Source organism: Melopsittacus undulatus, chromosome 15 (assembly GCF_012275295.1).
Source record: "Melopsittacus undulatus isolate bMelUnd1 chromosome 15, bMelUnd1.mat.Z, whole genome shotgun sequence".
Lineage (NCBI taxonomy): Eukaryota > Metazoa > Chordata > Aves > Psittaciformes > Psittaculidae > Melopsittacus > Melopsittacus undulatus.
Window position 1 is genome coordinate 124,450 of NC_047541.1, and position 274,849 is coordinate 399,298.

Below are 274,849 nucleotides of genomic sequence, written 5' to 3' on the forward strand. Positions count from 1 at the left end.
GCAACTGCGGTGCAAACCCAGAGAGCAGCTGCTTTTTCTCCCCAGGAAGCTGCTGACAATGCACATCACAGCCTGCATGGCTGCCGCACCCAGAGGCAAAGCTCCACTGCAGCATCCACAGAGCGAGCGCTCGGACTTCCGAGGGGGAAAATGCAGAACCCATCAGATTCGCATCCATGTCAGCTTTGTGAGAGGAAATGTCTGACCTGGGGCTCATCGCCGTGGGCTCCAACTAATGCAGAAAGGTAAAGGCTGGTACGTGACCAGCAAAAACAGGAGCTTGCCTGCGAGTTCATCTCAGGAGGGCAAGCTTCAACTCCTAACTCATTGGCAGGGGGACAAAACAGTAATCAAAAACCAAACAAAAAAAACCCCACATCCCCCCCAAAAAACCCAAAAAACAAACAAACAAAAAAAAAGCTAGGATTACCCTAGTCCTTTGGAGCATCTTTCCATCTACAAGATCGCATCTGTTAGAGATGGCCTACTAGCACCACAGATAGGCTGCTTCTTTCATGACCAGAAGCCACCTAAACACGGTGCCCGATAGTTTCGCTAAGTGCCAATCCTCACCGAGAGGCATTGAAGTTTAAAGTAATACTTTCAGAAGTTCTGTGCTTCCAGAGGGACCAGCAACGCATGGCACCAGGCTAACCTACCACAAATCCACAGAGCACACGTCTGACTCGACATCGCTATGCTGTTCTTGTTACACGTGCGTGCCCTGGCAAGATACACAACTTGTATTTACAGTTTTCATGTCTTTTTCTCACACTAAAACAATCCCTCTTCTGTCTCTCTGAAAAGTCGTAAGCTGGCTGCAGTACAAGAGCGAGATTTTTACTTTTGGTCAAAGTTACCACCCGCAAACTCCCACCCCCTGCCCCCCCAAAAGCACCCCAAATTTGTTTACATTTAGTACCTGCCAGTCAGATGTAAGCTGTGTGGCTCACAGAGAGCCTGTGACCAAGCTCTTGAGTTTGTACTCTAGTGCAGCATTTGCTACAAGTATGGAGTCACTGCTGACAAAAGGAAGAAAAAAAATCCCAAACACAAAGACCTTTGCATCTCATAAAGCTGCTGTCAGGAGGCACCTGGCTTCTGCTTACGATCCTCCAGGACATAGGTGGCCACATCCACCTGGAGTGCCAAGCTACTTTCCTCCAAGTTAAAAAAAGAAACAAAGGCCAAGCAGGAGAACGCAGGACGATTATCTCCTGCCTCAGAGGTCAGTGAGCGTGGTGCGAGCACAGCATCTGACACGGATAAATGACCGAGCAAAAGGAACTGCATTCATCCAGGTGCCTCCTGACAGCACTGGTGAATAGGCTAAAAGGGAATTTAAAAAGAGTACGGTTTCTGATTTGTCTCACTCCTTTTGCCTGTAGATCAGGCCAAACATCAAGCATGTTGGGAGGGGCACAATTTAAAGCAACACTACTCAACCAGAAAGCACTCATCAGCAATATACAATGCAAAATGACAGACAGCGATGCGTGCCCAAACAGAGGAGATGGAAAGCAGCTTTCTGCAGCTTCTAACACTAACAGGGGTTTGCCCTTACCTGCTCACAAGTCTGCACAGAGGCCGCTCTGTGCAGAAAATGCACAATGCTGCAGGAAGTCATCAATCCCACAAAGCTCCACAACTGTCAGTTTATGCATGTGTAAATTGGTTTTCTACAGTTTCTCTTAAACCCAAATCCATGCCTTATGCCCACGCTGCGCAGCAACGCTGACACTGCTGAATTTCCCTCATGCCATGGTGGAACACAGGTCACAGCCCCCTTCCGAGCTTGTCAAGTTCCAGAAGTTTCCAAGGGGGAAATCGAAGAGCATCTCCCAGCAGGCTGAGCTACAGACCGGGTGGCTTGGGAGCCCCACATGTGATCTCTTCCATATGAGCGGTACAGGACAGCATTGCTGGCATCAGAGCAAACCCACCTGGACGGGGGACGCTTGTAAGAGGCCTGCTCTTCATGGAGGTCAGAGCGCTTCTCCTTGTTTAGTGTTGCAGAAAACTGAGCCCCTCTCATCGATAAGCTGCTCCCATAATCAGTCTAATCCCTTTAACCCCAGCAACCTTCATCACAAAAGAAAAAGTTATATATGAACCCAAACAGAAAAAGAAAAAAAAAATCATATTTACAAAGTTTGTACAATATACACATCTGATTTTCTATGGGACACACTGCACCAGAGGAAAGAGGGCCATGGCTCTGAAACAAGTCTACTTATCAAGTGCTGTTAACTACTAATGGAGACTCTTACGGAAACCAGTCTGTAGTGTTCTGCTAGAGCACAGGGCTTTTTTTATGGCTCCTGCAAAGGATGACAGGCTACTCTTTCCTTCTGGAGCTATGATGCTGCACCTAATCAGCCCAGATTTTCAGTTGGTTTCATTTTAAATACAGGTATTTACAGCGTGGGTGAACTGCAGATGCATATCAACTCCTCCAATTAAAGAAAAAAAAAAAAGTTGAAGAAAAAAAAAAAAAGCAGTATTCCCAATACAAGTCACCTCCCAGCCCTGGGCTTGAGTATTTAGGGAGGAGGAGAGGGGGAAGACAGGGGAACTTTGACCTGAAACCAAAAACGGCTGTTGATTCCTTGGGCTGTCATAAAGGTGATATTCTGAATGGTCTCATAGCATAAGGCACTTTGCACGAATAAGTAACAAGCTCTTTAGCTTAAAAACAGATGAGTAACCAGGGAGAAGTTGAAATGCACTCAGTCGACTGTTGAAGAATCTGAAATAGCTGACAAGCTCGTGTTCATCACGGTTCTTCTCTTTCCAGGGTTTCTCTTCTTCCCTTGCTGCCCCTCCCACCCAAAGACGAAAGAATTTAAAACCAGCAGTTAGTGCAACTAATGTTCAATCAGCACACAGTGCAAACGAGTGGAAAAACAAAAAGACATTCCTCCTTTTATCTTCTTTCTTCCTTGCTGCCAAATTTGAAAAGAAAAAAAGGCCGAGCTCTTTAGTCTTCATAGTTCCGAAATGAAAAGACGAAGAAAAACCCACAAAGAGAAGGGTATCCCCAAAGAAACGATGTGTCACAGATCTGGATCAAAGGGCTTCACCTTCTGGCATGCATAATCAAAGCCTGTAAAACCAAACCAAAAACACAACCACAACACGCACAGTTAAATCGAAGCTATGCAACCCCAGACCCTAGGTTATGAATCACACCAACTACATGGCAGCTCTGGAAACACAAAGGACATTTGAACAGCTCAACCCCAACCACAGCTTCGCAGAAGAAGGTGCTGCTAATGCCCTACTATACCTATGGAGCACAACTGCCTTGCTGGCTTCCTGTCCCTCAGCAAACAGCTCCCTGGCAAGGTCACAACATTCCCCTTACGGGAGGAAGCCAGACTAGAGCCTTTTCCAAGTTCATCACCTAGGTTCGGGAGTTCTTCTATTTACTTATGACACACAGAGAAAGCAAAGCAGAGGCTACAAGTCAGCTTGGCAGGACCAGCTGGGGCTCTCCTGGATTGAGCTCACAGAAGACACGCAGGGACACTTGAATGCTAGCTAGTGTCAGAACACTTCTACAACCACTTTTTGGCTCTGTCACCCAAAAGGAATTTCAGCAGATTTGTCCGGTTTCTCTAATTCACCATCTCCAAAAAGAGCACACAAGAGAGCAATTTCCAACCCAAACTATACCACATCTTCTTGCACCGTACAGTGTCTTAGCTAAAACCAGAGCAAACATCATCCTAAAGCTGTTTTGCTTGACTGTGATCCAGGGCAGGTTTTCTTCTTCTCAAAGGACTGGCCCCAGTAGTTTTTCCTCCGACAATGCTCAGAAAGGAAACACTTGGCAATCTCTAACAGTGATGGCCGATTTTCTTCTGAAGCTATGCTGACGACCTCGAGCGGCAGCAAAGCTGAACTACAGCTTTACTACCTATTCGCAAGTTCACTTGCCAAGAGTCCCATGAACCAAAGGATGCAGAAGATGCAGCATCTTCAGCCTGAGCCTGTGCCCTCTAACTGGTGAGGTGCTTCCGCATTTCTGCTGGAGCTCTCTTCCGAAAGCTATGAATTTTCTCTCCTCCCCTTTCTGAGGGCCGCTTTCCTCTCTGCCCCTCACATGATTTCTCATTTCAGCTAAGCAATACAAAAGACTTTAGGCTGCCAGTAGCCATCTCAGCCTCTCCAAACACCATTTCCCTTGCCTCTTTCTCCCCCATTTTTGGTCTCCTTAGCATATGGCCAGCATTCCAATTCCAACAACTAAAAATCCCTCACCCCCCACTCCCAGCTTCAGCACATCACCAGAATTCCTTGGACCGAGAGTCTCTTTCAAACCCTTGTTTTCACATTCCGAGCCTCTTCTGCACACCGATTTCCCCCTCCCCCTGCAGTAACATTGACACACCAGCTCTTCTTTCATCCAACACAACTCCTCTAATCAAGAAGGCATTTACGTACGCACATGCTTACTGTTTCTCATCTTCTACAGGTTCACTGTGGTATTCTGCCACATACAGGCTCTTGTCAATGTTGCTTGGTATGGGCTTAATTTCAGTTCCCAGCTGCTCCTCAATACTTTTCAGGTTGAATCGATCATCATAGGTGATCAAGTTGATGGCCAGGCCAAGATGACCGAAGCGACCTTGACAAAAAAAACAGACAACTAAACTAAGTAGCAGAAGGCTGACTGTAATAGTCTGCCCACTATGCAGTGACTAAAACTCAGCTCTCTGACGACAAAAAACGAGTCCAGACCCCACCACAGGTCTCTACAACTTTCACATCAGATTTTGGTAAGGAGTTTTGTACTGTTATGAGAATACAAAAACCCAGGAGGTTCAAAATGCTCTGATAAAACCTCAGTGTCCTCCACTACTACATTATGCAGGTCCAGCTCTTCTTCAATAACAGAGTTCCTGAAAAAGTCTGAACTACAAAGTACAAATACACAGACCTCCTCTGTTCACTGCTTTCCTTAAGAGTGTATTTTGCTAATGTCCGGATATTGGCAACATACCTGGGAGGAACACTCTCAGAAGAAAACTACACTTAAGCCACTACAGAAGCTCAAGTTTTCTGTACAGAATTCTCCCAAACTGCAAACAGGAGCACTAGTAAGTTAAAGCAAAACACGCCTTCTCCCCCACCCCCTTTAGGCTATTCAGGCTAGTTTCAAGACCATAGCCATTCATTTAGTTATTTGTAAGGATAACCATCTGAGATGATACCCAAAATAAATCTGTCAGAAAAAATACAATGCTACCTAAAGTAATTCTCAGGAACAGTAATAAAACTCAGAAGCCAATTCAAGCCTAAGAAATGTAACAGTCATCCGCAAAGCTGCACCCAAACGGTGTTTTCGTCTCACCTGATCTGCCAATACGATGGAGATACGTCTCTGCCAGCTTTGGGAAATCAAAGTTTATCACCACATTCACAGCCTGGATATCAATACCTCGAGTAAACAGATCTGAGAAACAAGGCAGGTCATGAAGAAAGTTAGTTTCAGTTGAATCAAATGCTGTCAGCATTCAGGGTGGTGACATTAACAATGATTAACCATGGCTTGCACTGGTTTCCAGATGCAAGTTTCCCCAGTAACCAAGTCACTTCACATACAATTCTGTTACAGATTTTTCTTGCTCTTGATCCCGTATAAACAAGAGTAGTATCAGAAGAATGACCAAAACACCAGATCTGCATTATCTATGCCAAAAAAAGTAATTAGCACAAAGCTTGTTTCTGAGCAGGTCATCTTACACACACATCTCCTCACACCACTGTGCCCTGCCAGGGTCACAACAGACTTGAGATCTGAACTACATCCTGACCCAGACAAGTGCAAGGATCAGCAGACACTGCCACGGCACTGCCCAAACAGGCTGGCCAACAGAAAACTTTGATCATACACAGGCCACTCAAAACTATAAAACGTGTGAAAATACACAGCAAATGTAACTAGTGAAGAAAATACCTACACAGTAAAATGATTCACTTCCAAGTTGTACCTTCAGAGTTTGTCAGAAAAGACAAAAAACTACAGGGCTAAAGAAGTGCTGCACCCTGCTAAGCTCAGGTCTGACAACGGCGAATTACCAAAACATCTTGTTTTGTTTTATGACAAATTAAGTGACCTCTTATCCCTGGGCTAATGGTTAATTTGTTTTCTATCACAACCTTTACAAACAGGAAAATATTTAGGAACTCTTACCAGTGCAAACAAGATTGCGGCATAATCCATTTCGGAAATCATGGAACACACGATTGCGGTGCTCCTGGAAAGAAATACACATACACATATATAAATCAAGAATAAAACAAACAAAAAACCCACACCCCTTACTTCCAGGTATATTCAAGTTACAAACACTGACCTTCAAGCTCATGAATGCCTCCCCCTTGTCACCATTAGTGAGTCTAGTTTACATTCAAAATTAAAACAATCACATGCGTCACTTCAACCTTCTGACATCTTTGAGTACGCTTAACAAAACAAAGGCTGTGTGGTCTGCCATGGCTCCCCATGCTGGCAAAAGTAAGGCAGAAACTACCGTAACTGTGCCTTCTGGCCATGGTCTATGGACTAACTAACCTGACACAACACCAATGGACCAGCTACGCTCTGAATGGTCTGGGAAGAGGCTTGAGGGGTGGGGAGAAGAGTGGTCTAAAACCAAATCAACACCAGATCAGTATGTTTCAGTTTTCAAAGAACACGCCAATTCAAGGCGAGCACGAGACTCAATTCAGCTGTGCAGTAAAGCCTGAGGTGGTGTGGAATAAACCACTGGAGACTTCATACTCACCTGCCTCATTTTAGCATGGATATAGAAGCAGGAATAGCCCAGCTGGGAGATCTTTTTGGCTAGCAATTCAACCCGTTGAGAAGAGTTGCAGAAAATGATCGACTGGTTAATCTGCAGCTGAACACGTAAGTAACACACTCAGTAAACACAGCATTTTACTAACAAATAACCCAAAACAAGGGGGGTTGTAACTAGATGATCTTCAAGGTCCCTTCCAACCCAAACCATTCTGTGATTCTATGGTAAGATGTAAGTTTAAATCCCTCCCAGAAAGAAAGCAAAGCAGGTATGCTTCTGGTAATTCACAGAATCCGTATTTTGCACAAAGGTGCAGGACAAGAAGCACTTGGTTTTAGCTTCAGTGAAATAGCACATTTTGATGAGGAAAATCTGTTGTTCAACAGCCTTTTTAAGACCATCACTCTCAGTCTCATTCGTGTTTCCGAAAGGCAAAATGCCTTGGTACATTTTCAACCCAGCCCTACCACTTACCCTGGAGAACAGCGTATTTAGGCAGTGTACTTTCTGACGTTCAGTTACATAGGCATAGTACTGGGTAACTCCCTTCAAGGTCAGCTCCTCCATCAGATTAATCTCATAGGGTTTCTGTAAATGGGAATTCTGAAAAAGAAAGACAAGAATAAAGTGGACAGATCTGCATGCAAAACAATGGAAGTACTTCCTACCCTCTGGCACATTTAACTTCCTCCATGGCAAGAATGCACAACCTCACCACTTGCTCTTCATGCTGTATGTGAAACAGGGTTGGTAAAATTTCTCAAGGAGTAGTTGTAAATGTACTTGCACCAACGCGACCAAGTGGGCTGAACAGAGCGCCCTCCATGAAGCAAATCAGTGTGGATAGAACTAACTGACATACCAGGTGGAAAACAGCACCTCTTAGGCAAGAGCTGTGTGGACCTCACTCTCCCATTAATGCTACTGCGGGGCAAAAATTATTTTCAAGCTTCTGTCCTAGGTTTAAGCTAATTTAGATTAAAGCAGTGGAATTTGGTTGCATTAAAAAAAACCCCAAACAAGCGAGCAGTGACAGCTACGCACCACTCATTCACACACGTCACATGCAGCGTCACCACCATCATGCGTATATGGGAGGATCTGCACTCACCATGAACTTCTGTACACTCAAAGGGAAAGTGGCTGAGTACAGCAAAATCTGTCTGTTTTTAGGTAGCGTGAGAATAATGTCTTCCATTATTTGAACAAAATCTTGAGACAGCAACTTATCTGCCTGTAACAACAGACATAATGAAGAGTAAGTTAAATCAGTGGTGCGAGAATCCAGTCTTCTTGGTAGTACCACACAGGGGGAAAAAACAAACCAAACCAAAACACCTGGAGCCTTACAGTGGGCTCGTCCCTTTTGGAGCACACACCACTCCAAAAGACATTTGCCTCAGCTGCTGGAGACAGGATTCATCACTAAAAGAAGTCTACCCTCTCCTGGTTTTCAGCACTTTGCTTTAAACGCAATCAGATTCAGGAGAACTGAATGGCATCTCAATTGAAAAGTTATCTGGGTTCCTATCAGTCATCCAAGGGTTTTCACACAACTGTTTTCTCCACCACTCACTCAGAAGCCCATACACTACCGGATGTTCATGTATCAGTTTTCTACATGAGCACAGCTCACTCATAAACTGAAACCAAATGAAAGGTGTTCCTTCCTTTCAGAACAGACCATTACTCTATTCTTCAGGAACAGCAAAGACAACAGGAAAGTTCTACCAAATGACCTTCTCAAAAATATCGAGAAATGGATGATCTATAACCTTACAGTGTCTCTAAGCAAAGTTTAATTTGTTGCTGTACATAATGAGGAGACTCGCTGAGACACATCATTGCTTTAACTCGGTGTTAAAATCCCAAAACGTTTAACATGAGCAACTTGCCTCATCCAATACTATCATCTGGACATGCTCAACTTTTGCTACTCCTTTCTTGATGAGATCGAGAATTCTCCCAGGGGTAGCTATCACCACATGCACTGTAAGGTTAGAAGAGCAAAAAAAAAAAAAAAAAGAAATGGTTAAGGCAACTGGAACAACGTTTCTGGCATTCATGGCCATGTTTCATATGAACAATTTGAGAGAATGATGGCATGCAAACAGCGAACAAGAGATAGCCTGTTCTGTAACAGGCAAACAATAACAACACGCAGAAATTTCACTGCCACACTGTAACAGCCATGAACAAACAGCAACTGAAGTGCAGTAAAAGTGCTCCGACCTGTATCGTCAAGCCTCATTATGTCATCTCGCAGATTGGTTCCTCCCGTTGTTGCCATCACTTTGGCACCTCCCATGTGTTTGCTGACTTGGATACAGATTTGACTGACCTGCAGGGCTAGTTCACGGGTGGGAACGATCACCATTGCTGGAAGTTAAAAGCATCAGTGTGAGTTACTAGAAGATACTGTATCCAAAGTGCTAACTGTTAGAGGAAGCAAAGACTTTACACAAGCTAGACTGCGGTACTTTAGGGAGGTCCGCTCTGGGTATTCTGAAGCAGACCTAGAAACTGCTCACAACACGGTAAACTCTGTGCAAGGGTTCTCTGTCTCTCAATACTCCCTCCACATGAGTTCCCTGGCCAGCACACTGGCTTCTCGCCCCAAATCCACTCCCCAGAGCAAGACTGTAACGTCCAGAAGATGTCTTCCACTTCAAGCTTTTGAAAGCAACTGTGGGACTTTCAAAATTCCACTTTCCCTGCTCCCCGTTAACTTTCTTTGGAGGTACAAGCAGATAAACTGTGCTCCTCAGTTCTGTTAACTAGTTTTAGGCTCGAGTCTGCTACGTAGCAACTGACACCACTACCTGGCTGCAGCTACATGAGATCCATCTCAACTGACCTTGTATATTGTCCTTCTTTAAGTCTAGCCGTTCAAGTAAAGGAATGAGGTAGGCTCCACTCTTGCCTGTTCCATTTTTCGCTCTAGCCAAGATATCCCTACCAGATAAAGCAATGGGGATGCTCTCCTCCTGAAAAGCAAAGAGATAAATAGTGGGTAAGCAATTGTAAGCCACACTCACCAGACAGGCTGGCCAGATTTAACCCTACTCTCTAACAGTACTGCATGAAATCTACTTCTCTTAAGCAGAAGACAGTCCCATCTCTAAGTCACCCAGGGCATTACCTAGTGGCCCTTAGGGGAGGGCAGGAATCTCTTAATGCCCAGCTAAATCACTAAGTTCTACCGTTCACAACCCCAGTTCTCTCAAATCACAACAGGAGTATCCAACACTTAATTGAGACTAAGAATTTCAAGACATTTATAAAAATTAAATGCTGCTTGTAAGTAGTCTTAAAACTTGTAGTAGTCCCCTAACCTGAATAGGAGATGGTTTTTCCCAGCCCATTTCAAAAATTCCCATCAGCAACTCCCGTTTCAAACAGTAATCTTCAAACTCATTTCCTTTTGTGGAGGTCACGTCCTGGAAAAATCAAAAAAAGCACTTCCGTAAGATTACGTCACACAGACTCGTCTGACTCAAGGAGAGACTGTGTATGCAAGAAGACCACAAAGTTCATTCCATTACTATACAGGGGCTGCCACTGATATGTGCAATATTGTACAGTGGAGAAGGAAACATTACCCTTCTTGTAGCCAAATACAGTGCTGTGAACTGACACCTTTCAATCCGCCTTGCGAGAGACACTGACAACTGTCAGTTATGCTGTAACACCAGTAGAGTAAGACACCCTCAGCAAACTGTTTTCAAGCCTTCTGAGAGAAGTCTCTCCTAAGCAGCTGTAGAACTTAATTCTTCACTGCAAACAGCAGGTGTTGAACTGCATTTCAATCTTTGCTTAAGACAAATGCTTTGCCACCACAGCTTCTCCCAGATCTTTTATTTAGTATTTATTCAATTTAGTATTTATGTAATTCACCAATCCTCACCGAAGTTTTGATTCTCAAATCCTTTGGAGGGAGTTTTAAAGTCTTCTTCCAGTCATCACCAGGTCTAGAGCAAAAATAAAATTAAACCAAGTTAAAAAGGAATCTGGTTTAAATAATTTTATTTTGAAGCTTTACTTCCACAGAGGCAGCAATGAACGTGTCGTATTTTCACCTCCTAAAAACTGAAAGCGCCTACACACATGAGCTCAAGGCTTCTCAGAGATAAGCAGGATGCAACAGGCAGGAAACTGTAAACAGAGAAAATCAGCAGTCTGCCAAACGCCCAAAGAATTTGTGAAATCTCAATCCAGCCATGATTCAAGTCCCATTTTTAGGGCACTGAATCAATTCAGTCGAACACACATTTAAAACTGAGCACTGACTTAGTCATATGACAGAAACTTGACTATAATAAATCCATACGAGAATATTTAATCATATAAAAGAGAAAAAAAAATTCTCTCGGGAACATCCAATCTTAACCCACGAGTAATGCGAGAAGATGAAAAACCACCTTGGGGGAGAAAATTAAGTAAGCACACGCTCCACTTGTTGACCAGCTGTTGGCATCTTTTGCTCTCAATGAGATTTAGACACCCATGCTCCCTTGAAAGCCACTGTACAGAGAGGAGCAATCCCTTCTCTTCCCTAGTCCCAGGAAGTCATGAGGGACTTCTGATGAGTTGAAGTAATCAATTCCATTAGAGGAACCCACTACAAATCAAAACAAAAAAACAACAAAGGACAACATAAAACCAAACCACGAAGGAGTCAGGCAAGCTACTGTCCGACTCCAAGTACTCCTTTGCGCTCTCTCTGATGACAGCTAGCATTTCCTTCACACATCATCAAGTAACAAAATAAAAGTGAATGTTGTTCAGAGGAAACAAAAAAAAGAAGACGTTACCATACCATCCAAGTCTTTTACATCTCTCAGGATTTCCAACCAGCACACTCACGTTTATTAGCACACTTCCAAAAGCAGTTTGATGGCAGTAGGGTATCACAGTGGTACCATATTAGCTCAGCTCAGGCTCTGATGAATTAAAGCCAAAGCGTTGCACCAAGGAGAGCAAGCTCTACTATTTAAAATCAATGATTTTGTCATTGATTACGTGCTTTAAGGAATTTCTCACTGCAAAAAAGAATTGCAACCAACAACAGCAAACACAACTGCACTGAGACTAGGGGGCATTTCCTCCTCGGTCTTCAGTTGAGTTCTTTCCCACTCCTCAACTACCCTCTCATACTAGTCTCAATAAGCAAGTAACACAAGATGCTGCTGCTCAATGGGCTACGTCTGACAAGCAGCTAGACATTTTGAAAGCAAAGCGTCACGTGCAATTTTCACAGCAAAGCCACAGCAGAGAAATACAGCTTTCTTTTCACAGTGCACACCACAGGACACTTCCGACCAACAAGGTTATAAAACAGCAGCAGCAAACTTTTTAACAGGACAACACAAGAACACTTCCCATACATGACTCTGAAATATGGCAGCCGACAGAAACACTTACTTAATAGTGCTGGTCATAATCTGCGCTTGCTGTTGAGTGCCGTTATTGAGTGTGTTGGCGTTTTTCAGCTGGTTCATCTGTTGCTGAGTTTGTGTGCCTCCACCTCCTGGGCCCCCGCTGGGTTTTACAGGGCCTCTCAACTGCCCATTCTGACTGGATAGACCCATTATAACAGGGTTCTCTGTTCTGGCCGTGCTCATGTTCTTAAAGATGTCTTTTTAGACTTGAAAACTTTGAAAGTCAGTACAGAAACTGTAATAACAGTTTATTAGACTCTCCAAAACGAAGAGATAAATAAGTCTTGCTCAATATATGAGTCCTTTATTGCAATGCAGGCAAGCACCTGTAAGTCACTCAAAAGTAAAGTAGTAACTTGCTCTGATGCACTGTGGATCAACTTTTTTAAAAAAAAAAAAAAGCCCTCTAACAAAGTTGAGTTATATCAGAATTCATCAGGTTCAATCTGAAAAAGAAGCAGATGGCAACAATTAGTATCTGGGGGGTTAGCTATGGAAAGCACATCAGTTTACCTCTGTACTTTAAGAGTCGCTTCTTCCCAGGCAGTAGCAGCAGCATTTGCTTTTCCATTTTCTCAGGAGTAATTTCCAAGACACTAATCAAAACTCTTTTTCCCCTTTCTATAAAGCTGCAGCCACCACCTTCAGTCACCAAAGATGATGCTCTCAACAGCTGTACTTTCAGCAGCCTTCCAATGAGTAGCTGCTTGAGAAATACTACCTGCACACACCACCACCACCCCACCCCCCCCCCCGACGTAAGCATGAATCACATCAAGTGCTTTGCTGGTTCTTGAAATCCCCCCATTTCTGGGACACAGAAAAGCCGCCATAAAGCTAAGCAATTCTATGCACAAGTGTGTGGCAGGAAACAAGACCTCAACTTCAAGTGAATATTCCAGTTAGAACTGATGAAAGCCTTAAGCAACTCTATTCACTCTTTTTGCTTCAAAAGGGAAATACAAATTATGTTATTTTTATTACAATAAAAACAAACAAGCACACAGATGAAAAAACACCAAAAAAGCTTCCCCTCCTCCAACCCAGAAAGTTAACTCACCAGCTTTTAAACTGGGTCCTGATTTAACACCATTCCAATAAGTGAAACTAACCACCTCATCAAGCTGAGCTAACAGTAGCTTCCTGTTTTGTTAAGTCTAAGTGACTGGGCCTGAACTGAAGCAGTGAGCAACATACATTTACACCAGATACCTAGCTTCCTGCTTCTGTCCCCCACATGACATTACCTTCCAGCTGGCAGTAACCACTCATACTGCACTTAAAGATGACACTTGAACACAAGTTAGTATCGCCTGAGTATTGAGGAGAAAAGTTAGCAAAAACGTAGAGACACTACAAAGTCTGCACCTTCGACAGGATAGACCAGAGCTGAAAAAATTCCTCACAATACAACGCAGCCAAGACATTGCTAGTTCAATACCTTTGGAAGCAGAAGAAAATTGACTTGCCTGTACCATTCCTCCTCACTACACGTCTGTATCTTGGGAAAACGCAAAGAAAAACCAGCAGACTACTGCTCCCTAAGTTCAGCGTCCGCAAAAGCCACGCAGCTCCTCAGTGAATAAAACGCATGTTCAAGAGCATTTCGAAAGGGTGAAAAAGAATCCAGACTCTTTCCAGACGTCCCAGCTGTTTCTAAGCATACCAATTCCAGCTTCACGCAAAACTTCACGGTTTGCAGAACTAGGATTTTCCTGCCGGTTATTTTCCTGGCCGGAACCACTGTTTCGAGGCGTCTTAAGTTAACTTTGTAAAAACACGTCCAGTCACAAAAGGCACCGGAGCCGCCTAAAAGATCCGAATACCAAAGCCAAGGAGTTCTCCAATATTGTAGCAGACGTACGCCCTCAGTCCCTGAAGCTCCCTCGCTCGTAACTACCCTTTAAAACGACACTGATTCAAGAAGAACGCACAGACTCATAGAACGCAGCCAATCTTCCCGTTCCGGGACGAGACGCGCCACCATTTCGCAAACCGACAGTCCGACGGCAAAAAAGTCTCCACACACACACACCCCGGCCCGACTCTCCTCTCCAGGCTCAGACTACGTAGGCAGACGGGCAGCCGCCGCTCGCTCTTTCCCTTCCTCTGCCGGCAGCCCACCCCAAGCCTCGGCAGGACCAGGCCCGGCCGGCCCCAGCACAAAGCGGCCGCGCAGCAAACCCGGCAGCAGGAGCCCCCGCGGTGTCCATTGTTTCCGGCAGCTCAGGCCGCACTGCGGCGCCGCACCCGCCGCGGCAGAGACCGCCGCGGCCCCCGTACCCTGCGGCGGGGCCGACGCCGCTCGAGAAACGCAGCTGCGCCACACCGGCACCTCCGCCCGCAAACAATGGAGCGGCCCCCACCCGCCGCCCAGGCCGGCAGCGAGCGCCGCCGCGGCCCCGCCCCGCTCCCCGGCCAGTCCGCTCCCTCCGCGGCCCAGCCCTGCTGGCCGACCCCGACCCGCTCGCGGCCCCTGGGCTCCGCCAGGCCCCACTCAGGCCCCACCGCTCGACGGCAGGCCGCGGGGCTCGGCCGGACGGCAGCGCTCCCCTCACCCCCCTCCCGCTGCCCCGCCCCCGCCCCGGCGCCCCGGCCGGTTCTCACCGCCAGCAGCCGCGATCCCCCCTCACCCAGGTATAAAATCCTCCCGCTCCCCCTTGGTGCCTTGTTATGGCGACTCGACGCTCCAAGATGGCGGCTTCCTCCTTCCTCCCGTGCGCCCACCCCCTCCCGGCAGGGCAGGCTGGCCCCGCCCCGCACGCACGCACGCACGGCGCGCGCCCCCCTGGCTACGTGAGCGCGCCCGCCGCGCTCTCCTGCGGGCCGTCGGGCGGAGGGGCGTATCGGAGACTGTACCGTATTGTACCGGAGAGCCCCCGCGGAGACAGTGCCGTACCGGAGAGCGCGAGTGCAGCTCGGGAGGAGCATGGAGGGGGGCCCCCCCTCGCTCGCATCTTGGGCCGCAGCGGAGATAACGGAAACATTCTTGTTTTCGAAGAGCGGCCCTGAGAGGTGCAGTGGCGCTGGTGTCAGGCGTGTTTCAGTGACTACATACACATGACATTAAACTGTGGACTGAGCCACATGCCGATCGTGGCAGCTTAGAAATCGCCACTTCCTCAGTAGGGAGCTGTTATTTAACCGAGGACCTGACAAACTGAGGCCCAGCAGGAATGGGATCTTAAAACACCAGCTTGAAAATGCTGATAATCCCCCACCTGTTCCACACAAACTTGTGTTAAAGGTTTTTTTTTTCTGAAACAGGCACAAAATGACACTCATTCTTTCCCTTCGCATCTACAGCCAGCTTCAGGTTGTTCACCCCTGCCCTCGACAGCAAAACGCAGTCCTGGGGCCATGGGAGGTTTGCGGGACACAGTGGGAGATGCCACGATGCTCCCCCCTCTGACCGCCACAGCAGTCGTTGCCGTAAGGTGCGATTGACCCACCTAGTGTAGTAATTCTGCCTATTCCTGCCCAGTTCTCATGGGAAATAAGATCTGCACAGCCCTGTCCTTTATCTCCTTTTTCCCTCCTCTGCTGCAGGGCTACTGCCATGTCCTGAGCTGCTGTTCCCTGACGCAAAGGGACTGTCCCTGACGCACAGCTCCCTTGTCAGCATCTCTCCCACCCAGTGCATCCCTCCTCTTTCTTTTTAAAGAAGACCTATGGACATTCTGGGTCTTCCCTAGTACAGACCAAAGGAACGTGGATTCTTCAAACTGTACTTCAAAAGTCAGTTTACAGCACTAGAAAAAAAGTTGATAAAGCCAGATGTTAATCTTTACATCAATCGGGTCACTCTATGCCAGGAGCTCATTTGCCTTGCAAATACTCTATTGTTGCATGCAGGGTCCCTCCCTACACGCTTAAAAGATTAACTCCACCCCAGAAAAGAACTTTTGCTGAAACTGCTGGAGGAGAGACGGATTCTGCACCTGAAACCATGGGGCCTGTCAGCTACTCATCAGAGACTTATGACTTGGTGAGTCAGACCTGGCTTTGCTTCATAACAGAGAGAGCAGGTAGAGCTGGGGTGGGCTGAAAGGCCTGTTTTCTGCCTGTGCCTCTTCCACCCCTCCTGTTGGTAGAGGGGGAGCGATCTCTTAGGCCTCACAATCTCCCCTTGCATCCCTTAAGACCTGACCAATGAAGGCACTGCAAGCGATCACACTGCGCTGGTGGAGAGCAATGCCAAGTAAACCCAGTGCAAGCTCTCTGCCCATGAAAACCCTGGATACGACCACACATGCTCCTACCGCTGCCTTCTCCACAAACAGGCTTATGTAGGCTCTGACGAAAGGGGAATAGGCAGTATATTCACAAGAGGGGACTTTTAAAGAGGGGAAGATAAACTGCAAGTGCTTCTTCTAATAGGGTACGACGACACTGTGTATTCTGCCCATAGTTCTCCCCCTGCATCTGCAAGTGTCTGCAAGACAGCAGCTGCACCTTTTAGAGTGTGTTGTGCTATCCAAGGGGAAGTCCACAACCACACTATCATTAGCCTAGTTTTCAAATGCTGCAGCTCAGAGTTTATTTTGTAATAGAGTGGCTCTGCAGCAGACCTCAGGTTTCGTTTAGTTTCTCTGGAGAGCTAACAGTCAGGTGCCGCAGCAAGAACCATTTTGTACCATTTCTCAGACTTCCCATGCTCGGGAGTCTGTGACATGCGTTTCCCTGGGAGCTTCCATAAGGCACCATGGTGTTCCCAGGGGCTTTGCACTTACTTGTGCATTTCCCTAGTTCAGTGCCTGGAGAGAAGATGAGCAGAAGCTCTGTCAGTAACTTGTGCTGATGTGGGCAATTCCAGTTTTAAGGCTCACAAAATGCAGTGTGATTCTCCTGGCCATGGCATGGGCTGGAAGGGAATGACTCACGTGGAAAATCCCTAATAGTGCACAAGCTGTTTCTTTTCTGCAGCCCAATGTTTTGATTGCTGGCAGTTGTGGGGAACTGAGAAAAGCAGCTGACACATGGAGACTGGAATAACTCTAACATGTGGGTTAGAGGGGAAAAGGGATCCCCGAACAAAGAGCATGCAGGAATAGGCTTCCCTGGCATGCACTTGACTGCTCAGCTTACAAAGACACCACTTTATCACCCACCAAAAGTCTGGCTGCAGTTGTGTTGCAGGGGACTTGCGTGAATGTTTCCCTACACACGCACACTGCTAAAGATGGGAGTCACAGCAGAGTCCCTAGAACCTTGGCCTGGCACATTCGATGCATCTCCTGCAGCTCTGGGTCCCTGCCCTTCCTGTCTCAGCCCAGACTCTGACTTTTCATCCTCTTTTCTTTGTCTTCAACTCATCTCTGTCCGCTCCCACCCACAGTCACTCATGTGCATCGCTGCTTAGAGATGCACATGAGAGGACGCCTCAGGCGCAGCTCAGCACACGCTTCCCCTGCCCACAGGAGTAGCTTACGGTAAGAACCCTACCTGCCTACTGCCAGCAAGCAGATGGTGTCTTGATAGTGGTGCTTGGCCTCCGCTCCTTCAGCTCCGCTGAATGCTGGAAACTCTTCAACAGGCAAAGCCTTTGAACACTGTGCAGGCTGCCCACCCACTGTCACTGAGGCCGCTACTGCCACCAAAGCCAGCCATTTCTCATCATGTTTCCCCTCTTTAAAGCTGGAACCCTCCAACATCTCTCCAGTGAAGTTTCCCATTCCAACACATGTTCCTTTCAGGTGTTCAGCACGGTCACCCATGTATCCTGAGCAGCCCAGTTTGCTTGCTGTACCACATTGCAAAGGTCCTTGGGTTGCTTTTTGGCATTGTGGGGGCCAGATTCAAGGATCCGGCCCTGGCCAACAAATCACAGGTTTCTGAGTGTGTTGGTAACTCCTGGCACGGGGTCTGGGTACAGACTAGGCAGCGAATGTTTGTTTGGGAGGCATTTCTGTAGGCTTTTGTCTTTAGCAACAATCTCCAATCTCCAAAGTCATACCCTAAGCCAGAAAATGTGTTGTTCTTTGGGAATAAAAATGCTTCTTACCAAAGGCTTGCAGCCCACTGCTACAATTGGCAGAGACAGTCACGAGTGTCTGAGGTTTGGAGCAGCATCACCTCTTTACCCAGGGCAGTTGCATGCAGAGGCACGCAGGGTGTTGCCCATGAAGGTTGCCCAAAAAAAGAAGACACGTAAATCCCTTTTCTTTAGCCAGGCACAGTGCAGGACCCAAGGCTGGTCACGGCCATTTGGGTAAGGGGTACACAGGGGAGCAAACCCCCAATCAGCTCTACAGCTGTTTAAAGCAGGGCTGGTTTTAGATCTGGGAACTCGGCGAGGGAAGGAGCAGCAGGTGCAGGCAGTCACAGCTGGCAGTGAAAGGTATGAAAGCATCGAGCAGAGGCTTCCGCTGTGGTTGACACTGGAGTCTCCACACTGGTCTCTAGAGAGCGTAAGGGGGGGCAGCACAGGGTGACTGCTGCCGTGCTCTCCCCAGTTATCACTGGTTTCTCAGCTTGACAAGAGTCTCCTGTGCTGCTCGTCTGTGCTTGAGCTTTGTGCTCTTTTGAGCATGCAGCTCCTGTCTGAGGCGCCTGAGGCTGGGCAGAGCATGGCCACCATCCCTGGGGTTGTCCCACGTGCGGCTCCAGCTTCCCGGCACTGGGGGCCTGCCCACAGCCCTGGTTTGAGAGCAGCCCGCTCACCTAGTGAGGAGCTGCCGCAGGTCAGGCGTGAATCACATCTGCAGTGGCTCCATCGTACTTTCCCTCACTGGGGTCAGCCTCAGGGGACAGTGGTGGTTTCAGATTCCCTTTCCTGCCCTGACTGCAATTAATTCAGAACCACAGGTTCACTGGCAGAACCGATTTCTCTCTCCAGCATCCATCCCCATAGCTACGGCACTGGCATGCCTCAGAGGCATTTGAACACATGCCCCACACCTTTCTCTGAGTGCCTGGAAAGTGATCTGAGCTCAGCTGCTGCTGTCCTCACCTTGCCTTGCCCCAGGCAGCTCTGAGGAATAGAAGCAGAAGGGGATGGGATCTGCACACGTAACTGGGGTACAGATGTGCTGTGGGCTGAATCCCACCACCTTTCTACCTGGCAGCAGGCAGGATGGGTGGGGGGATATGGGACGAGTCAGGTTCAGAGATGGGTAGGAGAGGGCTCTGTGCTGTGTGAGAAAGTAAAAGTCACCAACCAGCAGGTAATGTGGTTGGTTACATGGCAAGATCTGGAAGATGAAATTGGTCATCTGGACAGCAGAAAATGCCCAAATGCACCAGGTAAAGATTACAGTTAGAGACTGGGACAACCCTCTTCATGAGCTGCTGCACCTCCTGGCACCAGAGGGGCTTCCCATATCACCACACTGCAGACCAGCAGCATGTCCTCCCGAGTCAGGCAGGCTGTGGGATGTGGGAATCCTCTGCTCCAGTCTGCTAGGTGCAGCAGAGGGAGCGGGCTCTCGTGTGCAGAAACTCCCCTCCGTTAACCAGAGCCTCTCTGTTCCCCAGAGCCAGGTGGAGCTGAGTGGTTACTATGAAGCTGAGAACACCACCCCTTCTTTGGAGGGCTACTTCTGCTTCAACCCAGCCTCATCTGTGGTTGGCAACCAGAGAGACCCCTTCAGAAAGGTCTTCATGCCCCTCATCTACTTACTGATGTTTGTGCTGGGAACAGTGGGCAATGCCCTGGTCCTGGTCATTTTAGAGAGGTTCAAACAGTCTCGCACTACCACAGAAACCTTCCTGTTCCACCTCACCCTGGCCAACCTGGCACTGTTGCTCACCTTCCCCTTCAGTGTGGTGGAGAGCTTGGCTGGGTGGGTGTTTGGGAAGTTCCTCTGCAAGATCCTCAGCGCTGTCCACAAGATCAGTTTCTACTGCAGCAGCATGCTGCTTGGGTGCATCGCTGTGGACCGCTACCTGGCCATTGTCTACGCAATCCACACCTACCGCAAGCGCAGAGCCCGCTCCATCCACCTCACCTGCATGGTTGTCTGGCTCTGCTCGCTGCTGTTGACCTTACCTGATCTCATCTTCATGGAAGTGTGGACGGATGACAGCAACCGCAGCATCTGCTATTTTCCAGAGGTTGGGATTGATGGCAACAACGTCTGGCTGGCAACCCGCTTCCTCTACCATGCCGTGGGCTTCTTCATGCCCCTGCTGGTCATGTGTTACTGCTACGTGGCCATTGTCCGGGCTCTGTGTCAGTCCCAGCGCCTGCAGAGGCAGAAGGCTGTCCGTGTGGCCATCCTGGTCACGGGCGTCTTCCTGCTCTGCTGGAGCCCATACCACATCGTCATTTTCCTGAACACACTTACCAAGGTAGAAGCCTTCACCAAGAACTGCCTCCTGGAAGACCAGCTGGATATGGCCATCATGGTGACAGAGGCCATCGGGTTCACGCACTGCTGCCTAAACCCCATCCTCTATGCCTTTGTTGGAGTCAAGTTCCGTAACGACTTCTTCCGGATCCTGCAGGAGCTTGGCTGCATAAGCCACGAGACCCTGCAGGAGATCCTGGAGGTGACGAGGAAGGGCAGCGGGATCGAGTCTGACAACACCACCTCTATCTCCACTTTCTAGCTGGGAAGAACTGCCTGCAGGGCAGAGCTGCCTGGGGCTTGCCTCCCCAGTGGCACATGTGTGGCCTCAGTCCCAGGTTTCACAAGTGTCCCACCACTTTCTTCAGTCCTCAGGAAACTGAGGTCCGGCAGCCACCCAACACGCAGATCCCACCAGACACTTTTCCCTGGCTCCTCCTGGTTCTCATGCCTGTAGAAGTCCATTCAGTCGGTGAACACTCTGTCCAGTGGTCACTCTGGCAGGGCCAGATGAACCTGAGTAGGTTGAGCCTGACGTTTTCACCTGTTCCTCACAAAACTGACTGCAGGCATCCTCTGCATGGAGCCAGGCACAAGGCTGGGGTGCTAGAGGCAAGGAAAGAAATGCAGCCAAGTCAATGGACTGAGAACAAAAGCTCAGCATGTCTCTACTTTGCTGGCTCGGGTTGGTAGAGACGTGCCCAAAAGAGGCAATGGCACTCGCTGGCCACGACAACTGGAACAAGACACTCGGGATGCAGAATGCACTCCCAATGGCACAGGTACAATGCTCTGCCATTCCCCATTTAAGCAAAGTGGGAACAACGTCAGTTATCTTGCAGCAGGAATTTTGTGTGAAACTCAGTTCTGAAGTTCAACCGCTAACAAAGGGCTCAGTTGCACCCAAACTTCCCTGTACCCAAGGGCCCTGCTAAGAAGACCAGGCGTTATGGAAGGGGTCACATAACATCAGTCCAGCTCAGGCAGAGATCTCATTCTCAACTTCTTACTCGAGGACAAAACTCCCCAAAGAATAAGGCTTTTACACAAAGAGCCCTCCACCGCTTCCTGCAGCACTGCATCTTCAAAGCCAAAACCTGCAGGTAATGGCGACCGTAGCTACTCAAGCATGTATGCGCAGCAGCAGAGCAGCTCTCTGAAGCTTGCCCTTGCTGTCTAGGTCCACAGTCCTACCCATGAGCAAACCCATTGCAGACACATTACAAACACCTCCCCAGCCCCGGTTCTGATGGGAACTGTGTTTCTACACAATAAAGTTACTGGCAAAATGAACAGTCAGAGTGTCAAATTCTTACAGTGTTCACAAGGTAACAAGGACATCTGCAGGCAAAGTAAGAGTGAATGGGTTACACATCTATTCTTACTATAGGTTTTAGTACTGATATCTTGGGAAACTTAGAAAGTTTTGAGGTGGCTTGTAATAAGCAGTTAAATAAAATACCCCCTTCTCATGTATAGTGCTTGTAAGCAGTTGTCTGTCATCATACCACTTTCACAAGGGAAAAGCACTAGAGAGCACTAAGTGGGTTGATGGCGCCTTTGTGACACGCATTGCTATTTGCACGTGGAGACATTTCCTTCACCAGTGCTGCAGACAGCTCTTCCATGCTTGGAGTCAGTCCAGACCCGAGTTACTTCCTGCTTTACAGAGCCTCTCGCACTGAGTGCAGCACCTCCTACCCTGGTGGAAGGCCACCCTCATGCCTGCATTCAGCCCAGCTAGCCTGGGCAAGGCTTGGCTCAGAGCAGGCAGACCCTTCCCTGAGGAGCAGAGAAAGCCCCAGTCCCCAGGGAAGCGAGCCCAAGCAGGGGGACACAAAGACCCCCCCAACAGCACACTGCTCCGCAGCTCCTGCGGGGCACCACGGCCTCCCAGGAGATGGAGCTGGGGTGCTGCAGCAGAGCATCCTGCTACGCACGCTCCATGGTGGGCAGCAGAGCGTGCACTGGGGAGCGCATGAATGAGCGTGTACCTGGGAGTGCTGCAGAGAAGGGGCTCTCCCCGGGGCTCTGAAAGCACCGACCCTGCTGCGACGTGCTGCAGGTGATGCTGGCTGAGCTCAGCTCTGCTCATCCGCGCCCAGTGCCACAGCCAATCCCGCGGACGCTGAAGACAGGCACAGGATTAGGTTTTGAAATTTGTCTTTTTAATAAAAAGGCACCTATAAAACAGGTCAATACATTACAGGCAGCACAGATACCCAAAAACAAGCCTAAAAATTGTTTCAAATAAAAACCAGTAAGATGTCTTCACATATTGTATTTATATATTTATATTTATATATATATTTATATAATGGTACAAAATGACTGGGGAAGTTTCTCCATGAGATGACAGAGAACAGGTCAGTCACCATTACCTCAACGTGAAAGCTACTTCTGGGCATGTGATTATCTGACATACTGAAAGATGCGGTTTCCCAGCAGTCACTTTTTTTGGAGCTGGAAAACGTGGCGAAATCATGGCTAAAACATGGGCAAACCTTTTACTGTGATTAGGTGGAGTCAGGACACAGAACTCAAGCTGAGAAGCCGAGCAATAAACTACAAGACACGAGACTAGACACAGCTCACGGCAGTGGGCAACCGGCTGGAGGCAAACCTGGCCTGGGTCTAACAAGGACTGGCTGTTAGGGAGCTTCTTGAGAAGCTCCTGCCATATTGCTGTTTACAGACGTGGCCGGGAGCGGCCATGGCGCAGAGGGGTGTTAGGCAGCACTTCTTCTCCCATCTGATGTTCAGCCATCAACAGGGAAGGTACGGACACGTGGAGATCTCAACCAGGCTAAAACAACAGTTGTCTACAGACAAACAAAAAGATTCCGTATAGAAAAAAGTATGGCTTCAAATTAACCACAACTAGCTGGTGGGTGATGAGCAGGGTTCAGGGCTGGCACTGGTTTGGATGTTTATAGGAAAATACGGGCAGCCAACCCCCCAAGTGCAGCCAAGAGAAGCCACGGCCTTTCAGGCAAGTCAGGCTTAGAAAGAACTGCATCTGCTAAAGCCACATCCTCCCATGTGAAATGCATGTTCTGAATGGATAGAGAATCCAACCAGCTATCACCCCAGGTCCAAAGCACACTTCATTAGCCTGGGGTTTACTCCTCCACTCCAACTTGCCAAGGCAGGGATGAGCACCTCCCAGGACTGTTCCCATTTTGCCATCTCTGAAAAAGCTGTGTGCTCACACTGTACACAACAAAACCACACCGAGCTGGAGACCAGAGTGAAAGCCTTCCTCAAATCCAGACACATGCTTCCCACCCAGTACTGCTTGCTACAAAACACCCAAGACTTCAAGGTATTCCTAACTGGACTTCGTGGCTCCCCCTATTTCACAGATTAGATCAAGACAGCCACTGGTCTTCCTCAACAGCTTGCAACACAATAAAAAGCCCTGCCATTTGCTTGCTACTTGACAACCTCCCTTTCTGAAAGCACTCTCCTCCCTGCAGTAGCATGTAGGGAAATGCGAGCTCTGTTACAAGAGAGGTAGTATGCTAAGTCTGGCTCTGCAGAGACAACCCTCCAGTGCGTGTTCCCCCAGCAGTCGCCTGCCCTGAGTGCACTGCCAGATATCCATAGGGTACTCCATGCTGGAACCTGCAGAGGTCCCTGCAGAGGTCCAGAGATACCGCAGTGCATGCAGAAGTGCACACGTGTCACCCTGCGGTCCCCTCTGAGCAAACACAGTGGGGACATCAGCACCGTGGGCAGGAAGACCTTACAGAGCTGAGGAGAGGGAGGGTGAAGCACATCCAGAGCAGCTGGAGTTGTTCGAACAGCTTCCACCAGCCTGGGAATGAGGCCACAACACACCCTCTTCTGCCTGAAGCACAGAGGGGCTGTGCCACTGACACCATACAAGACAACTCTTACACCAAGATGGAGCATCACATGCAGGGACAGATCCTCACCAGTGGCTGGACCTCTACTGCACAGCAGTGCAGGGCTGCTGCCAGTAGCTCAGGGCGAGGTGGAGCAAAGACTGCCTGTGAAACTCTGCAGATGGATCACTGACAAGCATGAGGAAGACTTGGGAGAGCACTCAATGGCAGAGGTAGAGGAGGCACAGCACAGTCGCAGAGGGCGACAGACTGGTAAAAGACTGGTGTAGGAAGGCCGCAGCAGAGCAGGGTTCTCAGCTCACCTCTCCTGGAAACACAGGAACGCTTCACCTCACTCATCTCGGAGCCTGTCTATCCTTACATGCCGCACCACCCTGCCCACAGGTGACACAGCACGAAGGGAAGGGACTGAAGGTGACGCGGCTGGTCGAGACCTTTGGGTCTGGCATGTTAACCACCTGCACAGCCCAGATCCTCACCGCTTCTCCAGCCCAAGGGTCAGCACCACCCCCACCTCAGCCACAGCAGCTTCACCACGGAGCAGCAATAGCCAAATCCCGGGAGGCTGCTCCAGCAGCACTTCACCGTGGCCACAGCTCTGACCTCCCCAAGAGGCCTCAGTCGTTGGCTGCAACCGTGTGCTCAGCACAGCATCCACAGGGGCCTAGGATCTGCATGAAGCCATACACCCCGCACATGCAAACTTTTGGGACACGGGAACAACACAGGTTTGACTCAGTCACTCTAAAATGGGATCTCTCAATGCCCTGTGCATCCTGGGGGATCCTCCTGCTGCCCCTCAGGAGTTTTAAATCCTTGTACACTGTTGCCTTTAGCATGGTGGGGTTTTTTTTGTTTGTTTTCGTTTTTTAAAACATGTTTTGAGGCTTCTATTAAAACACAGAAATACAGAACAATTAAAAACCAGCACAAGTTTTGCCTTTCCCAGCGACCTATTTACAGCTAGTTCCAAAAACCCTCTTGCACATTTGTTTGCTTGCAAAGGAAAAAAGGAGGGGGGGGGAAAGGAAAACAGACAAAAAAAAAGAAAAAAGAAAAAAGGAAAAAAAAGGGGGGGGAGGAAGAACACTTGACAGAGGAGAACCAAAACTGAACACTGTACAAACTGCCACTGGGTCTGGATGTCCCTGGTCAGCACGCAGGGCTCAGCGCGACAGCCCTGCTCCCAGCCCCTCCACCCTCCACCTCCCCAAGAAGAAAGGAAAAGAAACCCGATTCACATCAAGTTTACTGCACATCTGGTTTTCTGTGTAGAGGCGAATCCGATCCGAACAGCATCCCACATCGTGTCCTCCACCGGCGTTGGCCCCCAACTGTCCCCCAAGAAAGGTTTAAAAATGTCTGCAGAGGCAGCCCTGTCCCCTCCCCAGCTGAGTGCCAGCCGGGTTAGAAAGGCAGGTTTGCCATGTTCCCGGGCCCAGGGATGTAACTCATCTGGCTGTCCAAGGAGACGCTCCTCTGCCTCATCTGGTGCGTGACCATGAGGTTCTGCTGGGGCGGGGGCCCCATGAGGGAGCCCTGAGGTGACATCATGTGTCCTGTCTGGGCATACATCTCCCCTGACACAGACATGCTCCTCTGCTTGGCCTGCATAAGCATGAAATTCTGCTGGGCCATCAGGCTCTGCTGTGGGGACATGAGGCCCTGGTGCATGCTGTTGCCCATCATGCCTTGCTGGGGCGGTATGCCTGTCCTGCCCAGCATGGGCACTTGTCCAGGATGACACATGGGCATGCTGAGTCCCCTCTGTACGCCCTGCTGCCCAGGGAGGCTGGGGGCAGTCATACCTGGCCGCACTGGGGGCTGCTCAGCCATCATGTTCTGCAGGTTCATGAGATGGAGGTTGGAAGGCTGCGATTTGGGCGCTTGGCTGTCGCTCTTGGGGAAATACTGCAAGGTGCTGCTTGGCTTCTCCGATGGGATGATCCTGGACAGGTCAAACTCGGGGATGCCAGTGGGCGTGGGGCGGATCACCTCGCTGAGCTCGGGGTCATTCAGCACTGACGCCACCCCAGGAAGCACGGCTGGGTAGGGCTCACCGATCCGAGGAGGGATGTTCTTCCCCATCATATGCTGCTGAGGGGGCATCTGGCCGGGCTGCTGGGAGGGCAGCTCCTCAGGTGGCAAGGGCATCCCTGGTGGGTAATGCTGCTGCATCCCAGGGCCACCTGCACCACCAGGGGCCATGGGCATGCCCCCGGCAGGAGACGGCATGGTGTTGTGGGGCTGCTGCATGCGGGGGAACACAAGCTGGTTGGAAGGGATCATCTGTGAACTGTTGGGCACGGGGCCGCACTGCTGGTTCATCGAGTCCTGTGGCCCTGGGGGCAGCATCATGGGGTTCTGGGGAGGCACGCCTGGCCCTGGTGCACTTGGGTGCATAGGAATGTTGGAGCCCAGAGGGTTTGGGGAGGGCATCATGGAGGTTGGGGCTGGCTCATGGGAGAGCGGTTGCTGACCAGGCAGGTTCATTCCCATAGGGCTCTGAGAGGACCCAGGCCCCACGGAGTTCAAGTGCAGTTGATTTGGCTGGTTCCCAGTCACACCTAAGGAGAGAGAAAAAAGAGAGAAAGAAGGGTTAACTCTGCCCACAGACCCCTTGGGACTGCAAAATCCACACCCTGGATGACTGTCTAGTGTTCCTGCTCAGAAAGCCCTGAGCACGGATCACGATGTTCAGCTAGGACCGGCAACGTGGGATCACAAAGCACCAGCATCAGGAAAAGGTGCCTCAAACTCCAGCTCCTCAAGCCTGGGAGCAGCAGAGAGCTGTTCCAGCTTCAGCCAACCCCAGGATGGAGCTGTAGCTCCTTACAGTCCGCTGATTTTAGAGTCTGGGCACATTGGGACAGTCCTACCCCATGATCTCAGCAGGGCTCTCAGCTGCCTGCAAGGCGCCAAGTAGTGACCCTTGACCCTTCACCATTGCCTGACCACAGAGGTAGCCACCTGGCAATCTCTTGCGACCACATGATCTTGGGTAGCGAGAAGACAAAGAAGCAAAAGGGTCTGCAGCCCGCCCCAGGTGCTGTCCAGGAGGGAGGACTGTGCTCACTGGCACAGCAGAGTGACCTGTGCCTGCAGAGGGGTTCAGATTAGGAAGGAGCCAGCACATCTGCATGCCTGAGGTCAACCCAAGTGACTACTCTGCAGTGAAAGAGCCAAAGAGTTGATTTTGCATTTTGAAAACTGCCAGAAATATTTATCAGACAGCTTTCAAGCCCTAAATCAAGTGGTACAACACGCTGGAATTCCCCTTCGGGCTGGTCACCAATGACACAAAGCGCTCATTTGCCTAGCTGTCCCCAGCAGGGCTGCCAACCAGCAGAGCGTGTCTGGCTGTCGCCTACTGAGATCTGAACAATGCTACAACAGCCCTGCCCGTGCAGGCACCTGGACTCCACCAAAACTCCCTACTCCCACACCTTGTTCAGAGCGTCCCCATCCCACTGCACAAGAGCACAAAGGCTCCAAGCAGCAGACCTCTGCCTGCGAGTCCTGGGCCTGAGACAATCCAGGAGCACAGGGTGAAGGTAGTTCCAAAACGTTCCAGGGTTCATGGAAAAAGGGTGCCTCCAATGCCAGATGTGCTCATGTCCTTCCAGACAGCAAACCCAAGCCACAAGCTGATGGGCAGCCTGGGTACAGGACAAAGAAGTGAGCAGACTCTTCCGAATGAGGGCAAATTTAAGCTATTAGACATGGCAGTTGGTGGGAGAACACCCTTCCTAATGTTTCCTCCAGGTGAAGCCTGGGGCCCCTGGCAGCCACGAGATGGTGTGACCCCTTCTGGGACAAGTCCAGCCCAGAAGCACGTACCTGACATACTCCCAGGTGGAAGCATAGGCCTATCCGGCAGCAGCTCATCATCAGAGGTGGCAATGGTTTTGATGGCATTGTGGTAAAGCGGTGTGGAGCTGGGCATGGCATACTTGGACATCTGGGACATCATCAGTGAGAGGGGGTTCTGGGAGGGGGATGGATCTGGAGAGGAAGTAAAAGGCATGTTGGGATTCATGGTGCTAGAGGTGTTACTGGCTGGTGCGGAAGAGCTGCTCCGAGGCCCAGAAGGGAGTGAACCTGCAAGCAAGAGAGAAAGCAGCTTAGCACCTCCTGCACACTGTGCCTTGCTCCCATCAGACAGCAACCCTGGCCCCTCCTTCCAGCAGCAGCGACCAGAGAAGGCTGTAAAATGCAGAGCTGGCATGGCCAGGCATCCTCCAGACTCCAAAGAGGCTTCCTATGAAGACCCTGCTCCAGAATGGCAACGAACTTTACTGTAAACTGCCCCTGACTGCCCAGCACTGGCTCAACTTTTGCTGCCAGTATCACAGCACATGAGCTGCGGTTGAAGTAAAAGCTGCTCTGTTCACCCTCCCATCTACCTGCAAAGGCTGTGGGTGGACTCCTGGGAAAAAAGACTAGCTCCATGAGACAGAGGGGCACGCACCAGGATGAGCATTTCCCCATTCCTGCAAGAACACATGGGCTGGAGGGGAAGCCTGCCCACATGCTCCCCAGAACGGAGCACACACATAAGAAACACGGCATACCCTGATCCAGTCCTGCCATGGAAGTAGACGAGTTCATGCTGAGAGTCTGCTTGCTCTGGCTGACTCCTGGGCTGGGCATGGTGGCTTTGGGAGATGGCACCCAGCCAGGGGAAGGAACAGCCATGGAAGGGGACTTCAGGCGGCTTGGTGAGCCAGTTGGAGACCGGACGTTCAGGGAGGAGCTCATCACCTGGGGGGACTTGAGGGGTCCAGACTGGTTTGAAGGTGGCATGCTGACCATCTGCGAGGGCGTCTGCGGGGACTTGAGGTTGGAAGAAGGGGAGGTGACCAGTGGCGAGTGCACCTGGCTGAGGGTGGGAGACTTGAGGTGACCCATGCTGGGGGAGTTCATCTGGCCAATGTTGATGCTGAGGTCAGAGGGCCGGCGGCCCAGCCCCCGGGAAGGTGCCGGGTGCATGTTGGCCAGGTTCCCCCCTTGTGTGGGAGCAGGATTGGAGGCTGGAGGCAGAGGGATGTGGCTGAGCCTGGTGGTGCTGCTGATGCTCCCAACGGGCATGGCACCTTGCTCGGGGCTGAACATGTCCGAGCTGCTGCCCATCTCCTGGGGCATGTTGGGGTAAGGCCCTTGCCCACTCGAGAAGCCTTGCTGTCCTTGGTTGGGGAACTGGGAAGGAATCATCATTTTCTGGGGTCCCCCCAGCATTGTGCTGCCGTTGCCATTCTGAGCCCTAGCCCTGGCCAGCTCCTCAGGGCTCATGCCCTGGTGGGCCATCATGTCAGGGCCCCTCATCTTCTGTGACATCATCATCTGTTGCTGTGGGGTCATCTGGACGTTGAGGTTCATGTTCATGTTCATGTTGACATTCATGTTCATGTTGAGGTTGCCAGGGCCCATGGGTGCATCCATGTCCCGAAGGGCTGACTGACTCATAGTGGGGCTCAGCATACCCCGAGTGCCTGCAAAATCCATTCCCATCGGGGCACTGCTCAGGCTGTCCCCTGTTATCTGCCCAGCAAACATGGATGGATCCATCTGCCGGTGGGCCTGGATCATCCTCTCCATTTCCATGCCCTGGCTCATGGCATTGCCGGACATCCCCATGGGCCTCTGCATCGCCACCGGGCGCTTCTCCATCAGCTGATGCCGCAGCATCTCCTCCCTGGCACGGGGATTCATGAACCTTTCAGGGTCCCCCTGCCCTGCTGGATACGGCAGGGTACCTTGCGGAAAGTTCCCGGGGCCTCCCATAGGAGGCATATCGTCATTCCATCCCATGCCGGGCCTGACTGGCCTCTGCATGGCATTCATGGGCCCAAGAGCATCCAAGGGCATGTTCTGCATCCCTCCAAAGCCAGAGACTCTCTGCATTTGATTTCCAGGGAACCGTGGCCCTGGGAAGGGTGGTCCTCCCCGCAGCTGCATTGGGTCCTGCACGTCTATGGGTCCTCGCAGCTGGCTGCCCATCCCGGGAGGCCACTGCTCTCCAGGCTTGCTGTGGTAGGGTGGTGGGGGCCCACGCATCATCACGCTCCCCATCGACTGCGGGATCATTATCTCCTGCATGGGCCGACCATGGATGCTGATCTGCTCCTCTTTCCGTCGCTTTTCCTCATAGTACTCCTCCTGCAGCTTCCTCCAAGCCACTTGCTCCGGCGTCAGGCTGTCCTGGTTCAGCCGCTGCATCATCATGTTCATCTGCTGCCCCATGTCAGCGCCTGGATGGTGGGGAACCTCGTGTTCCAGGCTGGGCCCACCGAGGCTCTGGGTCTGGGAGATCATGGACTGCAGAGGCTCCTCGTACTTCTTCATGCCAGTTGGGGGTGCGGGGGCCTGGGCAGGGGCAGCCTGTGGCTGAGGGGCAGTCCCACCCTCACCCGTGTTCTGACTGGACTTCAGGAAGGGCTCAGTCTCTCCACTGCGCAGCAGCAGGCGCTCAATGTCCCGCAGGGTTTGCAGAGAACGCTCTCGGTGCTCCAGCTGCTCCTTCGAGAGGCCCTCCGAGTTCATGGGGTTCCTGGGGCCCAGGCCTGCCTGCCCGTTCCCCGGCATCCCTGTGCCCTCGCCAAGGAGGCTGGAGCCAGACGTGGTGGAGGAGTCCACCTGCCCGGGCTGCATGGTGGTGGCAGATGTGCTGGGTGTGTTTGGGTGGTTGCTTCCAGGCTGGCTGCTGGCCCCGTTATTCCCCAGAGAGTTGGGAGTCAGATCTCTCCGGACATCTTCACTTGACCCTTCCTGGGGCAGGCTGCTGGGTGCAGGCAGAGGCGTCTGACTCATGGTCTGAGGTGGGGGCTGCGGCGGGGCGGGCTGTGCCTGCGGCTGACTCGCTTGAGGTGCCGGTGGTGGCTGGGACTGTGGAGTGTTGGCAGCAGGAGGGTTAATGGGAAGCGGCTCAGCAACCCCCAGCACTTTAGGAGCTGGTGCCTAGTAGAGAAAAGGGAAACAAACCTAAGCAGGAAAACCCTAACTAGGTAACCACTCCCCTGCACCCTGCTGGAGACCTCTGGGGGCAAAAACATGCCCTGCAGCAATTCCCCTTCATTCCCTGTGGGGAAGACTCAGCTGCCATTACACATGCCATGGAAATGCACAGCCAGGTGCTCTGCACACATGGCTGCAGGGCCATGTGCCATGCCCCATCCTGAACCTTCCACAGCTGACAGAAGAACTCTAATGAGGTTCCACAGCAAAGCAGCTTCCCACTCTACCAAAAGGGCAACCCCTTCCTCCGCATCTGAGCCAGGAGCTGGGGGAGAATGGCCACCTCAGAAGAGAAGGGTCAGCAGCATGTGCTGACAGAGGCATTGGTTCATAGCCTGTTTACCTGGTCTAGTTTTGCTCGTGGGACGTTCTGTTGATGGTAGGCCAGAATGGAGTCAGCTCGGCCCTGCAGGACAGCTTCTGCAGCTCTGGGGAGAGAGCACAAAGCACTGGAGAAGAGGCACTGTGCCCCATCCCACCTGTACCGGCCTCAGTGGCCACCTCCACTCTTCAGTCCTGCAGGAAACCTCTGGAAGTCACCAAGGAGGGTGATACTCAGAGTCCTCCCCCTGTCCCACACAGGCTGCAGTGAGCCTCTCCAACTGATAATCACTTGCCCTGGAATTTCCCTCCTCCCATGTCCCATGTGATGGGCACTGGGCTCTGCCTTGTGCCTGCTGCCGTAAGGTGGCTGTCACTGAGATGCTCTGGGATCTACTGCACCAAATCTGTGTTGTAGAAGAGCTCTAAACCTAAGCAGCCTTGGTAGGATTCCAATGCTGAGACAACATGGAACAGAAGAGAGGAATTGAGTGGAGAGCCTCAAACGTTACCGGGCACCCCCTGTGACACTCAGCTCCTTAACTCTTCCAAGTCAGTCTATGATGGTTTGATCTTTCAGCTGGATGCTGACTAGACATGCTCTACAGTATGTGTAGCAGGGCACAGTGCCGGGCATTGCTAGGAGGAAGCGCGTGTTTAAGGCAGACATTGCCCATCCCCGGGGGACAGATGAGGTTTCCTACTTACGTGTTAGCAAGGTGTGTTGTGAATACATAAACGAACTGCGAGGGCGGCTTCCCCGCCCCGCCACCTGCAGCGTCGGACCGCAGGCCAGGGGCAGCAGCATGAGGCACGCTGGCAGAGCTGGGCTCGTTAAGGTTCGGCAGCGGGTTGGACCCTGGGCCGAGCTGTGAGGCCGTTGACATTGCAGGGTCTGCTACATTACAATCTGCGGGAGCAGAAACGGGAGAGACGCTGCCGAGGCCGGGCCGGGGCAGGTGAGCGCCGCCGCCCGGCGGCAGGTGGCAGCATTCTCCCGGCCATCCCCGGCGCCGAGGGGTCCCCAGAGCGGCCCGAGGCTCTCCGGCCGTGCCTGCCCGCGGGCCGGGCACCCGGGGGTGCAGGAGTCGCATCAGCCATCAGCCGTATTAAATAATAGCCCTAATGAATATTAATAAGCATTGCAATTACCAGCAGTGCGCCATGCCTTCCTCTTGCCTCCCTCCTCACGCACTGTTCTGTTACCCCAGGGCAGGCTCCCTTGCTCCCCCTTCAGCAGCCTCCCGGCACTCACCTCCCATCAGCAGACCTAGGAATACCATCACCACAGCCCAGCCCTGGCACAGCAGCGTTTAAAGGGAAGAGACACCACTGGAAATGTGACATGGGGACACGCACACTGCCTTGCTGCCAGCCCTCACCCCTGGAGAGCCCCACCTCGACTTGCTCTGACCTGCTCCAAGGCCCATCTTGAAGCAGGCAACGACAGGGAGGTAGCAAGGTACCTTCCCACAGAGGCTGCGGACCACAGAGAAGCGCACAAGAGAACATCCTGAAGAGGATGGCTACGGGATGCTGGCAGGCACAAAGGCCACCCTGTACTTGATTTTATACATTTCCATGTTCCCGATCAGCTGCAGCCCCTGGGTCCCAAAGGACCCTGCCCTACTCCCTCAGATATTCTCCCTGTTGCAATTTGAAAGTAAACCAAATTCTAGATACAAAAAAATAAAAAACAAAAATCGAAGAGTTTTGATGCTTTTGGAAAACAGGAGACACCTCCAGTTCACCACCCCAAACAGTGCACACCTTGGCCAGCTCAGCCCTGCCTGAACCCCTGTCGAGACCCTGAGAGACTCTTTAGACTCAGTCACCTTTAAAGCACAGCTGCATATGTGGCATGGCACAGATCTAACTGCTGCAACAAGAACAACGCATGTCACGTGGTCTGGCTGCCCCTGTGAGCAGGGTAAGCATACTTAACCAGAGTTTAGCCAGGCACGCTTTCAAGATGGCAACTCTACCAGTGTGGCTAGAGCCAGGTACAACAGGGACATTCAACCTCAACACCTTCTTCTCCAGCATCTCAGTAGCATCTCCACAAAATAGGTCCCGCACTTCACTGCATGGCTGGAAACATTCCCTCAGCACAACCACCACCAACCGCATTGGCCTGCCACACCGCCAGCTAAATCAGCACACAGAGGCAAAGCTAGAGGTACCAGTGCCATCTGCCCTGCTGAGCTGCAGAATCTGACTTCATTCAGGCTTTTGAGCTGGTAAGGAGGTAAACACTCACTGTGTGCACTGCTGATGGGCTTGTCGTCTTCCTCACTGTCCGGCCCAGAGCACCATTCGTCCCCACTGTATGGCTGCTTCCTTTCCAGCACACACCGTCGCTTGCTACGGGGAGCCACCTCACCTGCAACAGGATGGAGCCATCAGAAGAGCTGAAGAGACCTGGCAGGGGCTGGGATGACTGCATGCTGCATGCTGGCCCTACTAACTGAGCCTGGATGCACTGGGCAAGATGCCTTACACTGACAACTGCCCAGCCGTGGTAAAGATCCTGAAGCATCTGCTAAGTCTGGGCTCCCTGTCTTAGCAGCCAGACCTGGTGAGACTCCCCTGTGAAAGCGACAGCTCAAATGATACAGATTCCTTACTGTGTGAAAAGAGTCTGCAAAACCAGGACATGTCCAACTGATGTTCCAAACCAGAGAACTTTGGGCCCTAACCCTAAAAGTAAGGGATCTGTGGATTAGCAGTTAGACTTGAAAATGGAGCAGGAGGGCACATTCACATCTTCTGGGGGAAGAAGAGACAGACTCTGCCCTTTGCACACATCAATGGGGCAGGAGCCTTCCCTGCCTCCCTCAATTTTTCAGATGGAGCTGATGCAGCTAAGGGAGTAGGTAACGTCACCCAGGGACTCAGGGAAAGGAATCAGACACAGGATGGATAAATGTGATTGTGAAATCAAATGCTTAGGGGCACGAGCCAGAACAGCAGCTCTGTGTCTGGGGACCAGGTGTGAGTCTTGGTTGAAACCAAGGGTCTCACTGGGATTTCTGCTCCAACAACCCCCCTCCGAGATGCTCTAGCATCCCACACAGCCATTGAGCACAGAGCTTGGCGGAACGCAAGAGGTTACAGGGAAGGCTGGTGAGGACAGGGAAGCCAGAGGGTTTGGAAGCACTGACTCAGCCCTTTTCCAGAAGCCACGTGCCGTAACACAAGAGTCATCCATCGCTGGTGAAACCACAGAACTGTTCAGACAGCGACCCTCACAGCACCTCCTCACTAACCACGACCGAGTCGTTGGGCAGCTGCAAGAACACCACAAAAGCAGCTCTTTGCCAACAGCAAGGAGACAGAAAACAACTCAACTAGGTCCCAAGCTGAAAGTCTGCACATCACAAAGCAGGGTGTTCAGTGCAGCTGCAGTGAACCAAGCTCTTGCTTAGCTGGCCTCAGTAGCCTATGAAAACCAGAGCCCCAGATTCTTTACATAACAAACAGTTTAGGGGCTGGAATGTAAAGACACTGCTCAGCCACTCTGGTCCCAAAACCACGGATGTGACGAGCAATGATGCAAAGGCACACAGGCAGCCAGGACAAGCCCAGACAGAAGCCGCAGAACAGAAACCCAAGAAACTCACAGCTGCTCCCATCCCAGGTCCTGCCAGGGTGCTTGGAGCAACTACGAGTAGGACGTGCTGAGGCAAGGTTTATGAGAGCTATTACCTTTTGATTCCGTGTCCTGTGAAGGGGTGCTGGCTTCTCGCTGTTCTCCAGAGTCCACCGAGATGCTTCGTTCCCGTTTCACCTTGCCCTTCAAGGAGCTGAAGTTTGGGACAGTATTCTGGCTGGTTTTCAGTCCAGAGTTGCCAGGGGAGATCTGAGTTGCCTTGCCGCCATGGCTGCCTGCCCCCACACCCTTAGAGCCCAGGTTGCAGGGGGGTGCTTGGCTCACGTTGTGGTGCTGGGCCGGGGCACCGCTGCTGCCTGCCTTGCCATGGCTGGGCAGTTTGTTGTCAGGGTGCATTGGATTGGCTAAAGCTTCCCACAGCGCCAGAGGAGGGAGCTCCCAGGCCCTTTGGTCAGAAACCTGCAGGAGAAGAGGGCAGCAGGTGAGTGGGTGCTCCTCACAAAGGCACAGCCCCAGAGCCACTCCTGCTGGGAATCAGCCAGCAACCCTCCAGGCAAAGGATCCCACTCCACAGTCAGCTGCATACAGACAAGCAGCTCCAACCCATGCCATGCATGGAGCCTGCATGCCATCCGAGGCACAGGCATGGACATGAGAGCCCTTGCTGCTGAGGCATTGATGAGAACAGGGTGCTCCATGCCCTCTGGTGAGCAGAAGGATCCTTAGGGATGTGTTGCAGATCCCAGAGTTCAGACAACTTTGTGACCCTGAGCAGGAATCTAGTGCCCAATGGTTTCAGGGACCCTTCTGCAGCTTAGTAAGTTTATTCTGCCAAACACAAGGGAGACAACAGAGCAGAAAGAAAATAGTGCAAGCCTATAAAGAGAAAGCTGGTGTGGGACAGGAGAAGACTAAGAAAGTTGAGGCTGCTGAGGAGAAGGAGGCGGTGGGCTGCTAGGCAAGGGCAGGGCCAGGAAGTGTTAGCACGCTTCAGCTAAGCAGTATCCGTCTCTCTCAGGGGCCTGAGGGACTGTTGCAGCTCCTGCTCCAAGGCCTTAGGTGAGGCAGCATCCACCGCAGCATTCAGCCCAGCAGGATGATGCAATGTGCCACAGGCCTGCTGCGACAGCAGTGTGAGGTTCTTCTGCCAGGAGACCCAGCCCAGCTTTCTGAATAGCCCTGCAGGCTGAGGCAGAGAGTGCAGGGAAGAGGAGGTTAGGGCAGACAACCTGGCCTCTGGGCTGGAGGCTCCTACACACCAGCTTTCCCTGGCGTGAACAGCATTCACCACCAAGTCCTTGGAGACAGTGCCAGGATGGAAAGATGCACACCAGGAGAAGTACTCCCAGCTTTTTCCACCTAGAACACGTAACTCTCCCTGCACCAGAGCCCCATGTTCCTCTGCTGGTCTCTTCACCACCCCACAGCCAGTGACCCCAAAGCTGTAGAGACCCCCACTGCCTGTCACATCTTCCCTACTCCTTGGGGAGCTGGTGGGGCAGGGGGGGGGGGGAAGGAGAGTAAACCTCATGTTCATAGAAGCTGAGGCTCCTCTCTATCTGCTTACATCTGCCAAGTGCTCAGTGTGCCACCTCCACCATGCACTCAAGAACCTTTCCTGTGTACAGGCTGAAAACTTTCCCAGCATATGGGGGGCTCCTGGGTCTGTGGCCTACTCCTCCCATCTGGACCATGCAGGCCAGATGCTGTGCACAGACCAATTCTGCCGCACAGGGACAGGAAGTACCGGCTCCAGGCCAAACCCTGCATCTCTGAACAGCGCCACCAGAGCCCACCAGCAGTGCACACACACTGGTCCTGGCTTGTCGAAGGCGCACTTGGGGACATACCATTGGCAAAAGCCAAGTGCCTGCTCTTCCAGGGCAAAACATCGTGCCCTGGATGGAACGGAAGCAAAGAGCAAAGCACACCTGGCAGACCCGTAATTCCTGACAGAGAGCAGTCACCACCATGTGCAGGCTGCAGGTTGCCATCCCTTGCCAGAGAGCTCCCTGACCACAGAAGGGGCTCCTTGGCACCTGCCTCCCTGGGAGGCCAAGCAGAGCTGACACGTTGAGAGCCACCAACTGCACCGTCCACCCCGGCAGTCCCAGTGAGCGAGTGGGATCCTCCATGAGCAGCCCAGTTTGGCCTATCACTGCTCCCTAATGAGCGAGCTGTTAGTTGCTCCCTCCTTCTCCTCCGCCTCCTCCACCTCCTCGCCGTGCACCTCGAGGGCTCTGCTCTAGCCTCGAGGAAGATGGTGAGCCACAGCGCTGATTAATTTTCACGGCACATAAGGGAGTTGCTAGCCCTTTAAGTGTCAGCCAGTCTCGCTCGCTCGGTCTTGTTCTCCAGGGACCTATTAATAGTAGCTGGAAAGATCACATCACTCTCTGGATATTTATACCCCTTATTCCACACCAGGAGAGATTTATGTCAGAGCTGCTGTCCCAGTGCCTGCCCAATTGCTCTGTCAAACCACTCGCAGGGGGAGGGGAGCAAAGCAGGGAAAGAGACACGGAGAGGGCAAGCAGGGAGGAGGAGAAGGTCCACATGGCACAAGCTGCAGCGTTAAGTGCACCCGTTGCATGCAGCCGCTGGCTGGCTAGCCGCAGGGAGCCTTCAGCCCCGCTGGAAGAGGCTGCTGCCAGACAGCATTCCAGAAAGCAAGCCCTGCAGCAGCTCCTGCTGCTGGTGGCCCAGAGCCCCTGCCTGCTGCACGCACTCGCAGGCTGTGCAAGGCATCGCACCGCAGTCCCGAGGGGAACAGACCCACTGACACCAGGGCACAGGAGGGGCTGGGTCCGCCACCCGTACCGACAACAGGCTGGGAGATGCAGGTCTGCCTGTGGCACATGCGAACGGACACATCTGCGTTCAGAACAGATCCCAAGGTACTGAACTGAGAATGTAGATGCTCAGCAGCACTGATGCACTTCCCTTGCGCTGCGTAGCACAGGCACATGAATACTGTAGGGAGGAACAGAACCGGGGTCCCCCTAAGACCATGCTTGCAGAGTCCAGAGACTAATGCTCAAGACACAGCCCCTACCCCTCCAGTTCCCAGGTCAGACTGCAGGGGTCACATGCATCGATCCCAAAGGACCTGGCAGCTGCCACAAGGAAATCTTTAGACGCTGCCTGCATCACGGATGAGCCTCACTGGCTGCGAGATCCCCCTGGAATGTTACGCTTTTGGGGCATCCATCTTCCTCCTTCATTTTGGGAGCAGGCTGGTGCTCCAGGGAGGTCACCCAGCCCCTTGACTGGCTGAGTCAAGGCTCAGAGTCAACTGGCTGAGTCAACGGCTCTAGACAGAAAGGCACTGCAGGCTGATGGGTGGCCATGGCTAAAGCTTGAGAAGCCTCCTCTTCCAGTCTTCACTGAGACTGACTGCTCTCCCCTCACAGTTCCTAATGCGAGAAATGCCAGAAGCAGCTGCCTGCGGATTCTACTCTGCTTTCGGGAGCAGCAACAGTTGGATTCTGTTGCAGATGCATAGCGGGATCCACCGCGGCCTCTCATCTGTCTGGCTGCACCATGCCAGTAGGCATCTTGATAGCTCTAAGCTCCCTGTACACGCCCCTAAATTCAAGCTAGATTCCAGCAGGCATGCCACACATCTGGGCCACAGAAGAGAATCTATTAGAAAGTAGATGCACTGGCACGGAGAGACAAATGATCCAAAACATCTTGAAAAGAGCATGACAAAAAGGAGACTGCACAGAAATCTGGCTCCCTCTGCAATGTAGCAACACACCCACCACTCCAGCCCAGTAGTTTTAAAGACAATAGCAAATTTAATTCCCAGTGGTTAAAGCATGGAGCCAAGGCTCCTGGCTTCTACCCCTGGCTGCCACCAATTCCACAAGTGACCCCGAGCAAGATGCACTGTTTCTGGGTGCCTCCATCTCTCCGTCATTAAACGAGGGGACAACCCAGCCTTACCTCCGGCAGGGAGGGAGGCTTACGAGGCTCAACAGATACTGAAGTGCTACATTCTATGATTCTATGATCTAAATGCAGAGGATATTTGCATCTCGTACAGCTGAAAAGCGACGTCTTTAAATCAAAGACTGGGACCTTTGCAGACAAGAAACTCAAAGCAAAACAACACAAAGTGCTTTCAGTAAGTCTCCTCCAGTACAGTCTGAGCAGCAGCAGAGGAGGAGGCAAAGCTCCAGGCCAGGAGAGATTGGGCTGACATATTCACAATCCCGGAATTGCTAGCTGATAGATCAAGAAACCTGAAACCCCGCTGTGTTCCCGGAGGACTTGCTGGTGAATCATGCTCCAAAGGATGATAACACAGATTCCCAACATCACCACAGGAATGTGGAGCCTGCGCCTGCCTCCCGATGGGGCAGGAGAGCCTCCTGGCTGCCCGCCTGCCTGCCCCACAGCTTCTCTGCCTTGGTGCTGGCTGACACTGCTGCCATGCTATCCCTGTTGGAGGAAAGGGCCAAAGAAGAAGCCGGGAAAGCAGAGTCACGACGAGTCAGGAAGGAAGGAGCTTTGCTGCACCTCCCTCCTGTCAGATGCTGGGGAGAGCTCTTGTGAAACCCAGATGATTGCTGACTCTCACACCAGCAGGAAGAGCAGAGCCCAGCTCCTGAGCTGTGCTGACATGCCCTGAAGATCCCGAATACCCAACAGACAAGACGGGTCGTGGCAGAGTGATGCAACAAGCACAAAGTCACCTGGCCCTTCTTCGTCAGCCAGTCCAGGAAGTGAGGAGACCCAGTTGCCACTGCAAACGCCCTCCAAGCACATTGCCTGTGCTGGTAACCACCCACCCGCTCACTACTAACAGCAATAGTGGGACAAGCCTGACCTGAAACCTCCTGTGGACACCACCACAGACTCAAGCAAACACCCTGGCTTCAGAAATAAGAGGTTCTAAGCAAGCTCAAGGGGTTCTTGAGAAAGGCATTAAGCAGAGAACAGCAAAAGGGAAGACCCCAAAGACCCATGGCCCCCTCCCGCAGTACCTCTCACCCCAAGGCTGGATGAGATCACAGGCACACCACCTAACACCATTCCGAGATTACCAGTCCCACTGGGGTTAAAGCAGAGAGGGTTGGAACACCTCCAAAGAAACACCACACAGTTTCACTAAAGTCAGAGTGCTTCATGGAGGCAAAGACCACACCAAACTCTCCAAAAGCAAAACTTCTGCAGTCTGAGACTCTTGGATCATTTCTGATTTGAGAAAAGACTACAATCAGAAACTGGACCTTTGCTAACGGGTCCTAAAAAGGTTGTTCCAAAACAATCCTTTTTGCAAGACCTTTTGAGTCTGTTCCAGCAAGAAACAAACCCCTCAGAACCAGTAGCAGAACAGCACTGCTGTCCCCCAGCCAGCCCCAGCCCCAGCCCAGAGGCAGTGATGAGGACCACCCGAGCCTGATGAGCAGAGCTCTGAGCCAGCATGCGTGTAACCAACCTCTGCAGAAGCGTCTCCCTAACCCCATATCCAGCACTCGTCAGAGCATGGATATCACCAGCAAGAACAGCCTTAAACCAGGCTGCTGCTGGTAAAGGTACTCTCACTTGAGCCTTGCTTTGGTCAGCCATACTCAGACATGGGGAGGCAGGAACTCCAGAGGACAGTACTCCACTGACACGAGTCATCTGTTCTGAATGCATCACAGAATTATCCTGCTCTTTCAGCACCAGACTGATCGCCTGGAGAAGCCTGTTTTCTCTTCTGTTCATTTCTGGGATACTTCTGCTGCCCTTTCCAATGGCAGAAGCAGTGGTTACCCTCACTGCCTGTACTGGAGGGTTCTAAAAGACCTCCAGAGAGAGCCTAATGCTCTGTTGAATCCTTGTCATTCTCAGAGTCATTTTGGCAGGCCCTGCTGATCTCCTGCTGTTCAGAGCTGCCTCAGGAATGATGCATTTCAGCACGGCTGCTTGGCCATGAGTCTCAAAGGTCTTTAGGAAGACAAAACCTCAGATTTGCATTCCCTTCCACCTAGGGATGGACATCCCCACGTAACACAGGTGGAGACAGAGGCTTGGAGAGAGTGAGGTAAATCGGGGATACCGTCTGCTTTCTGCCCCAACAGCCTACGACCTTTCTCCTGTTGCTGCTTCAATCCATCAGTGCTAGAAGAGCTTCTTTCAGCACTTCCTTGCCCTCAGCTCAACAGTTTCTCCCACTATTCTGCTGCTTCCTCAGGCAGAACCTGGCTTCCTGTCCTGTGCTCAGGAGTCTCCAGGTCTGTCACCAAATTTGCAGCTCCCCAGTCCAACTGGCACATTCCTTACAGAAATCCTGCATGTGCCAGACATTACTCAACAGTCACATGCGGCTCTATTGGGATGATAAGAAGGAATTATTTCATGGCTCCTGCGACCTGCTGGGTCATCGAAGAGACCTGCAGGGAGCTCCATGTGCACCACAGGCACCCTCATGCTGCAGCTCGGCTGGTGTCACAACACCCAGGAGGCCAGGAAGCTAAGCCAGACATTTTAAGCCACACGCAGGAAGCCTTGGTCTGACAGCCCCACTCTGACCTGACCATATGGACTGTTCACATCACTCAGGGTCCCAGGGTTCTGGGTCTGCTCCCAAAATAGACAAACATCAAGGAAGACTTGGGCTCCATCCCTGCACGCAGTCCCAACACTAAATGCAACGTGCAAAGGACACACCTGCAGCTAAAGCAGAGGCTGGGGTACCTGGAGGCCATCAAGCCACAGACTGCAGCATGATGCAGGGAAGAGGGGGCACAGCAAGGCTGGCTGCCCCGGCACCGTGCCCTAACACTGCCTTCTGCCAGCCCAGGCAGTAGAAGAGGTGCGGAACTTCCCAGTGCTTCTCCGGGATTATAAATACCAGGCCCAGAGCACATCAGAGCCTGGGCTCTATATTTAAACCCAGCTGAGGTCATTTCCTTTTCCCAGCAGCTCCCACCCCGGTCACCTCATATTTGCATGCCATCATGACTAAGGCACAATGGGGTTTAAGGTCAGAGGGGAAGCAGCCACACATCTGCCTCGCAGGAAATTCCACCCTGGGAAACCCTTCACCTTCCCCAGCGCAGATCGCCTGCACTCAGGCTCCGGCAGCAGAGATCCTGCTGGTGAGCGGTGGCAGCTGCTACTGGGACCCCAGCACCGGGCTGGAGAGGGACAGGGAGACCTCGACGACAGGAGAATCCATGCTGCCCACCTGCTTTACCATCAGACTCCAGGCTTACACCGGCGTGGGAGAGGGGCTTCCCCACTGCACACCCTGAAAGGGCAACTGCTCCACCTTCTCACCCGTCACTGTTCACCTGCTCCGCACCGAGAGATGAAATTCCCCATTTCTCCCACTGAGGGGATGTGAAGAGGCACAGCTTTCCCCACAGACCTAGCCCTAAGGCCCAGGCACCACCTTGCCCTTATACAAACACCCCCAGAGCTCACCAAGCTCCTCCAGAGGCACAGTCATCTAAACCCTTAGAGCCAGGCCTCCAACTGCCCATGAGAAACAGGCAGAGAAGAGCCAGGAATTGCCTCACCTCACTGACTGCAGCCCTCGGGGGCAGCAGAACCCCTGTTTAACAGCAGATGTGCACCATGGGACAGGGAGGAGCGACCAAAGAGCAGCTGTGGGGCTGCCACCACAGAAGCGCTCCTCTCCACCAGCAGAGACAGGGTCTCGCTAACTTATGATGTGGGCACCGGTTTGTGACAGGCCTGCAGCGCTCCAGCCTGAGGCTGGCAGGAGGCTCTGGGGTTTGCAGTGGTCCTTCTGGCCCTCCACACCCAACTCGAGTTACGCCGTTATTTCAAAACCAGACCATATGGAAAAGAAAAGCTATTGCATCACCAAAGACCAAGGAACAAAGGAAGGGAGGAGAGTGCAAAGGCTACCTAGGGGGAGAAGTGGAGATTACAGATCTTTTGGAAGCAAGGTAGCTCTTTAGGTCGATATAAGCAAAACAGTTGCTGGGTTTGCAGTAGAACTAATTGGTGATGCTCACAGGGAATCTATTAGGTTTCATCTGGACTACCAAGCCAATTATGAAGTCTCTGAGCTAGCATAAGACATACTAGGATGGACACCTCCAAAGACTGACAGTTTCCCATACGCAGTCTTGGCATGCCAGCCAAATACCTCTTTCTCTCGCTCTTCCCACAGATTCTGGAGAGGAAATCTGCAATTTCAGCAGGGGTGCCGATGCAGCCCTACAATCCCCAGAGCCAGCTGATGGGGAAGCATCACTGCTACCAAAGGTGCGGAGCTGGCCAGCAGAGAGAGCCGCAGATGTCCGGCTCCTTTGGCTGGTGACAGGGTACTTGCTGTCCTCTCAGGCACATGGACACCGCACCCTGGCTCTGAGCCGGCACCCTGGCAGCGTGAGCACACTGGTGCAGCATGTCTGCACCCTCCCAGGCTGCACCCCCATGACAACAGGAACCAGAAGCCACAGCAGGCCACCAGGCGATCACATTACAGGACAGGAAGGAAGAACGCGCTGTGATCAGGCTGGAATCGCTTTAAACAGCTTCCACACCGATACCTTGGCCACTGGATTTAGCACTCAAACACCCCAGATATCTCGTTCCTAAAGAAATGCCCTGCTCTGGCACATGGGTAGGGACCAGAGCCCCACGGACACCGGAGGACGCACCAGGGCTGGACAAGGGATGCTCACAAAGCAAGGTCATGGCAGCAAGCATGGCAGAGAGCCTCCCTACACCTTGTTGGAGGAAATCAAGGCCCAGCAGCGCCCTGCCTCCCCATGTACGTCTTCACCACAGGCATGTGCAGGTTGTCCTCAGAAAAGCAGCAACCCATGGGTTCGGAGGCAGAGGCAGGTGCTTCCCTGCAGCTCCCCTCCTTGCACTCAATGGTGGTGGGAGCTCCTCCACCTTCCCACAGGACCTCGAGCTCCACACACTCCCTGCTGCTGCAGGCAGAGGGTTAATGATGCCCAGAGAGCTGCAGGCAGCCTCCTCCTTGCCCTCTCAGGAACAATGGGGCCATTGTGGGAGGCCAGGCAAGTGTGGGCAGATCCCTTCGCCTGGCAGTTACCTACTGGGTGGGTCCTCGCTGCCACTCAGGTAGGAAGGAGAGCCCCATGGAATTACACGTGGCCAGCCAGGAGCAGGGAACAGCATGCCAGTGTGCCTGGTGGCCCTGCCAAGCAGCCTCATTCCTACCGATTTGCCTGGGTACAAAACGCAGTCAGACAGCCAGTGGCACAGAGCTGCCAGTGCAGCAGACCCGGCTGTGAGCCCATGTGCCAGCACCCCACCTGGGTCTCCACCAGGATTAGCTGCGCTCTCGGGATGTGTCATGGGGGGAATGGAGCAGGAGGAACAAGGATCTCACCCCAAAGTCACATCTCAGTGGCAGGTGCAAGCGCTGACCTGGGACCAAGAGCTTCTGGGAAACCTGAGAACTCCACAACTTGACACACACGTGAGCAGTGAGAACACGGCTGCAAAAGGAGTTCAGGGGGGTGGTGGTGACAGTGTTCCAAGCCTCCACAGTCTGAAAATGGGATGAGTAAGCAAGGAAGGAAGCAGCTCCAACATACTCCTACTCTCCTACAGATTTGCATCTCCTGGCCCCAGCACATCAGTGCAAAGAAAACTTGGGATGCTCCAAATTCATTTCCCAAGACACAGAGCTGATCCCTGACACAGCGGCAGCACCACTGGGAAATCCTACCCGAGGCAGGGCCGGCTCTCCGTCACTCTCCCAGACTTTTCAGCAGAGCCTCATGTCCCCTTGGGCGTGGGACCAGGGTACACAACAATAAACTCAGCTAAATGAAGCATATAGTGAGCATCTTCCTGAAGTCCTTGGCCAGGAACCTGACTCTGGACCAAGAGCCGCTGCATGATGCCTCCAACATCAGAAGCAGGTCCCAAGGACCAGAGCAGTGCAAGGAGAATTGGAGGAGAGCTCGGCACTGCCTCCCAGGGAGTCCTGTCATGAGCCTGCAGGTGATGGAGTCAAGCTCCAAACATCTGGAGCAGCTCAAGTCCCGGCAGGAGGAAGGTGCAGCTCAGATGAGCAATTCTCTGACCTGCAGCCCCACTCTGCCAGCGGTCCCCATCTGCTTCTTTTTCACCCCGTCTCCTGGTGTCCCACACTAACTCAGGAGTGCCGCTGCTCCCCAGTTTTCCCAGAGCCAGGCTGATAAACAAGCAGCCTGAGCGACCTCAGGCAGATCTCCAGGTCTGCTCCCCATTCATGCTTTCAGAGCCAGAGCCTTCTCCCCTGTAACTCTCAGGTAACTGTTGTGTCATCTCTTCACATTTCCCACTGGCAGGCATCACTTTATGCCTTGCCCCCGGTTTGCTCTCTGCTGTTGCTGTTACTCAGCCTTGCCAAACCCACCTCCAGAAACGCCACACAAGTTAAATACAGCACTGCTTCGGGTCCTAAATGGGAGGCTCTCAAAGAAAGGGTGACAAATATATGTGCCAACGTAAACATGCTCCCCACTTTGCATCCATCTCTGATCAATAAACCAGTGCAGCCTGCGGACAGATTTTCCTCTTCCCTACATGCTCAACTGAGAGGGCCCAAGATGAGGGCAGGTAAAAACATCTGACAGATCTGACAGGGCAGGGTTTAACGTGTGTGTCTTTACAAGATGCCATGCCTGAAAGAAAACACAGTCTCTCCTTCCAACCAGGAAGAGAAGGAATCTGAGTAACCTCTGGCAAAAGCAGGGGAGGATAAGGGGGAAAGAAGAAAGAAAAATCAGGGCAAGAGGGACAAAACAATCTTTGTCCTCGTTCCACTGGTCACGCAAGTGCAAGGCAGCCACAGTATCCGCTGCCCCAGCTCAGACAGCAAGAAGAAACGGGCACGACCGGCCCAGTTTCACCAAGGCTTAGAGAAACCTGGCTCTATGGTCTACGGAAAGCCACAACCCCTGTGCTCAGGAAAGAGGTAGAGCATGGATGGGTTTTGCAGGCTACCCTGATAATCAGCTCACAGGTAGGCCAGCAAAGCCTCAGAGCTCATCACTCGGCAGCGCAACCTTCGATTCAGATGCTGTGCCTTTAAACGTGGCTCAAGACCACACAAGGGTTAAATCTGCCTATAAATATCTGTTCTCAGCAGGGCTGCTGCTCTGAACCCTCCAGCCATCTGTTCTAGCTTTCCCCCATCTAAGACTCTAACATCTGAAGCATGCTCACAATTCTTAGGAGTGCTCCCAAAAATAGCCCAGTGCTGTGGCTTCACTCTGTCGCCCATATTTGTGAGTGCAGGAGCATGTACAAGCCTGGAGCTGTGCGAACGCAAACACGTCTGCCTCTGCGAGGCGAGCAGGCCTGCACCAGCACAGCTCCATTTGCATCCGTGCTGGCGTGGGTGCGCCCGCCCAACCGCAGATCCATGTGAATCCGCACGGGCATGTTCACGCTGGTACGAGCCTGCATCTGCACGCGTGTGCGAGTCTGCACCGCAGCATGGGTGTGGGAGAACGTGGACAATGTTGCCAGGGCTGCCATGGCGGCAGAGCCCTGCCATGCCTCCTTCCCAGCGGGACACAGCCAAGGCACTGCTCCTGCTGCAGCCTGGCCTCAGCACAAACCAGCCTGGCCTGTGAGGTCCCACTGCCCCTGGCCCCTGGCACTGCAATCCGGAGAGCGTGCCTGCCCTGCGGCGCAGCAGGGACGGGAGGGCGCGCTCCTCTTGTTCAAAGCTTGGCTCAGCAAATTCAGCACTCCCACCTCCGGGCACCAGAACCTTGCTGTGAAAGCAAGTAAAGCCTGATCTGTGTGAGGCCAGAGACACACCGCCCTGCTCGCATCCAGCTGGGGCTTGCAGGATGTCCTCAAGCACACCATGCACATAGCCAGGGCAATGCTCCTACTGCAGACATGACAGCTTTCTCCTGGAGCAGACCAGGCTCCAAGTCTCTCGTAGGTCTTTCCAAATACCGAAGACATCACTAGGTTCACCCTTCTGACTGCCAAACCCATTAGCCTCATTCCACATGGGCAAATCCAGAGGATAATAATTGCTGTGACGCTCACAAGGCAAAATGGGAAACAAGCTCTCAGCTCCCAAATCCGGACATATTGTCCAGGAGCAAACCATCCTCCTGAGCAACCTCAGGGCACAGTACTGTCCACCTGCTCCATGCCAAGAACAGCTCCCACTCAAACGCCCATTATTCAGTGGGGACTATCACAAAGAAGCTCAGTCCTGGCTGCTGGCCCTGCTGACACCACATCACAGGGCAATGTGCATGCACAGCCACAGGGAGGGGACAACCAGCATCCAGCATCCATCCTCCACACAGTGACGACAGCCTGAGGAGCAGACAGCAGCGAGGTTTTCATCTATAACTACTTCTACAAGGGCAATTTTCCTCTTCCACACAGAGTAAAACTATAGACAAAGCCTCAAGCACAGAAGTGTCTGGCTGTGGTAGGGACGGGGCTGTCTCGGGGCTGTCTCAGGGCTTCTGCCACTTGCTATGCTGACAGGTAGGAAGAGCAGAGGGCAGGAACTACATACCACCACCCTTTTGCTCAGGGTGTGCCAAGCTGCCCAGTCTATTTCAATCTCTGAGGTACTCGAGATGATAGCCAGCTAGCTCCAAGAACTATAATCAAGACATTTCAAGAAACCTAAAACGCAGGTACACCGTAAACTCGGGTGACAATGTAAATGGAAAGAGCTTGAAAATCCAGCTCTTTATTTCAGGCTTTGGCAGGGAGATGTGCTGGGAAAGAGCCTCAGCAGACTGGAGTCAACACAGCTCTAGTCTATTTCTGACAGAGGGAAAAAAAACCCCATTGATCCAGGTATTGATTTGATGCAGGAGTTTGTGTTTGTTTAAAAGTTTGCCCATGGGTCAGACCTTGTTACAAGCGTCTTTCCCGGTGATGAGGTTAGAAACAGACAACTTCCAAAGCACTGCACACAAATCACACCTGTACCAGTTCAGACCCCAGCAGACTCCAAGTTGAGCGGGAAACAATGCTCTCCGCTTCAGCAGCCAGCCATGGGCGCCAGCAATCTGCAGGTCACTCCGAGCTACTATATACCCGTCCATACCGTGCCTGCTCCTCTTCTGTCCTGGACATTTGCCGAGTGAATGACCTCCAATTAGTTGAAGAAAAAAGCGTGGCTAAAGCAGGCACTGTTATTCCATCAGAGACACACTCAAATATTGCTGCAGAGCTCTCCTCTTCCCACACCTCCTCAACCCTAGGGCACAAGCTCTTCAGAGACCGGGAAGGGAAGAGAAGCGAGGACAGACTGACAACTAGGCACAAACCAATGCAGGAGCGGCATCCCCAGCAGCTACCTCCTGACCTCAAGGCTCCTTCCCTCTGTGCCCAGCAAACGTGCAGCATCCATTGCCTTCTACTCATTTCCAGCCTCTTAAATCCCTGACAATAAAAGCCAGATCCAAGCAGCACTTTGCCGTTTTCCTCGCTACTTCTGTCCTGCTACCATGATTCCTGCATGAACTGCAGATGCACACAGACTGCAGCATTTTCCTAGCTGTTTCCAGCTGTACAGTACAGGCAGGGCCACTGACCATCAGAGAAGAGGTGAGGGCACGACTACATGTGCACAAATGTAACTTGCAGGGACTAAGTTATCATTCCCGCATGTCAACATTCCCCACTGTGTTCTCAAGCCTCCTCATGCACCTTTAAGTTCCCTTCATTTCAACAGAGCAGAATACTCTGTAGGATTTATTTTGCCTTTTACATCTCTTAGCCCATCACATCCTTTCCTGCTGCAATAATAAACAGTAAAGCAATTTCTCTCCTCCCCTGCTTTTGCTACCTTGGAAGCATGTCTTGCAATAGAGCAGTGACAGATGACAGAGGAAGCAGCAAACTAGTTCAGACCAGTGCAGGTATCCTCAGCCCCCCGCATGGCTCCCAGCAGCTACCCAGCTTCTCGCTCTCTTGCTAAAGGGTGCAGAAGCCAGAATCAGGCTGGAGCATCTGCTGCCACTTCTACACTAGAAATAGCAAAAAAACAACACACAAATTAAGAAAATCTGTCTCTGAAACCCACTGGCCAATTTGCATCTGAAAACTGCTCTCTCCAGCAGGAGCATCCTTTGTTTCCTCTGCAGTTTTACTCCTGTGAGGTGCCACAGGGGGTGCCCAGGGACCCCTGGAAGCTGGGACACACAGCAGGACCTCACCACCCATCACACAGGTCAGGCTGGGACACGGGCTGGCCACAACCAACAAGCTCACCTTGGATCCCAGCAACCTAATCCCTTGCACCACCTCTGCCCTGGCAATGGGTCACCTGCTGCGCAGAGGGGTACAGAATCCATCCCGCTGCGCACAGAGCCTGCTGAAGGACACCCTGTACCCCTCACAACAGCGTGTGGCTGCCCCTCTGCAGGGTGTCAAGCTGTCACACAGGGGGTCTGCTGGCTCACCATCTTCCCAGTGGAAGCACCGACTCCAGGGTGCATTTCCAGCAGCCACACCTGCAGCCAGGAGCACGTGTAAACACTTGGGAACACAGCTTCACCTCTCATTTCCTCCTGCACCCCTCCAAAAGCAGCCCAGAGCCAGCATGGCTCCTGGGGGCCAGCGGCCAGGAGGGGGGGATCGAACTTGCTCCTCAGCTCCTACCTCCCAGGCCTGGCCTGCATGGCCTTGGGCAAGACACTTCACCTCTCTGTCCCTCTTACTGCCCATAGAGCAGTCTCAGCCTGTGGCCTGAGCGCAGCCGGCAGCTTCCCTCCTCACCAGGCAGCACCACTGCAGGAGGAAGCAGGAAGGCAGAGCCCAGCTAGCCACCCTGCACCTTCTCCCGCTAGACCAGTGCTGAAAATAAAAACCAGCTTCCACTTGTCCTGGTCCTGAGACACACGGAGGCAGAGAGAGGTTTGTTGTCAATACATGAAACTGTCGCTAAGCGAAGGAGAAAAAAATCCGGGGGGGAAGAGGGAGAACGAGGGAGGGGACAAAACCGCATTTTTACTTCTGGTGGCCAGCCAGCTAACTGACTCAGCCAGTTTGGTTGCCTGCCATATAGATTTAAAAACAAAACCAAGCTCTTGCTGAAGGGAGAGAAGGGGGTTCGGGTGAATGTGCTTTTTTGTTGCATGTTGAGCAGATCCTAGACCGGCCAAAGATGTGTTTAGGAGGATGGCTCCGCTGCCACGCTGCACCCCGGGGCTCATCACACTGCAGGGTCTGAAGGAACGGCAGGGAAAGCCCACGGCTGCAGGGCTGCCTCCAAACTGGCTCCCTCCAGCCACCCCTCGGGCTGCGGAGGGCAGTTTGTGTGTCCAGGCTGGTGCCCATCTACTGGCCAAGGCAAGGGCGACCAGCCTCATCCGAGGTGTCCTGCATCTGCTCGCAAGAGTGCTGAGCAGAAGGTCCCCCACCTTTGTCTGTTCCCTGCCCAAGGAATGTACACAGGAGGTGGGAGGCGCAGGAAAGAGGTTTTTTCAAATACCAGCTCCCATTATCTGGATCCCAGGGTGCCTGTGGCACGGTAGCTGCTTGTAAGGAGCACTCTGTTCCCGGAGCACTGCACAAACATGAACACGCGCTCCCGATGCCCTGTGCAGCAACACAACACACTGGCGTGCTCCGCACGGCCCCAGACGCAGAGCTCACCGCTCCACGCCAACTCGGTGCTTCCACACAACTGAAGGCCATGGAATCATACGTGTATAGGTGCATAGGCAGCACTTGGCGCTCTGCACTGCAGCAGGCATTACAAACCCTGGCTGGTGAAGCCTTGTGAGGCTCCCACACAGTGATCTCCCATAGGAACCAGCCAGCCTCCCCAGAGATTAACCCCTTGCTTGCTGCAGGGAGAGCAGGTAGAGTAAGTTACCTAAGGAGCTGATGATGAGCAACTGCAAACCCTGTGGCTCCTATTCCCGTTTGAAGAGAGAACAGAGCTGCAGGAAAACCAAGGCCTTACCCAAAGTCACCCCAGACACCAGCAAAGCCAGGAACAAAACCTTTGCCCTTTGGCTCTTGGTCCCCAGCACAGACACTAAGGCAATACCAAAATGCGGTCTGCCAGCTGCCCCATCTCCATGAGGAGATGGAGGGATGGAGAGGTGAAGTTTTCAAGGCCAGGCTGGACAGGGATTTGAGCAACCTGGTCCAGTGGAAGGTGTCCCTGCCCATGGCAGGGGGTTGGAACTGGATGAACTCTAAGGTCCCTTCCAACCCAAACTGTGATTGTCTGATCTCCAACAGCACCCGCCAGCCTTGTGAGGGCTCAGAGGTGCAGCCTGCACCCCATGGGCAGGTGCAGGACCCCGCCAGGGATTGCTGCAGTGAGGCCAGTCCACGCAGGACACAGGGACAAATGCCAAGCCAGACAGGATCCACTGCTGCAGGGTGAGGGGCATTGCTCACAGACTGCCCAGCCTTCATCCCGGGGGGAGCAGCCTGGCCTTGCTTTGGGAGATGTTCCTGGTTTGAGAGGACAGAGCAGGATGCGGGGCTGAGGAGGGGAGAGGTTTGCAGCGCAGCTAAAGGGGAGATTTAGTAACTGTCAGAAAAAATGGCTGCTTTATTGCAGGCAGCTTGTAAACCCTGGAGCCTGCAGGTCTGGGAGTCATTTCTCCCTCCCACGTGCTGGGCTCAGTTTGTACTGAGGGTCAGAGGTCGGTGCTTTTCCAAAGCATTCTGGGAAAGACGCCAACTGGAGCAAGCTGCTGAACACCTCCTGCAGCCGGAGCCGAGCGGGGCTGAGCGCTGCGTTAACCCTTCAGGGGCTCCATCCCTCCAGCCTGGGGAGAGCAGGATGGCTGCTGCAGAGCCCCTGCACCGGGCACCCCACCTGGCGCTGGGCTGGCAGGGAGCTGGGGCTCAGCCGCCCTTCCGCTTCCCAGCTCACCGGCAACTGCACCCCAGAAAACGACAGCACAGGAAAGGGAGAACCGAGCACCTGGAGCACAGCTCTCAGCATGGAGGGAACGGCACCGCACAGCAAGGCACCCAGCACCACTGCAGGTGGGAAAGGAGGGCAGTACTGCTTAAGCCCAGCGTCAGTCCCTGCAGCCCATACCCCTGCCTCTGCCACACCTCTGCCTTCTGAGAAGCCTGTGGGCACAAAGTCACAACCAGGGCACCCACAGGAGACAATGCCCCCGCAGGAAGGGTCCTGCTGGACTCCTGGCACCCCTTCTCCTGGCTCTGGGACAGGCTCTGGCTGGCAGTGGGGGACATGGCTTTGCTGCCCCAGCCCTGCACCGCAGTGGCACTGGATCACCTGGGATGTGTGTGAGCCTTGCTGGCCTGCAGCCCAGCCCCGCTGCCCCCACCCAGTACACAGAGGAAGGGAGCTTGGTTCTGCTTCTCAGCGGCATCTCTCATCTTCCCCTCAGACGCATGCCCCATCTTTCCCTCGCTTCATCTCCTTCACACTCAGCGCTGCACCGAGGTGGAGGAGGAGCCTGCAGCTGCTGCCCAGCAAACAAGAGACCTGAGAGCTGCTCAGAGCAGGGGGATCTGCTGCCGGAGCTGCTCCAGGCCCTCCCCCCCTCCGTGCAGCAGCCCCGTGCCCGGTGCCACAGACCGGCACAACAAAGCGTGCTGACGGCTGCACCACGGGTCCTTCGCTCCTGACAGTCTGAGGCCACTCCCTCGATCTGGCAGGGGGGAATTGGCTGCGCCTCTGCATCCCCCACTGCAGGGACGGTCACAGTGAAGATGATGCCTCTCTCTCCAAACAGAGACTTGTGCCTTCTTGTCTAAATCCCTTTGAATCGCACTGGTATCTTTCTGATCCAGGTACAAAACAGCACATTTCCCCACCGGCTTCATTTATTGCATCTTTCCAAGCTCCTGTTTTCATGTCCCTCCTGCAATCCCTCCAGCTCCTTCTTCCAAACGTGCCTTTACAGTCAGAGCTGCTGAATCCTCTTTCATCCTCTACCATCTCTTCTAACTAATCCATATACCTCAGCCCTCCTTCTGGGCTTTCCCTGAGATCACAGCTCAGTGTTGCCTTCATGCTCCCAGGTACTGCTTCACCAGTTTAAGGAGAAAGGAGTTTGCTACACTCCCCCTGCTCACATCCTGAAATCCTTCTGCTCCATCCCTCACAGCTCCTCCACTCTTGCCTCTGAAGAAGCCTCCAGGCTAGAAGTACACATGGTGGCCTCTCAGCGACTGTCATGTTGGAGGACTGTCTGGAGTAAATACCTCCTCTCAGGCTGCCACCACACTCTGTGGTGCCGAGCGCATACCCATGGATGGGATCCTGGTGCAGCAGCACCAAGAGGCTGATGCCACAGCAACGCCTCTTTGCATGGTGCTTTCTGCTGCCAACATAGCAGGAATACCAAGACTGGGGGTTACTCTCAGGACCCAGAAATCCAGGACCTGATGCCCTCTGCACCCGAGGATCACATCATCCCACCACTCGGCCACAGCAGAAACAAACCTCCCTTCTCCCTAGAGGGGCCAAATTAATACCTGGAACAGCACCGCTTTGCTCCCTATGGCTGCGCAGGACAGACCCAAGCCCGGCATCGGACCAAAGCCCCCAGCTCTGGCCCAAGGCTGCAGCTCACCACTGACCTCACCACATCCGCTCTGCTCAAACAGCTCCCAGCTTTTTACCCCAGGCTCCGCGCTTGTCTCAGGCCCCAGGCGCTGGTTGGAGCCCTGCCAAGGTGAGGGCTGCCTGTTTGAATCAGGAGCCAGGGCCGGGCAAGCATCACCTTTAACAAACCTTCCCCCCATCAGGCTTCTCTCGGCTCCAGCCCTGTGAGACGGAAGGGCCTGGGGCGCAGCCAGCCCCGGGGAGCCACCCCTTCAAGGTCCTGCGAAGGAGCCCGGGGCAGCAGAAGGGAGCGCTGCCCGGGAGCGGGGGGATGATGCACAGAGCAGGCTGCTCGCTGGGAAGCTGCTGCCGCTCGCCAGGAGGCGGTGGGGGAGGAGGCAGCAGATGTCCGCAGACAGCGCTTGCGAGCGCCTGCAGCGCTCCAGCCCAGCGAGGGGAGGAAGGCGGCGGCTGGTGCCGCTGCTGCTGCAGTGCGACCCAACCGGGCACACGGCGCAGGGGCTGCCCGGGAAGCCTAAGCTGCCCTTCCCTCCCATAACCGCTGCTGCAGCCACGAGAAGTGGGAGTCCCTAGACCCCAGCTGGGGGTCAGAGAAAGCCCTCGGGAGACCGGGACTGCGGGAGGGAAAAGCGCTGCCATGAAACTGCGAGGCTGCAAACCCCTGCACAGCCGTCATGCCAGGGCACAGTCTGGCTGTGGGGTCACCCTTTTGGCACGGGAGCACAGGAAATGCCCCCCACCACAGGTGGTCCTCGCTTTCCCCTATGCTTTGCCAACAGGGGACACAGAACAGGGCCACTGACACCATGGCGGGCAGCCAGTGAGCCCAAGCCCAGGCATGCTACTTTTGGTGCACAAGGTGCCAAGGCAGCCCACGTGGTTCTGGTTTCCTGCCTCTGGGCTGGGGAGGTTGGCTTCCTCCCCACCTCACAGCAGCGAGGCCAACCAGGGGAGCCCTGCATCCAGCAGCCACCTCACAACCATTCTTGTCCTATAGGTTTTGTCCCACACTGGGACATGCTGAGCCAGGTACCATTGGTCTTACGGTCGCATGGCACTGGGACACCCGAGGGCAGCAGCAGGCCCTAGGCGAGCCATTCGCTCATGTGACAGCATCCTGACCATCGTCAGGGTGTACACAACCGTCTCTCACTCAGTCACTGCCCAGACTGCTCAAAAGGACCTTAAATCCTTCCCCTAAATCAGCACTTGCCCATTTTGGATGGAGAACTGACTTCAACCAGAGGGGTCTTTGGCTCATTAAGCGATCCCACCCTCAAGCTCGTTGTTCGGACCAAATCAAGCAGTTCCTGGGCTCCTCCTACAGCACACTGCGATGCAGTCTGGCACTTGGGTCCACTCGAGTACTCTTAAAATAAAAAATAATTGGTATGCAAATCAGACAGGGCATTAGACTCTCTACTGGCCAAAAGCGACGCAGATTCCCTGCTGTTCCATGCCGCAATCCCAGCTCCCCTACACCTCTCCTCCTTCCCAAGCCAGGGGTCAGCTGTCAGCCATGGCTCTTCAGAGCACTGCTGGGTCTCACCTCAAGCTGAGCCACCAGCCAGGACCTGAGTTTGAGTCTGTTGAGTAGGACAACAGAGCTGATCTGGGCAGGTCCATCTCCCTGTCCAGTGGAGAGGCGAGGAGGTAGCAAGAGAAGCCAGAGCCTGGCCTCCTGGCATGTTTGCTGTTGGGATTCTTCTATCAGCATCCAAAGAGACCAATTCTTTGTGTACCCCCAATAGCTCTTCCAAAAATACTGCAAAGAGCAACCGCAGCTGCGGCCACTGCACCACCCACACAGAGCAGCAGGCACGGATCAAACACCAACACAGCAGCCATCCAACATGCTCCGCATCAGGTCTTGGAGGAAGAGCAATACCAAAACACGGCATTAATGTGGGACATGCTCACCTCTCCTCTCTCCCCTCCCAACCCACCTGACCATCCACTACAGCTACCCTCCTCCTGCAATCCTCTTTCAACCGGAGAATGGGCAAAGCAATTAACCTCTCCATCTGGCTGCAGCAAGACAAACACAAAGCTCAGCATTGCCCAGACAGGGATGAGCAGTCCTGAGGGATGCCGACATTGTCCCTTCCCACTGAAAGGGCTCAGATCAAGGCATTGCCAGCATCAGTCTGAGAACGAGGATTGCCTAGGGCAACTGGTTATCTTCACTGGTGTCAAACCTACCCACTGAGGATATCTGAGGGCCTCTAGGCTACTGCTGGGGAAAGTCCTTGTGAAAGGCAGCCTATAATTGCAACAGCCTTAGACTTGCTGCATCGGGGTCCATCCCAGCATCAGAAAAATACCGACAGCCATTAAACTATGGGAGGAAATATAATAAAAAGACTAAACCCCACTAATGAATGTAAGTAATAGGCTAGGACTTTGTGAAATTACTTCTGATTAAAAAGTGTAACAAAACTATAAACATTTGCCACCAGTAGCTGAGACTTGGTGTTCTGAAACCACGACAGGGGGTGGACAGCAGTTGCTTCCAGTTCAGGTCCGGACCGCACAAACGCTCAGGTGGGTAAATCACTCTTCTCACTGATATAACACACACCCCTGCAGTGGGTGAAGGCTAAAATCACATTTACAGCAAAACATTTGTAAGTTGCAGGTTCTGTTTAAGGCAAAGTAAGGTTTTTTGCTCTTCTCAGCAGCTCCCCACACAGTCCAAGCTTCAAGAATGAGCTGGAATGGAGAAGCTCATCCCTGTGAGAAGCTGACAGGATAGCTGCTCTCATACTTCCCAGCAGTGCAGCAAAGGCACCTGGCCTCTGCTGTCATACACAATCTCTGCTACTGCCCATGAGCCCCGAGAAAGGGAAGGGGACAGATCCCTCATTTCCCAGGTGGAGGAGGGGACACAGCCCTGGGGCAGTGCTGGGGATGGGTGGAGTGATGGAAAAAAGGGAGAGGAGGGCACGGTTCTGGTGCCCGCATCCCACTCTGAGGCTGCCAGGCCTGCACAGGTTGCCAGATCAAATAGCTTTCCAGAGCCGCACTCCTGACAGGCATAACGGGCAAAGCCCTCATGGCAGGACCGGCGTGAGGCTCTTCCACCCACAGCCATTGCCGCCTGCATCTGATGCTCATCTGCCACGACTGGCAGCAGCTAATGCCTCTGGATCACACAGAAACCTTGATCCCTCCCCCTAGAGAAGTCCCCCAGCTTCCCAGGACACTGTGGAGGTTTTACAGCCTCCAACCAACACCCCCATCCCAGTCCCTGCACATTGGAAAGAGATCTAGGACACTGTGAGGACATACAAGGAGGATGGCAAGGCCCAGCCTGTACCCCCAGTACCTCTCTGGACACTTGCTGGGAGATCAGTGCCACAATCTGCAGGCTATGCTGAAGGAAACCAGACAAATGCAAGGGCAGACCTTCAGCATGTCTCACCAAGGAGGAGTTTATCTAAAACCGAGGGCTCCTGGCTCCCTTCTTAGCATCGTCCTACCAAGCAAAGACAGGAAAGTCACAACTTATTTTGTGTCCCAGTTTCTCCTACCGCAACATGGCTGCTCAGCCAAAAGGGCAAACTGCACAAGACTGACCCTTTTCGGGTCAGACGTGCTGGTGGCACTTGTGCTCCTACATCCCTGTGCCTAGCAGCATCCTATGCGGGCACTCTGCTGTCTCCTGTGATGGGGAGACCTTCAGCTCAGCATCCAGTGCTGGTCCCCACCACAAGCTTTGTGGAGCGACACGCAGTGCATCCACACACGGGAGCCCCCGCCTGTGACCACACTAGAAACAAAACCACCCCCATTCAGAAAGAGCACAATTAGCACCGAGTCAAAAGCCAGGAGCTGTGCTGGCATTCGGGAGGGAAGACTCTTCCCTGTAGAAGAGGAACCGCTGCTTCCCTGCACCCACCGTGCACCCTCTGCTGTGCCCAGCTCCCCAGGAGGCACTGAGCCCACAAGCCCCCCTCACTAGAAAGCATCCATACTGCAGTATACAAAATCCTTCCTGTCTTCTTTTCCAGCCCCATCTTGCCCCCTCTCAACTGGGACCCCCTCATAAAAGTAAGAAGAGACAGGCCTTTCCAGGCATTTCCTTTCTCTGAAAAGGCTGTAAAATTTTCCAAGCGGAGCCAGAGCCAGAGCAAAGTTTGTCAGGAGCTCAGCTCGTTAGGCGGCTGCTCAAGGAGCCCCGCGGGAGGCGCAGGCTGCATAATTCAAAACAGCTTGGACCCTGGAAAAGAAAATAGAAACCAGGCTGCGAAAGCAAGGGGGGCAGGTCCAGCTCCGGCGTAAGCCCTGCTCTGGGATCACCCCATCCCCATCCGGGGGCTCCAGAGGAGCCCTCGTCCCAGCAGAGGTGCTGTGGCCAGCCCAAGAGGAGCTGGCACCAGGCAGAGGAAATTCCAAGCCTGTTGCTTCTGGCAGTCGCACCGGGCCCTGGCTAGGACCTCGGCAACCTGGAAACCGGCTACTCAGCAATTTTCCTGCCATCCCGAGGGTTTGCTCTGAACCACAGTTTCACTTCCCCCTCCCTGCATCGCAGCCCGAGAGGCAGGGAGCACCAGAGGCAAAAAAGCATTCACTCAAAAGCTGTCATGACCAAAGCCCCCCCGGACTGCTCCGCACTGGGACAGCAGTTCTGGAGCTGCTGCCATTCCCTCCCCCCCCCCCCGCATCTGGGGGTGGGGAGAGCAGAGGAAACTTGCTTGGACCAGCCCTAGGTCTCCCCGGTTCCTTTTGCTCCTTGCCAGAGAGAAGTTCAAACAAGGCTGCACGGAGGCAGGACACAGGCAGCTTTCAGCCCAGCCTAACTGCCATGCTTGAGGCTCGCCTGTGGCTGGACCCACTCTGTTCAGGCCCTATCTGGCCCAATTCTCCGCTGCAGACCAGTGCTGGGATGAATCCTGCTGAGGAAGTGGTGAAAGCTCCAGTGCTGCAGGGGTTTCCACAGCCTTGCCCAGCTCGCCATCACAAAGAGTCGCCCTCGCTCTCAGTCACTGCCCTTTGGAGCTCCCTGTCCAGCTCCTCACTGCCCTGAGCATGGAGACCTACAGCATGGTGACTTGGGATCCTTGCAACCACTTTTTCTAAGGCAGCATCCTCCACTGACTGCAGCCTCCCACTGTGCCTTTCCTAGGAAGCTAGGAGCCCAGCACTGCACAACAGCAGAACAAAGCAGCACTCATTGCACCCGCTGCTGAAACCCCTTTCCATATTTGTTGTGAAGGGGAGCAAGACTTCACTCTGGGAGGGAACACGCTGCAAGCAGAGAGAAACAACTTCCCTTAACTTAAACCCTGAAGAGAAACATGGGCATGGTCCTCCAAACAAGGGTACAACATTCTGGGAGAGCAGCATTTGCCTGCCGAGCGGACATGAGATGAGGACCGTGGATGCTCAACACACTGGCCGAGGACACTGCAACTTCTGCTGTAACCACACCAGTCACAGCTTGCTAACTTCAGTTTTCTCAGCTGGTAAACCCTAGCAATGAGACACTTGGGGATAGGGAAGCCTTGAGGATACTTCACAAGAGAAGTCTCTGACCTCCAGCTTCTCAGAGGGCTGGAATAGCTCCCTTCCACCTGGACTTTCCTAGGAGGCTGAGACTCAAAGAAGTAGCTGAGTAGAAGCGGAGTGATGAGCAGGAACTGGGAATCCTGGATTCTGTCCCTAGCTCTGCCCCATATTCCCTTCCTGCCTTCAGTTAAGTCATTTCCTTCCACTTTTCCTCCCAGTCTCTATTGCAGAGAAGAAACACAAGCCCTTGCTTCTGCAGAGTGCTCGAAAGCTCCTTTGAGCTGTGAGCATGCAGAATACCGCTATGGCCAGAGGCTGCAAGACACCAGGTGCGCAGGAGCCAGGGCACTCACACAAGACCCCGGCGAAAGCCTGGCATTTCCTGTGCTTACATTCTGAGAAGCACAGAGTCTGTAAACAGTCGGTGCCGCAGAGCATCTCCTACACAAGCCATATTCTGGCCCGTTCTGCTCCTCGGCCACTGCGGTGAGCAACTGGGCAAGGAAAAGGAAGACTGCTCTGCTGAGCTGTGGCAGAGGGAGCAGCGCAGCCACACGCAGCATCATCTGGGCAGCTCGCCTGCAAGGAGGTGGCCCTCAAATGAACAGCAGCAAGGATGGGGATGGGGAAGATACAGCAACGGGAGAAGCACAGTTAAGAGGGGAGAAACAGCAAAACAAAACTGCAAAAAACAACCCAAGCAGCAGCCCGAAGAGGCAGGATGGAACAGAGGCACCTGAGGAGCACAGCCCTCCTGCTCGCTAGCAGATCTGGCCTGTGGCCTCCCACATACCTCAAGGAGAGGGAAGACCAGTAGGCACAGGCAGGAACAAGGAGCACTCTGTGGTTTTGCTTGGTATTTCAGGCCATCTCTCACACAGGAGGAGCTCTGCTTTGCTTTCCAAGTCTCGCCCTCTCTGGCACAGATCACAAACCTGGCTCCTGGCCCAGACCTGGCTCCAGCAGAGCTCCTCACCAAACAGGGTGACGCCCCACCTCTGGGCACAGCACACAGCCCAGTCTTAAAGCCATCTTGAGGCTATTACCCCAGCATCAGAAGAGGCTCCCCATCATCCCTAGCTGAGATTCAAGGCATCTCAAGTCACTGCTGAAAGAAACCAAATCCCAAACCTAGCTCCTACTCTTGGTGCCGTCTTCCCTAGCAGCTCCAGCCGCAGCTGGCAGACGATCTGCCTGCCCCAGGGAAGCACAGCCTCCCAAAGATGCCCAGGCACAGGTAGCACATTCCACTGCCTGCAGCTGCCCAGAGAGATCAGGACAAGACATGAGGTGAAGGCCCTGTCCTCTCATCACTGGCAGAGCGAGGGGCTGGAAACCCCTGCCTGAAGCACCCACCCAACAACCCAGTGAGGACACTGGTGTGCCAGGGAGAAACTTGCGCCCAGACACCAGCAGTGCCCGAGAGCCAGCCCATCTCCCCAGAAAGAGCTGAGCAAGGGGAAACAGACCTCATCCCACCGGCTGCACCCTGCCTGGACATGCACCCAGAGAGCATGGAAGAGCTTCCCACTCATCTCTTCAGGGTGCTGGAGCCCATCGTCTTCACGATGCTTTCTGCCGTGGAGGGTCACAGTCTGCATCAAGGCAACGCTGCCTGTTTGGGAGCTGCGTGTTTCTGATGGCCTGTCCCGCACCCCAGAATAGGCACCAGGAGTGTAAGACAAGACTGTCCACATCCAAGCAAGTGGCCAGTCAGGAGGCCAAGAGCAGTGCACCCATTTCCAAGGCTCAGTGCAGCCATGCTGAGATGTCCCATGCTCCCTTTCTTGCCGCACCAGGTTTCAGGCTGCCCCAGGCACCACCAAGCCGGACTCCTGGCAAGCTGCCCCTCCATAGCATGACTCTCCCTTAAATCAAAAGCAGGTGCCGGTGACACTAACTGCTTCTTCTACGCTGGCTCCTGCGAAGTACAGCCCTGTGGCAATGGCAAACATCACCGTGAACTGGTCCCAATTAGCAGAAAAGCCATCACTCTCTCCACCTTTGGGTTTCAAAGAAAATCAGGTAGGAGGAAAACAAAACCAGCTCCCCGTTCCCAGGAAGGGCCCACTGCCAAGCAGATGACCTGGAACAGGCACCACAGAAGGCGGAAGGGTGCATCTCATCCATGCCACGTGGTTTGGCTTGTGTTGCCTCCCGGGAAGAGGCCGAGGAAGGGCATAATACAGGAACAGAAACCATCCTCACCAGCCTTAGGATCAGTTCCTGGGTATCTTCCACCCCAGGCTGCCAGGGGCAGTGCTCATAGAGGGAAAGACAAACCAGAGGAGCAAAGCCGGACCTGCTGGTGAGTGGCACACAACTTCCAAACGGAACTCGCGCAGAACTAAGGAATGCCAGTTCAGCCATCCTCACACCCCCTGCGCCATGAAGAGCTGCTGGAAGCACACGACTGAGAAGCAAAGCAGCTGCAATGTTTCCTTGGTCCTGTGCTCCAAGACAGCGTGTGTTTTTTCACAGCTTCAGGGCTACAAGAAACCTCGTAGGGTAGTTTTGTCCTCATGGAGATCAACTACATTCAGAATCCAAAGCTCCCATGCCCCTGGAAAGACGGAACCACACAAGGTCACCAGAAAATACATTTGCCAGTTGACATCTTCCTGTGAGGAAAGGAGAGCTGAGCAACAGTGAGTCCTAACCTACATTAGACTGGGATCTGCCAGAAGAGTCACGATGGCAATCCTCCTAGTACTTCGCTGATGCAGCTTAAATAACACTGACAAAATATTGCTGCACCTGTACATCATATCACTATGGTATCTCTCTTTCATTACATCACACATCCATGCATCTATGTGCCACGTTTCCTGTTAAAAATGCCACAACCACGGCGCAATGCTCCTGTGCTCCCCCTCGTCTTGGGCAGGAAGAGCAAACTTGTGTTTTTCTAAGGAGGACTGACATACTCCCCAAGAAGAAGCTTGACTGGAGTCCCATCACTCAGGGTATTTAAAACTGGATGGAGCCCTATGGAATTGAGAGCTGGAAGCCAGCCTGTGCCATACCCAGGCAACAGCTAAACTCATTGTAGCAGCTGGAATACACAAGATGTGCCAGCAAAAGCACATCTGGACCTCAGGGGGACACAAACACATCCTCAAGTGCTCCAGCAGCTAAAAACTTTCATTTTTGGCAGCAGTCGAGCCCAACGCAACCACCTGAAGCAGTCCAGAGGCAGAGGCTGTCCTGATGTCAACCCTGAACTGTACCGACAAGAGATGGGGCACAGGAAATGATCCCAGGACCCAGCTTGTACTTGAGACTCTGCAACCTGTTGAAGACGAACTGGGTAAGCCACAAACAGTAACACCCCTACCGCAGTAAGAAAGAGCCATCGGCTGGGACACAGTTGATGCTCCTGCAGGGGGAACCAAGAGCCTCCTCTCTAGCTACTGCTCCCTTCTGCACCCCTCCACAGCCAGGGCTGCTGGGAGGAAAGCACAGTGCTCCAGTGGGAAAGAACAGCAGTGGTGAGAGGGAAAAGCAAAGTTTTTCCCCCCAGAACAGCAAGTACAGAGGATGCTGCCAACGACTCAATGGAAAAGTCAAAGAGCTTGGACCTCATGGACTCTACGTCATCACAAGCACACCCTTGGCAGCTGCCCTGGAGCAGTGTAGCCCAGCGACCTCAGTACTTGCAGGTCTGTGATGGCCCAGTTGATTCACACACCAGTCTGTCCCCTCCATCACGCAGTGGCCAGAGAACCACCTTCCAACAGCAGCACAGTGAGATGCAAAAGGTTGAGGGCTTTAAAGTACAAAACATAACTGGTTTACTCTCAAGGGAAAGACAACTGTGGTTTTAAGTTTCTGAGTAAACTCTCCTTTAGCTGCTGACTTCTATTTTCCCAGTGCAGGGATCTGGAAAAAGAAAAGGGACTTTCAGGGGCAGGGAGACATAGTAACACCTATGACACTGCACTGGAGAAAACACCCAAGGCCACAAGATGGATTTTCTTGCTAAGAAAGATACAAGCCAGGGTGGTAGGGAGGCACCAATCCCACCATCTGCCCAGCTAAAATGGCAAAACACACATGAAAAAAACAAAGAGGCTCTAGAGCATTCAGGGTGCAAACACTCCGGAAAAAGTCCCCAGTGGAGTAGACAACTGCTGTACGGTCAGCACACCAAAACACTCATCTTTCTACCAAGGAGAAAGAGAATCAGGCAGCAACACTGACCAGTGATTTCTGCACTAGCACCAGCCTTGGGCATGTATGCCATAGCCACGTGGGGCGGCAGCCGGCGTTATCGTGGGCACCACAGCCAAAGGAGCTCCTGCTTCAGTACCGACACAGACTCGCCTTGCAACCCTGGGCAAATCACTTCCTCCGTGACTCACTTTTCTTATCCCTCCTGCCACCAAAGTAGCAGAACAGGACGCACACACATCCCTTTGCAGGGGCCTGGCGACTGACGTGTGGAAGAAGCAGCGTGTTGCTCCTGCGTGCCTGGCATGAAGCAGCACTTGGGCAGGGTAGCAAGCAGTAGCCACGTCTGCAGCACAGAGCCGGCAGGTCAAGACGTGCACCTAAGGCCTTTGCAGCCTGCGCTGCGGGGAGGTGCGTGGCCATCCTCCATGCCCTGCTACCAGCGGCCCTTCGCCTCACACGACCAGGACAGAACAGAACCGTGCGACACCGCAGCCCGACACCCTGTCAAACAGCCCCGAGGCACCCAGACGCCGCACACAACACAACAGCCTGCCCTGTCATGTAGCATTACTTATGTGTTCAGATATGCATCCTTCTCACATTTCTACTCGAGCAAGCGGTTGCTAGCAAAGCGGGGCGAGGACAAGTTCACCACCTGCTAAAGACATGTCCCTAGCACAACACAGGGAAGGTTCTGTTACAATGGTTCCTTTCCGCGTGCAAAGCAAGCACGTATGTGTGGTGTTTCCCCCCTTTTTTCTCTGCTCCGACCACACGCCTGGTTCACCTCAAGGGGGAAGAGAAGCTGCCGAGAAGGACACCCAGAGAGAGAGATCTCCCATAACACTTAAGATAGTCGCCAACAGGAGCATTAATTGAAACCCCACGTGAAGCACAGCGAGTCCGGATACATGAATCCCAGCGGCAGTCCTCCCTGGGGCTTTCACAGCACCGGTAACAAACCCCAGAGCAGCCCCGGTAAAGCCCAGCGCAATGCAAGCAAGTTCTGTGCTTCCAGAACCGAGCCCCACTCGAGGCTCTCTGGTCCTCGAGGAATTACCAGAGGCCACGTCGATGGGTTCCGAGGACCCGGAACGCACGAGCCTCGCTGAGCAGAGATGTCCGAGGCAAGCGGGACCGCTGACAGCCCGGCTCCGGCCGACGGGGACGGGGGGAATCACCGGGCAGGCCGAGCCGGGGCCGCCCCCCGGGAGCTGCAGCGCAGCGGCTTCCCCGCTGCCCGGGACGGGCTCGGAGCGCGGCTCCCGGCGGCGCCCCGTGACCCGGTGACAGCGCAGAGGCGGGGCGGGGGGACCCGGGGGAGCGGAACAATGGGGCGGCGGCCGCCCGGGACCGGCAGGGCACTCACCTCGGCGGCGCGGCTCAGGACGAGCGCGCCGGGGCGGCGCGGCGCGGCTCCGCGGGCTGCTGAGGGCCGGCGGGCGGCGCGGGGCCGGCGGCGCGGGCCGCGCTCATGGCTCGGGCCCCCGCCGCGGGGCGCGGGGCCGGCGGAGCCCCCCCCCCCGCCGCGCCGCTCCTTCCGCCGGCGCCGCCGCCGGCTCCAGCCCGCGCCCGCCGGCGGGGGTGCGCGTCCGGGCGCGGCGGGCCCCGGCTGCCCGCCCGGCCCCGGGCCGCGGGCGGCTTCCCCGCTCTGCGGCGGGCGGCCGGGCGCGGGCGGCGCGCTCTGGAGCCGGCGGGCGCAGCGGCCCGGGCGCGGGCGGGGACGCCGTGGCGAGGGGCGAGGCGCTGCGGGGGCCGAGTGCTCCTTTCTCCGCCGGAGCCGGAATAATCATTTGGAGAAACAGGATCATTCACTTTCCTCCGAGCGCGGAGCCAGGCGCTGCCCTGTCAAAATAAAAGCCCCGCGCTCTGATTAACCGCTTCCTGGTCGCGGGCGCTGCGCCGGCCGCCCAGCGGCCTGCCGCGGACCAGCACCGGCAGCCGCGGCTCCCCGCGCCGCCACCGGCACTTCTCCCGCTGAGCATCCCCTTGCCCGGCTCCACCGGCCCGCGGACCCCCGGTGCCAGCCATGCTGCGCCCTGCACATCACGCTCTGGAGACTCGCTCAGCCGGGGACATCCCGCATCCGAGCCGCTCTCTGCCGTGCCTCCTGTAGCACACACATAAGGCACACGAGGACTGGCTCCAGCCCCGGGAAGGGCAGCACGCTACTGTTTTCACTGACAGCCATCCTCTTCCCTAAGCAACGGCCTCCATCGACAGCAACACTGGGGTGGGGATGTCGAGAGAGGCAGATGGGAGCCAAGGAGCAGGAGGATGCAGGAGCTGAGGTGGCTAGGGATGGCTGAGCGCGGGCTCGGGGGAAGCAGCATACGTCTCACACACACCGTTTGCTGTATGCGGGAACGGAAGCAGCCCTCGGAGCTCGGACACAGTTGGCTGCCCCTGCTTCCCTGCCTGCTCCCTGCCCCGGCAGGCAGACAGGAACCTCACAAGTGCACACATCAGGCTGCCAAGACAGTCCTGATCCCGGCAGCATCTCGACCAGGACGTGTCACCTTCCTTGCCTGATCTCGGGGCGGACTGGGGAGGGAGGACTGGAAGCAGGGACCGCCTGGCAGCGTCCCCAGCATTGCAGAGCTAAAGGGAATGCAGGGACAAGCCATCATTTCTCCGGTGGGAACGGGCGGCCCTGACCCACGATGGAAACGAGCCAGCTCCCCGCACCGCTGCAGCCGCCGGGCCCCAGTCGCTTGCCCTCCAGAGGCTTGGACCCCCCGGGAAGCAGGAGCGGAAACGGGCGGGGACACAAGAGATGCACACACACAACCATTTCCATCCCATTCCCGTGCCGTCGCCATTCCCGGGGCGCCGCTGCGGGAGCCGTGCGGCAGCGCCCCCTGCCGAAGCGTGGGGTGGGCTCCGACGGGGCGGGGCAGCGCGCGCCTCGCCCCGCCCCGCCCCGCCCCTCCCCGGTAGCAAAGAGGCGACGCGTTCACACGCTGCCGCCACCGGCCCCGGTACCCGCACAGCGGTACCCGCACAGCGGTACCCGCAGGCAGCGCCCAATCCCCACTGTGAGGCATCGCAGCTCGGTGCCCGCAGCAGACGGGCAGCGCATCCTTCCAGCCACGTCCGGTGCAGAGGGGACCGGGAGCTGCGGAGCCACCTGCCCTCCAGCCGCCTCTCCCTGCGGCCTCTGGGCTCTCTACATCACGGCCCCCGGCGTCCTTCACAGCTTGCGTACATGAAAGTGGCAAAGAGAGAGCAGCGAAGGTCAGCGGTTGGAGCAACCGCTGCCGGCTCAGCGCGGAGCCTCTGCCTCTAATTAATATCTGCCGGGCGAGCTGCCCTCCCAGCGCTTGACTCCGGCTCCCAGCCTCCCGTTCCCGCCTCCATCATTACGCCTACACTAGGAAAGACAGCAGGGGAGGGGATGGGGAAGCAGAGTCCTCACATTCTCCAAAGCCTCCCTCTGCCAACACCACCACGGTGACTGCAGCTCATCCTGGAGCTGCCCGGTACATCGACATCTGAGCACGCCAGTGGCCGAGGTGCCCAGACTGGCTTTTGCCTGATATGATGAACTGGACTGAAGGAAACAAGTCCGGGGTTGCAAAATACCTGTTCTGGGAGCAGTTGTCTGCTCTGCAGATCCACACAGGTACAGAGCAGGATCTGGTGGCAGCTCCGGCGTTAAATCCACAGACCTAGCACACAAACTCATCCTATGTTTCCCCAGAAAGGAAAAGTCCAACCAGGAGACTGAAGAGGCTACATTACTGCTACAGATAGACTCTGGCCTAAAAACGGCTTTTCAGTTCTCACCATGCTACCCTGGTCCTGCCCATCCCACTGTGGTCCTTCCCCTCCCTGCACAGGCTCCTGGCCCATGCCCTCCTCTCCCCTCAGACACTGGCACAAATTCTGTCCCACAGATTCACAAGTCCCTCTGCTTGTGCCTCCATCTCCCTTGGGCTACATCGGAAGGTCTCAATCCCACTGCTGTTTTGATGGCAGCACAAAGCCATCGTTCAGGGAATGAGCCGGCCCAGGAGAGGCCCCAGGCCAGTGCCCAGTCCTGCAGCCAGTGGGGGAGGAATGGACTCCCTCATTTCACGCTCGCTGGAGTTTGTGCAGGGCAGACGCCAGCAGCAGTGAGGAGCCTGCGCCACCACAGCTGAGGCAGCCTGTGCTGTGCCAGACAGACCTGGGTGGAATCAGGAGGGCCCAGTCTGGCTGCACTGCTCCTTTCAAATGGGATCCCAGCCTACTTCCTCCATGCTAACTTATTAACCACCACACCTCTAGCAGGACAAGACCATTCACTCAAAAGAACCCAGGAAGCGCAAACACAACACATCAACCGATGTAGCCAGACAGTTGCCTGCTCAGCATACTCTCAGCAGAGCTGTGCCCTGGCCCCCTGCCATGCACTGGGATTTTCCTGTGCTGCAGTCCTAAAGGCAAAACACAGCCTGCGCTGGAGCACCGGAGCAGAATTTAATCAAGCTAAGCCACCCTCTTCCCAAATGGAAATGTGCTGCTGCAGCCCCAGCATGGCTGACACACCATCGTCTAGCAAAGACAACTTCTAACATGGTTCCAGGATCACAAAAACATTGAGGTTTGGGATTCTGGATGCCTTGCTGGTTTTGACACATCACATGCACTCATAATACCCATACAGGCATAGGCCCAACACAGCTCTTCAATCCTTCTCTTCCTGTAACTCCTGCATATTCTGAACACTAACCTCATCCTCCCACCACCTCAAATGCTCACTGAATCCCAGGGGAAGTCATCCCAGATCTGCTGCACAAAGTCCCTGTGGTGCTGGGATGGAAGTAGATCCTAACTCTTACCGCAGCCTGGCCTGGGGTGTCCTCTGCTATGTGCTCTATCTGTGTTTGCATCGGTCTTTGCACAGGGCCCTGCAGAGGTGTTTGCTTTGCTGTCCTGGTCTCAGTCCAGTGCTGCTGTCCAGAGCCGCCCCGGTAAGCAGCAACCCAAGAAAAGGCTGTGGTCTACGGGTGCTCCTCTGGGAGAGAGCCTCTGCCCCGCCACCTGGTGAGCCAGGAGAGGGACAGGACAGCCCGGCAAGCCAGGGGCCAGCAGCACCTACGGGGCGCGAAGGGTTAAACCCTCATTTAGCGAGGCCACCGGCTTGACAAACGCAGCCGCCGCCGGGGCCTCCCGCAGCCGCCCCGGGCTCGGCAGGCGAGGACTCTTATCCTGATACGGCTCCTTCCTCCGAGCGCGGTTCGGGAGAGCGGCGCGGGCAGGGCCGGCTCGGGCGGGCAGCGCGCGGCGCACAAAGCCCGCAGAGCGCGGCGGGAGGGACCGGAGCAGCGCCGAGGTTCCTGTTCCCCGGGGCACTCCCGGCCGGGCGCGCAGGCCCCGCACGGGCGGGCGGCAGGGGAGGCCGGGGCTGTGCGAGCAGGCAGGAGGCAGGGGGCAGGCAGCGCTGCCGGCTGCTGCCGTCGAATTCCTCAGCTCCCCCTCCGCGCCAAGGCCGCGCTGTGCTCCACCAGCCTGCCCGCAGCCCGCGGGTGGCCCGTGCCGCTCCGGTCCCTGCCTGCCAAAGCACGTACAGCCCCGGCCGTGCACACCTCGCCCACACATGCCAGTGACGGGTGTGGGAGACAGTGTCGGCGCAGACGCGCTTTCTGCAGGCATGCACAAGCACAAGAACGGCAGAACACAGGAGGGCACAGGGGTGCAAGCTCCAAGCCACACTGCTGCCAGCACCAGCATCATACCAGGAGAGAGCCAAGGAAGGTGCAAGAACAGCTTTTGCTGCCCATACTACTACTGTCCTAAGGCAGGACTAGGAATGGAGTAATCCCGCCCTTTGATTTATTTACTCAGTGCTTTCATCTCCAGACAGCTTCTGGAGGCTTGGTCACTGCAGACACTTGTGCCCTGTGTCAGAGATCAGGACAGTTTTCAAGGAGGTCGCAAGCCTACCACAACTGCAGTTTTATTCAATGCTTCTATTAGTGTTCGGGGTCACTCGAAATCACTGCTCTGTAAATGGGGTCATGATAGAAAACCACTAGCGAGCTGCTGTCACCTGCACCAACACTCGAGCAGCTGCTGGGCTGGATGCATTCATCCTGTGTGCCACAAACCACAAGGAGTCTGGGACAAGGAAAAGGTCCTTGCTGCCAGGACCACCCAATCCCTGCCCAACTACTTGTTGCTTGTATTTCTGTTCAGTTTCTCCCTCCCTCAAATGTCATCATCACTGCACATCCATGCTATGGCCTACAGAGAGACAAGGTCAGGGTTTGCTTCTCCAGCCTCGGGCACACTCATGCACCCCCCTGCTGCATGGGCCGAGGGGGACACAGGGTGGGGAAGGGTCGCAGTCTGCCGGCCCTAGACCACCTGCAGCCCCCGGCCTAGGACACGCCGTGCGGCAGACACCGGAGCCCAACGGCATCCCCCGCCTGCGGGGCTGCCCGGGGGCTCCGGCAGAGAGAACGGGGCGGCGGGGGGCGGGACGCGGCGGCGCCACCTAGCGGCGCAGCGACCGTGGCACCGCTGCCGGGGCTGCCCTCAGCAGCAGGGCAGGCCCGGCCCTCCCTGCGCTCCCAGCGCGGCGCAGGCTCCCTGCGGGGTTGTTGCAGCCGCAGCAGACGTTCCCCCTGGAGCAGTCGAGCGGCGGAAGCCCTAGGAAGCACATCACCTGCTTGTTGTTATCCCTGCTTGCCCTCTCAGGGGATGCAAAGGAGATGAAGTGATCTCCGGGGCTCTGCATGACAGAACAGTGGCATGTGCACAGCAGAGGGGGACGTTTTAATTCAGAGGAAAAGGAGAGACTGTGGCTCCAGTGAAAAATGCCAGAGATTTAGCATCCAGGCACCTGAGTGAGGAAATGGATTTCCGCAGCTGCAATACATCTTCATCCCTGCTAGAACACGAGGAGCTCAACAAACCCTCCATCCCTGGTGCAGCAGTGCCTTACACTGGCTCCTGAACCACTAAATCACACCTTCCAGCACAGACAGCCCTTCTTCAATACCTGTGTACAGGTGCCTTCACCCACTTCACATCTGCCCTTTGTGTGGTATGAACACCAAGAACCAAGCATCAAAACCTCTTGACTCTCCCAGGTAGAAGGCAACACGAGGGGTTGCAGGAGAGTTCTGTGTCTGCAGGAAGGGTCCAGGACACCAAACACAGAGGCTGACATGGGGTCATTCAGATGCTAAGGTGCTTGGCCGGGACAAAATCAGAGGCAGGAACTGGGTTTGGACAGGTACAGCTGGAGGGAGGCTGCCAGAGCCCCACTGGCTCTCTAGCAGGGCAGCTATGCAGGGTGAGGAAGAGTGCTGGCCAGAGTGGTGAGGCTGAAGCAGTCTGGCTGCTAGCCCCACTACAGGTGGGACCGAGTGACAGAAGGAGAACCTCCTAAGAAGGGGCTTGGGGAATATCTCTCCTCTGCCACTGCCCTTTCCTCCTCCAAATCCAGCCTCTCTCCCAGTTTTAGCAAATATGCCATACTGGAAAACACCAAAGTGCAGCTACTTCAGGAGCAAAGCAGCCAAGAGAACACAATTTGTTAAGGTGTAGGATCACAATTGTTTGCAACTTTCTGTGCATGCTCTTAATCTACCAGGCCAAGGCACGATCTTCCTGGACATAACAAAAGGCAACAAGAAGATGACAGTTGGAGCAGCACTTCTTCCCTTACTGCCTCTCATCCCTGCAGCACTCATGACACCAGCCTGGTCTCTGCAGAAACAGGAAAATCCCTCAGCTACAGTGAAGAGCTGAGCATGTACCACCCTGATGCTTGGAGAACTCGGAGCAGGAGAGACCCTTGGGGTGAGCAGGTGGGCTTGTGGACAGTGGGGGTCCAAGATTTCCTTTCACAGCTGTGGGATGCAGAAAAGACCAAGCTAAAGGCCACATAAGCAGAATTACTTCATCCGGTCCTTAATGGTCGTGCTGTATTTCCCCAGTTCCTCTCTCTAACTGCTGCCTTTATCCTCATTATCAGAAGCCTCATGAGCTTCCCCATCCTCTGACAGCCACAGCTCTGTGTCCAAGCTGGAAAAGGGGAGAGAGACAGGGGGAAAGGGAGAAAGGAGTTTTTCCAGAAGCCAATGAAATGCAACTGTGAACATAGTTCCCATGGTAACAGCAGGATCCAGGGGAAGAAAAGGGAATGTAAATCGGATTATCAAGGGGATGAAGAGGGAGGGACGAGTGAATCAGTTGCATCCTCCAGGCCAGCCAGGCCACTGGAACAGCACCCATAGTGTGTGGCCGAGTGCTGCATCCCTTCCACACCTCAGCTCCTGCCCAGAGAGCCCCCTTCTCCCTTCACCACTATCACCCCATGGGGCGAAGGCCCCACAGCACCAGGGCTCGAGGAGGGAGTCCTACCACCACCCCCCAGCCCAGAACCTTTCCCCTCAGTGGAGCAGTCCCCCTGTAATTGCTGCGGTAAATCACTTTCAGTGCCTGACATCGTAACCGTAAATGAGGAGGAGGCTCAAAAATGCCCTGAACATCAAAAAAGAAAAAAAAAGAAAAATCAAAGAGAAGTAACTCAGGAGACCCAAGATTTATGCTCCTCACCCACAGGGGAAATGGAGCACTCCTCCGTGACATTCTAGCAAGGACTCCTGAAGACAATGAAATCAAGGCGGCTTTCAATAAAGCCAGGAGAAGCACAGCAACTCACATCTGATGGATTTAAAGCAGCACATCCAACAGGAGCAGAGCCTGTTCCAGCAGGGTTCCCAGGCTTGGGAACAACCTCCCCAGCTTGAGAAAGGCCTACAGCACCTCGGCTGCTCTCCAGATCTGGCCCTCCCTGCACTGCTCAGGCTGCTCACTGCACACTCTCCCTGCTGATGCTTCCCAGCCTGGAAAGGGTTAAGTCTCAAAAGCACCTCCTGGGGGTTTGCTGCTTCTTTTCTGCTGTTTTATTTCCTCAAAGACAGAGATCAGCTGCCTGGATCTGCCTTGACCTCCCATCAGAGCCCACAGCCGCCCTCTCTGCAGCACAGCTTGCATGCTTGCAGAGGGGGGTGGCACAAGAGGGACACACAGATTTGCTGCTGGAGCCCTTTTGGAGAAGAGCATGAATATTTCATGACAGGGAGAAGACGCTTCAGCAGCATCATGCAGATGTGGATTTGCGCAGGTGCTGTCAGGGACACAAAAGGCCAGACTCCAGATCAGCACCCTGCAGTGCCCAGGAGCCCACCAAGAAGCCCCCAGGGCTAGAGGGGCAGCCCTGTCAGTCCCCAGTAATCCTCTGTCAGAAAGCTGCTCTGTCCCCAAAATACAAGATGTCACCATACTGTCACTCACAACTGGAGCCCAGGTTTCAAGGAAGGCGCAACATCCAACTGCAACCAGCAAAAGCATCTCTAGGGGGGCTGGACTGCATTTGTACAACCCCTATAGATGCCCTTTGATTCAGGCACTACGTACAACTTCCTCTGTTCAAAAGGAGAGCAAGGTTGGAGATCCTTGTTTCAACTCTTGGCAATATGTAGAGCATGTCCCCTCCAAGGGTCTCTGAGTCTGGCATAAAAGGAGCACTTGTGCTTCCAGAGCACGTGTAGAGGGCAGCAAGGAAATGGACTGAACAGCAGGAGGCAGGACTGCCCAGAGTCCCCTGGAACTCTGGGAGGTAGTGTACCCCATCGTGCTTCTATCAGCAACCCTGTGGGGAAGGACGGACTGGCCATCCTGGTTCAAGTCCCCCAAAATCCAGCCATGCAGCACTGATGCCAATAGGAGGAAGGAGCAAGATTTCAGGAAGGGGAGCATGTGCAGGACCACAGCTCTGGAATTTAATTGAGACAAAGCTGTTACACTTTTCTTGGACATGAATTTGAGTGGGAGGTATTTGCTACTGCCAATCCATTTTCCCTCAGACACAGTTCTTCCACATGAGGTTGAACTGTTAAGCACTGACAGTGCATCTGTTAAGCTTGGCTCTAGAAACCAAATGCTCTTGAAAACAGAGAAACAAGCTGTGCTTCCCCTTCATTCCCAGCCATCCAGCTCCCAGTACCACAGGGAAAAGCCACATGGAGCAGCCCACATGCACACAGATGACCCAGGAGAGGCCATGTTCAAAGTACCCCTCTGTGCAAAAGGTGCAGCAGGCTGAGGAACACAGAGAAGACCCCCAAGGCAGGCAAGACTCGGTGAAAGGGTGGCACGACAATGTCACGATCATCTCTACTGACAATGTAAGGCTTTGAGGAAAGGTTGGGCAGAAGATGTGGAGAAGGGCTCCAAACTCCTCTCCCCTTTCGCATTTTCTTTTTACAACCACATTTCTGTCCTACCTGCCATGGCAGCTACTTTGGGCCAGAGCAAAGAGCCTGCTGCTTCAGAAGGAGCCTGCGCCCAGGAGATAGCACTAGGATCACCACAAACTACGAGCACTGGAAGAGGCCATCCCTGCAAACAGAGGAAGATGATCTTCCTCCAAGGTCACGAAATCTTTCCCTCAGAGGAAGTGAAAAGAAAGCCAACAAAAAAGAAAATAGGAAGGCCAATGCAGCCTCTTCACTTGACTCCCTTTAATTAGTAACCATCTGGTTTTGAGAGGAGCTGTCAACCGATGTAGAGCATTTGGCAAGCTTCCTCAGCTGCTGCTCTCCTAATGTCAGTTCTTCTTGGAAACACTTTAGGCCTCAAGATGCCAGAAGGAAATGAAAAGAAAGGCAAAAGAGTGCACGAGTGAAGCAGAAGAGCAGGGATGTGCTATAACCCAGCAGACTGAGCAAGGCATTCCCTAGTTCCACTTCCAGGTGAGGGAGCAAACGCTCCAGCCGGCCATGCAGGAGGAACCTCACGCACTGTGTTCCAAACAAGCTGCTACAAATCCCTCACATTTTCTGGAACGCTGCCTGCTCCATGGCCAAATTCCCACTTAGGCAGTGACTTTTTATCACCTTCCCTAGTTCCCTCCCTCATTTTAATGCCTTCTTTGTCCCAGCTGCTGCGTGCCTGCTATTACATGTGCTGCTTCAGGACAGGGTTCATCACAGACACTGAACACCTTCTAAAACCCCATTCGCTGTGCTGCAGGAATGAGCGCAGCGATGGCCTTCCTTGAGTCCTGCCCTGGCTCTGCCCCATGCCACGCTCTGCTCCTCCAAGAAGCCACACATGCAAAGGGAGAAGCCACACGGGCAGCAGAGCCAAGCTACAGCACTTCTGTTGCACTGCCTGCCTCATTAACATGCAGCACATGGCTCCTGCAGCTTCTACATTACTCCTTCCTGACTCTGGGACCTTGCCTGTGAGCCAGAGGCTTTGCACATTTGCTTTCCCTGATCCCCGTGAGCCCCCAGCACACAGCAAACTACACTGTGGACAGCCCCCTTAATATCTGCATGCAGACAGCCTTCTCACTTTGGCAAAGAAGCAGTCGTCCCTTGCTCCCCCAGACAGCATCATGCACACACAGACCACCACCACCACCCTCTGCAGTACCCTCATGTGAGCAGGTACATCCAACTGCCCTGCACTCACCCCCCTCTATTTATTCCCAGCCCGGCTCCCATACAGTGCTTCGGCTCCTTTTCTCCAGAGCCATGGTAATGGGGCACCGGCACAGCTGAAGGAGAGCAGGATTCCCATCTTAAATACATTAATACCCACTACAATCAGGGCACATATTTCCCAATGCTTTTCCATGCATCTGTCTTATACAGCAAAAGAGTCCAAGATCCAAACCTAGGAGATCCTCCCATTGCAACTGCCCCAGCATCCACCAGCCTGTCAGAGCAGTAGAGCTGTCATCTCCTTGAATCCTGCCCCCTGTCACGTCTGCTTCTTTTAAGACGATGGAGTGCACTGGTCTGACACTCTAGGGACTGAAAATCCCCATGCAGGGAACAGGGAGGCAGCCAGGCAGGCCACGGAGAAACACACGTGGGTCATGAGGCCTGGACCATCTCTCTGTGACTCAACACAGTCAATTTACCCCAAAGAACCGAATGCAACAGGTTGTGGATACCGTTCCTCTTTCCAGTTTCCCAACTGAGAACAAAACTTCTCCTTTACAGTAACAAGTAACAGTACAGTACAGTACAGTACAGCCACTTTCCGCTCCAAGCCGCAGGAGCTGCTACACAATACTTCCATCTTCCCTGCTTTTCCTCCTTGCCTATTAACGTTATGCAAAGTGCCCAACTGCCAATGCCAATGAGACTTCAGGCAGAAATCCATCTATTTCTCCCCTCCAGCTCCTAATTAACATGTGGCCTTTAATTACATTTCCCGTTTTCATGACAAAATATGTCTCTCTCCTCCACTTGCCCCTCCCCAAGATCATTACAAGAGCTCTAATAATCATCATCATCATCATTCATCTACCTGGAGAGCAAGGTGGGGGCACCTGCTCCATCTTCCCAAGCTACTCCATCCCACATCTAGCCCCAATCACTCATTCCTTGGAGAGCCACATGCCTCGGTCCTGTGCCAATGGAGAGAGGTGGAAGCACTGCTAACAGGTTGGCACAACATATTGCCATGGCTGCATTGTGCCTGCAGGCTTTGGCTGCACTGGAAGACCACGCAATTCAAGGCTGAACAGAGCAACAAAGGCAATTCGGGGAGGTATTAGGAATTCTCTTGCTTTCAAAGGTCAGGATGCACCACCCTCCTGAACCAGCTCTATCTCACTACCCATCAAAGGTGCAGCGAACTCTGGTAGGAAGCTGTGCAGTAGCAGCTGGTTCACAGACCTATGCAGTAAAAAAAAAAAAAAAAAAAGGAAAACTTTCCAACCAACCTCCCCATTCACATGGATCCACCACCTGGAAATCACCTCAGTAAATCACAAAGCATCCGTTTCCTGGGAGAAGGTGAAAACTGAGGAATTCCTCCCTATCCAGCCAGCCAGGAGCAGGTGAGGTGCCAGTATCGTTTACTCAAGCATGGACCTTGGTGCAGTCAGGCTTTCAAGAAGCTCAGGTCTAAAGGCAACAAACTGCTGCCACTGTCCTCACAAGTCTGGCAACCTCATTCAGATGCAATCTTTCACAGCAGGGAGACAACTGCAGAACTTGACCTTGGATTTACAAACTCAAGATCAAAATCAGCTCTCAGATCTACTATTTTATCTGAATGTGCAGAATTCACCAGTCAGGGGGCGGCTTTGTCCACTCATAGAGGTCCAGGAGTGAGATTTTCCTTAGTGCTTACTTCACACCTCAGACTTCCAGTGCTCCCCAAAGACAGTCCCCAGCCCTCCCCACAGCACTGGTGACACTGAGCATGGAGCTACACAGTATTTTCTTTAGCCTGCAGACAGACTGAAGACAGGGAGCTGGCCACCTCTCCCATGGTGGAGTTCTGAAGAATTATCACTGTTTCACAGAGTAGATATGACATCAGGCTCTTGGGAGAGAGACAGTAACATAAGGGCAGAGTTGAAGCAATTGCAACACAAAGGAGATACATGAAGAACTTAAAGCAGGGCCCAGAGTCCTCGAATCAAGGACTGCACGATCCAAACGTGGAGCTACAGGCACCACCTGTAACTTGGACAGCAAGAGCTCCCAGTAGAACTCTGTGCATGGGCAGCAAGCACACCACGAGCACAGAGGACATCTCTGCTGCTCGCAGAAACCCACATGCCTTCCAATAGACCAACGATGCAAGAAAACCAAGTAGCTGCATGAGCAGGAGCATGGTCGAGCGTGGCAGAAATGAGATGATGTCTCTTTAAATGTGACTAGATTGTTGTCAATGGATCTGTCACGGTAGAAGAGTTAATCCCCCCCCCCCCCGCCCCAGTGATGGGATAATTAGATGCGAGGACTCAGCGCAGATGATGCTCCCGTTGCTTAGCAACTAATGGTTTCCATGGCAACGGCAAAGCACAGCCTTCGGAGCAGTAAGTGAGCAGTGCAGCAGGGCAGGGAAGGATGCCTTAAACTCCTGCACTGATCCTCTCCTCCAGAATCACTCCGAGGCCTTGAGGTATTTGGGGAATGAGGAGGGGGTGCCTTAAAGATACAACATCCCTGTTTCACCCACAGTAAAATGAAAAGGTTTGGTTTCTTAGACTAAATATTCCACAACTTGGTCCTCCTCATCTCAATGATCCTCCACCAGCAGGATGAGAGAGGCTGAACCACAGAGTGGTCTTATGCAAAGGCACATGCCCTCATACATGGGTTGCTATAAGCAGACGAATGTGATTCCAGCATCAGCAATTCTTGCACCCAGGGCTGAGGACTGAACACACACACACGGATGTATTTAGGTTTTCAGCCCTGTCCCCTAAGAAGCCATGTACAGGCATCCAGCCTGGCTGTGAACCAGCAGCAGCAGGAGGTTCCTCTCCCTTCTGCAGCTGTGCAACATGTACAAAAGTGACGCCTGCCATAAAACACAAGAAGTCTCACCAGAATTACAGAGATCAGATTTATAAACCTTATCCCATTTGTTATCTGGTACTTCCTTCAACATGACCAATTCCTACTGCTTTATTACTGCTGCTTCCTGCATCAAGTCAGCATCCCACTGTTCCTGACATCACAGCCATGACCTTCCCACTACACACTGCAGGTGCTGGCCATGCAGCTGCACTGCTGCAAGCCACAGTCCTGGCACCTCATGAGCTGAGTGGAGACAAGCTCAGTTGGCACTTTGATAAGAGAGCTCCGCACACTGAGGTGGGGTTGTTGATTCAGTATTAGGTGGTTTTCAACACCTTTACATGCTGCAGGGATAGCCTGTGAGGTGTCATTTGCCTGCTTGCATATGACAGTCTTACGTGTTAAAGCTTTGCAAACATCCTCAGCCATGATGGCACAGAAGGAGGTCTGGAAACTCACATCACAAAGACAAGCCCTGCTCTCGTACCCTGTCTTCCATCCTGCCCTGGTGCTTGCAACAAGAAGCAGTGACAGCGAGGAGACCGGGTCTTGGGCACTGGCTGCAGGACACTACTCACTAATTTTCGTCTTCCCACCGGAGAGGCCGGCAGCACGCGCTCCGCACCAGCTCTGACGTGTGCCACCTCTTCTTGGCACAAAGCACACAGAATGGAGAACAGGGCAGAGCCCTCCTTCAGGTGGCAGTGGAGTGGGAGGTGGCACTGCCCAGCGGTGGGCAGCCAGGCTGGCCTCTGAGACCCCCGTGGGCATCAGTCCAAGCCACTGACTCCAAGGTGCTCTGCAGCAACTTTCTGCCCTTGCTGCATGCATGACCTCACCCTCCAAACTGACCATGACAGCCAGGGGGATGAAACATCCCATCAGCCCACCTTTGCCAACAGCTAATAGAGCTGCGAGCAAGGTCTCCTCCCTGGAGCCCTGTCCTGATCCCTCCAGCACTTCAGGAAGGTACAGGAGCAGTCTCCAAAAACGTTGCCGAGTGTTTCAGCCTCTGTCCCCTCTGGCTTTCAAAGTGGGAAATCAAAGGGAAGCGCTGTGCTTTGTTCTGTGGGGGAGCGGCACGAAAGGTGAGCCTGGCAGAACCGGTCGCTTCAATCGTCCGCCAACTCACCTTTGAAGTGGTTTTTAAAATCAGGGAGGAGGGGCAGAGACCTGAGTTCAGCTCTTTAACTGCAACTTCACAGGCTCGGAGGATGTGGGGGGTAAGAAGCTGCCTTTCCCCCACCAAAAAATAGCGTATCTGTTCAGAGAGACTAGAATACAGCTAATAAAACAGGCTGCGATGCTCAAGTACAGCTGTTGAGCTCTTACATCCTGAGGAGACCACAAACAGCTACAACAATAGCAGCATCTACCTACGGTACCAGCAGGGACACACCAGGCATCTGCAGGATTAACCAGGCACTCTGACACTGCCCCTGCTCCACTGGAGTAACCACCTCTCTGTGCCTCACACTCCCTCTCCCATTGCCCACCCATATTGTCACCACTGCCTCTCTGTAACAGAAAAGACTGTTTTTAATCCCAGCCCATGCATATCCTGGCAGCTTTTACTATATTACAGTCACAGCATCAACCACTTGCTTCGCCATGGAGAACTGAAGCAACTCCAACACAGAAGGAGTGATGCTGTGCCAGGACAAGCCAAGCACCTAACGTACACCCTGTGCTAGGAAGATGGGGGAAAGTACCAATTAATCTGTTCTACCACAGGGGAAAATATACATATACACACAACCCCCACAGTTAACTGGCACAACCAGCATCCACAAGCCCAGAGACCACATCAAGTCCACTGAGCTTCCCTCTATAGGAACACCATCAGCTGGGTAAAGCCAAGTCGACAGCAATACTCTCATATCACCAAGGACAAGCAGATGTCCCTCTGTGCACATTCAAAGCTTTCAGGGGCTGTGGAATACAAAAGCCATTCAAGTCAGACTTCAGTAAGAGTCCTGAATTGGAAGTGAAACCACAGACATCCCCTGTCTTCAGGGGAGAGAGTGAGCTTTCATCCAACATCTTTCAGAGAAGGGAGCTAATCCAGTTTCTCTGGCTTGTAGAAGACAACATGTTCGCATGAAGCCAGCCTGGCGAAAGACATCTACCTACACCTCACATGGGTGTGCAGAAGTCAGACACTACAAGAAGTAATCAAGCACACTCGCAGTTACACCTGGAATCTGAAATGTCTTTTCTCTTGATTTGCAAACAAGTCTTAATCTAAAACACCAGAAGATGGGAATCAACAAGGAAAGAGACTGGCCCCTGCCCCTGACAAAGCTATCCTGTAGCTCTGCTGGTTACAAGGTGTGTGAGAGTAGGTGAGACTGGTTTTCAGCAAAAATATCCCATGAGTTGGCTTCCGTGCAGATAACGCTCACCTGAAAAGAGCCGGCTTTGAAGAATCCAGATGTCCGGAGCAAAGACACCACCAGCTTGGGAGCTTTCTACCTTTTCAGCTCTGTTCATGATGCAGATAGAGATACTGGTGACTTTGGCTTTCTGCACATGTCAGCAGGTTTTCTTCTAAGTTCTGTCTCACCTTCTGAAGCTAAAGGGGGACCAAAAATGAGAGAGCTTTAGAATACAAACATGAGCTTCTGCATGGCACAAGGAATCAGCAGTCTTAGGTTTTGTTTGCCACAGGTTGACTCAATCAGTCTGATCAAGATCCCCCTCCCTAGGAAAGCAGAGATCAGGGGTTATGATGCTTCCACCCCAGATCTACAGTATACAAACTGATGGGATTGGGATTCAGCAACTGAATAGCCAAAGGCAAAATTGAGGACTTTTAGCCTTTTCCTGGACTTAGGGGAAAGGTCTGTGCTTGCAACCACATAGATCTAAAATATTGTTACGCTTTAAGCTGGAAACCAGCCCCTCTGTTTCCAGTTTTGCTAGCTGCATTGCAGACCACAGGGCTCCTTTCCCTGCTTTACCTGTTCGTGCTACAGCAGAACCTCAAATCTTTACCAGTGAGAAGTAAACATTAGTACATGGGGAGTGCTTTCCATCCCTGCAGCCCAGGCAGGAAGCCTCAGCAGGCTCTTTTCACATCTCATTTCGGGAGGGTGTGAGCACAGCCGCTCAGAGCTCCTCAGGGTGGAGCACTGTATTGGATTACGTTATGCCCTGCGTTACTTACCAGCTCCACAGAGAGCCACAGCCTTCTCTGAGGACACTGAGAGCTGGGGGAAGACGGAGGAAAGGAAGACCTTATAGCTGCTGCCTGGAGCTGTTTCTCATCTCCTTTATTGCTCTGCGGGAGCTTTTGCTGGGGAGCCCGCCCCTAACTCCGGAGCAGCCACAGGTGAAACCGATGTGCAAACCACCAGCTCCCATGGCCTCCTGTGGCCGAGCCACACGCCCTGGTTGTCCCCTCCAGCTCTGCCAGGGCAGCTCCTGCAGAGCAGCACAGGGAACAGTGTCCTTCCCATGGACAGGTTCCATCCCCAGATATCCTTCTGCCTTTTATTCACATCAGTGTGCTGCCCGCTTGTTCTTCCAAAGCCATGCTGGCTGAACAGGAAGCAGGGCAAGATACTTCACCTGCGTGCAAGATCCAGCTTTCGCAGGACCTCTTTAGTCCCCCCAGAATACTCACGCTGTTCCAAGATGATGGACATCGCTGTGCCCAGCCCAGCACCCTTGTGTGCATTCACTGTCAAAGTACCAAAGGTTATGTGGGTAGGTGAGGCATCAATTCAGGGTGCACATAGATAACCACAGGCTTAATGAATTACTCTGCCTCAGCTGATACATACACCACTGTGTGAGAGTTTAGCTCCAGACAGAAAGGGGAAAACAACTTTGTGGTGTGACATGTCCAGTGATACATGGTAAATTATTAAACTGTAGTAGCTGGATTGTTTGCAACAAATCCCAAGTCAAACAGCAGGCTCCAGTTTCAGGAAGGGGAAAGGGTTTGGGCTGGGGTTTTGAGGAAAGCAAGCCAGCAAGTGTGTCCTGCTCACACCTGAGGCATCTGACCGGAAGGGAGCACACAGGCGTCTCTGCAGACAACTGAACTTTGTCACAAGAGGGTGGGAAAAGCAGTGTGAGGAGAGCCTTTTGCATCTCACAAAAGCCACGCCATACTGACCTGACAATCACAGAATGCCTAACAAGGACTAAGCAAACCTCAGTGCAGCACGAACTATCGTAGCTGCTTTTACTGAGGAGGCAAACCCAAGTGTGCCAGATTTCCCTCTGCCCTTAGGAGGTTACTTTGTCCAGAAAAGCTTGGTTTAGTGTTTGACTCATTTTTTAACAGGCTGTCCCAAAAGATGCGAACACTCAAAGACTGAGAACAGTGACAGCAAACAGGGCAGGGACATCTGGCCCAAAGCACTGCAGAGCGAGCCTGCAGCAGGGAGAAGCATCTCACCCTTTTCTTTCATTACACAGGAATAATCCAAATAACCCCAAGACAAACCTCTAGCACAAGGGTCAGGGAATTCACTTTTAAGCTGAGATTCTCCCAATATCACAATACTACTGTTATGGCACAGTCTTTTCCAGCAATTGCCAACACTGCCTCTTTCTGTTCAGCTCCCTGCTACAGACTGGCAGCAAGTCCCTGCTGTACTCCTCCGCTACCAGCATAACCTGTGTCCTCCTGCAAAACGGTCAACATATGTAGAGAGTCTGAAATCTAATTGCCTGTTGGTACAAAGCCAAGCCTTGGATTTTGGTGTGTAGCTGCTCCGTTTCCACCAGTGCCACCTGCCTCCCACATCCCCTCCCCAAGCAGAGGAGTGACAGTGAGTGGGCCAGAAGGATGAGGATGTATGACAAGTACCCTTTACTAGCACAAACTATATTGCTTCCTTCATCAGACCTAGGACAGATTAGGCAGGGGCCCTGTGCAAAAGATGTGACTGAAGAAACAAAAGCAATTCAGAAAAGTGCACATAAAGTTTCTGAGACTGAAAGCACACCCAGGATCTACTCAACCTGGCTCCTTTACTCAACTGTGGTCCCCCCTTGGTATTTTGCCTGGGATGACCTAAAGCACTTTCCCGTCTTAAAACCCACTATTCCCAGACAAGCAGGGTGAGGGAGCTCCTGGTACCCAAGCACTCTGTGCATCCCTCAAGAGATCCATCCTGCTTCCAGAGACATTTATGTTCTCGGACCGGGTAAGTTCATTGCAGAGTGTAGGTAAGGCTGTGATCTTCTCATCAGAGGCAGACAGAAATGAAATGTTAGCCTAGTGAGTGTAGCAGTGGCTGATCTATCGAGGCTCTAGCAAAATAAATGGGCAGAAAACAGCCTGTATGGTATAACCTATCCCACTCTCAATCAGCTCCCTTATTTTGCCAGTATGGAGCATTGCCTCCCTAGAAGGGGCTCTAATAAGTATTTAGAAGTGTGAAACAGAGACCAGCCCTTCACCCACCTGTGCGATACCCTTTTTAAAACACGTGTGACACTGAGCCAGCTCCCAGAGCACTGTAAGCTCACAGGATCCTTTGTGGCCCCCTCGCAGGTCCTGCTGCCCTCGGTGCCCAGAGGTACCTTTGGCACACAAAGAAAATGGACTTGAGCTTCCACAACAAGTCATTTTGGGAAAGGCTGCACTTACAACATGGCCTTGAGGACTGGGATATGGCAGAGGAGCTCAAACTCACCAGCACTGAAGAAGTTCTGCAAGGTAAGGACATGGATATAATTACAGCTGTGCCCTCCAAATGCAGCCTTTCAGGGAAATAAACTCAAAAAGAAGGTGAAGGGGGTGAGTTGCACTCATCAGGCTTCACAGGGGAAAGAGAAGGTAAACTTTCAGAGCTGAGCACTGTTGTTTGGGCTGGCCGCAGTGGTGCAAGAACACGCAGGCATGCACTCTGTACACAAAACAGGAAAGAAAACACTGTTTAGAGGGATGAGAAGGCAACCAGGGACCTTTGCCTTGGGATTTCTATTGCATTAGAGCTTCCCCAGGCTGCCTCTGGACAGCAGGTCTAGAAACAGGCCTCAGGCAGGACTAGCAGAGTGACATATCTCCTTCTCCTTTTAGGACAGGGTGCTCAGCCCCATCTGTGGATGTGGGTAAACCCCAGCCTGGTCTGTCCCCTCCCTGGGAGCCCTGGAACAGACCCAGGCAGATCCCAAAGCCTGGTGGCCTCAGCTGCTGGTGCCACAGAAAGCTTCTCTCTGAACACATCCTGGGATGACTCCTGCTCTGACCTGGACTGCTCCAAGGAGGATGTGCTGTCACCCTCCAGTAAGGCTAGAAAGGTACACAGAAGGGAGCTGCTTGGGCAACGAGTGGGCTCAGCAGCTCCCATTCCAGCCACGGTCAGCCGATGCACAGAGCCTGCCTGACAAACAGGCTCAGAGTACAAAGGGCAGGGACAGAGGCTGAAATTTAAAGCGTATGAGCTTTCTATAAGCTCTCTGCCAGAACAAAGCAGCTCATCCCTGTCCCTCATCCTATCCAGGGCTAATAAGTCCATGTTCTTCTTTTCCTTCTTCTCCCCAGCTTCCTGAGGATAAAGCTGCTTCCTGTGTGGGCATCCCAGTTCCTCAGGAGATGCTGAAAAGTCCTGAAGTCAGGATGATGCTCGTGCCTCGGAAATCCACAGTCCTCGATCCTCAGAGCATGAAGCGCAAGTGCCCCAGGCAGATGAGTGCCAAAATTGAGTGGGGCTGGCCCCGTCCCCCCCTTAATTACGGCACTCTCATCAGCCTCGCCCTGTGCAACAGTGCGGGTGCCAGCCTGAGTGTACAGCAGATCTACCAGTTCACACGGTACCCGCTCTTCTCCCAGCTCCTAGTGCAGAATGAGGGGAAGAGGCACTGCAAGGGATACAGGGGTCTCTGATCTCCCACTGGGAAGCAGGGATGTGGCAGTCAGGACTCACGTTTGGGTCTTAGCTCTGCCCTCAGGTCAAGATACTACTGAGGAAACTGCCTCCCCTCCTTGGCAACACCCAAACCTGTGTCTGCAGAGCTGGGATTTCCATTCTGTGTTTCGAGTGCACTAGCCAGCCTCCCACTGCAGGGCTTGGGGAGGACCCTCCTCTCCTTCCCTCCATGTGTTCTATTATTTATCACAGCCTCCAAGGGCTTCAGCCCAGGACAAATCTTTTCTCTCCACAGGCAGCACTTCCCATTTTTTCAGACGGCCCCAAAGGGCTGGAAAAGCACAATCCGACACAAGCTGTGCTTCAGCAGCTGCTTCCAGAAAAGCACCAGCTTCCTGTGCGCCAAAGGAAACCACAGGTCCTGCCTCTGGAAACTGACTCCAGGAGGACACAGCAAGTTTCAGGAGGAAGCACAGGCCCTGACTAAAGAGGCTCTTGACCTTGAGCAAGCCGGGCTCTTGAGCAAGCCGGGTACGTTTCCAAGGGCAGGAGCCCCGCAAGCTGCAGAGTGCATCAGGTTTTATGAGGTTCCCGCAGCGGGAGCACACCCAAGCATTATGCAGCCACCAGCACTGTGGGACACTGCTCTGGGAGGTGACACCAGGAACTTGGAGACCCCTGCAGAGATGCTCCACAAGCAGGGCTCGGTTGATGGGCTGGCCAAGAGCCCAACACAGCAAGACAAGCCAACCAGGCCGCTTTCAAACACAGAGCTGTCATCTCAGTCACTGCAATAGCTGGCAGTTTAATATGGGACAGGACTGTGGCTGCAGCACCAGTGCCTGAGCAGTCGTTACGGCCCAAGTACCTATCCCAGCTTCTTCTCACTCTCTTTTGCAGATCTGATGAGCTCTCTGTTTGGGCTATGATTCTGTCCGCCTCCCTACTTCTGAAAGATGTGCCATGTGCTTTCAAACCAAGACTATTTTCTGAGGTGCTGCCACAGATAGCTTCACAAGAACCATATGTGGAAATTACGAGCATTGTGACATAAGGACTCAATTTTAGAAGAGGGTGGGAGAAGAAAGATGGCCAATACTTAATTTCTTTCATTAAGGTGAGTTTCTGCCAGCCGCACAAGTTGCAGAGGCATTCTGACACCTGCTATGCCTGTAACACAAAGTCCTCCATGTACACTGCTGCCTCTCGCAACGCTCCTGCAGTGCAGAGAACTGAGCTGCAGAAAGAGGTTAGTCTGTGCCTTAACAAAGCGCCTCAGGCCAGAGGGACAGACTGTTTTACCTGGCTGGCTGTGCAGAGTCCCTACCACACAGATGTTATTCCAAGCCCATGCGCCTGCCCCCCACACTGCAAACCCAGTGGGCAGCGATCACTGCTAGGCTGGAGGCTGGCTCCTTTCACCTGCGTGCCCACAGGAGCACGAAGGAACAGACACATTAAAGGAGATTTGATTGAGTCTAAATGTGCACATTGGGGTGGCAGCTCCTTCCGTGAGCAGAACACAAAGCATCCTGCAGGGTGGCTCTGCACTGCTGGGTGCTCATGACGCCTGAGCCACTGCAGGAGTGCAGGATGGCTGTCAGTCCCACATGTGACAGCGCGGGTTGTCTGTCCGTATGTCCGAGCAGGACCTGACATAAGGTGAACAGTCTCTGAAGGCCTTGGCTGCCCTGGATGGCAGAACTGGGGTAACCTTGTGGCTGCAGTCTGATGCTCACCTTCTGTCCGGGCAGGCTGGAATGATAGAATCAATCAGGTTGGAAATGGCATTCAAGTTCATCAAGCCCAACTTCTATCCCAGGATTGCCAAGGCCACCACTAAACCACGTCACTAAGGGCCCTATCTTAGGGTTTTCTGAACCCTTCCAGGAGTGACGATTCCACCACTGCTCTGGGCAGCTTTTTCCCATGTTTTGGCTCCCCTTTCAGGGAAGAAATTCTCCCTAATACCCAGCGTAAACCTCCCGTAGACCATGAATGTCCCCTGCTCTTAGTAAATACAAACCCCGGACACTTCAGATGCCCTTAGAGGTGCGGATGGGCAGGGGGCATCAGCCGATGGTACCCAACCGGCAGTGTCACAGGGCGGTAGGTGGGGGGGGGGTCAGCGCGTTCTGGGGACGTACGAGGCGGCTCCAGACCAAGTCCATGCACGGGCTGCGGGTGCTCACACTGCGGAACGAAGGCAGCGGAGGCTGCGGCCGGGACCGGGGCACCGGACACCTGCACCACGCCCAGCCCCTCGGGCGCGCCTGCGCAGTGTGAGCGGCGGCGTGGCCATGGCGGTGCACTACTGTGCGCTGTGCCGCCGCTCGTCCTTCTGCGGCCGCCGGCACCTGTACAGCGCCGCGCACCGGCGGCGGCTGCGGGAGGCGCTGCGCCGGCTGCAGGAGGAGGTGGCGGCGGCGCGGGCGGCGGCGGCGGAGCAAGAGAAGGACGGCGGTGGCGCGGGCGGTGCGGCCCTGCCGCGCTACGACCCCGTGGAGCACGAGCGGCGCGTGTGGTGCCCGTGCTGCGGGCGCGGCGTGCGGCGGGACGGGCGGCGGGGGCCGCTGGCGCTGCCGGGGGCCGCGCTCCTCCAGCACGTGTGCGGGTGAGCGGCGGGGGGGGGGGGGAGCGGCGGCGGCGGCAGCGGGGGGGGCGGCGCTGACCCTGTCCCTTAGCCCCGAGCACCGGCGGGAGGCGGCGCGGTTCTGGCGGGAGCAGCGGGCGGAGGCGGCGCTGCGGGAGCGGTGCGTGCTGCCGGCCGAGGAATACGAGCGCTATGCGCATGCGCTGGAGCGGGCGGTGGCCGCGCACCAGCGGCGGGAGGAGGAGCGCATCCGACAGGTACGGCCCGGCCCCGGCGGCCCCGCCTCACCCCGGCCCCGCCTCAGCCGCTCTCTCCCCGCAGATGGCAGCGGACATCCGGGAGGCCGAGCGCAGGCAGCGGGAGACGGTGCGCGCCGCCCTGCAGGTCCGTGAGCCGTGTCCTGGCCTGGCTGCGCCCCGGGGGGAACCGGGCGCGCTCGGGGGTGGAGGTGGGAGGGGATGGAGGGGGTGTTTCTGCTCAACATCAGCAATAGTGTTCCTCTTTCCTGAATCACACTCAGCTTCAAACAGAGCCAGAGCCTTGCACAGGACCTGCCTCCCATGGCCCCCCAGCAGCACCCCAGAGGTGAGAACCGCATCCCTCACATATACCCCACTCGTTTGCTGCTGCCATCAGCTCACTCAGATCCTTCACAAACTGTTACCCATCCTTAGCATCATGGAGATTCTTCTCCTCTCCACCCATGTATAAGCACTGGCAACCACAAAATGGTAACACTATGGTACCCCTAGAACACTTTCCCATCTTGCCACAAAACTCACCAAACACAGACACGAACTCTGCTTCAGAAGCCTCTGGACAGGCATTGTCAACCCAGCTGCAGCTGTCACTCACCTTTCAGGCTGCCTCTGTGTTCCAGGGACACCTCTCATGAGGCAGAGCAGCCTGGCCCAAGTGGGACACACATGGGACCCGACTTAAACTGGATGGAGCCCGGCCAGGCTTTGACCTTCATTGGCCACCAGGTAGGGGTGACTGGCTAATGAGCACGTTAATTTAACCACAGTTTTACAGAGGGTGTTATGAAGGAAAACAAGGGGTTGCAGTCTCTGTCACAGAAAAACAGCTGTGTGGATTCAGGCGAGCAAGGAGCTGAGGGTTTCACTCATCCAGCATTAAGTTGTGTTTCATTAAGCAAACGTTCTATAACACACCCTATAAAAGCTAATGCTCCTAAAGAAAGTAGAGGAGAGCCTCCTCCCACTTCCTGTGACAGAACCTGGCTCTGGAAGGGAACACACAGAGTACTTTTCAGTACTGGTCTGTTTAGGAACACTCTTAAAAGCATCAGTTTCTTATCAGTGTTTTTTCTTTCTATTGACAGGATACAGAAGGGAAAGGGAATGTTCACACAGGTACTTGCACCAGGGGCTTGCTCAGGTGGTGTCCTGCTGAAAGCTCTTGGCTTGTCAGCACCACAGGGGTAACTCAAGAGTTATCTTGAAGCAGCCACAACACAAACCTGCCTTTGCTCACAGGTGACATGCTAGAGGAGAAAAAGGTTCTGTACTTCAAAAACTCTGTGCTGTGTGGAGTGTACGGTGTGGGGTATGCTCTGCCACTGCCAGCTGAGCAAAGCCCTAGGGTTACTTGTCCTTCGCTGCTTGCTGGGTGGGGAGAGCTGCAGGGATGAGGGAAGGGAGGATGCTTCTCCCCATCACAAGTTTAGGATAACTACAGTAGCTAAATACACTCTCTCTGTGTCTTCTAGGTGCAAAACCTCCATGGCTCATGGAGGAGGAGGAGGAGGAGAAAGAGCATGGGAGCAAACAAATCGGACCTTCATATGAGGAATTTCTCAAACAAAGTGAGCAGCTTGTGCTCTTTTCAGTTAACCTCTCATTCAAGTTTCCACACTAAAGAGCCAAAAGCACTGTGACAGAAAAACTCACTGAATGACAACCTTTTCCAGAGGAGAAGCAGAAGCTGAAGAAGCTGCCCCCTGAGCGCGTGGGTGCCAACTTTGACCATACCTCTCAGACCAGCGACGCCTGGCTCCCTTCCTTCGGGCGCGTGTGGAACCACGGCAGGAGGTGGCAGTCCAGGTGAGCTTCCGGGCAGCACAGGCTGCTGTGGAGTGCAGGCTCTGTGGCAGCAGCAAGGGTCAGGAGGGGTCCCGCTGCACAGGTCACACCACGCCAGCCTGATGTGGGGTTAAGCACAGCAGTGGCTGCAGAAGCAGGTGCCTGCCTTACCTTCCAGACCTGTGTACTGTCCTGCTGGCACCTCGTGTTACAAATCTGTGTCAGCTACCTCGAGAGGCTACCACTCCGAAAGCAAAACCAGAGCTGCTGTTCTAAAGCTGCGAACTGCCTTATGTGTCTTGTGGGGTGAGGCAGTGTTCATTACCTCTTTGGAAAGGCTGGTGCCTTCTGACTTCTGTGCTGTGTTTCAGGCATCAATTTAGAACTGAATCGAGGGAAAAGAAGAAAAGGTGACCAGGAGAGGAGCAGAGAACAAGCTTTGACTGTTGTGGGAACGTGGACTGTAGCAAGCTGCAGCTTTGTCAGTGCTGCTGGGCAAAGTTTAGTGCTCTTATTTAATACATACATGTGGCTGCGTTTGGTGCCTGGCCACAGTGCAGCAGTCCCACCACCAGCAGCTCTGGTGCCACGTGTACTGTGCCAATGTGTAGCATCACATCCCATTAAAGATACGAGGTTTTGAGAAATACTTGTATAAATAAAACGCTTCTAGCCTTAATTTAGGGCTGCTTATGAACACTTCCCCCTGAGACATTAACCCAACACCCGCTGTTGCCTTGCACAAAGATCTGTGGGGATGGCTGCTCTGCAGGGACTTCAGGAATACTAAAAATATCCTGCTGTTAGCACCTTCCGCACCCACAGATCTCGCCTTCAGTTTTCCTCCACGTGCAGCTAAACATGGTTTAACACCTCTGGCTGCTGGAGGTGACACAAAAGTTCCCTTTCACAATACAAAAGCATCTTCACAGAACATTGCAAACACAATATAAATGCAAAAACTGGCTGGTAGAGGAAGATAGCCATGACCTGTCCCAGAATCCACGATCAAGTATGAAACATACATGTTCTCGAAAAGGCAAGAAAAATTATTTCAATAATTTTATTGTGTGCATCTACATAGGACACATTGCTGACAAGGGCGCGGGGGAACCTGCAAGGCAAGAGTCCTAAATCAGACAAGCAGGGCAAAACACAGGCGCCCTGTGACAGCAGGGAAGGCACACTGATGGGAGAGCGCGCCCAGGGACAATCACCAACAGCTCTGGAGCACAGTGGTGACCTCTCAACACCCAGAGGCGCAGCCCACCCAAAGCAGCACAGCCACTCACCGCGCAGCCACGCGCTAGCTCCCCACAAAGCACGAGCTGACTCCAGTGTGGAGCCACTGCCTCACCTCCTCGCTACGCGTCCTCCCCTGCGGCAGGCGCGTCTCCACCTTTCGTGTTCCTGGTGTAGATCACCTGCGCGCGGTGCTTAGACACCAGTTTGATCAAACCTACGAGAAAAGCTAATTACTTGAGCGCACGTGTACTGCAGGAGGGGGGACCTTGTGCCAACGTGTGAGAGGGAACACCAGCACACAAAATCACACATGCGCTTGTGCACGGCTTTTGCTCAGGTCTGGGAGCAGTTCTGTCACCACCTGTCCTTCAAGCAGCATTTCCTTAGCATGAATGCTAAGTGAGTGCAGCAGAGCTGCTGCTCCTCACTTTGGAGCACTTCTGGAACACGAGCTGAGGCAGCGGTTTGCCAAAAGCACCCCCGTTTGTCTATTTCAGATGCAGCACGAGATCTGCCAAATGAGCAAGGAATGTACCCAACAGCTCTGAGCACTCACCTTTGCTGAGCAGCTCCTGGAGGGCAGCCCTTGCCAGGGAGCCTCGAATCTTCAGTCTCTCTGAGACAACCGCAGGCGTGATGAGCTTGTAGTTGGGCACTTCCTTGCACAGTTTGTCATAGGTGGCCTTATCGAACAGGACAAGGTTGTTCAACTTGTCTCTCACTTTCCCCTTGGACCACTTCTACTAGGAAACGGAAAAAGAAGCCCTAAGCCATCTTCTGAACTATAACAAAAGATGCTGCTTTAGGTCGTCCCATCAAAGGTCTCCACGTTACAACCCAGATTGAAAGTCTAACGAGACGTCCCAAATCGCCTTTATAAACATAAATATTGCAGATAACACCCACAGCACCTCCAGCCGATGGGCCCAAAGCTCCGAATAAAATCTCAGCCTTTTCTTCCTCACATTCGCCACCACCCCCGCGGCTCTGCTGCCCGATGAAGCAGCAGCTGCCCCGAACCGCGATGTGCTCCCACACGGCGAGGGCCCCAAAGCCTCCCCTGGAGCCCGCCTCCAGCCCCCCCACCTCCCACCTTCTTTTTGGCTTTGCCGCCGGACTTGTTGACCGGGTCTTTGTCCTTCTTGGCGGACTTGCCCGCGTCCTTCTTCTTCTTGTCGTCCTTGGGCGGCTGCGGGGGGGGGAGAGAAGCGCGGCCGGTGAGCGGCGGGCGGCGGGGCCGTCCCGAGCCTGCCCCCGGCCGCAGCGCTCACCATGCTGCGGGCTGCTCCTCAAGATGTCGGCCCGGAAAGGAAGCGGCTGGCGCGGGGCGCGGGGAAACCCCGTGCTCGCGGGCGACTTCCGGGGCACGGCGCGGCGCTTCCGGGCCGGTGGGCGGGCCGGGGCCGTCATGGCGATCTTCAGCGTGTACGTGGTGAACAAGGCGGGCGGGCTCATCTACCAGCTGGACCACTACGCGCCCCGCGCCGACACCGAGAAGACCTTCAGCTTCCCGCTGGACCTCGTGCTGCGCCCGCACGACGAGCGCATCGTCGTGGCCTTCGGGCAGCGCGACGGCATCCGCGGTGCGTGCGCGGGCGGGCGGGGGGCCGGGGCACGGGCCGGGCCGCGCTGACCCCGCGCTGTCCCCGCAGTGGGACACGCCGTGCTCGCCATCAACGGCGCCGAGGTCAACGGGCGCTCCACGGCGGACGGGAAGGACGTGATGGAGTTCCTGGGCAACCCCGCCAATTACCCCGTGTCCATCCGCTTCGGCCGCCACCGCCTGTCGTCCAACGAGAAGCTCATGTTGGCCTCCATGTTCCACTCGTGAGCGGCGGGGCACGGACGGGAGCGGGGGGCAGGGGCCGGGGGGCGGGGGCACTGAGGACCCTCTGCCCGCAGGCTGTTCGCCATTGGGTCGCAGCTGTCCCCCGAGATCGGGAGCTCCGGGATCGAGATGCTGGAGACAGACACCTTCAAGCTGCACTGCTTCCAGACGCTGACAGGTACAGCTCAGCCCTGGGCACAGCACCGCGTGGCCTGGCCAGGGCTGGCGCGGAGCTCAGCATTCCTGACCCCCTGTCTTTATGGCTCCAGGAATCAAATTCATGGTTCTTGCTGACCCGAGGCAGGCAGGGATAGACTCCCTTCTGCGCAAGATCTACGAGATTTACTCTGACTTTGCCTTGAAGAATCCTTTTTATTCCCTGGAGATGCCCATCAGGTAGAGAAAAGCCCGCTTTCGATAATGCAGCTGCAGCCCCTCCTCACTCTGCCTGTGCGGGAACAGATGCTGACAGCCCCCCTGTTCTGTGGCAGAGCAGACCCAGGGGTTGAGGGAAGGGGAGGACACAGCACATGGCTGCAGGGGTAGGGCACTGACCTGTGCTCCTTCTGGTGCTGCTCTCCTGGGGAAGTGGGAGGCACTCTTTCTCGGCATGAACCCTCCTGCCCTAATGTCACACTTGAGCCCATACAAGAAGCGTTAACTGTTAACCTTAATTAATGGCCTGGCCAAGGTCTGATAGCAGCAGGTCATGGTCTTGTGACTTAGGGAATCTCTCCTTGAAAAACGTGGAGATCCTGCCTTTGTTAGCCTGTTCCAGAGGTAAAGTCACCCTTTCTGTTTTCTGTTTCAGATGCGAGTTGTTTGATCAGAACTTGAAACTTGCTCTGGAGGTGGCAGAGAAAGCCGGACCCTTTGGACCTGGGTCATAGAGAAAGCCTCGCCTGTTGCACTGACTCGTCTTCCCTGAAGAGCAGGTCCTCTCCTTCACATCAGAGACTGCATAGCCCCCAGATGTGCTCCACTGTCTCCCAAGATACTTGTTTATCCCCCGGTTGTGATATTTACCTCCAAAAGATTAGTCAGGATTGTTTCCACAGGAGCACAGAGGCTTATTCTGCTGTGTCCTTGTGAAGACAGGCAGCGAGGCGCGGGTCTGCGGCATTACTGCAGCTGATGGCTTGCTTTCATTTCAGAACTGTACATATGTATTTTTCCTGTATAGCTGTAACTTATGGTTTTCCAAAGGCTTTCTATGTAGCAGTAATAAATGTTCCTTGAAGAAGGGGATGGCTGTTTTCTGTTGGCAGGGTAAATTTGTGCCAATAGCACCCTAGGAGGATAAGCAGGTTTGGGTGGTTATGCCTGCACCATTCTCCCTAAGACAACCACAGCTCTTGTGACACTGCTCCATTTTTATTTCACGTAGAAGATCACAGAATTAAGTACAAAATGTAATTCACTTCCACTGTTTTAATTAAGGCTGGCTACCTACTCTTGCAACCATGCCGTTCAGCGCAGTACCTGCGTGCAAGTTCTGCACAAGAACTGCCTCTTCCAGAGCCCTGAAGCAGTAAATCCTTTTGGGGAAAGCCAGGAATATTCAACTAAATCCTGGTTAAAAACCTGAGTATTCATCGCAAACAGTGCTGGGCCCAACTGCTGCAGGCTGCCAGTGGTGGCTCTGCTAAGGCTGCCTCAGAAGTAGCCAAAGCCCATGCCCACAGCTATGAGAGATGCAGCTCTTGACAAAACCACCCTAGACTACACTCCATGTACTGACAGAACACAAGCCAACACTAAAAATAGGTGGTTTTCTAGAGACCTGGAAACACCCTGCAGCTGCTGTCACAATACCTGCTGCTGTGTGGGTTTTCCAGGCTGACTGGCAGAGCGTTGGCTGCACATTGCCATGGCAGCAGCTGCCTCCCTTGCAAATCATTAATGCTACACAGAAATTGCGCCTGGGAGGATCAGCTCAATAGAAGGAGCTTCTCTAAATGCTCTCCCCTAAAGTGCCAAGGGTTTCCTGGAAATGTGCCTGTTTCCAGGTGCTGCAAGAGCCCCGCAGCAGCACCGCAGCAGCGTTCCACTTCTCCAGAGCAAAACACCATCATCTCTCCTAACAACTAATCCTGGGTCAAGCTAAAGCCACACTGCTATCAAAACAGCCATGAGGCCCAGCTCTAATCATCACCATTCACTGCTGTTGCTGTTCCAGGGCTGAGAGGGAAGCAGAATCAAAAAGTTAATGGCTGAGAAAAACAGCAAGGACAAAACTCAGTGTAACAGCACATGAAGCCAGTCATTTCAGAGTCCTTTTAGCAGAGGAGCTCAGGCTGCAAAGCCTGCGTGCTTCCCCAGCAGTACTGTGAGGAGGTGCAGCAAAATCATTGCCTGTGTAAACTACCTGAATTATCACACCTCGAGGGAAAAAGTGATCAGCAGCAAGAACCCTGTGACCTCTGGCACCTGACACTGAATGAGAAATTGAGATATTTTAATCTAGATTGCAGCAGTAAGTAAACTCACTCCAGTTAAACAAAAATCCGAGCATCATTCCCGTTGGTGAGAGAGGCTCCTTTTCACCGAGCAGCTTCTCCTCAGTCAGCCTTCCTGGGAATCCGGCCCATCTTGGTGCGGATGTTGCGCAGTAAGAAGAAAGCCACTGTGCTGCCAGTGCAGGTGACTTCGGCTACCCAGAAGGCTGTGGCCCAGCTGTAGTGCTTGGCAATGGTACTGAAGGGTAGTCCAGCCAGAAACCCCCCAACTACAAGGAGAAACAGAAAGAAACCCTGCGATGCTTGTGTCTCAATTCGATCTGCTGATACTTGGTTTTACACATGTGAGGATTTCTCAGGCATGGTTTGAACTTAAAGCGCAAGGCAAAACCCATCAGGCACAGCAAGAAGCATCCCTGAGGCTCCCAGCTCTAGTAGCTCTGCTTCCCGGGAGGCTTCCCTTGACCGGGAGCTTGGCACCCAGTGGTGGGCAATGCTCCAGCAAGAACACACATGGGTTGGGTTTGGTTTTCAGGGAAATGGGCACTACTCACCATTGGCCATGAGGGCCACTATGGCATGGGAGGTGCCACACAGGTTGGCAGGGGCACTTTCGTTGGCGATAACCCCAAACAGGGCGATGGGCCCGTACGAGGAGAACCCGAACACAGCTCCCAGGGTCAGGATCCACAGCTGTGAAAACACGTTAAGATCAGAAACAGGATCTGTGCACCCTCCTCTGTCAGTCAGCGCCTGCTGACCAACCGTGAGGCTGCGCGCGGTACGGGGCAGTTTTGACATTTTCGGGCTGACACCAACTCCCTGACCTGCTGACAGAAGAGCTCAAGCCTGTGACAGCCCCCAGGGGGTGTTCTCGGCTACCATGAACCCCCCTCTCTCCCACAGTTCTGCCCCTACCCCGCGCTCACACAACAGGAGCCATTTTGCAAGAGAACCATTGAGGAGAAATGGACAAAACTGCAGGAGAGGTGTGGATCGGGTCACTTTAAAATGACCCAAGTCACCAGCTAAAAGCTTTTCTCATATTAGCTGCAAGCGACCGGTCAGAGCATCCTTATTTGCAAGAAGCCAGTATCTGATAATCTCTGTGTTACTAAACAAACACAAACCAACCCAAAAAACCCTGACAGCTTGAACTTCAGTGTTAGCACACGTGTGGAAGGACAGCAAAGGGTAATTGCCCCCCTCAAGGTTACAGCATGCTTTCTGAACTACAAACACCATTTCAAGACACGCAGAAGTAAGTAAATGCCATCTTATTTTCCAGATGGGAAACAGAAACAAAGAGTTTTGAAAGCACTTGCAGAAAAGCAAGCAGGAAGGCATGTGCAGGAGCAGGATAATTCCTCCTGAGCCCACTTGCAGGACTCCTTCACTGGCTGCATTTTAACTGATGAACAAATGTCCTCAGAACCTCTGAAGTAAGAATTTGCAAGTTTTATATCCCGACTTTTAAAAGTCACTCAGTGTAATTGAAAGACTACAAGAAAAGGTTTCTGTTACAAAACTTACAGTAATTTCAGTGCCCTGGTTGTAAGTTTTGTAGTGCTAACCAACCTCCCAGCACAGCAAAAGGGCAGATCAGCAAAAGCAGAAACAGGCAGAGGGAGGAAAAATGCAAGGCAGAAACCTCATGTTCCTTGAGGCCTGTAAGGTCAGCTAGAGGTCGCAAGGCTACAGTCCAGAAGTGATTTTCCTGAAGAAGAAACAAAGGAAAGGAGAAAAGAGGTTTCATTTATCTAGCACCCATGCAGGCAGAGGCAAGCCATGTCTATGCTACAGCAGGTAACGAAGGCCACCCAAGCCAACCTTGGCAGAAGCTGCCCAGCCCAGGCCAAGGGAGGCTGCTTCGCTGTGCCACAATGCAAGGGTGAAGACAACAGGCTCCCTGCCACCAGGCTTTGGTGAGGCCACCCTGGCCAGGTACAGTCAGCAGCTCACGCATGGATTACCTTGGGAGACTCGCTGGTGACTGTGACTCGGAAGAGGAACATGGACACGCACATCCCAGCCATCATGGAAAGCAGCAGCGCGTGTCGAGGGTTCCCGTAGCTCGACAGACCCACCTGCAGCAGAGGGAAGGAAATGGGTGGTGGAAGCTGGAAGGACTCTTGCTTTATACTGCTGGTACCTAACGCCATCTACACTGCCTGGTCAGACACACAGAACGTGAGCCAAAGTGGACCGTTCAGCAAGGCTTCTTGGTTCAGTTTAGTTTGCAGGCAGCCCAACTGTGCTAAGCAAGATGCTCTTAGTGATAAATGATACTTCTGTTATCAACTGCACCCTACTTCCACCCTGAATTTGGCTTCAGATCCCATCACTGGATTTTAATGCAGGTTATTTTTCAGCCAGAAGACAGCTGTCAACAACCAGACGTGGAGAGCACAGTAAAGCCAACAGATAAACCAGACCAAACATCCTAAACCCAAGTGTCTTCAAAAAGGGTGTTTGGCAGCTGTCCTCATGGACGCAGCAGAGCTGTTGCAGGCCTATCTCTCAGCTGTACCAGGCAGCAGCAACGCCAGCCTGACTGAGCACCTTCCTGAAGCTGTTGAGATGGGTCCTGTCCTTCCCAACCCACCTCTGAGTGAAGGAAGAGAGATGCCTTAATCAAGAATGCTCTGAACTTCAAAAGCCCCACCTCAGAGCAGGGCAGTTTAGACACTGAACTGCTTCCAGAAGAGCAGCTTGGGAAGACAGAAGAAAGAAACACAGCAGTGAGAGCAGCTGCTCTGTAGCATGAAGCAGCAGCTCCATAACTCTGCATTCTGGGTGTCCTGAATCTCCAGAGCAACATGAACAAGGGAAGTGTTCAGCTCCACTGCTGCTGTGGGTATTAGAGAAGGGGGAAATCTGCAGCAGTTCAAATCAATGCTGTTAACTGCCCAGCACACCCAAGGATCCAGGTTACTTACTCTTGCTACTGCTCTGTCAGAAAGATATCCAGCAGCAATGCTTCCCACCAGACCCCCGATCTCCAAGGCACTCATGTAGGAACTACCTAGAATGCAGGTGAAGCAAAGGACAGGCCATCAGGTTTGGTCATGAAGCTGCTGCATGCTTTAGACTCAGCTCAACCCTGCCAGCTCCCAGCAAGCTCAGAGCAGCTCTGCTGGACAAGACCTTCCAGCTCATCCTTGTACAGGGATGCCCACCTGCTAGCCCCACAAGGGCCCTGGCACTGAGGCTGTAACTTCAGCACTGACTTATGTCAATACCTGCATGTACATATGCAGACAGTTAGGATGTAGGTGAGCAAGTCCCTCAGACAGAGATCCCTGTGTCCTTTTCCTCCTCCCAGTCAAGCTCTGGGCAACAACAGCCGCACAGCTTAATAATGCAGCTTCGCATCTTACCCACAAGCATGGATTGTCCCCTCTCCTGGATCAGGAAGAGCTGTCCCCAGTCGGTACAGCACGTTTTCACTCCAAAAACGACCAGGTAGCCTGTTGAGAGCACCCAGAGGTACGGCGAGAGCAGCAGCTCTGTCAAAGTGCTGTTGTCACTGGAGGAACCTGTGAGGAAGACCAGGAAGAGCATTACCACTGCTTGAGCATCACACAGCCCGAAGCACAGCAGCTCAGCAGCACTACAGATCTGTGAGCGGGATTCATGCACAAGGACATCCCTACAGAGGAGGATATTCATGAAGGAAGTTATTCATAGGGAATGAATGGCTTTACCTCCCCCTTGTTCTGGGTTTGCCGTGATTCCAGAATCTTTTCCGTCAATTTATTCCACACTCAGTCAGGATTTCAAAAGAATAATCAAGACACTCCTCCCAGCACCATTCTGTGTTGCGGCTGCCAGTAAACCCTCTGCAGAGGTTGCTAAGGGAAATTGTCTGCTCCTCCAGACTTTGTGCTAGTGTTTTCAGCAGTGCCTGTGACAGCCACTACAGAGACCCAAGCCAAGATGCTGGCTTTCAGGTCTTCCCTTGATTTAGTCTGCGAGGAGCACCTACACACGTAACCCATCCTCCCCAGGAAAGGCTCTGGGGAAGCAATACCGCTTTCTTACACAGTGAGGTCAAGTCCAGCAGCACAGGCATCGCAAGACAGTGAGGAACATAGGCTGAGTTTCCCCTGGCCTCTCAAATCCTACAGCAAACTTGTGTTGCAATTCCCCTGTACCTGTTCTGCTTTCAGAAAAGCACCATACTCAGTGGTCTGAACAAACATTTACTAACTAGCTGTCCTAGGCTAGGACAGAAAATGCTGAGCAGAGTCCACCGCAAGCCAGGGAACAAGAGAACCTACACAGGGTAAGGGGAGAGCTGCCTGTCCTCTGCCAGTGTGGAGAAGCAGGTCAGGCTTAAGGAAGCATTCCCTGCTGTTAAGCTGTTGTAGCCCAGACACAGTCTTTCCTATAAGATTACACTTGGGCTTGGTTTAGAACTTCAGCATTCAGAATAAAGCTGCTGAAAACAGGGCCTTGCACGTGCCCACCACGTGGTGACTGTGGGACCTGGGAAGGATGGAGGGCTCAGGCCATCAGGAGCAATGTGCCTGTGCTGGAATACACCCAGAAGGCACCACAGGTGCCCGCTTACAGGGAAGTCTCGTGCTCACCTTTCTTCCCTTTCTTGGCTCCTTGGTCAATGTTGGGCAGCCCCACATCTGAGGGCTCGTTTTTAATGAGGACAAGGCAAACAAAAGAGACACCCACGCAGATGAAGCCGGAGCACGCCAGAGTCGCACGCCAGTCGTAGTTCTGAGATGCGAGAGCAGCGACAATGGGGCCTAAGCCTCCGGCCAAGTTCATGCTTGTAGACAGGATTGACCACCACGTCCCGAACTGCGACGGCTCAAACCACTGTGCAACAGCAAGAATAAGGGCATGAGATCTGAGGAAGAGAGCGACACCGCGCCTGAAATCCCACGGCTGAGACCCATGCTGAGGGTTTGGGGCACTGCAGGCACCCGCAGAACCACAGAATCAGGTAAAGGGAGCACCCACTGTGAATCCTGCAGGGAACCCCCACAGGGCTCCAAGGCGTTGCCATTTACAGACCATGAAAGTGAGATGTGGTCCGGGAGAGGCAAACTGGAGAGCACAGGGTTCTGCACAGCCCCTTGCCAGGAACAGCGTCGTCCTGGAGAGTTCTGCTGGCACAACACTGCACACAGATACGCGGGGAGTCACATGGTAACTTTAGGACTCCCTGCTAAGAGCCAAGCACGATCGGCTCTGCATTGCAATGTGCTCTCAGAGCCAGAACCGCTGGGGTGGCTGCTGTCAGTAGGAAAACGCCTGAGAGCTCCATTCACAGTAATGTGAATGTTGGCTCCATTCTTCAGCCAACACTGCTGTTTCTGGGATTTGGGCCCTTCTTTCGTGTGTCCTCTTCTGGACAGTTCTTTTCTGGCCAGACAGATGCGTCAAATGCCGTGCAGATGAGCAAGGTGGTTGTCAATTCCCCCCCGCCCCATCCTGCAAGCACGTGCATTCCTGGATCTTCCATCTTTCCAGAGAGGTACCGCACAGCTGACCTCCCTGCCTTCTGCCCAAAGGTGCCAATCAATCCGATCCCAAACACACACATGAGTTGGAGGCTCAGGTCCTGCTGTTCCTCCACACGTTACCCGCTTTTCTCCCCGGACAGCCTGCACTTTGCAATTCCCGAGCTCGCCGAGCATGCAGATGGAATTCTGCTCATTGCCCTTTGCCCAGCAGCAAACTGCCACAACAGCGGAGACAGGCAGACCTCTGCCTTCACGCTGGATTCCCACAGAGCACATCTGCTGCAGTGCAGAAACTGCCACCACGAGACGTGACTTCTCACACCGAACTAGAATCAAGGCACCTGCATGCACGGGCTGAGCAGCTTTTGGGACCGTTGCCACAATAACCAGACCCCCATACACGAACAATCGCTGCGCAGGCACAAGGCTCCCAGAGACCCCCACCTCCTTGGCTGGAAGGAGGCGGGCACAGGCGCGAGTTGCTCCGGATCAGGGGCTCCCGTTCCTGCAGAGCAGCAACCGGGAGCAGTTTCCCCAGCAGCCGCGCTCACCTTGCGCAGGATCTTCCCGCAGGGCGGCCAGCCCAGCCCCTGGGCCAGGCCGTTGAGGAACCAGAGCCCCGCGAAGGCCGTGACGGAGGAGCTCCAGGAGAAGGCCACGTTGACCAAGCCCACCATGAGGAGCCCGCAGCAGAACAGCCAGCGGGCGCTCGCCCGGTCCGACAGGACGCCGCTGACGAACTTGCTGATGGCGTACGCCGCGGACTGGCTGCTGGTGATGAGACCTGCGGCGGGCCCGCCCGTGAGAGCCCGGTACAGCGAGCGGCGGGACAGGGGTACGGGGAGCGGCACTCACCCAGCTCGTCCTTCCCCAGCGGCACCTCGGCCATGACGGCGGGCATGACGAACGAGAAGGTTTTGCGGTTGAAGTAATAGAGCGTGTACCCAGCGAACATGGCCGTGAAGATCACGGCGCGGTACCGCCCGTACCCGCCCGCCGCCATCCCGCCGCGCTGCTCCGCTGCCGGCCCACGGCGACCTCGGCACCGGCAGCGGCCGCGGCCCGCAGCGAATCCCGCCGCCCCGCACGCCGGACCGCGCTCCCATTGGCCGCCCGGGCCCGCCCCGTGCCCCGCTTCCGGCCCGGCCTCCCCGCGCCTCCCATTGGCCGCGGCTGCCCTCAGCCAGCCCCGGTCCGTCCTCCCCGCCGCTCCCATTGGCCGCCACGCTCCGTTCCGTGCCAGCTGGAGCCCCCCCCCCGCACCGGGCCCGTGCTGCTCCGGAGCCGCCGCCGAGCTCCGCCCCCCGCCCCCCGTCCATTCACGACCAGCGCTGCCCCTCCCGACCTCTTTATTTCCCAATCAACAACACAGGCGCTCGGGCAGCTCCCGGCTTCAGCCTCCGCCACAGCGCACGGACAGAGATGACTTTAACAACAGCCTGTGGCAAACACACACCCGTACCGTGCAGCACCGAGCGTCTGCCCCCCGCGTCTGCTGCACATTCCAACAAGTCCAAACGAGAAAACAGCCCCAGCCCTGGCATCACACGGTCCTTTAAGACAGGGCCTCACATGCAGGGACCCCACCATCTCAGCTACAAATGCTCCTGCATCGATCCCATTTATCTTTGCTAGAAGGGATGTGGCACAGAGTTTGTGGTCCAAGTTACTCCCTAAGCTCAAGATGTTCCTTTCTGGCTTTCTCTCCTCAGAAAAGTCACTTTGGTGACTTCTGTATGGAAACAGACAATTCTCGGTGGGCAAAGAGCCACCTTGAAACACGTAAGAAAACGAAAACAAACAAAAAAAACCCAATTCACTAAGTTAGTAGCGGCAAAATCCCCAGAAAGGAAATAAAAATGTACATCTCTATCCCACTGTGCTGGCAGACTGGTTGTTGTGTTCCATTCACATCATGACTAGCCAGGTCCGTGATAAAAACAAGTAACCATGAAATAAATAGCTGTTGACACTAGTGGGATCTCAGGGGTGTTATAACTCATCATTTTTCCTGCTCTCTCCTCCAGCTTCTTTCTTCTCTCCTTTGGACCCTGTGAAATGAAGTAAACTCAGTCAAACACCGCAAGTGTTTACAGCATACAAAGCAGGCCCTGGCACTCACCAGGTACACACCGAGTTCTCACCCTGTGGTACAGAGGTTGAGGGGGAAGCCTCAGGGACTGACACTCAGCTCCAAAGCGCTGATGCCATCCCTGCCTTCCTGCTGAGAACACTGCTGTCCTCACAACAGGCATCCCAGAACAAACACGTGCCTGCATATCAGCTCCTCAGCAGGCACACATCTGCAGGGCTGGCTATGAGCTGCAGCCACACAGGCTACTGGGGCAGGAGGCAGCAGCAGGCCAGACCTTCATACTGAACCGTGAAGAGGGGAACAGTAAGGAACCCAAATTCGTGTCTTCCTCCTTGCACAATGAACAACCAATCTGCAACTGGGGCTTCTACCACCCTACTGCCTCCTACAGCCAAAACTAGGGGAAGAAGCATGCGGCCAGCTTGCACTTGTAGCTACCGAGTTTTGGGCTGTTAGACAAACATTTACCCACCGGAGTCTGATCCAGGCTCGCTGTCTATTGCTACTTTCTCAGCTGCAGGAGATTCCACAGCTGGACCAATATCTTCAGGCTTGTCTACATCTAAAGCAGAAAGAAACAAAAGTGAAGAGAGAATACAAAGCAGGCTGCTTGCAAGCAGATTAGGCCACCAGCGGTGAGGTTTACAAACAAGCTGTAGTTCCTCAGCAGGACTGCAATAATCCATTCTCACAGTGGCTCTCTCTGTGACACTCAGGTGTCACCAAACTGCTCCTCGTTTCTCACTGCCTCTGTCTGCCAGGCCTCACATCCCTGGAAGCCCTGCAGATTCACTGGTTGGTTACACAATGAAGGCCAGTCCCCTTTGGACCTGTGACTGCAGGCAGGGTCTCATAGTCAGGCCAGAGGAGCCAGCAGGGAACTCTGCTGCCAAACAGCTGTCAGATGTAAAAGGACCAGCGTGCCTAGAACCCAGGGTTCTGACACAGTTCAGGAAGTCTTCCTGTCCCAAGAGATTTTTTTCTTGTCTAGGGTCCATCTAAGCCAGAAACATTTCTCATTCTATTCTTTGACATAGGACAGGACAAGAATACTTGGCTCTGGACACCCAGAACACAACTGACAGCTTATCCTTCTTCTGAGGCAGCCAGTTAGTGAGACAGATACTGATTAACCCTCCCAGGAAGTTTATAAATACTTTCTGTTCCTTCACAGAAAAGCGCCCAAGTCAGTGGTGATGGGAAAAGGACATTGCCACAGCTAGACTTCCCCAGCTACCTCTGAAAATTAAGAGGATCATTTATTCCTACAGTTAACTACTGTCTTCATTTATTTAGCTCCATTTCGCAGGAGATCTGAGCGTGTTACACTGTGGGGAGTCACCCTGAAGGGACTGATTGCTGCTTGGGCAGGCGGACGGCAATTGTGCTGTGCAGCACTTGTATTTTCCGAGCTCTCACTGTTTCCCTTATTGATTTCCTATTACCATCATTGTTGGCATTATTTCTATTATCACTACGCTTTACTTTATTTTGATTATGAAACTGTTCTTATCTCAACCTGTGGGGGTTACTTGCTTTTGATCCTCCTCCCCATCCTGCCCTGGATGGGGAAGGGGGGAGTGAGAGAACAGCTGCGTGCTGCTGAGTTACCAGCTGGCTTTAAACCACAACAGAGATAGAGACACATTCCCCACCCACTCCTTACCTTCTTGATTCCCCTCCGTGGGAGGGATAGTGCTCTCGGGCTCAGAGGCTGCTGTAGCATTCTTGCCTGAATCGGTTTTCGTTGTGTTCTTCTCCTTTCTGGGCTTGGGTTTTGCAAACTTGGCCTTATTCAGAAGATACTGCACTTCCCTGTCCAGGGCTGCAATCTTGAGCTCTATATCTTTGGACAGCAGGACAGGTTTCTCAGTGGGAGAGAGCTTGTTCTGTTCAGCCAGTGTCTCGTTTTTCCAGATCTATAGGAAAGACAGAAAAAAGTGCTTTTAAACCCTTTAGGTTCCAGGAACCCCTGTATATCATAGTATCGCAAAGTCACCGCTCCTGGACCTTCTAATTTAGTCAGGATAACACTGTTCCCTGCTACACTTCCACCAGCTTCTTAGTTACCCAGATGTGGGGCAAAGCAAAGAAACAAACCCCTCAAAACCCAGTAACTGCTTTTAAAGCCTGTAACTGGGTACAGTGGTAACCACCACTCCTGGAGATAACTCTCAACATGCAACTCAAAACCTCAAAACCCCCCATAGCATTTGGGCTCAAGCTGGGCACCAGAAAATGCTAGAATGCACAAAAGCTTTGCTGGTGGCACAGAAGCCAAATGTGCACATTCTGTCCTATGGCCTTCAGTGGAAGGACAGGACAGGAAACAGAACCCAAACTGCCTCCCCCCCAGTCTCCACAGGAATTGTTTGATCCTTCATTACCATTGTTTCATTGATGGCTTTTTCCAGTGTACTCAGTTCCACCTCTGTGAATATCTGGTCAGACTCTGGGATCATTCGGGCACCCCTTAAAGATAAGAAGTGTATTTTTGTAAAACTGAACAGACTGTCCCTGGGCAACTTGAGTGTTTACAGCTCCGGTAAGTACAGTAAGAGCAACACCACCACACACACCGAGCAATTAGTACATTTTACATTTACGACTCTTGCATCTGCAGGAAACACAGCCCTAACAGATCTCCGGATGCTCAGAATGGAACACAGAGCCAGCAAATGCAGCTATCATGAGATGAAAAAAACCAGGGGAAGACTAAGGCCATAATACCAAGAGGGAAAAATCTGATTGCAAACAGTGTGTAAAGTGAAGACTTCCCACACCCTTAGTTTAAACAGAACCTGCATGTTTCATTAACAGGTTCTGCACAACTCAGCACTAGCAAGGAAGGTTTTGGTCATGCTCAATCCAGCTGCATTCTGTTGACATCTCTTACATTACCAGCTGCACAACTCTCCTTCCCAGCAGCTTGCTCTTACTTGAGAAAGATGGTTGAGTGGTTGAGCAGACTTTCCAGGGCAGCCAGGCGTTCCGGCCACTTCCGCCTTTCCTCGACACGGAAGAAGAGGTTCCTACAAAGCTTCTTCAGTTCTGAAAGTTTGTCTTTCAGCTCCTGTGAACAGGGGAGAGGGGAAAGGAGACAATCAGTTTGTCTGACACTGTAAACCTCAGAAGTTAAACTGCCAGTTTCCTCATTCTCTCTATCAAATACACTATATCACTGCTGTAAAAAGAGCCATGTGAATAAGCTGTATGCAGAATCAACAGGTTACTGCTGAAGCTGTTCCAGATGCACACATGGCTGCAAGAACTTTGTATTTTGTTCTATGCACAGGGTAAACAAGAGCTTGCAAAAAACAGATTACAAAGGATCAAGGGGGATGGAACCTCAGTCAGCCTGTGTCATCATTTCCATGTCAGGGACAGCACCTGGCATCCTGCATACACGCAGCAGTACCTTAGTTGCAGCTGCATAACCCTCCTCCTCCATCCAACTGGAAGCCTCGCTAAGCTTTTTGTAAATCTCTTCTCTCTGCTCCTCTGTTGAGACAAACTGATATTCCTCTTGGTAAAGCTTGTCCTGCAGAGAACAAAACAAGCGCTCCTGTCAAATACCACTGAGCGTGGAAGCATAAAACCACCCAGTCGCCCCCTTGTGACCTTGTGGGGTGCTGCCTGCTCACCCTCCCAAATCCAAGCTCCTGCCTCCAGCATTACCGGGAGCATGGTGGTAACACAGCAGGTGTAGAGACATGTGCACACCAGGCATGCAATGGTAAAGCTGCAAAAACTGTAATTTCACATGCACTTAACATTAGTTGCCTGTTCTGCACAGCAGCTCTTGAGAAGGTGTAGCTTCTTTATAGCCCGAGTGCAACTGTTCTAAAATGCACAGATAAGGACACAGAAGGGATACTGTGAACCTAAAGCTGAACGTGTTACATATGCTTGGGGAAAGTCTTCCTTTTATATCAAGTCCACACAGGCCTGGCAGGCCTAGAGGTAATGGAAAAATGACTGAGAGATGAAAGCTGGGCTCTTCAAATCAGCTTCTCCCAGCTCAGACAACTCCCCTGCCTTCAGATCAGCCAAGCTGCACAAGACACTTCCGCCTGCTGGCCAGGCAATCTCAATTCTTTATATCCTTCTCTTACCTGGGTCTCAAAGATGAATGACTCCAAGCTGTTGGCTGATTTCTCTCTTTCCTGTTTCTCTAGATCTCTGACTGTCAAGTCCTGGAGTCTAGCACAGAAAGAGAACAGAAATCAAAGGTAGTAAGTAACTGAGCAGCACATCACATGCATCAGCTTCTGATGACAGCAGTGCTACAGGAGGCACCACCGTTCCAAGGCAATTCACTTCCTTTATCTGGAGCTGTAGCCCAGCAGAGCTCTTTCAAACATACTTTTTCAACGAGCTCTTCAGTTCATCCTCCAGCAGGTCAGGCACATCATTTACATCCAGCTCCATGGTGATCTCATGCACAAGCTTCTGCTTCTTGGGTGCTTTGATCTTTTTCTCTTCCTCTGTTTTGGTAACTGTGCTGTCACTGGAACTTTTGGACGGTTCTTCCTCTTTTGCAGTTTCTCTATTTTCTTTGGGATCCTGTAACAGGAAAAGTACATTCTCAGGCAGGGAAACAGATTTGCAGGTTCTCCAACATTTTCCAGGGCAGGACAGAAATGAGGAGTGTTCTCCTGAGAAAATTCCACTTCTCAGTCACCAAAATCACAGTCCCGTTCCTTCAATGAGATGCTCACCTGAGACTCCAGCTTCTCGCCCTCTTCCTTTTGCTGGGACTCTGCTGTGGGAGGGGCAGTTTCTGCCTGGCCTGGAGACTGCTGCTTCTCTTCTCCCTGCTCTTCACTGGCACCTTCTGCACTGCTTTTTTGGTCTTGTTTCTCCCCCTGCTCTTCTTTCCCTGTTTCTGCTAGGCTCTCTTCTTCTTCCTGGTCACCACAGGCAAGCAAAGGGGAAACCAAACCAGGTTTCTTAATGTAGAAATTCTGTGCAAATGTTTGTTTCATAGATGACAGAACTCTCTGCAAAAACTGTATGTAAAGCAAGGAGCCTGCTAGACACCTGCACAGGCAACACATGGGCTGAAGCTTATCCAGAGAGCACCAGGACAATCTAGAAATGAGAGACTTCCCCAGAAACGAGTGCTGGAACATTAATCCACCCCAGCTGGACTTCCCAGCAAAAGATCACAACCTTCTTTAGAAGCACCTTACGTGAAACTCAAGGGGAATACAGCACTTTCTAAAAACATTCAAACTCCTGCTGTGCTGTCAGACATCTTTAGTTCTGCTTGCATCAATCACTGCCTCTTCAGCAGCCAAAGAGCCACGGGCTCCCTCCCACCTGCTGGGACCCACCTGAACAGGGTCTGTCAGGTTCTCTCCAGTCTCTGCCACTGGGCCACCACCCCCAAACAGGCTTGAGATGGTATTTCCAAGTTCTGTCAACAGGAGACAAGAAAATCCAGAATATTATGCTCCCAAAGGATGAAGGCAGTCACCATCAGCCCTCGGTTCTTCCCATTACAGCCCTCGGTTCTTCCCATTACAGCCTTAACGATCATCAAGGAGCTCCCTTGGTGATATAAGTTAGCTCCCTACACTCCTCCTTCCCTGGCCTCCCTTTGTGGTTTTGTGTGCATAAAGCGGGGTCTCTACCACTGCTGTAATATAACCCAAAATTTGCAACTTCAACTAAAACGCTTCAAGCTCCAACCTGTGGCTGCAGAAGCCATCTCTGCACCTTCCATTCACCTCAAACACACAGATACAGGGGAAATCTGTGCTCTAAAACCTGAGCAATGCAAAGCACAGCTCATGGCATCCCAGCCCAGGCAAAACGGGAGAATGCCATGGGGCTGTGGATGCAGGATTTCCCTTCAGGACAGACCTCCCGAAATCAGCAGCTGTGGCTGAACAAAGAGAAAACAACTCCTGTTTGCAATGAATGCCATGGCCACCTTTGGAGCGTATGACATTTCAGAGTTCCTGGCAGCACCCAGCAGCCACTCAGCATGTGCTTTAAAGTATTTTGGAGCTGTTTGCACAATCAGAGGCTGTGGCTGCTTCACTTCCACACCCCAAACCCAAGAAAACAGTGTGCCTGCAGTTATCTCAGCCACTCCAGGTAAACCACAACAGTTAATATGAATATGAAAGCTCAGCACTTACTTGTCAGTGTCGACTCCTCCTCCAGCTTGTCTTCCACCAATGTCTCAAACACAGATTCCACCTTGGAAAGAGGAGCACAGAACTAGTTTTAAGCAGGGACCAGCAATACCGGATAGAGGGACAGAACTGGAGAACACACAGACGGACAAACATCACAACAGGTGGTGCTCACCCGGTCAAGACTTAGAACTCCACTCTCATCCATGTTGAAATGAGCTTTGATGCCTTTGGATTCATAATCTGAGTGTTTCTTGAAACTGTCTCCAACACCCTTTAGCCTCACAGTAGTGAGATTGAGAGCACCAAAAACCCTGACAACAGAGACAAAAAGCAGGGAGAAAACTCAGGATAACAACGCTGCAAAGCACCTAAACACCTACCACAGTCACATCTGCAGTGACGGACAATGCACAAAGCAAGTGCCCACGGTCTGGTTTGCTAAAGCACAGAATGATCTGGGCTCAACTCACTGCATGTCATCGTGGTTCAGGAAAGACAGGTCTCCATAGTTGACGTAGAACTCAAAGTCGTCTGTGTAGCGGTTGAAAGTGATGACTTTGCGCTGCGGGTAGGGTGCCATGCGCTGGAACAAAATCCTCTTGTTGTGCTTTAAACTCCTGGATTTATCATCCTCCTCAACTTCACGAGTAAACTCCACCTGCATCACCAATAGAAAATGCATCTCAGCGACTCCAGACTTCCTCTGTGGCATCTCACATCAGAGGCTTCTGTAGCATTTGGCTACTCTGCCACATACAAAAGCCAGAGGACAGGCAAGGGTTTCTCAGCAGCTGATGTTCCTATGCACCCAGCTTCTTGGACATGACACTTGTACAACACAGAAGATTTTCTTTTGCTTGCTTTATTAAGATTGGCACAAAGATCTCCACAGCTTCCTTACTGGAAGGAAACTGGAATGTTGCCTGGAACATTTCTCCAAGCACAGTCCCATTTACCCAGACCCTGCACACAAGAAAGAAAGCCAAGGGTTACCTGGATAGGAAACACAGCTGCATCTCGAACAATGAAAGGCTTCACCTTAAAAGCTTTGCTCAGAGCAGCTGCCTGGTAGACTGCACCCATAGCAGCAGCCTCATCTGCATTGATATTCTTGCCCAGTTCTTCTCTACGGAGCAAAAAGCAACAGGCGTCAACTTTACAAGCACTGCTGCAAACAGAAAGCTGTCAATAGGAGAGAAACTAGAAGGGGGCCTCACATACTCACTTGCCCACAGCTTTCAGCAAAACTTCCTGCACTTTGGGGACTCGTGTGGCACCGCCAACTAGAATCACCTGGTCAATTCCATCCTAGGGATTGGAAACAGTCACCTTGTCTTGAGAAAGCAATTTTGGACAGCTAAGTTCAGGGCTTCCTTACGCTCCTTCCCGTCACCACACACTGATGCAGTGCTCTGAGAACACCCACACTACATCCTGCAATCCCAGTGCAGGTCAAGGCCTGATAGATGTCAGACAGGCTGACACGAGCCACACCAACAGGAGGAATGTGGAGTCAGGCCTGTCGAACAGGGACAATGTGACTGCTGCTTCAAGTCACTTGCTTCAAAATTACACAGACCATAGTTTAAAGCCAGAGGAGGCAGTGACTCAGAAAGCAAGCGGGACCAGAACAGACAAAACCCAGACTTCAAGAGGTGACTCAGTGTCCTGCATTGCACACCAGAGCCAGAGGATGCTCAAGAGTGCCCTGCCATGCTGCAAGTGAGCATTTAACAATGCAGTAAGTCTCTCCAAAGGACTGCATCGCATTTGGCCCAACTGCAGTTTGTAATGGGGTTTCTAAAAGGAGCGCTCAAAGGGGAAGCCTGAACAGCAGTAGCTCCGTGTCTAGGCTCTTGGAGTTAAAGGTTGAGTGAGACCAAAACAGCCCAAGAGTAAAATTGTTTAACTGAAAGAACACCCTCCTCCAAGCCCTTCATTTCTGGTGGGTAGCACAAGGAGCCATGACAGACTCCTGCTTAACACTGCAGTAAGCAAATTCCCTGCATCACCAACACCATTGGTACCTGCCAGCAGTGCTGACAACACATTCACTGCTGCCTCGATCATGGTGCAGCAGCAGCTCCCCCCATACTAACTACAGGCTTGTTAATGCATTCCCTTAAACTTACCAGGGTCATCTCTGCACTGCTCAGAGCCTGCTGCACAGGCCCTGCGACTCGCTGGAACAAGTCGGAGCACAAATCCTCAAATTCTTGCCTTGAGACCTTGGCCTTGAAGTCGATGTCATCCAGGAGTCCCTCGATCTGCCCAGACAAAAAACAGCCAGAATGAAATTACCAGTGGTGCATTCTCTTTGCCTGACTTGCCCAGGGTGCAAAAAGTTCCAGCCTCCTAAACACACCAAGGACCTGAACCCTGCCATTGCTCAGGTGACAAGAGGCAGGGGGATGTAACAGATGGCTTCACTGGGAATTTCTTTAACAAACTCCACGTGAATAAATCTCCTCCAGTTCACTCATTCACTCAGCCACCAGTGCTACCAAGTGGGGAAAGGCTGAGGGGCCACCAGTACTGCCCCCACAGAAGACCAGGAGTGATGCTCTTCAGCACACCAGTGCTGCAGAGGGACAGCATTCCCACAGCTCCATCCCTGCCCCAGCCACCCCTCAGTCCTACAAAAGCAGAAAGGCAGAAGGGCAGACCTGTGCCATGTGGTCAACGTTGGCGCTCAGGACGGTTTTCAGGCGGTTGGCCTCCTTCAGCAGTTTGGCCATAGCCCGCGGGTTCTTTCGGACGTCTTTTGAAAGGTGCTGATCATTAAAGAGTTTTGCCAAATAGTCCCGCAGACGAAGCTCCATCTCTAAACCTCCAAGAGTACGGTCAAACCTGAGCAAAAGAATGAGCAGAGATGGAAAGATGTAACAGCTTAAACAGGGTTGAAATACAAACTTATTTCACAGCTACGCAGAACAGCAAGCAGTCAAAAGTAGCTGCATTATTATCAGCTGTGATGGACTGTGAAAGAATAAAAGTTGTTTCAGAAATGATACACCACAATGAAACAAAGAAAAGAAAGATTGACCACCACAACAGCCTCTGAGCAGGAAACAGAAGTATGTTTACAGTAAAGGCCTTATTGCCAAGCACGTCAAACAGCTGAGAAGCTAATGGATAACTGCCTCAGATCCCAGGTATTTTCTTGGCAAGAGCACTGTAAGTGCTTTGGAGTTAAAATTGCTGGGCTGGCTATTCACAGCATCCTGCTCCATGTTTGGCATTGTGTGATTGCACTGTGGTTCCATTCTCCTCTAGAAGGACATTCCACTTCTCCACATTTACACACTCTATTTCTAGGAAGTTATATGATTTGGAATTAAGAGTCAGTGGCTTGAGGCTGTCAAAAACCAAGCCTGAAGCAAACTAAGTATGCTGGTTCCCTCCTGGGCCCTTGGAAGTTCTCAGCTATTTTCCGCACAAGACAGTGATACCAGAGTTATAACCACCTGAAGCCTTCTTGCTCCAAACACTTCCCACTCTGCCACCCAAAATTACTGTGCTGAAGCCTCACTGCCAAATCCTACGTTTAGAAGAGACCATGGAAAAAGTGATTTCTCTTCTGAGACCTGCGGGTTTTGTGCAACTCGTGTTGAATTCTTACCCAATGCCCTGGATCTGCAATTGAGGCTGGGTTCCCGAGTCCTTAGTTTTCACTGTCTGATAGGTAACAATAGTACAAACGGTGCTTCCTGCTCCCATGTCGTAAAACATGATATTCTGAAAAGAGAAGCTGGGACGGTGAAGCAGAAACACCTGGATATCCCCCATGAATAAGGAAAGAACCCATGGCCTTCCGAGCTTGATACAGGCCAAGACTATCCGCTCCCTGGACTGGCTTTATACCCTTACGACAGGACTTGTACTTTGATCAAACGCAGGAGACGCTCAGGGTCATACTTGACACAAGCGGACAAGAAAGCTTTAGTCATCCATTTCACAGATCAAAACCCAAAGCTTTGCTCTTTTAAAAGTTTCTTCTTTGCCTTGTTGATGAGCACATGAAAACAGGAGACTGGCTGACTAGAAGAGTCCGCTTTAGCTCAAGTGCTTTTGATTTTATCTGCTGCACCTCCTTCCCCACATGCAGGCACTTGCTCAGGACTCTCTGTATCTCCCCGCTGTACCTACCTGGGCGGTGGCATTGATGTCTTTCCTCCTAAAAACTCCATAGTTCAGTGCTACAGCTGTGTTGTCATTGATCAGCTGCAGCACCTTCAGGTCAGCCATGCGAGCGGCATGCAGAACCGCTCTCCTCTCTGCCTGGTTGAAATAGGCAGGAACCGTGATCACCGCGTCCTTGATGGGCTGCTCTGAAAGAGTCACAGGGAACATGTTTTTCCACCAGCATAGCAATGTGGCAAAGACTCATTATAACAGGCTGCTGGTGGCAAAGCCAGAGTCCAAAGTAAAGACTTGTACAGAATTAATCCTGCAGCAGGAACCAGGATCATTAGGGATGAAACTCTGTGTCCAGGCAGACTTTGTGTCCTCACAGAGCTGTGTTTATGCTGACCTCTCTTTCATGTTAGGATACTCCTGAATGCAAAGCTGGGTGGGATCTGGGGTGCCTGCCCCCAAGAATAGGACTAAGACCCCCAAACTTGCATATTATAAACACATCATGATTCCATAGCTGCTAAGGTCCATAGCTGAAGAGACCCAACATCCTGCTTATAAAACCCATGGGTTTTCAAACATCTTCGGTCCCCACTCAAATCCTATATGATACAACACATACGGATACTGTGAGAAATAGCTACAGCTTTCTGACCTGCAAATTCCTCAGCCAGACCCCGTGAATAGTTCAGCACCATCCCCAGTATCTCCTCTGGAGAGTATTGTATAGTCCTATGAGAAACAAACAGGAAAGAGAATACAGCAACAACAGATCCAGCTATAGCAACATGGTAGCTAAAGCCCACAAGGAACCCTGAAGCAGTCACTTACTGGGACAACTTGAAGATAACAGTCTGCCTTTTCTCATCCTTCACCAGTTCGTGCTCTGGGAAGCGGGACTGATACAGCGCCACATGGGGATTATCCATACGCTTACCCAGCAGATCCTGGAAGTATCTGAATGCCACCCTTGGGGTCCTTATGGACTGTGGAAAGAGAAAGCACATCACCCACCTGCACTGTTGTGGCTTTGCTGCTGTCAGACAAACCTCTCCTAAGCTATGTGGTGAAAAACCCAGCACATGACCAGTACACAACAAGGCAGTAACACATCAAGGAGGTGGGAAGAAATAAAACTTCCTATCTCACTTACCACAAAGGACCAAGCAGTGGGAACACACACTCTGTGTATGGGAACTGCAGCTGGCACAATGAGCAACAAGAACTCACCATTCCCAGTGCGCTGTCACCAAAGAGACGTTCATTCTCCTTCAAAGCAACAGCCACAGGTGTTTTCCTTCGTGATTCCCTGTGTGGAGAAGAAGGAATAAACCAGTTGACCATGCAGAGTCCCTAGTGAGGAAGGGCACTCTTTCTATTTCAGAAGATGCTCGGATACCACCCACAGAGAAGGCAGCCTCTGTTTACCTGAAGTGTTGCAATAGCAGCACCTCCCTTCAGACCTTTCCCACCTCCTGGTGTTCCTCATGACATGGGCAAACCATGTGCTTTACCAAAACACAGACAACTTTCCAGTTCACAGTGGAAGCCATTGTGGGCACACTGTTATTCTTCCCATAACACATGAGAGCTCAGTAAGGGGTGACTCCCTTCCACTCCGATTCATGTATTAGCATACTAAAGTGAGTGCCTCAGCACCCTCACAGGGAGGAGCTTCTGCCTAAGAGCTCATCTCAATCTCCTCTCTGGCAGGTTCAAGCCATTCCCTTGGCCTGTCCCTCCATCCCTTGTCCCAAGCCCCTCTCCAGGTTTCCTGCAGCCCCTTTAGGCACTGGAGCTGCTCTCAGGTCTTCCCTTAAGGAACCTTCTCTTGTCCAGGCTGCCCCATTCCAGCTCTCTCAGCCTGGCTCCAGAGCAGAGCTGCTCCAGCCCCCGCAGCAGCTTCACCGCACTCCCGACACCGCGACACAACGGAGGCGCAGCCTCTCACTTGTTCAGGACGATCTCCATGGGCACCCCGGGCTTCACGATGGCGATCTTCATCGACTCGCTGCCCACGTCCACCGACATCACGGCCACGGCCTCTGCCGACAAACCCACCCCACCGTGAGCCCGCTGCCGAAGCGCAACCCCCGGTTCAACCCGCTTCCGGGCTCCGAAGGGCCGCCAAGGCCGCATCCCAACCCCCCCCCCCCCCCCCTCGCGGCACGGCACACACCTGCCCCGGGTAAGCGGCAGGAGAGGAGCAGCCAGGCCAGAGCCCAGCCGAGCCCCCGCGCCGCCGCCGCCGTCATGCTGATGCTGCTGCTGCTGCTCCTACTGCCGCTGCCGCTCCTGCTGCTACTTCTGTTCCTGCCGCTGCCGCTCCTGCTCCTGCTGCCGCCGCTGCTGCTCGGCCCGGCCCGGCCCGGCCCGCGGCCCCGGCGCCTCGCGCAACCGCCGGCCCGGACGCGGCGCGACCTCATTGGCGCGCCCGCCGGCGCCAGGGCCCCGCGCGTGCCCGATTGGGCCACGTCAGGGGAAGCCGGAAGCGGGAGAGGGGAGCTCCGGCCCCATTGGCCTGAGCGCGGCGGGGCGGGGCGACGTGAAGAGGACTGAGGGGCGTGCGTGGTGACGTCAGGCGCACCCGTGCGCGCGCCACAGCGTACCGGTACCGTCCCCTGGCGGCGCCCCCGGTGCCTGCCCGGGTCCCAGCGCTCCCCCGCCCTCCCCTTCCCACGGGCCCATCCGGTGCCGCATCCCCGGGCCCCTGCATCCCAAGGCAGAGCCGCACCGAACGCTTCATGGCGCTCCGGGCATCCCATCCCGCACTCACTGTGCAGCCCCGGCACAGCACAGGGTCACAGGAGTTACACGGAGGGGTCCGGGTCTGGTCCGTCCCGCTGGCACCGTGGCAGTGTCCTCCCAAACCTGGCACCTCCCCGCGGCACAAAGCTCTGGCACAGGCAGCTCTTTGGCAGCTCTTTATGTTTCAGCACTTTGATACGTTTCCAATAAACTTGTTTTTAAAAAGTCAACTTAAAAAAGAAAACAGTTCCTCCCTTGGCTGAGCAGATGCTGGTGCCACCCGACATGGGCGCATGGCCACGGCACAGGTCCCCCACAGGACATCCCTGCAGCTTGGGGAGCTCAGGAGTCCATCACACTGGTGGATCTGGGGTGCGCAGCACCCGCCACCCTCAGTTCATGAACTGGGTGTACCCCTCTGCCCCAGTGACAATGACGTCCATCCAGATGCGCATGGCCTCAGCCGAGGGGGCCACCATGTAGTAAAGGCGGTCGTGCGTCTTGACACAGAAAGTGAGCGCAGGGTTGGGGCTCTGCAGAGGAGGAAGAGGATGGTGTTGGTACTCTTCCCCCACGGAGCAGCACCGTGCTCCCCTTTCTCCCCCCATAAGGCCTAGCATGGGGCTCTTGCCATCAGCACCCTGGAGAGGAGGTGTCACTGGGGGCCGTGGATCACAGATTTAATGGCTTTAAGTGAAAAATGATAGATTTAGACTGGACATTAGGCAGAAGCTCTTCCCTGTGAGGGTGCTGAGGGGCTGGCACAGGGTGCCCAGAGGAGCTGTGGCTGCCCCATTCCTGGCAGTGCTCAAGGCTAGGCTGGATGGGGCTTGGAGCAGCTGCTCCAGTGGAAGGTGTCCCTGCCTGTGGCAGGAGTTGGAAATGAATGGGCTTTAAGCTCCTTTTCCACCCAAGCCATTTCAGGATTCTATGATTCTGTCACCCCGGGAGCATCCCCGGCATGAGCTGCCCCAGTGCCTCCTGTCTGCATGATGGGGGTTGATGCCAGGAGGTCCCTCATGGGCATTGCGGCAGCAGCAGTGCCCAGCTCTCACCTTTGCAGCACTGCGGAGGTGGTCGTAGTAAACCTCTTCGATGGCTTGGAAGTAGATGACACCCTTCAGCTTCGTCTCGTGTTTATCTGCTCGAGGGATGGAACCGGTGTTGATCACAGTGTGCAGGAGATGACACAGGGAGGGACATGGGGAGGGGCATGGAGCAGCACAGGGACTCACCCACATAGTAGGAAAGGGTGCGCTTCATGCGGTCGAAGACAAACCAGCGCTTCTTCCAAGACTTGATCTTGCCGCCCATCTTGACCAGGTAGCCCTTGCACATCTTCTCTGTGAGGATGACATGGTAGCAGGTGTCCACACTGTGGCCCGAGGACTCAATGTGCAGCCGCAGGTCAAAATCCTCTTTGCGGATGGGGAGGTACCGCGTCAGGGGACGAGCCTGGAAAAGCAGAGCCCTGCAAAGCCTGCCAGTGGGACAAGAGCCATATCCCCCCCAGACACGGGTGGGTGCAGGAACCCCGTGCTGGAGGTGGCACCTGCCCCGCACCTGCGAGAAGTGCTTCTCGCGCAGCTTGACCTCCTTCTCCACCAGCTTCTGCCTCCGCGTGGTCTCATCCTGCAGCCGCCGCTCCAGCTGCTCCCGGCGCCGGCGCTCATCCTCCAGCGCCTGCCGCCGCAGCTCCATCTCCCGCTCCTGCTGGCACACGCAGCTGCTCAGCCCTGGGCACAGGGGACCCGCACCCTGGCTGCCCATGGCACCGGTGCCCTGCTTACCCGGGACTCCATCAGCCGCGACTTCTCCGCGTGTGCCTCCTTCAGCATCTTCTCCATCTCCTCGATCTTCCCTCCCTCCATGCCGCTGGCACTACAAGAGAGCAGCAACTGCCATCCCAGCAGAAAGGAGCTCGAGCCAGTGGTGTGGCCAGCAGAGCAGGCTGTTCCTCTGGCTGCAAGAGCTGGCCCCAGGGTTACCTGGAGATGTTGTCAGGCGAGCAGGCAGAGTTGTTGCCGGTGGAGATGCTGGTCTCCATGCTGTCCGAGCTCTCCAGGCTTAGGGTGTCATATGCGTGGTCCACCTCCTCGGCGCAGGGCCTGCTGCCATGGGGACGGTGGTGGTGGAGGATGGAGTGATGCACGAGGCGGGGGAAGGTGGTGGGGAAGGGGGGCTGCCCATGCAGGGCTTCCCACTGGGACTGAGCCTCGGCGGCCGCTTTCTGTTTCAGCTCTGCCAGGCGCCGCTTCTGCTCCTCGATCACCTGCTGACCTGCGCCATGGGAAGACAACCACAACTGAGTGCTGCACGCTCAGCACCATGCCACTGCAGGCGAGGGGATGGCACTGGCAGGAGAAGACACAGCAGGCACTGCTGGAGCTGGGAGGGATGGCTGGTGCTGCGGCGAGAGCCTTCACTACTCCCTGCAAGCAACACCTCTCTGGGGAAGAGGAGGGGGTCCGGGCAGCCAAGGGGGGCACATGCACCAGGCTGGCAGCAGCAGGCTGGGCAAAGCAGTAGCGAGTTCGGGATGCACAAGGCTGCTCCTAAGTGGATGCCTGGAGGCACCTGGGGTCCTGGGCTGGTCATGCCCCTCCTATACATGGCAGCCAGTGCCAGCAAACAGCCATGCTGCTGCCTTTGGGCTGCCTGAGGCAGGCCAAGCCACCCCACATCTCTACCTGGTAGCTCGCCCGGCTGCAAGGGCTCTGCTGGGAGAGGCTCGGCTGCAGACACACCGTCGGGTGGAGGGGTCGGGAGGGAGAGAAGGGGGAAAGCAAGAGACTGTGAGGGAGGCACTGCGTCCCCCCGGAGCGCCATCACCGCTGGGGCCAGACTCCCCTCTCCATCTCCCGAGTGGCAGCAGGAAAGAGTGTCCCAAAGTCCCACCACGCCACAGAGCCAGGGCGCGGAACCAGCGCTCACCCTTCTGCTGCAGGGCCAGCTGGCGCTTGGTCTCGATGTCCTGCAGCGTGGCCGCCAGGTTGTGGGGCAGGCTGCCCACTGGGCTCAGGGGGCCCTGGACAGAACGGCAGGCACTGGGCTGGGGGAATGGACAGGGGCTGGCACCGGCTGGGCAGGAGCCCCCATGCCCGGGGCCACGCGATGCCGGCTGCCCCCCCGTTGGCAGTACCTTGGGTGAGGGGCTGCGCCCCAGCATGGAGAGGTTGAGCTGCGAGGATGAGGGGGTCCCGCTCTTCATCCGAGGTGTGAGGACACCAGCATCACCTTCCGTCTTGGCACGATAGACCTGGGCACGGAGAGACAAAGGTGAGAGTCATGGGGGGGCTGCAAAAGCCCCCCTGGACAGACAGCTCAGCTGTCATTGGAGCTGAGCATCCCCTCCCCAGATCCTGCCCCTGTGTGGGTGCCACCTTGGCAGGGGTGCAGGCAAGAGGAGGCAGCGGCTGCCTGCCCCAGGCGTACAGCCCACTGCAGTTCTGTTGTGCCTCTGCCTTGCAATGTGGAACTGGCAGCAATACCCCCATGCTGTCCTGCTCCTGCTGCGGCCAGCAGCCCCAGAGACTGAGCCCCAGCAACAAGGAGCTGGGATTACCTGGAGAGGCTTGAGAGAGAGGTGAGCTTTAGCTGGAAGTGGAGGAGGGGAAGAAGGAGGAGAGACAGAGGAGAAGGAGGTCTCAAAGCCAGCCATGACCTCCTGGTACCACTTCTCTAAATCAAGAGCCGGGAGCCACACGGAGCCCCCTGGCAGCTGCTGCTCCATCTGGAGAGAAATGCCACATAAGAAAGGACAAAGGGCAAAACTCAGCGAGAGGGACAGATGGACAGAGACAGAGGTCAAAGCATCCCTGCTTGCACCTGCACCACCCACAGAATGGGACCTGCACACCCCAAAGACCCTGCACCCTCCCTGCCTGAGTAATGCATCTCCAGGACCCCCTTGGCTGCTTGTAGGGTCTGCAAGAGCCAATGGAAGTGGCAGGAGGGCACAGAGACCCCCTATCCCCCACTGCAGGCTCAGGCACGCCAAGGCACTGGGCAGGCAGCTGGAGACAGGCCCCACTGCCGCTCAGCCTCATCTGCCGTTCACCCCAATCCCTGCATCCCCATCACCTTCCGGGGAGGGTGCAGGGGCAGAGGGAGGGAAAAAGGGCACAAACCTCTGCAGAGATGGAAGGAGAAGAGAGAGATTGAAGAGGAGGAGGAGTAATGCATCCTGAAGGAGATGAAGGAGATGGAGGGGCACAGGCCAGTGGGGAAGCGGCAACGGGGTGGAAGTGGCCCAGGATGCCTGAGAGCTGCTCAACGGTCACATACTGAGCAGAGAGAAGCAGATTAAACTGGGAGAAAAGGCTCTGAGCAAGGGCAAGCAGGCACAGTGGAGTGAGCAGGCGGCTCCAGCCCCCAAAAGAGGGTGCCACGTCCCTGGAAGGCAGGGAGCTGCTGCTGGGCACCGGCTCTGTCCCTTCCTGCTCTGCTCCCTCCTTTCCCGGAGCTGGCAGCCAGGACTGGGTCCAACAGGCAAAGAGCCACCCTCCTGCCCCACTGGGCACCCACTCTGCACTCTGGCCCTGCTGCTGCCACTCCAGAGGGCACAGCCCATCCAGAGCTGCTGAGTAGCACTCCCGGCAGGGAGACTGGGTGACTCCAGCCTGTGCTCCCTGCCCAGCTGCAGCCAGACAGGCCCCCACAGCCCAAGAGAGAGGTGGGCTCTGAACACCAGGGCACAGGAGGAGGCCACGTGCTCTGCAGCATCCTTATTGCTGCCTGGGATGCAGTGGCAACCCAAGGGAGTGAACCCGAGCATGCTCTGGAGCAGGTACCTCATCAGCTGCAGGAGGTACAGCAAGCAAGAAAGAGCGCTGAGCAGCAGCAGAGGCAGCAGCAGAAGCTTTAGTGTCCGGGCTGGGGCCGTGCGCATTGCTGCAGAACCTGAAAACGTCAGACAGCCTCATGTACTCCTAGAAATCCACAGCGGAGGAGAAGGAGGAGAGTTAGAGCCATGCGCTGGCATCACGGCACCAACTGCAAAGCGGGAGCAAAACTCCCCACATGCACATGCCCCGCACCGCCTGCCCAGCCCTCCCGTTCTCTTCCCTTCCCTTCCCCACTGCCCACCCTGCCTGTGCCTGCCCAAGCTGGGCTGGGTGTCCCAGCTGCCTCGCTCCTGCCTTAGGCGCAGCTTTACTGGGTGAAGGCTGGGGATGGAGCTTGCCCTGAGGATGCAGCTTCAGCCATTCCCCATCGCCCATGTCTTGGGGTCCCCAGCCACGAGCTCTCCCTGGTGTGTAAGCGCCAGATGAGGCCCCCCCCACAGCACTCTAAGCCAGTTTAAAATCCACTTCCCTCACCCTTTCTGAACCAAACATACTAAAGCTGGGGACCTGCTCTTTTTTTTGGCTAACAGGAACCTAAAGGATGCTCCCAGGAACAGCCCAGCTGCGGGTCAGCAGCAGCAGGGGGGAAGTGCAGGGATGCCTGCACCGCATGGGGCGGCACCGGGGTTAAAAACCAAGCATCAGGCTCAGGAGAGCACCTCAGGACAGTATTAGTGAACACAGGGGCTGCAGAGCTGAATGAGAAATGGTCCAGCCGTGCCACCGCAGCCACTGCTGTGCCGTGGGGATGCCCTGCTGCCCGACGGTGATGTTAGTGCACCTAAGGGCTCTGGTGGCAGCTCGGCCGAGGAGGGGTAAGCAGGCCAGCACGTGCAGTTAGTCTGTTACCTCGTGTTGCCTGGGGTAGGAGCGGGCGGCAGGAGAAGCTAAGGAGGCAGCTGCAGCTGGCGGGGGGCTCAGGGGCTTAGTTCCCTCCAACAGCTCATAAGGCTCTGAGATATGGAGGGTCTCCTGTTGGAGGGCAAAGATCACATAGGCAAGATGGGCACAGGCAGCAGCAGAAGCCCTGCTGCAGGCAGGCACAGGGGACTCTGCCATCCTGTCCTCTGCAGCAGCAGATTGGGTGGCACCGGGTCCCCGAGGGCATCGTAGCTCCAGCTTCCCATTCAGAACCACAAGCAGGGCAAGGGGGTGACCCACTCCCACGTACAAGTCTTTGGACATGAACTAGAAGGAGTCTCCTGTGCCAGCATGAGCAATAGTGCTTGGGGTGGCAGCAGAGCAGCCATAGCAATCATACCTCCGATCTCTCCACTTACCTCTCTGAGAGCTGAGGACATTTTGGGGAAGCTCCTGCCGCCTGTGACAAGCTGGTATCGCCTCTCCAGAGACACAAGCTTCTCCTTCTCCTGAGCACGGGGGGACAGTGAGAGCAGAGGCAGCTGATGGCTACCGGCCCGGGCCCCATGCTCACCCTGACTGCCAGAACCCCAGCAAGAGCCAGCACAACCTCACCCCCTGCCTCAGGCACCCCTATGGCCGGGGAGCAGACATTGACCTGCCAATGGCTGCATTACCTTCTGCAGGAGCTGTAGGACACCATTCCTCTCCCTGGCGAGGTGCTCGGCCTCCTGGGCACTCTGCAGCCGGATCTGGGCAGCCTGGGCATCCAGGGCAGCCACCCGTTCCTGGGAGCAGGAGTGGGCATGAGCTGGCTGCCGGTGAGCGGCGGGGCACAGCCTGGACCTGCTGCCCTCTCCTTCCCTACCTTCCTGCGGGCGATGCTGCGGTGGCACTCGGCCCGGCTCTGCAGGAGCTGCTGTCCCCGCGCCTCGCGCTCCTCCTCGAGGCGGCTCTCCCGCTCCAGCTGCTGGAACTCCAGGTCCTCAAAGAGCTTGGCCTCGCTCTCCAGCACCTCCGCCTCCTGCAGACACACAAGGGCACAGCGGTCACCCCTTCTGGGCAGACATCCCACAGTGAAACCTCCTGACGTGCCCCCACGACCTGCTGGTGCTGGCCGGGAACAGGAACCCATGGCAAAACCTGTCCCCGGTGTCCTGTGCGGGCAGGCGGGCAGCTTTCCCTTCTGCTTGGCACCAGCAATGTGGGAGAGACACCAGATACCTCTACCCAGCTGGAGAAAGCGATGGAGGTGCTGGGCACAGACCAGCTCAGACCTGTCACCCTGAGATGACGACAAGCTTGCCATGGCTGGAGGCTAGATGCCCCCACTGAGCCACATCCAGGCCAGCACCATGTCCTGCCGAGCGGCAAAACACCATACACTTGTGTAACCACCAACATGCAGCCCTGCATCATCAGCTGATGGGCAGCAGAGCCCTCGTGGATGAGCACCGTGCTGGACAAACAGCATCCTCCCAGCCTTTGAGCACTGACAACACACAGCAGCACCCAGCTCAGCGTGCAGAAATCACACCAGGCTCACCACGGGGATGCACTCCATCCTGCTGTGGGAGCAGGACAGCCCTTGCTCTCGTGGCATGGCATGGCACCACCGGCGTGGTGGCTGCCGAGGGCTCCCACACACTGGGACTAACCCATCACTGTCCCTGCCTGCTGCACACTGGAGCCCACATCCAGCATGGGGATGCCTGTCCAAGCAGGCTGTAGCAAAGAGGGTTCACTGCACAGCAAGGGCTGGGAAAGGTCAGCCACTACTGGAAAATACCACATAATGGGAAAAAATGCTGCAGACCGGCGGTAATGTAAACTGACGGCACCGTGTCAATAAATGCTCTCAGGAAATAGCTGGGAGCAGTGGGATGAGGACTCGGCGGTCCCCGAGGCTCCCCAGCCTGCCCTCCTTTCAGGGTAGGACTGGTCCAGAGGAGCACGGCAGCTCCCTGGCGATGCTCTGCCAAGCCAGCCCTGGGCCCGGGCGAGCGGAAGCTTACCAGGACAGCGGAGCCCGGTGCCAGCCTCCTCCAGCCCGGGTGTGATGCTCCCCGTGCGGCCCCAGCTGGCAGGGAAGAGCTGGCCTAAGCTGGAGCAGAGGGAGGTGGGCCATGGTCCGGGAGGGGTGGGGGGGGAGACACTGACCCTTCGCATCTGCTCCCGTAACTGCTCCCGCATTGACTCAGGGCACTTATCAAGGTGGCTCTTCGACTCATGGTAAAGCGCCCGGAGTTGCTCTAGCTCCTTCCTTTCAGCATCAACCTTTGCCCTTTCCTGAATCGGGGGAGAACGAGACAAAACAAAAAGTAGAAAAGAAAACAAAAAAGAAAGAGAAGAGAGAAAACACTTCTCAAGTTGGCACCATGCAGAAGCTGCAGAGTTAGAGAGGGGCTTGGTTGAAGAGGAGGCTCGCAGGGAGCATCATCACAGCATCTACAGAGGCATTTAGAGGACCAGCCACGGGGACCCAGGCTGGGCAGTGTTAGAGGGGTTATGGCCAGCCCCCGACCTCAGCCTTGCGTTCACATGCCAAAAGCCCACTTGTGGGCCATGAAAAGATCACTGCTGACAGCATGGATAAAGTCATCCTGATCCTGCAGACAGCTGCACCACAGCGGATCACTCTGAATCACCACTAACCAGCTTTGCTACTTGGTGCTCACCAACCAAGATGTTGCCAGTTAAAACACAGCAGGTCCCATCCACATCTACTGAGGATGAGGGACCATGGCTCACCCCCATCCGTCAGGAGGAGAGGGCTGCCTGCAGGATGGCAGTGAAAACAGGAGACTGAGGTCCAACCCTGCTATCAGAGATGCTCAGGCTATGCAGAGTTAGTGGCAGACACTTGCTCCTGGACCTGGGAGGAGGGAGAAACATCCCCAGCTCTCCCTCCCATAGCCACAGGAGCAGTACGATGGAAGCCAGTAACACGAGGCTGGTGTAGGGGATCACCTCCTGCAGGTCTGGCAGCACCATATGGCAGTCAGGCACTGGGAAACACACACTGTGGCAGCACAGACACATGGGGGATCTGTGAACAGGGATACAGGAGGGCAAGACAGGGGCTGTAGTGTGCCTGGGAGCTCTCAGGCACATAGAGGTGATGGCAGACTTGAGAACAGTTAGTGCAGGCTGTGCAAGCGGGTTAGGAAAGCAGTGGTTAGGTCAGCAGGTCAGAGCTAGGTTTGCCTCTGCTCCTCTCCTAACTCTGCATGTGGCTGACCCTGCCTAGAGGAGATACCTGCAAAGGGCTGGAAGACCAAAACAGGACAAAAAACCCAAATACTGCATGGGCACTGCTGGCAGGCACCGATGGCAGCTCTGTGCAGCCATGGGCAACCAAACAGCACCTACAGACACAGGGCCAGCCAGGGCCCCAGGGACATCAGCACTGCATCACAGCAGCACCGAGCTGCCAGCAGGACCCAGGCAAACAGAAGAGCTCACCCTGGGCTGTGCCACGCTGCCAGCAAGGCTGCAGGATGGCTGCAACCAGTAGCCAGGTGAAGCAGCAACGGTGCCTTTCAGGCAGGAGATCACAGCAGCAACTGCACCGAAGATGCCAAAACCACTCCAGGGGAAGGGGACCAGGACCCCTCCCCAGCCACTGAGCCAAGGGGAACACCCGCCACAATTTCCTGCCCACCTCCAGTGAGCCAAACACTACAGCAGCGCCACCATCACGCATGAAGATGCCTCAATGGGCAGCACACTGGGTGAACTGGCCACAAGACAGAGCCCACCAGCAAGGGCAGGGAATGGGGAGCACTGAGGACCCCACTCCACATCAGTGATGCCCACGGCAGGGAGTGGGTGTCCAGGAAAGCCCCACACCACAAAACCACCCTGTGAGACCCCTCCAGTGTGAGAGACGGTGGCTGAAATTCAGCCCAAGTGCCCTGCCCTCCTCTGGCAGCACTGCTGGACCAGTCCCAGGCAGACAGCAACAGATCCCCCCTAGGACGTGAAGCCAGAGCGGATGCTCCTCAATGCCCCTGCAAAGCCCAGGGACAGTAGAACGTGTCCAGATGGGAACACTGCAGCATGGAGCACCACTGCAAGCACTGAGGAGGGCACAACACAGCCTGCCACAGGGCTCACCTTGTCCCGCTCCTTCCGGATGCTGGCATCCAGGCTGGAGAGCTTCTCCTGCAGCTGCTGCACTGCCTCCTGCTCCTGCCGCAGCCGCGCAGCCTCCGACTCACGCTCGCCCTGCAGCAGCGCTCGCTCCATCTCGGCCTGGATGGGCACGGCCACATCAGGATGGCTGCCCCGGCCAGGTCCAGCTCTGCCCATGGGTGCCGGCCAGCGAGCAGCAGGGGTCCCAGCAGGGCTCCCTATTCCCTCACCTCTCGTGATGTCTCCTGCAGCTGCTGCTCCAGCTCCTTGACACGGCCCTTGAGCTGGTCCAGGCGGCCGAGCACGCTGGCGCGCTCCTCCTCCAGACGCTGTGCCTCCTTGGCTCGGGGGCCCACCAGCTCCTCGTGCTGCAGAGAGAGCAAGTTGGCATGGTGCAGCACAGAACAGTGCAGCACGGCACGGCACAAGCATCCCCTCACCTCGTGGTGGGTGCTCTCAGTGCTGCTGCACTCCTCCTTCAGGTTCTCTTCATCTGACCTCTCCAGGCTCTCCCTTTGCCGCAGCTCCTCAGCAGCACAGCCCAGAGCCACGGCACCCCTGGGCACCCGCCGGCCAGCACCCGCATCACCAGCCAGGAGCTGGTGCACGTCACCCAGCTCGGTGCTGTCTGTCTTGGTGTACTCAGCACAGAGGTTCAGGATGGTCTCCAGGCGCTGCCGCTCCTGCAGGGAAGAGCGGTCAGTGTGGCGTGCATCCCAGCACGGCCACTGGCAGAGCCCTCAAGACCCTGTGCCGATGGCAGTTGCTGCGATGAGGGCTTGCTCCTTGCCCGCATGCTGGGCTGGGGACATTGCAAAGCCCAACACAGCCCCTGCCAGGCACAGGATGCACCAGGAGCTGGGAACAGACTAATTCCAGGCAGTAGTGGTGGCTGTCGAGCACCTCCGCTATTTCCAGGCAGTGAGTCAGGCCGCCTGCGCTAGCGTGAGTCAGGGCTGAGCCAACAGGGCTCCAGCACGGCCCCAGCAGATGCACAGGGCAAACCCCACCCAGGCAGCTGCTGGCGCTATAAAAACTCCATCTCCCCTAAATATAGACGTGATGCCCACAAAGCCACAGCACCGTCCCTGGCAGACGCGGCACTGGTGGGGCAGGAGATGTGAATGGTTTTGCAAAGGCAGGAGTGCCACAATTTCAGACGCAGCCCCACGGAGCCATGCGACCGACCCATGGCTGTTCCTGGGCTGCTGCAAGCTGGGGGCGTTGTGCTGCCATGCACTGACGGCCGCTCCTGGTCTTAATCCCCCCGGATAAGCCGGCAGCTGCAGCAAATCCCTGAGAGCAAGGGCCAGGTTTTAAAGCAGCGAAAGCCAAAAAGCATTTGCAAATAGGGCATCCCACAGTCAAACATGGTCCCATGTCCCTCCCGGCCGCAGGGCTCACCAGGCGCTCCATCTCCTGCTCCCGCACCCGCTCCTGCCGCTGCCGCCGGTGGTACTCCAGCAGCTCGTCCTCATTGTCGCTGATCTCGGTGATGCTGTTCTTGCGCTCCCGCGGCCCTGCCAGCAGCCGGGGGTCCCCCAGGGGCTTCCTGGGGGTGCGGGGGCTCTGCCGGGGCGAGGGCATGGCTGTGGAGCCCAACCCGTACGCAGGGCTCAGGCAGGAGCCGAAGCTGGGGCGGCGGGGGGGGGTGTCTGTCGGCAGCGGGGGCGAGGGGCTCCCGGTGCCCCGCGGCTCCTCTGGGCCCTTGCGCCGGGCACGGGGGCTGCCGGGCACCTCCCTGCCCAGCCGGGGCTGTGGGGAGGGGGCATCAGGGACCACGCGGGGGCTGGCGGCGCGGCGCGACAGGGACGGGCTCAGCGGGGGCAGCTCCCGCATGCTCTCCATGGTCCTCCGGGCTGCCCGAGGGCTCTCGGGGGGCTGCAGCCGCGTCTCCGGAGCTGCCCTGCTGGGGGGCTGCCGGCTGGGGGCCTGCGGCTCCCGCGGCTCCCGGAAGGGGCTGGGGGGTCGCTCCTGCAGGGCTGCCCGTGGCCGCAGGGCTGCTCTGGGGGTCATCCGGGGGCTGCCTGCCCGGTGCTCCCCGAGCCGCTCGGCTGGCCAAGGGTCGCCAGGTCCCCCAGCTGGCATGGGGGGTGGCTGCACGGCATGGTTGTAGCTGGAGGAGCGGAGTGGGACAAGGGGTGGCACGGCTGGACCCTGCTCCTGGCTGCTGGGCGAGGGGCTGGTGTAGCCACCGCTGCTGGCCGGGGACGAGAGCGGGGAGAAGTTCTCATAGCTGGAGCCTCCCGACGTGGCTCCAGGGCTGGGTAGGGGGGACAGGAGGCAGCGCCCACCCCCATTCACCACGGGGGACAAGGGAGACCGGCTGCAGGCAGGGGGCTTCTTGCCAGCGGGAGATGCCCGCTCCTCCAGAACCAGCGAGTCCATGATGTCCTGCAGGTCCTTCTCAATGGAGCTGACGAGGGAGCTGTGGCTGGGACACCCGTGCTCTGGCGGCTGATGGCCACCATTCACCAGGGGCTCAGCCTCTGTGGGGAGGCACGGGAGCAGGTGTCAGCATAGCAAGACCCCCTACAGTCCCTGTTTGGGCTGGCATCCCACAGAGCATCACCCCTTGATGCAGCCTTGCAGAGCCAGTGCCGGGATGCAGCTCCTCTCCCCCCAGCCCCACTGCTACTATTTCCCACTCTGGCTGGGGAGGCAGGCCAGGGTGGAGGCTGGTATCCTGCTGGCCCCATCATCACCAGGGAGACAGAAACCTGATAGCACAGCACAGCCGCCTGCTCCTGCTCCCAACATCCCTGCGATGCCACAGCTCCCAGCCCCACTCACTGGGGAGCAGCTGCCTGTGCCAACCACTAGTGCCCACCGGTCATCCCTGGCAGGCTCTGGCACCCCAGAAACAGGGCAGAGATGGACAGACAAAATCCAACAAGCGTGGACCTGTGGCATATCCAGACCCACTCCTGCGTAGTCTGCAGCCTTCCTGTGCCCCCAGCCTGAGTGCCCCTGCCCAGGCTGCCCTGTCCTCCCAGCACAGCACCGATGTGCCTGTCACTCAGGGGACGAGCTAATAGCGGCAGGCACGGAGCCTGGCCAGGACAACGTGCCACCCGGGCTGCGTCACCCCTGGCACCCAGAGGCTCCCCTGCGGTGGCCGGCACCACCTCTGTGCCCAGAGAGATGTGCCTCAGCACGGCCTGTGTGATCCTGCCTGGTCCCGCTGGTGCCCGAGGGACTGCGCGGGGCCTGCACGGGATGCTCCGTGGCCACGCCACCTCCCACGTCCCTCCTCCCGTCCCCCAGCTGCAGGATGTGCTGCCTTCCCAACACACACGTGGCACAGCGAGGCTGCCAAGCTCCTCTCTCTGTGCCAGGTTGTGCCGGTCGGGGCATGGAGAAGGGCTACCAGCCCAGGGATCGCTGCTGGGGATGTGAACATCCCCAGGAACCAGGCGTGGCGCCGGCACAAATCCTGCCTACCCCGCAGACAGGCAGACACAGCAAGATAAGCAGCCAGCGAGATGACTGCAGCCAGGGAAACGGCCTTCACAGCCTCTGCATGGCCACCCCACCATGTAAACAGCCACTCCAAGGCAGCTTGGGGGCCCCACGCACCCATCTCCAGCGTGGGCCGATAGGTGATGGCTCTGCCCTGGCCAGGCTGGCCAGGGGTGAGAGCTGTGCCTCGCTGCCCTTGCCATCACCCTCTTCCAAGGCGATATTAATCATTAACAAACACCAGCACAACTGCTGTGCCACGACAACGGCCAGCACATCTGTGGCCAGGCGTGAGCCCTGCTCCCAAACACGGGGTACAGGGCTGGAGAGCATTGTGTGCTGGGCAGGCTGTGCCATGGGCCAGCATCCCCACCACCCTGCTTGGGCACCTACTTGCTGGCAGCCCGTAGAGCGCAGCTGGGCTCCTGCCCCCCGCTGGGATCATGCTCTTCATCCACTTGGCCTCAGCGGGGTGGTTGAACCGGAGGAAGGTGGCCTGGCCCAGGCAGATGGTGCACCCTGCGGAGAGAGGGGACAGGGCTCAGCCACAGCGGTGCCAGAGAGAGGTGAGGCAGGAGCCGGGCACTGCCCAGCTCCAAGGCACATCCCCAGGAGGGGAGCGGGCTCCTGCCGCCAGCAGCAGCTTACGGGGAGGCTGAAATCCAGGTCAGCCCCCGGCAGCTGCAGGCACAGGCACAGCTGGGGTCCCCGGCGGGGCCGCGCTGCTGCGGCGGCGCTGGCGATGCTCCAGGGCCTGCGCGCCTGCCAGCCCCAGACAAGACCGCTCCTGTCCGCGGCCCGGGGCGCAGCCTCTCGCGGGAAGGGGCCGGGGCCGCGAGGGAGCCGGGCAGGGGCGAGGGGCCGGGAGCCGCGTGCAGGGAGCGGGCGCGATGGGGCTGGAAGGCTCCGCGCTGCTGCAGACACACCCCGCTTGGAAGCACCCGCCAGAGCCATGGGGAGAGGCTCCCTCTGCACCGACAGCCGAAAATCCCTCGCCGGAGGGGACGTGGTTTGTGGAGCACCCAGCGAGGGAGATGCCGTGCACGTTAACGGCCTGGCTGCCTTGTCCGAGCGCTGCTCCCCAGGAGCACCCCGGCTTGGCAAGAGCATCCCGCCGGCTGGGTGGCAATGCCAGTGCCCGGCGTGACAATGGGCGACGGCTCTTCCAGCTCAGGGCATCAGCGACCTGCAGCCTCCCCGCACATCGGCACCGGCAGAGGTGTGCACCACCCCAGCCAAGCGGGGTACCCACATCCCACACCCCGAGTGCCCGCCCCGCAGCTTGCCCGGCTGTGGCCAGGCACAGACACGGACCCTGCCCTGCGCCCTGCCCACTGCCCGCAGGAGAACCGGGGTCTCTGCCTGCACCCCAGCAGACCGCGGTTCTCACCGCCCGCCCTGGGAACACCGAGCCCCGTCGGGACCCTCCGTACCGGAGCCGTCGCGCCCGTCCACAGGCAGCTTCGTGGCTCCCATTGTCCCCCGAGGGGCCGCCCCCCACGGCGGGGTCCCCCCTTCCCCGGGGGGAGCAGGGAAAGGCGCACGGGCTGCACCGCGGCCGCTCGAGGGCGGCCAAGGGGGGGGGTCCCCCAACACTCCCCCCCGCCGCGGGCACGCGTGGCCCCGCCGCACTCACCGAACAGCCGCCGCCGCCGCCGCCCGGGCAGCGCCGCGCACCGCCCCCGGGGAGGGGCGGGGACGGAGGGGGCCGGGCCTCGCTCTGCCCCGCCGCCGGGCGGGGTCCTCCCGGGAACCGGGTCGCTGGGCCCCCGGATCTGCCCGTGGTGCCCTGGGAGCGGCGGGGGGGACACAGCCGGGTCCAGGCCCCTCCAGCAGCACAAGCCCCCCGGCCGCGATGCTCAGGGAAACCCGGGCTGTGTTCTCCATTTATCCCCTTCCTAAACCTGGCTGAGCACTTCTGTTCGCTGGGAAGTGGGTACAAGGGCAGGGACCAAACCCTGGCCGCACACTCGCTTTCTCCCTCCACATCTCATCAGCTCCCCAGCGGTGCCAGCATTCAGCACATCCCCACCCCAGAGCAAAGAGAGAGGAACATCCCGGCTGCGATGCTCGAGCGCAGGGTGGATCCATGACCACCCCAATACCTCAGAGCAGACCACTGAGAACCAGGTCGTGCTCTGGAGCAGAGCAGAGCAGAACAGAGTATCCCTACCTTGTGTGAGGCGCGTGGGCTGCCGCACTGGCACACCATCAATGGCACAAGCATTGCCACAGGGGTGCAGGGTGAGCGTCCCCACCACATTCTCGATGTAGCAGTGCTGGGGAGCCAGCCCAGGGCCCTGCAGGATGATGTCTGTCGTGGCCGTGCCAATGGTGGTCCTCCCTGCTGGCAGAGAGAACAGCTCAGCTTCCCTGCCACGGGCACTGTGCCCATGGGGAGCTGCTGGCGATCAGCACTCACCTTCCTCCAGGGGCAGGAGCGTGATGGCGGTGCTGAGCCGACCACTGCCCAGGCTCACCAGATGTGGCTTCTCCGTCTGCACCTTCAGTCCCTTGCCCGTGTCGATCAGGTCCAGGGGGCTGTTCTGCAGGAGGAGAGGGAGGGATGCTCACCATGCCCATGCCTGCAGCCTGCTCGCCTGTGCTGCCCACCTGGGCAGGTGCAGGGAGCGATGCCTAGCACAGCTGTGTGCCTGCAGGACAGCCCAGCAGTGGGATGCAGGAGCTGAGGGCTCCATCCCACCCGTGCTGCCTGCCCCAGGGAGCAGAGGTGAGCTTCTGTGGGAGCAGAAGATCTCCACGGCTTGGGCTGCATCTAAGAGGATCCGAGATGCCAGCCGCTTAGCTCAATGGGCTTTGTTGCCGATACCGTAATAGGATTGGGATGAGGAGAGGCCAGGAAACAGTGCCAGACACCCGTGGTAGGGCTGGCTGGGGTGGAGAAGGGGTCCCAGTCCTGTGTGCTCACCTGGATGATGGTCTGGACTCTGTGGGTTGGGCTGGCAGGGGTCCTGCTGGGTGCTTCCATGGTGCCCGCTCGGAGACGCCAGGTGCTCTTGGATACAGACTGCTACCAGAAGAAACAGCACATCCAGGTGACCACGCTGGGTACGGCTCTGCCATACTCCTGCTGCACATCCCTGCGGCAGCCTGAGCAGCAGCCTCACAAACCCCATCCCAGACCAGCATTTCCCACCATAAGGATTACCCTCCTGAGCTGCCATTCCCAGCTGCCCAAAGCCATGAGCATCCTGCCTGGTGAGGCACGAGCCCACATCCTCCAGGAAACCTGTATGCTCCAAGCATCAGGATGGGACATGGCATCAGAAGGAACCAGAATATCGGCTCAGTTTTGAGGAACTGGTGTAAGAAACGCATCAAGAGAACAGGATCCAGCTGTGCCCAGCAACATCTGCCTAATCCCCGACACACCGAGTGCCTGTCCCAGGCGCACACCTCCCTTTGCTCCTGCACAGCCCAGCGGAGCAGCACCTCGGGGTGCACAAACCGAGCTGAGTGCACTGTGTCCCTGCCTGCACGCTGGCACCCGTGCCCACGGGAGGCACAGGCAGGAGGCAGCGCCGGGAGGAACTATTTCCGTCACCGGGTGCTCACGCCACAGTCGCAGCCCGGACGATGCTTCGGGGTTACTAAATTTACCGTCTGCTGCTCCCCACGTCCCTCCCTTCCGCCCGGGCCTGGCCGAGCGCAGCTTAACCCTTCCCGGGAATGCCGGGGCAGCCGCACCGAACGGGGCAGCGCTCCCACTGCCCGAGGCACCCCGGTGCCGGGACAGCCGGGGACACCGGGGGGAGCGCTGGGCTCGGCTCCCTGCTGCGCCGCCCCCTGCCCCGCCAGTCCCACAGCCCGCTGGGCGAGGACCCCCCCGGCTTGGCCGGAGCCGCGCTGGGCTGCGGGGGCGAGCGGGCGGCTGTTACACACTGCGGAAAGAATGAGACGCTGGAAAACACCAAGCGTGGGATCCGGGCTGGGGCAGAGCCGCGCGGCTCCGTGCGACACCAGCGCCGGCCGCCCCACAGCCAGGGCTCCGTGGGGACCGCGGCCCCCCACGCGCGGTGGGGACAGCTCGGATGCAAGGGGATGTGGAAGCGCGGTACCCCGGGAACACTTCCCCGCGGCCCACTGGCTGCAGAGGCAGGACCCTGCTTTCCCTTACCTGCCACCTCGGCCTGGTGCTGAGCGAGCCCCTCCGTGATAGGGTGCCCATGTCCCCCGTGCGGAGGGGGGCCACGCTTCCCAGCATCCGGAGACCCCAGAGCCCCGCCGAGCCCCTGACCCTCGCTGGCACCCAAGCCGAGCCACAAAGTTCGGGAAGGAGGAAAAGCCAGGAGGGGCCAGGCGGCTGCATAGGAAGGGAGCGGGGCCAGGGTGGGATCCTGCACCCGGGTTAACCCCTTCCCAGCACGGCTGTGCTGGTGGAGCTCGGTGGGCATCTTGGAGGACCCCAGCCCCATTCTCAGGGGGTCACCCCCGCTCCTGCTGCCCAGACTCGCTGCACCCAGCACCTCTTGCTCCACAGGCACCCCGGGAAGCGACCCTGGCATCCGGCTGCTCCCCGATGCCAACAGTGACAGGCACCAGCCTCACCCTCCACCGGCGCCCCTCACCTGGCTCCTCACCGCGCCAGGGGTCCCCCTGCCCGTCCCTCGGGGCTGCAGCCCCTCTGCAGCCGGCTCTGCCGTCGGAATGCGGGGCGGGAGCGCGGCTGCCCCGGCCGGCGCCCGGCGCTGGAGCGGACAAGGCGGCCTTTCTTCTGCAGAGCTCGCCGCTTGTTCCCGGCGGGGGGAGCGGGGAAGGCAGCAAATGCCAAGGGCTCGGGCTCCGTTACCGCCCAGCGGCCGCCGTCCCCCTGCGCAGCGCTGCCCGCTCGGCGCGGCCTCCCCGAGGACAAAAGCCCCTTTCTTCTCGGGGCGCAGGCGGGGGCCTCACCTGGGTGGACGCTCAGCCCCGACCAACGCGGGGCCCCCGCCGCTGCCGGACGGGCGGCGCTGTCCCTGCACCACCGCCCCCTGCACCGGCCCTGCCTGACCCGCGGCTGCCCACCGAGACTCAACCGGCCCCCGTGTGCTACCGGCTGGGGCGCAGCCAGGGCACGACCAGTCCACGGTCACACAAGGGCCGTGCCGATGCAGCGGAGCACAGCCTGGCACACCCTACCGTGCACCCGTCGCGGTGCCAGCCATGCAAGGATGCAGTGTGCCAGGGGTAGGCACACGGCATCCCGGGACACAGCCTCTCCTCCGCGCTCACGTCTGGGTGAGTCACAGGAAGAAGCCAGAGAGGCCGAGCTAACGGGCGCGCACAGCAGAGCATTGCAGCCTCCATCCAAGTTGGCTGCCTGCTTGCTCCCCATCTGCTAACGCGTTCAGGGCGCGCTTACCCCTTCCCACACCCTCCACTCCAGTAAACAACCGGTCATTCCGCCGGCAGCTGGGAATGGGGAGCCCATTTCCAGTACAAAGCTGAAGGGGAGCGAGAAGCCTGCTCCTCCAGACCTGGGCTGCCCCAGATGGAGCAGGGAACACCGAGCCGGCGCCATCCCACCCAGGAGAGGGGCTGCAGCGGGGGCTGCATCGCGGTTGCTGGGACAACGCAACGCTCCTGGCAATAACATCACCGTAGATGAGCTGCCAGACGGCTCCGGTGGGAGCGGAGGAATCCCGGCCGCACCCGCTGAGCTCAGCGCTCCCGGGAAGTGCTCCCGCTCCTCCGCAGCGCAGCTGCACTCGGCTGAGCCGCGGCTCTGCCGGCATCCTCTGGCTCTGCGTGCCGGGGGATGCCCGAGTGTGCTTGGGGCATGCAGGGCAGCTTCCTGCACCCAGGGCTCCCCAAAACGAACCGGCTCGGCACGTGGTGCTGACCACCGCCAGAGCTCAAGCACCAAGCCCCACATCAGCACGTGGCTCTGGCCACCACAGCATGGACAGGGAAACCGCAGCAGACTTCTACAACTGGTCCCTGGCACAGTCTTGTGGCCCAGCCCTCGATTCACTGGGAGAGGAGCAGGGATGAACCTCACTGCTCCACAACGGGCACTGCTCTGCTTCTTGCTGGTGTCCTCCATCTGCAAGCACCGCCTGGTCACACAGACCCGTGTCTCCATCACCCTGCCCACTGCCGCCCCGCACACACAACACTGGCACCGCACCAGGAGCTGCCGAAGCAGCCCCGCGGCTGCCCCTGCCCGGGGAGGGATGGGTGCTGCGGGAGGGCCGCAGCGCAGCGCTCTGTGCACAGCTGAGCTCCTCCCGGGGCTGCCAAATTCCTCGGGGCTCCTGGCAGCGGTGCAGGAGCCGCGGCGGGAGCGGGTCAGGAGCCGGAGTAAACAAGGTCCCGCTGCAGAGCGGGGTCCGGCCGGGCCAGCGCCTTTCCCAGGCTCCCGGAGAGGAGCCGGGGACAAGCGGGGGAGGCTCTGGCCGAGCGCCGTCCCTGCCTGCGGCCACCCACAGTCCCGGTGGGATGCGGGGTCGGGAGCGCCTGGTCCAGCCTCCCACATGGAACTGGATGCTCTCAGGACTCCCACACCGACAAACCCAATGTGATGGGGACCCCCAGACCCAGGTCCCAGCCCACCCGTGTGCCCCCGAAACGTGCCACAACGGACGAAGGGTTCTCCTGGTCTCCTGCCTGCAGCTCCTTCCCCACACCCGTTCTTGGGAGGCCCCGGGCGGGCAGTGGCATCCCCACCACATCCCATGAACCAGCGCAGAGACACAGGCCCCTCCTCTCCCCGTACCCCAACATTTTGCCCTTGGGGGAGTCCCCGCAGGCCGGGACGCCGCTCGCTTCCTAGAGGCACGAGTAGGGTTCCCCCGCCACGAGCACCCCCCGGTGCCCCGACCCCGGCCCGTTCCCCGCTCACTTCAGCTCAGCTCCTCCGGGCCGCCGCCGCTTCTCGCCGCCGAGCCCGCCCCTGCCCGCCCCCCGCAGGGCTGAGCCCCAAGGACCGCCGCAGGCAGAGCCAGCTCCTCCGAGAGAACTCTTTATTGGGTTAACGACTCGTATTTGTGTACACTGGAATGTGCTCTAGTCCCTAGGCCAGTACAGGGTTACAAAAGGGGATCCCGGCTCGGCTTCAGTGTGACCCTCCAACTAATTCCAGGGAAAAAAAATGAAGAAAAAGCTCCGAACTAACCTCGACTCCATTTTAACATCGTATGGAAAAGCAGCTCTCCAGCAGGACCCGGCTAGTGGCATTTGCCACCTACTTTGCTTTCCTAGGAACAGGGTTTGCTCTCTCACCCTCCCAGGGCCGGGATGAGGGTTGGTTCCCTCCCGGCTGCTGCCAACAGAGGAGAGACCGCGAACTTCTGCAGCAGAGGGCCCCAGGGAACAGAGATGCGCTTGCGGAGGTGCTCCCAGGAACGCGGTGTGCGTGCCTTCAGAGTGCTCCCTGTGACCATGAGGGCAGCTTGGGCAACCCAGCATCCACAGCTCCATGCACCGAGGCCTTCTCCTGGCACTGAAAGAGCTGCAGGAAGGACATGCAGCTGGTTCTACCGTACACCACCTCCAACGCCTGGCCCAAGAGCAGCGGCAGCAGAGAGTGAGCCTGTGCATGGGGACAGTCCCTCTGGATGCTCTCCATCAGCAGCAGGAACCTGCCAAAGTTTGGCCTGTGCCACCATGGAGCCCTCTCCAAGCCAGAGGTGAGCCCAGCTGCAAGGGCAGCAGTAACCGTGTGGGCAGAAGGACCGAGCACTGTGACCTTCTCCTCTGCCAGACCCCCTCACTCAGAACTGCAGCCAAATTGCCCTGCTGGCACCAGACAGGAGGGTCTGGAAGGGCCAGGCACCCCACGCACGTCATCTTAACGCCAGCTTTCACCAACAGAAACAGGAGCTGAAAGTCGAGGAGAAATTAAAATGGCAGCAGCATCAACGAGGGATCGGTGCATGATGCTTCAGCAGGGAGAGGACGATGGCTGGTGGGCGCTGGGACTGGGCGCCAGGCAGCTCCGGGGGGCGGGGATGGGTCAAAGGCAGGCTCCCTGCGGTGGAGGTGGTGCTTTCCTGCCGGCCGGTGAAAATCTGCCAAAGACATTGGTAGCCTTTCCCCCCATGAGCGTGTCAATTCTCTGCCAAAAGTGTCTATGCCCTGGGAGCGCTGCAGGCGGCAGAGCCACGCGTCTTCCTCCGCGGGGGGCTGCGGCATTCCCACATTCCCAATATTCACAATCAACTTCGGCCTCTTTTTTTTTTTTCTTTTTCTTTTTTTCTTAAATTTAAAAACCCTGCCTGGGCTGCGGGCGTTACAGCACCTCGTACTTGTCCACCAGGAAGGTGGTCTCAGTAGAAAACCTGACAGGGCTGTTCCCATCCACCAGGGTCACTTTGGTAACCTGCAGGACAAGAGACAGAGTTAGCTCGGTGCCGGCACCGGGACGCTCGCGAGGGCAGTGGCAACCCTGCGCTTCCGAACTGCCAGAAAGAGAGGCAACATTACACCCCCAGAGTACCGGCAGCGACCATACCTGTATGTTGCAATAGTTCTTTTTGGAGATGAAGGAGACTTGCACCGGGAAGAAGTCATTTGGCTGCCCTGCTATGCTGAACTCCAGGCTGCCGCTCTTGTTTTTGGCATCTATCACTGGCAGGCACCACTCGAGGAGGTTTCTCCGGCTGTCGTGGCGATACTCACCGTCAATCTCCCCAATCACTGGAGCGCCGACACCAGACCTAGAATAGGCAACGAGAAGTTCCAACAGCTCAGCTGCACAGACCTAAGGAAGTGCTTGTCCAGCCTGTTTGCTTGTCCAGACCCACAAACCATGGAGGGGAGAGAAGCAACGGGATCCAGGCAGACGTGATAATGCTGCCCGGGCAAGGAGCGTTACTTACGGCAAGGGGATGGTGATGATCACATCGTTCAGCTCCAGGCTCTCCTCTTGCAACTCGTATTCAATGTTAACGTCACAACTGTTGCCGCTTTCTGATGGCCAGCAGTTAACTGAGGCACAGAAACACTGAGTGAACCACACGGGCTCCCAAAAGGTACCACAAAGGTACCCCAAGAAATCCTGACTTAAATAAAAGCTTTTTCTTTTCTTTAAGAGCATTACAGAAAACACATGCCACCAAGAACAGGCACTACCCAGGGGAACACATCTCCAACATCTCATCTCAGAGTGTGGTGGCACACTCTAGGCAGCCCAGCTGCTAGAGGCTGGCTAGAAGCTGGCAGCCCATGGATCACACAATCCCAGACTGGTTTGGGTTGGAAGGGACCTTAAAGCCCATCCACTTCCAACCCCTGCCATGGGCAGGGACCCCTTCCACTGGAGCAGCTGCTCCAAGCCCCTGTGTCCAACCTGGCCTTGAACACTGCCAGGGATGGGGCAGCCACAGCCGCTCTGAGCAACCTTTGCCAGTGTCTCACCACCCTCACACCAAATCTATATCTTCTCTGACAGTTTAAAGCCATTCCCTTTTGTCCTGTCCCTACACACCCTTGTCCAAAGCCCCTCTCCAGCTTTCCTGTCGGCCCCTTTTAAGCATTGGAAGCTCTTCTAAGGTCTCTCTGCAACCTAATGCACATCAGCCTCTTCCACATGATCCCCCAGGTGCACACTTGCACTCACTTGTCAATGGAATGAAGGACTCCTCCGTGGTCTGCAACCTCCACTTCAGCACCCCCACGTCGCTGTTAATAGGAAATGACTTCTCTGGGTTCTTCAAACCAATCTGCGATTCTGTAGTGAAGAGCTTCTTGTCCACATTTGGGTGAGTCTGAAAGGGGAACATATGCCCAGGCTCCAACTCTGAGCCTAAAGACAGAACTGGAAGTAGGCAACGTGGGCTCTAGTAAGGCAGGATGACACATCCCAGGGTGTTTTACTTGACATACATCAGTTTTGCTCCTGGTTCAGAAGCCCAGATGGAGCACATCTGCTTATCAACCTGGGATTGCTTCCAGAACACACACCACTGCACCAGACATGCCAGCAATGCGTGGCCTGGGCCAACACCTAGAGAGCAACTTTAATGACTCTTAAAATCTCAAATGCCATCCTGAAGACCCACAACAGAAGAAAACCCAACCTAATGCTGCTTGGAACACCTGAAACCACAGAAAATCCTATTTCCCTCCACAACCTTAACACATTACATCAGGAGCCAAATTCACTTTAAATACTCTCCCTAAGCAGCTTTGCAGAAGCAGAGGAATTTTGCAAGTCAACCTTCAAGTTACGCTAGAAAGACAGGAGTGAGCACTGGGTTTGATCTTGTCTTCCACCTGAAGCACCACAAGTGGGAGCATTGCTAGGAACTCCCTCATGAGATGTGCCAGTAAGGAACCTCCTTGTGTAAAAGCCAGCAGCAGATAAGCCAGCCATATATAGTCAAGCTCATAGCAAGGAGGAGGGGGGAGGGTGCGAAAGAGTGTATCAAAGGAGCACGATCTCCAGGCATCAGTAAGGCCACGCAGAGTGGGAGAAAGGGGATGTGTCCTTCAGAATCTTCTGAGCTGCTATCACTGGCTGCAATCGTGGACTCCAGCAATTGCCTCTGATAGAGCAGTGATGGCACACAAGTGACCCCAAGGGGTAACAAATTAATTCCTCAGCAGCAGAGGACTCTGCACTAAATTCTCCCACTCCCCAGCTAAAGCTCACATCGCACCAAGGAACACCAAGCAACGCACCAGGCTGCTGCAAGGTCCAGGTGCGACCATACAGCAGAGCAACATGCACCACGGGGCAGATAAGGTGCTGAGGGCAGGGAGATAAGGGCACGAGACTGGATTTCTCAACTGAACTTCAATCTTTCCAGTGTGAGCTGGCCCCACTGCACTAACATCTGCAGTGACAACTCCCATTTTCATCTCACGTATTGAGATGGCTTGAACATGAACACAGGACACTGACATGCTCACGTATTCCCTGGAGAGGAGCAAAAGCACCTTCGAGAGCACAGGACACTGAACAGGCTTTACCTGTAGCTGCACTCCCCTCTTGTCCTCATTTTCCACATGCAGGCGAATCCGTGCAAACTTCTCATCTGCAATGTGCAGCATGATCATGCCGTGCAGCTCCATGCTCTGCAACCCTCCGTCACGGCCGCAAGTCAGGGAGATTTTCTCCTCTATTTTCATGTGCACGCTAGACAGACAGACAGACAGAAAGTAGGTGTCGCAAGTGCTATGCTTGGCATCCAAGAGGCCAGATGGAAGAACAGTGCTCAGCAGGGAAGGCTGCACATAAGGAGCCAGAGCTCCCAGGAGCGGGATGGCCCCAATAGCACAGCACAGAGGGCAGAGCGGATGCTAACGCTGCTCCCCCCGCAGGTCAGTTCTAGAGATGCGAATCTGCAATGGGTAGAAGGCCACATGAAGAGCAGTGATACAGCATCTGGAGGGGCTGTTCACCCAAAAATCCTCTGCTGACAGGAGCACAGCTCATTGCACTAGAAGCTTCTGAACTGCTATATATAAAATTATATATGAACATGGCCATCCCAAGCCACAGTTCAGCAGGAATTCTGTGCCAGAAGAATAGAAAAATTGCAGCTGTTTAAGGGAAAAAGGCATGGGGAAACTCCCAACCTGAGCTGAACAACAGATATACAGCCGAGCTCAGGTGAGTCCTACTGAAAGGAGCTGTCTGCTTTTTCCTGCTGCGCTTCCCAAGGTTCTGCCCACCACCATTTAAAATGAGAGCATGAGAGAGCACATGGGACCTGAAGGGCAGCGAAAAGCCTGTTCTGAAAATGAGAAAGGAAGCAAGTTCAGGAAGCTACATGTGCACCACTCAGCAGGCCGCAGGAACAATGCTTCCAAAGCCAGGGCAGTACCTACCTCTCCATGTTAACAGGAGGAGCAAGAACTTTGGCTGCTTCCGTGGAGCGCTTCCCTACAGCAGTCAGGATATTTTCTCCCTCTGATTTCAGTTTGTCTACAAAGTTGTCCACCTCCTTCCCTTTAGCGCCAAGTTTCAAGGCTTTACTGGGACCCGAGGGCCTAAAGAAAAGGTGTAAGAAGCTCCAGGTCAGTTGATGGCAACAGGTTCCTCCTTACCTGCAACTGCTGTAACGTGACTATCCCAACAAAACTACCTTCACCTCTGCAGCCTTTTTTTCTGGGAGAACACACGCAAAACTGATATGTAGGCTGCAAAGTTGTAATTTAGGTTTAGATTCTGTTCTGTGTATTACCAGTAGCTGGGACCTCTTTTTCTTACACAGGTTGTGGAGACTTTTGCCTGTCAAAGGCTCCAGAAATGCTCTGGGATGCTAATGTGGGATGCTCCACAAATGCTACTCAACAACAAAAGGGCCTTTACTGGGGCACATCCTTCCAGCAATGCTGACCCCAAGGCACACTTGCTCCCTGCTGCACACCCACCTGGCAGGCGCTGGAGCCACTTTGGGCTTCTCTGTCTCAATGATGGTCTCTGTGATCATGGTCGCCGTCGTGCCCCCGGACACGGCCACGCTCCCAAAGCCGCCGAACCCAGGCGCCTTCTTGCCCTGCCTCTCTGCGTCCCTCCGGGCTTGCTGCAACTCCTTGGCTTTACGGCGCATCTCAGCTTTTGCTTCGCGTTCCTGAGTCTGAAGTAAAAGACAAGAGGCTGACAGAGCTTTGCAATCTCAGTCTCATTCTGCTCATGAACCAAGTGCATTTGCCTGTAAACCCTTTGTGAAGCAAAAGGGAACAAGAGATTAGCACTCAGTTTACAGAAAAGTGAAATCCCTTCTGGGCCACTATCAAAGCTGAGCAGCAGTAGCGTCTCCCAGAGCACATGTTGGGACCCAGCTTGTGGTTACTCCTGCTCACCTCTCGGACTGCTCGGAACACCTTCTCCTCGTGCGACTCCATCTCAGTAAAGGTCCGAATTTGGGCCAGATTGACGTTCTCACGGTAGCCCAGGGCAACAATCTCATCAAAGGCAAAAATCAGGTCGAAGCAGTGCTCAGAGATCTCGTTCTCCTCCAGGGCTCGACAATACTCAGGGATCTGCATAGGAAAAAACATTTTGAAGGGGTATCTGTAGACAACACCGTGTAAACACTTTCTTTCTACTACCCCCTGACTTCAAAGCAGTGCTAGCCACTGCTCCACAAGACCAGTGCACTGTTAAGCTGCTCTTACGCTGCTGATAAACAAGGTCAATTTTTGCCACGATCAGTTTTCCTACACTACACCTTGGACAACCTCTTGGCTTCTCTGGAACACTAACTCAGAGGAACCTAAACACACGCTGGGGCCAGTGAATTTCCTGAGGAGCCCTGAATACAGAGAATATTTAACGCTAATTTTAGCGATCACCCCTTTGGTCTCCCCAGTGGGAACTTTGCAGTAAGTGAGTGACCCTTAGATCCTTACCACTCTGGAAAAGAGTCGGAGTGTTTCCAGATCTTCCAGGATGTTGCTGTTCTTGGTGGTGATCAACACCATGTAGAGCTTCTCCATGGGCTGATAGACGTACCGCACGCTCTCAGTCTCCACAAAGGTGTGCTGCTTCCCGGTGTTCATGAGCTTGGGGAACGCCGCCAGCAGCCCCTCGATGCGGGTGCGCGTCATCTCCACGAACTGCCGGGACACGATGGCCTTTCCTGCCTTCGTGCACACGGCTGCTGCCAACAGCACCTGCGGAGGAGGCGAGGGCCGCTCAGCGCGGCAGGAGAGGGGAGCAGCGGCTCCACCCCAACTTCACAGGTGCCCCAGCCCAGCTCAGCCTCCTTGGCCACCACTTTCAGCCTTTTGCTGCCACCAGCACCAGTAACTGTGCTGTGCTAAGAGCAGATTCACCTTTCCTTTGCTCTGTTACCCTGAGCACAGCAAACTGGCCCCTTCTTACACACATGTAGAGGTGGCACAACCCACCCAGTGCTCTGGGGAGGCTCCAGGTTACTGAGCTTCTAGTCAGCCCGGCCCCAGCTTACAACTAAACACAGAAATGTTGTAAAATGGGATGGTTCTTCCCAGGGGCCACATCCACGGCAAAGCCACATTTAACGGAGAAGTGGCAGCTGCATTAACCACAGCCCATGGATGGCTCTCCTGGGCACCTCTAAGTGTTATCACACCATCAGTACAAAGGTAGCAAAGGAACTGCAGCCCACGTCTTCTCGTTCTCTTGGACCACCGAGCCTTCCTCCTCCCATCACTCTCTCATAGATCAGCTCTTAACTTTGTCAGGATAGGGCTATTGCTGTGCTGATGAGCTCGTAAATCCCCAACCGCTGTTATTAACAGGCAAGCGCTGGGAACTCTCAGAAACAGACCAAGTCCCACCTCAGCCCCAGGCCGACTGAACCGTGTGAGGCCTCGGGGACTTGCAGCTTGACAGCTCGGGGACAAACGCATCCTGAAGTGCTTTTATGGCAGGCCAAACCCTGCTCTCTGTAAGTGCTGCCCCAAAGCACGGGTCACGGTGCAAGGCAAACTGCAGCGGGGGCCTCGCCGCTCCGGGAGCACAGGTTTCTGCTCTGTAACGGAGCGGCCTCCCGGCCCCGCCGCCCGAGCCCGCGGTGGAAGAGCGCTGGGGGGCACGAGGAGCGGGACCGGCTCCCTCCTGCAGCGCAACGGTTCCCGTGCTGAGCCCGCAGCGGCCCCAGGGCAGCGGCCGCAGCCGCGCCTGCCTGGGCAGCGGGACCTGCCGCAGCGCCCGGCTCTGCCCCGCAGGCCCCGGGGCTCCAGCGCCAGGCCCGGCCGGGCGGCGGGGGTCCCCCGAGAAGCGTTCCCTCCCGCCGCTGTGCCCGCGATGGGCGGCGGAGCGGGACCTTACCATGGCGGCGGCGGCGCGGGGCTCAGTCCCTCCGCGTCCCTCGGGCAGCCGCACAAGATGGCGGCGCCGAGCCACGTCTCCAGCCGGAAGCGCCGTCACGCACGGCGCGCGGGGCGCGGTTGGCGGACCGCGGCCGCCCCGCCCGCCAGGGGGCGCCGCGGAGCCGCGGCCGCTCTTGCCGGGCAGGGGCAACCGAGGCGGGCGCGTCGCCCTGGCAACGGCGGCGGGGCGGCATGGCGGAGGTGAGCGGGGCTCCGGGCAGGGGGCCGGGGCCAGGGCCGGGCCGCAGCCTCACCGTGCCGCTCTGCCCAGGCCCGCCTGCCCGAGGAGCAGCCGTACTACGAGCGCCTGGAGCTGCCGGAGGCCGAGCAGGCTGGCGGCGCGGCGGGGACGTCTGCCGGGGCCCGATCGCCACGGGCAGGGGGTACGGGCCGGTCCCAGGCCTCCCTCTGGCCCGGGCATCCCGCGGCCGATCAGAGCAGCGACGAGGAGGGCAGCGGCAACAAGGTAGGCAGCGCACGGAGGGCGGCCCGGCCACGGGAGGGCGGCCCAGTGAGGCCCGGTCTCTCCCCTAGAAGGAGGTGGGGGCTCGATCGGCCGCGGGCGCCACCCTCAGCGAGGACGAGGACTCGGAGGACTCGGAAGACTCCTCAGAGACTGACTCAGAGAACGACTCGGAGGAGCACGGGGCTGCGCTCACGGGGTGAGCTGTTACCTGGCTTCTGACAGCCCTACACGAGCCTGTCATCACAGGCAACGCACCCGAGAGCCAGCCTAAGGCAGAACAGGGCCCACTGGTGGTTTTCCTGTGCAAGAGGGGACTCCCTCCCTCGGTGTTTCTGCTTCCTTCATGCTAGTCTTGCACAGCTGGGTGCTGGTTCCCACTTGTAGACAGCCTGCTCTATGTTAGTCTTTGCCTGCCTTTCTCTGCCTTCCTTTAGGGACTTTAGTGTAGCAGATTATGACTACCTGCCGGTGTCTTCTGAAATCAAAGAACTCTTTGAGTACATCAAGAGGTGAGTGGAAGGGGTTTTAGCCCACTCCTTGCCCTCCTGTGTGTCAATTACCAAAGCAAGTGTTGCAGGACAGTCCATAGCTGCTCCCACAGTGCTGCTGGTTTTTTCCCAGGTACACTCCCAAACCAATAGAGATTGAGTACAAACTGCAGCCTTTCATCCCAGACTTTATTCCTGCAGTTGGAGACATTGATGCGTTCCTAAAGGTACGGTTGCTTTGATTCCCTCTATACGTGTTGTGCACGAGCTGAAACAGGATGTGGTATTGGCTGAAGCCCAGCCCTACATCCAAGTGAGCCCTACCCTTAAGCTGTCAAACAGTCACTTGTCAAGCATAATTTGGGGCCAGGCCACATTTCCCTTGTCCAACACCTTGTGCTTTTCCGGCAGCACAGTACTGACAATTTGTATTCAAGAGTGCAGTATATGCCAATGCCTTTTAGGGTCTGGTTTTTAAACCACGGGGAGGCTCCCTCCAAAACAGCCCAACGTCCACTGCTCTAGACTCCCGCAGGAAACAGGGCCTCTGTGTGTCTGCAGGTTCCCCGTCCCGACGGCAGTCCTGATAACCTGGGCCTGCTGGTGCTGGATGAGCCGTCAACCAAGCAGTCGGATCCCACCGTGCTCTCCCTTTGGCTGACGGAGAACTCCAAGCAGCACAACATCACAGTGAGTCAGGGAGGGGGAGGTTGCACTTGCTGCACGTGGCCTGTGGTGAAAACATTGCATTTTGCCTTACTTGTGTGACTGGAGTGTTGCAGCACAGCTGCTAATTCAGCTTCAAAGGCAGAAAACACTAACCTTTTTCTTTAGGCCGTAGTTTTAAACTGCAACAGATCTCTGGCAAGGCTTGGTGCAGGCTTTGGTTCAGTTTTCTTCAGGGGAAGCTTTGTTTCCTTTTGGTTGTCAGTACGTGGTTTTCCTGAGTGTTCTGTTTGCCCATGGCTCTTCTTGACCGGTACAGTGCCACTGGGAAAGAGAAAATGCATGGTTAATGTGGAGCCAACAGAGGGGTTGCACAGAAGCCCCAAAACACCCGGGAAGGCTTCCAGGCTTGTATTTTTGTTCTTAGCAGCAGCAGATAAAAGTAAAGAGTGTGGAGAATGCAGAGAAGAATCCCAAAGCCATTGAGAACTGGATTGAGAGCATCAATGAACTGCACCGCTGCAAACCTCCTGCCACAGTCCACTACACCCGGTGAGCTCCCCACCACATGTACAGCCCCAGCTCAGGCCATGGGGACGCTGGTGACAGTCCAGGAGGGCTGAGCACTGCTGTGCTCAAAGGGAGACAGTCCCCTTTGCAGCAGCCCTGCAGCAGGAAACTGTTTCACTTGTGTCTGATCCTGACGTTTACGTCCTTTTCTTCCCTGGCAGGCCAATGCCTGACATAGAGACCCTGATGCAGGAATGGTCACCGGAATTCGAGGAGCTCTTGGGAAAGGTATGTTGAGAGTTAGTTTGGTGCTGGTGTTATAACCACCTTCCATGAAAGCTGGGGGCCTGCTCCATTCCAGGCTCTTTGCCCATGACCCGGCCCACTCGGATTTGTTCCTGCTTCCCATTTCTCCCTCACCAGATGGGTGAGCAGACTGATGCCTGAATTCCTGGTGGCCACTGTGCTTGGCCCTAGAGCCGTGCTTGCCATACGGGGGCAGAGCTGTCTGCTGTCTTTTCCAGGTGGGGCTCCCAACGGCGGAGATGAGCTGTGACCTGGCTGAGTACGTGGACATGATCTGTGGTAAGGCAGGGGCTGTGCTGAGGGCACAAGTGTGCTGCTGCCATGGCACTGTCTTGCGTAAAGCAAGGGACTGTTAGAAGCAGGCTCAGCCCTAAGAAGTCGAGATCATTCTCTGCTGTCTGCAGTAGGATGTGGACTCATACCATGGGTGCCTGCAGTCTTTAGTGAGGGAAGGCCCCAGTAATAGGGGGCAGGGGGAAGTTCAGTCTTTACCTGCAGCACTCAGATGCTCTCACATGCTTCTGCTCTTGCTTGTAGCCATTCTGGACATCCCTGTGTACAAGAGCCGGATCCAGCCTCTGCATATCCTCTTCTCTGTCTACTCCGAGTTCAAGAACTCACAGGTACGGCTTCAGGCAGGCACTGCTCACCCAGCTGGAAGCATCACGAGGCTTCTCTCCTCATGTTTGTCTTTGCTGTGGGTGTCTATGAGGGGGTGGCAGGCCAGACAAGGGGGCCCAAAGAACCTTTTCTAAGCTGCTTGATTCACTGGTACTTCAACATTGCACAAAGAGCCCCTGAGGTTCCATGAGGTTTAACAGTCCACCATGAGCCCACAGGTCACAGGGAGGGGCAGCATTTTCACAGACATGCTTGTACTCTCAAATGAGCACCAAAGCTTTGCACTAACACGTTTTTCTCTGCAGCATTTCAAGCCCTTGGCTGATGAGAAGAAGGGCAGGAGCCCACCATCCAACCCTCCTTCGCAAGCGGCAGAGGCAGAGGTGTTAAGCTTTACTTGAAGCTTCATTTTGAACCCTCACCTCCAGATCAATCTCTGCTGCTATCAGCAGCCTGTGAAGCAGGGCAGAACACGTCAGGAGCCTCCCTGGCTTTAGAGACACAGCTGAAGTGCTCTGTATTCAGAGTAGCACTTTACTCATCGCATTGCTGCAGAAGCTGCCCTAATGGCTCCAGTTTTGACTTGTTCTCAAGGAGTTCAGCATTAAACCAGCTCTCCCCAGTGACAGGCTCCCTGAGCTGTAGGTGCTGCAGAGCTGAGGCTCCTTGAGTGCACACAACAAGTGCTAGAGCAGGTGGGAGTAAGTTCCACCCTCAGACATGACTCGGCTCTGCCCAGAAGCGTTCTGCTTCCTGACTGGGGGTCTCAAACTTCTGCTTCCACTTACTGAGCCTCTTCTCCTATCCTTAAGCCCCTCAGGTGCCGCCAATGAGAAATAACCAGTGTAGCACCACAGAGACACTTCAGTTTAGTTTATTGCTGTGGGGAGGACTTCCTCCAGCCCCTGCCATGCTGCCTGTTGCCCACGCATCTGCCACAGCTCTGGCAGGGATGGCAAGGATCATGCAGCAAGCAGGCCACGAACCTGCTAAAGCAAGGCTGGTGCTTGGCCTTACCCCAGGAGGAATCTCGGTGCTGGCAGCAAGGCTGAGCCCGGCTGTAAACAGCTTTGATGCATCTATTCCTAAAGTGCACAGGCTACATAAAACCATGCCTTGGCTCAAAGCGCAGCTACCGGGACCTGCGGTGCATTGCTGAAGATACAGCCAGGGCTGGTCAGCACCCTGCACCCAGCACAGCCCCTGGCACCCATTGTTCTCCTGCTGGGGCTGGGCAGCCCTGCCTCAAGGCACCACGCCATGTCTCACAGCCAGATCTCCTCACTGCTCACACTGGGCACTTTGTAGATGCGCCCAGACTTTGGGAGCTGGATAAAACCTGCAGGACAAAGACAGCTCGTTGCCATTGTCCTTTGGGGCTGCCACGGAGGCTGGCATTTCACCAGCACAGCTTTTGGGGCCACTCGCCCAGCTGCACCCCCTCACCGAGCTTGCTGAGGACCAGGGAGTTCTCCAGGCCTGGCCATGTGCTCTCCTCGCCCCCAGAACCAGCTCCTGCGTCCCTGGGGGAAGCTGCAGGAAAGGAAAGGGGCAGGAGCCATAAACGGAGCCCTCACCCAGGTAGGACCCGTGGCCCCATGTCTCCCTCCACACTGGCACCCGGGCTCTCACCTCTGGCCTCCTGCATGAGGTCACCGAGGTGCAGGTCGGGTGGCAGTGATTGGGTCTGGCGGGGCAGACGTGCACCCTTGGGCTGTGGGAGCTCAGGGCCGCTGCAATGGGAGCACCGGCTGAGCGGGCTGCTCCCTCCCACTTGCCCCTCGCCCGGCACTGGCTTGGGCCGTTGGCACGCCAGGCCGGCGGCACAGGAGCCCAGGCTGAGCAGGGCAGACAGGGCCAGGGCTGCTCCGACGGCAACACCCAGGAGAGGCAGCTCCACACGGGCATCCAGCAGACCTGCACGGGCAGCGTGGCCCCCTCAGCACCCTTTGGCACAGCCACGGTGCTGCACCTACCCCTGACACCTACCTGGTGGCAGGAGGGAAGTGGTGGTGACACCCAGGCTGTTGGCAGCGCTGACAGAGAAGTTGCCAGCCGCGGTGTCGAGGTGGATGCGGAGTGAGTGGTTGGCCAGCCCCGGGTAGTGTGTGGTGTCCAGGAGAAGGAACTCTGAGGCATTGGCCATCACCCGCCCATCCTGGTCCACCCAGGTGATGCTGGCGGGCGGATTGGCTTCCACCAGCACAAAGAGCACCAGGAGGAGTCCCTTGCCCTCAACCTCCTGGTAGTGGGCATCTGCCTGCAGGATCTCTGGCTTATCTGGGCAACAAACACAGGCAGTGAGACAGGCAGCAGACAGGGCCACAGAGGCAGGAGCAGGGTTTGTCTCACCAGAGGCTGGAAGTGCTCATCAGCTGTGTCTGCACAGGACTGATGAGCTCCTGCCTGCTCTGGTCAGGCAGCAGCCCCATGCACCCTCCCTGTGCCTCCATCTGGAGCAAGGCCAGCAGCGCAGACCTTACACTGCACGTTGAGGAGGACGGAGGCGTTGTAGGTCTGCCCCGAGGCTGGATCCGTCAGGGAGCAGTTGAGCTGGCGGTCGCTGCGCCGGGCGGTGAGAGTGAGGGTGCTGGCGGTGCCCAGGGCCGAGCAGTTTGCCTCCTGCTTTTGGCCATCAAGGTACCACGCCAGCATGGCGCCCGGGGCCGGCCGCGGAGCCCGGCAGGAGAAGACGCGGCTCTCCCCCTCCCGCAGCGTGCACACTGCCAGCGGCTGCCCATCGATGGTGGGACCCGGCTCCCGCAGCCCTGCCGGAGAGCCCGTGGGTGTCAGTTACAGCAACACCCCACTGCCGTGCTGCCAGAGCTCTGCACCCGCCTCCCGCAGCCTCACCTGCCAAGCACAGCGCCAGGAGGCCCAGCAGCAGCAGCAGCCGAGCAAGAGCAGCCTCCGGCCGGCTCTGCGAACGCCACATGGTGCAGCGGCTGCGCTCAGTGCTGGGGGACGTGCAGCTGGAGCAGGGATGCGGCGCTGTCTCCACGCTGGGCCCCAGGCATCCCAGCACGCAGCAGGGCTGGACAAGAGAGCCGCGCTGCGCCTTACCTGCAGCATGGCCCGCAGTGCGGCTCCGGGCAGTGCGGCTCCGGCCCCGGCACACCGGCTGCGTGTGCGACGCAGGGGCGGTCCCCGGCCCGGCTGTGAGCATCCTCCGCCCACCCCGCAGCCTCCATCCCCGAGCATGGCGCACACGAGCGTGGCCAGAGGCCACCCAGCCAGGGCTGGGGATGAACAGAGCGGGGTCAGCACCCGGCTCAGCCCGACGCCACAAGCAGAGCCTGAGCGCCAGGGATGCAGGCAGGTTTATTGGGGGTCGAGTAGAGCTGAGACAAAGCATTTCGGTACCTTCCATCCCAGCTGTTAGCCAGGGATGGAGGAGAAGCAACAAAAAGAGGATCTCTGGCATGAGAAAGGGACCTTCTTTGGTGGCCAGGATGTGTCTAGCTCACAAACCGCTGTTTCCATCTCACTCGCTCATGGTGCTGGTGGGGTTGCGGAGCTGCCCCAGCATCTCACAGAGCATCTGGTTGCAAAGCGCTGAGTAGGGGTTGAGCAGCACCAGCTGCTGCCGGGCAAAGGCACTGCCCAACCGTGCCGCGCACCTGAAGTCCCGCTGTGCATCCTCGTCCCGGGCGTGCAGCCGGTGGATCAGCCCGCGCTGCACAAAGCTCTGGCAGGCGGTGCGGCCGCAGCCCCGGCTCAGGTGGATGGCGGCATCCAGGTCCCGCAGGGCACCTGGCCGGGATGGGAGAGGTATTGTGGCGGGTGGGGGACACCTGGGGGGTACCCATCCGCACTGCTCACCTGCCACATCGCCCCGCAGCCGCAGGGCCTGTGCCCGGTTGTTGTAGCCCGAGGCGCGCTCGGGCAGCAGGCGGATGGCCTCATTGAACCGCTCCAGCGCCGTGCTCACATCTCCTGACTCCGCAGCAGACACCCCCTGCAGCTCCAGGTCCTGGACCTGCTCCAGGAGCTCCGGGGGGAAGGCTGCATCTGTGGCAATGTAAAGGGGAGCTCATGGCTGGGGAAGTGTCCAAGGCCAACCCCCCAGTCCAGGGAGAAATGTCCATTGGGATGGGGCTGCTCCCACCCCCCAGAGCCTCCTTCCCCTGCCCATGCACCCTGCGGCATCACAGAGACCCTGTTGCCCATTTCCAGCTGGAACTCATGCAGTGCCTACTCACCTTCCTCGTGGGTGCCATCCTCCCCTTCCTCGTCCAGCCCAGGGATGTCCCCAAAGGGGGTGCTGGGGTTGAAGATGGTCTGCAGGACGGCCCTGTCGTTCGCTGTGGCCATGGTGCCCTCCCTCTGTGCAAGCCCCTGTCAGGATGTGGGCAGGTGGCCCTGGGCAGGTTAATGTTCACCCCGCAGCATCGCTTCCCCATCCAACCCCAGGCCGTGACCTGGCCACACCACCGCAGTGAGACCTCACCGTGGCCCAAAGGCTCTTGCAGGAGGAGCAGCCATGGCACAGGAGAGCAGCTTCTCCCCCCCTGCCCAGGAAGAAAGGGAGAGCAGCCCTCTGCAGCAATAAACTTGACATGTTTATTAATTAAACTATCACTTAAATAAAAAAAAGTGCATAGAAAATAAACATGTTTAAAAACTCCTTTTTTTTGTTTTTTTTTACAAGTATGTACACTTTTTTTGTTTTTACATTCAGTCTTTTGCAGAGCTTTCAGCATTTTTTAACTGTTAAAGTATTTCCTTCTTCCCTGTGGCAGGGAGTTAACACTGATGGACTTTAGACACGGTTCCTCTTTTTTTGTGTTTTTTTAAAAACCCAACCCAACCCGAAGCTTGGAAGAACACAAGGGAGAAGAAGAGCTCGTTACACATGAGAAGGTGTCAAGAAATGCAGTTCTAGAACATAACCTTGCCTTGGCAGAGCTTTTTTTTGTCTTTTTCTTTTTTTTGAAACAATTATTCACCTACCTGTAGTTACTAAAGAGACTGTTAAGTTCAATAAAAGAAACACCACAATATAGTTCTCGGTTGATAGACAAAGCTACTGCACCTCGTTAAAGAGACCAGGAAAGCACAGAGCACAGTTCCCCATATGCAGGTGGTACCCCAACATTCATAACCAAAACGAGAGGAAGAAGAGGAAGAAACCAAGTTGTACACGAACTGACTGGGCACAAGAAGGGCGAGAGGGCCGCGCGGCCCGGCTCCCGCCGGCGGTAGCCACTGGAACACGATCCTTACCTATAGTGTTAAGAATTAAAAGCCATGGACCGATACTGCACGAGGCGGCGTTACACGGTGCGTTTCTATAGTAGTTCCTATATATATTGTATTTATAGCTATAAAAACCTGGCGAGTGCCGAGTGAGCAGTAGTATGGGTGTGAATGGTGCGATGCCGCACAGAGACCGTCCCGCTGGAGAACCTGGTATTGCTTCGAAACGAAAGAAACCAGAAAGGAAAGATACCCAGCCCTTTGCAGTGACCCGCTTCTCCTTAGGAAACGAACACACACAACGAAAAGAAACGCCCCAAGGGTCCTTTTTTTGTGTTTTTTCAGTATTTTCAGATACCGTGATCTGCGTCAGTCCTCACAAATGTACATTCAGACACGGGGAAGCGGCGCCGAGCCCACGCACTCACTGCCGCGCTCCTCCCGGCCCTGCGGCGCAGCGCGGCTCCCGCGGTACAGACACTTCCACTGGCCTGCAACGGCAATAGCAGCAAAGCGGCAGCAGCCGGGCCCGCCAGAGGTGCCGGCGCTCGGCTCTCAGGGGTGCCACGGCTGCTGCTCCCCCCACACCGGTGGCTGTGGGCAGCGCTGCCCAGCCGGAGCCTCTGCCCACCACCAGGCCGATGGATCGGGAGGATCCATGTGCCAGGGAGGATGCTCCTCCTCTGCCAGCCAGGCACGGAGGAGTGAAATGGCAGCAGAGCGCAGCTACTGGGTCAGTTTTGGGCTTTGCTGGGCTGACCCGGGGCTGCCGTCAGAACCGGGACAGGAAGACCAGAGCAGCCGTGCCCAGGACATGGGGTGAGGCCCTGGCCCACGCTCGCCGGCCTCCTCAAGGTATGTGCGTTCCCAAACTGTCAGTGCATCATCAAATCACCTCAGTGACAAATGCAGCGTCAATGCGACTCCTGTCAACAGCCGCCACCGAGCCCTCGCCCCACAGTGCAATAACGAACAGGAACCGGCAGCTCCTGAGCTGCCCAGCGGTGTTCCCAGCTCATGGGAAGAGGCCTCGGGTGCCCCGCTGCAGGCACAGGGGACTCTGGAGGTGCTCTCAGCCCTTCCCCACGTCCTGGAGCTGCCCTCCCACCACCAGCACCTGGACGCTGCTCACCTACCCGCAGGGAAGGGTGAGGGTGCGTCCTGCTTCCTCTTCTCCATGCAAAGACTCATTTGCCTTCAAGAGAGCGCCTGCGGACGGGTGCACAGCCCAGCCAAAGAGGGGTGGGGGCTCAGGGCTCCCTCGATTTACCTCAGTTTTCCCTCTAAACCCAGGCAGGATGCAGGCAGAGGGATGCTCAGCCAGAGCTCACCTCCTCCTCAGCCAAGCCATGCTCCCTCCTGCCCCCATCTTCCTCCTAAGTTACGTCTCAGGTCCAGCCAAACCTCTTGGAAACAGTTACTGAAGTCAAAAAAGCAGAACAAGAGTTAAAAAACCCAAAACTAAAGTGTACCCCCCTCTCTGGCGAAAGGGCCGGACTGGGTCCGGCGTTTCCTACAACCGTCCTAGGAAAATTAAAAAAACCCTTAAAAAGAGATTCTCTTAAATTAGGATAATACCACTGTTTAAAAAGCCTCGACATAAGTGCTTTCCCCTATGAAGTGCTTCTCATAGAAAAATATACAAAATATATTTACATTTATAAAACCTTAAATACTAAACTGTAAACAGAACAGAGTAAAACCCAACACGGTCGCGTGGTGGCCTCGGGGCTTTCCGTTCTCCTCTGGGCTGGCCCAGGCAGGAGAGGACCCGCGCTACGGGGCAGGGTGACAGCGGCTCTTCACATGCTGCTTATCACGAGCTCTCACCCCGGCTCTCCCCAGCCACGTCTCCCCTCGCGCTAACTCCACGATGGCAGAGAAATGGAAACCTGGAACGCCTTGAGATGCTGGAGACAGGACTGGGAGAGCAGCACTTCCCTTCTGCACAGCCAGAGCAAGCACCGCTGAAAGGAAGCTGGCCTTTGCTTGCAAAGATCTGCAGCAGCACAACTGTTGGCACAAGCCCGGTCTCTGCCAGAGAACAGCAGGAATTCCCCTGTGCTCAGGCTGGGATTTGGCAGCAAAGCATGAGCCCAACCCTTCGGTCTAGCTGGGGGCTGCTCTGCCCTGCTGCCCCGGCTGAGCCCTCCCGGATCAAGGCAGACCCATGCAATGCAGCAGCACCCCGCGCGCCAGCTCTCAAGTAGTGTTTTGCAGCACAAGGGACGATGGACATGTGCGGTCCTTGGGGCAGGGGTCTGGGGCTGCAGCCCTCTGAGGGAAGCTCACTCCAACACGGTGCCACTGAACTGCTGACACAGCCCTCACATGAGGAGAACTCCCTCTGAGCCATGAGCCAGCAAGGACGGCTCCGCAATCGCTCCCCCATGCTCGGGCCTGCGCCTGGGCTGACCTCTTGCTCCCCTCCCCTAGCACCTCCTGCTCTTTAGCCCCACGCTAGAAACAAACGCTGGGGTCAGGGGAAAGGAGAACAGCAAAAACACAATCACACTGAGGCTCTTCTCCAGTCGCCCATGTCTTTCACAAGGGTAAGTGTGCACATGCGAGACATGAAGATGTGGACTCTTGACAGAGAAACAGCTGCCGGCCAGGTCCCGGAGCCTGGCCCATCTCCACTCCTGCCTCTGGCCTCCCTGGTCTGGCTGAGTGGCTGTGGAGGCCATCACACGAAGCTCTGGCTAACCTGGCCCCTTGGGGCTCCCTTGAAGCCGACTGAAGTTCTAGTTTAAAAACTTCCTGCACTTCTTGGCGCCGCAGTTGCAGGGCAGCTTGTTGCTGGCGTCCTCGATGGGGAACTTGTAGTCGTAGGTGAGCTCTTCCCCACGGTAGATCTTGCGCATGGCGAAGATGACAATGTGCTTCTGGCCGTCGATATTGATGACCCGGGAGTAGCAGTTGGGCTCACAGGAGTGGTTGATGAAGCGGGCTGCGTTCCCGTGCATGGTGGCGTCCACCACTTCTGAGTCGTCAATGCGGAACATGTAGCAACCGATGCCCTAAGTGCAAGGACAGGGAGAGGGTTGCCTCTGGGAAGTGAGATCAGAGCCACCCTAGCAGACACCTAGCTTGTCACAGCCACCCAGCATCAAGCATAAGGGTAACTGCACCCTCTCTCCGCTCATCCATGCTTCAATCGTTTCACCTCCCTGGTCTTTGGGTCTGTACTGAGACCCTTCCCAGCCCACATGAGGAAACAGGGAGTGCTTGTAGAGCTCCAGCAGGAATGGAAGTATTCCAAGGACCCTGTAAGCCCAATTCACTGTGCTCCGAATGTGGTTTTCACAATAAGCCTGTCCTACCTTCAGAGACACTTTCTAGCTCTCCTAAAGTCTTTAAGAACCTCTGCAAAAGCCCACGACTCACCTTACTGTCGTAGTATTTCTCTCGTTTGTCAGTGAGGATGGAGCGAATGACATTGCCTGAATATTCGATCACCATCTCACCTGCATCAATGTTCCTTTTGCAGAACAGACCCCGGCCATGGATGGGAGACCTGAAAAAGTGACAAGAACAGTGACTGTATCAAAGGGTACAAGTGAAGCTTTGCAAACACTGCAGAAGAAGGGTTAGCGACCACAGGGATCACTGTGGAACCAGCCCTCATCCATAACATAACAGTAATGCCAGGTCCTTCCCACCTGCCTGCAAGCATATGCCTCAGCCATCCCAAGGTGAGCCAGCGAGGAGTAAGGTTTGTGATGAAGATGGCCTTTCAAGTATGTAATTTGTGCAGGGCGAAGGAGGAGGGACAACCTCAGACCTGCTTTCCCCCCCTCAATCTTGCAGTCTGTATTCCTAGAAGGTTTCGAGATTTCACCTTCCCCTGTGCCAAAGGCAGTGCCACCAGAGCAGAACCGTACCTGTAGACACCAACTGCCTCCTTGGAGGTCTTCTTCAAGTGTCGGAAGCGCATGGGCATTGGCAGATCCATACTAGTCGCCCTCCTAGAACAAAGAAATCCTGCTGAGTGACAGCCTTTGCTTGAGAGCCTGTGCCACGTGTCGTCTGGGAGGCTTTCCAACGTATAATCATTTAGATGCTGCAACACTGCAGCCCACCAAGAACACAAAGTTATTATGGTGCTTTCATATATATCTGAAAGATAATTTCCTCCCTTTCCTGCCCAAATTCTCTGCAGATGGTTTCACATTAGCTAGGAAAAGAAACGTTCAGAGGAAGACTGGTCTGGTAGTCACCTTCAGCTGACAGTTCTCTAGGAGTCTCCTCTAGATTTGCCCTAACCACCACCTCAAAGAACACTGCACATAACTAAGGCCCATCAGCTCCTGCTGCCATTGCAGCCCTACTGTCCCCTTTGAAACTTTAAACCCTGCTTCATACCGGGCTGATTTCAGCTGTACTTCTTCCTCTTCCTCGTCATTTGGGTTGTATTCTGGTGGCTGTCGGTGTTTAGAAGCCAAGAAATTAAACATATCAAATGCAGATTTCCTGCAATTTAAAGAGACCAAAGGAAGTTTGCTTTACTGTCAGAAGATAAACGTGGCTGCCACAACAGTTCTACCCTTTTACACCTTCTCCAGTCTGTTCCCTCTTTAAGCCTTTTAAGCACCAGGGCAACACCTAAGTTTCTGAGAACCCTGAATGAAAGCACCAGCCAGGAGAGCTTTGTTAAACAAAACAACGTCAACAAAGTGGCAGAGAGAAACAGGCTAGAGGCAGTATAACTGATTTACATGCAAAACTCAGGAATGTTCTTTTCAATGGAGAGTTAAGTGCTGTAGAGATTTGCTGATCACGCCCCTTCACGAGTTAGTGGAGCAAATGGGCCATTAACCCTGAAGGATGACAAAGCTCACACACTTGCCTCAAGTGGACTTCAGCCCTGGCTGAGCCGTGGGGGTTCAGGGGGGGTTCATTGGCCTCCTCTGGCTTATGAAATCTGAACTTGTAGTTGTGGCAGTGCTTTGCTCCGTACAGTTGCTCAATCAGGAACACGACAGTATCATGGATAATGCCCAGCATCCTCAGACCGTTCACACCTGGAGCAGAAACAGAGCACAACCAACACAAACTCACTGACAGCACCAACCTGGAGCAGGAGAAGGCAGCAGCCTCTCATACACAACAGGGCATTCCACAGAACAACTTTCAGTCCTTTCCCCGGGAGGAAATTATCCTCCATAAAGCAGTCAGAGACTGCACTGAGCCTCTTGAGGCTCTGAGAGTCCTTCCAAACAGGAAGATGTGCTCACTCTCACACGTGCAGCAGTGGGTTGGGCACCGGCTATTACCTGCAAAGGAGAGCTGCTTCAGCCGGGCATTGGATCGGGCTTCTTGCACTTTGTCCGTCAGTGACTTCCAGGCATCTGCAGACACACAAACAGAGCAGGACAGTGAGATCGTGTCCGAGTGGGGGGTACCAGGAGTGCCAAACCCCGTGCCTTGCTGTGCCTCTTATTTTGCCACATCTTACTAGCTTCCCAGTGGAACAACATACCACTGGTGGACTTCTATGGACACACATGGTATACTGCTTTCCAATAAATTCTCATATTTGTATAAGCTAATTAGGACTCTGAAGTTTGCATCCTTTCATGGTAAATTAAGGTCCTTGTGTCCAGTTGCTTCCCTCCTCTCCAAAATTCCCTTCGGCATAAAGTAAGCACCCTCAGCAACTGCTCTGGACTAAATTTAGGTACCCCTCTGTCTGATCCACGTGGACTATGTAGTGACAAAACACGGCTCAAAACCATTGATCAGCTGAGTAAACAATGAGATCTATTCACTGAATATATTCTACTGAAAGAAAAAATCATCAACAGAATCCAGCTATTGTTAGGAACTCGGGTTGTTCTGGGGCTGTAATTCAAGACTTGGATCCTCAGAAGTCCTAATTTCTAGCAAGGAAAGCTAAACCCAGTGCAACCAAAAGCCCACGGTTCTCACCTTCAATGCTTTCTGCGCAGATCTGAAAACCATCATCACTAGAGATCTCAAAAACCAAACCTTTCTTGTGTTTCTTTTCACCCAGACACTCTTTTCTCTTTTGCTCTTGCTGAAGCCAAAACATAAGTGGGGAGCTGAAAGTGCTCTCTTCTTCCTCAAGAGCTTTTGAGCCTGCACAAGACAGGAGCCAGAATGAAGACAGAAACTGGGTTGAATGACATTTTTCCCCTGGTTGTTCCATGACTGAACATTCCTGACTAACTTGCCTTTTGACCCATAAACCTGTCCAAGAAAAAAATCTAGACAGTGCTGTAGTAAGTGTGAAATCTCAAGTGCTGCAATTCCCACATACTTAAAATAAACATACAACTATTTGTCCCATATCTATTAATAGCCAACAAATCTTTCCTCCTCTCACAGCAAGAATACCATGGTTATCAGCTCTCAGGTTTTTCCCAAGACAGCAAGACACACAAGCCCTGAACTTTCAGGTACTCATCTCCCAGACCCGGACAATCCCAAGACTTGGTGCTTTTGAAGAAGTGACATACCTGCATTCTCTTGCTCACTTGTTGGGCTTTGTGTTGACTGAGATTCTGCCAGGACTGACGTTTGCCTTGGGGGGGAAAGAGGAACACAGAGAAAAGTATTTAACACCCTGCCTCATTTCCTGGCCAGGCTGAAGAGCTGCCTCTAAAATCTTGAGAACTAGACTGATACAATAACCTTTGTGCTCTGACATCAGTTCTATTGGAAACAAACCAGCAGGTTCTACTCAGTGGCATTCCTTTCTGAGGCATCTATTTCTCTGTGGGTAGCAGTCTAACCCAGTACAGTCTGGGACCTGCTCTCTGTGTTAGCCCTACTCAGTGACAGAGGCTCAGCCAGCGCAGGGTGTGGGGTCATCTCCTCAGCCAGCTGTAGCTTCCCAGAGATACACACAACTTCACTGATGGTAATGTCTGTTGAATGCTTACCCTGCAGACTGGCCACATGGCTTCTGCAATGGCTGATCTACACTTGCTGGATCCTGCCTATCTGCCTTCAGAGGAGGAGTCCTGGAATAAAAAAAAATAGGAACACTGAAAATACCTGCCAAGCCACATGTGCTGTGAGTGAGACTGGAAAATGGCAACAGATTCACTAGGAGCTGCTGTCAGCGATTCAGCAGCTCACAGAACTGCAGGAGTAGAAACAGCCACTCCTGAGATACAAGGAACCAGATCACACTTCCAGCACCACAGCAGAATCCAGACCTGCACTTCAACAGGGAGGAGGAGCAAGAGAAAGAGCTCTGTCTGTTTCAAAAGGGTAAGCTGTTGAAAGAGGTCTGGATCGGTATTTTACAAACCAGACTCCTTACAAAACAGGGAGAAAACCAAGGAATTGCACAAGTGATGTGCAATGTTTCTCAGTTGCCAGCAGAGGGATTTTACCCTCAGTATCAGCAATCATTTTGGAGAACCTGCCACCCTTTAGAGTGCCATTTTCTCCTCTAATATCTCTAAACCACTCTTCTAATTTTCCAGAACCATCAGCAATGAATAATGTCCTCACAACCCTGATCCTCAAAGCCTTAAGTTTTGCATCCTTCCCCTTCCAGAAGGGATACTCTTTTACGTATCTACTTTCTGCTGGCAGCTGTGGCTTTTAACCTAAAAATTGCCCAAGGGAAAATTTGCTGTAGAAATGACTGTGAGATTCTTCCTCATATCATTACAAAACCTCAGGGATGAGCAGAACCAAACACTCCTCTTACCCTCCAGATGAGACCAAGGGTACAGTGACAGCCCCTCTCTCAGGAACATGTGCTTCAGAGGAACTGGTCCACAAGTGAGATGTTTTGTGCTTCTTCCCATTCCCTTTGTCTAATGATGGCTGAATGCGTTTGATTTTCGGCTTCATTTTCGTGGGAGCCAGTGCGGAGCTGCTGGCCGACTGCTGGCCAGAGGAGGGGGAGCCTCCGGGAGATGCAGAGCTGGCGTGCATCACGGACGAGGAAGCCTTGCTTTGCTCCAGTCCAGTGTTACTGGGAACGTCGACCAGCTGTGGAAAGCTGGACAACTGCGTTGTGGCCGAAGCTGTGCTGAGGTCCAGCTGGGAGGAAGCCACCCCGGTTTTGTTGGCCAAGAGCTGTGTCATGTGCTGAAGCTGGTAAGAGCCTTCTGGGTCGGTAGAGGAGGGCGCAACTGTCATGCCCATCGTCTGTGCTGAAGGCAGAACGCATATGCTTGATGCAGCTGTCATTGCTGCTGTAGATGGAGTCTGGGATGCTCCCAGTTGTGAGAACATCCCAGAACTTGGTGGTAAAGTCATGTGCTGCTGCTCCTGACCAAGACCAAGGCTTTGCTGACTAGCTTTGATCAGGAGGTTGCTTATTGACCCAATGTCCCCTAATAATCCAGGGCTAGTTAATGTTACTGAACTTTGTCCCAGAACATGACTGGGAACCGACCCACCGGTGCTTGGTGCTGCTGTGGCCTGCATGGACACGACGTTCAGCACCGAGGAACTTGAGGCCAGGCCCGACACAGGCCCTGCAGGGAGGTGGCTGGCTTCTGGCCCGATAACGCTGGAAGATGAGCCCACGGCAGTGGTGGTCCCACTTTGTGGGAGCAGTGACGCTTGCTCAAAATACATGACCCCAGACTTGGACCGTTTGATAATATTGGGGACGGTTCTGTGGGACGTGGAGTTTGCAATAGCTCCCAAATCCAGGGGGTGGTTGGAAATTTGGGAAGGAGCAAAATTAATTAAGGTCATGTTGGAGACCATATCAGGAGGAGCTATAGCAGAAGGGGTTCCCGAGGGAGCCAGCTTCTTGTTCTTTCGTGACTGCAGGCGAGATATGGGCCGCTTCTTGCCCAAGGCAGCGGCTGGAGTAGTGGCAGCAGTACCCAGGTCTGTCCTCTGACTAGCTTCAGACACCAAGAGCTGAGGATCGGGGGGTGGCTGCACCCCGATGAGAAGACCTGGCGAAGGACTGCTGATGTTTGGTGGGAAGCCAGTCTGAGCAGCGGTGGAGAAGGGGTGGATATGCTGGTGATGGGACATGGGCAGCAGCCCCTTGCTCGTGGGAGGGAACAACGACTGAGACGAGGGCAAGCTTGGATTTAATCCCGTGGTCAGCGTGAGGCCGCTGCCCATGGGCCCCAGCACCGAAGCGCTGGTCTCCATCACGCTCTGCGCGGAGCTAACGGAAGGTGTTAGCTGGATCTTCTGAGTAACGCCGTTGGGAAGGGTCTGGAGGACGTAGAGCGGCTGCATGTTTTGGTTGACTACCAGCAACTTCTCTGCGGCTGGCTTGAGGTGAGGTGGTGTTGTCTGCACCGCAGCGTTGGAGATCTGTGAGGGGCCAGGGCTGTCCGTGGAGTTTGGCACATACTTCTGGCTCTGGAGGGGAACTGTGGGTGATACTGGCACCTGGATACCTGGAGTCCCACTGTTCCTTGTTAAATCCTGGTTGCTACTGTGCCCCTGCTCGACAGGGCCACAGGGCGGGCTGGCTATGTGCTCTGTGTCTATGTGACCCTGGATGAAGTGGTCAGGAGTTATGTGTCCTTCAGGGCTGGGGTCTACTCCAGGGCTCAGGAGAGCTGCATCACTTTCCCCCGAGGCAGGTTTTTCTGTGACCGTCACTCTCTTCTCCCCAGACTCCGTGGAGGGCAGGGCGAGCATCGACCTCTCCCCCGAGGAGGAAAGCGAAGACTCCGAGATGACGGCGAGCCTGTTGTGATTCTGGCTGGGCACCGTAGGGCTGCGAGTGGTCAGAACAGAGAGGTCAGAAGGAAGCTCCAGCGGCAACTCGAACTGCTCCTCTGCTGATATGGAGGATGAGACGCTGCTGTCCACTGGCTCGGCGGTTGGCAGCTGCTGAGAGAACACCTCAAACAGACCCATATCCTTCCCACGGTTGCTGTCGAGACCCAAACCTTCTCCCAGGGTTAGAAGTTCAGAGGATGAGGACTCCGGACTTTCTCCCAGTGCCTGCATAGACGGTGTGTTCTTTAGTACAAAGTCCATGATGTCGGAAGGGAGGATGTTCCCGCAGTCATCACTGTTGTTATTGTCAGAGTCAGATTTCAGGAGTTCTGTGTTGAAAGTGTCCAACAAGTTCTTGTCAGAAGGCGTGCTGGCGTGAGCCCTGCGGCTCGTTTCCAGCGAGCTCAGCTGAGCTTCCAGAGAGTCCTGACCTTGTGCTTTAACCCTGCTCACCGGATGGCAGTTATCCATCTTTGGGTCGCTTTTGTGGACAGAGGAGCTCTTGGTGACTTGCACTTTCTCACCAGCATCTTCACCTCTATCTAGCTTTAAGTTCTCCGTTCCATTTTCCTTACTGCTCCTTTTACTTACTTGACTGACTTTTCTTGTGGTCGCTGTGACGCTTGTATCACTTTCAGTTCCATCATCCACACCGTCCAGCTGGGAGATTTTGGGGAGATCACACTGCTCCTCCTCCCTGAACAAGCTGTGGGACGCAAGCCTCTCCTCCGCACTAGAGGAAACCACCGTTCTAGTGAAATTGTAGTAGTACAAGTCGTCTTCATCTGATGTGCTCAAGTCATCAGCGCCGTCCACTTGTCCTTCTGCAGACCGCTTCCCCCGCTTCTTCCCAGTCGAGTTACTGTAGAATGGAATGTCTTCCTCTCCGTAAGACCTCACGCCATACAGAGGAGTCAGTCCAAAGAACATATTGGATCTGGCCCGAGCACTTCTCCGGGGATACCTCCGCTTGTACGAGCCCTCTTCTTGAGCTTTAGCTCCATCCTGGAGCATCAAACTGTTATCTTGGACAGGCAGGTTTTCATACGTGTTATTCTGTGATTCCTGTGCTGGCGTTTCGTTTGGACTTCCCTGAACTACAGGGTTATCTTCCTGGCTTTCTGAGTTTGAGGAGGAATCTGCCACTGCAGCCAGTTCTGTTCCTGCAGGCTGAGCCTCAGCATCGCTTTCTGGCTGTGCATTTTTAGACTGGTTTTCACCTTCCATCTTGAGCGGGGTCAGAGTGACTTTAACGGTGCGCTTTCTAGGTGCTGGTGATTCCTTGGGGGCCACTTCGATCTGCGCTGCAGAACCTTTGGATGGCCCTTGGGAAGGTGGGGACTTCTCGACAGCTTTTTCAGCAGGAATACTGTTACACAACCTCTGGCTAAGCTGCTCCGTTGCCAAACCCGGATTAGTGAATTCTGGTTTCAGGTTTCCTTCATCGCTGCCCACCACTTGACTCGAATCTGTAAGAGGTTTCAGGGAATGCTTCTCTTTAAAACTGTCTTTCAGTAACTTCTTCCCCTTCTGACGCCTGTCTTTAGGGACAGAAACCACCTGCTCACTTGCTGCAGGAGACCTGCTATTTACTCCAGCAGACTTCAAGGTCTTGGCATCCATCTCATCAACCACAGTCGTTTTCTCCAGCTGCACAGGTTCCATGTGCTGATCCCTGTCTTTCCTTGGGCCTCTCTGATGCAAAAGTGGAAAGGATATTGCTTCTTTGGAAGAAAATTGTCCTGAACATTCTTGAAAGGGTCCTACTTTAACATTCATCTCTGCGCTCGATGAACTCGTTGGTTGAGTGGACATTTTGGAGTTTCCTCCAGAAGCAAAACCATGAGCTGAATAATCTGGGTCTTTCAAAGTCAGTGTTTTCATCTTCTCTCCCTTAGAAGTCACACCTTTGGCTAGCAAATCCGAACTAGCTGAATGTCCTTCTGTAGACTGACAGGCATCCAGCTGGTAAGTTTTACTTCCAATTATAGCCGCTGTCTTCTGGGAGCCTGAACTGGTGGAGCAACTTTGAACTGGAGCACTTGGAGTACCCACGTTCACCGATCCCACAAAGTGGTCAGTGCTTTTGACACTCGGCTCATGTTCTGAGGAGGACCCCATACTGGAAACTGCAGATCCACTGTGCCTAGAGTAAATGTTCCCAGCTCGTGTAGGGGAAATCATCCGGAGTTTTGATTGCTGCTGTGACAAAGAGGAGGTGCTGTGTCTCCGAGAGCCGATGCTCTTCAGTCCAGAGGACAGCAGAGGATCTCCTACAGTCACTATTTCATGGGTCACTGGTGTAGGACTTCCTGAGAAAATAAGGCAAGAAAGACCATCAAGTGATCGGAAGGCTCCACAATCAATGCACACCCAACCCCTTCAGTCAAGACACCAGAAATGAAAACCTTTCAGTGCAATAGCATTCCCATAATGATGATACCTGAGCTGGCTATTTAAGATCTGATACTGCCGTCAGTGTTCAGAAAGCAGAGTTGACAGGCTTGCATCTTAGCATTCTGCACCTCAATTTTTGATCTGAATGTTCAACATTGCTTTGCAACAAAGTGTGTCCCATTAGTACGGAAACAGCAGCTGAGTTACAACAGCAGATTTCCAACTCTCTAGAAAAATACCAGCTGAGATGAGAAAGTCCCTAACCTATACTACAGGTCTTCTGCAGTGCTGTTACTGTACTGCCCACACACGGCTTTCTTCATCCCAGGCAGTTTTTGGTTCAGTCATACATTTCCCAACAGCCCATCTCTACTCTCTATTTTCAGAGCTTTCTTTCCCTCAACCCTACTGCCACGGCACTGTTTTCTCTAGAAGCAGAAAACTAAACACATTCTGAGGGAAGCCATGAAAGACAGGAACCAAACCAGAATTACTTCCAGACAAATAAAAAACCTCCCCCCAAAACAAACATCAAATTCAACAACACTTGAAGTACCTGCAGAGGGTAATGGCCTCGAGCCGGGAGACCTCTGTGCTGATGGGTAAGTTGGTGTCCTGATCCTAGGACCCTTTGAGATCAGTGGATAGTAACAGGAACTAGAGGTCTGAGAATGCAAGGGACGATCTGGTGACGATGGGTTTACAATTTCCGGTGTTTTTTGGCTCTCTTTAGGTAGAGTTTCTGTTGTTGTATAAAAGAGAAACAATGGTATAAGCTACCACTGAACCCTAAAAGCTATGATCTGATAAAGTACTTTTGGGAAGTCTTAAAAGATTACCTGTAAGGGGAACTGGGCTATGGGCAATTGTTCTGTTATCATCATGCTCTACAGTGCTGTTGATGTCAGGTTCTATGACTGGTGGTCGGCACTCCATGATCTTGCAGGTATACACACAGCGCTTCCTGGCATCTGTTGTGCTCCAGTACACCCTGGAGCATCTGGAAGAGAATTTCACCATAAACCAATTTACTCAACAGTTACAAAAATCTCATCATCCCTACGTTACATTTTCAGTTTCTCAAAGGCTTCCTGGCACAATGTGCTGTACACCCAGTTTAGCTGCGAGATTCCCAAACAGCAGAGGAAAGCTACAGACCATTTTAACTGATGTTAATTCAGTGCTGGTGTGGCATCTAACATGCTAAGAGACATCTAATCAGGAAACAACTCATACTCACTGATAGCCAATAGGAAACAACTTATCCTCACAGTCTGAGAGGTCATTCAGAATTCCTAAACAGTCTATCGTCATTGAACCTGAGCAGAAAGAGGAACAGAAAAGTCTGTCAACCAGATTCCAGCCCCAAAGGTGGACTATGTGTGTTGAGACTGGATCTTACCAATCATCATATGGATGTTCTCTGGTTCCAAGCCGCTGAGAAATTTTCTTCTCAAACTGATCCCTTCAAAGTCCACAAAGACTCTCCTAAGGACTTCAAACCCATTCTCAGGAACCACCTGCAAGAAAGATCCACAAAACTAGTTGTTATTTTTAAAGGAGCCACCACATGTATGCTACATGGTCTGTCTTACTCAAACCTCAGGTTGGTCTTTAGGTTTTCCAGCTGCCACACAGTGTCACCTGCCAAAACCTCCCCATGCCAGCCCTATCACTGACTTCTTTTCAGCAGCACTGTGGTCAGGCCATTGCTAGGAAGGAACCTGTTCAACATTAACTTCTAAAGAGTGCTGACAGTTACAGGCCTACCCCACCTTCAGACGAGGCATGGGGTGAAAGAAAAATCTCACCTCTCCTTTGATCAGGTCACGATGCCTCTGGCAGTAAACTTTCTTATCATCCAGAAAGACACAGTTCTTGGCTCGTGAGCACATGAAATGGTAGTTACTTGTACAGGAAGTCAGGCAGCATCCTACTGTGGCGCCCGACTTCTGGCAGAACTCACATCTCTACAAAGGCAGAATCAAAACCAGTTGACAATTAATCTCCTTTACACCCAGGCTTCCATTACCATTGTCAGTCTGGTTTTTGGCACAGAGAGGAGTTTAGAGCAATGCTGACCTCCCACTTCACTGCCGTATACGTGACTCACATGCATGAGTGAGACATGGAGGAGGAGGAGAGAGGAAGAAGATCCCTCACACACAACAACTTTTGCACTTGCGGACCGCTTTCTTCAGGCCCCAGACTTCCTTGCTTGTACTCCATATCCAGGTGCCACATTTGCAAGTTTCACTGATTCATGTGACAACTATTTCTCCTGCACAGAGTATTCCCCACATGGGCAGCTTACTAAGAGCAGTGGAATTCCATCCCCTGTGATGTTTTAATGAACACTTAGGACCAACTGATGCAATACTAAAACAAACTTTGGACAACTAATTTCTAGTCATGTTTCCAGTCTCATTTTGCTCTCCTGGAAAGTAACCATCAACCAATTCACAACAGGAAGATTAGTTTGTTTCCCAAGACTGCGTGGCAGTTCAGAAAACAGGCACCAATGTCCTTCTTGTTGCAGTACTTAATAGAATAGCTACATGCAAGCTCAATGTCAACATCCCTCACATATACTCAAAGATGAAAATGCTCCTTGATATACAATTTTAGCTGGGTTCGTGTCTTTATTCTGTGCGAGTGTGAAGCTAAACCAAGCATTCTTCCCTTATACCCACCAGCTGCTTTCCCCGGATCACAGCCATGTGCACGTTTTTCAGAGAACCATCATCATCTTCAAATACTTCTGCTGACCATAAAGCACAGTTCACATGTGTCCATTCGTTCTGGCCAATGTAGAGAAGACGTCCAGCATCCTAAAGAACAGAAGGAAAAGTTGTTTTTGAATGTTCCAAGAGACACACCAATGCACAAGCAGCACCTGGGCCTACCCATGGTAGTGCTTAAATGAGCTCCCATTACACAGGCACGGGCAAGGTACTCACATTAGCGCTGTCGTCACCATACTTCAGGCACAATGCACACTGCCTGTTGTCTTCTACATCTGGAGGTGGGTTAAGCTCAGGACTATCCTCTCGGCTTCTGTCAGAGCCTTACAGTTAAAAGAGAGAACACTGTTTATTCTTGAAAGCCAGGGAGGCAAAAATTCATCTGGAAAGACTGTCGGTAAGAGAACAGGGTGGAGGAGCCAAACAGTAGCCTCAAGTTGTCAAACAGCCAGCTTGTCAAGCAAGGCAAGGCACAAAGCAGGCTCTACACAGGCCTTCTCTGGGGAAAGCAAGGCAAGTACATCTGGGCCCAAGCTCAGCTCAGAAACATGGCATGTGTAACAGCCTCTGAGTGAGTTCAGGTCACAGAGGTCTCCAGAACCCTTCAGTCACATACAGAACTAGTACCACCCTCACTTTACTACTAGGAGGTTTGGAACGAAGCCCTCTGGGTTTGGGACTAACAGTGCTGCAATCTGTTTTCTTACTAGAGATAGGTGGTGTAGGAGGATGCAGAGGAGTGGGTGAATCTGGCTCGCCAGGCCCTTTGGGTTTTGGAGCAGGGATGATCTTCTTCATCAGAGGAGGCTGCTCAGTGCGGTTGTTCTCTTCACGCTCCTGCCACTGAGCGTAATTGTGGTCAAGTGAAGGTGGCAGAACTGCGTTGGGCAACATACCACTGCTGAAAAGCAACAGGAGCAGCTGTCAGACCCGACTACACCAGAGGACCTTGGGCCCTGGTTAGCAGCACCACTGACATTCAGTCCACAGTAACAACCCCTTTAACTACTCAAGTCCTCACATGCTTTCAACAAAGGCCACATCACTCACATTTGAAGGTTTGTGATGTAGCTGGCTGTTTCTTTTGAGGGTAACAGATGCAGAAGGAAGGCCACACTAAATGAGAATGAGGAGCAGGAGGGGGAAGGAAAGACAGGACTGACAAGCCAACAGACAACACATCTAGATCTAAATAATGTTTTTGGTTACTCTGCTTTAGAAGAAGGAAGTGTATACAAAACCTGGGGATGGGATTACTGTTCAACATCTTAAAACCAAACAAAAACAAAAAAAAAAGGGAAAAGGAAAAAGAGAAACAGAAAACCCAACCCTCTTGTGATACTTTTTGCTTAGACAGCTGGCAAACCGCAGGGTGCCATAGTCAGAGGCAGAACAATTACTTACTTGCTTGTTACTTTATTTGGCTCCCAAAATCTGGACTTTTTTACACTGAACCACGGAAAAACACGCTCCATTTGCTGAAGGAAAACAACACTCTGTTAGAAATGTTATGTAACATACCAAAAATTCAAAGACATTCAGGTAAGATCTACTCTAAACACACAACCAGGAAGATTTTATTAACGTCAACAACTCTGACAATGTATTATTTTATTCCTGGAAATACCCAAGCAATACCAAGCGTGACAGACCCTTTGGATTCCAAGAGCAACAAGCAGTAGTATGATACCAGGCAGATTTCAAAACAGCTGTAGTCCAGCTCACCCGGATGAAGAAGGACTTGACCATGCTATTGGCTTTCTTCACTTCTGGTTGCCCTCCATCGGAGTTAATGGCCGCTTGAATGATCTTCACAATATCATCACTGAAATCCAACTGTAAGAAAGCCCCAACATTTCACATCGACAGGATGTCTCTTGCACAGCTACACCACCTTGCTTTTGAAGGCATCAAGTGAGCATCCAGATGACTGGAAGACTGAACCAGAGCATTGACTTAAAGCAGAGAAAGGATTTAGCTGTAAAGAAACAAGCAGTCCTCTCTGCATTTGCACCCTGGTTGCAGAACTGCTACACCCACCACTGTTCACTTCTTGCTTCTACCAGGACATGACTGCTGAGTAGTTTTAAACCAGCTAAGCTGGCTAACTCACAAAGACTTGGCTAAAACCTGGCTACAGCATGTCTGCCCAGTGCTTTGCAATACACATTGCAGGATTACGGGCTCCATAGAGAAAAAAAGAGGAAAAAGCTGTTCCCTACACAAAGAGAACTGGTCCAGTCAATGCTAGTGTTGGGTATAAATGACCCCTAAAGAGATCACCCCTGCACAGATTAAGTATCAGTTTCCAGATAACTGAATGTTCTTGGAGTTACCTGACTAGCCCTTCAGCTAGAACTTGCACAAGAAGGATACCCCATCCTGTTTCTATCAACATCTGACTAAGAGCGAAAGAGATTTAACCAAGTCCTACTGTTGGTTAGAGTGACCCATGCAGCAGTGTAAATTCTGTGTCTTTGAACCAACGTTAACATGAGCACCAGTCAGAGTAATTTTTAGCAGCACATTAACCTGTTTCCTTGTTCATAAAGAAAAGGCTTAAGCACGCTCAATTCTAAATGCCACGGGTCATAAAACCATTCATAGGCTCTGTCATTTGAGGGGAACACAAAAGCTTTGACATACCACAGAAATGTAACTTCCTTGATCCATTTTTCTCTTTACTCCTTCCAGATCAAGAGGCTGCTGATCCTCCTGTTTACTGACTTCTGTTAGGACAGGAGGGTCAGGACCTTCAGGAGAGCTTCTGGACGGGATACTCTCTTCTGTCTCGGGGTTTAAATCAGGTGGTTTTGCTGCCTGTTAACAACAGCAAACAGACAGAGGGACATCGGCTATTGAAGTGTGGCTGCTACTCATGACATACTCCCAGGCACACTTACGGGCCCAGAGATTCTCACTAACATGAAAGAAAGGAGACTCAAGTTCTGAATAAACGGACAAAAATGAAAAGGTTTTAACATTTCTGCTGCTGACCTGAAAGGCACACAGCAGGGCAGAGTGACCAGCTACCAGGATCAGACTCATCTTTCAGAATTCTTATTTCTGAATATGTATTTTGAAACACCATCACAGAGCTAAATCCTCCCACTCCTTGGAGAAATCTACCCTATTTTTACCTCTTAGCCTCACAAATTGTACCATAGGTCCCCACTCCTTTGTCTCCATAGGAATGAAGAAAAGAAAACAAAACTTGCAGTCTGTGTCATTCCAAGTACGCTAAAGGCAGTGAGATGTACAGCGATGCTAGGCAACGCTTCAGACCAAGAAGATGTGAAGGGCTGTGAGGCTCCACTTACCTGCCGATAGCGCAGCAAGTGGCTGGTAGTTCTGGAATTCAAGAGGGCTGTTAAAACCTGCCGTAGGGAAACCTGCAGCTCCTTCTCCAGCGCCAGCCGCCACTCAGCAGGATGCTGCTCTGTGCAGTTAATGCAGGTGTACGCTACGCTCTCCGGCAAGTTTGAGAGTATCTCATACATTTCATCTGGAGATAAGGAAAGGTAAAATAACAATCTGAACTACTTTACTGCAGGACAGCTCCAGGGAAAACCCCTTCTCTGCACTTACTATCTGAAGCCCTTCCCATTAACAAAAGCATCTTGTGTGCTAACTGAGCAACACTGTGCTTGATGCAAGTCCTGCACCCTCAGGACACTACTAGTATTAGTCCTGGTTTACGGTCTTGAGGGAGGTCACAACAGGTGAGGGTGCTGATATAACAGTCTAGCAGAAAGGTCCCAACATTGGTCACTTTGATCTACTCACTGCCCCATGTTCTTAGTGCTGAGGAGATGAGGATTTGCCTTACCAGAGAGATTTTCACATTTGGAATGCACCCAGCGATCGCATTTCCCGCACTGCATCATCTTGCTCTCATAATCATCGTCATCGTAGCATTTGTCACAGAGAGGACAAAAATTTCCTGCCAACAAGAGGTGATGCTTATCAGGAGTTCAGCTGCCACACACGTCTGTTAAAGGCTATGTGGTTATTTATTAGTGTGCCAAAGAAGCAGCTTTCAGTTGCCAAGACAGTTACATCTGCTTTTACAACACTGCAAGGAATAGCCTCAAAAATAACCTTCTTGGAAGAATGCTTACTGCTCTAGAATACCACTACTGTGTACCCATTTTTTGAGAGTGGAGAGCCTAACAAAATACTACATGCTGTTACCTTTACAGAGTAAAGTCAGAGCACAAAGGTGACATAGAGGTGGAAAGAAATTAGGTGGAACAATCAAGATTTTCTCTCCTGAACTTCTTCCCCAAAGAGCCCAGACCCTCCTATGTACAAAGGTGTAAACTAACACAAGAAGGAACAGCGCTTTACAACAGGAATTCTGTTGCTCCTATTAAGTTAGGAGTCCTTAGGCCAGGTTCAGATCCTTTTTGCATGGTGAGCTACTCAGCTGCCCTGCAGCCCCTCTACTTGCTCTGCACTGGTGCTAGCTCAAACCTGAGCACCCAGCAAAGTTCCTGCTATAAAGAATCCCAACTGTACATACCTTTAGCAAACAGTTTGGCACAATCATGACACAGCGAGAAGTCGTGGGACCACTGCGCATCCCACCCTTTGCCTGGTGTTGTTGATCCACAGCTCTTGCAGCGAACACATTTCGTGCATATCTGGAAAAGGAATGTTTGGCAAGAGTTATTTGTTACCCAGAACAGAAATATCCTTATGCTTTGGTCCTAAGGACACAATTCACTGTTTTTCTTACTTAAGGAGTGCAGGGGACTTTTACAGCAGCAGAAGGAGTTTCAAATATTGAAACTCCCACTAAAAAGAGAAAGAGCTCCCTCCATTTACGATAAGATGGTGATAATGCCACAAGAAAAAATGAAAATAAATCACAGTAGAGTTTTTCTGTCCTCCTATTTGCACTGACAAATAAACAGCACACATAGTTGTGCCATTTCTTCTGACCTGTCTTCTTTTAACAGTTTTCCAGCTCTGAGAATGTTGTACTACAAAACACCTAGAACCTGTTAGCACTAAATACAAGTGCACTACGGGCACTTGTTCAGAACAAAAGCTCTAGAGACACAGACCAGTGCATTAATGCACATTGTCTCTTGCTACCAGTATCTGCTGGGAAGCCTGTTAACAAGGCAAACACTTTCATTCTAAAGAGCTTCTTCCACATCCTAGGACTATGATCAGAAGAATTACCACAACTAAAAAAGGTGTCATCTCTTTAAAAAGTCCTGCTTGTTTGAGATCTTATCTACAGGACACCTATTTCCTACCATCTATTTCCAAATGTACCTTCTGATGTAACGGGCGCCTGCCTTTAAAAGTGAAGTGACTGCATCAGAACAAGTCACGTGCAGAGCTCTGGCCCGCAGCATTATGATCAGCCAACATGTGAATCACCCAGAAGGAAATAAAGAAACCCTCACCCAAACTTTCTTTTTCTTGGTGGGCTTTGTTGGGTAGTTTGGGCCCAGGCACTCCGGGTGATAGCTGTTTCGGCACTTGTTACACTCCAGCAACTGCTACAAGAAGGAGGAGAAAAAGCATTGGAGCAGAGATCCCTCAGAGGGGTGCAACCCCCTGCCTGCTTTTGGTTACATTTGATCCCCCGTCGGGCCCAGAGGAAGAAGCTGCCATGAAGCAACTCGTGCGTGTCCTGCCCAGCGTGGCATGGGGTCTCTGCCGGGGTTTGGGGGTACCTTGGTGGCCTGGTGCTGTCTCCCACACACGTGGCAGAACTTGCAGCGACGGCAGCACCAGTTCTCCAGCTGGTCCTCCAGGGGCCGCTCGCTCTCCTCTAAGCAGAACTTGTGGAAAGGCTCACAACAGACCTGACAATACACAAACTGCAAGGGGGGAGAGGCAGGTTTTAGCAAGTCAGAAGCTGCTCGGAATTCCCAAACAAGCCCCCTCGTGCTCCAAACTACTTTGAATTCTGCTCTACAGCTGACACAACAAGGATTTCTACTGGCATATTTTAGGAGGGAAACTGTGCATACTTCAGATCACCCAAATACACGCTCGTCTACCCAGAGACTTGCCTCCTGGCAGCAAATGGGAGTCTGGAACACTTTATCAAAGCGTTCTGAACATTGACAAAGACCTACAGGGCTCTTCAGGATCTCCCTCCCTCGCTGTACCACAAGCCAACTGCACAAGAAGAAAGTGCAGAAGGAAGGGGCATGCAGAGCAAAAGGGAAACATCTCTCCCTCCATTCAGCTTAGGTGGCCCATTTGAAAGCTTTTCTAACTTCTACGTATCGCCCTACAAGGCTGGTCACATCACAGAAAGAATCATCCTTGGGGCAGGAACATGGCAGGCTCACAGAGGACATCAGAATAGCCTGTTCCCTTGAGCAGCCTGACTGAGAAAGAGATGTCTCTGTGATCCACTGGACCTTCATGGTCCTCAAGCATGTGCACCGATGTTCATATATATATATAGGACTCAACCCTCTTCCCTCCCAGGTACTGGGCACTCATAACCAAGCCTTTTCTAGAGTGTTACCATCACCTTCTGATGGCAGCTAGCTGGAAGATGTTGAGAAGCACCTATCTGTACCTGGAAATGCATTTAGCACATCTTATTGCAGCTCTTTGTGCAGCACCAGAATCTTTCCAGTCACATTTCAGTAACAGTTTGAGACTCTCAGCAGATACAGATGTACCTGGGAAAGCCAACACCACCTGAAGCCCTCTAACATTACTGGGCAGCCATTCTTATCTCAAATGAAAAACAAGCAAAGCCCCTGCTTTAAAACAGATGTGGGATTCCAAATTAAGAGATGTGGGTGCTCTCTGATGTGCTGCTACTCTGTATGTACTACAGTTCACCTCCAGAGTCAGCAGCTCAGAAACTGATTTTCAGTACCTTGCATTTTAGCGTCTTGGGACAAATTTTACAAGGACAGATTTACAGGTATTATTGTCATTTCTTGGGGATTAAGGTCACGATACTTTCTGTGTATGGCTGTATTTCTGTCCGTAACAACACGGTGCTGTAACTAAGTGATTGACAGCAGAACGCAATGCTTTACCTCCACATGTCCACTGCTGGCACAGAGAAAACAGACCACCCTGGGAGTAATAGGTACCGAGGTGACGATGCCTAACCCACCCATCTCCCAAACATTCTCCACTTCACAGTCCTCCTGAAAGCACAAAAGGACACATCACCATGCAGAACAAGGCAATACAACATCAGTACAAAGTGCTCACACTGCTTTACACGCTCAGGGCCTGCAGTTAGGCGGCCTCCAACTGAAACCATTTCAGCTTCTACCTTGGTCTACTTTAGAGTCCCACCTCGGCGCTGGTCTTGCCAAGAGAGCCCAGCAAAGCCCTAGCCTTCCCCTATGGAAAGCAAGCCTAAGGAACGAGACAAAGCTTTTCACAATTGCACAATTAGTACTGAAGGTGGAATTTCAGAAGAATTATACTTTATTAAAGCTCCATATTTTATAAAACACTTATGAGATCCCACTATAAGCTCCATTATCAACACTTATAGATGGACTGAAAAATTCTGATTAGGAAAATATGCATGTTTATTATTTCAACACTGTTGTTCAAAAAAGTACAGGATTTCTCATTTGAACCCCCAGATATACCCCAAATGTCTTGAATTACAAGTTACTAACATTTCCCCAAATCTTGTTGGCTCAAGTTGTGGCAAGGTTTTATAGTTCCATCTTAATGGAATCATTCTTCATAAACCTCACATTCTCGCCCATCCTCACACATTGCCAGTTAAAGTTTTAAAGCTTTAAGTCTCTCTTCGTCCAGTACTCTAATTATAAGGAAAACAAAAAGGCATAACCAGCTTCTAAGAATCAACCGAGTGACTTGTCCTGAAGGCTCCTATTTGCAGTTCTCTCTGAAGGGAACCAGACACACACACTTAGAAGTCACTGCCAGCACTCTTGAGGGACTCTAGCTCCAGTGATTAGAGGCAGGTAACATTCAAAGACTTAAAACATTTTGTCCTCTACCTTGAAATCCACTCGGATTCTGTGGACTCCATCTGTAGGTGGCTTTTGCTTGGAACTGCTTCCGTTAGTCAGAGTGCTGAGCAAATTCAGCGTGCTGCTCTCTGGCTTGCTTATAGGAGGGGGCTTTTCCTAGTCAAGTAAAGGAGCCGGCGTTAATCCCAACCCTGAATGTCAGAACTTCACCAAAATCACATGAAATGCTGAAGATGATTCACAGAGAAAACCCCCAAACCACCGTGGAGTTCAGAGCGTGTGGAAGGTGCAAGTCACCGTTCTGCAAACTGTGCTTGGGAGCATTCCACACACAATTACATCTCAAATTCAACTTGCAGCTTCTCCTCTAACATCATGTTGCTCTCTCAGCAGAGCACTGGCTTTTATTTTGCTGCAGTGGGGCAGCTCTGGGCTCAATGGGTCCCTATGCACTTCTCTCTCAGATTTATGTAAGACAATTATTTTAGGGCTTGTTTGTGGGGTTTTATTCCATAATGGAGTTGTTTCCAAGATGAAGGCAGCTCCATGTTCCATGGAGAAGCTAGCCTCCACCCCACAACATGCAAATCTTAGAGAACAAGTGACCATCTGAAGCAAATCTTAGGCATATGCTGGCTACTTTGGTATCTGCATCCTGCCACGAGGAGAAACCTAACGTCCCTAAGTAAGAAAACAGTTACTCTGCCCATGGGTTAAGCAATACCGTTCTACTTTCTAGAAAGACTGAAGTTCCAGGTCCCTGAAATGTACTGACTGGGTACAAAAAGCAGTATTCACCTTTTCTTTTGGTTTCTGTTTCACAGGGAAAGTTGGACGGGGAGCAATTTTTTTCTGTTTGCTTTGTTCTGTGCCTAGGAAGGGGGGAAAAATTATGAGTATTTCAAGTAACTAACAGCCACCTGTAGAGAAGAGAAGGGAAGAAAATCAGCTGGGTAACGTGCGAGGAATTTTAGAGCAGAATTTTTCCACCCCCTTCTGTGACTGCACCTCACCAGCTACAGCTTGAGCAGCCTCCTTGAGGCATGAGTGGGAATTTGCTCCACTAAAAGCCTGAAGCCAAAGGTGCCTAGGCACACAGGTCCCAGAGCTGCCTCGCTGATCACTGCTCAAGCTGCTCTATGCTATGTACCATAGTGGACTATGGGCTTGTAGCAAAAGCTTACATTCCTCTTGTTTCACATCCAGACTATGAAGAGCCACCAGACCGAGTGTCAGTGACATATGCTTGGAGACTGCCCCATGCATGTGCCTGCAAGCCCCAGTGAAACTGGGCAGCTTTCTCCCCGCCCCAGCACACAGCGTAGCGCCGTAAAAGGAAGCCAGGTCTAAGCCACATTTCCAAAAGAACCTGTTGTAATTTCACCAGATCATCGAGCATTTCTCGGGTTTAAAAGCCAACAGCTTTTAGCAGTACTAATATCATTACTTAACATGACTCAAGTATTGAGGAGAAACAGTCCCATTTACCTATTTCTGGCTGGGGAGTCTGCTTTTTCTTAGGCTCAGGAGTGGCAAGTTTAGGCGCTTCTTTTTTCAAAGGTCCTGAGCTGGGTGGCTGAGGAGGAGGGAGCGGCGCTGGCTGGGCTGTCTGTTTGCCAGTCTTCCTGGTTCCAGGTGCAGGGATCTGTTTGGGCTCTGGCACCGGAATGGAGGGATTCCCATCCTCATGCTTTTCCTCAGCAAGCTTACGGGCAGGCTCGCTGCTCTTCTTTACCGCATTGTCTTCTCTCGATATGACACTCTGAGGAGTTGGTTTCTGTCCAGAGTCCAGCTGGTTCTTTCCAGAATGGCTTTCTTTCTTTTCATTTGTCTTCGACTTCTTCTCTTTCTTTTTTGCAGCTAGGAAGAAGAAGCATCAATAAAGCAACACTGCCAAAATGGCATGACTTCAAATGATTTGCCACTTCTTTAAAACAAAGCAAGGTAAGAGATGAAACTTTCTCTCTGGTGCTACACTCAAGCCAAGTCTTTCAGCCTACCTTTAGCTTGCTTCTGGAGATAGGCTTTGGAAGGCATCCACTGTAGATTCTGACATTTCCTCATTCTAAAAAGAAAGAGCATGCCATGAAATCAGAAGAAGAATGCAGGCAGTGAGAGGGCAGTCTGTAAAAGCTCCATGAGAAAACTTGACAAAACCACTATCAATACACCCACTGCTGTCTCCCAGGCAACTCCCCTGCCTTTCAAAGGTGTGTAAAGAAAATTCTTATTTTCTTCTGTGTTTTCCCTTCAGTTTCCCACCCTCTCAAACATGGTTTTGAGACCTCACCCGCAGCCTGGACAAAGCTGCTGCATTCTCATCTCAACAGGTGAGCATCGCACAGCGATCCTCACAGCTATGCTGTGGAAATGGCTCTCATGCTGCAGCAATCTCTATCGGTGCCACTTCACCTGCTGCCTTTTCAGACAAGATTATCTTGTCTGATAAGATCAATTTAATGTAGCATTTTGAAAAAGCAAAAGGTTCGGGCGAAGTGATACGTGTGAAAACTGATAGGAAAAAACGTGGAAGGGCAATACTGCTTAATGACATCCAGAGACACCTTTGTTATACCAAGTGTATATACACCAGATAAACGTCATCTCCAAAACATCAGCTCTACATGAATGCAATGTGGGAGAATGAGAGTCTGTGCTGCCTTCCCCCCAGAAACCCACACTGCCTAATCAAAGTCACTGGTCTCAAACCAAACGTTTTCTGTGCCATGCCAGTTCCCATCAAGCTGGGGAGAATAAACCAGAAGTGAACTTCAGAAACAAGCACAACTTGAAGCGGGATCTCATCTCCTAAATCCCACTGTTACCTTCCCCTGCTGTGATCCAGCCTCAGCCCAGGGCAAATTCACTCCAAGCCCATGCTCCAGGGCTCCCTGTCCCAAAGCACGGGTGTGCTCATCCCAGGCAGCACAGGGATGGGCTGAACTGTTTCTCACACACTTACTTGCAGCACTGCTTCTTTATGTTGCGCCCACCAAACTTGGGTTTGTCTAGACAGTTGGTACAGACACCGCAGTCCTCTGGAACCTGACAGCCTGAACACTGTCCACAGCGCCTCGAGCGTCGGCCCTTCTTCACTGGAGGTTCTTGTTGTGCCTTATTCCTGGTAACCGGCTTAATCGGCTTGATCGGTGGAGCAAGAGGTTCAGCCTCTTCTGAGCCAGCTATCGATGACTTATCTGTCAAGAAAGTTTCTAGTATAAATTCACTGATGCCAAAGGATGTTCCAAGTGTCTAATTTGCTCATGGAATTTATTTCCCTAAGGGCAGGAACAGCTGCAGAGCTACACACGGGGCACGTGTGAGTGCAAGCGCACACACACGTGTGTACCTGTACATATGTACATGCACACACACCCCTCAGCAAATGAGAAGTTCAGTGCAGAACACAATTAGAACAGCTAGCAACAGCAGACAGGATTCACCCTGTTTGAGCTCTTTAACACGCTTGCCCTCCCTCCTTAACCATTGAAAGCAGTCTGGCTTAAGCAGTCAGCCAAAGCTGGCTTTGTATGAAGCCAGAGGTGAAGACTAAAAACCCTAACTCACCATCATTCCCCATGGAAGACAGTATCTTCTCCCGCTCTTCCCATGGTAAGGCACTCAGAGTGGGCATGTCATCTGGGAAGACTGCTCGTTTGCGGCCCAGCGCAACGGCTGCTCTCCTGCAAACATGCTTGATTCGTGGTCCTCGGACCGATGTTTCCGATGAATCGCTCTCTTGTCCCTAGAGTTCAGAACATGGGAACAGACAGTATCCCTGAGAAAGGCTGGGAAACATGTAACAAACTTCTAAGCTACTGAAAAAGAGTTTGTCTGTATCTTGCACTTAGCCAGAATCGGGGTAAATGTAAGGACTCTCAGCCTCGTAAGCCCGGATGAGCCCAGCGAGGATAAACTCAAGAGAACAAGAGGTTCTACTTAAAAAGGACGGGGCTCCCCCCCCAGGGTGACCACACAGCAGCTCCCTCTCCCCCTCAGCTTCTGTGCAGGGTTTCTCGGTCTTAGGCCATTTGTCATCTGTTGCACTAACAGCTGCCCGGCTCTGCGTGTTCATTCTTCACGTTTACGATATGAAACCTACTGTTTACTTCCAGTGCAAGACAAGATGCACCCCAGCAAACAACAAAACAACTTGGAAAAGGGAATACCTGTGCTTTTGGCTGATCTGCTTGTTTGAGGGACTTGCTCTTCTCAATCTTGTAGAGCTGGGCTTTTGCCTTTTTCAGAAGACTGGCCACCCTCTTGTCAGTCATTGGCAGTTTGTCTGCTTGAGCCAACATAGAGCTGATGGAAGAAGCGGAATGTTTAACGGTGCTGGACGAAGGAGCAGAGAGACGCAGGGCTTTTTCCTTCTCCAAAGAGGGCACGGCGGGACTGATGTCCAGGTCTGACTTGTCTAACCCTCCCCTACCTTTCTTGGATGTTTTGGTTTTGCTGGCTGCGGCGTCGGGCAGTGCCACGGCGGAAGCGTCTGCCGCAGGCTCGAGTGCCGCAGACTTCTTCCGCCCGCCTGTTTTTTTGGCAGATGATGATGCTGCGACATCCTCACTGACAACTTTCTCTTTGGGCATTTTACCTACAGGGAACAAGGCAGAGCTACTCTGGATTTCCGACCCTTTCCTCCTTTTCTCCTTCCTTGACTCCCGTTTGTTCTCCTTCTCTCTCTCTCGGTCTTTCTCTCTGCTTTTGTCCTTCTCCAGGCTTTTGTCAGCATCTTTATCTTTGGAGAGTTCCTCTGCCGCCCTGTCCTTGTTCCTGCCTCTCTCTGTCTGGGGACTTGACGTGAACCAGGGGAAGAGAGGAGCAGGGCTGCTGGAAGGGAAGGGCTCTGCTGGAGTGCTCGTCTGCTTCCTTGGTCTCTGGCTTCTTTCTGCCGATTCCCCAGACGGCGTTAGGGAATGGGAAGGAAAAGTGAAAGTTGAATTTAAGGCACTAGTGGCAAGAGAACTAACAGAAATGCTTGTTAATGAGGAAGAGACAGAAGACTGAGGGGTGAGCGTTGTCAGGTCAGAGGTACTAAGTCTCCCACTTCTTGTCCTCATGGAGTGCGAAGGAGATCTGGGTTCCGAGCGGATGGGGCTGAACACTCTCCTCTTCCTCTTCCGAGAGGAGACACCAGTGGCAGAGGCCCCTGCAGTGGTGCGCCCGACCGATGAGGGCAGAGTGACAGATTCAAAGATCCTGGAGTGGGCCTCGCTCGGTGTGAACCTGGGTGCTCTCAGCAGGGGACTTCTCTTGTGCATGTCAAACCTCGCTCCGGACTGAAGAGAGAAGAGGCGTGCTGGAGCCGTCGCACCAGGGGTTGAGAAACCAGACGCAAAGCCGACGTCCTCTGGTGTCAGTGGCGGAGGCCTGAAGTTATCGAATATCGGTTTGCGAATAAGACCCTCTTTGGCATATTTTGCTGAGGAGAAGTACTGTGGCTCCGAACGGGAATGCTTCAGGGAGGTCCACCTGAACGTCGGCTCTCGCAAAATTGACTTACGTTTCTCTTGCATCGGCGCGGCAGAAGCGGGAAGGAAGGGGGAGGCCAATGGTATGGTGGGAGGCATCAGCCAGGGGGTATGGTCCGAGATGCTGGAAGCAGGCTGTAGTGGTGGTGGGGGAGTGAGCAGGGGGGGAGGAGGAGAGGAAGAGGACTGCTGCTGCGGCACGCTGGGCAAGGCCGACAGCTTTTTAGTAGTCCTCTGGCCAAAACTTCTTTCTGTTATCGAAAACCTCCTGTTTCTCCTATCACCATTATCATTTTCAGGGGACTGAGAAACAGGCAGTGGCGCGTGGACCTCTGGAGTGTTGCTCCGCTCCTCAGAAAGCGTCTGCAGCTCCTCGGAAGCCTGAGAGTCTGTTGATGTGTCCACACTGGGGCTGCTGGAGCGTGAGGAGTCTGAAGACATCTGGGACGAATGCTGGGAGGCGGCGCTGGACTTCTCGCTGGAGCCACAAGACGTGGCACTGAACCTGCTGTTGGGTGTAGATTCCAGTCTGGATATCTTGATGGGAGGATCGTAGTCTTCGTCCTCAATAAACCGCTTTGGTGTTTTGATAATCCGGGAAGAGATCGCACTCACAACAGGCATGATGAACTGGCGAATGTTCTTGAGCTGGGTTCTGCCCTTCCTGCCCTGCAGTTTGGCCGCCTCTTTCTCAATCTTCTTCTGTGCCCCCTTTTTAGCCCTCTGCAAAAGTTGCTTTGCAATCGTGGCATCCGTCCTTTTGGTGGAAGGTATAATCCTAACGGGCTTAATCCTGCGTGGACTCTGCCTGACAGCTGTCTTCTCCTCCTTGGTAAGAGGTGGTGTGCCATCCTTCTCCTTGCGAATCCTCTGGGGCTTCTCCAGCTGCGAGTTCATGACCAAGGTGGAGGATGTCTTTAAACGCTCAGAGGATGGCGGACGGCCCCTCCTGCGCACGATCTGAACGCTCTTCCTCCCAATCTGAAGTTTTGCCCCGGGTTTAAATTTAGATTTCAGTGGGGAGAGTTTACTCGTTCTTAATTTCTTGATCTTTGTTGCTTGCTGAAATGTAGTGGATGGTGACCTTTTGATTTTCTTCAGACTTTCTTTTTCCTCTTTGCTGCCCTTTTGAATGTCCGACGCGTCCTTCACTTGTGACAATTTGAACTTCACACTTGTAAGCGTTGGAGGTCTTCCTCGCCTTTTTTCCCCACTCTTCAAATCCTTCTTCTTGACTTTCTCCATAGATGTGGTTTCAGACTTGCTTGAAGGGGAACACACTGATGATGAGTCTGACAGCACGGTGGAACTCCGGTCAGAACTGCTCCGAGGCCTCCCACGAGGCTTGCGTGGACTAGATTTAACTGGGAGGGAAGCAGAGAATGCAGAGGATACATTAAACTGCCCGAGTGTCAGATCAGCATCACCCGCATCACACTTAACTCAGTGTCAGTCACACTGCCTGTATGGCTTGCATTTTTATCGATACATGCAAAGAACACAGTCCAACAAGGTTGGAAACAAGGTTTCCTAACAAACCTCTCTGCCTTTTCACAAAGCTGTATGTGCAATGGCACAAGCCTACTCTCAACCTGACACTGAAAGGGAACAATAATTCCCAAGGGCACGTGCCATCTTTCAAACACATTAAAAAAATGTTTTTCTTTCTTTTTTAAGCAGATCACAGCTACTTGGAGGGGAAAAAGAAATCCTTCTCCTCCAGTACCATCCATCTGCACTGCTGAGAGATGGGTCAGTAATGCAAGCACCAGTGCAAGGGAGGGGCTGACACAAGGCAATTTACTAAAACCTACTCTAGTTTTAGCCTTGCAACACAGTCTGCACTTGGCACTGACTTGGACTCACAGGCAGATGTGCAAGACTTGATTACTCACCCTTACCAGGTCATTTAAAGGCATTTTCCCCAACCCAGCTACTCCTGGGTAGCTCTGGTGCTCCCAGAGCTCTGAGCACACGCATGGTTCTTCACATGGAACACCCTGCGAGCAGGGCTTTCCATGGGCTCCTCAAAGCAAAGGTTCCAGTTATAGGCAACAATGTGTCTACTGAAAGATACTGAAATACTCAAACCAGTTTTAGATCCTTACTATTAAAAGAATTGCCTCTCCAAAACACTCACATGAGGTTTCAGGCACTGGTTTCATCAATATCACTCTTTGACTCACTTTCCCTGTTCCATAACAGACCAGACTTACAGAGTCTGAAAATAAGGGGGTCAACTCCAAAGACAGGTTTGGTTTTTACAGTGGGTCAGATTTGATGGAACAAAGAGGACAGGCACAGCAAATCCATCACAAGAGAGAACACACAAGTCAACATCCCACCCTGCCCTTTGAACGTACCTGTGGGGGACCTTGCGGGGCTTTGCACTTTGACTTCTTCATCTGAACCGAAACCTAGAAACTGTTCATCCTGCAATGAGAAAGCAGGTGCAAATTTGAAGATGTGGCTATTAACATTGAAACGAACTTCACTGCCATCACAGCACAAAAGGATTCCAGAGGATCTTCCCTCCCCCAGTGACATACACAGGCATTTGTTCTCCTACTAAACAATTGCTCAAGAGGAAACACAACTTTTGTATGTATGTATAAGGCTGCTACAGAACGATCAAAAAGAAACAAAGGGCAAGTATATATGGAAACAAACTCTTAATGCACAAAATCTGCTGCTCATATCAAAGCACAAAGGCCTCCTCCTCCAAGCTATTAATCAAACTGCCCTAAAGGCATACTCCAGCCAAAGAAGTGTCTCCAGGTTTATTTTTCTAGTAGAAATGTCAACCAACTTCCTCCAGACTTATGCAAAAGCCTCTCTGGATGAGCAGAAGCATCTGAGGTCTATAATTCAATGCTTATAACCTCTGGAAGGAAACTACATGATTTCAGGGCCTTTTTGGACCCTCCGAAGGTGCATGTGCCTCCTGATGAATCCCGTCCATCGGTTCCATCACACAAGAACCTCCAAGCCTGGCTAAGGAACAAGTTAGGGTAAAGCTACTGACAGGAAGGCAGAGCCATCCCCAAATGCAGGCTTTGCTCATGCACCCTGGGAGTCAGAGCATGCCACAGCACTAAATAGCACCAGAAACACCACAAACTGGTAAGATGGCAGAACAGGCTTTCTCCCAGAGGCACCACAGGGTGTTTCTTCTCCTGTGTTTCCCAGCAAAGTCACCACTAGGAAAGCATTTCTTGCTCACAGACCACAACCTTTACTAGCTGTTGCATTTCAAAGAACAATGAAATTAGTAGCCACATAGGGAACATTATGGAACATTGTGGGCACTCATGTTAACAACTGACCCTTGATTACAAGAAAAGTGGTTTCTGTTGTTGGGTTGGGGTTTTCTTTAATTCACTTCAGGCTTTGCCTTCAGCAGAGATATAAATTTGACTTCATCACAGAGCTCTGACACTGAAGGCACCATGCTCACATTCAGACAGGTTTTTCAGGGAGGGTGCAAAGCTGTCAATCCTGCTCATCTGCCACCAGAATTTGTGACACGGTTTTGTGTGTACATTGCTCCAATTCTCCTAGTCTGATTTCACCTCCAGGGTTTATGTTTGCCAGCATTAAGTTGCCTCTGAACTCTGAAATCAGGGATGTCACTTGTTGCTTGCTTCTTTAAAGCAAGATGTCACCCTGGCTGCGTGCTAGAGTTATTAGTGCAGTGCTGGCTGCTCTCAGGGCTCCGTGTGGACTCAAGTTGTTATAGAAACAGCATCCTGAAAGTGAAAAGGTGCAACATCCTGAACAGAAGCTGAGGTGTGTAAGGAAATGACCTTTCCTGGAGTAGCTGATGAAACGCTTTGGCAAAACAGTGCTGCCTTCTGCCTCTGCTTTCTACATGACATTTCCAATTCATCTCTCTCCAGGATGGACCATGAGAAGAGTCTTTGCTACTGAAAGCACAGTTTAAGGACATTAAAATACATGCACAGAGACCTGTACCTGTGTCTAAGAGGTAAAAAGCAGCAAGGCCCAAGACACACTGTTTCTCAGCCTCAAACAATACAGATACAGTAAACAGCCTGAACAGAAGCCATTCAAGTTTTCACCACAGATAATGCAGTTCATCATTCTTGTAAGGAACTATCAGCATGTGCTGTGGAGCAGGGGACAGTTCTGCCTTTCCTCCTTACATCCCTGTTCCTCCTCTGCTCTGCGCCGTTGCAGCAGCAATGCCCAGGAAATGTGAAAAAGCGATGACAAAGTAATCCAAAAGAAATAAAATTACACCAAAATGTGTTGTTTCTACCCAAGGATCCTCACATCACACAGACACCCACCCAGACCTTTCCCTATCACCACTTCCCAATGCTGATCCTGCAAGCACAACCCCGCAGCGAGAAGAAAAAGGGTCCCCGGCACCACCAAGGGGAGAGCCTGGTGACGGAGGCAAACTGGGGCTGAAGTGGCCCAAATGCTGTGGATGCAGCAGGAACAGCAGGCTGCCCACCACCAGCCCAGGTCAGGAATGCAAAGGGAGCAGCCACTCACCTTCCTTAGCCCGCCAGAACTGAGATCTGCAGCATTTCCAAACACACAGCACGTGCACACAGCGCACACTGGGCATAGAGGCAGGCGGAGTGAAACCAGCTCCTGCGCATGAGAGCTCATCTCCCCCAAGAAAACAGGAATTACTGCTGCCAGCAGAAGCCTCTCAAGGCACGTGTACAGCCCTTGGAGGAGAACCCTACAGACTGCTCGGTGAGCAAGGACAGCAGGAGCACACCCGAGCGCAGAGCCCTCCCTGCGCACTGCCGCTGTACTCTGCTCTAAGGACTCGTCGCGTTTCCAACACACGATTTAAACCACCAAACACTAAAGCAAACAAATGCTTTTCAGGAAGAGTAACAGATACAGACTTATTTCCAAGGTTGAGGAAGAGCCCACCCCTGCCCAGAGAGGCAAGTTCAGTGTCATCTAAAATAATAATCCTTTGCACTAAAATCAGTTCCTTGCACCCAATTTAAGTGCGTGTGAAACGCTTGCTCTTGGCCAACAAATGCAATCTTCTGGTAACCAAGAGCAATATTCAACAGAGCCTCAGCAGCTGCAAATGCAAACAACCTCCCATCTAACAACAGAGCTGCCAGGGGCTGAGTGCGTGCAGCTGGAAACAAGGATGCACCTGAGGTTGGGACCTGCCGGTCTGGTGCCCAAAAGTGCCTTTGTCGTGCCACAGAAGTGTATTTTATGCTCACTACTCTTCTGCCCAGAACACAACACTGGGCCTGAAGGAAGGTGAGTGCCCACTGTGATTTCAACAGGAGGAATCCCCATCCCTGGCCCAGTATCCTGGGAATGCTCATTTTTTATCATTTCCTACTGAGCAGCCACCAAAAGTGCCTACAGTGAAACAGCTCCCTCCACAAAAGCCTCCCTTTGGCTCTGTTTGCAACTACAAGTAGCACGCTCAGTACGTTGTTCGCATCTGCTCGGTGCTGTTCCTGAGTGTACCGATGGCCTCAAGTCACCACCTCAGAGGGCAGCCTTGGAACCCATCGGGGAAGACAAAGAAGGCCACCGAGCACGGCCAGGCCACCAAGCCGGCATCGTACATCAAACACAGTTCTGAGGCACAGGAAGCAGGAACATCCTCCCTCCAGTTTTCCAGAAGTGACTATAAAGCCTGACAGATGGCGAGTGATTAAAAACCATAATGATTTTGAGCATGACCTCATTTACCTGAGAAAGAATAATGCAACACAAAAAAGGTCACTGGGGATGATACATAAACAGATGAGATAAGGTCTGCCTCAGGTGTGAGACACAAAGCCCAACAAAGCAGACAAGGGTCGATCCCTCCACAGGCAGCAGAGCTTCCACGTTCATCTCCTACCCAAACATTACCTGACCTTAAAGCTGCAAGCAGATGAAGAAGGGCTTTTCCTGCAGTAGCCCAGCTACGAGGAGAACAGAAAAGTTGCAAGCACTTCTCTACTGCAACCTTCCTGAGCAAACCTACTTTTCAGAGAATTTCCAGCTAAAGGTCTCAGAGGAAAACCCACCTTCAAGTGAGAAACTATCCTGCAGGCACTGCCTGATGCTCCAACCTGTGTCTGTGGAGTAACACTGCAGCTTGTACCACTGCAGGTGGCCAGAGTTGCACAGAACTGTCCTCAAAGCTGTCAAAAGCACTAAAGCAGCAATGGAGCTGTTCAATCGGCTCTTGAAAAGGTTTGTTGAGTTTTACAAGAGTCATCTGAACAATGCTGCACTTTTCTTCCCCTTCACCATCTTGGGTTTGGCCCCAATTACACATCTTCTTGGAAAGAGAGAAGCTATTTATAGCAGCTCGCTCCAAAGCCTGCTTGGTAACTACGGCACAATATGGAACAGACTCCTCTTCCTTCAGCAGGGTAAATGTCCTCGGAGGCTGGCAATCAGTAACCCCAAGAGAAATGCTGGACACGCTCTATGCTCATGTCGGGAGCAGCCATATGGGAATTCAAGAGAAGCTTCCCAAGCGGATGCTCATGATGCAGGGTCGCTAAGGAGCAGTAGAGCACTTGGGGTTATTGTTGGGTACTGACCTGGCTGAGGGTCTGCTTGCCCTTTCAGTCTCTCATTAGAGGACAGCTCTGAACGGGAGTGATGGGAGCAATGCACAACTCTGCAGGGCCTTCACCCCGAGACAACACTGACATGCACAGTGTGTCCTGAGAGCACAGAGCAGCTCTCACCTGGTCACTGACACACAACCACCCCAAGCTGCACCAACAGGCAGGTACACCCTGCTGCTGCCATGCAGTGTACCATGAGAATACAACCATGAGCAGGGCTGCAGCCTCCCGAATGAGCTCCTTGGACTGCAGGATTAGGAAGAGCTGCTCTTTACTGGGCTGAAGCACAGTAAGCCCCATCCTGGCAGTGTTACAAAGTGTGCAGTGCAGTTTCATCTGCCAGGACATCGAGTACACCCAGTGTCAGAGGTTACAACCAGCCAGACCCCTGCCCACCAGCCAAGTCACCAGCAGCAGCCCACTAACTGAATGCACTTGGTCCCCATTTTCCACAGAGCGCTGGTTGCCTCCGGGATTGAGAAATTCCCGTTTACAATTTCCACTCTGAATGCTCTGAGATGCTCTTCAGAGCACTGGAAACAGTCTCATTCTGGTTGCAACAAGCTTTCAGTACCACCTCCAGGAAAGAGGGGCAGCCAGGCTGCTACAGAGAAAGATTTACTCTGTAACCAAAGCAAGACCAATGCTTCCCAAGCTCTTCTAAGAGATCACTGGCAACATCATGCCCTGGCAACTGTAACCTGTCTCTCCTGGTTCCATAACAGACAGTTAGAAAGTAACACTTCACACAGACTTGGACAACTAAGAAAGGGAAAGATTTCTAGAGCTTGTTGCTAAATTAACACAGATGTAACAAAGCTGCCCAACACATCAAAGCAGCTGGTTGCCAAACTTCGGATATGCCTTAAAGTTATTGTATCGATGCATTAACAGCCATCTTCAGCAGTGACAAACTCATCTTCCTCTCCTACAGAAATGCGTCCACCTGGCAAAGCACAGAAGTGGTGATGAAGTCGAGCTCTGCTCTGCACCTTGGCTCAGTGGGGAACAGCTGGCCCCTCTTTGGGAATTTCATGGTATCCTTCGTCCTTAGGGTTTGATAATTCACTTCCTGCTGGTGCACAGGACTGACCCGAGGGGACTGAGCACAGCAAGAGGCTGTCCTGTGCTTCCAGCTGCAGGAACCCAAATGCCAAAAAGTCCCTGGAGCAAACCTGTCAGTGTGCATTGAAACCACCTCACCTGCCCATCACTTCTGCCAGTGACAGCACTGCCACAGAGAACAGCTTCTTACAGGGAACCCCACACTCCTTCCCCAAAAAAGCTTCACAAAACCACTCCCAAGAGTGTCCATACAGTGTAATGCTGCCCGAATCATCAATACTTGCCGGGATGATTAAAACTTGCACTTTATCTTCAAGCTTCTGACAAAGGAGCACCTGAATCTTCAGCAAGAACAAAAAGCAAGCAGAAGCCCTCCACCTCTGGGGCCGTGGTCCACACTGCCTCCACCGTGCCTCTGGTTCTACATCAGTGCCTACAGGCAGTTCTCTCCCCAGGTGCATGCAGTACCGGGCAGGGCTCAGCACCACAACCTCACAGACTGAGCACCAGGTGGTTTCGCAGCAACCGCCCAGCATCAGCTGGGAAAGGGACTTTGGAGGCAGGCGGCACAACTGTAATGCCTGTGGAGGAAAGGGAGTATTAACACTCGCAGCTGAGGCGTGACCACGGCAGGAGCGAAGCCACTCCTTCCTCCCAGCACATGGATCTGGTACCAACTCAAAACAAGCCATGGGTGAACATCCCTGACTCCAACACACACCTCGTAAAACATTACGAGCTGTGTATAAATGCAGCAGCAGCAGTGCTACTACAGACACTGTCACTGCCACCGCGTTCCACTGCAAACCTCGAGTCCCTGCAGCTCTCAAGCCAATGCAGATTTATGGAGTAAACTGTCAACATGCATCCAACATGCTCAGCTTTTATGTCCCAAAGCTTCAATTAAAGTTGAGAGGCGGGAAGGGAGCTCTCAACTGACAGGCACAGCAGATATCTAACAATGATGCATAAGCTGTTTCTATACCAAATATTGATGTAACAAATCAAGAAAGCACAGCCAAATGTCCCCTGTTGGGAAGTGCCACTCACATCAAGCAGAAAGGGTGACACACAGTGCAAATGCCGCCGTGTTCAACCACTTACAGCTTTACTGGGCAAAAAAGCCAACTACTCCTGTGGTGCCAAAGTCAGGTATTGTAATGTTGCTCCCTTAAAGCAAGCCGGTTTCAGGATAAGTCAGTGACACACAGAGCTGCAGTGACAGCCAGGGGTTCCTACAGTGTCACCCAAAACCCGGACTACACGGGGCCACCCCACAAAGTCTGCTCCATCCCACAACACAACTGAGGAGACGAGATGAGGACCAAGTGTAACAGGTAGTTACACAAGTGATGCCTCAGCCCCACGGAGAACAGTGTAAGCACCAGGCACTTAATTCAAAGGACTGGTGAGCCCTGGTCAGCAGGGTCTTCTGGAAGCCCCTTTCGAGAAGAACAGCACCCAAAGCAGGGTACCACACAGCCCCAGAACTTCACTATTTCAACACCAATGCTCAGCCGCCCCCTCCCCTAAAGGGGAGCCTGGGGGGCATCCACGTGTGCTGGAACTCTTCCTGCATCCTGCACACTCACCCAGCAGGAGGGAAGAGCTCAGCCTACTGCTTCTGGTGGCCAGCAGCAGCACTGCCATCTTTACTATGACTATAAAACATGCAGTCATGTTCAGGAGAATGAGGTCCTTCAGTGCAGAACAGCTCCATTTCTCAAGCATCACCCAAAGAAAAAAATCAGCTTGGTGAGCTAACTGAACCTGAATGTGCACCCAAAGACACCAGTACACTGTGCAAACCTGGGGTGAGGAAAAGGTCTGGGGTCTTCCCCTTTTCTCCCTGCTCCTGAGAGCCCAGGTGAAGCTCAGTGTGCTGACACCAAGCCACAAAGACATGAACATAACTTTCCCCAGTATGTCATGTTATTAGACAGAAGCTTTTAGCAGCTAACTAGAAAAGCAATGCAAGAAATAAGCTTCTTCAGTTACAAGAGACCCTGTCTCCATCAGCTACTGGCACCATGAACATACTGATATTATTTTAAAGCAAGGATGCCCCAGAGGCCAAACTCCCATAGACCTTCTGAAGATGTTTTGGAGGGATTCTGAGATGAAAAAACCCCACTTTAAGACAACTGGAATTCAAGTAAAACCCAAGCAACCAGTGTCAACTCAGAGAAAAGCAAGCAAAAAGCAGGTTGCCTGCCCCCAACCTCTTGCAACTTGTTACCTCTGTGGCTGCGTTGGTTGGCGGATTTCAGGCATTTCTGCCACTGAACCAACTCTGGAGATGCACTGACTACTTTCAAGCAGACCTGGTAAATTCCACTGCACCCAGTCTACTACAGACAGAGAACGTACAAGTGCCCTAAACAGCAGCTCTTCAGACCCAGGCTTTGGGTAAGAGGGCTGCGGAGAGCAGCTCCAGGTGACACCCGCAGTGGTGGGCACCAAGGTGACAAGAGCTCCAGGACCAGCCCTGGGCATGCAATGCCAACCCAGTACTGCAGCCGGAACCCTGCAGCCCAGGAGTGACTCCAGCTGAGCAGTGGGTGAGCAGCTCCACTGCAGAGCACTCGAGAGCGCGCACCCAAACCAGGCTGAGAGGCACAGAGACCTCTATTTTTAATAAAGTTTCTTTAACAAACTCAGATATGGCCAGCGAGGGAGAAACCAAGGAAGTGCTCCTGAAACCAGCAAAACATCAACAGAGGCTCTCCCACTCCGCAGCTGACAACCTGCCTGAGAACAGACAGACCTGGCCTTGAACAAACCAACACGGCTCCTGCCACAAAAGCCCTGGGAATTCTTGTGCTGGCGCAAGGACGCAGCTAACAAGTGATGCAAAGCAAGGGCTGGGGGAAAGCGGTGCTGCAGCTCATAGTAAGCAACACACCCCCATCATGTCTTCCCTGTGCTGTCAGTGGGTGGGCTGTTGTCAGACTCCTGCTCTGGCTGCCTTCGAAAGGCTTGGACAGAAATTAAAATGAAGGCAGGAAAAGGAGCAGCTACGGGAAAACGGAGGAAAAAGGAGGAGAAAGGAGGAAAGCCGCAGGCAGCGCTCGGGTGGCAGCGGCCGCACCGCGCCGGGCCCCGCCGCACCGGGCGGCGAGGCGGAGGATGCCGCGCTCCCCCCGCGCCGCGGCTCCCGGGGAAAGGCCGCGTTCCCCGCAGAGCATCCTCCGCAGGCAGCAGAGCCGCGCGCCCGGCCCCGCACCGCCCCCCGCGGGCAGCGCGGCCGCCGCCCCCCCCGGCCCGGTCCTACCTCCGGGAGCGCGCAGGATAATGGAGGCGGCGGCGGGGAGGGCGCACCGGCCGCGAGTCGCGTGCGCGGGGAGGGACCGCGCGGCGCGGAGGGCGCCGTTCCTCCCCCCCCCCCCGCCGGGCTCCCCCTGCGACCCCCTCCCCGCCCGCGGGCAGGAGGCGGCGGGCGCGCCCTTTGTGCGGGCAGCGGCAGCGGCGGCGCGGGCCGCGCAGGGGGGGTGTGACCGGCGGCGCGGGCAGGGGCTGCGGGAGGGGCTGCGCCCGCACCGCCGGGGATGCTGCGGGCCGGGACCCGCGGGCCGCGCCGCGCCCTCCCCCCGCCCCCGCCCCGCTCACCTCTCCGCTGCCCGCCTCGGCGCCGCAGGCCGCGCGGAACCGCCGCAGGTTGATGCCGATGGCGGCCGAGACCTGGAGCGCCGCGTCGAAGCCGGGTCCCACCCCGGCCGCGGGGCCCGCGGAGCCGCCGGAGCCCGGCGCTGCCCCGCCTCCCCCGCTTCCCGCCGCCCCGCCGGAGCACGGGCCGCCGCGCTCCCCCTCGCCCGCCGCCGCCGGTGCTGCCGCCGGCTCCGCGGGCCGCAGGCTCCGCACCGCCGGCACCCGCAGCCGGGACCCTCCCAGCCCCCGGCGGCCCCAGCCGCCGCTGCCGGGCCGGGCAGGGAAGCGCCACCGACCGCTGTGCGCCATCTTTACTGTGAGGCGACGAGCCAGAGAGCGGGGCCGGGCCGCGCCCCGCGCCCTGGATACCGCCTAGCCGGCCCTTAGAGGTGCTGCATAACAGCGGGCTCCATGCAGGTTGCGGGGCTCCGCCATCCCGCCGCCCCGGCGCCTGTGTAAGCCATTAGCGACGGGTGCTAGCCGGGCATAACGCTGGGCGATATGCAGGTGCCCGGGCGCGAGCTCCTGCGCGGCCCCCCTTCCTGCATAGCGCAGCCTGCCGCCGCCGCAGCACCTCATAGCTCGGCGGCCCATCCAGGCGCGGGGCCCCTCCGCGGAGCTCCCCGGAACCTGCGTGCCGCAATAGGGCCCGCGAGCAGGCGGCATAACCGCGGCCCCATGCCGAGGGAGGGCAGAGGAGCCGGGACCCGGTGCCGCGCATACGGCATAGGCGGCCCCGCCGCCAGCGTCCGTAGCTCCGGGCCCGGCGGGAGCCCTGCGGGCGGGCGGGGCCGCGGCGAGGCGGGAGGGCGCGGGGCGGGCACTCCCGGTGGCAGCACCCGTCACGGCCGGGGCGGAGGCGGGGCCCGCCCCGGGGAGCACACCGGTACCGGTTACCGGCCTGGCGAACGGGAGATACCTGTGTCCGGCAGCGGAGGCGGCCGCGCAGGGGGCTCTGCGGGGTGAGCAGCACCGGAGAGCTCCTGCAGGCCACGGGCTTCAGAGCTGCCGCTGCTGCTCCTTGCAGACCGGGTGCGCCGGGGCTTCCCACCAGGACTTCAGGGAGGGAAATCCCAATTGGACTGTGCCTGTCTCTCAGGGAGCATGACCAGGCCTGGAGCGTGCCCGAGCCCTGCCCTGCTTTGCCAGTCCGGTTTAACCCAATCCTCCCAATAAAGCCTCTGATGAACCCCACAGCACAGAGGCCTCGCCAGGGCCTGTGCGTGTTCGCCCCAAGAGCGAAGTGCACAGGTCAGAACAAGTCCCACGGGGGGGGCAGCCGGCACAGTCACACTTTGGTCCAGAAACGTGCTGTGAGTCAAGATCATGCTTTAAATCCTCCCCGTCCATCTTGATCAAGAGCCACCTTCCTGTGCTGAGGGGCCTGACGGTATCTTCCTGCTGGGCAATGGCTTCAGGAAGAGAGGAGTGAAGAGCTCCCGGTGAGATGCCATTTTCAGGGCCATCCATCCCTCAGTCTGGCTGGCTCAGGCAGGACATTTGGCTTCAGCCCTGGTTAGATTTGCACCAAGCGTCACCTCCTCAGAGGGGAGAGAGAAATCCCAAAGTCCTGGGCAGCAAAGGGAGCAACAGGAGCACGCAGCGAGTTCCAGGTACCAAAGTTCTCCAGAGCTGCTGCCGCAAATGAAGTTGTGGTCTCCTGAGTGGGCACTAGGACACTGAGACAGCAGACTCACCTATGAAAGCTGTGGGTTCCTCTGCGCTTGGTTTCCCCATCACTTGTGAGCCACCGTCACCGTGTCAGGAGCCCTTCTTTTCAACCAGAAAAGCTTTGCCACTGATGCCCTGCCAGTCACCCAACACACGGTGCTGTGAGCCCACCTGCGCCACCCACCAGCACCTCATGGCACTTCTTGCTGGGGTGAAGCACTGAGGATGTCAGCTCTGCGGTGGAGAGGAAGCACCGTGGCCTTGGCACAACAGCTATCCCCAAGGCATCAGGGGTACTAAGGGCAGCCAGGCTGGGGCCTGTGGGTGCACCAGTGAGTTGAGCACACAGCCCTGAGAACAGCATCAGCAAGGAGCAATCCTGGCTAGAAACCATCTCGCAAGACCATAAAGAGATGCAAGTGTTACCCTGGCAGGACTGCTGGCCCGGGAGTACTCCTCCTGCACAGGAGTTTCTGGAAATATGTGAGCGAGCAGGAACTACCCTGGGGTTTGTACACAGGAGCTGGCTGAGAACATGCAGCCCCAGGGGTTCCTGGGCAGCTCATGCTGGTGCTGAGCTAAGATGATGGATATGGTCAAGCTCAGCTCACCCTGCAAGACTCCTGTTCCACAGAGAAAGTCTCCACCACCAACATAACTGAAGCCCAAACCACCCCAAAGGACCATGACAGCTTCACACCAGTTCTGGCTTTATTGTCACCCACCCCAATACAGACTGGGGACACGGCCCCGAGGACGATGTTACTGAGGACGAGCCTTCAGACGTTGTACCCGATAATGCCACGCTTGCCTATGATCTCTCCGATGTAAAACCACATCAGCACCTCCGTGGCCACCAGCCCGTTCCTCACTGCTTCCTGAAAGAAAAGAGAACACCTGCTTCAGCTCTCAGCTCCTTCAGGTTCAGGTCTCTTGGGAGCAGCTCCCTTGGTTTCCATGGCACCAACAGAGAACTTCAAGCCAGTGGGTCTTAGGAATTACTACAGAATCCAGCTGGCAGGACCTCAAGAGGCTGCAGAACCTCCTCAGACCAAAATAAAAAGGATAAATGTAAACGTGTATCTTGTATCATTTACATTCATCTTATAAATGTGGCTCTTTGGAAGCCCGGCACCAACCACCACACATCTTCGGAGGGTCAGGCAGGCAGGGACAAAGCCCACTGCAGCACACATGACCCCTGCAGCCCTGTCTCACCCTGCGTGGATGTGCTGCTACACACGGCAGGAGGCAGCAGCCCGACCCGTGGGCTCAGCGCCCAGCAGGAGGAGCAGCGATGCTGCGGAGCGGTGCCCGCTCCCTCCCCGGTGCTGTGTCCCCAGCTCCCGCCCCGCCGTTACCCTGACGGTGAGCTGCGCCAGGCGGCCGGTCTGGAAGCCCCTGATCACGGACTTCATGCCGTCAATGGCCCGAGGGATCTCGCCGGGGGTCGGCGGCGCCAGCTCCACCTTGGCGTAGTACCAGAACGTGGCCAGGCGCGGCTTCGAGTAGGCCACGGCGGCTGCGGCAGAGCAGGGAGAACACGCGTTTACCGAGCGGCCCGCGGCCCCCCCGGCCCCGGCCCCGGTCCCGGCGCTCACCGCTGAGGAGCTGCGGCCCGCGGGTGCTCAGGGCCTGCACCAGCTTCTGCGCCATGCTGCAAACCGGTCCAATGTCACCCCGCCGCGACCGCGCCCGCCCAGGCCCCCGCGGCTGCCCCTCGAGCCGCCTGACCCCGCCCTCTCTACTCAGGCAGCTGCGCGGGCAGCCCGCAAAGCCCCCAGGCCACGTGCGCGGGGCGGGGCGCTCCGCTCAGCCGCGAGTTCGAGTCCCGGCGTCGCCGCTGCCGCCCCAGCGCTGGAGCCGCCCCCCGCGGACAGGCACCGGCACCGGCTCCGGCATCATCGCCACCTTTAATTCCAGCTCCCCGGTCCCCAGCAGGCATCCGGACACTGAAGCAGCACGCACAGTTGGCACAACCACCCCACGTCTGCCCCTGGGGACAGCAGCGCCTGCACACTGAGCCTATGGGCACAGAAGGAACAGAACAGGGGGAAGGTTTTGGCGTCGCTGGGAAAGAACAAGTGGGAGAGGGCCAGGGCCCCAGGACACACAGAGGCTGTGCTCGTCCCTAGGCAGAGGCTCAAAGCTGTGGTGCAGTGGAAAGTCTTAGTATTAAAGAGGAAGTCTCGAAAGGAAGAGACAGAACAAGGGAGGAAAGAGAAGGTCCAAGGAGAGACGCTGACATGGTGCATCTTCGGTCAAGGTGGTGACGTGCTCTGGAGCTCCAGCCACTGCCCCACAAGGCATTTATTGGGCCAGTGACTGTAGGTCTAGGGCCAAGACCCCTGTTTTCAGTTCAGTGTATCATCCAGCTCCTCCTTCTGCTTCTTCCTCTCTGCAAGCCACCGCTGGATCTTCTCTTTAAGCTCTGTGTTTGGTCTGATCTGGTCCATGGTGAGTGGGCTCCGGTTGAAAGGGTCTGTCTGATCGCTGAAAGACAAAGCACGGAGGGGATCATTTGGACAGTCCCAGTGCTAGAAATAGAACAAGGAGGAGAAGAGGCCAGGAGGAGGCAGGGGATAAGTGAGACAGGCCTCAGAAAGTGCTGCTTACCTGAGGAGGTGCCGGGCTATAGTCGAGCGGTCCACGGTGACACGGGACGAGGGCAGGATCACAGGGTCAGACATCAGTGTGCTCATGATGGGGTCTAGGAACTCATCACAGGCATCTGCGTACGTCTCCTCCTCTTGCTGCTGCTGGTCTGCAAGAGACTGGGGGGCATGTGGAGCCTTCAGCCACTGGGGCTCCTTGTTCTTTAAAGCTCAGGTTTGCTCTTAGCCCACAGCTAAAGCATTTACTGGTGGGTGCCGCCCCACGGGAGCCTCAGACAAAGCCCTGTTCCCAAAAATCCCTCCCCACAGCAAGACACAGGGATACACAGGCAGAACAATCACATAAGGAACCAGTCCCTCCTTTTCTGTGTGCCTAAATTGAGTGGGGTTCTCACCTTGATCCTCTCGGCCAGGTTGCTGAAGGACACGATCATGTTCCCGGGCTTGTTGATCTTCTTCAGGACCCGGACAGTCTGGGCGAAGAGCGTTGGCGAGTAGGAGCGGCCGTCCTTGGGCACCGTGGCACAGAAGTTTTCCTCATCCCTGGGCCGCAGGTGGAAACAGAGCAAAGGCTTAAGAATCCACGTGTACCAGGCTGCAAAACGCAGTCCCCAGGACAGCAGCACCACCCCAACAGCGAACTCAAAACTGGAGGAAAGCCTGAGTGCAGTGAAGTGCTTCCCCCAGGTCCTCTCCAGAGTGACCCACAGTATGAACGTAAACACAACAGTGTTTAGCTTCCACCCCTGCTACCTGGGCTGCATCTGATTCCCTGGGGTCACTGAAGTTAAGACTGTTACAGAAGAGCACAGCATCCTGCCCACCGGCCCACCAAGGGCCTCCGCTAGCCAGTATCCCCAGGGTGTCTCCTGCCACCCTGTGGACCAGCTCTCCCCATCACATACCCAAGGTTCAGGTAGATGGTACAGATGTCAGACACGAGTTGCTGTGGCTTGAAGTCAAACTCACTGAAATCCTTCACTTTCAAAGCTCCCATTTTTGGCCCAACCAGATGTTGCAGGAAGTAGTTGAGCATGGAGATGATGCGCTCCGCAAGGAACGGGTGCACAAACAGGGACTTAATTTCTGGAACAGAAAGCAGCAGTTCCTTGAGCTCCAGAGCCAGCTGGGCCCCAGGTCCCAACAGGGGTTTTTGCTCTCCCTACCTGAGGTGAGGAAGGCCAGCGTGCCTATGGTTTCATTGGACATGATGTTGTGGAAGCGTGCCAGCTGACCAAACATCTGCAGGCTGGACTCCTTCTCGCGGCGAGCCTCCGGGGACAGGCTGTCCCACTCGCCACGGTCCTTCTCGATCTGCTGAACTTTGATCTTACTGAGGTACTGCAAAGACAGGGCAGGGAAGCAGCTGGGAGAACAGGCTGGCAAATGGGCAGCGGTGGCAAAGCCAGCCCTGTCCTGCACTGGGTCGACACCAGAGGAACACCTCATAAACCCAAAGGAGAATACCCTGGAGACAAAGGGCCTTTGTCAGGATCACACCTTCAGCATGGCCAAGGGGATTTGATATTCAAAACCCCCAGAGGTTGTTTAAAGCCTGGCTGCTTCCAGATGAGCAGCAGGGAAACTTCCTTGCTACTCCCCCAGCATGCTTTGTACTGGATCTGACAAAGCCCCTGAGCTCCTCTTCAGGATGCTCAGCCCTACCTGTATGGCTTCATCCAGCAGGAAAATGGCATCGTTCATGAGCAAGTTGAGGAAGCGCAAGAAGAGAGGGGGGTTCATTGCCTCCAGGTTCTCTGAGGCATAATCAGCCAGAGCCTGGAAGGAAGGAGCACATGCTGAGCACTATGGGAGAGCCCAGGCTGGCATGTTCCCTACAGAGCTGCATGCACGCACTTCCTGATGCGCTCCCGCCTCACCTTTATGCTCTGCCGGTAGGAATCCGTGTCCCACATGTACCTCAGGATGGGGTACATGGGGCGGCGGTAGTTAAACTTCTGCTCGAACTGGTGCGGATCACCTACACACAGGCAAAGACACGGCTTTCCACACAGCAGTGAGCACAGGCAGTATCACAGTACAACTCACCCTGCTCTAGAAGGGGACAGGCAAGAGCCCAATGCTATAGCATTGCAAAGCTCAAAAGCTTGAGCCCCGGAGGTTATCCTCTTTGGATACACGGCTCTACACAAGCCAGAAGTTTGGGAATACCAACACTGTGCTGGAATGATCCTGGCCTGATGCAGCCAAGCAGCTTAAAGCCAGAAGAGATGGTTTCAAGCACTGGGGACGCTCCCCCTGCAGATGCTGCAGAGGGAAGAGCTCTTCCCTCTGGTGCTCACCCGTAAACTCGATATCCACGAAGACTCTGATGAGTGCCTCGGCCAAGCGGGCAGCGTTCTGGTATGAGCAGAACACGCGCTTGCGATGGAACACGCTCGAGACGAGCGGGTTCTGCGCCTGGTCCAGGTGAGGCATCACAGCCTCCAGCACTTCGGCCAGCTTGGCTCGCAGGTGGGGGTTCTTCATCCTGCAAGAGAAAAAGAGCAAATCCAGCACATCAGGAGGGTGTGGGATCAGGGAATGCTCCAGGAGATGCGCCCATCTCCTTGCTGTGGACTGTCTGTAAAGCTATCGCAGGTATCCAGAGCTTACTCCCAATACCGGAGCCATGGGCAAAGGCACGCACCCAATACCACAGTTAAGCCAGGCAGGGAGGACAGAGGATGTGGGAACGGCAAAGCTGTTGCTTCCATCCCTCCCACAACAGCTTTGTGGCAGTGGGAACAGCTCACAGCCCACACTGACTTGTTTGATCCCAAGCAAACTTCTCGTTTATTCAGCTAATCCAAGGCACTTCACCTCCTGCCCAGTGTAAATCACTGAGGTGACGGTACAGCTCTTGTCTGCCATGGACATGGAGCAGAAGCCAAACCCCTGCCCGAGGCAGGAAGGGTACCTCCTACAGGCAGGACTGAGCTTTTCCAAAGGGATAAACCCACTCATGGCTGCATAAACCAAGCCCCAATGCCTCTCCTGCAGCCTCCCCTCCTAGTCCCCCTTGGGAGCTCTACAGGCACACAGGGCTCACACCGTGGCTGTACATACCTCTCCACATCACCCATGAACACAGTGACAAAGTGAAGGATGTGCTCCAGGGAATCTGCGGATGTCTCCAAGATGTCATCAGCAAAACGCCGCAGGAAAATGAAGAAGTCACCCAAATTATCAGCAAAGAATTCTGCAAACGGAGACTGCACATGAGCTCCTGGCGAAGGGCCGCTCTCCTCACCCCTTCTCAGCCTCACACCCACTCTCCCACCATCACCCCCATTGTGATTAAAGCTTTGGGAGCTAACTAGCTGTGTCAGAACACCCCAGACATGAGGGAAGCCCAGACTGATCCACACAGGATTCACTCAGTCTCTCCCAGAAGTCAGGACCCAGCAGCTGTCTGCCCACTGTACAGTTACACACATCTCCAGACAACAGAGAAGGCAAGGAGGACTTTGCACATGCAGAGAATAGTAAATTGAGATGGTATTCAGTGGAAATTTGCAGCACCATGCTCTGCAGGGGTCAGCTCTCGCAGTGCTCATGTGGCTGGCACCAGGATCACAACCTGTAAGTGACCTTGGAGGTCCCAGCGGCCTTCACAGCTTCTAACAATTTGCAGCCAACACTCCCAACACATCCCAGTACTTTCTTTCCAAGGGCAGAATGTCCCTTAAGCACCTGAGCAAGGAGATGCTGTGCACATCCTCAGGAACCAGGCCTGCACATGCACGCCCTGGCCCTGTGCAGGGTGAGCAGCACAGCACGAGGGTCTCACCTGGTACATAGGCCAAGGCGCTGTCCTGCACTGCGGGCAGAGGGAAGGTGAGCTCCAGCGGCTCTGTCCCGCGGTTCCCCACAGCCAACTGCACCAGCAGAACTGCCATAGACACCTGCAGGTTCAGGCAGTTCTGCAGCATCTGCGGCTCCGTCACGGCTGTCTTGGTGGACAGATAGATGGTCATGAGGCGCTCAAACTGCTCCCTGAGGCTGTCGGCAGCAGGGCTGGAGCTCTGCTGAGCTTCTCGCCACGCTACTTGCAGGCGGTGAAGGCTTTGGTTTATCTTTACCATCTGGTCGTGTAACCTACCCGAAAACAAAGCCAGGAGGTGAGAGAAGACTGCAGACTGCCCGAGAACAGCACGGGCCTTATCCTGCTCTGCCAGATACCCTCAAACCCTTTCCTGGGAATAGCCTCTTTGGGACACCAGCAATGGGAAACCTTTAGGGAAAGGCAAGCAGGGGCTTGGGGGATCCCAGAGCCTGCTGAGGAACTGCAGTGGTCTGTGGAGTGGTCTGAACAACCCCGCTGTGGTGCCATGGTCAGGGATCCAGCAGCGTGCAGAGTTTCCCAGCAACAAGCCACTTGTGAAACCTTTCCATTGAGTTCTATATTTAGAGAATCAACCAGAAGGGGACAGTGCTGGGATCAGAGGTGACCTCAGTGTATCCAGGCAACCATTTGAAGGGGGAGCTGAAAGAAACAGTGTGTTACAGTGTCCAGAGAAACCCTTTCCTGGAGTGGACACCAGGAACCTATCTCTGCTTCCCATGCAGTCTGGTTCCAGCAGCTTGCAGGGGCAGCAGCTCTGATGCAGAGGCTTTCTAGGGAAGAAGTGAGATGCCTGCAACCTTGCTCCCTGAGGAGGGGGAGGCGAGCGGCCCATGGCACCCAGCATTTGGCTGTCAGGTTTCTATAAGCAGTGTGGCACCTGATGGATTGTCAGCACTGCCTGTGAGCACCAGCAAATGGAATTCCTTCCAAATTCAGTTAGCCTGAGGCCAAGAGTTCAGTACTTGGTACTCAGCAGTTCAAGCTGCCAGCTCTGCATTTTGAGTATTCACTGACAGCTTAGCACAGGGGTGGGAACAGCACTGGGGGTACCTGCGAGCACCCACCTGTGAAACCCCAAGTGAAGGGTGTACTGTGTGAGCACCAGGTTTTCTGTCACCAGGTTGTAGCTGTTGGCAAACTCAGGCTCCTGCTCGCTCAGAGCGGGTATCAAACACGTTTCCTTTTCCAGACCTGGAATGAAAAGTGTCTCTGTGTCAAGAGCTCAAGAGGACCCCTGCTGAAGACCCAGAACGGCTGGTGATGCTGGGCAGCCTGTTATTTCTGTTCAGTTCTCCCCTTGCTCCTCCCCAGTCTTCTCCCTTTACCCACACATGAGGGGAGGCCACTACTGGGAAGAGCAGGGACCCAAGGAGATTGCCTTTGTCATTCCCTTGCCGCCCAAGGTCTGGGCGCACCTTTCATGTGTACGTTCTTACTCCTCCTCTCCTCTTCATTCAGCTCCTTCAGGGCACAGTAGGTAGGGTTGAAGGTCAGCAGCCTGGCAGATTTGGGTTTGCAGAAGGGCTGGCACAGCTTCAGGAGAGCAGCTCCCAGGTTGAGGAAGAAGGCATCCGAGGCGTACATCTGGAAGAAGATCTCAGGCATCTGGTTTGCCCAGATCTTGGTGCGTCCCGCGTTGGCGTGGAGGCAGTTTCCCAGCCAGGAGAGGATCCTGTGCTTCGTCTCTGGGGACAGCTGCAACAAGTTCTTCAGCATCTGGTAGATCTTCTCATGGAACTGGGCCATAAACTGTTGCAGGAACAGAACGTGTTTAAGGGATTATGAAGGAGCCAGGGGTGGAACTGAAGCCCTGATACCACATCATGAACTCTCAGGCACCAAGAGGCCACTCAAACACACCGGGAAGCACTGTTGTGCTTCAGCTCACCTGATGGATGTTGGACTCCTGCACTTTGATCTCCTGTGGGCTGGATCGGGATGGGTTCAGGAAGTAGCCATGGTTCTCCACAACACCAGGGGTCTTCAGCAGGCAGGAGATGTTTAAAATGGTGCCTAGCAAAGTCTTCTGGTACATCTGTCCATTGCTGGGATCCTTGGGCTGGATGTAGCCTGCAAAAACCTGGGGGACACGGCAGGGCATGCTGACAGCTGTGTAAAATCCCAGTGAAATGAAAACAAACAGAAACTGACAGCTTTGGGCCAGGCAAAAAGAAGGGAGGAGAGGGGTAAAAGAGCACACACAGGGTGTTACTACACTGAACTGCTGTTTGACCTCCCCAGATTAGGTCCTACAAACATGCTGCTGAGAGAGGAACTTGTGGGGGGTTCCTGACCAGGCTGAGGCAAGCACCTTTGCGATGTCCTTCTGCTTGGTGAAGTAGAGCAGCACATCGAGGTATGTGTAGAGCAGGATCTGACACAGGTCCAGGTCCTTGATTCTGCCCAGCAGGATGTCAAACACGGGAACCATCACCTCCCCGAACGTCCGCACCTCCTCGTCCATCGTTAAGGCCTCTATGACCTCCTCCAGAAACTCGGTCATGTCTTCAAACTCTGCAGGGAAGCAAGAATCGCAGCGTGCTACAAGTGCTGCAGCCTAAACACTGCCTTCCCTTTTAGGACCAGGGCAGCCTAAGCTCTGCTCCACTCAGCCAGACTTACGGGCCCCTCGCAGCGCCTCCAGCATCAGGTCCACCAGCTGCTCATACACGTTCTGGTTGACGTAAATCTCTGGGGTGAGGAGCACAGTGCGAGTGTTTGACACGGTCAGGTTCCGGCAGCGCACGGCAAAGGGCAGCAGGTTCTCTGGGACCTTGGTTATCTGCACAGGGAGACAGAGCTGGGGCCCCCGCATCTGCTTCTGGCCCCTAAAAGCTCAGCTCAGCCACCTCAGCCCAGAACGCTGGGTGACAAAGCCGTCCTCCTCCTCTGAAGCCCCTGCCAACCTCTTCTCTTGCCCTCTGGAAACAGGCATAGAGGTAGCGCAGGATCTGTCTCTCCCCAGCTTCCCGGTCAGCAGAGAGGTTCTGTGTGCTGCTGGAGGTCATGTGAATCAGGTGGCTTCCAGGCTCCTGAAGCAGCAAGCGGGCAAACAGGGCCTGGACAGAGGTGGGTGGGAAGTGAGGACAGGGAGACAACTCCTCCGGGAAACAGCCCCGACACCTCCTTGTTTATGCCTGGAAATGCTCTCTCCAACCCTCCTTAAGTAACAGAGCACTAAGCTGAGAGCTCTACCACAGCTTCCACTCTCTTAAGAGCAGCAGCAGATGGGCTCCACCTGGGATGCACCCCAAGGAAACAAACACAGTTCCTACTGCCACAGCAGTAGAAGACCTGGAGCCCACAGCAGGCAGCCCTACCTGCTCCACGTTGTCCATGTCCAGCCAGTCCTGGGCGTCCAGGTCCGCAGCCATTTCTTCCAGGTAGACGCAGCGTGCTGGGATCCCATTCCCGCTCTTCATGCTGGGGTCACCTAAGAGACACAGAGGGACTCGTTTCACCCAGAGGGACACAGACTGTGCCGGGGGCAGTGGAACCTGAAGGCAAAGTGATGTTCCCCTCCCAGCTCCCCCCTCTCTGCCCCTCACAGTGGAGCTCCCCAGCTCGGAAGCACCCCTCTGATGCTGGGGAACGGCTCCAGTGCTCACTGTTGTCGAGGGTGATGAGGAAGATCCTCTGGATCATGTGGTTGATGTTGAGCTGCTCGCACAGCTCCCGCTGCGAGCGGAACGAGCGGCTGATCTCGGCCACGGAGTAGTCGCAGTCGTCCAGGCTCTCGGAGACGCTGTTGTCGGAGTCATCCTGGCTGACCGAGGTCTCATCGCCTGCAAGCAGCGGGCAGGAAGGCGCTCAGCGCCCCGCTGGGGACAGGCCCCCCCCGCCGCCGGCCCCGCGGCCCGGACCTGTCAGCTGCCGCAGCTGCTGCTGCTTCTGGACGGCGGCGAAGTGCTTCGCGGCGGCGACGGAGCCGAAGAGGGCGGCGAAGGGGTTGCTGGAGATGCTGTTGTTGTTCTCCTGGTCGGTCATCTCCCGTCAGCGCCGCGCCATGCGGGGGGGCCGGGCTGCGGGGTGAGCGTTGGCAGCGCCAGGGGGCCCGGGCAGCGAGGCCGGGACTCAAGCGGCGCCGCGAGGCCGGAGCCGGAACCGGAGCCGGGGCTCCGGGCCCACAACGACCACTCACCTCCGCCGCCGCCGGACAGCACTGCGCGTCACGGCGTCGCGCTGTAACTGACGTCACCGCCATGCGCCGGAAGAGGGGGTGTTACTATTGAGGAGCGGCTGGAGTGGCGCACGGAGAGTCGCAGCGGAAGGCACTGCCCCCTGGCGGCGTGGAGGGCTGATGACACAGAACGGGGGGACACGGACACGAGCACGGACACGGGCACGGACACGGGCACGGGCACGGACACGGACACGGACACGGACACGGACACGGACACGAGCACGGGCACGGACACGGGCACGGGCACGGACACGGACACGGGCACGGGCACGGACACGGACACGGACACGGACACGGACACGGACACGGACACGGACACGGGCACGGGCACGGACACGGGCACGGACACGGGCATGGGCACGGACACGAACACGGACACGGGCACGGGCACGGACACGGGCACGGGCACGGGCACGGACACGGGCACGGGCACGGACACGGACACGAACACGGACACGGGTCTGGCAGAGCAGCAGCCTCTCCACTTGTTTTTCTAGGCTTTTCAAGGCATTATCAATGTCTCTGCAAGCATTTATATCCAATCTCCAGCCAAATACCTGTATCTGCCTGCATTCCTTGGAAGCTTTAATGCACATCATACTGAGGATCCTTGCAGCACCTCATACCAACACAAACAGCAGCTCCTAGCTGCTGCTGGGGAAGGGTCTTATTGCCATCCCAGCTCTATTTCTAGGGTGATGGGGGCAGAAGCCCTCATTGGCAGCACCTGAGGGGCAGTTAACATCAAATCCATTAACCCTTGCATTTACATCATTCAGGAGTTGAAGTCTAAACATGATGTTTTAGGCCCTTTACATGCCAAGATGCTGTCACTATAGGGTATATGACCTGGAAGTTATTGCTGGTTTCCAGTGGTCTCCTTGGTGTTTTTAAACAACAACCTATCAAGAAGTTGTTGGTATCTATCTTGCCTGTGCAATGCTAGGAAACAAATGTGAAATGAAGATTTATGCTCTCTCTTCCTAGTGATGCTTCTCATGTCTGCATCCTTCCTCTCTCTGCAGCTGGATTTGTACTTACCATTGCCTTGAAAGACCTGGATACAGAGCACTGGCCAGTCCGAGTATCACAGTGTTCTCCTGAGCCCTCTGAGCTATTCAAAGATCCAAAACATGATTAAACCCCATTAGGTTATGAATCTTATTAAACAAACTTGGAAATCATTACTTAAGTTTGGATGTTGGCTTAGAACCCCTTTGAATGTGTATGTTCCTTGATCTTTGCTATGGTTTTTTACATTTCTTATTTACACCCTGTGTTTCTTGACATATACACAGAGACCTCATTTATTGACATAGTGCTTTACACTGCAAGCAGCGGAGGGTGTTTGTGATGAGTCAGCAGTAACATGAGGTGTTATACATACATTTCACTCTTGCCATGGGATAGATGCCTTTTTATGGCTTGAATATCTGTTTTGAAGAGATTCAGTCAAGAAGTGCATTGGAAAAGATACTCCAAAACCCAGTGTCTAGTATATAACCAGAATCTAGGCTAAGGCTAGGAAATGGTAGAGAAGGCAACCCTCACAATACATCTCATTGGAATATCTGCAGCTGTAACCAAGGGGAAATATGCATCTTTCTGTGCATCTTCCTCAGTAAGATCCCTTTTCTTTCTGGTGATCTCTCAACTTGCAGGAAACTCTTAGAGGTATTTCTGAAGCAACATTAGTAAGCTCAAAAGAATCCTCGAAGAGCAAGTTATTGGCAACCAAAGGAAGGCTTTGATGGTGAAAATCAGAGGCAGGGCCAAAGAGATGGAAAAAATGAGGAAGGTAGGGAAAGAATGAGATGAAAAACAAGTACTGTCAGAGGAAAACATGGCTATTATAATCATGCATGCACACAGACGCAGGGGAAAGCTCCACTTAAATACAAACACACACTTAACAAAAAGGGGATTTATGAAGCATCGCAAACAATGTAATCTGCTGTTTACCACAGGAATGGTAAATCAACCCTAGGAACCAAGCCACAGCCTATTCTAATGCGAGTCCTGCCTGTGCTGGCAGGCCAGGACTCCATTTCTGAGAACGTATTAGAAATGAATCATAGGAGGCTCGATGCAAGTGAAGAAAAGCCTTGCAAATGTGAGTTAATCAAGTGTGAAGGGCCACCAAAGACTGCCATGAAGTCTCCATGTGCCCTCCTCATGCAAAGCAATGACTCGATAAGAGTCAGTGTCTTCCTCCATTCCCTTTCATGCTACATTAATTGCTTCGCCTGTAGAGGTACAGGAGGGAATTTACACTGAAACCACTGAAAAGAGTCAGAAACAGCTTTAACAGGGGGAGGAAAAGGAAGCAGCTCCATTGCCTGCAGATGAGTGTGAGCACAGTCCCATGCACCTTGCTGTGTGTATTTGATGACTTGCCATGGTGAAGGTGGACTGTGTTATTGGGATGAGCCAGTCAGCATCACTGGACATCTCTTTTCAGTGCAGTGTTTTAGGGAACCCGGGGTGCTATGGCAGTCTCAGAGACAAAGCTGCCCTATCCAAATGGGCTGGCCTGTCTGGAGGGGTGGGAGGAAGCAGTATGATGGCATCCCTGCCTCGCAGGCCCTGTGTTAGCTCTTGAGCAGTGGGCAGGCTGGTTATTCTGCTAGGAAGCACCAGAGGGTAGCATTGCCTCTTGCTGGAGTATGCTTGTGGCAACCACTGTGGTGCTGCTGTTACGCCTAATGTGAGGATTGTCGGGATGGAGCAGGCTGGATCCTAAGGTCCCACAGTTCTTACATGTGAAAAGGAATACATAAGAGCCTAAAGTCCCATGTTTTGTTTATGGGATGAAATAATAGGGGTGAAAGTGAGCTTTATGGACTCATCTAGTCATGAGCTGTACAGCTCTATTTCATGTATATGCTAAGTTACTGTGGCAGGGCTTTAGTGGAGAAACACTGATTTCAATACTGATCTCCTAGAAGCTTACCAGTTGAAATGATGAAAAGCAATAGCAGGACAGCTTCTGGATGCCTTGTGGAGCCAACTGGGAGCTCACCTGGATTGCCTTTCCAGATCTAATGTGCCCTTCTGCACCAGGATAAGGAAGGGCTCTAAAGCTGCCCTAAGTGACCCCAGAGCTCAGAGTTGCATTGTGCTGTGTTCAGCTCCAGCTACCTTGACCTATAGAAGGCAACCAGAGGCTCAGATCTTCTCTGTGCTATGGGGCAAGTGACAGTGTCCTACTTGAGGCAGCTGCATTAATTTCTGTCTACAGGTTCCTTAGTAAGAAGCATTAATGAAAAGTAAGCCAGAGCTTAACAAAGTGTTGGGACACTGATTTCCCATGCAGTTTATGGGATGCAATGGCCTACCTTCACCTAAGTGATGCTGGAGTGTGGTGAACACCTTGGTTTGCCTCCTACTGGAAGCAAATATATATATATACAGTGGAAATAAAGCAGCTTTCAAGGTCACTCAGCAATCCTGGCCTAATGACATCTCTAGACAAGGTTCACCCCACTCCTCACATTGTGCCAGGTACCAGTGTCCAGTCAGTGGTGTCACAGGACCTTCAAACACCCCTCCGTGTTCCCTGTGCCCTCTGTCTGATGCGCTTTCTTCTGCAGCCTTTGGTTCTTCCTCATCATAAATCCTGTAGGATTTAACTTCTAGCTACTGATCCTTTTGACAGTAATGGACCATTAACTAACTAGACATAAAATTGAAAGTGTAAATCCCTCTCCCTTGGGGAATTAGAAAGTAGGTTTAGGATGCAGGCCATGAAACGCAAGAGTTCACTGTAATCACAAACAAGGCCTGATTAACTCTGCCTGCCCAGCATTCCCAGGTCTGTGCCAGCCCATAAACAAGAAAGCAGAAGCTGGGCCTAGTACAGCAGAACCATTTGCATCTGCCAGGGAACAGCCTTTAGCTTCTGTGTTTGAGCTTGCTCATCCCATTGCCAGGGTCTCCCCTGTAAGAGCCTGGGGTTATATCCAGAGGCTGATGCTGTCTCGGACCGCAAGCTTGTTGTGCTCCCCTTTCCTGGGGAGAAGGGAAGACCAGGAACTTTGCTCACTTCAAAGGTGAGGAGGAGGGAAAGCAAAAGCTGCCCCAGGGGAATAATGCGGACTGCTCCCACATGGGAGAAGGACGGGATGATACAGCATCCTTGGTGGGTACCACATCCAATCCCAGCACTTCCCCTGGGCTCTCCAGTGATGTGGCAGCGCTCCACTATGTATCTGTGGGAGTGAGTTTGCTGCTGACTCTGTTCCATAGACCTTGAGATCAGTGCCCACTGATTAATTACCTTCCTCTTGCAGAAGAGACTCTACTTTCAAGGTCCTTAACCAAGCACCTGCCTTTGAAAGAGATTCTGATTGAATTGCAATATGCAATTAGAGCCAGGATGGCCGGGTCAGAGGAGGATGGGTCCAGAGACCAAACCAGGCTGTCTGTATCGCTGTCCTCCTGGGAAGTGCCAGGTCACTGCTGCCCAGCACCCCCTGCACCCCTCAGGCTATGCTCCTGCTATTCCCCCCCTTCCTTGCTCCACGCTCCTGCAGCCAAGCCGTGCGGCAGTGCCTGTGCCATCCATCACACCAGCGGCGCAAGAGGAACTGCAGAAAGTGCCTGGGATTTATCACCCATGGCAGGAGGTTTTGTCTGTAATAAACCCCACTTTCCCCCTCCCCTCTTGTAGAGCTTTCCCCCTTTCCCTTCTCTCATTATTATTATTATTATTATTTTTAAGAAGCTTAATGCCATATGCCTTACTTTGTCATAAATAACCCCTGTAATCAAACAGCACCGGGTAAATGTAGTATTCCAGCTTATGCAATTTGTTTGACAAAATGAATCCAGAAGAATATAAGTCTGTGGTGGAAAGACAAATAGAGCAGCTTGGATGAATGTGTTAACCAAGAGAAAAATGGCTTGGCAGAGGGGTTGATGCTATATTTATCCATGCAAATGGAGCTCAAGGCTAATTTATTATAAATAGAGTGCAGAGCTTGCCAGAATGGGCAGTGTCTTCTGAGAGGGACATCAAGAAACATGGCCTTGCCAGGGTCATGGAGCGGAGCTGGGCTCAGGCCTGGCATGGGGCTGTTAGGTCTTGGTGCACTGTGTGGAGACAGGCAGTATGGAGGGGTTAAAGGGACTCGGCTCAGCTGATGGACACATGGGATGCAGCAGTGGTAGTGTGTGCTGGCAATGCAAGTAGCCCTTGCCTAGGTGCTGGGTATACCCAAAGACAGCCAGTGCTGCAAGGAGCACACAGTCCAGTAACAATGATCAGCAGGTGCCTGTTGACTCTCTCATCTTCTGGGCTTTCTTTATGCCTTTCCTTTGAATCTCTCTCTGGAGGTGCTCAGTAGATTTTCATTGAGCATCAGCCCTTCCCTGGCCTTACTGGTGCATTTGAATTACTTGTGGGGGAACCAAGAGTCCCCACTCCCTCTTCTGGGACTAAGCAGGTCAGAGCTGGCTACTGGCAAAAATTTTCCAGCCCGAACATCCCTGATTCCAGCTGGGAGACATAGACCAAGCATGGCTCTTTGCCCTCTGCTGGCAAATGGGCTGTGGCTGGCCATGGGATGGTGCTGCCTGGCTGGGGACTGGCAAAAGGGGAGCCAAATTCCAGTCCCTGTGAGCTGGGAAAGCCTCTGAGCTGTATGGAAGATGAAGGGGATCCCCAGTCTCTGCACTTGCTGCGTTGCTGGGCCTGATGAGCTTTATTGAGTTGTTACCTGCTAGAGCTTGGATGCGATCCTGACAACATCACAGATAATGTGGGGTAGCCAGGATCTGAAGCTGCAGCCCTTTCCATGAGCTCTGTCTGCCCCTGGGCTGTGTACCCTCTGTTAAAGGTGATCTTTGCAAGGTCTAGGCCCCGCAGGGCTGCTCGCCTTCTACTCACCCCAGCTAGGCTGGGTGTTCTAAAGCTCTCCTCAAGGTGAAGGCTGTGAGTCAGGCTCCCCATAGTGCTGCTGCAATGTAGTGCAGGTGATGGTGTTTCTGGGTACCCTACCTGCGACTGCCTTGTTTCCTAGCAGAGGAAACAGATAAATAGTGAGCACTGAGCACACAGCCTTTTGTCTTCCTGAGAACTCCTCTAGTGCTTGCACACAAAGAGCCCAGCAGCCTGTGTGCATAGCAGCAGCCCTTTGCTGTGTCTGGGCTTGCTGGGAGGAGATCCGTGCCTTCCTGAGCATCTCTCTGCAACCGGACTGCTGCTACCTGTACCCTGCTGCAAGACCTACCTGAGTCTATAGTGAACTTCTGGGGGCAGGAGAAGCTGAGGCGTGCCTTTAGGCATCTGCTGTGAGGCTGGATCTCTTCACCAGTGCTGTGTGTAGTCTCTTCCATGTGAAATGCACCCTAGGAAGTGCTGCAACCTAGAGGAGAAATCCCTTTATACTGCAGCAGAGCCCTACCGCCTCTTCACCATCGGGCGGCATTGCAGGCTCTGTTGACTGCAGGGTTGGGATGCGCCCAGAGCACAGATGGAGAAGGGCATCTCTCATTGATGAGGAATAGCTCAGCTCCTGCTCCCTGTGTCTCACCTTTTACACACTTGCCCCTTGGCCATGTCGGCTGAAGAGCTGAATTTTTCATCAAAGCAATGATTGTGCTTTTAGATAAGGGGGTGTGTGTCTAGAGGGGGATGTTTTCCTACCTTTCCACCCCCTTCCTGCCCTCAGAGTCCCTGATCTGTCTCTGCGAGCACAGCGCTGCCCTTCAGGCCTGTGGGATGCCCCACACATGGGATGCAGGCTGGGAAGAGCAGAGGCTGCTGCTTCTGCAGACCTTCGCTGGCTGGGCTCTGTACCGGAGGGAGAGGCAGGCAAAGCTGCAGTGCAGGTGGCTCACGTGTGGGACTGCACATCCAGAGGGAAGGATGCTGGCTCATTAGTCCAGGAAACACCTCCTCCAAACGGGAACGCAGTCCCCCCTCCCCACTCTTCTCCCCATTCCTGATGTGTATGAGTATTCTTTTTTAAGTGGCAAGCTGAATATTTTAAACAAACACTGCTTAAAATCTATAATTTATGGGCAAAGCTTCAGAAGAGATCAGTCGTCTCGCGGTGCTGAGGGTGGCTCTCCATCCACAGCAGCCCCCACTACTCTGTTTCCAGTCAACTGGCACAGGCATAAGGGATTAGCCTTGGGCAGGGCAGCCACCAGAAAATTCCCAGCTCCCAAGGAAGGGAAACCGGATTGTCTGCTCTTGCAGGCAGGAGCAACTCGGAGCCCTTCCCCAGCCCATTGAGAGCCTTGGGAGCAGCTGGCTGGGCCCTGGGCTTTGGGGCTGTTTCAGCTCTCAGTGTAGGATTAGGAATGTGCTGCCTTCCTTCAGCCCCTCTTGGTGCAGTGTGCTGGCTCCTGCTTGGGGTGACACAGGGGAGGAGGCCAAGAGGCTGAACTCCCAAAGCTGACAGTCTAGACACAATGGGGACCTGCGCTAACGGGCACTGCTGGGTAGTGGTAGACCCCAGGACACTGGGAGGAGACCCTGTATTGCTGTCATTCTCCCCTCTATGCCATGGATGCTCCCCAGGCTGAGCTGAGGGAAGATTCCAGGCTTGTTCGTTAATGGGAGCAGAGAGACTTTTGCTTCGATCAATTAATTTGCTGCTCTTCCCCATTTTCAGGGCCATCTTTTATTCATAGCCAAGTGGTGCAGACACCGCTGCTTGCTGCCTTCTCAGGGTGCTCACATTAATATTTCATCCTGGAGCCTGCTCGTGCTGAAGAGAGTTCACGTCCCACGTACCTGCCTCTTCCCTCTGATCTCCTGCCCTAGGCCAGCTCATATTCCTCCCTTCCAGAGCCACACTGGGTCTCCCTGTCTCTTCCCTGGCTGTAAAGAGCTCCTATTCTCTGGCTATTCAGTGTGGCACGCTTAGAAATGGAGCTTGCGGCTCACTTTGTGTTTTGTGTGATGCTGGGCAACCAGCCCTGTGCACCAAATGCCATGATTACTGAGGCTATAACAGGTTCTGGGAGCAACTTACTTGGGTATAAGGCAGTAAGGAAGGGGACTGACCTGTATTCATCTGTCCTTCTGTCCCATGCTAAGAAATCAGGGAACAGAGGTGCCAGATGAGCAGTTCAGTGCTGTGGCTGCAACCTGGGAGGAAAGAAGGCTGAAGAAGAAGAAACCCCTGTCTATACCTGGCAGAGGAGCAGCAGCAAAGGAGATCTCCTGCTTCTTCACCCCTCTTCTGGCTCCTGTGCATGCATCCACGGGTATTACTTTGTTCTGCAGAGCCTCAGGGCCAGGAGCAAGGCTCTGTCTCTGCAGACAGGCAGGCCACGGTGCAGCCGTTTGGAGTGGCACTTCATTTACTGAATGGCAGCTCCATAATCCTCTTCAAATAAAAAGACTGTGAAGTTTCTGCGCTGGGAGCGGGTGGAAGCCTTCGCATTCAGGCAGGTTGCACAAAGGAGGATCTCCTTGTAAGAGCGCCTGGGTTTTGCTTGGGCTTTGTGATTTCCTTATTTGTTTTCTTTTGCATTGGGAGTGCTAAGGATTCATCAGAGGGTCTCATAGCTTATTCCTGGTTGCCCTCTTCAGGAGCAGTGTATCCTGTGCACGTTGTATTTGGGGCTCTTAGCAGCACACTGATCTCTGGCTGTTGCAGTTGAGGAGGCAGATTAATTACGGCTCAGCTCTAGTTTCATATCAGAGTGAGCCTGTTGATCAGGAGGGATGCATTTTTCCTCCTTTCCCACCTTGCAGTGGACAGGATACACGCTCCCTGACTCAAGGGCTTGTGCTGGCAGGGTAATGCTCACAAGGTGTGATCTCTGCCCTTGCCTCTTCACCCCAGCTCTCAGCTAGTACATTGTCCATCTCTTCAAGAGTAAGTGGCTGCCACCCACCCTTACCCCCTACTCCCTCCTCCCCATATCCCCCCCAACATCTTTCCAATTGGCTTTTCTCCATTAAAATCCTTCACACCTTTGTGGATAGCAGCAACTTGCGTTTCTTGACATGAACCTTTCCAGCTTTTGCCCCAGCTGCTAGGGAGCAGCTTATACCAATCTGCTCCAAAGAGCACCCGAACTGTAGAAGTGCTGCTCAACTCACTGGATATCCCAGAGATTCGTTTAAAGCAGTCTTGGGCAGGACAGCAGCCAAAAGGACAAGAGACGGTTGGAAAAAGCGCTTTTACTGGGTGCCAGCCGCACTGAATAGCTGGGAAAAGGGCAGCGCCAGAAGCTGTTGCAGCTCACAGAGGAAGAGCAGGAACCGCAAGGAACCAGGGACCTGGTCCAGAGGCACAGGCACCATCCCCAAAGGGCCAGGGTGCTGCATGGTCCCGCAGCCCCACGGGCAGGGAGATCCCTGCCCAGGAGCGCCCTCCTCTCTCCCCTCCTTTCCGTTCCTCTTCTCGCTCTCTCCTCTCGGCTCCTTCCACTCCCGACGGACTCCTCCGCTGCAGGGCCCGCAGGATGCGGTCAGGACGGAGCAGCCCCCCCCGTCCACCCCATAACCCCCCCGCAAAAACCTCGGCACTCTCCTTGTCTCACCGGAGCGGGGTTCCGAAGCTCCGCAGCCCGGTGCCGAAGCAGGAGGACGCGGTCGGGGGGAGAAGAGCCGGGAGCTCCCCACAGACCCTCCCAGCCCCTGCGGGAGTTGTCCCCAGCACCACCGGCCCCGCATCCTCCCGCACCTACCCCCGAACCCCCCGGTATAAGCTCACCCATCGGCTCCGCTCACGGGATGGGTGCTCCGGGGCTCCCTGCAGGCATGAGGATGCTCTGCTGCCCCGGGCCGCTCCCTGCTGAAGCTGGATCCTCCGTGCTCCTGCTGCACCCCCCGGGACGGTGCAGAGCCCAGCCCGGCCCGCGGTGCTCGCAGACCCCCGACGGCGGTGACCGACAAGAGGCAATTGAAGGTTGATGGCACCGGCTCCCCCCCGCCTGAGGCCATTGTAGACCCTTCCCCATCAAGACGACGGCACCGACCCCTTCTCACCCCGAATCAATCTCAGACCCTTCCCTCCCATCCCGAGGTGATCACGGCCCTTTCCCCGGTGGCACCGACTCTGTCGCTGCCCTTTGGCCAGCTATTCATTGCTGTGGGTACCCAATAAAATGCCTTCTCCAGCCGTTTCTTGTCCATGTGGCCCCTTTCCTGCCCAAATCTGCTTTAAGTGATGCAGCGCGGCTGCACAGCACATGTGAAACGTAAACCCCAGCTGTCTGGCTGAGAAAGAGAGGCCTGCCCTGCGGAAGAGCCAAGTGCTTTAAAGGTCATCACACTAAAACACCATTGGAATAGAGGTCCCAAAACTGGGGTGTGGAAAACGGAGATTTTGGAAGTCCCGGATGTGGTTAATGGAGAGTCACAGCCCCTACATTTGCCCTATGGCCTCAGGAGCTTGGGAGGAGGCATGGATAGAGAGGGGAGATGGAAGCAACTGTTCTGGATGGTGCTGGAGCGCACGTGCACGTGAATGTGCATTTCCACATGTGTAGCGGGGATGTGTTCGATTAAGGGAATGTGCCTGGAGGTTGCAGGATGTGGAGGCTGCGAGTGGCAGAATCTCCACAGCCTCATTAAACTCTCATGTCCAAATGAAATGTCAGATTTGCATATTGGGTCTGTGTTTTCAGGCCCGTGATGCAGCAGCCAGGAAGAAGCGCATGGGTGGGGAATGCTGTGGGTGTCCAGCAGGGAATGAGAGCCCTGATGTTTGCTTGCTGGTTTTGCTTTTCAATCGACCAAGCAGGGCATTGGCCCAGACCAGTTTGCCCATCAATGCCTCATTTTACAGTTGAGAAAACTGAGGCATGGGGAAAGATTCACCTACCAAAGCCTTTTCGCCTCCAGGAAGCCCTTTACTATTTCCCCCAGGCTGCATTCCATTGAGATCTTGTTTTAATCCAGGTTTAATTATCCATAAAGACAGACAAGCCTCTTCCTTGCCCTTTGGGAAGCACAGGCAGCAGGGTAGCTTCAGGTATTGGTACAAAGCCAAACTGCAGCCCAGGTTGGTGAGCCCCTGAAGTGCCCAGGGATTGCCCATGTGAATGGATATGTGTAACGGAGCAGGAGAAGAGCAAAAGCCATCCTGTTTACTTCCCCTCCTCAGATAGGACCAGACTAGTGATTAGCATGAAGATCAGAGCATCTCGTGTGGGAGAGGGGGAAGGTGAGACAGTGTTCATTCTTTCAGGAAAGGAATCATGGTGAGATGGGTACGCTGTTGTGTGTTGCTTCTGGGACCTGAAGGAGCCAGGCAGACTGTGTGCCTTCAGTCCCTGGAAAGAAAGAACGAGGAATGAGGTCTCTATTGCTCTGCAAAGCCTGTGCCTGCTGCCCTGCACATCTGTGTAGCATGTCACATCCCTAATGGGCCAGATGCTGAAAGATGCTGAACATCCTTAGAAGGTCAAACTCAGATGGCAGAAAGCCCTTCTGGCTAATTCTGAGACATGGAAGTGATGGGGCCTACATGACAGGAGATGACTGGGAGGCAGAGAAGCATCTGAGTCAGCCTCCAGAGAAAGATTTGTCAATGGATGGGTTGGTTTTCACCAGCTCCACAGCTGGTGGCAGTTTCTGCACTTCATGCAAGAAGCATCTTGTGTGGCTGACATGCTGGTGCCTGGAGGGGAGCCAGGCAATGGGACCACTCCTTTCTCACTGGGGGTTGATGCCTGTGGACTTTATCCAAGCACTCTTTGCACTGCAGTACCATTTCCCCAGGAAGAAAAGGGGCCCAGCATCAGGAAAGAGACTGCAGGCTCAGGGCTGGGAGGCTGTGAAGGGATTGAAGTGTCTTCTCTTCCTAACTCACGCCTTCCTATAAGGCCAGGCTATGAGAACAGCCCCACAGCCCACACCTTATAGCAGGCTGCTAGGCAGGTAAGGACAGTGTACTTCCAGGGGAGTTGCTCTGGATTTGCATGATTGTAAAGGGAAGGGATGCAGCTTTCTTTAAACCTAGGAGGAGTTCTGGCAGGGGCAAAGTGATGGATGACTGGGATAAAACTCCGAGATCTGCCATAGCCTCCTTATAAGTCAAATGTATAATTTCTCCCAGTCCCATTTCTCCTACCCATAAAAGCTGGGATACCTCCTGACTTGGTTATGAGGAATACAAACCTTTCAGGTCTAAGAGCGCTCCTGCCGACCATCACAACACCCAGGAGAGTCATGGAGTTCCATGTGCTGCTCTGCCCACTGCTTCATCCCAATTCTGGGTTGGCAAAACTCACTATGGAGTAAAGCTCACAGCAGGGCAGCCCGTGTGCTCACTGAGCGGTGGACAGCATCCTTCATGGCACAATGGAAGCAGTGAGCCTTGGGCTTCTGCAGGCAGAAGAGCGAGGCGTGCAGGATGGCTGAGGTTACGGGGCTCTGGACAGGAGCAGCAATGAGCTTTTATGCACATGCCCTTTCATGCTTGCCTCTGTTCATGCTGGCAACGCAACTGCTTTCTCTATATCCATCTTTCTGTCAGACAATCCTTAGCCTCTAAATAGATTTACTCTCTGATCTGTAAGCTGTTTGGCAGCAAGACTGTCTAATGGGAGGAGGTGAATGTGTCTGGAAGGCTTTATTGGCAGGACAGTGCTCTGGAGGGGAGGTTGGCTCACTTGTTATTGATGGAACCCTGCTTTGGTGGAGATAGCCTTGAGGATGGGGAGCTAGGCAATGGTGGTTAGCCCAAGACTGGAAACTTGGCTATAGGTTTGACCCTCACGTCTGCCACTGCTCCTCTGCTCTGTATCCATAGGCAAATCCCTAGTATTTGCTTTACTTCTGTAACAGTTGCCCTTCTGTAAACACAATGAAGCATCCCTCTCTCCATGGATGGTGAAGCAGAAGTCTCCTCTTGCATTTAAGACCCACAGCTAAATAAGGTAGTTTGTGTAAAGGACACCACATGGAGTGCTTGCTCAGCCTCTGCTTTCTGTCATTGCAATGATAGTGCAGACAAATCCTTGCTCCTTTGGCTGGATTCCCCAGAGGCAGTTGTTAATGCTGCTCCCCCAGCTCCTCCACTGAGCTGTCTCTGCTTACTGCACTCATATAATCAGAAGTTGTAAACCACTGACAAGTCTGCAGACCAGAATGGAGATTACATGCAACATTAACATTAAAAATGGGCCAGACTTACCAAGTTGTCTTCATTAGGCAGCTGTGTTTTATTTGTGGCTTTTACTGCCAAATAAATAATCTTTCAGGTGAGTTAGTTAAGCTGCCCTCAGGAGCAAGAGAAGGTGGGGAAGGAGAGAAAGTTCTGCATGGCCACTGGGAATTCTGTCACAAATGAGCCAGCCTGGAGAATGCCGAACTGGTGTAAAATCAGGATTCTCATCACTTTAAACCACCCCCAGCACTCCCTGAGTGCTCAGTGCGGCCCTAGGGATCAAAATGCAGGATGAGAGAAGTGATGCTGTTACCATTGCCAGCAGAGGAGCATTGGTGTGAAAAGAGCTGTCTTTTGCTTCCTGGCTGTTCTAGGCTGGGGCTCTGCCTCCCTGATTACTCCTTGACTCCCTGACATGGTCCAGGATCATGGGTAGCACAGAAATTCAGCCCTTCCACTGCCACAGCTGTCAGGCTGTGTCAGCAGAGCTCCTCAGTACTAATGGGGGAAGATGAGATGTGACTCGGGAAGGTCAGGTATTCTCTGATTATCTGTTTCCTCATCAGAAGGCTGCTTTAATGAAACTGAAGCTCTTTACAGAAAGCACTTTCATAAATAAGTCAATTTTCCCAAGCAATGCAATAACAGATGAATCTAAGGGAAAAAATGAAAGGTAGAGGCGAATCATCCCATTTCAACATCTCCAAAATCGGCAAGATCTTCCACTTTACATTAGAAGACACCATTTTGTTCAGAAATGAAAGTTAGCTGATATCACAAAAAAAAGATCACAAAGGCTGAGCTTGTATGTGTGTAGATAGGGAAGGAGCCCTTGTCTTCTTCCTGCTCAGGGAGTTCAGACCACGCTCAGCTGAATGAACTTCATCCTTTTAATACAAAGCAGGTCTTTTTCCAATGCACCTTTATACTTTAAGTGCCATTCACTGCGAAGCCAGTGCTGTGAGCAGGCACATTATATACTGTGCAGATTATAGCCCATAATAGGTTGAAAATAAACAGTATGGGAAGTGGGGCCTTAGTTGTGAGACACCTTACCAGCAGTGTGGGAATGTTTCCCTTTGTGGATGTCTTTGGGTAGGTGCAGAGCATCCCATGCGGGATGCCACCCCAGCCATGCTGATGGCATGGAGTGCAGTCATGGAGCATCACATTTGGATGCAGATGTTTGCACTGATGCAGACTTGTTTCTTGGCCCTAGTTTTGTCATTTAGATTTCTCTGAGCATCTCATCTCAAGAGGCTGCCTGGAAAAAAGGGAGGAAAGCAACTCATAACTTCTCTCCCTTAGGCGTGCGATAAGGATATGTAAACTAGTGAGGAGCTCCTATACAATAGCCAAAGAAGTTATTTAAGCCTTGGAGATGGGTATGTTTTCACTGGCACAGATGTCAGACAGTAATCCATTCTCCATGTCAGGCAGGCCAGAGCCCTCGGCTGTGCTCAGCAGCGTGCCTCTGCTCCCTGTGCAGCCGGGCTCCATCCTGCCCTCACTGCTGTGGCGTGAGCTGCTGCAAACAGCCTATGGTGAGCACGAAGGGAAACGTCCTCCAGCCCTCAGCAGGAGCGATTGCTGCGAGCTCCAGTGCTCCCCAGGGAGGCAGCGGGAGAGCGTTCATGCTGTTTGTCTCTGTGTGTCTATGTGTGGGCTTTCCCTGGTGAAAAAGAAACCTTGGCTCCTCTGGCAGGGCATGATGGAGCTCATGCCTTTGTTGCACAGCATCGCTGTGAAAGCCTTGTCACCCCATGGCTCTGGAGGGGCACAGCACGAATGACTGTACTTGGTCCCCAGCAGTGCTCTTAAGGAGGCGGTGCTCATTTGTATAATGTCCTATTGCTATGGGATTTAATTAGCTGTGGTTTGTTCACTCAGCAGACACAAATGAGGTTTTAATTTTTTGTGTACAGTTGAGAGGTGGTTTTTATTCATCGCATCAGGAGCTCTCGGAGGCCTCCCACGTCAGAAACTGCCTCTAAAAGGATGGAAAGAGCCGGACAAAACTGGGATGCTGTTCCAGAAGTGGCAGGATGAGATTGCGGCTTCAGTATCAGTTTGTGACAACAAACACAAGGCACTGGAATGTGCCCCTCCTAGCACCTAGGAAATGCCCTGGTTGAACAACAACATAACATCACATAAGTGACTAAGGACAACTTGTTCTCAGCAATAGTGCCAAAGCAATGCAAGATTCCTAGGATCATCACCATGTAAGTACTGGTAGGAAACTCTCTCAGCTCAGCAGAGGTGTTGAAAGCATGGAAGGAGGTGTTCAGCATGGGAGAACTCCTTCTGGAAACTGGACAGTTGGCTTCATCCATGCTGAGAACCAGTGAGCAATACTGGAAGTGACTTGCAAAAAGCCATTCCAGAAAGATGGAATGTTAGACACAACCATGGAAACATTTATTTCGGCATGACTTTGATCCTTTTCTCTGCCTGCTTTCTACCTTTGCCACCTTTATCAGCATTTGCTGTTGTGCTTTCTCCATCAGAAAGCCTAAGACACTCTTCCTCCCATCTACCACTCTCAGTGTGTAGATGCTGAGAGGGGCTGGTAGCAGACCTAAGTCTCTCTAAAGCTTTCCAGAGCCTCATTCCTTTCTACTCTACATTGTCTCTCCTTTTCACTCTCTCCAAGCACCCAGAAGCGAAGTGCCATTTACTTTCTTATTTAATATCAATATTTGCTTTCCTTTGGTTCTTTCTGTTTAATAACAACTCTCAAGAACAGAAGAGAGGTGAGGCCTTTGGGACCAGCTCTGTGAGCTCAGACTGGGGAAGGTGGTCCTGGCACTCCTGCTTTCTCTTCCTCTGGGAAGGGAAAATGCCTGGACTCCAGGATCCTCACACATGCTTGCAGTAGACATTTGACTTTGGTGGGATGCCAATATACACGGTTCCTACTCCGGTACGATTGTCTTCCCCCTGTGATGAACGCTGTCTATGAGACAGGCAGCTGCAGAGGGAGATGCAATTTTTCTTAGCTTGCCAGCCATCAATCTCCTGAACAATACTCAGCTAATGAAATGGCAATGTTATCACAAGCCTGTCACCAGCAGTAACGGGGCGATTGTTGGAAACTCAGACCAGCTGGAGAGAAGGCGAGAAAGGCTTCAGAGCTTGTCTTCAGACGGCACCTCCTGGTGAGCTCGGGCCATCCTTTAGTGTGGAACTGGGAGCCCCAGTTTGCTGTTCATCTTCTCCCACCTTGAAAGCAGCACCTTCCTCTTGCTCCGGGAGAGGACAGAAGTGTCCGCACATGAACAGCCACTGTCCCTTACACAACACTGTTTTAATCTGAGTTCACAGAATGGACACCTGTAGAGATCTAAGAAGGCATTTTCTCCTCTTCCTTTGGGAACTGATATTGCCAAGTGAGCTAGAAAGATTTTGATGCTTCTTCCTTTGAAAACCAAGTGGGTTTAAAGTGGGCAAGCTGTGCCCTGAGCTGTTGCTATTCCACTCCTTGCTTCCCACCCTTGGCATTCTTTAGATTAGGCAGAAAAGAGCTCATTGAACAATATTTTGTCCCTGAGACCCTTCTGTCCATCTTCTTAGTGAATCCTAAGGCACAAAGCACAGTGAGGGAACAGTGCTTTGCCTCCTGATAGCCTTTCTGCTCTGCATGGCTTGGTTTTGTTCTGAGTGATTAAATGCAGACTGGTAATCTGTTTTCCTTGCAAGGAGATGGAGCTGATAGCCAATGGAGACACACTTGGTACCTGCAGGAGACATTAATCAAAGCAGAGGTGTTGCCTGGACCATGCTGCATATACCATGGGGCAGACGCCTTTAACGGTGAGGAATTTCCAGTTACAATGAAACTCCTGTATGGGTCAACAGATGGAAGGAGCAACTGGGAGGAAATGAGAGACAAGGGGAAGATACCAAAGGAACAATCTTTCCCTTAGCCAGGACTTTGGGCTGCCTCCAGACAGGAAAGATGAGCTGCTCTTTAGGTCTCATCCTGCCGATGATATGGACAAGCATCTGGTGCAATGAACACTGGGGAAGATGGTAACACCTCCAAACAGCGAAGAAGTGATAAAAATATAGGTGTTATGTGCACACTCTTTCTTAGTCGCTTTGGTGTATAACAGGTACAAGTAAGAAGGTGCTGGGGGTGTCAGGGGGTGCAGAAGTTAAACAACACAAGATCTCTTCAGCAAATCTGCTTAGTGTGCCCAAGGTCACTTGGGCTCTCGGAGTTTATGGAAGAGGTGGATCCAGCCACATTGCTTCCTCCTTTATGAGCTGTGGTTTACGTGACTGTTCCCGTTCTAGGGCTTGGATGGAAAAAATGTGGGTTTTTTTCTGCAATAATTATCACTGAAAACTGAAAAAAAAAGAAATGAGAAATGAACAGAAAATAACCTGGGAGTGCTGTAACAAAATATTGGTGTTTATTTACTTTGGGAGAAAGAAGAATCAAAGAGGAGAGTCATAAAAAAAAGACTCGTCAATGAGAGAAAAATGCAATTTTCCTTTTAAAGATCTTTCTGATTCTAAAGTGACATATAGAAAAGTATAAATGGTTCTAAAAACCTGCACCAAAGCAAAACCTCAACCTGAAACACAGAGAAAATAACTACAATGAAGGGCACTATATCAAGGGTCGTATCTGCCTTCATCTCCTGTAAAACAACAGTTGCTGCAACAAAGGCATGGATATTTTTGTTATAACAACAGTGTTCTGTGTTACCGCTTAACCGGTGGCATCACCTTGCAGAAATGATGATGGAAAAGCCAGTTATGATGTGTCCTGCCCATCCTGAAAACTGCTGGGCTGGGTGAGCCACTGGGCATTCCATGCAAGAACCCCCAACAGCAGAAACATAGGCAAGCTGTGAGTAGTGCTGCAGCCAGCCAGAGGGAGCAATGCCGTTTGTGCAGAGCTCACTTGGCTTCTCAAAGCGCAGTTAAGAGGCTGTTGAGCTGCAAAGAGGCAGAAACGTTTCCTCCCACCTTCGTTGGGCTTTAGTTCAAGAGTTTTTCTTGAGCTTGTCCCTTCTTGTCGTATCTTGGAAACGATCAGATGAGACGTCCAAGATGGGATCTTGGTGTTAGATCCCATCCACCCAGATGATCAGGACAGGAAAACATGGCTTAGTCGCAAGCTGGAGCAATGAAGAGAAGGCAGAGAGCAGTTTGTCTGCAGCTTTCCAGAAGTGGGGTTCTCCTCTGGCATTGGTCACAATGACCAAAGAGCAGCATGGCTGGGGGTAGGCAGAGGTGAGGGGTACTTTCCCTTGCAACAAGAGGGTGTGGAACCCAGGAAGAGCTCCAGGAGGATGAGGATGAGGATGGGTAGAAGGTCTGATGGAGTGGTACATCTGGTGGCACATCTCAGCACCTTGACAGCCCCCAGGGCAGCTTCGCTTCCATCATCCTGGTACCAAGGTACCTCCATCATCCTGATGCCAAGGGGGAAGCTGCAGTGCTGGTAACCTGGGGGTCCCAGCTGCCCCCAGATGTGGTAATGGCACTCCTGAGGGGCATGGTCACTACAGTGAAGTTCATAGCACAAGGAGAAAGAAGTCTTGCAGAATAGGTAAAGTGGCAGAGAGCCCCTGCGGGGAGAAGGCTGCACTCCTTCAGGCACAACCACACCACAGATAGACACTAATAAGCAACATTTAAGAGTGCCAGAAACCCACCACCTTTTCCAAGCGAGCGTGATGCCAGCTCTTCCTCATCCCCGTTTGTGGACTGAGTGTACAGTCGCTTTCAATCCAGCCCACAGATCATCTTGTCCCTTTTATGTCTTCTCTTCAGGCAGTTGGTGTTTGTCATTAACACATTTTAGTAATCCTTGTTCCCCACCCCCAGTAAAAAAACCCCACAAGTCTTAATAAAATGCCAGCACACATACTGAGCAGAAGAACAAATTGTTAATGCGTTCATTAAACAAATACACGTCTCCTCCGGTCTTTGGATGGGAATTAATTACCCTCCTGGAACTTAAACCTGGATGTGTGCTCTGATTGACAGCTGGAGGTTGCATCTGAATCCTTTTTATAGGGGCTGAAGTGAGAACTGGCTTGACAGCACTGCGGAGCAGAGTCCAACAGCTTGCTGGGTGTAATCACCCCAGCATGGTTTCTGATATGCCTCAGCTCTGCCCCAGAGAACAACGTGCCAAGGCCAAAGCCACATTGGCCCATTTACAGTGATGGAGCTTGGCTGTTAATTGTGACCCTTTCAGTCCTGAGGCCAGGTATTGGCAGGGCTTTAAGAAGGGCTCTGAGAAGGGGGTGAGACAGTTCACAGAAGGTGGCTTCATTGGGTGCTGGAAAAGACAGGAGCAAGAAGCTCGCTAAGCTCTTCCAGCAGCCTGCAGGCTTTCTCATTGGCTTGTGGCCCAGCTAGAGGCAAAATCCTGGGCTAGCTGAGTCTTTTGTCATACTTGTGTTACTTTCCTCTTCCTGCCTCCCATTGCCAGAGCCATAGGAAAGCAGGATTCCTCTTTATCCTAGCAATAACGTGCCCTTAGCTGCAGCCAGATGCACAACCCCATGCAGCACATCTCTGCCACACCAGTGAAAACAGCTCCAAAGGCCAGACCCAGCATCTCCTGCAAGGCCAGACTGGCCTCCTGCTGCCAACCTGGGTTAGTGATGCTTCTAGGACATGTCATTGAACTCTCCCATGGTATGGGTGCATTATTAGTCCACAAGCATGTGATAATGAACATTTTATCTGTGATTAGAGGGCAGGGGAAAGAAAGAATGAGCTGGGAAAGGGAGAATGACTGAGGATTCAGTTAGTTAATAAAGGGATTGCAGAAAGCAAGGTGAAGAGACAGTGGTAATTTTATGCACTGCCAGTCAGGCCCATTTGTCCTGGGAGCAGCTCCAATTTCTCTCTGAGCTGTTCTTTTACTTTAGAAATGTAGCTGTGAAAGGGAAGGAAAAAACCAAGAACCAAACCCTGATTAAAATCAGCACCCAAAGTTATAAGGAAAGAAGCCGTTTTCATCTCTGCCTCTGGAGATGTATCTTCTCCCAAATAAGTGAAACAAAGGGGAATTCAGAATATTGGCCAGTCATAGAGATCAGAGGCTGAAATCATCCAGACTTTGATGGCAGTCTTGTTATATCCCAGTTCTAACCACAAGAGAAAGCCAAATTTCATCTTTGCATTCCCACACATACACGCATCTATCCACTCCACCCTCACTCCCTCCCCATTCATTCATGACTGTTTAAGAGCAAGCCTCCCTTAGAGCCCTTATTAGCACTCTAATGCCTTATCTCTACAACTGGTTCAGTCTTCTTCCCATTATCAAATATTCTGCATCCTAACTCATAACCCCTGCCCCAGCCTGAGCTGAACTCAGAGGAACAGACAGTTGCTACTCTGCCAGCATCACACACGGGGCCTCTATTGCTTTTAAACCAACCTCTTGCAGACCCATGAGCATCAAGGAGGAGGGAGATGTACTCGATGATGGTGCATAAAGCTGCAGTTTCTAACTGAGAAGAAAATAAGTTATTTGGGGAAGGGCATTCCTGTGTTTAAAAGCAGGCATGGATTTTCCGCTGCAGTCATTGTGAAAAGGCTGGTTATACTTTAAGACCAGGATGGGGATATAAATAGGAATGTGCAAGTATTCAATTCTGGCTGAGTGGTGTTTGGAAGGGGATGGATGAGGCAGTTTTGTGGCAGCTCTTTGGGCAAATGGATGTGTTTGCCTGTAAATCCCCCTTCACTATAAACCATTCCCTGCAAGCGGGTCCAGGTTCTGGGCTCCTGAGCAGTTAGCACTCACCAAGGTCGTGCTTTTGCCTTGGAGGTAGATGCTCTGATCAACTGTGGCAGTGGCTTGGTACAAGGATGAGTGGGATTGAGCACACGAAACACAATCTGTGCATCTGCAGATGCAAACTGCCAGTATAGGAGCATTCCTGTTACAGGAGGCAATTGCTTTGTTTTATCCTGTCCTGTCCATCCTCAGCTTGGCTCAGAGAAAGCTAAGGCCTGACCACAGTAGATATCAGCTAAGGCAGCAAATGTAGCCACTCAGGGCTGTTAGAGAAGCTTTCAGGGCTTGTCTCCAAGGGAACACACAGAAAGGTTCAGGAGCAAAGCCAGTGCATTTCTTAAAGAGATTTAAATCTAACGGGGATTGCCTGTAAGCACAGCGTCTTGCACAAAAGGCTGAAAGTCCTCATATGTCTGTTTAACCTCTTTTAACTTCTCTGCCTTTACCCCTTTAACTGAGTGAGCACAATTGCCTTGCTCTTGTCTTGATGACTTGAGTGCAAAAAGGAGTGTGGGATTCTTTTTAGCTGAAGCACCAATAGCACGTGCCCTTTCCACAGGCACACACAGGATATAAACCACTCGTCAGAGAGTTATTACTCATGGAGATGAGATGTGAGGGGGTTTAAGAAATGAAGGCAAGCAGCATTGCTGAGCTTTGACATAAAGGAGGGTGCTGTGGGTATTAATGAGAGGGGCAGTGTTGGGGCTCAGTGAAATGAGGTGTTTTGTGTGGTGCAGCTCAAGCTTGAGAGGACTGTCCTGCTCTTTTATGGCCAATGGTGCTCTTTGGTTGGGGCTGTAGTTCAGCACAGTCCAGCTCTGGCACAGAGGCCCTGCTCCAACCGATGTAATCACATTACAGGGAATTATCAGGTGGTTGCACCTGGTTTAGAGAGCTCCAAGAAGGCACAGGGTGCAAAAGGGAAGGAAAAGCACCGGTGGCTTATGAAATTGGAAAGTTCCTGGCTGCCAAGTCCATGTGCTAGAGAGGAGCTGAGAGATGGAAGGTTTCAGGAACGTTTTATCAGGAGGTAGGACAAGGAGATTGGAGTTGAAAGCACTGATTTGCTATCTTTTCTCTGCACCTTGGCTGCAAGTTCTGCCTTTAGGGGTTTGTTAGGTACCTTGGGTGAGGGCTCTGCTTGCGGAGGCATAGCATGCATAAGGTAGAAAAACTCTGCCTGGAGATATCAGATCGAGTGTCTCTTGTACCCTGCTGCAAATAAAAATGGAATAGGGAAAAGGAGGAAAAAACCTAACATGGGCTTCAGATGAATCCTAAGGCTTAAACTGCTTATGATGCTCTTGGAATTGGCAGTGCCTGGCATGGGAGTTTTGGCAGAGGGACATCTGTGTAACTGGCCATGGTGTCTGGGCTGACCTCCTGCTGTGGCCTCTGAGTAGGTCAGGACTGCCCAGGTGTTACAGTGGTGAAAGAGGTGTCAGAGCTGCTGTGTTCTCCACACATTGCCCCAACAGTGGCTGTCTGGCCTTTAGTGAACATGAGAGGTTCATGGTGACAGCTGCTATAAAGGAGAGCAGAGCCTCTCACCACCACGGGCAGCATCTGGCTTGATGTGCTTCCCAACGTCTTTTTGGAGATGGATGCTCCAGTGTGCTTCCCCCTAAGCCTGCTGCGCTTGCAAACAGAATTGATATTTGCATTGTAAATGTTATTGGGTTGAGCTATTCCTATTTGAAAGAGACCTTGGCAGTACCTGGCTAGCACACTGCTGTCTTGATGTAAGAGAGGTTACACATGAGGCAGAGAAGGGGTTTTCTTATGTGATATGCCTGTTGGATGGGAGTGTGTGGAGAGGAGAAGGAGAAGTCAGTATTCCTCTGAAATGTAAGACCTTGCCCTTAAAGAAGGGGACAAAATGCTTAGGCAGGCTTCTTGTAAAGCTCATGCTTAGACTTGTTTTCTGTTGCTGCTGAAGAAGAGAAGGGGGCTCGTAGGCAGCCTTGTAGTTAGCTGAGAAGTTCACAGAAACAGGTCTGTGCAATACAGTGAGTGCCTGTGGTTAGTCTGGGGATACCAGCAGATCAGGAGTCCTGGTGGCCCAGAGCTCAGCTGGTGTTAATGTAGGAAAGTCTGAAGAAGTTAAAGGCCTTAAATGATGCTGCCAGAGGGAATAAGACTTTACTTTCTGTCTATAAAGATGGGGCAGTTGGCTCATTTTGCCTTGACAGTATGCTGCCAAATGAAAACTGGATCTCAAGAGAGTGGATAAGATTCTCCTTTGCTTTTAGAGCATACCATTTCATCTCTACTCTTTCCTCAAAGGAAAATCTCCATTCAGGGCTGGAAACCTTGGTACCCCTGGGCACTTGTGTATTGTCAGATGCTGGTTGCCAGAGCAGTGTAGGTCTGGTCCTGTAGATGTTGGTGCTGATTGGAGATGCTTAGTAATAATATCACAACTTGCTGGCAGTGGCACAACAGGAAATTGGAGTAGTAAAATATTTCCCTCCTCACTGCATCCCATTTACATGCTTATAATGGAGGGTTTTAAGACCCTAATGAGGAAGAATGCTCATTGCTGTGAGATGATTAAAGCAGAGACAGAAGGGATTTCAGACAATAACAAAGGGATGTTAATTACATCAAAGGAACCAGGGGGGCATGCAGATGGAGTGGCTGCTGTTTGCCACCCTGTGATTGGGGATGACCTTGTCCCCCTGATCCCAGCACAGATGTGCTCACCCACAGACTCCAACAGCAGCTGAGGTGCAGCTATGGGCAGATAGGGACAAAGCAGACAAAAAAGCCCCAAACAAACCAGAAGTCTCCTTCCAGCTGCTCCTTTCCAATAGAAAGAGGGATCTGAATAGGTGCACGGAAAGCAAAGCTTGCCTCTGTCTGCCTGTGGGGAAGTAAGCAATATTCACAGCAAGAATGAAGATGCTCAGGAGAAGCAAAGAGAGAGCGGAAGGGCCCTGGAGACATGGCTGAGAGCACAGCCTGTTAGGTGAGGTGCGCTGTGTAGGGAATTGATGGGGTGCAGATTAAGGAGCTTCTGTTGGGTGCATATAAATCAGAGCCAGCCTTTGAAGCTATGTCGAGGATGCGGTGGTTGTTTCTTCTTTGCCAGCCAAGTTCTCTCGGAATTCTGATTTCTGCTGCCTTGCTGGTGGAGCAATGCCCCAGGGAGGTATCTCCTTGGATGGAAAACTCAAACTGCCTTCCCATGAGAGTACAGGGCACAGCGCTGTGCTAGGAAAGGTGTTTGAGGAGATGTACATTTGGTGACAGAAGGGAGACAGAAAGGAAGGGATAAAAGAAAGTGCATGCATATAATTCAGCATAAACAAAAATAGCTGGGAAAAGAGTGAATTAATGGAAGTGTGCATGAATGAGTGAAAGAACAAATGAAAAGGAGGTCTTCAACAATGGCATAGGGCCTAATTTAAGCAGAATAATCCAGCTAATTTTTCTTTAAATATATCAGCAGAGCCCAAAGTGTTTGAGTTGGTCCCAGTCAAAGCCTCAGTATCAAACTTTCATCTCTTCTTGACAGAGCAATTAAAGAGAGGGATACAGGCTCAGAAATGTAGCCAAGAGTTGACTGAATATTTTATACAGTTCCAGGCTTTGAAAGTCCCAACAAACCAGTGGGATGGGGAAGCTGATGACAGCTTTATCTTAATAAGGAAACAGGGGGGAAAAACCCAGGTGGCACGTGTTCTGCAGAGAGGGAAGACCTCATTAGAAAGAATGGAAGCGCAGCACTGGCAGCAGTGTTAGTCCAGGCTGTAGCTGGGAGCATAAGCACCTGTAAGTGAAGGACAAGAGGGATGTGCTGACAGCCACAGGGCTGTTCCTGTGGAGCAAAAGGGAAGCAGGTAGAACTGCATTGTGAGGCTTTTAGTTAAGTTTGACTAGTGCTTATCTCCCTCTAAAATCCAAAGGAGGAGAAACAAAGCATCAGACCTTGTAGGTAAGCTTCCTACCCACAGACCCTGCAGCAGAGCTATGACCAGAGCCTGTGGGGGACAGGATGCTCAATCAGTGTGGTTGCTTGTATGCCTCCATTCTCAGCATTTGAATCTGATTTGGCCTGGTCCCTGGGAAAGCAATTAAAGCTGCCAATGTGGGGCAGTCAGAGGCTCCTGAAGCAGTAATCCTCCCTCATTCATGCCTGATTTACGCTGTTTCTTTGCATCAGGGCAAATTGTAGCACCAGTGCAAAATAACAAAGAACAGCCGTAAAGGCTGGATGAGGCCACTGTGATGTGTTCTGCCATGCATTATCCGTGCAGAGAAACTTTGCCTTGGGACTAAATCAAGAATGTATCCCTATCATCCTTGCTGGCTGGGTAGGAAACAGGCAGCACCTTTCTAGGCTCTCTCCTTAGATGCTGCAATAGCTTTTCCAAGCTGTGTTCAGTGAAGAGCGAAGTGGATCTTCCCACCTCTCCTGTCCTGTCTCAACATGAGAGCTGGGGGTGAATAGATGGGGTTTGTTCGTGCAGTGCTGAATGACAGTGAGCAGTGATGAATAGCAGGTTATTGAGGACTCTGGCCGTGGGGTCTGCACCCTTCAGAGGCAGCAGAGGTGTGTACCTTGCCTCTGTGGGGATGCAGTTTGGGAAGCTCTGCTCTGTTGCACTCGTTGGAAGCCTTTCCCATCCCAGCAGGTGCTTGTTATAGCGAAGGAAGTGTCATTAGCTCCAGTGAGCCTTGGGAATGAATGGCTGAGACTGAATCAATGGGAGGTTTTAGCCCTTGCACAAAGCCTAATTTAGAGAGAGCAGTTCAGCCTAATGTGCATGAATAGCCCAGGGTGATCCCACTCCTATTGCTGTTTGCAAGGGAGATTGTGCTTGCCAAAGAAGTCCCCTTGCCCGTGAGCACAGCCTGTGTGCTGTGATCTGAGACTGGGCCCTGAGACACCCGGAGGGGACGGGAGGAGGTGAAGGTGAGCTTGTATGGGAGGAGAGCTGGTGAGTTAGCATACAGCTCAGCTGCCAGAGCTAAAGCAACTCATTAAAGGGATTAGGCACCATCCCTGACTGGATTTAGGATGGTGGCTGTTGCTATCAATAAGTAATCCCATCTCCAATCCTCTCTAGTGGTTTGTGGAAGACAGACAGGAGAGGAAGGATGGGGGGACAGTAAGAAATGAGAGGAATAAATTAAGGGCAGCAAGTTCAAAATCAACCCTGAGAGAGGCTGGCTAGCCAAGGAGCAAACTATTCCAGCTCCCTGGGCTGGGAAGAGGGCTCTGTGCTCTGATGAAGAGCCAGGGAATGATCAGTCTGCAAGTTACTGGAATCTCCGACTGTTTCACCCTCTTCTCCCTCCCCAGAGCTGGAGGTGCTTCACTCCTGCAAAGAATGGCATTACAAAAGGAACCTCTGGCATGGGATCCCCCTTTGGCATTGCTATACAGGGCTTGCAACCATCCAAGTTAAACTCGCTGGAAGAGGATTGTGTTGTGCAGTGGCTGGGGGATTGAGTTTTGATTAGTTCTGACAGTCACTTATAACCTTTTCATTAGAAAATGATGTTTAATAGCAATTGTGCTGTCACCTCAGCGGTGTTTTCTGCTAATTCATTACAGGCTCACATGGTGGGAAGGGATGGCAGATAAATGGAAAGGTATCTGTTCAGGCGGCTGCTGTTTGGTGACAATACTTACACTAATCAGGCTGTGGTGTGAAGTGACTGGAGAGCAGGAGGTGGCAGTGGGGGTGGAAGGAGCAGGAGCACAAAGGAGGAATGCTGGTGAGAATGGTTTCCTTGCACCCTGAGGGAGGTGCATCAACCCAGTGCATGCAGCAGGGAAATGTAAACCAGTGAATAACAGACCACCGAGGTACAGGGAGCTGCTGCTTGTGGTGGGTACCAACAGCAAATGCTACACACAGGGACTTAAAGCCCAAGAAGCATCCCCAGGAAACTAATTGCTGCTGGCCTGGCAAATTGCATGTCCAGCATTCCACTCATGAGTGCTGTATGCTCACTGAGCATCCCTTCACACAAACTCATCCACCTGCTTACTGCTGTATCTTCTAGCTACATCTTTATTCATACATTTACAATAACCACACATCTCTTGTTTACCTGCTCACCTATTTGCTAACTTGCCTGTCTATTTGTCCTTCTGCAATATCCATCCAAACAGGGGGCAAAGGTGTCTGCCTTCTGTTCTGAATTGTGGAACACAATTTCTTGCAAGCAACATTGTTTTGGGCCAACTGCAATATTTCTTTTCAATTGTGCCTTAAAAAGATAATAGTATAAAAGTCGTGTTCTGAAATGGCTGGTCTTAAAATGAGAAATGAAGGTGTTCCTTTCTACTGGTGTCAAAGCTGTTTCTGCTTTGTTGAAAGGGATCTCTACCTGGTTTTTAATCAAGATTCCTTACCTTGGTCTATGGGTGGTGGAGTTCAAAACAGCAGAGCAAGCATAGGAAATGTCTCCATGTCCTCATCTGCATGGTGCAGCCTAGTATCGAAATGCTAAGGCTTACACTTGGGTGCGAAGGATGTGTTTGTGCGTGGATGCTGATGTGTCCAAACTCAGATGGTACTCCAGGTAAATGCTATGTGGGAGAGAACGTGGCACATCTGCATGTTTTGGGTTTCATAGATATAAGAGAGATAAGGCTTGGCAGAGAGTTTGTTGGTGGCAGCAGTGACACTGCATTGGTCACATCAGTAATGCAAGGCGCTGCAGTGTGATTATTTGCATTACCTGACTTCAGGCTTGGGGCACCATGACTGAAACACCATATGTAACACAGACCATGTAATCTCAGCCTCTACTTCCATACCTGCGTGATTGAAAGGAATACCATGTGTGGGAACATAAGGAATAATCGTTATTTGCACAGCTCTTTGAGATCCTTAAAGGGAAAACCCAGGAGAGATATGAAGCATTATTATAAGGGCTGTAAGTTCTTTTCAGGCAGTTAAAGGGATAATAAATTCATTGCCCAGGAGATCTGGTAGTATAATTCTGTGCAGAATATGGTAAAAAGGTAAGATTGCTGGAGACCAGGAGCTTTTAAACATTGATACTGAGCAGAAAGGCAACGTAGCCAGAGTTATCAAGTTGAGGGTTACCTTGGTTCTGGGTTAAAGTGAGGTTTAAGGAGGGTCTAAGAAGGGTCAGTGTGTGTGTGCACTCCTCTTTGGGATGATCTGTGCTATGTGTCAGCCCTGGGGTCTGAATCTCAGTTCCCTCCCCAGTAGGGTTGTGCAGCTTGGAAAGGGGACAGGTGGGTGCATGGACATCCAGGAATGATAACATGGGGCACTTGTTCATCTTTCTTGATAATAGAGCTATGTTCTGCAGCTTTTCCTTAGGAAGCATCAGAGGAAGGGAGAACTTGAAGAAGCTTTTTCTAATTCTAGAAATCCTGTTTCCTTTCTAGCAAAAGACACGAGCCCACCAATCTGTTGTTGCTTAAGGCAGCCTTTCATAAAGTACTACATGTCTGGAGCTTGGGCTATTCCTCTGATTTGTTATTATTTAATCACAATGTAGTCAGATATTTGGGCCTAAACTCTCATTTGAATTTCTTTGGCTTCATCTTATAGTCATTGGATTGCTCTAATGTCTTTTTTTGGCAGATTAATGAGGCCTTTAGTACCTGCTATTGCCTCCCCACAAAGGTTTTAAACTGTTCCAGACAAGGCACTTCTCAATATCAAAACTTTGCTTTGATAAACTAAAAGGATTGAGCACTTTATGTCCCCCTCCAGGGAGCAATGCATCAGTGCTATCAACATGCTCTGCATCCGCCTTTGGTCTTCACCAGGGAAAGCAGTTATCCAGACACCAGCCCTGCTTCAGTGAATTCCTGCTATATGGATGCCTGCTAGCCGGTGTGTTTTCCTGGCCAGGTAATTTGTGAGGCTCCGGATTTGTAGCATCCTTTGGAGAGCAGGGTGGGAAGCAGCGCTTGATTGCTCTCATTGCAGCTGTATCCAGTGGAGCAATTGCCTCTGCTTCACTGCTGCTCGTGCACCAGCTGCTGAGTTACTCATCTGCCTCCTGCCTCTGCTCGCTATGGAACTACAGACACACTGTTCCATGTCCTTTGAGGCTTGAACGAGCCCAGCTTCCTGAGTGATCCAGGGCTCTTCCTGAGCAATTTTCCCTCTTTATTGCCATATACCTCTCCTTAGATCTTTGGGCTTATTTGTTAAGCAGATTTCGTTAGTATTAATTTAATTCTTCGTATCAAGATTATCAAGGAAAATTGAGTGCAAGCCTAGGAGTGTGTCAGAAGCACCATTTCTGCCTCTCTCCCTTGTTCAGTGCTCGTTCTCCATTGACAATCTATTTCCAAGGAACCATCAGAAAGCTGATTCTTAATCCATTTAACACGTGCTTTACTGATATCATATAGCGCTAATTTTTTAATCAGAAGGTTGTGAGATGCAAAGTCAAACATCTTACAACAGCTAAATATATTACGTCTTTGCAGTTACCCTTATCAACCAAACTTGTAATCTCATCAAAGAATGAAATCAGATTTGTCTGACAAGACCTATTTTCCATGAAACCGTGTTGACTGATGTTAATTATATTCCTCTCCTTTAATTCTTTATCAATTGAATCATATATCAACTTTTCTGATTACTTTGCCAGGGACAGATGTTAACTGGCCTAGATTCCCTGGTTCAATCCTGTGGCAGTTGTGAATACAGGCACTGTGTTTGCATTTTCCTTCTGGGATTGCCTTCCTTTTCCAGGGAACTGGATACACGGGAGCCCTAATGTATAGGGGGAGAACAGATAGCAGCTACTTTGTACAGATGATAGGGAAGGTGGTTTCCTGGGAGCTGAAGTGGGAACCAATGCAGGACCATGCTGGTTGGCCCTGTTTTGGTGAGGAAGCCTACCTCTTCTGTGTAATGGAAGCACTCAAGGACCCACTGCAAACACTCCTGGCATCATGTGTATTATATGTATTGTATTGTGTGTATCCATCCACCTGATCGCTATTTGCATCTGAGTTTCACTCTGCACAGAGAAAAATTAGTAGCAGCTTAATCTCCCTATGCTGGATCACTCAGAGGTGTAATTGGGCAGGAAAAAAAAGAGGTATTAAAATGCAAAACACTCACCTATACTTTTTCATGTTAAATCCCTTCTTCCTTCTGTTCTTTTAATTCTACAAGAGGGTTTTTACTTTTTTCCTCCCCCCCCATGTGTGTATCTGTGCATCTTTCATAAAGAGAATGAGCTGGGCATGCAGAGAGAATAATTTCAATTTCTACATGAATCTCAGAAATGAATACTTAAATTCAAGGAAAAAACCCCACATTCTTACACCTTTAATTTCCTCTCTATGAAGTATAATGTAAAAGCCTGATTATTTTTAATTCTTCCCTTTAATAATTCAGCAGCAGAGTGATTTAAAGCTGGGCACGATAATTACCTTTTCACTTCCCTGGTAAATGGAGTTTTAATAGAAATGGAAGCTCAAACGCTGGAATTAATTCAACCAGGTCAGTGTCAGGTCATCCACAGCATCTTCTGTATAAATCATTTATCTGAAAAACGGCCTGCTTCTCCGTTTCACAGGAATCCCTACCCAGAGGCTACATTGAAGAAAGAAGGATGCTATGTTTATACCTTGTAAAGCATGGGGCGGAGGGGGGGGGGAAGTGCAATTCACATCATCTTGGATGGATTTCTTTAATGCAAATTAAACTGCTAGTTGAAGGACAGGAGAACAGGGGCTTGTCTAGATTAGGAAAACTCAGCTGTAGCTACAATGATCATTTACTCTGGAAGCTTATATAGATCCCATTATCTGAGCAGTTTGTGCTCCTCAGTCTATTTATCTTCATACTACACCTGCTACACCCATTTTATAGAAGAGGGATGGAGACGAGAGGTGTCATCCAGAGAGAGCAGAGCAGCTCAGACTAGACCCCAAAACGGTGACTAGGCTCTCATTACTAACCCAGTATCCATTAAGGTTTTGGGGTGGAGAGGGTGAACCTCTTCAGCTCAGCCATCCATGGAGGTGTGTGTTGTAAAAGCAATCCCCTGCCCTGGGGATGATGGTAACCCCTCAGAGCTGGTGCACCAAGGCTTTCCTTGGGAGGAAGAAAGGCTACGATGGCTTTGCTGAGATTCCCAGAGCCTGCACCAAGGTCCTAACCTAACAGATTCAATTCCCAAACCATCCCAATGTCCTTAGGAGCTCTGCTGAAACACCCTGAGCAGTCCTAAGGCTGGGGTTGATGCCTCTGCGCAGGGAGAGGATGAGCCCAGCACCCTGTTGGAAGTGGTCCAGAAGCAGAGTTTGGCTGGAATCAGGCAAAGCATCCGGGGGTTAAATCTTTCATGAGTGCTAAACATAAGCAGCCTGGTCTCTAATTAAGCACTGGGACGATGGAACTTTAAAGCACTCCAGCTCTGATTCGCCACAAGTGCGTGGTAATGATTTCTTTTCAAATGTCAAGCAGTTTTGTTTCTATTTCCTTTCATAAATAATTGGTGCTGAGCCGGTGGCAACACCAGCATCCAGCTGGCAGGAGGAGCCCGCGTGATCCACTTCCAGCATCCAGCCACGCACTGGGGCTGTTGCAGCACATCCCAGGAGTGCGGACAAGATTTAGGGTGCTGTTCCGACCTAAAGAAAACAGGGAGAGGGGTGAGAAAAGCCCTTTTGCCTGGATAGAAATCTGTTCTTTCCTGCTATCAAAGCAAGGTACAGGAGGCAATTGCAATGCCTTTGCATTTACAGTGTGCTCATGTCAGAGAAACGTGGCTGTGCATGGTGAGGATGGAGGTTGGCAAAAGATGTGCTCTTTTGCATCTCATGCCTGAGTGCTGGGTGAGTTCTGTACCTTTGATCCTGTGTTGATTTGCAATGGGGGAGAAAAGGAGCATGGTTCAGGCTGCTCCTGAACTGTTTCTTGTCTCCCATTGAGCTGACACCAGGCTAGCACTGGCCAGAGAGCCTGCAGGTGAATAAGTACATGCCCAATGATGCTGATCTGGCAGAGGAGAGCCAACTGCTCCATGTGAGTTGTCCCCTTCCAGCTCCCCTGCAGTGAGCACCACATCCTGCTGAGATGCACTGTCCTTCCTAGAGCTCCACTGGTTGTTGTGTGTTTTCTGGTTAGACTCTAATACTTCTATATCCATTACTGTTTACAGCCACGTATTATACACCATTGCCTGGGGAACTCAAGCAAATGATTGCATTCCTGGAGTCTCAAACTCTGTCGGTAAATACAAATACAGCTTCCAGACATAAGCAATGACCCAATCAGTCATCAAGTCAAGGAGTTCAACTGATGTCTTTTTTGGGGGTCCTACTTAAAATGCTGCTGAAGAGCTGTATGTTATAAAAATGTTCAGTACAACTTGCAGGTCCCTATTTAGACTGACAGACTCTCTAATCCCAAGTTAAATAATGCCCTTTTTCCTTTCCCTCCTCTCTGCTGTCTTCAGGGGTGGCACTGGCAGTGCTATAGATAAGTGCATTCAGTTATACAGAGAAAACGTCTTGGAAATGTAAAAACTGTGGAAATCGGATCTCCTGGCAGAGAGGTGCCCTGCTAAGGGACATCCTGCCCTTACTGCAGTGATGGCATTGATCAAAGGAATGCCTGGAGTTCTTCAGATTCCCTGGACCTATCCAGCTGAGGACTGCAGATGGTTAAACCCTGATTTTGCTTGCCTCTTGCTGTATTCCTTATTTAGCCCCAGAAATATCTGAAGTGGGCACACTGCCTATCTCAAGAGGGAAGGAAGAAAATAAATCAGACAAAATAGAAGCTGGGTTGTTTGCTTAAGGCATGTTAAAGAAGTGTTTGCATAGCCTCCTGCTTCAGCTGCAGGGCGCTGCCATGGCTAATATCTATTCCTTGTTTCAGATGCTTCTTGGGGCCAGCCAGCTTGCACCGTCTGGGGCTACTAAACCGGAGACCTGCATTGTATGCATTTCACTCACAGACCCACTGGCTGGCTTCTGTCTATGCATGCCCTGGTGTCAGCACCTACACGTATAATATACATACATAGCTATTTCTCTCCCATGCCCATGTGGCTCTCCCATATAGTCCAACCCTCCATTATGGGAACATGATGCAAAGCAAGGATATGCTTCAAACAGCCGGGGCTGCTTGTTTGCCGGAGCATTTCCCCTGTGCTCCTGGGTGTACCACTGCTCTCTGAATCACTGCTGGTGGCAGCCTCTTGCACACACGGGTCTTTCTCCTTTCCCCTTGCAGTAATGATGTTTATTGAGTCATGCACGCATCCAGTCTCCTGCATTTTTCATGGCCTGCTCTCCAGAGGCAGTGCAGCCTGCTAATCAGACCTCACCAAAACAGGCCATTGCTTCTGCTCCCTACCACAGCTGATAATTACCCTCAACAAGCCCTGACAACTGCCACCCATTGGTCACTAGCCACATGTTTAATTGCCAGGCGGTCTATTGCCTCTGCTCATGCAGCCTCTCTGATTAAGTGCTAGCAGAAGGCAGGCGCTGCCCTGTCCGTCTTCAAGCAAAGGAGGAGAGGAAACAGGCTGTGCTGTGTGGCTGGGACCCAGCCACTGATATTATTATTCATCCTGTGATAATAAACTCTGCCTTTTCCATCCTGTCTTCTTACAATGGTTCAGCAGGGGCTGCTGGCCATGACAGAAAGGCAGAGCCCTCATCTTACAGCAGAGCTATAGAAGGCTGGAAGGGTTATTCTCTTAAAACAGCCCAGCAAGCATCTGCTGTGTGAAATAATCCCCTTCATTGGAAGGCCTCAGCCTTGAAAGCAATGAGGTAGCAATCCTGCTTTCCTTACAATGGGGCTTTTAACAGCAGGAAGGGTTCTGTGGCACTGACAGACACACGCAGACTTCCCACTGTGCACACACACAGGGAATAGGAAACGGGGGACTCTCCTGGGATACAGAGATGTTACACATACACCTTTCTCTTTTCATACCTCCCTCTAGGCATCTCTTTCTCTGTATAAACACAACTGTCTTCCCAGTCATCCCTTTGCATTGCTTTCTCTCTGTCTTGCACACATACCTCTGCCTTTCTGTGCTTTACCATCGCAGTATCTTTGAGTCTCCCTCAAGAATGCTCCATTTCAACAGGAGATGGGACCTGGGAATTTGCCTTTAATATTTCATAAGTTTCCTTCTAAAATGTAAAGTGTATTTACGTTATTTGCATCAACTACCAGGAAAACAAATGCCTTCGATTTGCAAGCAGATCCTAACCTGCTGCCCATTTTTCCAGGGTTGAGCATAAATAACACAATGTATTCAAAGGAACCCTTTCTCCTATTTACATTTATATTGAATAATGTAAAGCAACTTTCTCCACTCCCATCAATTCCTCCTTCCAGGGGCGGAGAACCTGTCCATGTCTAAGGAAGATGCTTCCAAGGGACACTTAAGTACACAAGCACACACATATGTTTGCAAATCTGATCATATTCATGCCTGACCCCTGCTTGAGGATGAACGGACCTTACTGAGCAAAGAGACCATACCATGAGCCCAGGAGTAAGAGCTGCAAGTTGGACTATACTGAGGAAGAGTTCTCACAGAGGACATTAAAATGCCAGTGTGAAGCAAACTGGCATTAGTACTCTGGTCTTGCCCAGACAGTGCTGTTCCCTGTGTGTTCGTTTGGGAAAGATGGAAGAGTTTGTTTCTCGGAGGTAAACTGTCCGTACAGCCTGTCAGCTGAGACAGCAGAGCACTAAAACCACCTGGCCCTTTCCATATTCTCTTCCTTCCTCTTTTGCCTGTATCTGAAGAGAAAGATACAAAGGGACTGCATTAGAGATCAACACACGCTGACGGGTAACGCAACAAGCTCATGCTCCGCAAGCTTAATGCTGGAAAAAGCTTGTAGGATTCAGGCTGCAGAGTGTTAGGGCTGAGCTCCTCCCAGCAGCAGGCAGGGAGACAGATCTTCAGCTGGTGTCAGTCTGTGATAATCAGTGAGTTGATTTAAACCCACTGAATACCACTTTCCCACTTTCATTTCCTCTCTCCCTGGACAGGTTTAGGCTCTTTGTCTCTTATCTCTTTCTAATCATTTATATTTTCATCACTTTCTCTTCCTCAGGGTTTCTTTGGCAGTATTCTCTTAAGTCTGGTTTGTTTGCTAGACACAGAGTTAATGTTATTATTCTATACTGGCTTCCAGACACATTGTCCATCACGTAGGCATGACAGGGAAGCGAGCCAAAAATGAATCAAGCTATCACACCCCAAAGGATGGGAGAATCTCTGTTGGAAACCCAAGCAGGAGCAGCTAGAGAGGAAATTCTACAGTGAATCTCACTATAGGAGTGGGAGTCCATATTGATTAGCAATAGTGGGGGGGGGAAGTGTGAATAGTATCTGTTTACCTAATACAAACCCCATCTCTACCCCTCTCAAGGCTCCAGGTTCTCCTTCTAGCACAGAGCATGATCTAAACCTTACCATGTGCCCTCAATAGCTGATGAGTTTTTGACCCTGCCTTTACAGGAGACTATGATGGAGGTCTGATGTTTTTTTCCCCCTTTAATTTCTTTAATCTATGCTAATCTCAGCCTGTTGGACCCCTCTGTGCAGTAGACACAGGCTCATTGTAGTGTGTGGTTTATCCACAGGCAATAGAAGGATCTCCTGTGGCTGGAAAGCCTCCTGAGTTTACCTCTGCTAAATGGTAATTGCTAAGTTGAGGGGGGAAGCCAGGGAGGTAGAGGAGGGCCCTTGAAGCAGACAAAAAGGGTGGTAATTGGCCATGCAAGGTTCACAGCTCCTCTGTGGGAGGCATCTGCAAGCTTTAGACTTGCATATTGGCTTGTAGTTCGGAGGTGCTAGCTTGTAGGCTTCTTATCACAAATGAGAGGAAGGGAGAGAAATGACAAGTAATTTGCTTGCCCTTTGGGAATAACTTCTGCAAGCACTGACAAGAATCACAGGAAGCTCTGCTGGGAGGAGCCTGATACTGCACTGAGCAGGTGCCAGAGAAATGGAAGTAGAGAAACAGGCAGAAACACCAGGCAATGAGGGTAGGAAGCTTCTTCCTTCTCACTGCAGCTTTGTTTTGTAAGGGGGAATTCATCTGCTCAGCTTTTGGATGAGAAAGCCCTCAATTCATCCCTCAGGAATAGCACATCCCAGAGTATGGACACACACTGGCTGGGCTGAGACCTGCAGAGCTCAGTTCAAAACTGCTCAGTGAAACAAAGAGGCACAAAATGTAATCAGTTCTAAAGTAATGATAAGTTTGGCTTTGTAATGAAAAGTAACCGTTTTGCCTGAAGGCAGTTTCAGGTCCTCAGAACCTCAATACAAAAGGTGTGACAAGAACAGAATGGAAAACGACCAAGGGGTGGGTAGCACCTGGGACTAGCTGATGGCCAGGATGGCAGTAGTTAAAACCTATTGATAAGTAAAAGAACAGGATGATTGCTATATCTGTAATGTTAATTAAGCTGGGAACCACCATCATATTTTGTATGAATGCGGGAAACTTTCTGGAAATGATGTAATGTTCTCAGTGACCATATAAGGATGACCTGTAGAGCAATACGGGGACACACGTTAGGAGGAGCTATCCCCCGTGTCTCCCGGCGCCGTAATAAAGAATACCTGCTTGTCAACTTGAAACTCTGTTGGCGAGTTTGTTCATGGAGTTTTCTCCGAATCAATTTGGCGACCCAGATGGGACCCTCTCTGCTCGGCTGCAGGACCCGCTGAGGACAGGGCTCCCTAGGGCCCTCGGGAGTTTTTCCTGGAGGGACCCCTCGACTCATTCGGATCACTGCGGGAGCAGACAAGGACCATCTTCAGAAAAGGTATTCTTTTATATTTTAAGGGGGGATCCTGCAAGACGCAGTGGCAGAAGGCGTCTTGTAGAAAGCATTGTATATTGGTTTGGTAAGCGTACGCATGGTGAGGAAGCCTTCCGTAAATCGAGATAGGAAATCTCGTGGGTAAAGGCGTATACCCGGCTGCTAGCGTCCGTTTGGTATACACCCACAAGAAGCAGTGGGCATCTTGTGGTTTGGGTTATGCAAGACGCAGTGGCAGTAGGCGTCTTGTAGAAAAGGTTTTTACCGGTATACAATCACAAGAGGCAGTGGGCATCTTGTGGTTTGGGTTATGCAAGACGCAGTGGCAGTAGGCGTCTTGTAGAAAAGGTTTTTACCGGTATACAATCACAAGAGGCAGTGGGCATCTTGTGGTTTGGGTCATGCAAGACGCAGTGGCAGTAGGCGTCTTGTAGAAAAGGTTTTACCGGTTTACAATCACAGGAGGCAGTGAGCATCTTGTGGTTTGGGTCCGCAAGACACAGTGGGTGTCTTGTACAAAAGGTTTTACGCACGAGAGGCAGCGGGCGCCCTGTGGTTTACAGACACAGGGGGCAGTGGGCATCTTGTGGTTCGGGTCCGCAAGGCACAGTGAACAAAAGGTTTTACGCACGAGAGGCAGCGGGCGTCCTGTGGTTTACAATCACAGGAGGCAGTGGGCATCTTGTGGTTAAGGTCCTACAAGACACAGTGGGTGTCTTATAGAAAGTCCTGCAAGACACAGTGGGTGTCTTATAGGAAGGGTTTTGGATTTTACTGGTATTTGACTTCTATTGTGGCTTATTACAGTTGTGATTTTGGTCTTGTGATTTTTGGTATTGGTGACAGACTACTATAAATGTGTCTCTGTTTCAAGTATTGTAACTGTGGAGTGCCTATTCTGTGGCTTGTTATAGTGATGATTTTCGTCTTGTGATGTTAGTGTTGGCAGCAGGTTATAACTATTGTTTGATACGATTTTAGTCTTTGTCTCAAGTGTTGTAGCTGTGTGGAGTGTGTGTGTGGGATCCCGTGTGTGTGTGTGAATGCGAGATTGATAATGGGAAATCAGCAGAGTGGAGAAATCTTGAAAAAGAGTCCTTTAGGTTGCATTTTGGCCCATTGGAAGGAACTGGGAGGGTCTTCTGGGGGCTCGCTAAATAAGAAAACATTGGTGAAATATTGTAACCAATGGTGGCCTTTGTATAGTTTAAAAGATCAGGAAAAATGGCCTAAAAATGGAACTTTTAATTATGATACATTGTTATAATTAATGTTGTTTTTGAGGTGGCAAGGAAAATTGAATTAAGTAATGTATGCAGATATGACAGATGGAATGCAAAATTAATATACCTTCGCCAGATCCCTTAATTTTGGCTTTGGAAAAGGACAGGGAAAAACTTGAAAGCTAAGCTGGAGAGATGTTGTTCAGATCGTGATACTGGGGAAAGATGTTTAAAGTTAAGGAAAACCAAGAAGGAAAGTAGGGGAGCTCGGGCAGCTCCTGTGGTTGAGTGGGATGAATGCTGGGGAAATGCATGGGATGGCTCCGGTGGCTGAATTGGAGCTAGACTGACAGGAACCTGGGTAATCTACCCTAGTAGATCTACTGGTTAAATTAAAACCGGGGACTAGAGGAAATAAAGTAGAATTTTAGTGGATACAGGAGCAACTTGTTCAGAGTTAAGTCAGAGGGAAAAGAATTTGTTACAGATGTGGGAGCTAATGGTCACCAAGGAAAAAAAACAAACAAAACAAAACAAACAAAAAACTTTCTGAAACCCTTTCAGACAATTGGAAAAACAAAGGAGAATGCATAAATTTTTATGCATACTAAATTCTCCAAAATCTATATTAGGACTAGAAGAAGCATTTAAAGAAGGTAAAATGGAATTGAGAGTTAAAAATCAGTTAATTTCAGTTTTGAGTTTATATCTTCAACAGAAAAGCGAACAGGAGGACACCCCCTGAAATAGAAGAAATCCATAATCAAGTATATCTGGGAGTATGGGCATCTGAAGTTCCAGAAATGGCGATAAGAACTGCTGAAAAAAGGTGGACACATGCGTCCTGAGTAAAAGGACCCATAAAAGAATGGAAAAGTTGTGACTGAACCCAGAGACGCCAAGTTGACCCTCAAGAGGACTTGGGATAAGTAACTGAGAGAATTCATATTGACTCCTGTAAATTTGATATGGGAAATGCAGATATAGTTGAAATTATTTTAAGAAACCATAGGATAAGGGCCAGTACCAGTCCATGTCCTATATGCAAACACTGCAATTTGTATATTAGACCTAAGTGTCCCAATTGTTTGAAGCATATTATTACTCGTAGGGGAGACCAGGAACAATTTTTTGAGAAATCAATTACAGTTCTTTTGCATTCGGTGTGAAATTACCACCTCATTGGAACAGTTGTTGTGGGTCAAATACTACTGCCATAGTAGCCGACGGGGAATATACCTTTAACCTACCAGAGAGGGCAAGACCGGAGGGAATCGGTGCTGCAGCTGAAAAGGTCTGCCGAGGGCTGCAACCCCTGGGGCTGTGACCGCTGAGCACTATGATCCTGACCGGACCTCTTTTGGTGTCGGTTCTGATAGGAACCATATGGGAAAATGCCGTGGCTTCTAAAATCATTCACAACTGTAGTGAATGCATTACCACAACTAGACAAGGGAGAGTAACCTCTCAAATGCTGATCTACCACACCTTTTATGAATGCACAGGAACAAAGACAGGCAGTTGCATAAACAATCAAACTCAGTGAGAACAAATTCAGAAGGAAGATTAATTGGAATAAGTTATAATGAAGTTATAACCAATTTGAGTACCTCACTGTCATTAATTTTTGATGCATGTGATATTATAGATGATGATTTAGATACTAATTGTGGAAGTTCAGAGCAGAGGCGGTACTACAGTAGCCAACCAAAATATATTTGCCCAGGTGGATACCAATGTCACATAAATCCTGATGATGTACCTAGTCAAACGGCTAGATATCAGTCATCACACCTCTGTGGAAGAAAAGGATGGTCTTGTGTATGCTGGAATACTGCAGGCTGGAGATATGACTAAATTTAATAGCAGGAATAGCTGTACAACCCGTGCCTGCAAGCCAGTAAATTTAACTGAAATTTAACTGAAAAATTGGAAACAGAAAAAAGTAACTAAAATTGGACTTAAAATATATGGAACTGAAGAAGACCCAAATGTGATTATTAGTATTAAGATCAAAGAAAAATATAAAGAGTCAATACAACATCATGTATTATCATGAAATGGAAACTGGAGTCCAATATGAAATTCCCACAGTTGCTAAAAAAAATCTCTTTGTAAATCTTGCTGAATATATAGCTAAAACATTGAATGTAACTAACTGCTGTGTTTGTGGGGGAAATAACCGGGGAGAGAGATGGCCCTGGGAGGCAATGGAGAGTAATATAAGTGACCCTGCAATCTGGAAAAATCTAAAATGGAACAAATGGACCAGGCCAACAATGGCAGATTGACTTTACAGAACTGCCAAGGAAGGGGGATATAGGCATTTGTTACTAAATTGAATAATAATCAAATGGTTTGCTGTCTTGGATTTAAAGGACTCTTTCTTTGCTTAATATTGGCCAAAGAAAACCAGAATTTATTGGCTTTTGAATAAGGAAAATCCTGACACAGTAAGGAAAACTCAACTAATTTGGACAGTATTACCTGAAGGGTTTAAAACCAGTCCAACAAGTTTTGAAATCAGTTAACACTGGAACTAGAAACAAGGAATCCACCCACTCAGAGGGACTCTGTTACAATATGTGAATGACCTATTAATTGCTACAGGAACAAAGGAAGAATATGTCTCGTTAATGGTGGGATTATTGAATTTTCTGGGACTGAATGATTATCAGGTATCCAGACAAAAGGCCAAACTAATTCAAACCTGAGTTTCCTACCTAGGATATGAAACAACAGGAGAACATAGAAGTTGGAACTGCTAGAAAAGAAGCCATTTATCAAACACCACGACCATCAACCATCAAGGAGTACGTACCTGGGAATGACTGGATGATGCAGACATGGATACATGATTATGGTGTTCTGGTAAGACCACTATATGAACTGTTAAAAGAAACCTCTCTCTTTGGAATAGACTGATTCTGTAGAGGAGGGCTTTAAAACAGAGCTAATGAGAACTGCAGCTCTGTGACTTCCGGATGCGACTAAATCATTTTGGCTATATTCCTATGAAGAGGGAATAGCTTTGATCCTTGCTCAGAAACTAGGACCCTATAAGAAGACAGTGGTGCATTTTTCAAAACACCTGGATGAAGCAAGCAAAGGATAGCCCAGATGCCTAAGAGCTGTGGCGGCAGTTGTCATGAACATTGAAGAGGCTTGCAAATTTACCTTGGGACAAAAGATTACTGTACTAGTGTCTCATGTTGTATTAGCAGTTCTGGAACAGAAAGAAGCCCACTGGTTATCTCCTTCATGGTTTTTTTTTTCTTTTGGTTTTTGTTTTTACCAAATTTGAAAGAAACCTGGAACATGCTGAACAAGAGCCCTGGAACTGTCTAAAGACAAAAGGATAAATATTTGGACTGATTCTAAATATGCATTTGTGGTCCATGGACATGGTGACGTCTGAAAAGAATGAAAACTTTTTTTAAAAAAAAAAAAAAATAAATAAATTTAAGCTGGTGACTCTGATCAGGAAACTGGAAATAATTTGGCCAATATTGGAGCCAAACAAGAAGCTGAACAATCTTAAAATCATTCTTTTAATCCCTGATGGCAAACTAACAATTGAGAAATCTAAACCTAGATATTCAAAGGAGGATAGAAAATTGATTGAAGATCTCGAAGGACAGGAAAACAAAGAGGGTTGGGTTCAGATACCTGATGGGCGAATTGTAATTCCTTATAATCAACTCTGGAGGCTAGTTCAAGAGGAACATAATAAAACTCATTGGGGTAGCAACTCTTTGTATAAATATTTGGACAAACAAATTGTAGGAAGGAATCTATACACCACAGTTCAATCAGTGACAAAACAATGTCAGCTCTGTCTTAAGAATAATCCTAAAACTGAAAACAGAAATCAGATTGGGACCATTGGGAGAGGAAATTATCCGGGACAGCAATGGCAAATAGATTTCTCTGAATTACCAAGAAAAGGGGGTTACCAATATTTGTTGGTGTTAACGGATACTTTTTCAGGATGGCCAGAAGCATTCCCTTGTAGAATAAATAATGTCAGACAAGTAATTGGAACATCGTTGTATGATATACCTTGTTTTGGAGCACCAGAGGCAATTTCTTCTGACCGAGGCTTACACTTTAGAGCAAAATAGTTACAAGAAACTAGCAAAAATAGAAGCTGATTGGCAACTACATGTACCATACAGGCCCCAGGTCAGTGGGCAAGTAGAAAAGATGGTTCATCTGATCAGAACATCAGATTGGTAAAATATGTCAGGAAATAAATTAATATTGGTACCAAGCCTTACTGGCTCTATTAAGGCTTTGAACTAAACCTCGGTCGAAAGAAAAGGCTAGACCATGTAAAATTTTATATGGAAGACCATATCAGTCCCAGTTTAAAAGAGAAAGTCTTCTGGAAGTGGGAGAAGGCCATCTCTGAGAGTTTGACCACCTTTACAGCAGTGAAGATAAAGGAACAACCTGCTTGGATACATTATTCAAGAATAAAGAAAGCACCAGAACCAGAGAAGACATGGTGGATTGAACCCTCAGGCTCCTGGTGTATGAAATTGTATCGGTCGTAATTTGAACTTATATGATAACTGGTATACTAGTTTGGGACCAATACTTATACCTGAAATTAATGCAGAATGTTGCTAAAATTGTTAATTGTAGTGGCTGTTGAGTGTGTGCACAGTTGCCTGAATCAGGAGATCAGGGCCGTCCATTAATTGGCATTCCAGTTTCCAACACTATCTCATGGACAAATTTGTGGGTGATATCTAAAATGGTATTACAAAGCCGAATGGCTCTAGACATTATTGGCTTCACAAGGAGGGGGTTGTTCCATAATCAGTGAAAGTTGCTGTTCCTGAAACAAATCTGGAGGAAATTTGGAAATAAATTAAAATCTTTCATAAAATGGCCAAGGATGATACCTCCTGGGGGTTTAAAGAAATATGGAAAAAGTTAACTTCATGGTTACTTGATCTCTCCTGTTTAAGGCAACTGGTTGCAGGATATTGTCTTAATATTAATTACTTGTGGTATAACAAAATTTTCTTTCTGGTATTGTAAATGATCTATAATAAGTTATGAAGACTGGAAAAAGAAATGAAACTTAAGTATCAAGTAGAAACAGGACACTTTCAAAAGACTCTAGATGGTAATGGTATTATATAAAATGTTGCAAAAGAATTTGCAAAAGGACAGAAAAAGGGGGGATTGAAACAAAGAGGCACAAAATGTAATCAGTTCTAAAGTAATGATAAGTTTGGCTTTGTAATGAAAAGTAACCGTTTTGCCTGAAGGCAGTTTCAGGTCCTCAGAACCTCAATACAAAAGGTGTGACAAGAACAGAATGGAAAACGACCAAGGGGTGGGTAGCACCTGGGACTAGCTGATGGCCAGGATGGCAGTAGTTAAAACCTATTGATAAGTAAAAGAACAGGATGATTGCTATATCTGTAATGTTAATTAAGCTGGGAACCACCATCATATTTTGTATGAATGCGGGAAACTTTCTGGAAATGATGTAATGTTCTCAGTGACCATATAAGGATGACCTGTAGAGCAATACGGGGACACACGTTAGGAGGAGCTATCCCCCGTGTCTCCCGGCGCCGTAATAAAGAATACCTGCTTGTCAACTTGAAACTCTGTTGGCGAGTTTGTTCATGGAGTTTTCTCCGAATCATCAGAGGCCACCAGAAAGGTGCAGTCTCTTATTCAGGTTCAAGGCAGGCAAGTTCTGGGACCCCGGCTCAGGAAGTCCATTGTCTTTAAGAATAGTTTTGACTGATGGCCCTGAGGTGATTTGTACTTAAACTGAGTGGATCAGACCACAGAGGAGTGGGAGACCCATCCCAAAGGAGAAGACAAACGGTATGGAATGCTATCCTTAAACTGGAGTAAATTAGGAGCCATTTAAATGAAGCCCAAAGCACTTGTGAACTATTTGGATAAATACATTTTTAATCTGGTTTTAGAAACAGAGGAACCTAATTTCTGCTTGCAGTAAAACTGGAGCAAGACGCTGGCAAATCAAAGCGGATAGAGTAACAGAAGTGTTAATCTTTTAATTGAAAGTGGGATAAATCCACCTGCATATAATACCTCCCAGAATATTCCTCCTCAAAGCTTCCTTTTCTTTTCTCAGCCATTACTAAAATCTCAAGGTTAGAGATTAATTATAATGGTGGTATTGCCGTTTATTTTACTGCCAGCTGAACAGGGAAAATAAACCGAGCTTCAAAACAAATTGTGATTACTGTGTCCACACTTAAAAGCTTGCTGTATTAATGAAATATTATTGACTAATTCTATTGAATTTGGCAAAAGCACTCCCTTGCTGCTTCCTCTGCACCGAGGCACAGATCTTGAAAACACAAGATGTTGTTGAAATAGGAGTTCAGCTCCTGGCATCGAGCAAACTGGAACATCACAAAAGAAAATGATGAACACCCTTTCCTTCCTTGCCCTTAATCTAAAGTAGCTTGTTTCTATTCCCCCTGCTTTTGTTTTTAGCTCTCTGAAATCCAACCTCCTGGTAATGTTTTATGTTTAAGTGCGCAGATACCCCTTTAATTAACTCCATAACTGTATGGTAACCTCTGGTCTTCTCATTGCACAGCAGATAGACTTAGACAGTAATTTCATGGTTATTTCTCTTTGCCAACTGCTGGGGTCTCCAGGACAAACTGAGATATCCCTTGGGAAACTTTGAATTAGGCAAAGCATCTCACTCAGGCCAGGTGGAGATTGGTGTACCCAGAACATCTGCACATGCCTATTGACCTAGCTATTCATGCTATAATGAAGGGAGCTGGAGCTCAGCAGCATCAAGGGCCACAAGACAGAGAGGATCCCTGTTCCTGTTGGGGGAGAAGGCAGCTCTGATTTCTCCTGCAACTGTGTGATACAATGAACAAATCCCATGTGGCTGCAAAGCATGAAACTCTTGGCTTTATTAACTCAAACTTTACTGACACTAGACTTGTAATGCCTGCAGAACAGATTGCCCATTAGCTAGGTAAATTATGGTATGAAATGAAAACAAGTTCCCTCCTCTTCTCCCACTCTTCCAGCCCATTTCAACTAGTGTGTCATGGTCTTGCTTTTTCCTTTCTTTATCAGCTTAAGTCAGACATGAGGTTTTAGAGTCTAGGATTGCATCAGGAATGACAAAATCACAGAGACTTCACATTCTCTATCGAGTATGAGGCTGGGCCACATTCTTTTGAAGCCAATGGGACACTTTCCTAGACATTGTGTCTGGATTTATAGAGGATTAAAATAGGAAGTGACAGGTAGGAGTAGAAAGAGAAATCGGAATGACTTGGCAAGCACTGCTCTCAGTGGGTATGGCTGAACCTGCAGCAAACCCAGTACAAGATCCAAAGCTGAGATCCACTGGTAGTTTCTGCTGGATCTTCAAACTGTCTTTAGTTGTCAGAACATTTGGGAGCCATATGGTACTGATGGCACTTGCCACCGAGCTCGATGTGCTGGAAATTCTGTTTAGGAACCGAAATAAAACCTTCTTTCTGGGATACACTCCTCAAAGACCCAAATTGTGATGCCCCTTCAAGCACCAGCCAGGGGCCCGTTAGGGCACTTGTGTTTGAACATTTGAAGCAATTACTCATGTTCATCGAGCTCCGAATAGCTACCAAACACCATGTGTTTTTCCTCAGTGTTAATAAAATCCTAAATGATTCTTCATTAAGGAGCCCATTAAAACGACTTCAGTTTCCTCGAAGCTCGTTAGAGGATATTCTCACCACTAAATTATCACACTGGAGTTTTATAGAAGGCTGAGGAAAGCTGTCCTATTGTGATTAATTCATGATAGATTTTCTCTCCTTTGCTTGCAGTCTGTTCCCCAGACTTGGCTTTGCCAAGCTCTCAGCCTTTGGGTTACATGGAGAAGAACAGTGATTCTTCAGCTTTGCTTCATGGGAAGGATGTTCCAGAGCTCAGAGGTGCTGAGCCTGATAGGGGTGATGGCCAGGAGGAAGCTGGCTGGCCAGTAGATGGCCTCTGTTGGCACATCTCCGCTGGAGGTTAGTGGGCCACCTCTTGGCCACAGTGGCAAGTGGCATGTCTGCATGTGTTGCCTGCTCCAGGCACCAAAGCACCACACTGCACCCATTAACCACACACCCTGCTGTAACTCTTCCATCTCCAAAGCATCAGGATCAAGAGCAGCCCTTGCAAGGCAAAAGATCTGAAGACAAAGTGGTCAAAACAATAGCAGAAGACAGAAACATTTAAGCTAAGCCCATGCTGGGTCAATGTGTGTTCTCCCACACCAGGTTCTCCTGAACCCAGTGGCAAGCTATATGGGCTGTGGATCATTGCAGTGTGGGAACACAGGCTGTTTTAACACAATAAAGCTTACTAGCTGCTCTAATTTCCCACCGAGTATTAAAATCTCATTTTATGCTACATTATACACTTGGCCTTTTGAACAATCAGTGACCATAACCGGTGTTTGCATCCTGAAGCCAAATCTGGGGAAAGAACAAGAGATAATCTGTCTGGCTGGAGAGGATGGAACGGGAAGGGCCAGCTCTGCACCATTATTTATGTCCATTCAGAGACACAGGAAAATGAAGTGCATTAACAGGGTTGCCAGGCCCTCCTCAGAATGGGGATTTAAATGATATTGATGCGGTGCTAATAGGTTCACAGTTTATCTTTTATGTATTACAGCACAGGGCTTGGAATAGGCATTTGGATAGTGAGTTTAGGCATATTCTGCTTCTTCCAGAGGATTTGGTTCTAGGGATTTGGAGCTTCCAAAAACTGCACATTCTATCTGAACCAACAAGAGGATCAGGAAGGTGACAGGAATACCCACATTGCTAATCTGAAAGTTGATCTGCAGCTACTTCTGAAGTAGGATGTATTAAGGCATCTCTGGAGCTGTGTGTCCAGGCATTTGGGGCAGGCCTTCAGCTGGGGACTCCTGTGCTATGGTGACTTAAAGGGTTTGGTCCTTTGTTGGCTTCTGGTCCAGGGAATTTCTTCTGATTTCCCATGGTTTTGGGACATGTCTCCTACCAGAAGCCACAGGAAACCCTCTGTCCACTTCTTCAAATGCTGTGACTGCCCTTGTAAGGCTGCCTAGGAAATCCTTGCCACCTATAGATACAAGTTCCTTGTATGTGGCCTATTCCTCTCAGCTTTAATCTCTGGAATCAGCTATTACATCAAGAGCGTGTGTGCTTATCTGCTGTCATCTTTGGAGGAAAAGGTGCCGAGATTGAAGGCAAATGCTGTTTATTCATTCAGCTCCTTCTGCAGCTCAGGCAGAACACTGATCTTGGCACAGAATTAGAGGAGGAAGGGCAGTTTGCTGTGATTTGTTGGCTTAATTTGACAGGCAATTTTCAGATCTGGATCAGAAAGTCATAGCGAAAGTTTTAGGAATGGCTGCACTTGGGTTTAGCTTTGGAGGAGCAGAGTGTTGTTTTTACTCTACTTTTGGAGGAAAGATGATGAGTTCTCAGTAAGTCATTGCAGGTTTTAATGGTTCAGCTCTGGAACTGCAGTATCAAGTGAAGCTAGCTGAGACCAGATACTGGTTGTGCTGTGCACTGCATGGAGCAAGCACAGTCCTACCCCAAAGAGCTCAGTTATACTAATACATAAGGAATAAATGAGGAAATTATCCAGTGAGTAATAAATCACAACGATGGAAGTACGCAACACCATTATTTTCCAATTCACTTCCAATCTGAGGATATGAATACACCACTTAGATCAACTGAGTGAAGCTGGGCTGGTGTCAAAGAAGTTACTGGGCTACATCTGTGCAGTGGGCAAACCAGTGCAATGAACATATCCATGGGGCAATTAAGGGAAAACCTTCTCCAGATGTCTTGGGGAAAACACAAGCCAAGACTATTCGATAGCACCCCTGAAATCCAGGCAGATCTGGGCACGTGCTGCTCATGTTTTCTCTCTCCCTCCCTCTCTCTCTTCCTCTTCATGAGCTGAGATAATTATTTCTGTGCATCGTGGTTCTAAAGTGAACATCCCTGATACCAGCTCTGCCTCTTATCACAAGGCAGCTGCAAAATTGCTTTCAGATTGTTTTACAATCGGGTTTTGCATGTGAACCTTTTGATGGAGCAAGGCAGAAATGATGCGAGGAAAGCATTTGGGAAGGAGGGAGCAGAGAGGAGGCCAAGAGGTTGAGACCAGGGAGACGGAAGAAATGAAAAGAGGGATGAAAGATGCTGCTTTCAACAGAAGCTCATGGCTCACAGCAGAAGGGATGGATTCCTTAAGCTTTCAGAGTGAGAAGCACCTGGTGTGCACAAGTGTTGCTGCTGCCCTGTGTCTGTGCAGAGCCTAGCACATGGTTGGAGAGGATGTGAAGTACTACAGGAAGGCCAATATCTTTGTGCCTGTAATATCGGCCCACACATTATGGTTAAAATCAGTTGAGTTGATTGGGACAGACCCAAAATCCATTTAACCTGGCATCTTCTTCTCCACCAGTGATAGAAAAAGGGAATCGTAGCCATCATGTAAGCAACTATGGAACCTAGTAAGAAATGAAAGCCCCCAGGTGAAATTGTGTCCTCTGAGAAGTGGAAAGTAATTTTTCTACTGACTGCATCCACCACGGTTCCACCCTCTCCCATCAGATGCTAGGCCATAATCAGCACTGCTGCCAAGGTATTTCCTTGAAGTGCAATAAAACCAAAATACTATCTGATCCAGCAGTTCTGATAGCAGTGACTTTGTTTAAGCAACTTTATAATGAATCCTAGTTCTTCTCCCAATAGATACTTTGCTATAATATCCTCGAGTAGCAACGGAGTAAAATAAATCAGCTTTTACAAACTCATAAACACATAGAAGGGAATGTAAACCAATTTCTGATCTAGTTGAGGTGCATTGAGATTTCACCGAGTGGCATGAAGCTTGAGTGGGTTCTGAAATTGCTCTTGAGCCTGTGAATTCATCTCTCCTTTCCTCTGCCAACAGGGATGTTGCTCTTAACCCTTTGAAGGCATTCACACTTTCTTTTGGTCTCTTTCTCTGTATGTGTGTACTGTATTATCTTGTGTAGCTATGTGCAGGTAAACCCAAGGATGCACACACACAATCTACCAGGGCATTTTAAGACAGCAAGCTGAGAGAAGCCAGATTGTCTTCTTGTGTCCTCAACCCAATAAGGATATGGCCCCACAAATAAAGAAGGTGCCACTCTATGGGAGGAAAATGAAGGAACACAGTGATTTAGGTAAAGGCATCTGTACTGTCTGGTGCAGATGGCAGCACAGAAGAAGTCCTCAGGGGCGTGAGGAGACAGACTTGCAGCCTCTAGAGCCATGCCAAGAGACAGTTCCCAAGGTTTTTGAAGCACATCTCTTTCCTTCATTATTTCAAAGTAAAGATTTAGCAGGTAAAAGGGTGTTTCTGCTCTCAGGATGCTTCCCACATCCCCTTCTATGCTAGGGAATAATGAAATACGTCTTAGTTTTATTTCTTGTGCTCCTATTAAGCACGTTGCCTGACCTGGCTCTAATGGGGCTGGACACAGTCTTGACCAGGGAAGACAGCAGCAGCAATGCAGCATCCAGAACATGCATCTGGTCTGAGCTCACAAAGCAGAGCCCATGAGTCTCAAGGGAAGCTTATTCTAGATCTTGCTGCTGCATTCAGTATTTGGAGAAGAGTCCAGTTTGCTGATCGTGCTTGTGGGATACAAAAGGCAGGATAGAGTTTTACTGCAAAGCAGTTGACCTTGCTCCAGAGATATTACCATACACAGCTGCTATTCAGTGTTTCAGAACACTGTATTCATTACGTGAATCTGTCTGCTAAGAGCAGCAATTAGACTTCAGAGCATTATGATCTGCCTGTCTAAAGAAAGGGCACATACAGGGGGGCAGTTCCCTCTGTCTCAGTTGGTGGGAGAGGTCTGGAGAACACACAGAGTGTCTTGTGCTGTCACTGAGGATCCAGGCAATGATGCTTCCTCACTTCAAACCAGTTGTAGACAGGGTGACAAATGTGGCTCTATAGGTTGCTCAGTGGGATGAGAGTTTGCAGTGGCTATCTCCAATGGTGAGACTGGTCAGAGAGGAGTTAAACAGTAGAACAAATCCTATGGACTCTTCCAAGCAGTCCTTACTAACATCCTTGGTTCCTCCAATAAGATCAGCCGAAGTGGCAAAGGGGCAGTCTCCCTATAGCAAGAAAGTGTGAGGCTAATCTCAAGGGCTGCTGCAATATAGGATGCTCAAGATGAGGGAGGGAGGACAGGGAAGGGTTTTGTGCTTCCTGGTAAACCGTAATTATGCTGCAAGTCTGTATCACCGATTACGCTTGTTCTGCTTGTACAGCACAGGGCTGGTGGCTTGTTTAACAATGCACAGCGCATTGTTCCTGCTCCAGCCTTTAACGCCACAAAATTGATATTGCTTTTCCATGGGCAGAGAGATAAGGCATGTGCTTAGTACACAGTCAGGGCCATGATACCATCGCCACATGGGGAAATTAAAAGTCTCCATATGGCACCAAAGCCTCTCTGCCCTGCTCAGCACATCGCTGGGCAGCACAGAGCTTCCCAGCAGGAATAGTAAAGAGGACAGCAAGCAAGAGGGGATATGCCATTGAGGAACACCTTTAGGCTGCAGGAAAGGAAGGAACTCCTTCTGTACAGGAGGGGAGTTGAAAACCAGTAGAATCCAATAGAAAACCAACTGGATCTCGAGGCCATGGGGGATGTTGAAGTCCCTGTAGCTTTAGGCTGAGCCTTTAAAACAATCCATGTCTTTTCTTCCCTCCCTATGCCAGTTCTCCAAAATACACAGAGGGCAAGGTGCTGTTGTGTGCTACACTTGGGAATAAGGGAACTGGAAGGAGAATGGTGAGCATGAGATTGCCTCTGACAGGCAGGCACAGCGGCAATCTTTGCACTGAGATGCATTTTGTCCTTCACTGAAAAGTGCTGATTTGTTGCCATAGAACTATTCAAGGTTTGGAGTTTTCTGGGTTGGAAAAACATAGTTGAAAATTAGCAAGGAACTTCATATAATCAAGGCACAAAGTCTGGGAAAGTCTTGGTTGAAATCTATCATTTCACTTGAAGCTTAAGCTTGTATGCTTTAAAATACCCCAAAGCTCAAAATCAAAATGGAACAATCTAAAGTTATTGGAGTAAAGTGTGGAGCGACCTAATCTAAACTGTATTTCTCCTGGTCATCTTGGGGAAAATTGACAATACATTGACTTCTTACCTCAATTTGAAGTGGATTTCTGTCATCATTTCCCTCCCCATCCTTTTTTCTCTCTGTATGGTGTGACCTGAGCACACCGAGGGGTATGTCCGCTGTACTTGGCTATGCGGGACCCTGCAGCCTCTGTGCCCAGTGCATGTCTCTAGGAGCAATCCCTCTCCCCATGCTGGGCACCATCTCTGCTTTGTGGGATGGGGCTGCCTTGTGATGGGAAAACACATTTCATAGCGCTGCAATGCAGGTTGTTGGTTGGAACAGAACACCGCATCACACACCTGGTTTTGTCAGGGACGGATGGCTCCAGGAGACCCATCAGCTCAATATGAGAGGAATTATTGCAGTTTTAATTACACTTACTTTTGCTGCCTATATGGGCCTGGGGGAGAGAAAGTGCTTGGAATCAAAACCCAATATTTTCCAGAACCTGTGGGGTCTTTTCTGGCTCTTTCTCTTCCCTTCCCCCTCTTCTCATTTCCTCCTTCTGCAGGATTCACTTGTGTTCCTGAGTGGATCAGGAGTGTGAAAACTGCATGTAGCAGTGGCAGGAAACTCGTGATCGGTGGCAGAGAGGCTGAGGTTGCATGGGGGAACAATGGAAGGTGTAAGACAGAGTGGGAGCCATGGTAGGAAGGTTCAGCCCCAGAAGGTGTGGGGTTACCATCAGGTCTAGGTGAAGCAGTGCCACACGAGGGAAGGGAATACAGGAAGCCAGGATGGGAATAGAGGAGAAGGAATGGAAGACTTCTTCAGAGCCTGAAAGAAGCCAACACGAGCTTTGTTCAAATATTTCCATGCTCAAACAAATAAGATTTGTTTGTGTGGGCTGGCTCCCAGAAGCCTGGCTCCTCTCCTCAAAGGCTTCCCTTTCCCCATCACTATCCTCTTAATGAAGTTGATAATAAGCAGAGCAAATCCTGTTGGATAAGTAATTAATCAGGAGGCTGGAACAGTGGAACAACATTCATTTTTGCAAAGCCAGAGATGTCTTTGCTGGGAAACCCCACAGCACAAGAGGATGGGAAGGTCTTGGGAGGGTGCTATGAGGAAAGGAGGTGTCTGCATTGGTGATAGGCAGTGAGAAGAAGGGTCAGAGGGACAAGGGGTGCTCAGCTGGGTTTCTCAAGATTGGCCCTACTTAAGGGGAGCACGCTTTGGTCTCACTACTCTGAGACTAAAGAAGAGGGGAGGTTCAGGTACTGTGGCACTCTGGAGGGGATGTAAGGCTTACACATTGCACAAGCCCCTTGCAGGCTGTCTCCTAGAAAATACTGCTCAAACCACACTTGAACCAGGACTTCTCAAGACCTTCAAGATGCCTCTGGCATAGCTTTAATGGATAATGTGGCCCAGGCCATTATGGGAAACAGGAATGAAGCAGGGAATGAATATCCTGCTTTAAGCATCCGTATTTCTGGCAAGAGAGGATGCAAAATAGAAGGGGCTGGGCAGGGGCTCTGAAGTGCGCAGACTGCACCTCCTCTCTTGGCTCTTCAAACACAGATACCCAGCCAGAAGGAACCATTGATCGGCATGACTAATGGGGACTTTGAGGGGGAAAGTGTGCCAGATCAATATGCAATCCACAGTACATGAATCACTCCGGCTTTTCCAATTTATTCAGCTCCAAATCAAATGAAGGAACCAAAGATAAATACATAGCCATGGGGAGGCTGGGGTGGGGGGGATGTGTGTGTGAGGAAGGTGGGAGAGGGAGGCAGAGTCTCACAAGGGATAATTAACCAGCTTTTATCATTCTAACAAAGCATTAAGCTGGTAAATCTATGGAAATGGGAATGCCTCAGAGAGTTCTTACTGGCATAAAGCAGAGATTCCGGAGTCCTGCTCCTCTTCTCAAAGTTGCTTGGATTGAGGCAGAGCTGAACATGGAACCCTACAGCCCATTTCTGTAGCACTCCTTGGGGTCCCTTAGCTGATAACAGAGTATTGGCAGCCTCTGTCTCCATAGTGATGTCTTAACCTTTAACTTCATCTCCTGGATTCTCTCCTGAGTTAGCAATGCCTGAAAGCAATCATCGGAACAACTAAACCCTGCATGTTTCCAGCTGCACCACGTCCCTCCTTGCCTGCTACAGAGATGGAAAGGCACATTCACCCGAGTTCACAAAGCAGAATTAGTGGTTGGAGCATAGACCTGATCCCAGCCACGCTGTACCCTCTGCTTAATGCTTCTATTGTCAGATGATGCATCAAAAAGCTGCTTTAGGGGTGAGGAATTGGAGAGCTTGCTGGTCCAGGCATTGCTCAAGAGGGGAGGAGGGCAATGGATGTTAACATTCCAGAATGGGTCCACTAGACCCTGAACACTGGGGAATTTTCCCCGGAGCTCATTTGAGGCTTGAATACTTATCCCACAAGGTAAGGGGGACTCAAACACAGGCTGGCTGGAAGCACTGCCTTGGATTCAAAGGTTTCAGGCTGTCCTGGGAAAGGCAGAAAGAACGCAGGAAGATTTGCAAATAGAAAGCATCCCGGATCAAAGGCAGCAGAGGAAGGAAATATTTCCTCCTACATGGATAACCATCAAGACAGGGTGCTGTCAAGCCAATATCATTCTGTGCTAGCCTAGCACTAGCCTATCCTCCAGCAGAGCTCATAAACCACTCTACTAAGGCACAGCAGCATGACCTGCCTCGGATACAGGCACAGCTAAACGGGGACATTTAGACAGTCATCACAGAGCCATCAGCACCACCGATTCCAGGTCTCAGCCTCCTGATTCCCCATTTTGTGGTCTGAATCACTTTCACACATGGCTGGGCAGGCATCTGGGTCCATAACACATCTTTCAATCCCCTGGTGCCTTGGGAAGCAGTTTTAAGCTCTGTGCTGAGATGGCAGGCACCAAAATGCTGCAGATCAGTGGTTTCTAACTTGCACTTTGAAGACTGTTGGGGGTCAACAGATTATATCTAAGGAGCTGCAAGAGGAGACTAAGAAAAGCCAACTTGTCAGCAGGCTTAGCTGAGGTCTTCAGCAGCCAGAAAAACTATTCCTCCATGGGAAACTTAACAGGATCTGGAATACAAAGAAGACTGAAAGCCCGGTATGTGGCTGAGGGTAATAATTCAAATACAAGGATAACAAAGGGGGACCTTTTTGCCTGTTTAATTTAAATGTATTTGTATTTCTTCCAGGCTGGGTTCTCCTCAAGAGAAGCTGGTTGGTCAGCATTGCAGCTCATGATGCCCTGACTGTGCCCTGAGAAAGGGATCAGGTCCCCCCTCAGAGTGCTCCTATTGACCCCTGGATGTTTCAGAAGCAGGAGCAGTTTGCCCCATGCTCAAAGCCACAGTTTTTCCCACACTAACAAAGCAAATTGAATTAATTCAGGTTGGGAAACCTTATTCTGACACTGTCTCTTAAGTCCCATGAATCAGTTCCCTGCTCTCTCTTCAGGAATGGTCCCAGCCTGTCTCTGCTGGGAACAACATCATTGGGACCAGCAAGGAGCATTTGTGCTGTGTTCAACACATGCCACAGCCCCAGCAGGACCTGACAAAAAGATCTCACACTTCCCATGCAAACTGTGTCATCCCCTGAGGCTCCTGGGAGCTGATGTGTCAAAGCTACATGTGGGCCCGTTCCATAGGGTCCCCTTCTTTATGCCTATGCTAGATAGGCAGCAGAAGGGGAGATGGGTCTGCCTTGTCCTGTCAGGCTGATAAAATCCTTCAGCAGCTTCAGAGATGCTAACATGTTCTGCCTGCCAAGCTCAGGGTGATGGGAGCATCTGACAGACAGCAGCTTCCCTCTGTGTTAAACATTAATAGCTTTCCAGCTTTGCCGCTGGATTCTCTGTTGCTAAGACCTGAGCTGCCTCTCTGGAGATGTCAGTCCACGACAATACAATTACTGCCCCAGCTCCACACCCGCTGAAGAGGCCTGACGGCTTCAGCACAGGCACGGAATGCATTGCCCAAGAGTGATTAAAGGCAATATGGGGGCATGAAGGGACTGAATTGAAGATGTGCTGCTTGGCAGGGGCAGAGGACAGCTGCCAGGTTGTGGAATCCATCTCCACTGAGGAAGATGAATAGCTTGGTTTCAGGGAGATGTTATCACCGATACCTTATTACTCCTGGTAGCTTGGACAAAACCTAGGGCCACACTCCAGCTCTGCCACCACCATCATCATCTGCCTCCTCTATTTCCCTCACCCTGAATGACTTTCCAAGTACCCATTCCCCATCTGCATCCTCACCTGATCTATTTCTGCAGGCTTTTGGCTCTCTGCTCTGGTTCTCTTCAGTGATGCCTGCTTTCCAGGGAAGCTGCTGAGGGAGGTAAATGTGGCAATGTTGCATGAAGTCTCAGCAGCTTTTTTCCCCCCTTCTTTTGTATATGATTCACAATTTTGCCTTTCAGGAACATTCATGCCAGTGAAATGTCTTCTCTGTGAGATTTCGCCAAGCAGAGGGTTTTCCCTGCTGAAAATATCTGCAACTGCAAGTGTTAGAGGTTTTGGTACAAATCTGCCTTCGTGATACTCACCATTTGGAGCTGATTCAAGATTTCCTTCATGGCCACATGATCCTTCACATAGGCTGGGTTTGAAAACAAACCCATTTTCTCTGCCAAAAAGCAAAAAGGAGGAATCCTTTCATAAGAACAGGATAGGTTCCAATTCAGCAATGATCCATGTAAACACACAAATATAGGGTGCTATCCTTCAGAAATCTAGACATTAAAAGATCAGCTAACAGAAAATAACATGATTGCTTTGAGAACTACATCATTTGCACTGTTGGATGGGAAAATATGGGCCTATCAAATAAAACCAGCAGGACACAAGTGTTAATTACTAGAGAAACAGTCCTTTCCTAAACAGTGTGTGTCTCTTGGTGTAGCTCTCCCTCTGTTGTTCTCTGTTCTGGCTCATGAACCACAAATGTGTTTCTGCTGGTGCCTGGTGTGGAGGACACCATCCCAAAGCCCGGCCCACACCTATAGGAAGTGGGAACAAAAGATGCAGTTGAGCCTCTTGCTTCAGATCTTATTGCTGGTCCCATACCACTCATCACCATCACAAGAGCTTGCCCAGCCCCAGTGTCACTGCTGCAATAGATGGCTATAGACAGATGCAATAGAAAGATCTGCAATAGGTCTTTAGATGCAATAGAAAGATCTGCTGTACAAATAGCAATGCAGGATGAGGGAAAAGAAATAAGGTTGCCTATTTACCAACCTCTTAATATTTATGAGGACTATGAACCAGATTGATTTCCATGCACCATTTCACCTGCAGTGCTTTCCTTCCATATTTATGGAAAGGGGAAATAAACAAACAAAAGGAAACCTATCTAGCTTCTTTTAGATGGTGCATGAGCTACCTGTCATTTGCATCAGGATGCTTCTCTTTATGCAGAAAGTCTTTCTCTGTGTCATCTTGGTTAGTGGGAAGCTTTAGGCCAAGGGATGGCTTGCCAGAAGAATTCAGAGTATTATTACAGGGGTAAGATAGGCAAACACTGTGCTTTTCCTATGGACCTATAGGAAGCAAGACCTACAGGTCAGATATGGGTGGGAATGGGTATCCTCAGAGTCAGAGAGGAAGCAAAAAGGCCAGTGACAGACCCACTGTACTGGCAGACCATGCACTGCACTATGCATTCAACTGCACCTCTTTAACCTCATCCCAGGTGGCTGCAGATTTGTTATTCAGAAATGCAATTCTGCTGTTTAGATACTCCCAATCCCTCAGGGAAACATTTTCCTTCTGTATCAAGGAGGAACATAGTTAAGTCTGTTTATGAAACTAGTTATTGCTATAAATGAACATTTAAAACCCTCTACGCTTTACACTTCCATTTATAAGATCTCCTGTTAGGATTATTTGATAATGGGAATTCTCCTCTACTGCTTTAATAGACCCTTCAGTGTCGGGGTGGGTTTTGCTTTCAATTGCTTTTTGGTGTTTTTGTTCTTCCAGTAATAGGATTTGCTCTACATATGACAGATTTGTCAGTGGAATTTGAGCAAATAATGCCAAATGAACTCTAAATGCCATTTGTATCATCAGTTTTTAATTTCAGAAGTGTCACCCTATTGCATTTGGGGAGCAGGGAAATTGACAATTCACCCACTAAATTTTATGGCAGCCCAACGTGTCCAGAATACTTCCCGCTGGTATTTCTGTTTAGTTAATCCTTGCAATATAAGGGAAAGATTAGTTGTTGGTCTTTCATTTATTTGTTTCAGAATGGCTTCATTTCCTTCATTAATGAAATGATGTAGAGTTATGCAAAACAAGGTACAAATTCTATTGGAAGCAGACTATGAAATACACAGCTTGGGGTGGGAGAACCCAGGGCTAAAGAAATGGAATGATTACAGTGTGCAACAGCATGTGGTAAGAGTCTTTAAAACCCTATGTTCGTGTGGCTTTACAGTGAGATGCACACTTGAGAAGCTAACTTGCAGTGGAGTTCTTGCTTCTGCAGGAGCACAGCCCCTTTACAGTTAGATAAATAACTCCCTTTGGACCATTTTGCTTCACCAACTTCATGGCCCATGCCAACACACTCAAACACAAGAAAGGATCACCGTGTTAATTGCAATCCTCTTGTTATGCAAAGTCATCAGCAGACTAATGTCCCATGTTATTACCAGGAGCTGCAGACACCTCAGTTCGAACAGAAGCCAGGATGTGTGCAGAGACAGACCTGAGACCTATGGCTGGCTGGCAAGCTGGCTCAGCTCTGTGTGTGCTTTGGGAAGGCAGGCAACCCTCTCATGTTATTGTTGGAGTTAGGGGTTGGAACTGGATGATCTTAAGGTCCTTTCCAACCCTAACTACTGTATGATTCTATGTATTTCTTGTGTCAAGCGTGTTCCTGGCCCCTTTGCCCACACATCCTGCCACTTCCATGTGTGTATCTCTTCATGTCTCCATTTCTCTGAGCCTCTGTATCTTCTGTCTTTAAGCTGTAGTGGCAATAGTTGGGTTGTGGGAGCCTTCAATTTCCTATTCAGTTCATCATGGAGCAGTAATTTTCTGCACTTCCATAATTAGGGGAATTTTAAGCAAACTACCCTGTGGATGATTACAGCCGGATTCAATTTCTCTTGCTTTGATCACCAAAGGACGAAGACGCCACTTGAATATTTGGTTATGTGCTCTGCCTAAAGAAGAACCTCACCCCAGCTGCTTCCTTCCTGTCTTTTCTCCCCACCTCTCCCTTTTCAGCCCCCACCACCCCTCCCGACCAATTGGGAGATTGTCTTTCTGCTGCTTCTTTAGCTCAAGTGGAAGTAAATGCCCCTTCCTGAAAGATGAAGCTCTATTTAGATCAGGATGTTTTCCCAGCTAAAAGGCAGCATGATCTGATTTTTAGAGCAGGGCATAAGGCAAAAGCATACTCAGGGAATTTGATTTCCAGGTGTGTCCCTTGGTTTCCTCATCTATAAAGTGATGGGGCAGAGGAACAGGGCATTCATTTGCTGTTCTGTTTTGGAAAGGCTCCTACATGTTGCAAGGACAAACTGTGAGCTTGATTTCATGGGTCTGTAAGATGGTTTAGGAAACCCTATGACATCAAGGTGTCTTTGAAGTGATAATTGATTCTTCCTGGTTTTATCAGCTTTAACACCCAGGAATAAACACAAGACCTTTTGCCATCACCTTTTTGCTTTAGCTACTCTTTAGCTATCTCCCTGATCATCTGCGTTCCGCTCCAGGGCTGGGAATTCATCCATGAGAGAACAGTCCATTGCAGCATTTAATCGTCTCTAGTTCCAGAGAGGGGAAAATGACAGAGCACTGCTGAAGTGGCTGAGGACACCCTGTGTGTTTCCCAAGCCTCCACAAATGTCTAGTGGGGGCTGCAGTGAGTGGGAAGGATGCGTGACATAGGGAGATGCAATTCAGGATTGAAGAAGAGGATGGCACAGCAGCTTCAGCTGATGCACGCAGGTTATGGCAGGAGGTGCACCAGACCTGCCACAGTCCTTCCCAGCATAGGGGAAGATCAGACCTTACCTTTCATAGGGAGCTACTCTCAATGGGAGACCACACTTCAAGGGGTTCTTCCTTCCTGTTCCCAAACGTGAGCATGATGGGTTGTCAGCTCCCGTATATTAATAGGCTATTAATGCTTCCAAGTTTCCTGAGCCACGTGTATGGGTTTTCGATAGGTTAATTAGGCCATATTTCAGGATAATTACAGCTGTATATTTCTACACTAATTAAGTGGCTTTAAAACATACCCACAATGTGGCTCAGTGAATCATAATTAAACTTCCTCTGCCTCCTGCTATACACTATGGAACTAGTACCCATAAAAGACCCAAGCGCTGCTCCTTGCCAGCAGCAAATTAGAGCTCACAAAAATAATCTTATGGAATGTATCTTTTTTATAGAACCATGTCCAAATTAATTCAAAATGAATATTACATGAGTCATCAAAATGCTTCAGCTGCCTTCTCTTTATTTATATTTATCCTCCCACTTGAACCGTCACCTGGTGGAGACAGTGGGGAAGCAGGGTGAAGGCAGAGTGACTCATTCATGCAACGTTTCCCAACAGTGATGTGCTTTGATTTTCCCTCCCTTCGAGCTGGGGAAGGTATAAGGTCCATGGGAAAACTGACAGTGAAATCCACACTTATTTCTTCCACTTCCATTGGAGCCTGAGTGCCAAAGCGAAGCAGAGGCTGTGGTTGGGTGTTGGTGGGGTAAAGGAGGCTGGTACTGGATGCTCTGGGTCTGTCTGTTGCAGCCCCTCAGGTGAAGCAGGATGTGTGGAGCAGCCAGAGCTTACCTGGCCAGCATCAGCCCAATGGAGATGAGGAATGCTCTGGCACATCTGGGAAATGAGTGGCCAGGGATGCAGGCAGCCCCAGTGGCACTGACCCATGGCTGATGTGATCAGTGTGGTCCTCTCTGTGCGCCGTCATCTTCTCCAGCATAGAAAGCATCATCTGGTGGCCCTGATGACAAAGAACCTCTTTCTTCTTTCTAGCCTAACTGTAGCCATAGATGTATTTCTCTGTTTGCCCTCCTTCTTTGTTATTGTTTGGCTGGAGGATTGAAGTTCTCTCCTCTTTCCTCTGCTGTTTATAGCCGCAGGCATCAGATGCTCTTTCAGCCTCCACTTTTGTTAGACAAAAATGCCAGCCCCTTCTCTTTGAGGTTTATCATTCCCTAAAAGATCCCAGTAATACTTTATCTGTACTGGTTTCTTTTGTGCTTTTCGAGACGAGCTCTATCCTTTTCTTTGAGCCTTGTCTCAAGCTATTATCACTGCCTCCTGCCTACTGGAAAGCTGCTGTTGAGCCATTCTAGTCTTTTCACTGCCTGCTTGTAGGCACAGTGTCCTGACTCTTGGCTCCGGGCACCCACTCTCATGCAATACAAATAATAACCATCCTTTTCTTCCTTATATCAGATTTTTCCATTTCCAGTGGAACCTGAGCAGGTTCAAACTTACACTTTTCATTCTCCCCTCATTTATGAATGTTGCCCAGCAGTTTTAAAGGGCCTGGAAAACTGGGATTAGATACAGGGAACTGGCTAGGAGATTTCAGACAATATCTGTCTGTGTTTTCCAACTGGTTTACTCCAGTTGTATCTAGATGCCTTTGATGTGAGCTTGCAGCAAACATTCTAGTGGACGAGTTAATAACTAGATGGTGCAGTGATGGGTGCTCTAGAAACAAAATTAGACAGATAGACAGATAGATCAGTCTGACTGAGGGAAGTGAATTTTAAGCGGTGTTACAGAACATTAAAGGAAATCAAATGTGATATTCTTATTCATCCTGGAAACTCATTCCAGGGGCTGAGTTCAGACACAACGCCATGTGAGCAGCATAGCCAATCCAAACCAGCTCTCACTTCGAGTCCTGAATAACTCCTGCTGCAAAGCAAAGCAAATTCAGGACTTCCAAAAGGACCAGGGTTTCACACCCAGAGTCCCTCTGCCATTGTATGTGTAACCTCACCTAATGAATAGATTCTGGGAGAGACATCTTCATGCAGAGAGCTCACAGACAGGAATGGAAGCCAAATTGGTGGGATTATTCAGCCATCTCTGCCTGTAACGCTGACATGTGAGTCAGGAGCTTCATGCCCTGAGGCACCGCATTCACTGTGGGAGTAGGAATCCAGGAATGCTGGTTTATCATCAACATACTGCATACATGCCTCTTGTGCAAATCAATTTACAGCAGGTCTCAGGCCTTAGCCTCAAGTGCCTCCTACTTGGGAACAAGCAGTTGAGGTCTGGTGGGGCTCATTCCCTATGGTTCATGCCAAAAGCTCTTACTGACGCATGAGAACTGCTTGGTTCATTAGTTATTTGTAATGAATGGGAGAGGGAAAAATGCAAAAGACAATTCAGGTGAGGTATAAGGAAAAGCTTTCTAATTATGGTAGGAGTGAGGCATGGGAACAAGTTATCTGGGAGAGTCACTGAAGCTCCTCCCTCAGAGACCTATAAAGGTGGGCAAGGACGTGTTGAATATGTACAGTTCTGTGTCAGTGAAGGAGGGAGGGATGCGATGCTCTCCTGATGTCCATCCCAGCTGTACATGTCTAAGGCAGAAAGGAAGGAAATGAAATTACAGGTCAGCTGAGGCAGGCTTCAGCTGCGATGAAGATGTTTCAAAGACATCCCTGAGTGTGGAGAACATGAGCCTTGGCAATATGCAGATTCCCCAGTATGGGTGATACCTTTCCCTAAGACACAGACCCATCAGGCTTCAACCATCATCAGTGCTGAAGGTGGATTTTTAAAGCTGTTTGAAAGATTTGGGTACCCTGTTCAGAAGAAAGGGAGTCAACCTCCCCCTCTGCTGCCCATCCAGGTTCCTGGGCAATGCTTGCCACATGCCATTAACCCAGCTTTCACATTGCATCGCCCAAGGGGCTATTTTTCTGGCTCGGGAGGAAACAAGGGTCTGTATTTTGATGCAACCTCCTAAGTGCCCTGCACCGCTTAGACTGGAAGGCACTGTATAAAATGTTAGCCATTATCATTAAGCACTCCTCTATGTTGCTGCTGACTTTTATGTGGCAGGCACTGCAGTCTATAACAAGCTACTGTCACTGTAAAAATATCCCTGTACATTTGTGGCTGAGCTGGAGGGCAAATCAGGAGAAAGGGAACAAGCATTTGCAGCTGCTGAGAGGGATGAAAGGGGCTGATGCCTTGCAGGGGTTGGCAGAGGTATAGGGAAGAGGCAAGGCTGGATGCAGCAGCATCAGTAGGGCTGCGGCTGTACCAGTGCTTCCAGCGGGAGTTACAGTTTGCTGCAATAACTCCATCCCTGAGTGCAAACACAAGGATGTTGGCTCTCTGAATACAAATGGACTTTTTTGGCTGTGTGGACAGCCTGAGGAAAATCAGACACATCTTTTCCTGCAGTTTGGACAGCAATAGCATGCCTGTAGTGACTTCCAAGAAAATTCTGGATCAGGGAGTGTAACTGGGTGTTTGGCACTTGATTTTGGGGATTGAAGGAGTGCTGCCATAGGGTAGGAGAGAGCAGGGTTGAGGAGGACTCCCATTTGAGGGGACTCATGGGACAGGAAAGGCCTGTTAATTCAGGGCAGTGGTACTGGGGGTGCATCAAGACTGGAATGGAGGAGCTAGAAAACAGGAGGATGCAGTGGAAGGAGGAATATGTTACAAAAAAGTTCTTTACTGTTAGGGTGCTGAGGCATTGGAATGGGTTGCTCAGGGAAGCTGTGAATGCTCCATCCCTGGTGATGTTCAAGGCCATGTTGGACAGAGCCTTGGGTGACATGGTTTAGTGTGAGGTGACCCTTCCCAGTTGGAACTGGATGATCTTAAGGTCCTTTCCAACCCAACCCATTCTATGATTCTAATGGGGATACCTTCTGTTGTACAGGAAGCAGGGCATCCCTGCTAGGCAGGGCTGAGGGTCCAGGCTGCAATAGAGAGCATCCCTGGGCACTCAGTGCACACTATAAAAGAACTCTTGAGCTGCAGGTGAGATCAACAAATGAAGAATGTCCAAGACAGAAGAGGATCTGAAAACTGCACCTTGTTTCAGAGACAGCCCTTCCTGGCAGACACCTCCTCTGTGTTGGAGGGCATGAAACTGTGGCTTGGCTACACCTTGTGCTCCCATCTCCTGCTGCTGAAAGGGGGTGTGATTCCCCCAACAAGCCACAGACACTTTGCCTTTCCTCTTGCCAATAGAGCTGGTGAAAGATTGAAGGAGAGAACAGCGGATTTGTTCTAGAAGCAATGCTATCACCGCGGGCAGTTTTAATAAACCGATAATCAAATAAAGAACAGACTACAATAAATTAACATCTTTTACCAGGAGCCAGGCAAGGCTATCCTTTTAAAGCCATTGTCAGCGTTGTAACCAGTGAGAAGGAGGAGGGAGGAGAGATGAAGGAGCAGTCGAGGGGAAAAGCAGGGGGAAAAGAAAAAGGCATTTAACCCTGCTTGTTAGACATGTGAATCCCACGTCCAATTTCCAGCGGCCTTACACCATGTGTGAGCGCTGATAAGGCCCTGTGTGAAATTGACAGCTCGGTCTGAGGCGTCTATCTGCCATAAACCATTTCTTTATTGCACAGATAAAGGAGCGAGGCTGGCTGAGCATGACTGTGCGATTAAACTTTCCATCTGAGGAAGGAGAGGTGAAGAAAGGAACACATTCCTATTAGGGCCCCTATTAGTTAATGAGCAAGTGTGCGTGTGTGCAATGATAGAGTGTTTGCACACACGCACCTGGTCCCAGGTTGTGTGTGAGTAGAGCAGAATGAAGGTGGAAAGGCAGATGGGGAGCGGAGGGAGCAGAGGCAGTGCAAGCACCATGCAATGCAGGTGGGCTTGGAGATGTGTGTGAGAAGCAGGTAAACAGGGAGCAAAACCATGTTTTGCTGTGTTTGTGAGGACAGGAGGTGCTGGAGGAGTAGACCATGCACTAGTGCTGCTGCTGCCTGATGGATAGGCTGCCTGAGCTCAGCTCTGGAGTTCTGCATTTTGGGTACTGAAGCTTCAACAGCTTTGCTGAGTAGTTTCCTGAGGGTGTTATTCCTGCGCTTCTGATGCTGCTTTACTGACATCTCTGTCACTGGTGCAGTCCCCAGCTAAGATCACTGGTGATCAGTAGGGCGATCAAAGGGGATAGATATACAGCCCTCAGGCTCTTGGATTCCTTGACTCCTTTCCCCAGCCAGGGAAGGTCTGATCTCTGTGCCTGGACCGTGGACTAACATGTCACTATGTGGCAGGCAGTGATGTGGCCCCTGCTCTACCCTCACTGCTGATGGAAGCCAATGTACAAGTGGTCCAGAGGGCTTCGGAACACTTGGACTGGAGCAGGCCTGTTAAATCAGAGCAGATGGCCACGCTAGCCCTGCGGAAGAGCAGCAACTCTGTACTCATCACTGGCCACCCATCCAGTCTCTGCCTTCCAATTTTCTCTGCAAGCCTTTGACAGCTGCTCCCAGGGAAATTGCACGCGTGTGGTGAGCCGGGGTTAGAGAAACGTATCCCTCACCTCCTTTTCATTACCAATAAGCATGCACTCCCTTTGTCTTCTAAAGCAATTTCATAGCCGGTGCACAAACACGGAGCCATCAAAGGAGCCTTTCACTGGGCTGGCACGAGAGACAATGGGAAGCAGATACACCTTCATCAACAAAGAAATGCATTTCCATTTTGATAACAAATGTCTCTGGCTCCCCGTTGAACACCTGCATCTTGTTTTCCCTCTGTTTTCTCTCTCCTTTCCCAAGCCAGCGAGAGGAGGCCGCCAAGCAGAATGGTGTGTACAATAGCATCTCCCCCTTCCCTCCCATTGCCAGTTGTCGTGCTGACAGATCTGATAGGCCTGCTTGCCACGCTTTGCCTTTCGTTCCTAACAGCAGAGAGAGAGAGAGACAAATGCAGGCCTTATTTTCCTCCCTTCAGCGTTATCATCCTCTTTCATGTTCTCATTACAATGCCACCATGGCGATAGAAAAGGAGAGATTCAGGAGCTGCCAAAAGAGCCGCCAGCTATTTTACTGCTCCCAACAAACTGACACATGGCAAACTCTGCATGGGCATGTACAGGGGTGCTGACCCATTAGAGCAGGTGAACATGGCCCTAACCACACAAAGGCAAGCAGAGTGCTGTTGTAATTAGATGACATCCCCATTTCTTCATTATTTACCTGGTTTACCTCCTCCCTAAACTAATTGTCTTGAGCAACCGCCCAGCAGAGGATGAAAAGCCCTGGTTCCTTTTACTTTTGCATGGCTGACATAAGCAAGGCACTGATTTCCATCCATCTTCCCATCCGGGCTGATGCTGTCCTGTGGTTCAGGTGTTTTCCATGCTGCTTGAGCAAGACCATCCTCTGGTGACTTGCCTGCACTGAGGACAAGTTGCTAGGCATTGTGTTACAGAGGGAAATTATCACAGACAGCCCTTCTGGTTTGGTTGCTGCCTCCCAAGCCTTGCAGTATTCATGTCCTCACAACTGAGTTCAGCTGCTGCGGATCCTGGGAAAGGCAGGCAAGGAAATGAAGAGCTCCAGCGCTTTGTCCTTATGGACACTCTGTAATGGAGCACTTGCTGAGCACAGGAAGGATGAGTTTGCTCCCTCCAGACTCTGCTGGGAGGGCATCCTGAAATGTAGTTGGAAAGATGTGATGCATTATACAGGTTCCTCCCTTTCCTGCTATCAGGTGGCAATCCAGAGAAGGGCCCCAGTGCCAGGAGCTGTCCAGAACTCTGCTTGGTCTATTTTGTCTCTTCTAACACCATTTCTTGGTCTGGCAAGTTTTCCAGCCTCAGCAGAAGAGCAGTTCCCTGATCAGATTCATCCTGAGGGGATGAACAGATGCCTTCTTTCATTGCAGGACCTCTCTCGGTGACATGATATGGTGCAGGGATTGAGAGAGAAGCAGGGGTGAAAGGGGAAGCTGAAAGAGAGACAAGGATGGGTGAAAGACAACCTAAGGAGAGGGAGATCAGAGTGTAAAGAGGGTAAGGAAACACACAGGAGATCTTTTTAGAGGTAGGAGGGAATGAAGTGGGGAAGTGATGAAAACAGAAAGGGAAAGAAGCATTGTGTATGATGGATTGTTCACCAGGAATCCAAGATCAGAATGCCAACTAAATTAGGGTATTATAGGTCACTGAACAGAAATTGCACAACGGCTGAGTCTCTAACATAGGTTAAAACATGGAACAAAGGCAAATAATGACACAATCCATAGTCAGTGACCATAAACTCTAAACAAAAAGGAGGGCGTTGCAGAGATGATGGGAAAGCAGAAGAAATCATTGCCTGCAATCAGTGTTCAGTGGGTCAGATTGAAAAGAAAATGTGCTTTTCAGGGCTTACATCCTAGATGCAAACACAGATGTAGGTTTGACAATGTCTTTCAATAACGTTAATGCACTTAGAACACCCAGGAGGAATGAGAAGCCAGTGTCAGCTTAGGGACAAGCAGATACGTACCTAAAAGGTACAGTATGAAATATGAACATTAGGATGAAGGAAGGAAGTGCCGGTTTCTCTGAGCTGCTGAATACAGCTGTCTGCGAAGTTTTCAGTGAAATCTCTGCTTGGCAACTATCAATTTAGCAAAATTGAAGCCCTTTCCATTGAAAAAAGGCAGTTTTGGAGAACTTCTGGGTTCACAGGTTTATGCAAGAGGCAGGTGGTGTAGACAAGATGCTGGGGAAGCAGCTGGGTTGTGAGATTAAAAACCAGCACCCAGAAACCCTGACTCCCCCTAATCTTATGCATAAACCATCCCGGCTCTCCCAGACAGGCTGTCCTTTAGGTGACTTTTGGGGTTGCTATGGCAGCAAAATTGATAACTCCCATCTAAGCAGGCATTTCAGTGCTGCGCAGGATGATCAATGATATCCATCATGCCTGTATCCCATAGGTGCTGGGGTATATGACCACCACATCCACTCCAGCTGTATTTTCCAGGAATCCTTACAGCTGCATGCTGTTAGTTGGACCTCCTCTCCTCACGGTTTACCCTGTAAAGAGAAAGCTGTAGCCTAGCATGTGGAAAGTGAGTGAAAGGTACACAACATTCTTGCTTTGACAGAGATGTAGAGGGTGGCTCTGACCACGGCTGCTGCTTGTCAGATGCTCAGTAGTGCACTGCTCTTCAGGAGGATGCTTTGGGTCCTGCGTGCAGTGATAGATGCTCCTTCAGCTTCATATCTTGTTCTGCTGTGAGTCTGAGATAGTGAAATCTTTGCAGGATTTCTTTAGGGTACTATCTTTTAACACCTCAGATCTGCCAAGCGGCCAATGAGGTTGTATAAATAGAAGGAATCTGGGGATGCAAAAGATGGAAAAGCAGCCCACGTGGTCTGTGACATAAAACCAGGGCTCACAGTGGCTGTACTGGCTGGGATGAAACAAAAGGGAGTGTGAAGAGACACATGGCAATGCTGAGAGTACAGCCTGGATCTACAAACTCCAGGCTGCAAGAAATTCAGGTGACAGCAGCATGTGGAAGATCTTGTTACTGCTCTAGACATCTCTAGGGTCACCGTATCACACCCTGTTTCAACACAATCACATCTCTGCAAAGCAATGTTAAAAGCAAACACTGCTCCTCTCCCCTCCAAAATCTCAGGCAAAAAGACAATGATGAGATCCAGCTGCAGCTGCTTGTGCTACACCACTTAATAAATGTTGACATTTTTACAGTGAGAAGTGTGTGTTCTATTGGTGTTAATGTGATCTACACAGGATTAACGGGACCCCAAACGCTGTTCTCCCAACATGCAAATAAAGGCATATTTGCTCTCGCCTCTTATTTTGGACTTGATTATAGCTTTCCTTCCCTTTGATGCTGAGAGGATGCAGCAGGGAGGGGATTACCCCTCCACAGCCCCCCAGACCTGGGGATCCACTTTACACCTCCAAGCCTGTCCCTGGCAGCATGGCCATGCTGCCCTGCTCTGTTTGTCGAAGCAGTCGCTGTGCTGCTCAGCATCACTTTCCCTCATGCTCCCTTTTGACCTGCCTTATTTTTAGCTGCTTCTCACAGCTCTCTGAGCTGCACATCTTCAGCTTTGATTGTAGCAGCTGAGGTAGCAATAGCAAGTGCAATTTGCAAGCTACGTTTCATGGATGGTTTAGAATAAAGCCCCCTGCACTAGCCTGAGCAGCTCCTTAGTGTTCACAAAGCTGCTGCTTATCGCGCATGCATACTGCATTCCGCTCTGCCTTCCACTTACTCATAGGAGTGACACCATTAGCTGGACGGGCCCAGAGCTCCTGTTTTGCACTCACACAGTCTGCAAACAAACCTCTTTCTCAGTGCTCTCCAGAGTAAGGAAACAACTGCTTTGTACTTCAGCATCCCTCACCAGTGATGGAGATGAAGTCTCCTCCTTCCCAATCTGACAGATAGGTCATCCTCCATCCCAAAAGGGTACCACAGACCATGACCCTGTCTGCCAGGTCCTGTGCTACCTGTCACACTGTCCTTCTCCCCAGACAGGGCAGTGTCTGTGACAAGTGTCCAGTCATCCCTCTGGGACTCACTTTGCAGTCACTTGAATCTAGCTTAGCTGTGATCAAGCATGCTGCCAGGTAAAGTACCTCCAGCCGAGCACAGTGCTCTAAATCACTGCTTATACCTCTGAGTATATTCCAACCCGCACCGCGGCCTTCCTTCCTGCCTCTCTCTATGGTGGATGAACAAATAACCATGACAAGCCACAGGGATGCTAAAGGCAGCTCTCATTCTCTCCTGGGACTCATCTGTGCAGATGCAGTCACCTGCATTAATCCCAGGGAAGCTCTGTTAACTGCTGCACCACAGTCCCAGCACTGGTAATTCTCTCTCTTGCTCACAGCTGTTTATTCCCTGGTTGGAGCAGCTGGGATTTGCAGCTCTATAAAAGTCTCTGAGCACCACTGGGGCCCCCAGGCACCCTCATGAATAACACTACTCAGTATGGAAATGATCTGACTGGAGAGGAGACCAAGCAGTACCCCTGGGGTGCCATTGTTGTCTCTTGGCTGAGGGGACCTCATCTGTCTGGTGTCAAAGCCTGAAGCCTGTTGCCTTCACGATGGCTTTGTGTGTAAAAGCTTCACCCAGCACACATAAAGGAGACTTTCCCCAAACCCTCTGTCCTTCCCAACTCACTGTGTGCAAGCTGCCCAGCACCATGTACGCAAAAGGGGGAAATGCATTCAACTTACAGGAAATGGCAACTCAACCTTAGTTGAGGGTGAGAAGAAGTCTACACATGAGAACCAGGAAGCACTGTCAGTACCCTTATTAATGTCATGCTGAGGCACAGGTTGCTCATGGAAGCATGCAGATAGAGGAAATAATGCAGATCACGGTCCTTCCCCCTATAGCCATGTGTGATTGTCCTGTTTTTCCTTGCCATCCACTGCCAGCCCTGTCTTTCTACCCTGCTGTTCAGTGCACATCCAGTACAGCCTGTGTCATGCTGCTCTCAGTGGCTCAATAAGCAGATAGCTGGTAAATACATAGAAAGCTCTCGTCTCCCCACATTACCCAGTGCCTGGGGAAAAGCTTTGTGAGAACAGGTTCCATCCCACTTGTTCTGATGCCTCCTTGCCCGGCCACTGCACCAAGCTGAGTTCAGCATCCGTGTATTCTCCAGTGGGTGAGCAAGGAAGGATACAGCCAAGACCCTATCAAAGCTGGAGTCAGAGGAACAGTGAGGTCTGCACCTCATTAAGTGGAGTTAGGAAGTGTGACGGTGAGCTACAGGCGGCTGGGCATTCATGTTCTGCAGAAGGAAAGGTCCTGAATGCAGAAGGAGGGGGGAAGTGAATGGCTTTGCATTGAGGAGTGGAAACAAAACACGGATAAATAGCAAGGCCAGCTTTATCTATGGCCACTAAGGGATCTCTTTGCAATTTAAACTTGCTTTGCTCTGCTCTTTGTCCTCGGGATGGCACTGGCACAAACCTTAGCAACCTGTATGTGTGTACAGTCTGGTTTGAAAGCAACCCATAGCTGCTCTGTTGATACTGCTCCTGGTCCTACTGTCAGAATGGTTTCTGCTTGCTCAGGAATCTGCCCACCTCAGGGCCTTGCCTCAGCATCTGATGAACCTGCTGATGGACCTGTAGAGCATCCGGCCCCTGCTCCAACACCTTTGCCATTGTCCCCGCCTGCGCTGGCACCTGAAGCAACAGCCTCAGACACATTGTGTGTGCAGCTCCAGTCCCTCCGACACCAGGGCACGCATCCTGGCACAGAGCTGCTGGGAGTGCCAAAGGGAACCTCCCAGCTGGCGAGGGGCAGGGGCCAGATGGTGGGCAGGATTAGAAGCATTTGATTTCTCAGAACGCATCAGAAACATTGATGATCTAATACCACTGCAGATGTGAAATGCCTTAATCCACAGGGAAGAGATCTGTCTTGGGGGAAGGGACAATCCCTGCCAATTCCCTTCCTGGAAAGGAATTCTCTTGCCTAGTGGGGAGTAGTGGTCTGAGAGTGTATTAAAGAAATCACAGCATGCAGCTGGCTCACTCTTCACTGGCAAGCCACAAGGAGAGCCTTCCTGCACAGCAGCTCCCATACCCCTTCATACAGTCATTTGGGCTGTGAGACTTTCAAACATGCCTTTATTACAGGGATTATTATTGTAAGTAGGTTAAACCACCATTAACAATGCCAGCTATGCTGAGGAGGGGAAAATAGCGACTTGAAGACTGGTGATGTCAAGCAGCTGCCCACCTCCCCTCCCAGCCCCATTCTGACTCATTCAGACCTCAGGCAGATACTTCTTGGCTGTGATCTGCAAGGCACAGAAAAAGCATATAAATAACCATTGTTGTTCCAAGATAACCATCTCTGCCTCTTGCTTCTTCACCCTCTCCCAAAGGCAGACTTGGAGGCCCTCATTTGTGCTAACGAGAAGAAGGAAAGGGATGCTCAAATCTTCCCTTTCCTCTCTGCATTGCCTTTGCTTTGGCTTTGCTGCAGCAGCGACACAAAGCTGT

The 274,849-nt window shown here is 52.4% G+C and overlaps 16 protein-coding genes across 42 annotated transcripts; 4 read left to right on the forward strand and 12 right to left on the reverse strand.

Moving 5' to 3' along the window:
• Positions 1 to 686: 686 nt before the first annotated feature.
• DDX6 (DEAD-box helicase 6) lies at positions 687 to 20,261 on the reverse strand. Of its 7 annotated transcripts, none has more exons than XM_031043298.2 (14): positions 20,247 to 20,261; positions 12,240 to 12,702; positions 10,723 to 10,786; positions 10,151 to 10,255; positions 9,673 to 9,802; positions 9,048 to 9,194; positions 8,711 to 8,805; positions 7,927 to 8,049; positions 7,290 to 7,418; positions 6,798 to 6,914; positions 6,203 to 6,266; positions 5,360 to 5,461; positions 4,462 to 4,633; positions 687 to 3,106 (listed from the first exon to the last, which is right to left on the reverse strand). In XM_031043298.2, exons 2-14 carry the CDS (start codon positions 12,437 to 12,439, stop codon positions 3,100 to 3,102), a joined length of 1,455 nt encoding a protein of 484 aa, XP_030899158.1. In that variant the 5' UTR covers positions 12,440 to 12,702; positions 20,247 to 20,261; the 3' UTR covers positions 687 to 3,099. The 7 variants fall into 7 exon arrangements, with proteins under 7 accessions (XP_030899158.1, XP_033925355.1, XP_033925357.1 ...); XM_034069464.1 differs by lacking the exon at positions 20,247 to 20,261 and adding an exon at positions 14,890 to 14,968; XM_034069466.1 differs by lacking the exon at positions 20,247 to 20,261 and adding an exon at positions 14,890 to 14,968 and having other exon boundaries at positions 4,454 to 4,633.
• Positions 16,134 to 21,952, forward strand: CXCR5 (C-X-C motif chemokine receptor 5). The gene is made up of 2 exons (XM_005142645.3): positions 16,134 to 16,244; positions 19,733 to 21,952. The coding sequence occupies exons 1-2, from the start codon at positions 16,206 to 16,208 to the stop codon at positions 20,807 to 20,809; spliced, it is 1,116 nt and encodes a 371-aa protein (XP_005142702.2). The 5' UTR covers positions 16,134 to 16,205; the 3' UTR covers positions 20,810 to 21,952.
• A 741-nt stretch (positions 21,953 to 22,693) lies between these two features.
• Positions 22,694 to 64,980, reverse strand: BCL9L (BCL9 like). Of its 3 annotated transcripts, none has more exons than XM_034069476.1 (8): positions 64,938 to 64,980; positions 35,463 to 35,826; positions 34,015 to 34,137; positions 32,463 to 32,664; positions 31,777 to 31,861; positions 28,994 to 31,376; positions 28,260 to 28,424; positions 22,694 to 26,986 (listed from the first exon to the last, which is right to left on the reverse strand). In XM_034069476.1, exons 2-8 carry the CDS (start codon positions 35,761 to 35,763, stop codon positions 25,827 to 25,829), a joined length of 4,419 nt encoding a protein of 1,472 aa, XP_033925367.1. In that variant the 5' UTR covers positions 35,764 to 35,826; positions 64,938 to 64,980; the 3' UTR covers positions 22,694 to 25,826. The 3 variants fall into 3 exon arrangements, with proteins under 3 accessions (XP_033925367.1, XP_033925366.1, XP_030899161.1); XM_034069475.1 differs by having other exon boundaries at positions 28,260 to 28,520; XM_031043301.2 differs by lacking the exon at positions 64,938 to 64,980 and adding an exon at positions 64,629 to 64,651 and having other exon boundaries at positions 25,827 to 26,986; positions 28,260 to 28,520.
• Positions 64,981 to 87,043: 22,063 nt separating this feature from the next.
• CENATAC (centrosomal AT-AC splicing factor) lies at positions 87,044 to 90,030 on the forward strand. Of its 5 annotated transcripts, none has more exons than XM_034069444.1 (9): positions 87,044 to 87,357; positions 87,428 to 87,593; positions 87,658 to 87,720; positions 87,830 to 87,921; positions 88,199 to 88,322; positions 88,682 to 88,712; positions 89,069 to 89,164; positions 89,270 to 89,402; positions 89,753 to 90,030. In XM_034069444.1, the coding sequence occupies exons 1-9, from the start codon at positions 87,044 to 87,046 to the stop codon at positions 89,793 to 89,795; spliced, it is 1,062 nt and encodes a 353-aa protein (XP_033925335.1). In that variant the 3' UTR covers positions 89,796 to 90,030. The 5 variants fall into 5 exon arrangements, 4 of the variants coding, with proteins under 4 accessions (XP_033925335.1, XP_033925336.1, XP_033925337.1 ...); XM_034069445.1 differs by having other exon boundaries at positions 88,217 to 88,322; XM_034069446.1 differs by having other exon boundaries at positions 87,857 to 87,921.
• A 395-nt stretch (positions 90,031 to 90,425) lies between these two features.
• On the reverse strand, positions 90,426 to 92,007 carry RPS25 (ribosomal protein S25). Its single transcript, XM_034069450.1, has 5 exons — positions 91,898 to 92,007; positions 91,720 to 91,815; positions 91,183 to 91,366; positions 90,739 to 90,840; positions 90,426 to 90,495 (listed from the first exon to the last, which is right to left on the reverse strand). The coding sequence occupies exons 1-4, from the start codon at positions 91,898 to 91,900 to the stop codon at positions 90,746 to 90,748; spliced, it is 378 nt and encodes a 125-aa protein (XP_033925341.1). The 5' UTR covers positions 91,901 to 92,007; the 3' UTR covers positions 90,426 to 90,495; positions 90,739 to 90,745.
• Positions 92,000 to 93,700, forward strand: TRAPPC4 (trafficking protein particle complex subunit 4). Its single transcript, XM_034069449.1, has 5 exons — positions 92,000 to 92,209; positions 92,279 to 92,453; positions 92,529 to 92,632; positions 92,724 to 92,850; positions 93,266 to 93,700. The coding sequence occupies exons 1-5, from the start codon at positions 92,035 to 92,037 to the stop codon at positions 93,342 to 93,344; spliced, it is 660 nt and encodes a 219-aa protein (XP_033925340.1). The 5' UTR covers positions 92,000 to 92,034; the 3' UTR covers positions 93,345 to 93,700.
• Positions 93,701 to 93,807: 107 nt separating this feature from the next.
• Positions 93,808 to 101,475, reverse strand: SLC37A4 (solute carrier family 37 member 4). The gene is made up of 8 exons (XM_005142643.3): positions 101,258 to 101,475; positions 100,954 to 101,186; positions 99,509 to 99,752; positions 98,294 to 98,452; positions 97,853 to 97,938; positions 96,887 to 97,000; positions 95,468 to 95,606; positions 93,808 to 95,182 (listed from the first exon to the last, which is right to left on the reverse strand). Exons 1-8 carry the CDS (start codon positions 101,403 to 101,405, stop codon positions 95,016 to 95,018), a joined length of 1,290 nt encoding a protein of 429 aa, XP_005142700.1. The 5' UTR covers positions 101,406 to 101,475; the 3' UTR covers positions 93,808 to 95,015.
• A 259-nt stretch (positions 101,476 to 101,734) lies between these two features.
• HYOU1 (hypoxia up-regulated 1) lies at positions 101,735 to 115,062 on the reverse strand. Its single transcript, XM_034069553.1, has 24 exons — positions 114,966 to 115,062; positions 114,738 to 114,831; positions 114,017 to 114,095; positions 113,618 to 113,772; positions 113,442 to 113,518; positions 112,799 to 112,980; positions 112,272 to 112,387; positions 111,316 to 111,499; positions 110,782 to 110,916; positions 109,875 to 109,957; positions 109,643 to 109,775; positions 109,120 to 109,307; positions 108,822 to 108,960; positions 108,650 to 108,710; positions 107,837 to 107,919; positions 107,219 to 107,407; positions 106,864 to 107,063; positions 106,613 to 106,700; positions 105,916 to 106,038; positions 105,437 to 105,570; positions 104,885 to 104,969; positions 104,164 to 104,416; positions 102,970 to 103,059; positions 101,735 to 102,453 (listed from the first exon to the last, which is right to left on the reverse strand). The coding sequence occupies exons 1-24, from the start codon at positions 115,039 to 115,041 to the stop codon at positions 102,395 to 102,397; spliced, it is 3,006 nt and encodes a 1,001-aa protein (XP_033925444.1). The 5' UTR covers positions 115,042 to 115,062; the 3' UTR covers positions 101,735 to 102,394.
• Positions 115,063 to 115,691: 629 nt separating this feature from the next.
• Positions 115,692 to 134,048, reverse strand: PHLDB1 (pleckstrin homology like domain family B member 1). Of its 7 annotated transcripts, XM_034069562.1 has the most exons (23): positions 133,981 to 134,048; positions 131,771 to 131,872; positions 131,264 to 131,387; positions 131,015 to 131,185; positions 129,235 to 129,360; positions 126,784 to 127,868; positions 125,820 to 126,062; positions 125,610 to 125,747; positions 125,362 to 125,499; positions 122,111 to 122,266; positions 121,920 to 122,030; positions 121,662 to 121,751; positions 121,231 to 121,353; positions 120,328 to 120,465; positions 118,677 to 118,793; positions 118,469 to 118,586; positions 118,225 to 118,269; positions 117,523 to 117,814; positions 117,325 to 117,415; positions 117,098 to 117,244; positions 116,770 to 116,989; positions 116,590 to 116,675; positions 115,692 to 116,067 (listed from the first exon to the last, which is right to left on the reverse strand). In XM_034069562.1, the coding sequence occupies exons 1-23, from the start codon at positions 134,041 to 134,043 to the stop codon at positions 115,927 to 115,929; spliced, it is 4,065 nt and encodes a 1,354-aa protein (XP_033925453.1). In that variant the 5' UTR covers positions 134,044 to 134,048; the 3' UTR covers positions 115,692 to 115,926. The 7 variants fall into 7 exon arrangements, with proteins under 7 accessions (XP_033925453.1, XP_033925455.1, XP_033925457.1 ...); XM_034069564.1 differs by lacking the exons at positions 121,231 to 121,353; positions 133,981 to 134,048 and adding an exon at positions 132,980 to 133,158; XM_034069566.1 differs by lacking the exons at positions 120,328 to 120,465; positions 133,981 to 134,048 and adding an exon at positions 132,980 to 133,158 and having other exon boundaries at positions 118,469 to 118,562.
• Positions 134,049 to 135,789: 1,741 nt separating this feature from the next.
• Positions 135,790 to 143,786, reverse strand: ARCN1 (archain 1). Its single transcript, XM_034069615.1, has 11 exons — positions 143,782 to 143,786; positions 143,552 to 143,723; positions 142,147 to 142,410; positions 141,598 to 141,777; positions 141,166 to 141,371; positions 140,620 to 140,781; positions 139,759 to 139,924; positions 138,404 to 138,551; positions 137,664 to 137,772; positions 137,297 to 137,501; positions 135,790 to 137,164 (listed from the first exon to the last, which is right to left on the reverse strand). The coding sequence occupies exons 1-11, from the start codon at positions 143,784 to 143,786 to the stop codon at positions 137,075 to 137,077; spliced, it is 1,707 nt and encodes a 568-aa protein (XP_033925506.1). The 3' UTR covers positions 135,790 to 137,074.
• IFT46 (intraflagellar transport 46) lies at positions 143,706 to 147,440 on the forward strand. Of its 3 annotated transcripts, none has more exons than XM_034069488.1 (11): positions 143,706 to 143,793; positions 143,864 to 144,058; positions 144,127 to 144,254; positions 144,493 to 144,567; positions 144,680 to 144,773; positions 145,108 to 145,236; positions 145,640 to 145,764; positions 145,944 to 146,010; positions 146,247 to 146,307; positions 146,566 to 146,651; positions 146,955 to 147,440. In XM_034069488.1, the coding sequence occupies exons 1-11, from the start codon at positions 143,785 to 143,787 to the stop codon at positions 147,048 to 147,050; spliced, it is 1,065 nt and encodes a 354-aa protein (XP_033925379.1). In that variant the 5' UTR covers positions 143,706 to 143,784; the 3' UTR covers positions 147,051 to 147,440. The 3 variants fall into 3 exon arrangements, with proteins under 3 accessions (XP_033925379.1, XP_033925381.1, XP_033925380.1); XM_034069490.1 differs by having other exon boundaries at positions 145,643 to 145,764; XM_034069489.1 differs by having other exon boundaries at positions 144,130 to 144,254.
• Positions 147,441 to 147,507: 67 nt separating this feature from the next.
• On the reverse strand, positions 147,508 to 149,769 carry TMEM25 (transmembrane protein 25). 6 transcript variants are annotated; one of them, XM_031043316.1, is made up of 6 exons: positions 149,503 to 149,769; positions 149,133 to 149,417; positions 148,639 to 148,929; positions 148,282 to 148,382; positions 148,096 to 148,182; positions 147,508 to 147,988 (listed from the first exon to the last, which is right to left on the reverse strand). In XM_031043316.1, the coding sequence occupies exons 1-6, from the start codon at positions 149,582 to 149,584 to the stop codon at positions 147,938 to 147,940; spliced, it is 897 nt and encodes a 298-aa protein (XP_030899176.1). In that variant the 5' UTR covers positions 149,585 to 149,769; the 3' UTR covers positions 147,508 to 147,937. The 6 variants fall into 6 exon arrangements, with proteins under 6 accessions (XP_030899176.1, XP_005142711.1, XP_030899177.1 ...); XM_005142654.2 differs by having other exon boundaries at positions 148,282 to 148,566; XM_031043317.1 differs by lacking the exon at positions 148,282 to 148,382.
• Positions 149,770 to 149,964: 195 nt separating this feature from the next.
• On the reverse strand, positions 149,965 to 151,059 carry TTC36 (tetratricopeptide repeat domain 36). Its single transcript, XM_005142653.2, has 3 exons — positions 150,852 to 151,059; positions 150,472 to 150,660; positions 149,965 to 150,402 (listed from the first exon to the last, which is right to left on the reverse strand). The coding sequence occupies exons 1-3, from the start codon at positions 150,961 to 150,963 to the stop codon at positions 150,134 to 150,136; spliced, it is 570 nt and encodes a 189-aa protein (XP_005142710.1). The 5' UTR covers positions 150,964 to 151,059; the 3' UTR covers positions 149,965 to 150,133.
• A 132-nt stretch (positions 151,060 to 151,191) lies between these two features.
• On the reverse strand, positions 151,192 to 191,732 carry KMT2A (lysine methyltransferase 2A). Its single transcript, XM_034069491.1, has 36 exons — positions 191,385 to 191,732; positions 182,481 to 182,550; positions 178,813 to 181,481; positions 178,211 to 178,388; positions 177,606 to 177,840; positions 176,644 to 176,708; positions 176,132 to 176,503; positions 175,442 to 175,515; positions 174,671 to 174,799; positions 173,717 to 173,830; positions 172,379 to 172,525; positions 172,106 to 172,201; positions 171,208 to 171,328; positions 170,512 to 170,625; positions 170,003 to 170,187; positions 169,329 to 169,502; positions 168,408 to 168,518; positions 168,087 to 168,160; positions 167,390 to 167,583; positions 166,899 to 167,005; positions 166,632 to 166,769; positions 165,750 to 165,908; positions 165,341 to 165,458; positions 165,179 to 165,257; positions 164,778 to 164,938; positions 164,495 to 164,680; positions 159,539 to 163,853; positions 158,757 to 158,837; positions 158,331 to 158,395; positions 157,780 to 157,950; positions 157,125 to 157,199; positions 156,698 to 156,872; positions 156,214 to 156,321; positions 155,733 to 155,816; positions 155,236 to 155,365; positions 151,192 to 154,868 (listed from the first exon to the last, which is right to left on the reverse strand). Exons 1-36 carry the CDS (start codon positions 191,730 to 191,732, stop codon positions 154,593 to 154,595), a joined length of 11,898 nt encoding a protein of 3,965 aa, XP_033925382.1. The 3' UTR covers positions 151,192 to 154,592.
• A 2,055-nt stretch (positions 191,733 to 193,787) lies between these two features.
• On the reverse strand, positions 193,788 to 194,853 carry ATP5MG (ATP synthase membrane subunit g). The gene is made up of 3 exons (XM_034069544.1): positions 194,696 to 194,853; positions 194,456 to 194,616; positions 193,788 to 193,972 (listed from the first exon to the last, which is right to left on the reverse strand). The coding sequence occupies exons 1-3, from the start codon at positions 194,748 to 194,750 to the stop codon at positions 193,874 to 193,876; spliced, it is 315 nt and encodes a 104-aa protein (XP_033925435.1). The 5' UTR covers positions 194,751 to 194,853; the 3' UTR covers positions 193,788 to 193,873.
• Positions 194,854 to 195,348: 495 nt separating this feature from the next.
• Positions 195,349 to 203,753, reverse strand: UBE4A (ubiquitination factor E4A). Of its 2 annotated transcripts, XM_034069542.1 has the most exons (20): positions 203,701 to 203,753; positions 203,423 to 203,581; positions 203,168 to 203,344; positions 202,880 to 202,992; positions 202,466 to 202,618; positions 202,182 to 202,341; positions 201,871 to 202,073; positions 201,448 to 201,639; positions 200,975 to 201,308; positions 200,624 to 200,750; positions 199,503 to 199,810; positions 198,779 to 198,911; positions 198,013 to 198,200; positions 197,590 to 197,690; positions 197,375 to 197,488; positions 196,876 to 197,050; positions 196,615 to 196,795; positions 196,105 to 196,252; positions 195,711 to 195,868; positions 195,449 to 195,587 (listed from the first exon to the last, which is right to left on the reverse strand). In XM_034069542.1, the coding sequence occupies exons 2-20, from the start codon at positions 203,544 to 203,546 to the stop codon at positions 195,449 to 195,451; spliced, it is 3,228 nt and encodes a 1,075-aa protein (XP_033925433.1). In that variant the 5' UTR covers positions 203,547 to 203,581; positions 203,701 to 203,753. The 2 variants fall into 2 exon arrangements, with proteins under 2 accessions (XP_005142697.1, XP_033925433.1); XM_005142640.3 differs by lacking the exon at positions 203,701 to 203,753 and having other exon boundaries at positions 195,349 to 195,587; positions 203,423 to 203,546.
• Positions 203,754 to 274,849: the final 71,096 nt, after the last annotated feature.

What these genes read in the sequence shown, in the direction of transcription:
- CENATAC (XM_034069444.1), top strand. Translation starts at nt 87,044, where the DNA reads ATGGCGGTGCACTACTGTGCGCTGTGCCGCCGCTCGTCCTTCTGCGGC. An exon ending in CTCCTCCAGCACGTGTGCGG is followed by an intron (nt 87,358 to 87,427) that starts GTGAGCGGCGGG and finishes CCTGTCCCTTAG; the next exon opens with CCCCGAGCACCGGCGGGAGG. An exon ending in TGAGGAATTTCTCAAACAAA is followed by an intron (nt 89,165 to 89,269) that starts GTGAGCAGCTTG and finishes AACCTTTTCCAG; the next exon opens with AGGAGAAGCAGAAGCTGAAG.
- UBE4A (XM_005142640.3), bottom strand. Translation starts at nt 203,546, where the DNA reads ATGACCGACCAGGAGAACAACAACAGCATCTCCAGCAACCCCTTCGCC. An exon ending in CCTCATCACCCTCGACAACA is followed by an intron (nt 202,993 to 203,167) that starts GTGAGCACTGGA and finishes TGTGTCTCTTAG; the next exon opens with GTGACCCCAGCATGAAGAGC. An exon ending in TAAGAACGTACACATGAAAG is followed by an intron (nt 200,751 to 200,974) that starts GTGCGCCCAGAC and finishes TTTTCATTCCAG; the next exon opens with GTCTGGAAAAGGAAACGTGT.
- ATP5MG (XM_034069544.1), bottom strand. Translation starts at nt 194,750, where the DNA reads ATGGCGCAGAAGCTGGTGCAGGCCCTGAGCACCCGCGGGCCGCAGCTC. An exon ending in CGGGCCGCAGCTCCTCAGCG is followed by an intron (nt 194,617 to 194,695) that starts GTGAGCGCCGGG and finishes GCTCTGCCGCAG; the next exon opens with CCGCCGTGGCCTACTCGAAG. An exon ending in TGGCGCAGCTCACCGTCAGG is followed by an intron (nt 193,973 to 194,455) that starts GTAACGGCGGGG and finishes CTTTTCTTTCAG; the next exon opens with GAAGCAGTGAGGAACGGGCT.
- TMEM25 (XM_031043312.1), bottom strand. Translation starts at nt 149,584, where the DNA reads ATGTGGCGTTCGCAGAGCCGGCCGGAGGCTGCTCTTGCTCGGCTGCTG. An exon ending in CCTGGCGCTGTGCTTGGCAG is followed by an intron (nt 149,418 to 149,502) that starts GTGAGGCTGCGG and finishes GCTCTCCGGCAG; the next exon opens with GGCTGCGGGAGCCGGGTCCC. An exon ending in CACTTCCCTCCTGCCACCAG is followed by an intron (nt 148,383 to 148,638) that starts GTAGGTGTCAGG and finishes CTCCCATTGCAG; the next exon opens with CGGCCCTGAGCTCCCACAGC.
- TRAPPC4 (XM_034069449.1), top strand. Translation starts at nt 92,035, where the DNA reads ATGGCGATCTTCAGCGTGTACGTGGTGAACAAGGCGGGCGGGCTCATC. An exon ending in CTGCTTCCAGACGCTGACAG is followed by an intron (nt 92,633 to 92,723) that starts GTACAGCTCAGC and finishes TTATGGCTCCAG; the next exon opens with GAATCAAATTCATGGTTCTT. An exon ending in TCCCTGGAGATGCCCATCAG is followed by an intron (nt 92,851 to 93,265) that starts GTAGAGAAAAGC and finishes TTTCTGTTTCAG; the next exon opens with ATGCGAGTTGTTTGATCAGA.
- CXCR5 (XM_005142645.3), top strand. Translation starts at nt 16,206, where the DNA reads ATGGGGCCTGTCAGCTACTCATCAGAGACTTATGACTTG. An exon ending in CATCAGAGACTTATGACTTG is followed by an intron (nt 16,245 to 19,732) that starts GTGAGTCAGACC and finishes TCTGTTCCCCAG; the next exon opens with AGCCAGGTGGAGCTGAGTGG.
- SLC37A4 (XM_005142643.3), bottom strand. Translation starts at nt 101,405, where the DNA reads ATGGCGGCGGGCGGGTACGGGCGGTACCGCGCCGTGATCTTCACGGCC. An exon ending in GCGGGAAGATCCTGCGCAAG is followed by an intron (nt 99,753 to 100,953) that starts GTGAGCGCGGCT and finishes GCTGTTGCACAG; the next exon opens with TGGTTTGAGCCGTCGCAGTT. An exon ending in AGCCAAGAAAGGGAAGAAAG is followed by an intron (nt 98,453 to 99,508) that starts GTGAGCACGAGA and finishes TCTTCCTCACAG; the next exon opens with GTTCCTCCAGTGACAACAGC.
- ARCN1 (XM_034069615.1), bottom strand. An exon ending in GTCCTTCATTCCATTGACAA is followed by an intron (nt 137,773 to 138,403) that starts GTGAGTGCAAGT and finishes TCTGTGCCTCAG; the next exon opens with TTAACTGCTGGCCATCAGAA. An exon ending in ATCATCACCATCCCCTTGCC is followed by an intron (nt 137,502 to 137,663) that starts GTAAGTAACGCT and finishes TGCCTATTCTAG; the next exon opens with GTCTGGTGTCGGCGCTCCAG.
- IFT46 (XM_034069488.1), top strand. An exon ending in AGGAGGGCAGCGGCAACAAG is followed by an intron (nt 144,059 to 144,126) that starts GTAGGCAGCGCA and finishes TCTCTCCCCTAG; the next exon opens with AAGGAGGTGGGGGCTCGATC. An exon ending in CTCTTTGAGTACATCAAGAG is followed by an intron (nt 144,568 to 144,679) that starts GTGAGTGGAAGG and finishes GTTTTTTCCCAG; the next exon opens with GTACACTCCCAAACCAATAG.
- TTC36 (XM_005142653.2), bottom strand. Translation starts at nt 150,963, where the DNA reads ATGGCCACAGCGAACGACAGGGCCGTCCTGCAGACCATCTTCAACCCC. An exon ending in GGATGGCACCCACGAGGAAG is followed by an intron (nt 150,661 to 150,851) that starts GTGAGTAGGCAC and finishes ACATTGCCACAG; the next exon opens with ATGCAGCCTTCCCCCCGGAG. An exon ending in GCTGCGGGGCGATGTGGCAG is followed by an intron (nt 150,403 to 150,471) that starts GTGAGCAGTGCG and finishes CATCCCGGCCAG; the next exon opens with GTGCCCTGCGGGACCTGGAT.
- DDX6 (XM_031043298.2), bottom strand. Translation starts at nt 12,439, where the DNA reads ATGAGCACGGCCAGAACAGAGAACCCTGTTATAATGGGTCTATCCAGT. An exon ending in ATTATGACCAGCACTATTAA is followed by an intron (nt 10,787 to 12,239) that starts GTAAGTGTTTCT and finishes TTTTTGCTCTAG; the next exon opens with ACCTGGTGATGACTGGAAGA. An exon ending in TGAGTGTACAGAAGTTCATG is followed by an intron (nt 7,419 to 7,926) that starts GTGAGTGCAGAT and finishes TTTCTTTTTCAG; the next exon opens with AATTCCCATTTACAGAAACC.
- BCL9L (XM_034069475.1), bottom strand. Translation starts at nt 35,763, where the DNA reads ATGCACCCTGACAACAAACTGCCCAGCCATGGCAAGGCAGGCAGCAGC. An exon ending in GCCCATCAGCAGTGCACACA is followed by an intron (nt 32,665 to 34,014) that starts GTGAGTGTTTAC and finishes CTGCTCCCGCAG; the next exon opens with ATTGTAATGTAGCAGACCCT. An exon ending in TCCACCTGGGAGTATGTCAG is followed by an intron (nt 26,987 to 28,259) that starts GTACGTGCTTCT and finishes CTCTCTCCTTAG; the next exon opens with GTGTGACTGGGAACCAGCCA.
- HYOU1 (XM_034069553.1), bottom strand. Translation starts at nt 115,041, where the DNA reads ATGACGGCGGCGGCGGCGCGGGGGCTCGGCTGGGCTCTGGCCTGGCTG. An exon ending in CTGCCGCTTACCCGGGGCAG is followed by an intron (nt 114,832 to 114,965) that starts GTGTGTGCCGTG and finishes GTTTGTCGGCAG; the next exon opens with AGGCCGTGGCCGTGATGTCG. An exon ending in GGAGGAGTCGACACTGACAA is followed by an intron (nt 107,920 to 108,649) that starts GTAAGTGCTGAG and finishes TCCTGTTGACAG; the next exon opens with AACTTGGAAATACCATCTCA.
- RPS25 (XM_034069450.1), bottom strand. An exon ending in GCGGCAAAGCCAAAAAGAAG is followed by an intron (nt 91,367 to 91,719) that starts GTGGGAGGTGGG and finishes GTTTCCTAGTAG; the next exon opens with AAGTGGTCCAAGGGGAAAGT. An exon ending in CCAGGAGCTGCTCAGCAAAG is followed by an intron (nt 90,841 to 91,182) that starts GTGAGTGCTCAG and finishes CTTTTCTCGTAG; the next exon opens with GTTTGATCAAACTGGTGTCT.
- KMT2A (XM_034069491.1), bottom strand. Translation starts at nt 191,732, where the DNA reads ATGGCGCACAGCGGTCGGTGGCGCTTCCCTGCCCGGCCCGGCAGCGGC. An exon ending in TCCTACACCACCTATCTCTA is followed by an intron (nt 167,006 to 167,389) that starts GTAAGAAAACAG and finishes TTTAACTGTAAG; the next exon opens with GCTCTGACAGAAGCCGAGAG. An exon ending in GAGGCCATTACCCTCTGCAG is followed by an intron (nt 163,854 to 164,494) that starts GTACTTCAAGTG and finishes TTATTTTCTCAG; the next exon opens with GAAGTCCTACACCAGTGACC.
- PHLDB1 (XM_034069562.1), bottom strand. Translation starts at nt 134,043, where the DNA reads ATGCCGTGTGCCTACCCCTGGCACACTGCATCCTTGCATGGCTGGCAC. An exon ending in TGTCCTCAGCTCTCAGAGAG is followed by an intron (nt 121,354 to 121,661) that starts GTAAGTGGAGAG and finishes GCCCTCCAACAG; the next exon opens with GAGACCCTCCATATCTCAGA. An exon ending in ACCTCCGCAGTGCTGCAAAG is followed by an intron (nt 116,068 to 116,589) that starts GTGAGAGCTGGG and finishes CCTCCTCTGCAG; the next exon opens with AGCCCCAACCCTGCGCTCAC.